This window comes from Diorhabda carinulata, chromosome 7 (genome assembly GCF_026250575.1).
Source record: "Diorhabda carinulata isolate Delta chromosome 7, icDioCari1.1, whole genome shotgun sequence".
Lineage (NCBI taxonomy): Eukaryota > Metazoa > Arthropoda > Insecta > Coleoptera > Chrysomelidae > Diorhabda > Diorhabda carinulata.
In genome coordinates, this window is record NC_079466.1 from 4352106 (window position 1) to 4640463 (window position 288358).

General features: G+C 31.2%; 2 protein-coding genes across 5 annotated transcripts; one reads left to right on the plus strand and one right to left on the minus strand.

The window, feature by feature from the left end:
- Positions 1-24560: 24560 nt before the first annotated feature.
- Positions 24561-184536, minus strand: LOC130896264 (homeobox protein abdominal-A homolog). Of its 4 annotated transcripts, none has more exons than XM_057804236.1 (4): positions 183551-184536; positions 176567-176599; positions 69641-69736; positions 39619-40319 (listed from the first exon to the last, which is right to left on the minus strand). In XM_057804236.1, exons 1-4 carry the CDS (start codon positions 184212-184214, stop codon positions 39928-39930), a joined length of 1185 nt encoding a protein of 394 aa, XP_057660219.1. In that variant the 5' UTR covers positions 184215-184536; the 3' UTR covers positions 39619-39927. The 4 variants fall into 4 exon arrangements, with proteins under 4 accessions (XP_057660221.1, XP_057660219.1, XP_057660220.1 ...); XM_057804240.1 differs by lacking the exon at positions 39619-40319 and adding an exon at positions 68894-69027; XM_057804238.1 differs by lacking the exon at positions 69641-69736 and having other exon boundaries at positions 24561-40319.
- LOC130896265 (triosephosphate isomerase-like) lies at positions 48109-49213 on the plus strand. Its single transcript, XM_057804241.1, has one exon. The coding sequence runs from the start codon at positions 48207-48209 to the stop codon at positions 49050-49052; it is 846 nt and encodes a 281-aa protein (XP_057660224.1). The 5' UTR covers positions 48109-48206; the 3' UTR covers positions 49053-49213.
- Positions 184537-288358: the final 103822 nt, after the last annotated feature.

Sequence of the window (288358 nt, forward strand, 5' to 3'; positions counted from 1 at the left end):
CATTTCTCCTGTCAAATGCACGTTGCTAACCCAAGAATATTTTATAACTTTTGTACAAGGACTTTTCCACTCTTCTTCTCTGCAGTTTTAGGAAAATGTTTGTACACTCTAAAAATTTTTTGTACGCTTATCAATTTGTTTATAGGCTACTAGAGAGTATTTCGAATTTGAATCCTATACGACTTTTATTCTTAAGATTTCGCTGTATTTTTCATGAGAATGGCAATAAGAACATTTTCAATAGATAAATAGTATTGTTACTAAAATTAAGAACGAATGAATAAGAAAAAATATTCAAAATGTAAAGTTTTCTTGGCGCAACTGTCCCCTGAGGTATGAAGAAAAACCAATTCTTTTATAACCCTTTAACTTGAAAATACCAAATTTGGTACCCTGTATGTGACTTTTGAGGAAATTTTTTAGTGATAAGTAGCAAGTCATCAAACTATTAGGAAAGTTAATGAGTGGTGACCTAACCCTACAATTTCTCAAAACTTCTTAGCATAAATTATTCTGTTGACGATACTTCATCTTGTCAGTAGGTTTTCTTATTTCCACAATTGATTTCATATAGAGTTTTCTAAATATAAGCTATTAAACTACTACTTAAAATAAACAAAAGTATGAACATGGGAGAAATTATATATTCAGAGAAATTACAAAGCAAAATTTAAGATGACCATCAAGATTATTAAGTTGGCGATGTAGCAATTCTGGTTGATAGACGTCCTCAATCGATTTAAAATATTCCTTTCCGACGTTTTGATTTTGAGGAAAAGAGAGAAATCATAAGATCCTTTGTCGTGATACGGCATCTGATGTTTCGTGATGTTTGGGTGCACTCTGTTGACGTTTTCACCCCTGATTCGAAGTCCATCTAGTACTTAGCGATAAAATAATTGATTTCAAGATAGAACGAACTTCTTATAACGACGCCGCGACGAGGATTGTAGTACTGAAAAAAAAAACAACTATCGAGTAACGTACGATAACTATCTCCGTGTTTCAAAGAGGTTTCTGAGCATAATATTTGATGTTGTTCTTGCACTTCTGAAAGGTTTGTAGGAACAATTTTCTAAAGCTTTTTAAACACAAAATGTTGAGTTATAATTAGCTAGACGGTTGATATTTAGTTATTCGGCTCATTACCAAACACTTAATACTATACTGTAAGTTTTAGTCGCCTAATCGCCTAAATTAGTGAGAAATTTTATAGCAACATGTTACTTAAGATTAGCCTTCTACTTTTTTGTGACAACCGACTCTAACTTAACGGATGTTCACAAACAACTGGAACAAGCTTTGCAACAAAATCATTATCATTATTTAATTGTCAGACCCCATATATTGAGCAAATAAATTTGTAGGTAAATTATACTGCTTAAGAAAAAACTGACTTTTTGAATAATGAACTAAGAAGTGTATCTAATATATCGTAATTTTTCTCTCATTTATTCATAAGATTTCTATTCGTGAGGTGAATTTATAAACACTGTCACTTACTTTTCTTATTTATTCAAATACACACACTTAACTAACTTATAATAATTCACTTGACACTATCACTTAACTAACTTGAATAATTTATTTAAATTTTTCGATTACTTTCTAATTCGGTTTATTTATTACGACTATTTATTATAAAATGAACTCAACTGCACTTAACAAACTCCTTATATCCCAAAACAATTCTAAAAACTTCTAGAAAATAAAAAAACAAAACAAATGGATAAATAGACCTTCCTAGAAATTATTCAAAAGAAACAATGTAAATGAACCGCCTGCTATAATAAAAGTTATATAAAAACAAACTCAAAAGCTGAATTCTAGAATTCCAGTAAATCCAGGCAGTGCCGGCTCCAGGGCGGAGACACGTTCGTAACAATATAATTGATAGATAAATCTGAACAGAAAGTAACAAAATCTCAGAAAAATGTAACAAACTGATACAATTGCGAAAAATTTTAACAAAGAATAAAAATATTTAGAGAAGTTGTTAGAAATAGAGGAAGGGATAATAGCTAAAATTAGCGAGAATGTCATACATAAAAACAAAAGTAGAATATATCGAACGAAATTTACGTGATTCTCAATAGTGCTTTTTATCGTGACGACATAAGAAAACATATCCAAGGCTGACATAAAAAGATAATAAGATGAAGTAAATAATGAGATAATAAGGAAAAGGCTTAAACCATTATGAAAATAACAGTTAATCAACCTAAATAATAAAAAAAATATAAGACAAAATAAAAACTTAATGATAGGATCGGGACGAATCGAAGATAATTCAATTTAGAGGTCAGATGTCTGATGTTTATTTATCATTTTTTGTTCACTTATTTTCATCAATAATATTGAAATTTAACACAATATAGATTTTCTCACAACGGATTGATTCGGAACCTCATTTTGGTTTGTATTGTTCAATTTGAGTATTCATTTTGTGAACATTTATTACACTGAATAGACTTACAATATTAATCACATCAAACTACCAAATAGCGGGACGCAGTTTATATTCTTACTTTCCCATACAGTTACCAGAGATACTACAATAATTGGAATACCATGTTGTATCTTTCAACGTTTAGTCGCCATTCAAACGAAAAAAATTCTACTCTTTCAAAGGACAATAAGTACAATAGAATAAGGCTTCTGGCTACTACATTTCAACCATTTTCTTAAAATTCGTTAAATGTTAAGTCCTGTCGAGTCTTTTATATGAATATCTGGTAGTTTACATAGACCACTTTGGGAATCACTAATCTAGATAATAGATCTAAAACTATTGGGATCTAAGAAGCTATAAAAATTGCAAAGTTTATGAGGAAAAGGATAAAACTCAACTCTAACTATTTCTAGAACGTCTTACTCAAAACAGTCTAACGTCCTGAAAGTCACATCATACTAGAGTCCATTGTGGAACTTGAAACCAAGATGGGATAGGGATTATGCACTACAATGAAGCTTCTCGTCTATTTTGCTAGATCCAAAGATGATTCCAGTATCTCAGAAACAAATGAATATAAAAATTTATCCAAATTAATATTATTATCACAATCATAATGAATGTTATTAACTAGCTTATCACAGAGAATTTGATTATTGTCCGTTTACGTCCTATATATTAAGATGACAGCTACAAGAGATAAATTAAATATTTCCTTTTTGAATTATGATTGGAAAGAATTAAAAAATCTACGAAACAGAGGAACCTTAGAGTGAAAATGATAAATAATACTTTTTTATATTTTCATAGCATAGAAACATTAAAAACGTTTATGGCCATATAAATCATTTACTTACTTACTATTAATACACAACACAGTCAAGCTTACTGATTTAAGTGGGCTTGTGAACTTTATGGCTTTCTGGTACCCTGCTTTTTATGAGTTTTTATAGCACTAAAAATTATTTGGCGGTCCAATAATCCGTTGGTGTGAAGAATAATGCCGATCTGACTGTAATGCGACAGCAAAGTTATTTATTTACATAGATTTTGAAATTGTTTACTTGATATCATATCAAGAGGAAATAATTTGAATTTCTTTATCAAAAGGGTTCATGCTTCAATGCTTACTACAAATACTGCGGTAACAACAGGTATATTCTAGGTGTTATCAAAAATACGATTAATTATTTTATTAATATAAAATAAAATTTTAACTAGTCTCATACATTTCGATCTTACGAATTGGTGACCGTAAGAAAAGTTTTCAATAAGGGCTAGTGTTCTTTATAGAACACAACGAAAAATTAAAATACGAGCCCATAAAAAATTTTTGAAAAGATGAAACCAATATAATCGATATGAAGTGAATTTATACGCAATAGATACTTTTGACGAAAATAAATTAGGAATCGAATAGAAAATCCTCTCAGCGGATTGCGATCCTAACCCAAAATGAGATTAGGACCAGTTTCAGAACGATTAATATTCAGTGGAAATTTAAAAATTAAAACATGATTTACAAGAACTTACGATTTTTATCACTTTTTTGTGCATTAACTCTTACATGATCTAGACGTAAAATAATTGTTATTGAGCAGTCCTCACCTATTTAACTACTAACATGGGTGGTGTTTAATACAAATAAGGTATACTGCTACTACTACAGTAACTAACTAATTTCGTTGCTCATGAGAATTATTAATAGACAGTCAATAAAGGGGCGTAATAACTGTTAAAACTTGAAAGACTATAGACAATGAAATAACCTGTCAGCTGATCGCAATTATCCACCGGTCTACAAGGATAGAAAAAATCATTACATATAACTACGACCCGATCATAGTTATTGAAAAGTCTTATTGTGTAACCAATCAAAGCAACTGAAAATGCATCCAATTTTAATAATAATTAAGATATGTTAGCAAATATTATAAAAAAGTATGACTAAAGAGATCTCAAATTCAAGGACCCATATAGGATTTTACGATGGGCCCACTATAGGCCCAGACTTGGGCCAACTATGTACAACTCTGGCTTCGATAAACCCAAGACTGATCTGCAACCCTTTGCCAGGCTGGTTGTTTGTAAAAAGAGATTTTTAATATAATGTTGATAAAATTAGAGTTTTATGATAAATTTCTAATAATGCACTCCACTAACTAATGTAGATAAAAATATAGGTTAAATAAGTAAACATACTATTTTTTATTACTCTATTTTTTGCGTCTTTTATGCATACCTAAAAGATTTTTATTCAGAAAAATTTATTACTTCTAATATTAAGATCTAAGATATAAGTCTGCCAGGCCTGACTGACTATAGGCTGGCCGAGTTCGGGCTACCCAGAGTTTAGCCCGGCTTGGATGACTATAGGATGACCGAGTTGGGGTTACTCAGAGTTCAGCCACGCTTGGGTGAATATTGGATAGCCGAGGTAAGGTTACATAGAGTTCAACGAGGCTTGGGTGACTATAGAATGGCCGGAGCTAAGTTACCCAGACTTTAACCAGGCTTGGGCCATTATTGGTTTGAAAAGTCAGGGTTTTCCAGCGTAGGCCCAAGCTCGTTCAGGTCTGGAGATTCCTACATGGGGAACAAAGCAGTGACTACTATTAGGAGCTCTCTAATTACATTTAAAAGAAATTGATTTCAAAAACTGTCAATACACTTTTTGGTTGTGAAGCTACAGTCAGTGATAGAAGATATCTTAGCAATTATTATAAGAAAGTATGACTATAGATATCTTAAATTCAAGGAACAAAGCAGTCACTACTATCGATTTACAATAGGATACAGTATGAACAAAGCTTAGGAATTCCCCAGGTACATTTAAAAGAAATTGATTTGAAAAACTGTACCTATTAATATATGCGAAACTCTAATCGCTCATCTAGCTATTGAGCAGTCAATTCATTTTTTGGTTGTGAAACTACTGTCAGTGAGAGAAGTTTGGGCCAAAATTGTAAACCAGCTTGGTTGAGCAGAATTTTTTATTGATGTCCCTAGATTATTGTCTTAGTACTTTCAATAACTTTTTCGACATATTCAGGTTATCTAAAGCGTATACCTAAAAGCAGTTTAGCACTAAAAGTTGTTCTAGTTTTCACTTTACGAGAAAGTGACGTGATGAAGAAGGTGGAAATTGATTATAGTTTTAAGTCTTCATATAATAACGGATACTATCATAGTCACTATGAATCACTGCTAGAAATTATACTAACATGATGACTTCTAATCAATTGAAAATTTTTCTTTGTTCTCTGTTGCAAGAATAAATATTTTCATTTACACAACTGCTCAGAACTTGATTGGTACTTAGCAAATCGATATTTTCAATAATTTTCCTATTCACAATTATTTTTATGTAACTATTATATTAATCAGATATTATTAAGTTGTCATAATAAGAAAAATGATTTGAAAGTTAGTAGTAACGAATCATGTATTCACTTGCCCGATGATTCAATTTGTTACTCATTGGTCATATAACTAGGTTCCTATTTCCCATCTCTACTTATTTAATATCCAATCACCAAGCTCCAAGAATTGACTCCCACTGGTATGACCAAAACTGGATCAGAGAATCTTGAACCAATCTAGATTTATAAAAATTGTGCCCCAGAATCTTAGCTCAAAGCTAAACATTGAAACGACTTGAAGTATATATATACAAATAAAAGATATACGCAAAGGTATATACAAAACGTATGAATAAACTTCGCCGATATGCCCAGCGCATGCCTAACCTCTAGGAGCAGGGTATAGTTACATTAAAGTGCATCCCATTAAGCGTTCACGGCGCCTGAAACACTCTTTTGGGCGTTCCTCGTAGCGACCACACGTGGTCACTCATGACGTTGTGACTAATGTTCATGACGATTCTTGTCAAGAGGTGGGTCGAAGTGGGCGTTGAAAGAATTAGCGGAATTTTCAAAACACAAGCAAGGCAGACTACAACCAAGAGAATATATCTCATTATTTTATGCGATATAGGGATAATATAAGTACTTTTGAAGCACTCTTGTGACTCACCACGAAATATTTTACAATCCCCGCAGAAGATATTTTGGTTTCGATTAAACACTTTACAAAAAAATTCACTTAATTATAACACCTCCTAAAGCTTTGGTTTTGTATTTTCTTTTTCGCTATTCCTTAATATTTATCACAACGGTCAAATTGTCTCGTAAGCCATTCCACTTGGTTTTATGATTATAACGTTCTGGAATAAAAGGAATGGGAAAGATCGTGGTCTTGAACGAGATTGTCGTGAGTGGTTAGTAGAATAAACCCTCAGGACTCATTAGAGATCCATTCGATTTGCTGCCCGGTGGAAGAGTGAGTCCTTAACACTTTCTTGTTATGAAATGTTGAAGGTAGAGGAACGTAGCTATGCTGATTTTTCCTGATTGAAATATTAAGAACGTTATTAAATAAAGGTGACCTGGAATATCCTGGGTCGGTCGTCGTTCAGTTAGGGGTAGAAGAAATATTGTTTTATTAACAAAATTTTTCGGAGAAACATGTCGTGGATGAAAGTGTACCTGCACATCTTTCTACTGGGCCCAAGCCCCACGGTGCTATAAGAAGCTATCCGAAGAGGCTAGGGTTAATAATTCCCGTAAGTATACAAAACTAGATTCGGTTCTAGGTGAGTAAATTAAGGTTTAAATGTCACTACTTGTTTTATTACCATCACATGGTCGGCGGAGCTAGTATTCGATTGGTTAGTGAACAATAATAATAATATAATAATAACGTTTATTCATAAATTCAACAAAATACAGTAATAAAATACAATTAAAATTGAATAAACATCTAGACATCCACAGAAGTATTGTACATACTTGTATGTGGTGAATATAGGCTGGTGTGCCTAACCTAAACATTATAAAAGAAAAAAAAAATGCAGTTAAAACATTATAAATACATTTTTACATGATTGTGTTTCAGACATACATTTCATACATGAGTTTACTCTTCTCTGTTTTTGTTTCAGCATTCTATCATTTTGTGTATTTTTGTTTTGTCTGTTTCTTTAACAAATGTTACTAGTTGGGTTTTGAAGCGTTTAAAAGAAGTTTCATCGATAATTCTTTGTGGTAGTTGTCCGAATAATTTAGGTGTCAAGTAGGAGTAACCTTTTTGACCTATTGTTTTATGAGCTGTTGGTATACAGTATTGATTATTCGATCTTGTCGCGTATCTATGATTGTGAGTGGTAAGTTCGTATTTATTTTTATATTGATGGCATCCTATCTGAATAATGTATAGTTGTCTAACATCCAATATTTGCGTTTCAGTATAGAGTAGTGAGCTTGAATACCTTGTTGGTTTGTTGAGAATCATTCGGAGGAATCGCTTTTGAGTCACTTCGAGGGCATTTAGATAACTCCTTGAAACTCCTCCCCAGCCAATAATGCCATAATTGAGGTGTGTCTCAACCAAACTGTGATACAGTATTTTTTTACATTTAAAGCTCAAAAATTGGCTTACTTGCTTAAATCGAAATAGGATACTCCGAAGTTTTTTAGTTAAATATTCCATATGATGGTTCCATCGTAAGTGATTGTCAATGTAAATGCCCAAATATTTAATTTTTTTTGCAGGTTTTATTTTAAAATCTTGTTGGATATTAAGATTGTATTTTGGCAGAGACGTTTCATGACTACTGAAGGGTAAATATACAGATTTGTCAAAGTTTATTGAGAGTAATCTGCTGTCGAACCAGTCTTTGAGTTTTCCAAGATCACTCTCAATATTTATTTTGAGATTATACCAGTCATCATGTTTGTAGTAAATCACAGTATCGTCCGCGATGCTGATTATTTTTCCAATTGTTTCCTGTTCAAATAGATTATTTAAGTAAATTACGAAAAGCGCCGGCCCCAATAATGTTCCTTGAGGTACACCACATTTAATGTTGATCTCTTCACTCACATGATTTTGGAATTTAGTTTTTTGTGTTCTGTTTGTTAGATAACTTTTGAATAAATTATGAGCTAAACCCCTTACACCCATATCTTCTAGTGTATCTAAAAGCATGGAGTGGTCGACAGTATCGAAGGCCTTTTTTAGATCCAAAAAAACCCCAATAGATGGAGTGCTTGAATCCAAGGATTCGTAGATGGTTTTTGTCAAGGAATGGATTGCATCATTGGTAGATTTTTTTTCTCTAAAGCCATACTGGGATGTCGACAACAGATTAAAATTTGATAGGTATGTCGTAAGTCTTCTTTTTATAATTTTTTCGAAGACTTTGCTTATTGAAGATAGAAGTGAAATAGGCCTATAGTTTGAAATATTTTCTGTATCCCCATTTTTGAAAATTGGAGTTATAAGAGATTTCTTTAGAATCGAAGGAAATATGCCTGATTCGAAGGATTTATTTATGATGTCCGTCAAAGGAACAGCTACCATTGATTTTGTTTTTCTGATTGCAACTTTGAATTTGGAAACGATGGATAAAATTCCAAAACTAACAAGTAATATTGATGTAACCGTTATACAGAAAGAATACCAAATATTTAATAAAATATGTAAGAGGTACTCATATCCAAAAACATTCAAAATTTGATAAATTAAGCAGATCTGGAGTAGATTCGCCAAAGAAATATAAATAATTGTGGACTTGGTTCCAAAAATTGCACATTTCCACAAGAAGTTTACTCATTAAAAAAAAACGATGACGATGATGATTATCCGGTTCTACCGGAAGTCGGCCCTCCTTAAAAATATTTTAGTTGAAAAGATCGTATCCAAAAACCCAAACTTAGAAATTTTCATGATTTTACTTTAAGTATTTTGCCACATATTCAGTTAGTTTTAACTCGTCGTGGGACATTCCGTATATACACTTTTTTATATTCCCTCCACTAATAATTCGTTTAATGTGGAATGGCATTGTTTCTAAAGTAACTACATATCCAGTCGAGCATTTACTGATTCAATTCATTTATATAACGAACGCATTGTCAGCAACTTTAACGTAAATGGATAAATGTGTGAACTTTGTAATCCAGCAGATATTTTATTTGAGTGCGTTTTTTCATTTTCGCTTTGCATCTTTGAGGAAAACATAACTGAACTAAATGGAAAATCTCATAAGAGCAAAAACGGTCAACCGAACGTTATTGGACTGAAGGACATGTGTTGGAATAATTTGAAAAAACGAGAGAGAAAAATTCATCTAAATATATATATATTATCCTTTCATTAACAGTATTTTTCAAAGGATAATAAATTGTATATCTAGTAATACTTTTATTAACTTCTGTGAAAATTTCCGATAAAATTCATGTTATATTCTAAATAATAACTGTAATATTACAAACAATATTCGATGAACTATGACATAAAGGTATTGAGGAATTTTAATTGGCAATGACTATTCTCAAGGATAGTCATGTTGTGCACACAACCCACATCGTAACGCAATGCTAAACAAAGCGGGCCATAAATTACTCATTTTACATTTATGGACGAATAATTCATAATATTGAAGATACTTAGTTGAGATTTTCCTCGACAAAGTTTTACTGTATGCAAGCCGTAACTCATAATAGCTTAAGACTGTAAAACAAAGTTGCATGCGTTCCAGATAATGAGGAAGTGGCTATTCTTGTAATTCATTACAAATAATCGAAAATTCTCAGAACGAAATACGAGGTAGTTGGAAAATCAGTTTACAAACAAATATTTTTTTGAGATTCATAATTAAAAATTGAGTTTCATGAGTTTTGCTGTAATCTGTATTCCAATGCAATATGTGGTGAAATAACGTGAATGTAAAGAAATCAATTAATTGGATGGATCCATTAATGCGCTTTGAAGTATCAGTTGGCTTGAAATTTATTCAGCTCGAACGCGCGGTGAAATTTTTCTAATGAACAATCTGTATCTTCCATTCTTTTTCTGATTTTAGCATGCCAAAATCTTAGCTTTCTAATAAGAGTGGTTTATGTTGTAATTCAGTTATTTTCTGGCGAAGAAAAGGGATCTTAATCAATGAAAAAAAGTAATAACAATAAAGAAAATACAAGTTTATATTCGCCAAAATAATAATTCATTCGAAATTAACGTATCAATATCCAGTGTTCCCTCTCCTGGCCCTAATAACAGCTTTCAATCGCTTTTTCATGGATTAAATAAATCTTATTCGATTCTATCCCATTTTTCAGTGAGCGCCGTTTTGATGTCCTATTTCGTCACTGCTAGATTCAATAGCAAACAGTTTCGACATTCTGTGAATACTGTCGTACGGAATTACGCAGTATGTAGACGGGCATTGTCCTGTATTAGAATGAAGCTTTCGAGGAAACTGACGTGAGGAACGGCGTGGTCGCCTAAAATTTTAATTTTTTCTTTGTATCGGTTCGCTGTTAATCTCCTGCTACACCACCAAATCCATCCAGGAACCTCCTTCAAAAGCCACTGTTTCTTTTATGCAACCTTGCGGGAATCTTTCTCTCCAGGTCTTCTCTAACCGCGTCTTCTTCTATCGTTCGACACACTTTGCTTTCGTCTGAGAAGAGAACGGATCCACATTGTTCTTCAGACCAATTAACGAGTTGGTTGGCAAATTGTAGATCGACGGGCTGAGGTAACTGGCCTTTTTCGGTTAAGCTAGCCTGCCTTAAGATTTCTTTTGACTTTTCAGCCTTTCACAGCCACTTCTCGCATTTCTATGAGCTCTTGTTGGAGAAGAAGATCAGTGAGTGCCCGATAACTGGCATTCTTTTACTAGTCAGTTATCAGAGGCGCTGGAAGTGGGTTATAGTGAAGTTGAATTGAAACTTTCTAGTTTTAATGATCAAAAATACGTATGTTTGACTTGAACATTAGCTTTAAGCTTAACCATAAGCAAGTTGACCCTAACCAAGTTTTTACATGGTATAGGGTGCTGAGAAATCTCTCAATGAGCTTGAGTTGGTCGTATTTCGACGCCTACATTTCGGTCTAATTGTCGGCCTCAACAACCCATTTGTTGATTTCATGCTTTTTTGAGACGGTACGAATTTCTGATTTAAACAAATTGAATGTTTTCTAGTTGGTAATTAAATAAGGGACAAAAATGTGTAGAGTATAGGCACCTCAGGTCTCTTGAGAAAATTTGATTTCAATTAAATAATAAATGAATCCAGGAGTAAACAAAAGAAAAAACCAAAATATTTTTTAGATTTATCAAAAGTATAATTAGCATGTCATGTCTGCTTAGTAACTAATTCAAGTAGTTTGAGATCGTATTTTGAGATCAATATCAAATTTCTTCACGTCCAATGAAAATTTTTGGAAAAGTCTTTGTATTGGACCTATCAGAATAGATACAATACATAATAAAATTGGGATAAGAAATAGTACATAACTTTCGATCAAATATCTACGTTTGTTTCCATTCTAAAAGATCTATTTCTTTAAAATGTTCCGAAAATAGATTTATACTTGACAGACCATCTATTTTCACCAAATAAGGGAATTTTAGGAACATATTTCCACCGAAATGGACTTGTGCGGGAAATTTTAATTACATATCCAAGAAAATCTATTGAATGTTGCACATACTGAATTCTATTTAAGCACTAACCAAAATAAACATATGGTGAGCACAATAAAGAAAACATTCTATCAAATCCTAATCCCACAAACTTTTACATTTCCAAAAGTGAGTGAGTTCAGTGGATCCAAGGGATACCTGACAGTCTAAATTGTTGTATCTACGAATATCACTCCTACCAAAAGTTGCTTAGAGAAAGATACATCAGAGGAGAGAGAGGAGAAACGGACTGGGAGGTGCAGTCGAATGATATATACATACAATAATCATAAAATGGGTAAAAGACTCCTAGATAAACGAACTTTGCAGAAACATCTAGGAGACTCCACGGTCTCAAGTCCAAGCAGTTGTAGGTACATTTTTTTGTTTTCATAACCCAAATCAAATTGCCTTAGAGAAAGTGCCTATCTTCCGGCGACACTGTATGTTGCTATGGAACTAACTTTCTAGAACTGTAAAAAACGTTTATTCATAAATCAGTTACGATGTTTGTCATCAAATTGGAAGGAATCCGGCAATATATTCCATCACACCAAAGTCACATTTTCCATTAATTTGAATGAATATCTCTGAAAAATCTTTAAAATAGTTCACAATAGACAAAGCGTTACCGGGCAAAATGAATTGGCATAGTAAAATATTTATGCTCTTTATCTTATCATTTTTTTACTGTGCTTTGAGTTAGTATCTTATTCAAATAGCAATCGTGTAATATTCTTTCCGTTCCTTTCTTTAGTAATTTGTTAAATTTCCAATGAATTATGAAATTCCCTAAACGGCAAGCAAGCATAAAGAAAACATAAACCATATATTTTTATATCTTATCGTCTTCACTGCTTATTGAGAAATTCCTCCCTCGACTATAAATATTCTTATTTTCTATTGGACTCTTCAGGCAAGTTCTAATTTCATGGTCCAACACCGGCGCTTTTCTTCTGCCCCTTTTTCCAATTTTCGATCCCGTTGTATCTAATTAGGGTATTTCCTTCTGACAGTTTAACAGTGACGTAGAGTCGATCTCAGAAAATATACGAAAAGTCTCACTTCTTAAACTGTAATCTCTTTTAACAAGTAAAGTTCCTGAATTTACATCGATATTTTGTTGTAATCTACAATCGATAACAGAGCAGATAATAATAAAACAAAACTTGAAACCTTTCTGTTACCAGATTTTCCATTTTGGATAAAGACAAGTTGAACCAGCGGAAATCCATTGTCAACAAAAATTAATATATTTATAATGACCCATAACACCAGCCTTAAGTAGGTGTTGAGTTTTACAACAACTATAAATTGAATATTTATTCACATGATATACAGAACTTGTCAGCTCAAGCCAATAGTGAAGGTCACCTAATTCATTTTCATGAAATACCTTTAATATATCAATTCTGTTAGCGATAGGAACCAATCGTGAATAAATTACTGAAAGTTTCAAGTTTCATCTGATCATTTTTCAGAGACATTCAAGATTTTTTCATCGCCAATTCAGTTGATTAAAAGTAAAAACGAGGTACGAAATAAATTATATGTTTCAATTCAAATTTCTTTATTAGTTCATAGTATTTTTAACTTAATATTTTTGCTGTAGATTGATTTTAATTTATTGACTTTTTTCATAATCATAAGATTACTTCCTAGAAAATTTGTATTCACGTATTTATAATTATCAAGAAGCTGCTGGTCAAAGTATATTGATGGTGTGTGTACTCTTATAAACTAATAAATAAACTAATGAACTTGATTGGAGTTCCCATAGTTCTAGCACATATTTACTAGAATAAAATTTTATATCGTTTCTTTTGATTTCCATCACTCCATTTTTCAGAATATGATTATTCTGGTCTTTTATCATTGGAAAGTGCTTTATCGCATGGTATGATTTGTAAGTGATTCCCTCTTTTTAAAAATGGTTATTTGAACATCAGCAACTCCATAAATGATTAGTAAAATCCGTGCCTTTTCAGTTCACAGTGCGTGAGATAGATCACGAAATAAATATTTCTATCGAAACGGTTTACAAAATTTAATAAAGGAAAAGTGCCCGCATTTGTGGGAGAGACTTTTGCTTAACACGACAAGGCAACTTTCCCTTATTTCGCTAATGGCGTAAAAAAATGAATCAAACAACGTTAGGATTTATTGCCTCACTCTTACAAATTTTTGACTCCCTCCGTTTACTTTCTGTTCCAGAATCTAAAGGCTTACAGTCCATTTAGACAAATGTTCTTTTGATATGACTATCGTCCGTTCTATCGCGGCTTTGTTACTGTCAGAAAAAGTGTTTTTAACGTAATAGACAAAAATGGCATGGTGCTAAATTGTTAAATAAGGTGTATTTAGAGCGACAAAAAGGGACTTGTGTAATGGTACGCTATTTTTCTTCTATTTTTCTTCAGACTTTTCCAGGCAGTTAATTGATTCATTTCAACTTCAATAACACTGACATCATATGTAAACAGTATTTGAAGTTAATGTATTTTTACCATAGACAAAGCTTTGTTATATTTTTTCATCTATAAAGGCAATTAAATGTTAATACCTTTTCCACAGCAGACGTTGCAAACATGACCTTACACTAAATTATTTCTTTTTTTGAGTCTAAATAGATATCTTTTCAAAGGGAAATTCAATCGATAGTTTGATAATATTTCTCACGGGTAAAAAAAGTTCATATTTTTCTTCACACATTTAATCACTGTTGTGTGATGACGATAAACAAATACACTTGTTGAATAACTTATCCGAATTCCGTTGACAGAAGTAAGCACTAGTGTGATTCAATTCCTCACAAATTTTTCAACTAGTTTTTGAAACTTATCTTTTTTGAGTGGATGAATAATGTTTTGTTTATACTTTACTCTTAATGTAGAAGTTTTAGTTTTGATATAAAGAATCTAATTATTTGATCATAGAGATTGAAAATGAACTCGATCAGAAACAATTCAAAACTGCATCGAATATTGAAATTACAAGGACAATTATATCTGATCTGGTATCATTGGTTAAGAAAAAAAAACTGAATACTTAAACTAACAGCGTGATTTTAATAGAAAGTGAATACAAATATTTCGCAAATAGTATCCAAAAAAAAAATAAGCAAGCAGTGTTGATGAAATATATTTTTACAGATGGACGCATCTTTGTTATGTTCAATGAAAAAGCATAAACTTACATTTTTCCGGCGTAAATCAGAGTTCCTATCTAATGTCACAGTCATTGTCAGTGACAGATAATTCAATAATTCAATTGAGTTCCATTGAAGTAACAGTGCATTTAATGCCTCCTCAGTTAACAGAAATTCAGAAAGCTGCCATTATTGCCAATTTAGAAGACGGCTATTCTTAATGCTCCCACCTTAGTTAAAGTGAAGAAGCGGAACAAGACGGTACCTTGCGCCGAAAGATTGGGTCAGGAGGACGGAAAATTTTAAGTGACGCACAAACTATTGCATCGATTAACATCCCTTTGTATCGGCTACTAGTGTTGCTTATGCAACAAACTCTTCAGGATCGCGTCCTGAATTTACCGTTGTCATCGGTAAATCAAACTTATGATGAAAACGATTTTATTTACCAACATGATAATTGTCCTCTCCACACAGCCTGTTTAATTCAACAATTGTTTCGATAAAACAATATTGAAAATATGGTCAACAAATAGTCCTGATATAAAATCCATTGAAAATTTATGGGGGCGGTTGGAACAACAATTTCACAAGGAATAATTATCGGAATTTAGCTCACTCCATGCTAAAAAGATTAGAAAAAGTGATTGAAAAGAATGATGGAGTAAAAAGAGTATTTGTTGTTATAGATACAACGACAAAAAGAGATTTTTTATTATTAGTGAGTGTTTCACTTCATATACATAATCAACTATGTACATCTTGCTTCTATTATAACTCTATCGCCCCCTTTCAACACTCAACCTTCAGAGAAACACACACATCTTTTAACGCATCATAAAAATCGCTTAAATATCAGTTTTACTTATAAAGCTAGAAACTCAACTCCTTATTATTGTAGTTATTTATTAGTAAGCCGAAATTTTGATTAGAGTTACCCGCTACAAAAAGCGCAAAAGTAGGATGTATTGAACCAGGTGCTATTTGACTAACGGTAAACAAGTAGTTTTAAGAATTTTATACTGTCAACGAGATACAGCATACCGTCAAACTTTATATAAGAAATTGTACAAGAGTCCGGGCAAAGATTTGACCAGCTGGAGAAATGGAAAAGAGAAAAAGGGGACGTTCAAAGACATCTTTGGAATACACAATTGCCGCAATTTTAGGATAAAAAAGTATCATGGAGAGAGGCTAAGAAAAAAATATGTAATGACGGACGCGTATACCAAAAAATTTGAAATATATTGAATCCGTTGCCGCGCTATTGTCTAATTAATTCACAATTTGGATAGCCTAACGCATCCACCATGTACTCAAAATTCCTTATAGTATTCTGTTAGTATTGGTTATATCAGCTTCTAATTTATTTCAAATTATGTAGATTTTGAAGGCATATGTTTTCATAATGCATTAACTAGAGTCGATCAATTTTTCAACGGAAAATCTTGACAAAACAAAAAAATGCTTTAAGTTTTATCGTTAGAAAAATATGTAAATCAAATTTCAAAAATTTGGTTTTTATTATTTATCAAATTGCAACACTTACTCTATAGATTGCAGCATTTGAAAATTTTAAAGTTCATAAAATGAACTGCGATTAAAAATAAATAAACAAGATTTCGAATTATTAAACCATTTTTGTCAAATTAACGGTTGAATTTTTTTTAAATCTACTCATATAATATTATAAAGCATTTCTGCAATTTTGATGTCTACAAGAGTGTAAAAGGTCCGATTTTCTAGAGCATTAAACTGTACTTGCAAGCTCTGTCGCGAGAAATTAGTAAAAATTGTTGTGGGTCGATTTTTATATTGTACACGTTGATTTTAGGTTGATTTTTTGGTTTTATCCCCCGGACTACAAATTAATTTGCGAAAAAAAGTTGGGAAATTTGATAAATAGATAAAATATAATACATAGATGAATGTGGGTAGTGTCGCAACAAACACGAGTTGCTACTTAAGTTTTGACTTATAGCAACATTGCTATCAAAACCTATTTTAAATGTTGAACGTACGCAGAGCGTCTCTTCATACGAGAGTTTATTTGAGTTGCTGACAGAACATTCACCTTTGTCCAAATCAGAATTAAGATTTTCGTTCAATGATTTACTTTGACTTTCGACGTGGATTAAACCAACAGCAGTATGCCGATCAACTTGACTTTTGGTGATGAAGCACCATCTTGAACTACCGAAAACATTGCTGTGCGAAAACTGATGTAACATACCCGAATATTATTTCATACTTAAGTATTAGTTCCACTCGCATACATTCAATATTGCATGAACATTTGGCTGTCAAACAAATATTATCGGGATGGATACCGCATAATGTGACAAAAAAAGTTCGTGTCAATTGGTGCCAAGAAATTCTGTAAAAATTCAGTCGCAATTCTTCGTCTATAAGATCGTGACAGGCAACGAATCATGGATCTATGCATCTAAGCCCGAAATTAAACAACCATCGACTGTCTTTCAAGACGAGCCAAATCCAACAACATTAGAACAACGTAGAACACTCAATTCTGAATGGTGCTCTAGCATTTGTTTGCCAGACGTGTTGATAATCATTCTCCACCATTATAACGCGAGCTCTCCTTCATCAGTTCAAGCAAAAACGTTTATTAACCTTCAAAATATCGAATCGATAGGTCATCCGCCGTAGAGTCCTTGTTTGGCACCCAATGATTTCTTCTTATTCTCGCAGATCAAAAATAAATTGGAAGGTCAACGTTCTTCTACACCTGAAGCAACGATTAGTATCTCAATCGAAATGAAAAAAATTCTTCGACAATTGGTTCGAACGCATTCAAAAGTGTATTGATCTTAATGAACATTGAAGTTGTTAGATTCTCAAGACTTGCAATGATAAATTAAACAATGATGCATATGGATGAAAGATAAAATAAATCGAAAACTGGAACTGCGAAAAGCGAAATTAATAGTTGAAAGTTTCCTTAAAAGGAAATTTTGAGTTTATTGCACAATAAATTATTCCGGAGAGAATTTATTTTTAAAAGGATTAATAATTCAATGGAATTTTCAGTAATGCAATTCCGATCTATAAAACCCACTCAAACTGACATATATCCTAAAAGTTCTTGAAACAACCATCGATATAATATTTGTTGTAAGTACATATTTATTTGAACTTTTATTTTGTTATAGAATAATAGAAAAGCTGAAAACTACTTGAATTAATAAAATTAATAAAAACTAAACAAACTCGGGCACGGACACGATTCTCCAAATTTATATTTATTGCTGAGAACAATAAAAAAAGGTGTCCCAATTAATAAATTTATTAAAAAGTAATAATTTACGTACCAACTACGTATACAGAGAGTATAACCAATAAAAAGAAGTTATAACATGAAAGAGATTTCTTTATTTTGAAGATAAAAACTAGGACTTATCTATGGAAGACCATCAACTGAGTTCCAAGGTGTTGGTGTTGAATTTGTTGTGTTGATGGTGGTTCACCTGTTGGGTTCTTGGTGGTAGTCAAACTCCAACCTGGCATCTGTAGAATAGCGAATATAAAGAATGGTATCATCAAAAATTTACTAAATTTTGGATTTCAAACCTCAGTTGTAGAATGTAGATAGTTAGAGGATGTTTTCGAAAAGACACAAAGATTATATTTAGTATTTAAATAATTTTTAGAGTAGAGTAGGAGGTCGACAACAACTTAATTTTTTTAAAAACCTGAAGGATGTTTTAGAAAAGACACAAAGATTATATTTAGTATTTAAATAATTTTTAGAGTAGAGTAGGAGGTCAACAACAACTTAATTTTTTTAAAAACCTGAACGTTACATTTAATATAGAAGTGGCTGTTAAGCCACAATTCGTGAACAGAGAAATATTCGACAAATTTTAAGAAAAACGTAATAAATCCAATAGAATGTTAAATTTTACCTTCAAACTTTTGGGTTCATCGCGTTCCACGGGAAGGATTAATATAAAATTTTATAAATAAAATACCTTTTGCAAATACAGCTCAACACTTGTGTGAAAATTTAGAAGCGAAATTAACTATAGTATTAACAAACCAATATTCTGTTACGATGATCAAAGTGTACGGCTCGAAAGGCAATAAATTCTAAGCATGTTTATAAAAAATTCCACATAAAACATATACAGATACGGCGGTAGATAACGATAACTAAATGGGTTAGAGGATAATAGTCCATTTAAATCACATAGATTTACTTCTTGGTATACCAAACATAATATTAACAGCTAAATACAAAAGTAATGATAAACTGAACTAATGATTTGTGATAAAAAATGAATAGTTGATTAAATTATTATGAAGGTGGCTATCAACGATAAATCTAGTGCCATTGACGACATCTTCATTTTCAAAACAATTTAGAGATAATAGTGAAATATGGAAGCTTGAGCCAAAAAATTCAATTTCTTAATAAACGTGAATAAAAAAGAATACAATGAAGTATCTTTTATTGATTTTGTTATTTAGAAATTAGAAATTTGTGCTCTTGGAAAAATTGATTCGAAAATATATATTGAATATCTTGACGATTTCAGCTTTAAAAACTTAAATGGGAAATTAATTTTTGTTAACTTAGTGGCTACAATAAAAAGCATCAACTGAACAAATATGAAATTATCTTTGTTACGCCAATGGTTCTCCACAATCCATCGAGGCTGGATACCTAGATACCTTTTCCAGTATCATTTATTATGTTGTCTAGCTCGCGCACCATCTTTTACTTCCTTTTATTTTTCTACCTGTATTTGTTTCATTCCCTCTTTTTTCTAATTAAGAGAACTTGCTAAATGTACCTTATCTTTCAACGTATTGTTTGTTTCCATCTAGTTGGAAACTATTTTTCTCAAAATGGTTACAGAAAATTATTTTCTCTGAACCTATACACAAATTCATTGCGTTGGTCGAAATGTTTCTGTTTTAAAATTAGTTTTTTTTGATAATTTTGACGTTTTGACGTTTCGAAAAGTCGATACCTAAAAACAAGAACATTTAGATATATATATATATATATATATATATATATATATATATATATATATATATATATATATATAATTGTTACGAAGTCTTTGCCAGCTAAATTATCAACGGTTTGTTATTGGGAACGTGGCAATAAAACACTAAAGTGGACTAACTTTAATATATTTTCCGAGCTTTCGAATACTTTTATATTATTCGGTGGTTTTGAATTGTATTAATTCTTGTCAAAATTTTCAAATTCATAGAATTCAAAATTCAATATTCAAAGTGACGATGATAAAAATGATGATTAATTGAAATTTTGATTCTGGTTACTAAAGGAATTTTTATCAATTTTTAATTGGTTAGACTATGAATGACGTTGAATTTAGAAGGTTAAATAAAGATGAAGTTTTAGTGAATAATGTTCAATATTGATTGGTTAATTTATGAATAACTTTGAATTTCAATAATCTAGATCGTTATGAATGTAGCTGAATATTAATTGGTTAGAAAATAAATGACACTAAATTTTATAGGTTAGGACGTTATATATGAAGTTGAAATTTATATATGTTATCCATAAATTAACCAATCAATATTGAACATCATTCACTACAACTCATCCTTATCTATCCTATAAAAATTTAACGTCATTCATAGTCTAACCAATTAAAAATTAATAAAAATTCCTATAATAACCAGAATCAATATTTCAATTAATCAATATTTATATTAATATATAAATATATTAAAATTAGTCCACTTTGGTGTTTCATTGCAACTATCCCAATAAGAAACCGCTTCATTTTAGGTCTTAAAATTAGATTTTTTCAATAATTTTTGGAAAAAAGATAAAATTTGACGTTTCAACTTTTTTTAAGTCTTTATCTAAATAAACTATGAGCTGATAATAAGAAAGAAATTTTCAAAAAATTGATGTTTGGATGAAGGAAAAAGACGGATATGCTCGGGGAAAAAGCAATATCATGGTTTATTGGTATACTTTTATAAAAGAATTTGAAAAAATACAATCTGTAACGATCCATAACACCATTGTGAGGGATGTCATTCCACAATTCGACCATGTGGAGGTGTAAAGTATATATAGAAATAGAAGAGATGGTGGGCGCTACAGCTTTCTAGCGAAGAGCAGCAATGATCTAGGATAGAGTGCTATCATAGTCGACTAGTCTGGACCAGATGTGTGCAGTACAGCACACATGATACTGTCGTACAACAACAACAAAGTGAATTAAAACCGGGGTTAAGAAAAGAAATAGTGAAGATTTAGTAAAATCTTAATGATTAGAAACAATGAAGAAAGCGAGAAAAAGGATTTGAAGATGCAGATTAGAATAATAGTGAGGGCTAGAAGTCAAGAGCTGAAAAAATCCTCAAACATTTCGCTCACATCACCAATTTTTTTATCAGAGTATTATCACTTACATTGATTCAACAGATTTCTCCCTTATATATACTTAGTTTTATTACATCGTTATTGTGGAGGAGCTGGATGAAGTCCATACTCACGAGTTGGTGAATTCTGAGTAGGTTGCTCTAATAGCTTCAAAGCTGAAACCGTATGTCCATACTCTCTATTATATAGTGAACACGAAGACTAGCTGGAAATTTTTTCATTGTTGACTTATATGCGCGATGAAGCATTGAAGAGAATAATTTTGGTATTGTATAACAAAAAAGGTATATACGTAAGATTTACATGGAAAATCGAGATGAATTAATAAGTTTTCAGTTAAATAATGTATCATTTTTGGATTTTTAATACTGTAATAAGAGCTGAAATCAATCAAACCGGAATAACGTACGACGGCGTAAAATGAAAAAATGTACCTTTGCCTCAAAGAAAGCCGTGAATTCTGGTATATCTCTGAATATATAATGAAAAAGTGAACATAACAATATGTTGAAGGATATAATACGCATTCTTGGAATGTTCGTTTCCCTTTTACTACATAATAATAGTGAGCTTGCATGGGTCGTCAAACCGTGTTTGAAACGCAGTTCACTCAGCGTAAGGATACAAGAAAAACTCAGAAACCGGGAGAGAATGAACCATGTTGGGAATAAATTGATCAATTCAATAACCATAATGTGACACTAAAATTTCTGCTTCAGCCGTTACATTTTTACAAATCATAAACTACATAACAGTGCTTATGTTATGTATTATCATTATATTACTTTCAATCCGATAAATTTCTGAATTTAAATGGATATAAACGGAAAATACGCTATTCAATTTTTTTAATATAATTTATTATTATATTAGTGCTACAAAATGAGGAGAATCATTGGATACAACTAAGTAGTTAATTTATTTAGTTTGAGATAAATTTGAAAATTTCACTTAACAATAAACAAATAAAATTTTCCAAATGAGTAATAATCGTGGTACAAATAAGTATGGAAACAACGATGCTATTTTAAACGTAGCCTACAAAATCTTAACTTTTCTGTAAAGTCTGTAGCTGAAATTGAAGAATACTATTTTACTTTAAACAGGGATGAATTATTAAAAAAAATTTCTTCAAATATGTGGCTATGTAAATAACAAATGAGAATCGTAGAGGAATAATCACCTTCAAAGAGCGAATACAAGCTGGAATCAAGTTTTATTTTCAATATAAATTTAAATACAAAAATTCAATTCGCTAAAATCGTTATCCACCCAATAGTCTCATATAGAGCACCAAAGAAAGGTTTAGAAGAAACTAATTAAAAAACTAAGTATCGAAATGAAAGAGAGAGACTTCGGGAACATAATACATTGTTAAATTCAATGACGATGTTGATTTATTATACATAAAATTGTAAAAAAATTAAGTATTTTTTTTAGGGAGCACAGAAAATAGATTTTCAGTCGATGTAATTATATTATCATCAGGAATGATGAATCTAAGTTTGGAGGTACTAGAATACCAAGGAAAAATATCACATCTGAAACAGAAAGGGAGTTGTACTGCTGTTTTTTTATTAATGATGCTGCGAAGGAGGGAATCTTATATGAGGCACCATTATCTTTCATTAATGAAATTCAACAACAAAGCGTAGTCTTCTAGTTCGTAGTTTCACATTAACAGGAAATTTATGCTCCTGGTTTATAGTGGTTTTTAATTAACATTCTTCAAACTTATATAAAACACTTCGATCTAGTCTAGTTTGCATCAATTCCTAATTAATAGCTGAAGATGAAGGAATTTGGAATTACTGTTAACCAGATTATCGACGAATATGTATGATGCATAGGAAAATTGATGCCATTTTAAATCATAAAGGTAACTCCACATTTATGATATAACCTACCAAAGAGAGTTAAAACAATGGCGTTATCAACAGATTACCTCTACATTGTTCTCCCTATTGATTTCTTCCATTCTCAGTGCTGTAGATTTTGGGATTTAAGAGTCATCTGGACGTATGAAATGTAAAGATGTTGGAATCTACATGCTTTGACATAGGTAAAGTCTTTCTTCAGTCGAAAATCAACAATTTCAATAATGTATTGTATTCTCCGAACGTTTCCCTCTTTCCACATTTTTCACTATTTGCAAGGTAAAACCTTTGAATGCAGATTTCCAAAATGTTTTGACGCTTTTGGATGCTCTGCGTTCAAGTCTAATAATTACCCCAACTGAAGGTTGAGATCGAAATAACAAAGTTCCATTTTTATTTTGGCCCGATTGTATGTGTCTGACCTAGTAACTTTTCCAAATCAAAAATATTTGAGTATATTGTTCAGAGTCTTAACTTTTATAGTTTTATCCGAATTATCTCAATTCAAACTGATATTTTTTGCTTCGTAATGTCAACTTTCTGGTTCTCTGTTGTGGAAAAATTAGACATTGAAAAACTTATTTAGTTCAAACGATATATCAATTTATTTTATAAATTATTTCAAAACATATGTGTATATATATGAGTAATTACAAAATAGTATCTTTCATTATCATACACAGGTATCAGAATACTTTTTTCATTTTTATTACACGGGTCCGTAGTTTATATTGGAAATGGAAAACTTTGAATTATTTCCTATGAGTTACTCTGTAAATGACATTCGAAATGAATACAATAATTTTTTCCAAAGAATATTTATTCAGTTCAGACAGTCTGTACAATACATATTATAAGGTTATACAGTTAAGAAACATGGCATCAAAGCAAAAGGAACACTATATTATAGTGATACTCTAGTTTATAATACATTCAAGTATAATTCGGCTTTAAGAGAGCTTTTGAGTAAAATCTACATCATACAAGTACGAAACATGTACACTTAATCTACGTACGAATTATTATAAACATTATTTTTTATAAATTACGTGAAACACACTCATTCCAAAATTTTTTTCCAATTCAAAAATGATATGATTTACCTCTTACAATGGAATTTAAAAACAAAATATTTCGAAGTGGCATTTATTTCGATCTTTGATCTGTAGAACTGACAAGAACATTCTTTAACAAAATTTTTGAAAATAATAAATCAAATTAACAATCACTTCTACCTTTGAACATCACACGTACGTCATGAGAGTTCTATTTAGTGGGTTAGTTGTTACTTATCACATAATGTGAGGAACATAGGAGAAAATCAAGTTCCAGTAGCATCATATAAATCACTTCTTCCTCTTTATGATTAGTGATGTGTATATACAAACAAAATAATGAAATGAAATGAAGTGAAAATTCAGTCTAGACTCAACATATTTTTGGGTTTTTGAATAAACATACTGTTAATTTGATAATCACTGCTTTCTTTGAAGATACTTTTTTCTGGGCATATTATTTAACCATTAGATCTACAAATGGAGGTATATAGATTAGGACCTAATATAAAAAAATGTATAAAAAATATCTGGAAAAAATTGTAATGTTAAATGTTGCTGTCGTTAATTTCCAATCATAGTAAGAATATATTTGGGAAAATTTCTTCACTTGAACTAATGATTATTATTATATAAAACGGGAAATCTTTGTCCAAGCAACCGCGGGATAGATAAAACAATTTATCGGGTGGTCCAAATATACGAGATTCCTTCAAGATCATTTGAATGTTTGCTATAGTCAATTCTAAACATTTTCATTCAAATATTGTTATTATGAATGGAGTGAAGCATGGAATATTAACTGAGCTAATTTGTTATTTTCACATTCTCAAACACAAAAAATTGATTTAAGATGATAAATTGTACCATTCTCTCGTTTATTCATAGCCCTTCTGGAGCACTTACTTATTTATTATTGAAACCTCAATTACTAAAACTGAAAATACTAGAATTAGTAACATTATACTATTAATAGTACTAGTCCCTCTAGTCAAATCCATGTGTTACATATATAAATAAAAAATGATTATCAACTAGTTCCTTTTAAAAATATGGTCTTTGATGATATATAATTAAAAAGTTCGTATTATTCTACTGGATCATTGAATAAACCGATTAAATATCTGGTACGTCAAAAAATACCTTTCAAAGGATTGTCAAAAACAAATTTTGTAAAATAAAAAAAAATATAAAATGTAAAAATATATGAAAATCACTGTTTTTAGCAGAATAGAAAACTATCATTTATGAATTTACAACTTTATATACTCTCGTTTTTCTTGCGGGGGCTACTTGAAATCCAAGGATTACCGCCTGCTCATTTTAAAGATCATCGACAGAAAATCGTGTTGGAATGTTGGTAATTTATACCAAAATTGCAAAAAATTTTGAAACTATTTGATTATTAAAGTACAGTACGTACTTTATAAAATAATTTTCATTTAAAATAATTTGTTATTCTCGTGTAAAACAATTTGAAGAGATTTCTTACATAAAATATATTAAAATAAAAAATTAGTGGTTAGTAGTTGCCTCAGAAAGATATAATATAACAGCGCCCATGCATTCATTTTTGAAGGGGTAGTTCTGGGTGCTAGGAAGTTGAAAATCATTTTAAAACTACTTTAAAAAAGCGTCTTCTAGAATGATCTGATTTGGCATTCTTTCTTAAGTGTAAATCTTACTAGCGCAACTGATAAAATAGACAAAATAACTGTTATAGACAATATGATAGCCTCAGATAATAAGTGAGAACTTCATACTAGTAGTATAATCACAAAGAGTAGGATTTGAGTGTTTACAAAAATAAGTTATAAAAACAAACAACGTGAAAAAAGTAAAATATGGATTATTTAATAAGTTGCTTCAGGAAAAGGCATAATGCAAATGGCTCAAACTGAAGGAAATATGCATGTTTTTACCATCAGAATTTTATTTTTAATTTTTAGACCAGAGATGAAATTCAGATATGTATATACAAGGATCAATAAAATATTTGAATATAATTTAGATTCAAATTGCAATGGCCGAAACTCCTAGCATTTGAATAGATCTAGAATAAGTAATTGGATAGATAGATAAGAAGGAAGAAAAACAAAAAAAAATTAGTTGATTCTACATAATCAGAAAATGCATGTAATATCTATTTATGTAATATGAAGAGAAACATTTTACTTTTCCTTCAAAGGAGCAAGATATTTTTGATTTGATACTTAGCAGTAATCAAAAGATATTTAAAATTGTAAGATTCCAATTTAAATAGTAATACAAAAAAACACAAAATGTGACAGTAACTTATTACATTATATTTTATAGAAATAGTGAAATGCTTGTAATAAAGTTTGATAGATCGTGGTAAATACAACCAAACACTGTTTTCATTGATCTACAACAATTTCTTAAGCGCTTATTTTCTATTAAACAATGTCCTTCAGCTCATAGTAGTTGCCACTTCAAAAATCGATTTAAATACTTTAGTAGAATTTTTCACATTGCCGCAAAACTTCTATTATTTCAGATTACATCGACTTTTCACTATCTTTTAACTTAATATTGAAAAATTGTACCAAGTTCATGCTCTGTATCGAGTTTATGATTGTAAACTACGATAGGAATTGCACAAGAATACTATTCTAAAAACAAAATATAAACGGAAAATTTCAAATAACAATGTATTTTTGATAATATTGCACTTCGTCCACCATGTTAACCAACAACAAGATACCGTTAAAATTTACATCAATATGAAAGCAGTCACAATACTGAACAACTCATTATTTTGGCATCAAAATGGACCAAAATAAAGTTAAATATAATTTTAAAAACCAACAAAACAAAACTTTTGTAACAATTCATAGTTGTAAAGAAACTACAACTAAATTAATAATTTGTGCGTTTCACTACTGAACCACTTTCTAAAGCTTCCAGCAGTATCTTGTACATAAAAGTCGATGTAAGCTTCATACTTTTTAGAAAAAAGGACATTTTAAAAAAGTCTATATCACAGGCTAATGTTTGAATATTACAAAAATCAATACATCATATTTTCTCATGCAGTTTATGCTATTCGATCGCCTACTTAATAAAAACGACAGTTTTTGCTTTAGTTATTCTTCTAATAACTATCATTCTAACTTATCCTTTTCATCAACTAGATACAATAACTATTCTGTGTATTCTATATAAATGTCCAACCGATCAGACTTGTTCCTTGACATCGAGCGAAGCGTTTATAATGCTTCTCATTGACTTTTTCCATTTAACATAAATAAATCTATTAACGAATATGTCTTGTTGTCATATTCCGGATTGATGAAAAAAAACACGATTTCAAAAGATATTTTGAAAAGACAAAAACCGAAGACAGATACACACATGCTGGTAATGAAATATACATTTGTACCCTTAGTAATTTTTTCCAGTTTTCCACATAATCTGAAACAATTACGATTAATTTAAATATAGAATTACAACGAGCTACTAATTGAACAAATCTAGGAAACATTATAAGTTTGGTGATGTAAAATCTTAACGGTCATTTACTACACTATCTCATAGTAAACTAGTAAGAGGCGCATTTTGAACAATTCAAGAATAAAGTTGACAGCAAAACTACTTCGATGTGAAATTAGCAGCGAATTATTTGGCTTGAGTATGAATGTTCACTTCTAGTTTATCCAAAAGTTATTGCTCTAGCTGGTACTATTAAAATGAGAAAATACAGAGATTCTCACACAGACTACTCTGAATGGAATTGTAGATATCTAACTGGCTACTGATGGCACTAAGCAATGTGTCATAATTGGTATTCCAATAGATAGGTCCCTCGAGTATCAGCTATACAAATTGTCCAACCTTTATTCAATCTATTAGCAAATAATGTTCTCTACCTCCATTTCCTTTAGTAAACATCAATAATTAAGAAAATAATAAAGTTGTTGGAGATATTTCAAATGAAATTTTTGTAACTCGTGTATATGAGTGAAGCATGACACCAAAATGTAATTATTATTTTCTCCTGCAACAAATTACGGACTGAAGAGATATTTTATTATTTCTCAAAATTCATCTTGTACTTCATCGCTTTATGGCATTATCCAACGTCAAATGATTTGGTACTAATAAAGTATCTCATAAGATCTTTATTTTTCGCATTCAAAAGTTTTAAAGTGGTTTCAAAGCTCCTCCCTTAAAATGAACCATAATTCTAGTTTCCAAATTAGTTATAGTATATAGTACATAGTAAATACTCACTTTACGAAGTATTTTTTAACTATGATCCAGTATCTTTATCAAAATTTGTTATATAATCATTTTTCCATTTATTCTTAAGAAATCTCATTCAATTTTCTGATTAAAATACTCGGTAAACGATATTTTTTGCGATAGAAAAAAATCTTGATAGGAGTTCATACAGTTGAGCATTCCTTGTAACACTTTTGGAAGATTTTTCTTAGTCACTACAAGTCTGTGAAAACGACAATTGACTTGCACTGCAAATTGTTCTATTATTGAAATTTATCACTTTTAAAACTGATAACCAATGAATTACTGGTTGGAAACCATTGCTTTAATATATAAATAACATGAAGTACTCCCAGGTCAGTTCTAGTAGCTGTTATAGATGTTATCTTTGAAGATAAGAAGTTGATAAGATGTTGAAGAAAAATGTAAAATTATTTGCGGAAATAAGTCAGCTTTCTGTCGGCGTATATGCAAAAATGTCTTGTAAATTTCCATTTATTTAAAAATACGGAGTGATATTTATATTCTAGAAATATATATTGAAACAGTTGTGAATGTGAATGATTCAGGGAATGTTTCAGTATATAATTATATTTTAAAAACTTTTGAGAATACCACGATCCGTTTTTTTAATGTAATGATATTTGTAATATTTCTTTCAAAATTACTTTCAAGCAAGATGCAGTCATACGGGAATAGGGAGGCCGGAATCTCATTCAAATAATATTGAGAAGTCAGAAAATGTAAATAGCTTGGTATTTATTTATCTTTAAATGTAAACGCGGCAAGTTAAATGGTAATTGTACTACAATACATTGTTTATTTATTCTAGTGAGAGTTATTCTACAAATAACAACAAGCTTTCTCTTAAAAGCATTAATTAATCAGTCCAAGTTGCTTGAATAAAGTTTTTATAGTACGTTAATACGTCTACATATAGCCCTATTTAATTATTTACACAAAATGTTCTGTACAACATACACAGGGAGTTGACGAAAAAAATATGCTTTATCAACCAGATCAATATTGAATATACAAATTTATTGATACCTCATTGAATTTCAATGTATATCTGTTTTTTTACTACCAATTTCTAAACTGCCGTATTAGACATACAAATCAATTTCTTTTTATATCATTTCTTATGGAATAATCATTGAAGTATTGAACTTTATTCAAATGATTTGTGATAACAGATATCGTCTTTGGAAGCACGGGAATACTGAACTTAGTGAAAACTTCTTGACTGACAATGCAAAATGAATACCGATTTGGTACAAACTTTTTACATATCATATTACATTAGATCGGAACACACTACCGATTTGTTAGAGTTTGTCATCCATTTTTAACGTGGAAAGGCAACCCAGACAAGAATAATCTGGAATGTTTTCTCTACCAACTCAAAATTGTTTAAACAATTCACGTGCATACCTAAAAAAAAAACCAACTACCATACAATTATTTCAGCCGAAACAAAAAAGCAACTCTTATGCGGGGATTACTACATTTGCAAAATAAGATTTGATGGTAAAACCTGTTATTTGCTGGCGTTTGAGCATGTGTACTTCTTCTTTAATAAGATAAGATCTGATGTTCGTTTCTCAGAAAATAATTGATAATTCAAATATATTTATGTGAACACAGAAGTTATAATCATTGAAATATAATGATTTAAAGCTGCTTTTCGTAGTTCTGGCATCTCAGTAAATAACAGTTCGTTCATAAAAGTAACAAAAACAAGGCTAAATAGTCTTGAAAGTTAAATTAAAAACTCTACATTGAAACATTGAAAACATTGAATAGTAGTTTCCAATATGTGTAAGAGTGAACCTACCCAGGTCACTTTTGTATTATGTTCGACGTCTAAGGGTGTTTAAGAATGTCGAAACGGAACCACATTTTTCCGGATAGCATTTCGACGCCATGATAACATGGAATAGTGGCAGTTTCTTCCACTTCAAAAGATTGTTACATATGTTTTAGTGTGTCTCCAAAATATTCTCACAAAAATTGATACATGTAAGGCCGCTTTCAATGAATCCGCTGTCTACCAGTTAAATTCTTATAATTCCGGTTCATAGAGGTTAATTTTATATGCAGGATTGAGTTTCTCTATTCTCTAATCCTGATAGAGTCTACGATACCAATAAAAAAAATATTTTTGGCTTAGTTCTGTATAGACTACATTTTTCTTCTCAAAAATTTCGATATTGAATCGAATAAGTACGTAATCTATAACTAATATCTATATATGAAAATTAACAAAATAGTAAGAACAGCTGTAGACGATCAAATGGACCAATTGAGCTCCTCAAAGATAATACGAACTATACTTCTCAATTCTATGACATGCGGCGATATTTTGTTGTAGTTACATTTTTGAATAGAAATATTGAATCGTCCAAACAGTAGAGATTTATTACTCTGTTTTAAAATTAGTTTTTTTTGAATATTTGAATTTGACGGATTTGAATAGAATTTTGCACATATATGGAATAACATGTTATGTGTAAACTGTTTAACAACGGATTTGGATAAAAAACGGTCTAAATAATCTATTAAAATTAAATTGAACGGGCAAATATCGCGAGCGAGGCCGCGACAGAAACGCTAGTTATTGAATAAAATGAGAAAATTAAAAACAAGATTCATAAAACAAACATTCGAGAAGGACAGAAATTCGTTAGGAATAACAATCGGATTTTTATACAAGATTTCAATTTTGTATAAACGACTACTATAGTTATTTTGATGTATGTAGATATAGTAATGAGATTTTGCAATTTCATTGTTGTTAAATTAGTTCATTGTACCAACTCTATAGAAAAGTACGATCTCATTATGAATTGTGAAAATCCAATCAATAAATTTTAAACTCAATTTGTATATAGGTACATAGGAATGTTATTTTTATATCCAACACGAGATACATCTTCGACATAATAAACCAATTTTTTTTCGTCAACCGCTAAACAAAATCCTGTTAAGGAAAAATTGGAGTGACTTTGTGAAGATTATCCGGATAGGTTCAAAATATTTTTTCACTATAGACTGCCTCAACGTTAATCATTACCTGAGAATCATTCTGTTTATAAACTTATCTACATGTGGTAAACACATAAATTAACTATAAAAATAAATAAAAGTCTAACAAATGGAAATAACTTTTAAAAAATGTAAATAAAGAAGCATATTTTTGGGGTAATCTGAATATTGAACCATATATTAAAAATTTCAAATATCTACTTGATCACGTCTAAAGAAATCTGTTTTATTTGAACAATTGTTTTTCGGAAGTTTGAGTTTGTTTTTTTCACACATTATATATTCGCTAAGTTATAATATTTATTAATAATTATATTATCAACAGTATGATTTGTTATATAGTTCAAGTTAACTTTCGAATAGGGTGTGAGCCTATTCTCGAACTAAACAGTTTCAAAGTAAAACATTTCCTTTGGACACCACAAATTATGCTGGGCATTTGAAGCAAAACAGATGTTGAGATTATTCACTAAAACAATCTGTTAAAACGACTTAAATTAATTTGAACTATGCTCGTTGTAGTATAGATATAATTTCATTTCAACTCGATGAATCAATAAATATGAAAAAAGTAATTCCAATCAAAACTGCAACACTATGTAAATTTGAAGTCACGACGTCTTTTTAGTCACATGTACTCCTTATAACTTTCTACTTCTTCATCCTATTATTCCTTGTGTTATTTTTTTTTTAAATGAAAGATTTTGTTTTTCTGTTCAGCCTATGAGAATAAACAAGTGCGTAACTGGAAATTATTTGTTTTTTAGAAACGAGATCAATGAACCTCGGTTACATTGGATATTTAACAATTTACGGTAATTGTTGTCTACTTTAAAGAAAAACTCTAAATACCACAAATTCTAATCGCGATGTTTCTCACAGTAGTTGTTTTTCAGAATTTCACCCAAAGTCCATCCTAACAAAATTAAATTAAAAGAGTGGCAAGAAAAGAATTTCCACCGACATATATAGTTTTGAGAATTTATGAGTGACCCACCAAACAGCAATCCGGAAATATTTTAGGATATCTGTCTTAATGGTGTAGTCAACAGTCAAGACTCACAATAGTAGCCGCTGCCAACAAATGAAAATCGTTGTGGATATGAGGAAAATCCTTATGGTTAATTTTATATTAAATAAATAAAATAAGATGATGATTCCGATATAGTCTTAGTTTATGAGGCTCCATTGGAGTTAGACCTCATCTTTTTACGTTCTCATGGTACGAACGTTATTAAATATGAAGGCGAATTTCCACCAAACAAACAAAATCTGTCGATTTCGCAAAACAAAAACAGGAGTTTTGAGAAAGGGAATAACGGAAGAGCAATGACCTCAATTCTGCATTTATTCCTTATCTTTCATCATATCTGCCATATTATAAATAATTATATTACATTATAAATAAATACATCATCTAGAGCAGTCATGATAAAAACAGTTCGTCTAGAGGAAACAAGAGAAAACATATCTCAACAAAACACGCAATTCGGACTAATCTTATTCCATTTGGTAGATACCGAGCTTTGAATTTATTCGAGACAAAAACAAATTTTTGGGCAATTAGTCACTAGTTTAATGTTGGAACTACCACCTTATTGGTCGACGCCGACTTATATAGTGTGGATAAACGAACATCAAATTGTATGGTACTCAGTCTATTTTTTTAAGCGAATTATTCAGAAATGTATAAAAAGCTTCTAAAGCCCAATTATACTGCAAGAATTATAAGCAAGAATAAACAAAATGCTCCATTAAAAAATTGGAGGAATGAGGAGTTATAATGAATACACGTGATCAAAACGACGTCTTTTTATATATTTTTTGTCGTATTTGTCATCATCTGTTCTCATCAGAGCTTTTGTCATAAAGCTTTTCCATATATCAGAAAAAACGTAAATATTAACATGGTTTAATTAAAAAAACCTAAACTTGTAAGAATATTTTTCATCTTAATGTTTGAACCTACAAATAGCAGATCAGTTAGATTCCTAATTATTCGCTTAGTCTCACTCAGTAGGTCGCAACTATATTTTGGTTTCTTCATCGTCCATTTTCAATATTATTTCTGAGCCTAATGAGAGTGTTGACCCTTGTTAGTGAGTTATACGTGATATACTTTGCTTGAAAACATTCTTATGATATTGTAGGAATTTCTTACATATGCATATGCATAAAGATGGTTAATTATCGATAATTCATTATATCATTAAACCTTTTGTCCAACAGTTTCAAAATGGGTTGCTAGCAAATTTCTATCAACATAGTTTCTAATATAAACAAAAAGTGATCAAACGAAATATATAAATTGATTCATATGAATTAGAGAATTTGAAATAAATCCTTTTTATTCATTTTAAATATTGAGATTTCTATTTGGCCTCTTATTTTTACGTTTTTTAGTACATGTAGCTATAAAAATTGGGCAATAAATCATTATTTAATATGAAGTATGAACGAACAGTTTGATTCCCAAGATAAGATATCGTTCTGATAAATATTTTCATGATTTCTCTTCTCAAAGAAAAAATCGCGTATACTTGTATATTTTTACATATCCAACAGAAACTATACAATTGTTTAAATTTACATATTGTGTTGCTTTGAAAATATTGTACAATTTTACGTATCTATAATTGTTATCGGGGATTTTTAATAACTCCCGACTTAAATATTACATAGTAATCACAAAACAACATCCATCTATAAGAAAATATTTTACACCTGATAGAATTAGAGAAGACGAGAATATATTTTTATCAATACAGAAGAATTATTGATTTAGTTATCAATGTCTCCTGTCTGAATTTACAATTCAGATAAAATCTAAGCAATTGTTGGCAAGAAAAATCTGAGTTTCATAATTTTACGCAAAAGATTTCAAAAGTTACTTCGCCCAATAGATAAAAGATAATATTCTAACTGGTACTGCAATTCACTGTCATTTTTAATATTGAGATCACTCTACAAACTATTTAGATAGTATTTGAATTCGAAGCATTGGTGGAAGTAAAAAATAGACGTCAAATAAAACTGATTAATTGAATATATGTTCGTTATTTGGTTTATTTGGTTTGTCCATGTAATAATTTTGATATCTTCACATTTAGCTTAAATAAAATTTATTCCACATAACTTTCACGTATCCTTATTTTTACAATAAATATGAAGAAGGAACACACATAACTTATGTGATTTTCAATTGAACGTGAAAATGGCATTTGAGTTAACTCACCCACACCATAAAAAGTTTGAATTGAAGAATCCTATCTTGAGTTAAACTTATGAACTCGACAGACTACTAGAAAAATTGCCCCTTTTAGATCTCATTATCTAACCAAAGTATTGAAAAGTAATATCAGAGTTCATGGTATATATCATTTTATCGGCAATAAGAGAAAAACTCAATAAATCGATTAAAATAAATTCAAACAGGAGTTTACATGTTGCTTATTTGTATTGCATATATTATCATAAAATGAAGTTTATACATTTTGTTTTCCAAAAAGAAATTACAAATAAAAGTTTTCCAGATTTCACGTTTTTTATAAAGGAAACAATGAATTCGCCCACTTCATCGATGTCGTTACATAATAATAGATGAAATTCGTATCATGTAACAATTTCAAAAGAATAATCAGGTAAAAGAAAATGTATAAACCTTGAAATGAATATCGTACTAATGGAGACTATTTTTAAAATTTTTTCTACCCTGACACCAAATTACGTATAGGAGTATTTAGAGTACAGTTTACTCGGCCAGATTAATATGTCCCTGGATTACTATTTTTTTTTTTGAAAAATATATTCGTTCTGTCACTGGGATTTGGAAAAACCATTTCAAAATACGTATATTTGAAAATCATTGATGAAATGTATACTTTTATGATATCATTTGCACTTAAAGTGATGTGACAAATAATAAATATAAGAGAACGTTAAAAAATTTTAAACTGATCTACCCTTTAATACAGATTTGTCTAAAACATCGGACGATCAACAATCAATCACTATTTAGGGTAATAATCATTGAATATTCTAATAATTATTGTTTTTTAATGGTCAATTTTATAGTAAAAAAACTTGGATCGTCTTCAAAGAGCCTCATACTCTCCCAAAACACATAATTTGTTCTAAACCTAAGCATCTGCTATTTGTGATATTAATTTTTTTGAGAGAGACCGCGCTTTTCTTCAATATTCTAATAATTTTGAATGGTTTTTCGAAATTGGCGGCAAATTTATAGCTTATGAAGCTTAGCACGATAGCAAAATAAACAGATAATTTAACAAATAACAAATAAATATTGCAGCCCATAAATACAATGAGATAATTAATTTTCATGTACTTATAATTCTTTAGAAAAATATTTCAGAATTGATTGAAATCGAAAAATAAAATAATACGAATATATGAGGATCTGCATTTTTTTACAGTAACAACCCGTTTCTCAGTTCATCAAAACACACATACGAACATGCCCTTCATATTGAAAATAACGTGAGGCAAAACCAGGAGATCACAACAACAATATGATACGATCTATTTACATTGAATCTAAAGGAGTTGCTAAAAATAAACCTGTAAACTGCATTCTCTGCTAAGTTAAGCTTCTTCAGTTATCCATTAAGATGAGGCTGATTTAGGCTGATACATCCAGCAGATCTTCTCTGGTTATAGTTTGTCAGGAGTGCCTTTGGCTGTCTAAGCCTCTATAGATTGTCCCAGTAACTGGTTTCACCCCTATCTACCTCTTTTTTCAATGCTTTCTCTATTATGTGGCTCACACTACAACAGGATTCAGGACCTTTAAAGAGTAAGTCTGACCTTACTTTAGCGATTTTGTCAGATATTCCCACCAGTGTGTCCCCAAAGCTTGAACCGGTATTGCCAAACTAGTTTGAATTTTGTGACAATGGAGCTTGGAGCTCTAATGATTAATAAGCTATCAGACAAGATACTGATTTCATATTTGCAATAACTCCTTACTAGATTGAACTTGAGACATTCTTCAATTGTATAATTATCTCTGCTGAAAAAAGGTTTGGGATGTTGCTGAGAATTTCATAATGTTTAGCTCTTGGTCCGTATACTGCTATTCTAGTTCTTTTTGATGTTTTTGGAACAATCCGTATACCATGTGATGACATCTCTGTTTATTTCTCACTATTTGGTAACAAGTACTAACAATAGTTACAATAATTAGTAGGCAAATTATTTCTATGGTGGTGTAATTCAAAATTCATAAAGGCCGGGAATTCGAAATATGAATGGTGAAATTTGGAGTCCAATTGATACCTTGGATAGATGGATAACCAATGTTAAAAATGAAAAGGAAAGTCCCGAATAAAGATTGTACTAGATAGCAACATATCTTGAGTATAGTGAAAGCTATAAATCCCTACACAGGAAATCCTTCAAGGAACCCATATGAAGCAAAAGTAACGCAAAAAAGAAAATTATCGTGTTTGAAGAATTTAGGAACGTAAGTCTACAATGCACGACTTAACTATTTCGGGCTAACGTTGACAAAATTCTAAGAGGCAACTTTCAAAACGGATGAGCACTTTAAGAAGATAAGTGAGTGAGTATAAAAGTTTAAACTGTGGAGATAGCTAAGGAAAAGTCGTCTGAAAACTCAATTAAAATCATTACTTAGCTCATTTTATTGCATTTAATTTCAGTAGCAGTTCTGAAGTATGGTCATTCATAACTGGAGGAAGTAAACAAAAATATATATATATGAAATAACTGTCGAATTCGGTTTATTATAATCAGTCTTTAATTTTCTAAAGAATTATTTTAGCACAGGATAACTGAAACTACTCACAGGTAAACAATAGACAATATTGGCATTCTAAAATTTAATAAAAACAAAAGTGTTATATTAATCACAACAATGGTACGTAAAATAACGCCAAGTTTAGATCAGGGATCTGATCATAATTAAAAAGAAAAATAAAATCAATAAACGGAACAAAGTTACTTTAAAGTATAAAAATATTAACGTGAACACACTACCCTCATATACAACGAATTTAAAACACAACGAAGCCTAAAAATACTGCTGGTTTAATCCATCGAACACTTTTTTGCGAAAGAGTCCGAAAAAGTGAACGCAGTAACTAAAACGAGCAACAGCAGCAAAATGTCATGTTTATGGCCAATCCGTTGGAATGAGAAAAGTTATCGGGAATTCCTATTTACAGTACGTCAAATTGTCATTAAATAATGAAATTTTTTCATGTTGAAAATACATGACGATCAATATTTCAATTTATAGTATATTTAAAAATGTGAAATAAATTAAATCTACAAAAAAATTAAATAGCGGTACCACAAAACTTAATGGAGAAGTACCTCTACTTAAGTTCAAGCATTGAAGCTTGACTTTTGGGAAACTAATGAACAGAAAGTATCGAACCTTAAGTTTTGGAGTCTTATAATATATTATCAATAACATTTCCTAAAAAGACGTGAACATACTAAAAAATGTATTACAGAATTTCAAAATTTTTGTATTCATACATCTCCAATTCAAGTTTATTGACGAAAATTTCTACAATTTGAGTGATAGTAATAAAGAAAAGCTTATGAAACCGCTTTTATATATCCACAAGTTTATAACAAACTAGTTCCGCTTTGTTTATACAATTTTTCCAAATTTTCTGTCCATCAAATGACTGGTAAATATAATAAAATGATATTGAATGAAGTAAAATTCTTATAGGATCAATGTATCTGAGTAACAACAATGTTAACATTTGTTTTCTTTTTTAGACCACAGGACTCAATATACCTAGTTGAAGACTAATAGAAAAAATCAGAAGAGTATAGCATAACTCAAATATTTTTCCAGTTCATTACTTCATTATCGAATTATTGAAAGTAGTAGTAGTTTCTAATGATTGTAAATTCTTGACTTGAGTTACTGAAAGAGTTCTTTTTACGTAATCCAAAAAAATAGTTTATCCTACGTAACGAGGCAAAAGTAGTACCAGATTCACTTACTGTAGTCGAAATTATTTATTTAGTAATAGTAGAACATAAAATTATTTATTAGATATTTGGAAAAAAAGTAATAGAATTGTTTGTAGAGTTGATAGGATTGAATGTTTAGTTTAATTCAGGTGTCAAGTCTTGGCGTCAATTAAATTTTTCTATTTAACAGTTAAAATGAAATATTTCACTGATATCAAATGAAGATAAGCATTGGAAATGTGGGTTGACTTTTCGAAACTATTTTCAGGTCAGAAGATATTACGCTTAAGATATTTAATATGGATATTTTTAAAATATGTTTGAATATATTAATTTGAGATTACATGAAACAATTATAGAAACGTGAATGTAATGTTGCTCAGAATATAAAATAAGAATTAAATACTTTAGAAGTTAGTTGCTGAAAAGTGGTGACAAGAGTCCAGTACCTAGTATATGTTCAGTAGCTCTTCAATTTACTAATAGCACTTGATAATGAATCAACAAGTGTATGAAAACTATCAGAAGAACATAACGTCTTAAAACCCTAGCTTCTTAAGACGAACTATTGTGTTACAGAAAGTACGTAAACAATAACTTTAATACTAACTTTCTATTGACCGAAGGTTTCACATGAGATGGAGTCATTAAGTGTCACAATATATAATTAATGGTAGAAAAACGATTGATTTGTTTCCCTGCAATTTTAAACATGAAGTAAACGTCAAAATTGTGCAAACAAGGCAAGATAAGATAATAGATATTGAATTTCCATGACTATTGTTGTTGATATTTTTATCATCCACAACTGTAAGTTAATTTTAAGTGCGGTATCATTGAAGTAATTCCAATTCTACGTAATAGAATTTTTTTGTGGCACTATGTATAAAATATTATGAATTACTTATGTAAAATTTCACATTTTTAATACATTTTTCATTTGTCTAATGATATCTTAGATAATATCAAGAAACTTTTTAGTTTTATTTGGAAGAATCACGATTTCACTCCTATTTTAAATTTCAACAGATTGGCCAGTTAGAAGTACCGCAACTAATAATAAATTCTCGAAAAATCCGCTTTCAAGAAGTCCGATTTTGTATCGCTCTAAAACGATAATCACTTTGATCTACGTATATAACACAAAGTCAAAAAATATCTATCACCATTTTTTCAATTCCCTTTATGTTGGAACTTTCGATACGGCCTTAAGTAGATCGGAACTGCCCGACTTTTCCAAGTTCAATTTCATCGGGTCATGGTGATGTTGGTGTAGGTTTTGTTCCATTTTTTGTTGTTTCTCTTGTTGTTGTTGTTTGTGTCTTTCTTGTTCCTCTCTTTCTCTCCTCGCCTGCTCGTTGATTTCTTTTACTGCTCGTAATTCTTTTTTAAGTTTCATTCTACGATTTTGAAACCAAATTTTTATTTGTCTCTCTGTCAAGCAAAGAGCATGAGCGATCTCGATACGTCTCCTTCTTGTTAAATAGTGATTAAAGTGGAACTCTTTTTCTAATTCAAGGGTTTGAAAACGGGTGTACGTTTGCCGGCCTCGTCGTCTCGGACAACCATTAGGACCTGAAAAAAAAAAACCATCATTTATGTATCAGGCTGAAACAATATATATATAAGTTCAATCTTCCAGACAAATACCAGACGAACAGACGATAGAAGATGAATAGTGCTAGTTTTCTAACCGTCTCAAATAAATTCAATTGAATTGCACTTCATACCATACTTTCTTAGATATATAACAAAATAAAATTGGAGAAGACTGTTTTCTACTAAATTTGTTGGGGTATTTTCAAGCATCCGGCTTAATTCATTCAATGAAAATAGAATTACTTTTCGAATCTCTGATACACCTTTGATTCTATATTAATAAAGCCATTAATTGCCTGAGGTCAATTTTGGAGGTCAGGCAACGCTCTAACGACGGCTACGCTGTCGAAAAAGATTAAAACAAAGCATGTTCGTGCTTCAGACAGGCGACAGTTATGAAATATGTACTTGTCGACTTGAAACGTTTTCAGAATAAATAATAAAACCAAGTTCACGATTCAAGAAAGCGTGTTATGTGTGAGGGAATACTTTAATGTTCATTTTGGAAAATGAATAGGCAGACGAGGATTCGTTGAGTGGCTCGCATGGTTATGTGACCTGAGGGGTCTTCACAAGAACCACGCACTCTTCCAGACCTCCGAATTGCAATTGAAGAAGAATATGAAACTCTTCGCTGACAGCATGACATGATTCGCCGGACCTGCCACTTCGTTCAGAAACGTTGTCGTAAATGCAAATCGATCAATTTGAACAACTACAGTAATCTGAAATCTCTTTATCCATATCTATATCTAATACCTTTCAATAAATTGATTTCGACGATGCCTTTTTTTAATGCAAATTTGTTGCCTGGCTTATACCGACTTGTATGTATACATTTATATCAATATCAAATACAACGCGTAAAATTAATAGCAGTATCAAGGGGACTCTGTCCATTAATCTGATTCTAGTTTCTTTCAATTCTATCATATCAATAAGTATGTTAGATTTACCTTGTCGTATCTTGTTATAAAAATAAAAGATACGTGCCTTATCGGAGAAAGAAGCCCTTCACACATAATTTTTTTCAGTAATTCAATTACGTGGAATAAATTCCTACGAAAAAGTTTATTTGTAAGGAGAGTTTTATTGAACATCCTCAATAATTTCTCCAATCGACGACTTAGATATTTTGAATTATCTTATAAGCAAAATGTGTATACATCACATAGGTTTTTAAAGCAAAAGCAACCTAACGGATTCATATCATGAAGTAATCAGTAAGTGGATAAATTTTAATCTCCTTGTTGGAGTATAGCAACGATGCGCACACTAAATATAATTGTGCCTGTGCGAAATGAAAATGCCAGGTAGACGGGAAACCAAGAGAGCCAAATTTTATTGCTCTTCCCCTTCCGTCTGAAGAGCCCCGAAGGATGACCCACCACGGACAGTCCGCCACCAGCCCACGCGACAGCCAGTCGCATTCAGCAGTTCACATCCAGTTATCAGTGTTTATACAAAAGTGTTTTTTACAGTCCATTCATTTATAATTAAACGAAAGACTTTTTCAAGTGCATTTTATATACTGCGTTACGTGCATACTTTTATTCATGTATTATTGTGCTTCATTTATGTATTATTAATAAAGTCAATCTAATAATACTTATTGTTTATTAACATTTAACAACACTCCTCGCCATTTCTTGGACATTTATCATCAAGAACACATGACAATACGTACAATCATGCTGATTTGAGGTGAAAAAAAGTATCCAGTTCACTCCAAGTTTGGTGCAAACTCAAATATTCCAATTGTAATATTATTTGGTACTATACATATATTAATTTATAACAAGTACAATGGCGAGTTCCATAAACTATTACTGTCAATCTCTGTTAAACCATATGGATCATTGTAATTTATAATTATTGAGTAGTGGAGCGTTGTCAGAAAATAAGTAGAGTCGGAAATGAAAAATGGAACTTTAAGTGCATATGCACATGATATTATTTATTTTGTATTGAAGTTTATGGAAAACGAAGCCGACAGAAAGATAAAAAAATGATGATCGATCTAAAAGAAGTGTAAGAACGAATTGCTGCATTAACAAGTGAATATATTAAACCCACTCAATATTATTTACTTAGTTACCAATTTATGAATTTCTTATAGTAGTTGGAGCTCAGATATTATAGTACTAATAATTTTACAAATACCCATTTTGCATTGAAGAATCCAAACATTTATTTATGGAAAATTGACAACATTTAATTGAATTTCTATACTGTATGTATATAAGTAATTTAGGGTAGCATATACACTACGACTCAAAAGATCTATTGTGTTCTTATTTTTGCTACGGTACTACAGGTGTTCCTGTTCACAGTTTATCTATTAATCCCACTCATTTTTGAACGTATAAGATGTGAAATATCTCTTGCTGCTCTTCTCTTTCATACGGTTCCGAGTGTAATTCTGAGAACTTCCGTAGTTTCTTATTTTTCGTCATGTACGTAGCAAAGTCTATATAATAACTCCGCATATTGCTCCATAAATTGTTTTTTTTCCATTTATCATCTTTTCTATTGTTTTCTCTATTGACCTCTAATTGATTCCACATAAGAGTTAAGGTACTACGGCGGGTCTGTTCTAATTCTATTTCTAAGTTAAACTTGACACATGTTTGAATTGCATATATACAATTGCCATTACAAAAATATTAACTATACCAATGAGTCCACTTTCACTCGTACGGGATTGTTCAGATGGAGCTGAGATATTGAAAAATTTCATTCACTTCATTTCTCGACAGAGTTCAAAATAAATTTCTGGTGTGGAATTGTTGAGAATATTTCCTTGGAGACCCTCGAATTTCAACAAAATTAGAATAATCACCTCATTTACAGTTTTACCAGAAAATTTGTTCATGATCAAATAAACAGAATGATTTTGAAGTAAGAAGCGATATGTAATTTATGCATGATGAAGTACTATCTTGTTTTCTTGTCTTTTGATGTCGAGAGATTGGCAGAAGCAGGGATTTTCGACGCGTAGTGTAAATACTTGATACGCACTTTTGCCTGTTGTTCTTAATCAACCGTCTTATTAAGTGAAGACGAAATATTTTGAAATATACTTCATCGTCCAAGTCAAATACTAAATTAGGTTTACTGTTATCCGCTTCGTGTCTCTGTCGCTCCGCTCCATGTTAGTCTAAGAGCCCGTGAGCCCCAGACCTTCGTTATTTTATAAAAGCTGAAAGTTTGTCAGCGCATGCTCCCAACACAGGTAAGAACGATGGACTATTATGAAGTTTGGGTTACCGTGACTTTGGCAGGTAAACGGTACTAAAGGTGTGTAAAATACCGATCTAAATTCATCAAAGAATAAAGTGTGATTTTTTGGTATTACCTTCAGAATATTATTAAAAATCACGTTATTGATTGCCAGACACTTAACATCGTGGCAACCCCTTGCCAGACACCCCTAATGCTCATGAAATTATAATTCTACTTATGTTATAGTATAAAAGCTGATTTTTATATATAATGTCGATATAATGTCGATTTTACGGGTGCGAGTGCTATTGCCTTGCTCCTCAACTATGTCTCATGACGATTATATATATCAATGGTTCTTATTGCATAAAATGGATAATAAACATTGAAGAAGAATTCAATCAATGATAACTTTTGATAATGTAATGGTAATTGTGTAGATGTGTATATGGTAAAATATTTATGACAAAAATCATATATTTCCAATAATAAACGTGTTGTAATAGTGTTGAAAATTTAGTTATAATAGAAAGTAAGTTAAATATTTCTCCGGTGTCTATTTTTATAAATATACATTAGCAGCTACTGAATCAACTAGGTGAATGTTATTGAATCTATATATAAATCTTGTTTTTACTAGAGCTTCCTCCCTATACTTTTTTTAACTGATAAATACACCATTTATTAGAGATACTAAGTTGTATGTATTGAAATTATCCACAAACTTTTGCTTATTTTAATAACTTCATTTCAAACTTATAGACAAATATTTAATTATTTTGAATCATATCTAAAATTGCTCCATATTCATATATTTATAATCAGAATCGAGGAACATTTTCGTCAAAAAGTGATCTGACATTTGACTCCGATACATGTTCTGAACTTTTTAACCCACAAGGTTGGTGGAGAAACTCCGCTGTAACAGAAAGTTATTTCTAGGATTCTTTCAGTAATCAGCTTGATATAGCAAAAAAATGTAAAGGTTCTTCTGGTACTGATCGTTTCAATACGTTAATATGAAAAATGATAATAAATAAAAAGTAATTGATTCACGATTTTATCATCATTCCACCAAAAGGAATACATAATTTCATCATTTCAATAGTGGATAAAGTGGTACTTTACACTGTTTATAAGTAGTATAAGTTATAGTACATAAAACACATAAAAGTTGGTTCTAGAAATAGATTTTTAGAAAAAATGTATCTACATAATAATAATATGTATTTTGGATGAATTTGATAGTTCTAAACCTTTGTTTTTAAAGAATGCTTAGATTTTTCAGATTACTATTACCTATACGGGATACAAAAATTTGGAGATATGACATTATCGTCGATTTTGTTACATAGCCCTAACATGTACATCAGCGCCAAATATGTACCAATCACCAGAGCAGAGAATTTGATTAGTTCAATTAAGAAAATGCTCATTTTTTGTCCGTTGACTTATTAACAATATCTTAAACTAGCGAAATTCGTTTTGAAGATGATTTATGGAAAAATTTTCCATAGTATAGAGTTAGGAAACAACTAAGAAGACTGTGGTACTAATTCCTCTTGCAGGAATTCCAAATATCCTACCCATTGAAAGTTTTATAAGGAATATTGGTCCTTAAAATTGAATTTTTTACAATCTCTTCCTAATTATTCACTTCTTTTGGGGGTTAACTATGGTATTTCCTTCTTTTCTCCCTTTTGAACCACAATTTTTCTTTATTTACGTAAATTCATTGTAAAAAATGATAACATGTACTATGATTTTGTTTGTATTCATTAGATCAACATTTTTTTCACAAAACTGTAGATTTCGATCGGAATCTTATTCCAGGAATTTCTGGAGGGTCCATGAGTACAGGGTCCTTCAAGACGAGCTGAATCGATATGTATATATGGGAAAGTACTGGTCGTTTCAGGTAAAATAATTTCAGTTCTCTGAAACTTCCGGTTATGCTGGAAGTGGATCTAATATAACTTTATATAAGGCATCGTATGCCTAAAGTCCACCATTTTTTAATTATTTCACATATTCTTTTGGACACACGCAGCCCTCCACTAAAAAAATTATATTTCTAAGTTTGAGGGGGTGAGGTTTAATATTTTTGGGATTTGGAAAAATAACAATTACAGCTTTCAAAATCTGTGAAAACCTTGACAAAAATTTATATGGGGTGTTCAGAAAATGGTGCCGAATTTCACTATCTAAAAACTTAAGGGGACTTCGTTCGTAAATTCATATATCTCAAATTAACGGTTTTGTAGAAACTTGAAAAAACTGAAATCCTCATGGTTTTAATTGTCGGTTGACTTGAACGACTAAAAAAAAGCTAACATATCAACAAACGAAATAAGACTGTCAGGAAAGAGTTCGAAATGCATTTCGAACTCTTTCACCGTAAGAAATTCGAAACGCCACGGGTTTTTAAGAAGAATCCATAAATGTTTGGAAGGTGGGAGTAACCATTTCGAACATTTTCTTTTAATTGTCAGTTTTGTTCTTCTCCTCTTAGTGTAGTGTTTCAAAATATTTTTAATTGACTAAAGTATTTAAAGTTTTGATACATTAACTTTTGTTATTCGTTGTTCGCCATCGGCAGTTGACAATTAAAAACCATGAAAATTTCAGTTTTTTCAAGTTTCTATAAAAACAGATAATTTGAGATATATGAATTTACTAACGACGTCTCCTTAATTTAAAGCGTAGAATCCAATGGGGATTGCCACTTGAAAAAATTAAATTTTCGAAGTCTTTAGATAGAGAAAATTGTCACCATTTTCTGATCACCCTATATAAATTTTTGCCAAGATTTTCACAGATTTTGGAAGCTGTGTTATTTGTCCAAATCCCAAAAATATTAGACCTGCCTCATTTAGAAATATAATTTTTTAGTGGAGGGCTATATGCGTCTAAAAATTTCGAAAATGTGAAATACTTAGGGAATGGTGGACTTTAGGTATACCATGCCTTATATAAATTTATATCGAAAATTTGATAAAAACCAAAGTAGTTTCAGACAACTGAAATCATTTTAGCTGAAACGAGCATTTTGGAAAACCCACGCAATCAAATTTTCAAAAAACTAGTTGACGTCGTTTTATTAACAACCGGATAAATAAGAAATCTGATTAGATAATAGTTAATTCTGATTAATTTTGATACCTTCTCTAAGGCAGTTTTTGCAATTAGAATACTGTGCGAAATGGTTAGCCGATAGATATATGTTTTTCTGAATATATGCGTAACTGTTTATATTTTTACAATATCCAATCATTTAATAATTAACTCTGATATATTTGAGTTAGATGAACAATTTTGAAAAATCTTTCTCAAAAAAATCAATTCTTATAATCGGTATTCCTAAATCTCTTTATTCAATATCTAGCGAGTGGTGTTTCGTGTAAAACGTCTCAAAGATTCCCTGTATGAATTTCAAATAATTTCAACTACATATTATGAAGAAATAGATCTAACTTGTTGATATACAAGAAGGAGTAAGAAGGTAAACAAACGAAGTGCATCTGTTGTTTTTCAAGGATATCTACAAAAGAACTCGTTAACATTCTCCATAGTTGATCGTTTTAAGAACCTTTGAAGCACGTTAAAAAGTACTCTGCTTAACTTAACGCATAGAAAACAATCTACATATTCAAAAGTTTATCAATTCAAATTTTTGATGACTATATATCTCAATTATATATTTTACTGAAAACATTAACAAGCAACTACGATGTTTTCAATATTAATTGCTCATTTACAGGAATAAAATTGTTTCTACTGTGATCTTTTCAGTAGAGATCTACACGAAGCTTTTGTTTTGATATATATGAGCTTCAGTTCTTGGTTTTTAATCATTCACAGCTCAGTTCCGTTTCACTTATTGGGTCTGTTTTGTTTAGATTTCGTATATATTACTAAGATTGTTTGAAAAGTGTCCGAACTCCACCTGGAGGTGTCAGCACTTATCAATATAAATTAGGAAATCTATGACTTTCCCTTTTTTCTAACCTTAAATTTCACTTACAAGAGAGAGATTTTCATCAGACAAAAGTTTATCGCATAGAAAGAGACTATGTTGAAAAATAAAAATGATTATGGAAAAAATGTTTTGCTTCTGTGTTAGGTCGGAAACTTTCCAGACAACCATCGTAGTGTTAAAATCTCCAACTTTTAAGTCGAGGAGTGGTCATCTAACTACAATCTTAATAAAATTTCAATTTATGCAATAGAGTTATTCATATTGTTCATTCATATCACATACTCATTACATAGAAATTGGTGAATTGTAGAAATCGTAATAGTTTTTGACAGATACTTTATGACAAATAATTTTATGTTTGTATAGATTAATTATTTATAGTAACGAATGTATAATTATAACTATAATTTAATACAGTAGCGGATCTCTCCCGCATAACTATCAAAATTCAGTGAAAAATTACTATTTGCAATTTTACTATTGCCAATTTGCCTGAATGGGTAAGGTCAAGGAGAAAAGAAGAAATATTAATTTTACACATTGTTATACGTCAAAAATGACGTTTCGTTCAAAGTTTAATAATGAAACTAAATTTCAGTATCAAAGTTCGATTCTAACAAAATCAGTTAGCAAAAGCTAACAAATAATTAAATTTCGAGATGGGAGATAAATGTTGTCCCAGCCGCGCTTGCTCTCCCTCTTGCGCCGGTGCTGGTAAAACGGCACAGGAAATTCAGCAAGGTGATGAGGAGAACAGAACATTCCTAGTTGTAACTAATTGGAGAATGTATGGAAACAAAGCTCAGATAAGTGATCTAATCAAATGTATTAAAAAGTTAAAAATTCGAGACAAGGAAATAATAATAGCACCTCCAGCTATATATTTGGAATATACTCATCGTTTGGCAGGTAATATTGTACAAGTTGCTTGCCAAAACTGCTATTATCCCGATAAAGGTCCGTATACGGGGGAGATCTCCCCTGCTATGTTGAGAGATATGTGCATAGAATGGGTAATTTTGGGATATTCTGATCGCCGTTATACGTTTTGCGAATCAGACGAACTAATTGCTTACAAAGTAGGATATGCTTTGAATTGTGGCCTAAACGTAATACTGTGTGTAAGCGATACCTTAAAAGACTGCAAAGAAGGTAAAACTATGGAAGCCATTTTTCGACAATTGAAATGTGTTTCAAATCAGGTAACCAACAAACATCATTGGCATAAAGTTGTTATAGCTTACGAGCCGGTATGGGCTACGGGTTTGTGCAAACCACCCGATCCGCAGCAAGTTCAAGACATACTTGCGTGTATACGAACTAATTTTAGTAAATGTATTAACGCAGAAGCAGCAGCGAGTATGAGAATTATCTATGGAGGTTGTATTTCTGGAGATAATTGTGACGAATACGCTATAATGCCCGATATTGATGGTTTTTTAATTAACGAGTATGTTCTTAAACCCGGATTCAATGAAATACTGAATGTTAATCCCATACCTTAGATGAACACAGTTTTATGCGATGTGGTAGATTTACAGTTGAATAGATGAACTTAGGTTGGCCAAATAAGGACTTACATTAATACTAAAGTTATGAATAATGTATAGGTTTGCGTAGCGTCTTTTGGAATAACTAAATTAATAATAAAATGGTTCTTTATTTTTACTGCAGTTCATTTCATAGCAAATCGAAAAAATATTTAAAAAATCATATCATATCATATCGAAATGCGTTGGTGCATCTGATACAGTGTGTCCATACTATTTTATTTTATCGTTATTATTACGGCATACCATATGGCAGACCATATGGCTCTCATTGTCAAAGTGTTGTTAGATATCATAGATATGGATCTAAACCTTTATATTACACACCCGAAGTCTAAAAGTCGTAAGTTCAAAAGCTCTACACTTTAGTGGCGTGAAAAATTTATTCACTTTTCATTAGTTTTTTGTTGAACAATATAGTTTGTTAGTACTTGTAGGTGGAAATAGGGCTAGTGGAATCATAAACTCAGCTCACGTATGTACAATATTTATCTAGAATTTTGCACAACACTGTAACTGTTGGGGATTTAACTGACTAACAGAGCGACAGCGACTCATTTGATTACAAATGATTGACTCGACAACTAGAACTGAAAATTTGCAATAATATTTTCCTGCTTGCAAATAACGTTGTAGGTAGTATCACTTAGATAAACTTAGGACGACTGTGCGCTGCAAATTGCATACAAGTACTGTAATGGACTGGAACGGTAAAGGAGTAATATATCTATCAAGTGGAATACTACGGGGAATTTGCAGTGGCACAAATATTCTGTTTCGGTGCTAGCAAGGAAATCAGCTAATTGATGTGACACTTATTTAGCTCAACTATATAGTGTTACAGGCCTTGTAATGCGGTGCCGAATTACCGAGATCAATTTTAGAATCTCTCTCCCTTTGGAAAGGAACCGTATTATGTTTGATGGTATACAAGCTTTATAAGTAGGGAGTGGAACATCCAATTGACATCGAGTTTTTCTATATAGGTAGAAGACTGGCTACTAGTTAGTCACTTACAACAAAAGCGAATCATTTTTGAGATTTTTGAAATCCGACGCCAGAAGTTGGATTCTCAGAATCAGCCTTGAGATGCCTTTTCAGTTTTCGTAAAATCATTTAAGGGGGGCGAAAGACACGTGTACTGTATTAAAAAATTATGACTTTCAATAGACTTCTTGGAAAAACCGTGACAACCTGTGATTTTGTAGCAATTCCGTATAAAATATTAAACTAACGAATTTATATGAAATTAATACATCGTATGAGTACAACAGAAGCAAAACCAGCAGAAACTAATGGAAAATAATGTCGATAGTTGCCAGAACTTTGACAATTCCTGTACTGATTTTTACGATGTCGCCCACTTGAAAGAAGGAATCGATATTATCCAGTATAATAGCTTTTTGGTATCGTGAACCAATGAAGTCTTGGCAACATAAAAATGTTTCTGATAGTGTTTTACGTCTTTTTGAGTTGCTTATGATAATATTTTATGAATATTCATAGAAATAATACAACGATTGCTTTAATAAACATTTCAATTTAACAATTACATATTAATTTTTTTATGAAAATTGAATATCAAATTTCATATCTAATTAATATGTCTATCTAGTAATGAATACGACAGAATAAATTTATTTTTTAAATTTTCATACTGTTACTACTAATAAATCTGACTAAAATTATTACGACTAAAATGAAGGAATATACCTCGTTTTCCAGTTAAGTGATAAAACTTTCACAATTTGCAGTTTCCAGAAAGTCTATTATCTTACTTAGTAAACCCTTTGGATATTTCTGCAAGGCAATAAAACATTTAGAGAATGGTACTTTCTTTTTTTATGACTTAAGGGTGTGCACTAAAACCCTTTTAAATAGTTCGAAAAAAAAACAGAAACAATGTAGAAAAAAGTAAACCACTTTCACCAATTCAAAGTATGGTCCTTATATACCTTCTATACTGAAATATGTACATTAGAATCTTACAATGATAATGAATAAACTTCGGTATTGCTCAACTGTATTTGGATGTATAAAATGTTTATAGGACACGTGTAAGATTCTAGGTGATTCTTTGAACTATACGTTTAATATGTATACAAAATTTGAATCATCAATAAATGGAATCATTATCAACTGTTTCTCAAAACACAGACTTGATAGACTTGGAATCAGAACCTAGTCTTTTGCAACAAAAATTATTCTGTCGTTAGCTTCATAAAATCGCTTTTGAAAAGCGTAACTACTTTTTTGCAGTTTTACACAAAAATCTACTTGATTATGTCGAACATCATTTAAAATTTTTATGCAAGCAAGCTTTTGCATTAACTAATTACCGCACTCTCCTCGCAAATATAACCTTCATAACAATCAGTTTATTTACCCTTTCTGAAGTAGTTGCATGAAATAACGGTCCCGGACGTTCAGAATCAAATACAAACCAATCTATATGGCCCCTCAGGATTCTCCGTATTCACCCAATAAACAACACAAACAGTCTTTATATGAGTGATGAGGATAACCTATCTTTTAGATTGATAAATACAGATACTGACAATATAATCAACGTTGCGTAAGTTTCATTAACTTTCTCGTAGATAACTGTAACACCAAATAAATTTCAATAATAAGAAGAAAAGCATCACAAACCTGTTATTTCTTCAAAATATGTTCGTTAATTTCAGTTTTTGAATAATGACTTGTTCTGTTGAAAATAAATTGTCAAAAATATGATGATGCCAAATAATTATCACAAAAATATCTTATGTTTTTTGGGAATACGGGCGATATGACCTTTAACAATAATATAATAAAGAAATAAAAAATCGTATGAGAGAATGCGAACGAAAAATCATAAAAAACACGAATTTATCAGACACTTTCATCCTTATCCTGACACTATACATTTCCCTGACACTGATTTATTCCAATCCGAGGAAGAGTGCGGGAGGTCTTGTCTGTGATATTACAGCCAAATTGTAAATGTAGGGAAGAAGGAAGATACAGACATAAGCGCACCCACAGAATCTTAATTAATGAAGTTATTTTCCCGATAATAAACTATGAAAAAATTATTATATTATTCTCTTCACTTTGCTAAGCTGTTTATAAGTTTGTCAGTGAATCCGCAATCCAGCGACAAAATTTGATTCGATTCGATTTTGAATACTAAATACCTCAAATCCTTTTCAAACAAAAAGTACTCATTTCAAATGGATATTTTTTGATCGAAACGCCACAATTAATTAGAATCATCATTCCCGGGAGAAAATGAATATTTTTTGCTTATTCAAATTGATTCAGATTCATATGACGCTTTTTATATTTGACATTAAATATTCATTATAGGCTTACTTAGGTACTCTAAAAGTATATAAAGTATAAATATCTAATTGCTAAATCAGTTTTGCTATCATTAATGTACTATCGGGTGGTTATTAGCTTCAAACTTTTCAAATTTTTAGTGAACAATAAGATATTCCAGCTCTGCCTACGATTGCGTTGGGTGGACTGAGTAGCCCAGTGCTTTCATAGCCGGTCCCAAGCATGGATAAAAGTGGAGGGTTCCAAGTGAGGCTAGCGACCTGCTTGGGCATAGCCTCGGAAGTGACCAATGGAAACGGCCTAGAGGGAACAATTAAACGCAAACGATTTTATTCAGAGTGGGATGTTCGAATGTAACATCATTTAATAACAAGGATCAAGAAATTATTTTTGATATGAAAAGACATAAGTTAAATATGTGTGCCCTATCGGAGACCAAAAAGAAGGGCAAAGGAAACAGCAAATATGGAGAGTAGATACTGTTATATATAGGCATGGATAAAAATGAGAGAGCAGCATCTCTGCTACATGAGAAGTTTGAAGCCCACATTAAAAATGTGAAATACATTAACGACTGACTATTACAGGCGACAATCGAACTACAAAGGTCAAAACCAACACACATAAGTGTTTATGCACCAGATCCGAGCAAACCACAAGCAGATATAGACTTATTCTACCACATATTACAAACAATTTTGGATGGTATACCTAACGAGGATGAGGTAATAATTTCAATGCGAGAATTGGTCATCACGGTATTAAAAATTGAATCAATGAAGAGAGAATAAATGGAAGTTGTTATCAAATGGTACAAATGTGCATACAGAATGAGCTAAGAATTAATAACACCCTCTAGATCTAGAAGTGAGATCTTTCGTGAGAAGAGTGAGAACGAACCACCATCTTGAATAATCATGCAAGTACTTTGTAAAACAACCATCAGGATAGAAGTAAATTCAATATAGAATCCCTATCCGAAGACTCAACTAAACACCTATATCAAGAAAGGCTCAGAGGAAAAATAGATGCGAACAACATCCAAGACTGGGACTACGTCGAAACGACATGGGCAAAGTTAAGAGCGAACATTCTGGAAGTAGCAGAGGAATCGTTTGGAAGAAGAACCATAAAGAACGGGGGAAAATCAAATACATAACACTGGTTCAGAAAATAAATTAAGATGCTGACTGAAGAGAAGAGAAAACCGTACCTCTGTATAGATCCAAAGCAGTGACAGCCAAAAAATGAGTACATACAGAACACAAAAATCAATATGGAAAAATGGGAGAGGTATTTTTGAAAACTCTACGACTCAACAACAACAAGTACATCGACATAGAACTTAGATTAACATGAGGAACAAATTGAGAGATGTACCATTAGATCAAGTATGGAGGTACCACGTCACACGAAGAACTATGGACTATTTTCAATAAAATACTTCACACCAAGAGTATATGATCAGAATCGATTCCAATTTTCAAACGATCCACAAAATTATCGAAGTATAAGTGCAGCAAAAACTTTTCATTAAATTTTTAGCGGAAGAAGTGATGTCATCTGGTATCTCCGAGGAACAGCAGGGATTCAGAAAGAACAGGTCTACTATGGATGCTATTTTTGTGAATCGCCAAATTACGGAAAAGGCTATAGAGTTCAATAAGACAGCCTATATGTGCTTCATCCATCTCACCCAAACATTTGATAGAGTACGATTGAAGGATGTAACAACTATATTAAAGAGAAGGAAGATTCACCCCAACATAACAAAAGTAATCGAAAACACCGATAATTACACTTATATCAGAATGGAAAATAAACTGAGCAGAAGAATACCTGGGACGGCCGGTATCAGACAAGGAGACAGCCTCAACCCGATCTTGTTCAGCATCGTAATGGATGAGATTATAAACGAGGTTAAGCAAGCTAGAAGAGGATACAGGATGGGAAACAAAGAAATAAAAATAGTATGTCATGCTGATGACACAGTGATCATCTCAGAAGACGAAGAAAACCTACAAAGGCTATTGCATAAGTTTGAACAAATAGCGAAAGCTTCTAACATGCGAATATCCCTAAAGAAAACCAAATCCAGAGAACCGAGAAGATGTAAACTTGCAATATACGATCAGAGTGTAGAACAAGTGATGTCATTTAAATATTTAGGAGTGAACATAACAAGTAATAGAAATCTAAAGAAGAACAGTTGAAACAACAAAGGCGTCGTTAATGTTAGGGTATCTGAGAGATGTAATTTGGCGGGATAAATATATGACTACCAGGAACAAAGTCAAACTATACACGACCTGTGTGAGACCAGTAATGACATACGCGATCATATTTGAAAAACGGTTTCATTGGGGAATTGCAGTTATTCGCGGATTTTATGGCCACCCAAGTTGCCAGATTCAACCTCGGGTAAGTGTTTATTTTGTTGTTGCGTTAAAGAGAATGTCTGTTAGAATCGTCTAACATTTGGAAATAATCATTACCGTTACCAGTCAAAGTATAATTACTAACATTATTAGATTCTTTCGCGATACATAAACTGGAAAATGAAAATAGGCACATTGAGGCATCATTTATTTTATAGAAAAGCGTTATGAGGAAAATATTTAAATGTTTCTCACAAACTATGAACTTAAGCACATTATTTGATAATTTTACTTTTGCTTTCACATTTTAGTTTTTAAATTAAGCATATAGATATAATCGCAATGAAAAGTGTGGAATGTTTAAAAAGTTCATTATCTCTATTATTTTGTAGACATTTTCTACCGCAAAACCTGTTACCAAACTCGTTTTAAATAACTGAAAGTAGTATGCGCAGAACCAAGTTTGCTTAAAGGGGTTTTCATTTTTTAGCGACAACAATTTTAATTAGATATATCCAAAGAATAAAAATGATAACTAATTCCATTACACATTTAGTCAACATCTATTTTTGGAAGTCTACTTAACTACGTTAAAAAGGAAAATTTCGAAATGTTAAGGTAATACATTAATGAGAACAGTTTGATGTCATAAAGCCCTAAAAAACGTTGTACTTGTAATTACTTGTAATAACAATACAAGAAATCGAGGAAAAGTGACGTAAATATTATTGTGACAGTGCTCCATGGAATGATGATGTTAAAGGTTCGTATAAACGTGGAATAAAGTGAATATATGCAAATGACCTGCTTAATAATTTATCATTCATAATAACCAAATTTGCTCCCTCTGATTAGTTTCTGTTTCAAATCTTGTTGGTAAACACGATTTCGTACAAATGAAGAGGTGGTGGCAGTTTCTACCAACTTGTGTAATTTTGCGAGACAATATTATTGAAAAATTAAAACCTTAAGAAATCACACTTTCTTTAAATTGCTGTCGAATTATATATAAATACTATAATACTTTAAATATGATCTGATGATGATAAACATCTTCAATCGTATCCAAGAAGTCCTGAACCTAATAAAAATGATTCCATCTCTCATACCCTATGATTATAATGGTGCAAACAATCTACTTACAAATGTAACGTATGGAAGCTGTAATAGATAATTATTTCGCCGCTTTTAATTATTGTGTTTGATTTGGTATCTTTTCTACATATTTCAAAAATATGAGTCGATGATTAATAATCGGCAATGTTAAGAATAAATAATGTAACAAAGAAATATAAGCGTTGAAAATATTTGTACGTTTTTATTGTCATCTATAAAATTAGTTTACCGATAATAAAAATTATTTTTCTTAACGTTAAACATCCACACAACAATAACATTATTTCAATTAATTCAAATATTTTCCCAGGGAAAATTATTTACACCATCACTACGCCTATGATCATCATACCTTATCTCTCTTGTATAGGTCCCCTTATACCTAAGGGCGCAGTTGGAGTTAACATCTCGTTATGTAAAGTGTCTGTTTACAGGCATAACTTACGCACATTCGACTCGCCCATAATTCTCACGGAATGGCGGCTGTAGACAAAATGATGATGGCAAACGTCTCCCCAACAACCATTCCAGAGGTCATTTCTAATCTTTTAATGGTTCTCATCTAATTTATTAAATTGTGCGGCATTTGAACTAACAAAGCTTTCAATAGGTGTATCAGTAATCTGTTTAAATGGACAATATGACATTTTGGAAATTTATTGCAGATACAGTAAATATATTGTTCAAAATACAATTGATTTATAGTTTCGTTTGGTTTGTTTTTAGGTTTGGTATCAAGGTATATCTTTTAGTATTTCATCGTTTACTCTAATATATAGTACTTACAAAAATATTGTACAGTTTATTACAGAAATTGATTAGGTACATTTAGTATTTTATTCTCACTCGAATATGTAGTTTAGTAATTTCAGCATATTTATTTCTTGATTGTTTCAAACTAATATCTGAACATTATAATCGAAAACTGAATTCAAAATATAATTAATATATAATAATGATGTCTAAAACGATGTTTTTAGTGAAATCGCGTCTAGGTTTTGTAATATTAGTGAAATGATTCTAAATGGGAAATAATAGTTATTTATACTATAAGGAATCTAAGCGCTAACTAGGGCTACCAATAAAGTTCGTACCTACATCACGTGAAGTATATAAAAAATGTTTTTTTCGCGCAAAATTTATTATTACACCTTTATTAGTTTAATTCGATACTTTATAAATGAAATTATGGTTAGTTTTGACCGGTTTCTATATCATCATAGGTATTTTTATCTTATGAACAACTTCCAGTTGACAGTTTATCAAAAATTTAGAGAAATTGGGATTATTGATTTGTATAACAGCCAAATGGATAGAGAAATATTACTTGTCTGCTGCTACTGCCAGAAAAATCGAGAGAGAGAGGTGTAAAGCAACGTATCAATACTTAAGGAATTGTACTAAACAAAGACCGCTACTCCAAGTTTGGAAACCGTGCTTTTGGCCCACTTTCACGAAAAATCTTTTGTATTTAAGTATCCAACAAGCTTATGGATATTTCCAAGTGTCCAGACTTAGAGTATTTTGAAAAATAAGCATAAATGTATGGTTAGATTAGGTTAGTGTAAAATGAAAGTAAACTTTGTGCAAGCTAAGATGCGAATCGTGAATTCTAGTACACGTCCAGCTATATCTCTACTCGATTTGATGGTTGTGATGAGCATTTGCTTGTTGAAGTCAGTGCGAGATACTTTGAGCTTCGAAGGTTCGTGTCCTCTTAAGACCACCAAAAAAAATTCACTGTCAAAATAACTAATTGTGATAAATCGAGAAAAAGAATTACATAGAGGAAACACACAATTTTGTAGAATTAACCATTCTATCTATAAAAATAACTGTAAGGAACTGAGTATAAAAATTTACAGCGCACACCGACAATACATCAGATTGACACACTAAACTGAAGGTGACGCCGCCCAACACATAGTTTTACAATGTTGATGTAATAGAAAATTTAAGGAATTTCCTATGTTTTTAGTTAACATTTAACCGAATATAGGATGTTTTTTAAGTGTATAAAATGCATAAATCAAACCACCTAATGGTGGTGAATTGACTTACACCTACTTACACCTAGGTGATATGGCAACATCTTCTATCTGATAACTTATTCAAACTTGAGATTTTTAATAGATTGTCATGAAAAATTTTTTAAAAATTGTTATTGTTATGATATATCAATACCTTAAATGTTCGCTTGGTGATATTTGAGTAGTAAGATAGTGCAAAGTGCAGATGTTGCTGATAGATTGCATGAATCTGAAAATTGAAAAGCAACGCCATTTGAGTAATTGAAGTGAGTGCTGATGATTTATTATTTGATTTAACTGAATTATTTAAAAGCAGTCGCTAGGAATATGAATCCAGTTGGACAGAATGAATATAGTTCAAAGAAAAAAACAGAACCTAAGTTACAGTCAAAGTAATGGATTAGAGAATACTTGATGTTGGTTCCCATATCCCAAGATCAAATGTCAAAATTTTCAAGAAGAATTGTCACAGCCACTTTAAAACAAAACGGTGTTATCATTGATGCATTCCACTAGGCATCCACAGAAATACTCTTTTGGACGTTCTACATGGAGACTACGATCGTTTTGGTTGCGGCAACCCATATCAGTAGGTGAATCGCAGGGACAAAGATAGCATTCATTGGAATTTCATTATGTATTTGATACAATAAGGGATATTATTAGTACTGTCTGAAACATTCTTCTAAAATACTCCCAAATTCCTTATTTATTGTCGTAGAAGAAATTTTTATTTTACTTCAATGTGAATTAAATTAAAGTGGTAGTAATACAACTTCTAGAAGCTTTCGCTTCCTGTTTTACCATGTTAAAAACACTTCAAAATCCATTCGACTTAGGTGGGCTCTGGACTAAGAGTAATGTAAAGACCGTGGCCGTGAAAGTAATCGTTGTGATTGCCTATTGAAATACACCACATAACATCTAACTTGTTCACAGAAGTCCATTCAAATATAGGCGGTTCCATTTTGAATACCAGCACATTCGAATGATGATTTGTTGCAATGAGTACATATACGAAAAAAATATCATACTATCCAATGAACTTGGTGTATTCCACTAAGTATTCACAGCTACTGAAAAACTCTTTTGGACGTTTTACATGAGGACTACGATCGTTTTGGTCGCGGCGAGACCGTCACTAATGGTGATTTATATCAACGAATACATATACGACAAAAGAAATGTCTTCATGGTATTATGATTACTAAAAAAATCGGAATGCGTAGTTCTATGAAGATAAATTGAATTCCAAAACAATTTACCTGTCCAGCGATTATATGTACGTTGTAAGAAACACGTCTAAATTTGAAATCTTATCAGAGTATCGAACTAGAATAAGATATTAGAGCAATTAAGCACTGATCCAATAGAGATTTATGAATTTTCTTTCTTTCCATATAATTGAAACATCTGACATCAATCGGCAATTGGACTTTACCAAGCACTTCAATTATAGTGAATAAAAGATCTAGCCATCATTTATTTGTTTTAAATGAAATTCATAATTTTATTATTAATTATCTAGCAAAGTCTTATAAACAATTTTCACCATCGCAGTTATTTATCAAAATAATTAATTGTTATGATAAAGATAGTAAAAAAGAGGAAGTTTTTGGTTTACACCGTAAGATTTGAGAATTTTTGGATAGTATGTAATGTATCAATGACGATCGAATATTTTATAATCGTTGTGATGAATACGGGAAATATTATGAAACATTCTGTTTGCAGATCGGCTCATCTACTACATAATCAAATGAATGTACATTGAACAGAAAAATTAGATTGATGGACCGCAAGCTAAAGTACTGAAGCAAAAATCATCTTTAGTTTGATCAAATATCGGACGTGGTGAGATGTCAAATTATGTACAATATGATTAAATCCTTATTTTAATGATATTTGTAGAATATTTTATTAAATTCTCTCAACCATTGATCAGTACTTATTCACTGATACATGCTTCATATGACGCATTTTAATTTACTTCTGTACTTTTTCGTATTTAAAGTATAAAATCATAAACATTTTTATGAATTGGTTTAAAGTTCTCATTGTTCTGAAATTTATTACTTTAGTGCAATTTTTACTAAAATTATCAGCATTTTGTCCGTTAGTCCGTCTGTCTGTAGCAGTGATATCTCCTAATAAAAGCTCGGGTTTCATGCATTTGATTTCTGTATAGCTTTTAGAAAAAAATCAATCAAATCAACCAAAATGTGATTTTTCCCATACAACCCTTATTCTGATCGACGAAAAGAACAAGGAACAATAACTATGCTAAAAATCAAGATAATCTCCATATACAACATTCGGTCTCAATGACCTTTTCATTTGGTAGTCATCAAATAAAAAGAAGTATCATCATATAAATATTTAGAAACATCGATCAATAAATATGGATTCATTTGAACTTGCTATAGATCGACACAAAAATTTGTTAAATCCCGATAATTTCATACTTTGTGGAGATTTTAATTAAGATCTCTCAACATTCACCGAATTTGTAAATTCTTCATTTACTATTTTCAATAGAAACTACAACAAACGCAAGCACAACAATTGATGAAGTTTTTGCACTTTCAGCGAGCTTTTGATTATGAAATATTACAGCCGTAATTTCCAAATTTTTTCATACTATTTATTCTAGAAGATTACGAATGAATATTATATTTATGCATTGAATAATAATTTGTCATATTGTGGAAACTAACAGTAAAAATCTAAATACATTAAGAGAAATCTCTAGCATATTTCAACATATTTCCAATTTCAACGGAACTTGATAAATTGTTTTAGATTTAAAACTCCGCAATCTCTAGCTCCTTTATTTTAGGACTATACTAAAAGAATCTTGGCTCCTTTTACCATAATAATGACTCAAATGATCCATCTCGCTCACTATCAAAATCAAAAGATGTGTAGCTGCAATTCTATCAGAAAATTAGTTTCTTTTCACTAATTACGTTGAGATTTAACTTTTCCCAATCCATGGTGACACACATTTCGTTTCAAGAATGTATAAAGACATAAATCCGATAAATACGTAGTTAACTCAAAAAGTAAAATGCGCATCCAATCGGATACAAGGTTAGTTCTTTCATTGAATTAGTGATAAAGTGTTTTATCACAATTAGATAAGTAAAAAGCAAAATGACTTTACCTGATGAAGATACTGTGAACTTAATATATCCGATCAATCCCAAAATCACAATATTAGAAATAATTTACTGAATTATTAATCATAGACATTTAAAAAATAATTTGGAGTTAAAAGAATCAAATTATACAAGCCTTAATGTAGTAAAGAAGTCATTTCATCCTGTATGTGAAAAGAATTTCGTTTTGTTAAACACAAACCCTCTATAGAATCCATCAATTAGATGAACCCCCATAACTTAGTTTATACCTTAAAGGACCCTATGGTCAAAGACCTTTTCTTAAATAATCAAGAATAGTCCCGTCCACAGAGTAATATGGCGGACACGTAACTATAGCAACAGACCCCGGGTGGTAAAGCTGCACCCCTCTTGTAGTTTAATTTTCTAAGGAGAACGGCTAGTACAACGACGCTGCGGGAATATTTGTTTGAACCGTGGTTACATGAAAATGGAATATCATAAAGCAATTAATTACTAAAATAATACTTTAATGCCAGATCATAGTGACAATTATTCAAATGAATTGCTGTATTAACTGAACACAATACTTTTTATTCAAGTAATAATATAACAGGTAATGAATTATGAGATATTGAATTTTATTCAATAGACTTGCAATTAAATAAGATTATAATAAATATAATGATTTCTTCCAAAAATATTGAATTATTATAAATAAACCTTGAAATAGTACATTCTTGAACATTTAAATTATAACCAGCTGCACATATAATATTTGCCTTTATTTTTGGTATTATTCATTCGGTTTTTTTGTAGTATCTGTTGTTGACTGTATTTCCATCTCATTTTCACAATCGTAACTAGTAGATATCTCATTAATTTGGTATGATTAGTTTATTTGAAAATTAAACGAAATAGTAATTAATGTTTAGTAATGCATTCAAGGTAGGTACTGATGGACAGTTCAATCAAGCTGGCAAAAATCAACTAAAGCTAATGATCGAGTTGATTGCTGGCCACTGGTATACGGGAAAACACCTCAATGTGCTCCCCTCCAGAGTATTAGAGAAGACATCATGGGGAGGAGCGTGGAAGATCACATCGAAATCCAAGAGACGTATATATGTAAGCTTCTTCGCTATCCACCCGAAGTAGATTTCCATAATCTGTTCTCTCACCTATCAATTCTCCTTCAAAGAGTTTACGCACAATAACTGCATCGCTGAGTGTTTGGTTCAATCAGAATAAAATTCCAAAGTATTTAATCAGTTCCGATTTCCGTTCGTTTAACTTGATGCTCTATAAGATCTCAATTGCAATAGGCTAGTTGACAAAATTTGGAAATTAGTTTAAAACTATAGCTTAGCATCTATTCCTCCCCAGAAATAGGTTTTTTACGTAAGTATTTTGAGTTTTTAGAAATAAATTTGAAATTGAACGCGAAAAAGGCCAAGACAGTCATGGAGTCTTGAATCACGTCACACAATGTGTTTGTTTATAACAGTCAATTGTGTTTTTTAATAAATAATGAATTCTTCGTATTATAAATACTGTATAGTGCCCCAATGTGAAAGTCAACGATAAAAACGCCAGACAAATTATTCCAAACGATGAAGGAATACGAAGAAAGTGGTTAAAAATGGCAAGGAGACAAGATGCTCCTACTTTATCAACTTTATTCCACAAATTATTTCTGTGAAGATCATTTTGATGTAAGTATCAAACAAAACTTGATGTACCTATTTATAAATGTATAGTAAAAGGAATGAATTTTGCAAAATCTACCATAATATAACAAACATAACATATAAAATGTTACGACTCAATTAAGTTAAAGTTATTTAAACTTTGTATTCGCTAACCTCAAAATCATTTAAGTATTTTCATTCCACAGTGAGTAAATGCGACTCTCTGACTGGTAACTGCTAATTAAGTAAGACTTTGTTTGTTTCACATAAAACTTACATATAAGTTTTAACACTGCGGACTTTCGATGAACAAAAGTATGTGTTCAATGCAAAAAATTTGTCAAGCATAACTGCGTCAATTTTGGGCAAATTACTGCAGTTTGCTTTGTTTAATCCTGATTTCATGGCAAATTATACCTGTCTTTCAGGATTAATCTGAAAACGAACTTTATTAATTTAACAATAATTGCTGAAAACTCGGAATAACCTGGTTACTGTTTAATGTCCCGTGATTAAACGCCTCATTTTGTCGATTTTATTTTCCAAAAATGTTATTAATCTTTTATTATTTTTGTAGAAAAGTTGTTTTTTTATTTACTAATTATCATGATTAATCATTAGAAACACAAAACCATCCGATTTATTCTTAGTGGAAACAAGCCTATTCTTGTTATAGTTATTTTTGCGACCAATAACAATAGCAGTACAACTAGTGACATTTACTTATTGTGCAATATAAAAAACATTTTCAATTGCAATTAAATGATCTCGAGTTAGCTGCGAAGTAAAAGGTTGAGGGGCGCTGGTCTTTGTGGAAACATGTGACATGTGGAACTGTGTTTGTTTCTGCAAGACTTCATCATAAGCCGGCTCCATTGAAATGCTGAATTGTTAACAATGACAAAAGGAAGTCATCCGAAAGCCTATTACGAAGGCAAGTTTTTCTTAGTTTCATTATTGAAAACGTTTGTCCGCACAAATAGCTTGTACCAAACGTAGCCATTATTTTCTGGGCATAGGCAACTATATTTGGGTATTTTGTCCTAGATAAAGACTTATAAAATTCCAATTTGCTGGTGTTAAAAAATAGTTGCTTCAAATGGGTAGTGCGTTCGACGACAGACGCACCTACTCGAGCTTCATTTTCGGTTTTCGCTCATATCCCCGTCCGCGCTCGCACATGTTGTTTTATGTGCGACGCGCTCTGCCATTACTGCCAATTGATAATAATGTAATTTCTGATAATAAGAAAGCTGTACTTGAATTTTGTTTGATGGTCGCGGGCCGGATTTCAACGCTTTGCGGGCCGGAGACAGCCCGCGGGCCGTAGTTTCCCCATCCCTGCCCTAGGGTCTATGATGTCCAGCCAATCACAGAACTTTGACATTGAACATAATATAGTGGATCCGTAGTTGATCAGGGAAGGATGACTACTAAGAAAAACTTTTTCATTTTATTGTAGCACGTAAATAAGTAGTGAAGATGCGATGGTAAAAGTTTGGGATTAGTAAAAGGTACCACTTCAACAAAACGTTAAAACACTGTAAAAATTGAAGGTAGATATAAAGGGTGTACTTACAAGATTTTAGTAATAAAGGTCTATATGACTTTCTCTAATTATATTTGTAGACATACTTGCGAGTACTCCATTAGGCCCTATTAGAGTATATGGATGAAGAAGACAGCTCTTTAAAGACTTAACTGTAAGTTAAATGTAAACCTTTAAAACAACAACAAATGCAACTAGTGTGTGAGAACCATACTGCTTTTTTTGTGTCAGAGATACTGCACCTGGGTCTTAGCCCTCAACTTCTCAAGTTGTCGTTGAAGTACCAAACCTCTCAGTAGGGGTAAAAACGTAAAAGAATCAACATTTATAAATTTCTTTTTTGTGATAACTATAATACGTTCGAAAAGTTAACTGACAAGTTGAATATTATAATAAATATGGGTTTATTCAATTATGTGAAAAAATTTATAGATTTGAAAGGTGTGGTTGAAAGATTAGAAGATGGTGATGTCTTGTTTAAAATGGTATACAAACACTCAAGAAAAAAAGCCGGTATAAGGGTAGATTCATAATAATTATGTATCTATCTAGTGCACTGTCCCCTCTACACTACGGAGCTCCAGAGCACTACACCTAGAAGCGTACAAAATAGAAGACGAAGATATCTGTCAGCTACAGGAGCAATAAAGGGGAACGCAATAGATTCTTTTGGTCGCGGTTGATATGGTATCTAATATATACGTAAAATGTATTTATCTATAGGTTAATCTTGTATTTTGTCAAATATAATAAAAAACTTTCATTTGTCTCATTTTATTATTTCATTTTTGTAGACCATTCTCCCTATAATTAAAAATTATAGACCAGCTTACGTCTAGTTATTTTTCGAAACAATTCGTGATTAGGATCTTTTGGTTGATATAACTCAATTAATTGTTTCGAAAAATAACTGGACGAGAAATTTGAATTTAAAATTTGCATGTGAAATATGCGGCCAAAAGCAGAAAGGAAACTGCTTCCATGCACGTTTAGTACTGCTAATAAACCAAGTGGTGGCGCTGAAACTGGAAACGAGTTGTCTATCTAAAGGATTTTGTTGATCTTTCGTTAGCCTACGTGAATAAATCTATTATAGACTGTTATACTTGAAATTTTATTTACATAGTTTCATGAGCATTACACATTGTGTTTAGTTCTTATTTTTTGCCAAATATTTGCTTCTTTTCCATGGTTCAATATAATAATACCGTATCTTTCGATATATCTTTCTTATAACCTCATAAAATCTCAAAAGCCATAATGATAGCTTTGTAATCTAAAATACTCCTTCTCTTTCTGCCTACGTATCACAGAAGTGAGTTCGATCTTGAAACTACAGTATAATAAAACAGTTTTAATGATAACGAACGCGAGTGACCAACAAAGATTTAAAAAATTTATGGTTTCGTTAACAAATTGGAAATAAATATATATCGGGGAAGATGTTCCTTTGAGCTGCCAAATGTGTTTCTGAAAATAATTTGTTTATTTCCATTTAGAACTGGTATAATTTCTAAATAAATAAGGAGGGATAATTTTCCAGAAACTCCAAATAATTCTAGCCATTTTTCTCCAAAAAATATTCAAAGTGGATTAAATATTTAGCTTCCCACTACTGAAGGTTATGATAATTAACAAAACCTTTTCTTGTCCAATTACATTTATCTGTCCATATGCTATTGAGAAGCTATAGGTCACCAATATCTTCCATTCTTCTGGATGGATCTGTTTGTTCCAACAGCTTTAGTTATTAATATCCATGTTGATAGATGAAAATCTCAAAGAATTCTTGTCTTATATTATTAACTGTTCTTTGATAAGTAGATCATAACTTCGACTAGCTCCAGGTTTGTATTTGTTTATAGTTGCTCTCTCAGACACATGATATGTGTGCGATACCATTCGGTTTGGAAACATTACTTGATCTGAATTTAGCTCTTCTCCACTCGTATAGGTGAATTTCAATATTTAATAACCAGTATGTAGTCCACAATGCAATATCGAAATTATGAGTATTTAGTATTTTAACAATGTATTGAATTACCTCATTACATTTCTTGATAAAATTTTTAAATACTGGTCATTTTTCTTCGTGTTAGTTAATTTTTAGTTTTTAGAGTGAAGTGCAGGGCTTTGTATTAACAAAGATATAATTCCTTTATTCAGTCAATTTATTACCAGCTCTTGAAGAATTGATGATACTTATTATATTATTTTGTTACATTAATACACACAAAAATAATTTTTAAATAATACTGAATAATGAAAATTGTGCAATTATTTTGTAAAAAATATCAAAAATCTCGTGAATCATGGATATTCTTTGTAAAGTACGTAAGGTACGTATGGCAAACATTTAACTCTAGATTATAAAAGAACGTTCCCAAAAGTATAAACTAAATAACAACACCGACTTCTTACCCCTGAAGAATCTACTTTAAATATCAACCATTGGGAAAAATAACAACACATTTCTCAGACTAAAGCAGATGCAAGTTTTGATTGAGATTTGTGTCTCCAATCTGATAAAGGCAGTGAATGCAAATAAAGGATTTGCATTTGGAATTTATTTTATTCTGAATCCTCCGTTTCCCTATGTTTCCAAGAAATTCTCTAGGTATCTGTAAATCTTCGACACAATTGGAAGAAAGCATCATTTAGCATGTAGATACAACGAAAACTATTTAAAACGAACAATATTTTTTAAGACAATAACCATTTGTGGAAACAAAAGTGGAAATAAAAATAGATATGGAACAGAAAGATCCGCTGTCAATATATCTGCTAATGCTGTTTAGAACGACATATACATCATCTTGAGTCTTCGTCAAATGGAATACGATTTTAGTGCACGTTAAAGTGCGTTAAGTGCAACACAATAACGTCTTAATATCTGAATGTCCAACAAATAAGACCTTCGACATTATTATGAACCTTTCCACATAGATGTCACCTATGTTGTGTGCTATTTTGCCAAACTGTCGAAATCAACTGAGTAAAATAACTAAGCAACGTGTGACTTGCAGATACATTTTTTTTTCATATATTTATTGTGGCATCAACTTCAAAGGTTATTAGCGACGCGACGTGTCAGTTGTTCACAATTTATGATACGGTTGAGTGTCTTTTGGATATTTGATTAAGTCTGCGGTATTACAATTATTGTTAAATAGAGAAATTATGGTATTTGGAAAGTTGTTAGTTTGTACTTTTGACAGATCAACTATCAGTGTTGCACGTTCAGATTATCGTTACAAGTTTCACATATTGGTGAGTTTTCTCGGTTTAAAAGATATGAGTGTTTCACATTAGTGTGCCCTAGCCTTAAACGATAGATTTTTATTTGGTTCGTACGATTTTTAAAACTGTTTTTCCATGGTTAGACGGATGGTTTTCCTGTTCCACTTACTTTACCATTTGCACTGAACATTTGTTTCGATTTTCCCTTTATAGTCGCTGCTACGTTGTTGTCTGCTGCTTCTTTGGCACATTTGTCTGCTTTTTCATTTCCTGGGATGCCGGTTTGTGATGGGACCCAAATAATTGATACGTGGATTGGTGAATAAAGTCTAATTGAGTTTTAATAAGGATAACTATTGGATGATTTGAATGGCCTAATTGATTAAGTTCTTGTTGGATAATTTGGTGAGGTATAGTTGGATAAACGTAGTAGCAAAAGTAGTCTTTCAGTAGGTGTTGTAAGCCTACGTACAGGAAGAATTTCGTTATTGACTTTAATCATTCTATTGCATTTGGTAAGGATCTCGTTTACTACTTGTTGATAGATAAACGCATTCCATTATTGGTTATTCTACTAGTTTTACTCCGCTTGTTGTTTTGTTGGGAAATTTATTTTTTGTTGTTTAGTAATGGATGAGTAGGATTGTGGGGAGTTGTTTGGTGGGATGGTTTAATGATTGTTTATGTTGTTTTTATCCATCTTCTTTGATTTTAATTATCATATTTTCGTACTTAAGCCGGTGCTGTATACTTGAAGTTGCTATTAGGCGACTGGTTTTGTGTCTCGAATGAAAACAGTCGAGTTTGATCTGATTCATATTGTTCACATATTAAATTCGTTGTTATGACGATTTAAGATTTGCTTATTTTGAGGAGGGTATATCAGGTTATCGATTTGCATTAGGGTTTGTAGTTTTTCCACTGAAAACTATGTTTGCACTTGTGACGAGAGCTGATTTTCACGCTACTTTACGCTATGTTACTAGGAAAAAACAATTTGAATTTCAATCAGAAGAAACTGAAAATACAATTGAGTTGAAATCTAATACTGAACATACTGTTTAATACTAACCTCCAGCAATTACATTGTCGTGTGTTTCGATAACCAAGTTATCGTCTTCAATGACATTCGGTCGGTTTCGATAACTTGGTTATCTGAGTATTGGTGTAGTTCTAGTAGTCAACAGTATGGTTCTTAAACTCATTTTTCGTATGCTAGTGAAAATTTGCCAATTCCACAGCTGCACTACATTGAATATATTCGTTTCTCAAATAATCATAATATTGAAATACAAGTATATTAAACAAAAATTTGAATGAAAACAAACGTTATGTATAAATGTAAGTACTTTATTTTTATTTCATACATAATTTTTAATACATTTCTTTATTTCATTGTCTTCTTCTCTACTTCTAGAGGATGATGTTCCAATAATATTGCTGTTGTTCGTAATACCGGGTGATAGCACATTGTTTCCTAAATAAGAAACTAAAAATTTTCTTTTCGATACATATGTTATTACATAATTCGTGAATATAGGTTACTAGAAGATATAGCTACAATTGTTTGGACGTCTCATCCGTTATACTTAAAATATTTTCGAAACTGCTAAAAGGTATTTTTCATGTAAATCAACAATGTACATACATTTTCAAACATAACACGTGAAAAAATCATCTGCTTAACAAATTTTTACAGTAACTGCAAAACTATTTCGATAGTTTTCTCCGGAGTATCTTCAGACCAGTTGAGAAGATCCAGGATAAACTGAATAATGCTCATTCCGAATAATTTTTCCAGTCTTACTAAATGGTCGAGAGTCTATTAATTCCAAAAATATAACCCCATTGCGATTTCGTTTCTTCAGAAGTATCAGTTTTTACCCTTTTTCTACGGTGAAAAATCATCCTCGTACTACTTAAATGCATAATACTCGGTACTTTTGTACAAAAAAATTGATCTCTTCTCTCGCATAAGTGAAACTCCATGTTGTGATTGAATTATTCGGATCATCTCGAGAATTGTGAGATTCGATTGGGATGGTATTTACGCTCACTCTAAAGATAAAATACTAATGATAAAATCATACCGTTATGGCTTCCAAAATCCTGGAAATCATGAACAGGTCGTAGTTGCATGTGATAACCATGGAAACCTCTAGATGCGGACGGTATATTGTAAGTATCTGAAAAGAAAACAAACTATAATTTTATTATTACGTTATAACAAATATTTTGTGTTATATTATATTTCAGTAAACAACATTCCTACCCTTACCTTAAATTCCCGAGTTCTCTTTATTTACTATGAACAGAATTTATTTTGCATTAGTAATTTCAAATTAGTAACACAATAAACAGTTCTTCGAAATTAAATTTAAAGGAAAATAGCATTGAAACACCACAAAAAAAAAACATCTTCACATCAGTTACTCGTAAGGCGCATTGACAGAACTTTTATTGTCACTACAATATGTCTTGCACCATCATACACAAACTGCTTTTTACACAGATAGTTCAAGCTTTTATAGAGGATCTTTTAGGGCATACCATATTTGGAAAGAAATAAAAAGAAACTATAAACTTAAGAAACAAATTAATATGGTAAAAAAGATCATGAACTGTATGCCCGAATTAACGAGAACATTATCGTATTGATAAAATTTAGTTTTGAAGTTTTACTATTAAAGTCCAATCATTTAGCGGTGGATGCAAATTAACTATTGGAAGCAATAAAACGCTCAGGATAAATGTCGCTAATTGAAACATACAAAAAAGGAAAGTTGGTGAAAATTCTTATCATATTTTCAAGATTCCATATCTTTTGTTTTTTGTTATACAGAGGTCGGTATAAGTCAGCCAACAAATTTCTATAGGTAAGGAGAAAAATATGCAGAGTATAAATGAATTTATTGAAAAAAATTACAAAAGGTAATTGTAAGTGCTCAAATTGATGCCCATCTTAATAAATGCATTTACGGCAATGTTTTCCAACAGAGAGGCGGGTTCAGCGAAGTATGACAAGATGTCCGCGAAGAGTTTCAAATTCTTCCTCAATTGCAGTCGGTAATTGTTACAGATAGAGCTCATAGAGATGAGATCGGAAATCCGCTTTTATCCGCAGATACGACGTACGAAAAAACTCTTTCTTGAAGCGTGAACTTGTTTCGGTTATTCATTCCGATAACGCGTCTACTCGACGAACACGTTTTATCAGGACACAGAGATACTGTCTGAAGCACGAACATGCTTCGTTTTAATATTTTTCGACAGCGTTGCCGGACCTATGACGATTTTTCAAGGGCGTTACCCGACTTTATCCGACCTCTGTATAGCTTTTTGAATCAAGTTTGAATGTTGTACTGTGAAAAACCACATATATTTCCATATGTGCTCAAATAAGATCGAATTCAACAGGCATTGATACGATGGCTATTGGAAAGTAGTGCACCCAATATAAAAAGTTCTTTCTTCAACACATCACTGTTGATGGTAATCCCATTAACAATTAATCAGTCCTGTTATCAACTAGTATCCCTTAGGTAACGATTCTTAAAATTTTTAAAACATTAAAAAACAATGTAAAAATTAATGGAAATTGAATTTAGTATATATAAAATAATAGTATCCTTCAAAAACGTGAACAATCTTTACTTCAAGCAAATCCACATATGTAAAAACTTTGTCAAACTCAAAACAGGTAATTATTAAATATTCGCTTTCCATCTCAATTATAAGCAACTCTTTCTCCTTCCAGGTACTACTTCGATATCCTCTGATTACTCTAATCCTGTTCACTCGCTTTTTACCACAATAACTAATCTTCTTACTGATAAATATTAATTTACAAGGTGTTTATGAAATAAAAATTTCTTAAAATTCCTCACAAAAAATTTTTTCGAGCTAGATAATCCTTTGAACTTACGCCTCAAAACTTACTGTGGTGTCGCTGTCGCAATCATGAAGTCATAGGTTCCTTTCGCTTATCTTCAACGTGTTAATATTACAACATCCTCAATCCTCTTAGATATATAATATGAAAGTGAAATGAAAAATATTTCTACGAAATATTCCCATCTTCAACAAATTATTTCGTCTTTTCCCACCAGTGCTGACCTAGAATTCTGCTTCTCCTTTTTTATGAGTAAATTATGTCAACAGTGAGTGTGGATGAAATTTTGTCTCCACCTCAATTTTGCGTCATATATCTTATCTTTCTTATCACTGATTTCATCTTTAGGATTCCTCTATATTTTAATTCAAAGTCCATGATTCACAGCTGTAAGGCATGGTAGGACTTACTACTTTTTCACAATTTCTATTTTTGTATTTTTTGGTATTCTGTCACTTATCAAGCCACATTGTGAGTTGTCTAAAGTGACTTCGACTCTCTTTATTACTCTAGTCATTATTTCTGCTAGTATACTTGTTACTATTAAACTTCGGAAGTTTTTACAATTTCTTTTGTTGCTATTTTTATATTTAGGTAGTATATTTCCTAAGTTCTGATCTACAGGTATTTATTCATACTGTATTATATTATTTATTGATTTGGTTAATTAATTTATTCCCTTTTCATCCATATATTTCACCATTTCGGCAGTTATATTGTCTCATTCTGTAGCTCAAATGTTTTAATTGCTTCTACCACTTGTTTCCTCATCTTTTCGAAAACTTCATTGGTGCCCATCTATCGTCGCAATCTCAATACCCGCATTTGTAAGTTAATCGAAATATTACCTCCATCTTTCTATTACATTATTTTCTTCTATGATCTAATTTTTTTAATTGTCTTTTATAATATTATAATATTTCTTTTTGTCGTCAATTGCTTTAGGGATCCATGGAATTTTGTTTAAATTAACAGAATTTTGTCATATAAAAGCAAAATATCCGTATTCGATGGAAATTCAATTTTGTTTTGTATATAGGATTGACGAAAACTCGAAGCAATCATTTTTTTTTCTATTTCCAGATATCTATTATTTTTCTCTATTAAATTTATATTTTATAAAATTGGTACAACTACTGTCTACTGTCTACCAATTGTATTTTTAAATTGAGGTCCCAGTTTAAAATATTTGCCTTTTGTTGATTGTTGAAATTGAGATCATCCATCAACCAACGTAACTATCAAAATGCAAGTAAAAATGAACCTTTATCTGGATATATTAATATGTTTACGAATGATTTATCAAATAAATCAAATCACAGAATCCTTGGAACTTTAAATTTTAATATTTGCATTAAGTAACTAATCAAACAACACGTATTTCTTAACACGAACCTAATAACCATTAGTTTCTAGGGACTTTTCCATAGTGACCGTTTAAATTGGAAAGTGAATTATTTATTTAGTATGTAGTAAGGTCCACGGTACTTAGTTTTAACTACATTTACATAACTAATTACCTAGTAAGGTATTAAGCAGAAAACTTTTCATTAAACATCAAATTATTTACAACAATAAAACTACGGGGTTAAGAGTGGATTACTACAAATGAAGCTTGAGTCAACTAACAGATTTTGAAAACCAAAATTATATCTTATAATAGAATAAAAAATTTTTAATTGTAGATTATCAGCAGGTATGCACATAGAAATAAAATAAAGTATCTGAGGGATTGACGTATTGCTGTTTAAATCACAAAAAAAAATAATTCAAATTGAAATGTATACGAGAATGGCGCTAAATGTTTTGGGGTACCATCTTTTCAATAAAATACTTTCATTTATGTTCAAAGAAATTATCACGAACATCAATGCACTTTTATATTAAAGTTGTTACAACTTATGAGGTAGAAACCCGGTCATCCCTATTAAAAAATTGTTTCTTAGGACAGAGATTCAATTCAATTATGCAAATAAGGCGAATAGCGAAATGTTTGTTACAGTCACTTTTACGTCAACCTGTGTTGTATGTGAGGATACATTATCATGATGCAACATCAACCCACGAATACTGGTTAACCTAAGAAGCGTAGGTCAATATTTTGTGGTGTATCAGTTTACTGTAACTGTACGATTATCTTCAAGCCCAATTGCTTTCACTAATTACGTACTACAAACGAAAACTGATATAGATCCAATTCCAAGAGTTTCCTCAATCGGTACATTGGTATATCTGGGATAAGTCTCCCTCTTTTAATGTTTCCAAAAAGTAGTTAAAGAATATCGCCTACAAGCAAGTTCTCCTTGTAAAATGTAATGGGGTGAGACAAGGCGAACTTGTAGTCCATTCTAAGGATCCACGTCGTCTAGTTCATCGTTCAGGTAAGATCTTGTTCAAATATTTACGTTTCTGTACACAATAATAATAACCTTGGTCTTCTTGTAAAATTATGTATTTTGTACGATGCGTAATCATATCAGCTTGCTTGGGTTTACAAGATATACACCCATATATTCATGTTCTTGAGAAATTATGCACGGATTTTACGAAACCACCTGTCATTCTCATCAGACCATTTTGACGAAAATGAGTTATATTTACGATGTAATCAATTTATCTGTCTAGACCATATCTGTTAATTCGTGAATCGTTCATTATAGTCATATTTTGTAAGTATCTTATGAACTTTTATTACTGTTCACTGAATGGAAAAAAGTGAAGATAATACATTATTTGACAATCGTTTCATGTTTTGATATTACTTAATTGTGATTCACTGTTTATGATTTCAAATTAAGTGCCACCCTTTGTCGTTTTAAGAAAATTGCAGTGTGGCTGTTACCTGTGAGCTTAAAAGCTTAAAATCGACATGGACGAATGATTTTTTTAATCTTCAACAAAAGGAGTTAAGAAGAGGAAGCCAAGACTTACCTCCATAATGTATGTATAAAAATGACTGTTTTTTAAAAATCAATGCAATTAAATTAATGAAAATTATCTCAATAGAGTTATTACAAGTATTCTTATTCATACATGGGGTAATAAAATTGAGGACACAATGTATATTCCAGGGTAAATGTGATTCAGCGAACTAAAAACAAATCATTCACAAATTTTATAGTCCGATAAACATTGAAAATATCCAAAGTTACTAGGAAAGGCGGTATGTGTGTTTCTGAGAGTTTAGACGTAACGTAATATTATCTTGAGTCACGATTTGTGCACCGGCTGCGATCAACAGAAAAAGAAGGAATGTGAAGGAAAAGAGATGTTGTACGTGCGTCGCATTCCCGATTTGTACCTCTAGCATTCACAGTCTAAGGAACTAGTGATGAATTGATAGACACGGATTTGTAAAATACAGATCCTGACTGGTACAGAAAATAAAGCTGTATATATGTATATAATTATACATGTTGATGTTGCTGATCTTTCAAAGCGATTTTTTTCAATTTTTCAATATAGTAAATCGTTAATTGAATTAATTGGAAAATATCTTGAGGAAGTTTTTGACGAATGAACTTTATTGATAGCTCAAATTAAGAGCTTTTCATTTCACAAACAGTGGACAGAAATTTCACCATCACAGAAGATTATTAAATATATTGAGAAATTGTCTGTTATTCAGTTACTAAGTTGAGTTAAACAGAGTAAAAACAAGAATATTTAGAATAGTACATACATTTTTCTTGAATATACGTTTCTCGTATAATTATGTTGAACTTGAAAATCTTTATATATCCAAGAAAATAGTCGATACACTATAACTATTTGCGAAATAAGTAAAATATTGATTCGAAGAATTAGTCTGTAAATTAAAAAATACTGACCAGTTAATTTTTCGACTGGAACCTATTTGAATAACTGGAGGACCTGGACTTCCAGATATGTTTTTTGACAACAAATATATATTATATGCAAGAGATAACTAACAGGCTACATAACAACTTAACGCCATTGGAACTAAACATAAACAGTAAAAAAATGACGAAACTGCAAAACCGATATAGAAAGCGCGACCTATATCAACAACTACTAAAACACCGACAGGTGCCCTTGGGCACTATGCAACGATGAGGAACCAGTAAATTGTTATTAGAAAATATCAAATTCGTGAATATTTCAAATAAAAATAATGTAAACGATATAAGAAAGTCATAGTTTTATATGAAAAGATAAACACTATCAGTAATATATAAATTTATATGATCTATAATTAGAATTTGAGAAATTATGTGAGATACATAAAATATGATGCTTTGTTAGTTTGTTACCGAATTACCATATAAATCCTTAGATCTGCAAACTTTTAGTTTTATGAAATAATACTCAAGCAATATGTTGGTGCAGTCCTAACTTGAAGTTTATCGAAGCTTTAGCTTTCTCCAGTGCCATTTCACACAAACAATCTATATATATTCAAATAATTTATGAAAATCTAATAGCAGTTCTACCCGACCGATTTTCTTAATTTTCTTGACCTGTTTTTGCCTGGATTTGTCATCAAGTATTCAAAGACACTCAACTTTGCCGTTTTCAAGTTATACTCAAACATGATTCTTTTCTCATTCATTTCCAATGTTTTTTCTTTCATATCTCAAGTTCTAATTGAGGTGCCCTTTCATTTGAGATATAATATGACATCCAACATGATGGCTGACCTTTTGACTGTGACCCGATACGTTTTGTATCCCTTTGAAGAGATAAGAATCGATATATTTTATGTCAAAGCTATAATTATCCACACAGTCATTGCTACGAAACAGCACGGGTCCTCTTTAAATATTAAAGTTATTGCAATTTTATCGAGTCAGTTTTATCTTAAGGAATTTTGCATTACTCACTGAATATAAAAATGGAAAACACGAAAAGGAGCATAATTCTCATTGTCTACGTATTCCAAAAAACGAATACAGTCAATACACTTCTCTACGACAAATAAAAGATAAGGATACTTATCTGAAAAAGAAATGGTGGTTTGAAGTAATATTACAACACATTTATGCGAACGATTTATTATTGTTGTGATATGGGGTGTGAAATCAAATTAATTTGTCTTAGGAATGATAGTGACTATTGTGCAGTAATTAATTAACGAAATAGACAAACTGACGAAAAACTTATAGTACAAGACCACTGATTTGAAACATTATTCAGAGACATTTTATTTACTATTGGCCTCATGAAATCAACTTTTTAGCTTAAGAAAAAGTGGCTCTAATAATTATGAAAGTGTATGCTTGCGCTGAAAAAATCCAAAATCAAGGTAAGGTAAGAGGTAGGAATTGTATTTTGGAAAGAGTTTAAAGTATGTTCACTATGCTCAAAAGTAATGGCGATCTCTGTCGGGAAATCGAAGACCATTTCTTTGTTAGCAGTTTCTAATAGAAGTGCTACTACTTTTTCACATTTGGAACCACACACAACACGTTAAAAGGATGTGAGGTTATGCTAAATGCATAAAAAGAGACAATACTTTAGTTCATGTGGCGGAAGATGTTTGATGACCACTATCACTCAAGACAAAGGTAAAGCAAAAGTATTATTTTGTTATTTCGTGATTATGCTTTGATTTGAGAACCGTCACCTCCCATTAACAACGAGTTACCTTTTAATCTTGACATTTAAGTAAGTAAAAGCATGCCTATATTATATTGTGACAACTATTTAGGAAATATGTACAAAAATCTATAGTATGTCTTATCGTATTTTTATATATTGAGTTGAATCAAAATTAAATTATTTTTTGTTAAAAAGTCCTGTCCTGAAATAGCAACAACCACACCAACGACGACATGAACTTTGATTTGCATACATTTATCCACGCACCAGATGTTAGTGACTACTGTGCAATATAGTTAACGTCTGGGTTTTATGCTTAAGCTTGAATTCAATGAAAACGATTAAAATTTCAGGAATGAGCTAGATACTTGCTACTCCATGTTCCTCTCTACCTAGACGTGCAAGTCGTCGTTATACAGTGGTATAACAAAAAGGGTTATAGTAAATCCTTTTTTTTATAATTCAATGAAGAATTTGAGTCAGATCACTTGTTAAGTGAGTAAATTAATGTTTTTATTTAAATTATCTAATAAATTATTATAATTTATTTTTTACTTTAACAATTACTTGTTGCTATGAAGTTGTTTCCAAATTTCCATTTATAATGAAAATGAAATCTGAAAAGCATATTTCTAATCCACTTAAGTCCTACTTGTTTCTCATGTTTTTATTGCTGTACATAAAAAAAGATATTATAAAGATGCCTGCAGAGCCAATAGTATTGAGATCAAAACATATATTTGTGTATTTACTACTAAATATAGTAACAGAAGATATTCTTGACATTACCTATAGAAAGCAATCTTGAAATACGAACAATTACAAATGAATTCAATCCAAAACAAAACCTAACCAGATATTCAATATGTAGGATGTTATCGTAATAGAATTAATATAATAGTATTTAAATAACTCATAAAATATCTTTTACCATCCATAACCGATTTCAATTATGAAAATAACGATTAAATTTTTAGTTATTACTATCATTAGTATTTAAACATCATTAAAAAAGCTATTAAATAAACAATGTAGGTTTTCTAGCCTTTATGACGTCAAGAAAAAATTCTATTGTGGTCAGTAATTTATGGAATGAAATAATTTACTATGATAACCTTGTAACACAAATAAATGTAGTAACACATACCAAGCATTTTCTAAACGTTTTTCCCTGTCCATAAATTATACGAAAACACATCAACATAAATTTCATTCATAGCTAGGTCATGTATGATCGAAAATTTGACTATTGCATTTTATTGATGCTACAATGTTTAATTGTGATAGCAAAGTTTGAATAATCAATCTTCTTTATTGTATAAAACATATCTAAAACACACATGCACAATCAAATTATTAAGAATCAAAATAGTAAAAATTCTTCATCAAAAAATGATAAGACATTTTCATTTGAACTCTTATGTAGCAGCTCTCACACTTGAACGACGGGACTTGGGTTTGGGCCAAGGCTGGGAAGCCCGGCAAACCAATAATGGTCCAAGTCTGGTTGAATCTGGGCAAACCGAACTCGGCTATGGTATAGTCAGTCAGTCAGTTTTGTTCTATTATTTTATCCATAATAGATATATTAACATTAAAAGTAATAAGTTTTTATGAATAAAATTTTTTCATGCACAAAAGACAATAAAAAATAGTATCAATTCTTTATATGTTTAATTATTTAACTTAACTTAATTAATTAGTAGAGTGCATTAATAAAATATTGTCATGAAACTAAAATTTTATTAACAATATATTAAAAATTTCTTTTTACAAACAACAGTTGGCCCAGGGATGTAGACCAGTCTTGGGTTTATCTAGGCAACCAGGCCTGATCCAGGCTTGCAAACCCAGCAAGGGACATTGTTATCATCCCAGAGTCCCACCAAGTCTGGGCCAATAACGGTTTCCAAGCTAGGGCCAAAGTTGTACATACTTGGCCCCAGCCTGGACCTATACTGGGCCTATCGTAAAATTTTATATGGGCTGTCATCTCTTTAAACATGATTTGTGGAGTTCCGATGTAACAGAAAGTGAAAATTTTTTGCTCCAGTAGAAATCCAATGAGATCAATCAATTCAAAGTCATTCGATTGAAGACAACCAATTAGTACATTATACTGAAAACAGATCCCATGGGCTGTTTTCACTTTATCACGTTACCATTGATTTATTTCTATTATGACGTTATAACTATTTTTGTTCTGTATTTTTCTATAATTAGCAAAAAATTTTCTATCCAAATAACCCCCTGAAACATTGATAAATACTCACAAATTTTATAACAACTTTCTCAAGCTTATTGCTTATAGGCTTTCAAGTATCAAGCTTACGAAAACTGTTACAAAATTTTTTCGAACAAATATCAATGCAGCAAAAAGTTTCGTATATACAACTAAATATATTTTTGACGTCTCGCAAGGGAAGGGGGTAAAAAATGTTTCAATAATTTCGCTTAGTTTTCATGTTGCCATTAATAATTTAGGGATCGGATTATGTATTAATTAATGAAATTTTCTCAAGAATACCATATAGTTACGATGCCATACTACACTTCAATTTGATTTTTTCATTTTTATAAAGACTGACTGACTTTTTCCTAAAACACTGCTTACTCCGAAAGTTTGACAAAGAGTTGGTTAGGCGTAGTATTTTCAGTAATCGTTCGTTCACCTTACTGTTGAGAAAGTTGAGTTGGGTTGTGTTAGGTTTAGTTAGGTTGGATTAGATTAGTTTATTATTATTTTGTATTTCATTCAAAATCTCTACCAAATATAAAGTTAACGATCTAGAAGTGAGCCCCAGTGAAAATGCGCTAAAAAGTATGAGATTTAGAATTGTATTTTTAGTTGAATGAAGTAGCAAGATGGTATGACGAAAGACTGGTTTCCATTTATTGACATCACTTGGAATAAATGGACATTATATCCTTAGTTTTCATCATGTTTCTGGTGTCATCTAACAATATTAGGTATACTTAATAGACATACAAAGTCGAGAGATGATTTCAAAGTTGAAAACAATTAGAGAAACCAAGAAAAAATTATGTAAAAATCATTTAGCATGTTTCGTCCCCTGAAATTATTTGTAAACGGTTCATTCATTTGAAAAAAACCTGAAATAAACCTAAATAATACCTAAAAAAGGTTGTTTTTGGATTTCAAGATCTCAGGTTAAAAAGTTTCTACAAAATATAAAATAAAATAATAATAATAATAGCTTTCTCCTCTCTACAGGGTATAAATTAAAGTTAACTGTTGACTTGACACCAGTTAAAATAAAATAATATAATTTTGATGATAATTTTTGAAGATTTTGAAAAACTCTTATAATCATTCTATACATATAAAACAGTTTATTTCCATCTACTTGGATTTCAGGCACTTCATACATCTGGGAAACTTTTATGATATTTATACCAACAACATTCCTCTCAAGCACACAAGTTATTTTAAAATTTTCACTCCAAGAAAATCTCCAAAAAATGTGCAAGACTTGCAAGACAAAGACCAAGACTGGATCCTACAAGACCTAAACCACTTAATACATCGCAAGATCCAAACCACATATGCAAGATGTAGACCAAGACTAACCTGGTCTTGGTGTGGCAATTATTCACCACTAATTGCAGTATTTGAAACTTACAATATTATAGTTCAGAATAAAAATATAATCGAAAAAACGGACTTCACCACAGTGCTTTGGAATTCCAAAGGTATAGTCTTTTTTTATTATCTAGTCAACGATAGATAACAAGGCAATATTATGCTATTTTAAGTTATTTTGATACCGCACTTCAGAAAAAAAGACTGTATTTGTTGAAGAAAAGATTTTTGCATCAAAGCGACAACGTTACAAAAAAATAGCCGTACTTTTTCACGATTTAGCCTTTCAAACAGTATATCTCGCTCTCTCCAAATGGTTTCTGTTCCCATAGTTGAAAAATGTTTGGGTGGAAAGTGATTCCATACAAATAGACACAGGATAGCAGAAGAGGTACCGATCAAAATCAAACAATAGTTATCTCCAGGAGAGGAAATTAGCAAATTTCTCATGTTACAGAAAGGTTAGAAATAAAATGAGTTCGCTTTTCGAAAGTAGTACCTGGCTAAATAAAAATTATGAGATGAATATAGATATAAATAAGTGAATTTTGCCTAAATCAAAATGGAATCTTACATAAAAAATATATTGAAACATCTCTTCAATTACATAACTCTTCTTGGCTTTTCATAAGTTTATCAAGAATCAACAGCAAAGATAAAAAAGAAAAGAAAAATCTAGACTAAGAGTTTAAGACATGGATTTATCTTGACTTGATGATAATTATAATATACAGTTAATTTCATCCTAAAAGTAGTAGGATAATTTTAAAGAAAAGTGGATAGAAAATAGTTAATTTTAGTCAAACATTTCACAAGAATGGTACTTAACAATTCATGATCTCTCAAATCGGTACTTCACAGGAGTGATAAAATTGAATCGTAAATATTATTTTCAAAATATTCTTATAGCTAAGTAAATTTTATTGAGAATAACTAATTTAAAACTAGAGAAATACCTGAATCGGAAATATTTCGCTATCTAACTCAAAATTCTAATGAGGCTACATAAATTATTGTATTCGTAAATCTTTTCAATTTGTTAGAGGCTATTGAACTTCGCAATAGTAATGTGTACGCCACTGTACCTTATCAGACAGTCACATGACAAGCGCATTTGAAAACGAAGCATGTTTCTACCACCTGTGAGAAAACAAATAGGAAGTGAATGTATGTATAACGTGTTGTAGCAAAATTTATATTGTTTACTAATACTGTATATAAGGTCGTAAAATATGTCTACTAAAGGCAACCAAGCAAAGTAAGCAAAATTTATTATAGACAGAATGAATCACTCTCATTACATTTGAAATGTGACACAGTCGCGAATCTCATAATATATAAATAAAAATAAGATTAATTATTCGTCTATTTTTCCTTTTTATTTCCAAAGCAGAATTCTGCTAACCCTTATGTTTTTAAACAACAAAATAGAAGAATTAAACGATCATAAGAATTAATTTACTCAGTTAAATTTAGTGGGAAAATTTTCAACCGACTTCCAAAATGATACGAATGAAAAAAAGGGATGACAAAATAATAAAACATACAAAACTTCAATAACATAGACCCTGTATTTGAAATCAATTCAATATTGTTCAGATACTGTTTTTTATATGAAAAATGTTCGGTGCTATAATAATAAATATGAAATTGGAAAATTTCATGTCTTGATACTTTGAGGACTACATTATTATTTCATGAAAAACCAGCAATTTGATTATTTAAAAAAAATCTGATATTACCATCAAAGTCTTTTAAAAGAATTGTCCAATATGGTTTGTGTAACTGAACTTTTTCGTTGTTGTTGAAATTTATTTACTAAGAAAGTCGCTTATTTCACATTTATACTTACTAAAATATAACAAAACATAAATGTATTGAAATGCTTCTTTTTTTTAATGCTATATATGGTCTGGAACGATAGAGGGAACACGCGAATACAATATGGGTGCCGAATGGCAAATAGCCAAATTTAAGAGGACTGAAAAAGTAGAAAATATGATTTTTAAAGGTGATATTAGTATTTACAATAAAAATTGAAAGTTTGTTGTTATTTGTATTCAAATAAATACTAGTGTTTGCTAGATAATTAAAACGTTAAAATTAAATGTTATTACTATTACTGGGTAATGTATAAAGTAGTTGAATAAAAATTACTGCAAACTAAGAAAAATTTTGTAGGATTTTTTACTTTTCAGCACATCTGTTTAGATACTTTTCAACATATGTGTAATATTGTTTAATTGAGTTTCCTTTGTGAAAAATATGTTTTTTTGAAGAATTTTTCTTGTGGTCGTAAGAAAAATAGTGTACACATCTCGCTCAAAAGTTTATTTCGCACTCGTTACGTTTCAGCACTTTGCAAACTCGTTATATGGTATTTAAATTTAGAACAAAAATCCTGAAGTGCAACCCATACCGCTGCAAGTATAATAGACAGTAAATTTTGGCAAAAAGGGGATTTAAGAAAATAGTACAAATTTTCGTTAGTAATCAAGATAACAAGATGTCCACTATCTAACCAAAAAACTACTAATACCTTTGCAAGACAGATACATAATCATGTTCTAATTAGCCATTCATTAGTAGCACGAATTCTTAAAGCGTATTGCAAGCTTGTAAACTAAATATATTAGGAATTACCCAGAGATCAATTGGACATGAGAAAAAATTCTAATACAAACATTCTGTATTCTGATAAATCTGGGTTACTATAATAGATTTGATCCCTTTCGTGAAGACAACCATCTTCATCATTCATATGTTTTAGACCTAGTGAGACAATTTCAAAAACACTACAAAAATGGTGTTAAGGCTAAATTAGTATCATACTAATTTAGTTCTTCAGATGATAAATAGTAGAAAATTGGTCTACGAATCTGTATTTTGCGTTTTTAGGGTTTTCAAAGTTCATCCTTATAAGATACATTACAAATCTTCTCTTTTTGAGAAATAAGAAAATATTCTCAACTCATCATGCCACAGAATATACAAATGTGGAAATTCATCAACTAACTAATCTATTTTATTATTAATATTTCTACAAGTTTTAAAGATTAGGTAATATGGATGTTTCACGAACGACAAATATCTGTATCGTAAATATTTGTATGCATTTTATTTTTAAAAACCAATGTAGACTGTAGAATAATGAGGTGAAAAGTTTTATATATACACATTTCAAGCTAAAACCATATCCTTACTTTTTAATCCATTCGTTTTTTCAAATCTCACATCAGCAAAATAAATAATAATAAGAGAAAGTATGTTGAATATATGTGGCTTAAGTTTGACAATATCCATTCACCATAAAGAACACCTCAAAACACAACACATTGTTACTAGCCCTTAACTTAATCGATCTAGCGACTCGACCAATGTTTCCACTTCCTTAAAAAAATGGTTGATAAATAAACTAGGTCTTTTTAGAATACATAATCCTCTGGCACGCCAGAGTCCCACTCTTAATAGGACTAATTTGATAAGATTTCAATCTTTATATAGATTGTGGCAATATTTTTGTCATATACAAAACTCTTTCAATATTTTTTCAGCACTATCTACTTTTACCATTTTGTACTTTTTCATTATTCTTATTCGGCAAAATTAACATCGAATTATCTACAGCTATTAGGCTTACTATCTTCGTATTCTGTACACTATATCAGTAATATTTCATACGAGTGTATTACTGTTTATTTCTAATATTCCACATTGCCTCCTTTGTTATAAATGAGAATTTCTTCGTGTATTTTTTGTCATATTTCAGAAATCGCCTGAAATTTGCCTCTGTACCATTTTCTTTTCGATGTTTTATCTGTAACTTATCAATGAGAAATCTACCCTGCTCATTTTTTGTGGAAAATAAGTTAATTTTAAAAATGGAAAAGTCTATATCATCTTGATGAAAGTTCGCAAAATCTTATGCATTAAATAATCGATATATTAGGGATTATCCCGATTAGAAACTTAGATTGAATAAAAAATTATTGCAAAAGAAAAATTGCTTGCAAGTTTATCTATTTTTATTATTCGGCAATTAGCTTGGTAATTATACACTTTCACGGTCACCTGGTTTTTTGGCTCTAGAAAATCGAAAAATGGATGGATTTTAATGATCTTGGTCTCAAAATGTTCCATTTTACGGCGGATTTATAAAAAAAATTAGTAGAAATAGCTGGAATGAAAATTTCTCATAGTTTTACTGTTTTAAATCGTAAAAAAAACGCTTTTGTAAAATAATCCTTTACAAAAAATTATGGTAATTTTACACTTTCGCGGTCACCTGGTTTTTTGGTTAGGTTAGGTTGGCTCTAGAAAATCGAAAAATGGATGGATTTTAATGATCTTGGTCTCAAAATGTTCCATTTTACGGCGGATTTATAAAAAAAAATACGAAAATTAAAAAATATAAATATTTTTTACAGTTTCATGACTTTAAATGCAAAAAAATGACTTTCTACATATAATCCTTCGTAACTGTTTCTGACGTCGTGGAATCAAGTTCGTTTATTTTTTTTCGCAATTTACATAAAAAAATGAATATTTTGAAAAAAAAAGTTTTTCTACTATTTAAGGTTTAAAACTATTAAAAACCGCAAATTCAGCCACTACCCCCGTGTTTTTCATAAATTCGTCGTAAAATGGAACATTTTGAGACCAAAATTATAAAATTTATCTATTTTTCGATTTTTAATGGTCCAAAAACTATTAACATTGAAGAATATAGTACGAAACTATTCACGTAAATTGATTGTTTTTCATCGATTTCATTTTAAGCTATAAAAACTGAAAAAATCATTCTTTTTGGATTTTTTTTTAAATTAATTTATGTAGAATACAAAAAAAATATAAGAACTTTATCTGATAATGAGATAATTTTTTGTGAAGGATTATTTTGCAAAACCGTTTTTTTACGATTTAAAACAGTAAAACTATGAGAAATTTTCATTCCAGCTATTTCTACTAATTTTTTTTATAAATCCGCCGTAAAATGGAACACTTTGAGACCAAGATTATTAAAATCCATCCATTTTTCGATTTTCTAGAGCCAAAAAACCAGGTGACCGTGAAAGTGTATAATTACCATTAGCTTTTGAATTTTTTTTTAATTTGAGTGTAATCCCTCTTCTTTGTCGGCTCACGCTCTGTTTCACTTTTTTTTTTAAATGAATTGTATGAATTAACAATAAATCATTTTGAAGGGATACTAACTGTGCTGTAGAATAATATTGATAATATAATATTCAAATCAAACATGTACTAAACTCGTCTTTTTAGTATTGGTAGGCCCCACTTTGTTTTTGCTCAAGTGGTTATTTTTATCATGATTGAAATATCACATCCAGATTTGTTTTCTGATAAACAAAAAATATTTTACAGACATAATTTTAACAACTTCTCTTAAATAATGAAAAAAATAATTCATATTCCGTAAACTACCACTCGTGTACCCACAAATAACTTGCTTATCCAAGCTATTATGTTAAGTGGATTTACATGAAATAAAGCAACGACAGAACACGAATTTGAGTACTGTGTGAACAAATAATCGAATGTTGCGTGCTAGCCTTACGTTACAGAAAATTTCATAATAGGCAGTTATAATTATTATAATGGAAATGTTTTAGACAGATTATAGAGGAAATGGGCGATTTGGGATTGGTGTGCATGTTATTCACGAAATGAAACTTATTCCGCCATTTACAAAATTTATTATCGTATGACTTTTTAGTGCAGACAGGAAGACGGAATTTCATCGGTCTGGTTCTATTTTAAAATGGATTCAGTTATTACTCGTATATAATAGATACAAGTATCAAACAACCAGACTAACGGTGCTGTAGAATGTTGAGAATGCAGTGTCTCTCGCTGCTCTGAACAAATCAGTATAGTTGTTACCTTGATATTTTCCTCGAAAACTGTATCACTAGAGTCGTTTTGACATTTCACGTGACACTTATAATTGTTTGAAAGGAGCAAGATGCCGAGAAGAATTCCTAGATACGAACGACAAATTTTACTTAAAAATTTTAACATGCAAAATTGATGTATAAAATTTTCTCGATTAAACAACAAAAAGTTCGAAATAGTTATTTACGTTATAACTTCGGGAAGTAATTTTGTAAGGTACGAGATAGATGTTTATGGACGAGGCGACGAAGGAGCTGAGATATCTATAATATCTAATCGAGTATCGTAATAATAACTTCACGAAAGTATACCGTAAAATGTTTTTTTTTTCATAATGTTTTCGCAAAATTATACAAAAATATGAAATCTGATATTTGACAATTTTACTGAAAAATAGCTCCTTTGATTATTCTCTTATTATGTAAAAAAATAAAAATTACCAGTAGTCATTAAGGTAACATTGTAAACAAAGGTAGACATCCAATTCAATAATTATGAGACGTGGATAAGACTGGTCAACTGCAAGACAAAATCACAGAACATTAAGTAGCAGCACTAAAAAATCCCTGAAAACATTGGCAATCTTTATTAATCCCATTGAGTACCGGATGTTCCAATAAGAATAAGAAAAGTGACCTCGAGAAAAACCTGGAAATCATTTAGCTGTAGGTCCACCGCTAGAGGGCGTAATTAAATACCAAGAATTATAAAATGAATAATTTACAAATTTTGCCTAATTAAGATGCATTTAAACTATGATTATCGTATTCTTTAAGAAATTTAGCGTATATTTGATTTTACAAGTTTTAGTCTATCTCTTCAAATAAGAGGTGGAGGGAAGTGGGAACTTTATTATGAAAAAACGCCTGAAGGTCCAGTTCTACTTAACCTATCTATGTAAACTTAGTCTTTTTGTAGAGAGCTCCTTTCTACCAATATAAGAGTTATAATTTCGGAAAAACCTAATGAGTAACGTATACGCTAGAGGGCGCTATTTATTTATTTTTTTAAATCTAGCTATCCTTAAAAAATGCAGTTTTAATTAAGGAATATAAAAGTAGAGCAAAATAGCTTGACTGAACGGATTTTAACATTTTTTGACTCCTCAAAATTGTCTTTCCTATAAAATTCAATTGGTTCAAGAATTGCGAACGAAATGATGCAGCAATTTAACAACTTTGAAAACATACTGTTCAGCGACGAAGCAAATTTTCACCTGAATGGTCATGTTAATAAGCAGAATTGTCGGTGCTGGGCAGTCGAGAATCCAAGACGAAAGCATGAACGACCCCTGCACAGCCCAAAGGTCGTTGTTTGGGCCGCTATGTCGGCTAAAGGAATTATTGATCCTTATTTTCATAAAGATCAACGAGGCCGAGCAATCAATGTGAATAGTGACCGTTACTGCGATATGTTCCGAAATTTTTTGGTTCCAGAGTTGCAGGAGCTTGCAGGTTTCAACTCAAGAACGTGATTCCAGCAAGATGGGGCCACTTTGCATACCGCAAATGACTCGATGGAAGTTGTGAATGAATTATTCCCTAATAAAGTCATTTCGCGAAGGGGTGACATCAACTAACCTCTCAGAAGCCCAGACCTTAACCCGCTTGACTATTTTGTATGGGGATACCTTAAAAGTAAGGTTTATCAAAATAATCCAACGAACCTAACCCAATTGGAGGAAAACATCAGGTTAGAAATGGCAGCAATATCAAGAGCTTTGTGTCGACGTATTATCACCAATCTTCGTTTCCGTTTAGAAGAGTGCCTGCCAGCAAAGTAACAGTCATCATTTGGATAACATCATCTTTTCAAAATAATTTTCCAATTTATATGGTATCAAAAAACAATGAAAGTTTTTATTGCTTATAAATATTTTTTGTTTACTTCAACTTACAAATACCCGATAGTCTTTCTGGACACCTTGTATATAGAAAAGTGGATTTTCAGGTTCTATCACAGATATAGATAATCTTTTTGGTACTTTATTTTTTATCAGTTCAAAACGTTTATAAATTTTTGTATAGCCTCAAAACTTTTGCAATGAACAAATTCGAACAATTCAAATTGATTCTTAATATTCTTAAAAATATTAAAAAACCAATTCTACAACAGAAGAGATGAAATATACGAAAATATTGATCGGTTCTCCAACAAAAAAAAAATAGGAAGAAGAGAAACTTGAACAAGAACCAAAGTAATAGAGCTGTTGGTTGGAATCGTGCAATTAATCTATATTAATATTTAACTTCAACCGTTCCAACTTTATAGTCATATTTCCGAGTTAGAGGCTTTTATTATTGTAGTGATTACCATAAGCTGAAGTAGTTTTCAATATATATAAGTTTGTTTCACAAGATTGTCAATTTATGGTTATTTATTCTGAAATATTTCATAACTTATTGAAACACTTGATTACAGTTTTTTTCCAATGTTTGAAAAACGGTAAATCGAAATAACAGTTCTTCAAAAGCAGGAACTACAACACGGGGAACACATATCAAAATCATCATTGAGAACGTAAAGTTAGTTTTTATTAGAACATAAAAAATTTTACAGCTTAAAACAGGTGATGGTGTCGGCAGTATAATTTGTTTTTAGTTCTATCGCTTTCTTATTAATATTGATCAATTTTAAATATATTACTGTTGATAAGCAGATACTGACATGAAGTTAACTTATTATTTATCTAGCTTTAACTGCAATGATTAATGAGATCCTAATAAAGCGTACTAAAGGTGTTCATTGTATAACAATGTGATTGGGGTGGATTACATCTGAGAAAACTAGATACATATCAACACAATTGGAGATAAATTAGTAATAATTTACTTTGAAATAGAGATTCACTAAACAAAACATTGACCAACTATGTAATAAATGAAAGAATGGAAGAGACTATGGAAACAATAAAGAAATCGTGGAAGACTCCGAGGACGTTGTTGAGATAGAGACTCCAGATACAGGACTGGTTGAACATTAATCTGATTGTAGATAAACTAAACGTGAATGGCTATCTAGATAGAAATATTTCAAAGAATTATATAGATATTAGAGAAAGAAGAAAGACATATACTCCTTCAATAGTATCTTCAACAATATCCAATCCTTTGTTGGAAATGTTCCAATTAATTCCAATGTTTCCAAAATTTCATAAAAAACGAGATAGGACGTACGTAAGAAATTTCAAAATACATCTGCCTTACTAATCAAAAGCGCCGTAAAATGTGCAAATGTACATTCTAGATGGCGTGCCCGACCTTGCTATTCCACCTATCTTCGCACTTCTCATTTCCGTCCCACCGTTACTTTATAGTTATCACTTCCTTCATCCCATATCCAACGAGCTTCACGTTTTCTACCCGCCATACAGCAGTTCCGAAACAGTGACATTAATCCTTTCAGTTCGTTTTAGAGATGAAAATGATATTAGTGAATATGAAGGGAACGTATTTCATGGTCATTTAACAATATTTTTCATGTTGATAGTGACATATTAAATGTTTTTTTTTTTCAAGATTTGAAATATATTTTCCTTTTGAACTCTTTATGTTGTTTCGAACGTTAGAGTATTTGGGCTTTAGATTTTACTGTTTTTTTATAAATATCTTACACTCTCTTCGATACTTCGTCCATTTGTCGTATTGATTTTCCCTCCCTTCTTCATTCCTGTGTTCATTATTCTGAGTTTTCGTTTTCTACTTTTCTTATGTCTTTGTGCTTCTTCAAATTTTTCTTATTAGGCTTTCTTCTTCTATTTACGTGTACGTAACAATTTAAGCATCTTTTAACTATTTTGTTTCCGATTGCTTCCAGTTCGAGATTTTTTATAATTATCCTGTCAATCTTCCACTACTTTTCTATTATTCTGTCTTTTTATTCATTACCCACCTTCAACTTTCATGTATTAAGGTAGGTACATTTTCATTTTTATGTTTTCGTCTATTTCTTTACCAGAATTGTCTTATTAAAACGATAATATATTTGATTGGCTTTTCTTACTCACTCATTCACTATCTCTATTTCCATTTTCTGTGAAAATTACTATCAGGTATTGAAATGTAGTTACTACATCTATTATTTGTTCTTCCATTATCAAGCCTTCCACATGTTCCCTTTTTTTGGTTCACTATTATCTTTAAGCATCTTAGTAAGCTTTAAAGATTGTTTAGTTAAAATAAACATTTCAAGGTTAGGTTAATGAACAATTTGATACTTATATTCTAGCCTTTCAAATTTCAATTGAGTTTTTCCTCATTGCTATGATTTGTTCAAAATTTTATGCTGAAAATAATCATTTAAAATAGCGATTAACTTATAGTAATCATCCGTATGCTGGTGAAGACACGTAGTCAACGCAGAAAAATCGTCGAATAAAAACTATATTCATATTTATCTCACTTTATTTTCACGTTCAAACCATTTTTCTAGCTATAGAATTTATTTTTTCGAGTTTATTTAGAATGACATTGAGACATGGAAGATGTACCGTCCATCTTGCTAAGCTAGAGATTATATAGGTAATCATCATCCTGTTACTGCTTTTACCCAATTATTACTGATATTAATTACATTCTTCAATGGAGTTTTTACAAATAAAAGCTTCACTCATCTTTTAAGTAGTGATAATCATCATACTTAGGACCTATCGGTAAATTATGGAATCATTCAAAAAATTCTGAACTCTCCACATACACACACATCTCAGTAGCAAATGTACTCGTTGCTCTTCAGATAAATTTTGATAAATGCATAGCTTCCAACATACTTCTCAGATACCACGAACAAACAAAAAGGAGGAAGATTAAGAATACTAAGAGGGTATAGCATTTAGATAGAATCATTCTGTGAATAATGGAAATGTTATTATTATCATCATCATATTCCTTGTGGTAACCGTTTTCGGAAAACATCCATATATTAACCTGAGTTATTCCCTTGATCCTTATCCCATATCATGTGCCAAAGACGTATACACATAACAAGATATAAAATTTTTTTTTTTGGAAATAAATTTTCACCACTTAAACGCAGTGAGCTGTTGTCCCATCCTGATGACAAACAAGATATTTTCACTCGGAAGGTTCGAATGTAGGTAGGTCAAAAACAACTAAGTCTTCCATAGTGCTGAAATATTTTTGGCTCTCAAATTATATATCAGGCAATTAGACGTAATATATTTACTATGATTTCAAATCATCTCCAACTATGCGCGGTTTTATTTTCAATGATTTGCGTGTGCTTTGAATTGTGCATGAATTTAGAGGATGGTGTTCAAAATTCTTGGAATAAAGTACAAGAGAGGACTGCATCTCCCTCCCTTAGATATAGAAAGGGATCTCCCTCAATCTGGGTAGTTGCGAAGATAAAAATTTTTATTCGATTATTAGAACTAAATTTTCAATAAAAAAATAAATACAGTCTTTAGCAATATTTGGTCCATTTCCAGCCGGATTGAATCAAATTATAAGTGAAATTAGAACATATAAGTAAAATCAATTGTATTTGTGAACGAGCTATGGGCAAAGTTATACCTGCCACCAAAGATAATTAAATAAAGGACACGATAATTACGTTTCAATTTTGAACAGTTTGAATCCAATTTAATAATGATTTAATTTATCATATATTTTACTTTTTCTAGTTTTTGCATTAGATATTTTATTGGGTTCATTCGTTCGATTTAGTATGTGTCTTCTTAGACATAGGTGCCTGTGACAATACTCCGCACAAGGCTGTCAAAAGAGTACTAGTCGAGAGAGGAGTGGATAGGACAACCTCCAGATGAAGGCATAACTACTATCTACTAAAGCACTAGAAATTAAATATAATATCATGTCGAGATATGCAGATGACATAGTCTTCTGGGCTAGATTATGCTTTGAGAATTCCCTCTGTGACATAATTCAAAGAGGGCTCAACTATACAAAAAGGTTGTGTCGATCGATGGGGCTAAACGTCAACCCAACTTAGACCTACCTAATTTCCTTCACTAGGAGGAGAGCCCAACAAGCTAAAAGGGCAAGTTATTGAGTGGAAAATATCTATGACTCACATTAGATAGTGAATTTCTCTGGAACAAACACAAAAATAATCACTAAAGCCACAAAAGCCCTAATTGTGTACAGAAATTTCGCGTGGGGGAAGCCTGGTAAATCAAACAACACTTAGATTGTTCAGAGACGGAATCACCAAAGAAAAACCGTTCCTAAATAATGATCAAATCTGGGTAAAGCTTCAGGATTATGCATCCAAAAAGTTTAGCTTTGAGAAAAATTGTGTCCAGTTCAATCTAGAGAGGACCTCTCGCAAACAGTAGATCATCATCTTGACCTAAAGCCAAGCAGCCATTAAGGCTTTAAGCTCCAATATCTCAATATCCAAACTTGCTTATAAAAATTGAACGAGCTAGGCAACAAAAAAAAGTTATTCCGGGACACACCGGAGTGAAGGAGAATGCAATAGCTGGTAAGGTCGCTAAGCGTAGACAGAAAAGCCATTCAAGAGACCTGAACTCTTCTGTGGTATCAGCTACGAAGTGATAGAAAAAGCATTGAAAAAGAAGGTAGCAAAACCAATTATTGGGACAACCTACAGGGACTGAGATAGGTAAAGACTCTCCTGTGAAACAATAACCAGAGATCTGCTAAATGTATCAACTTAAGTAAGAACAATCTACGTATACTAATAGAAGTCCCATCGGGGCATCGTCGCCTTAATAGAAACCTAATACCGCTAGACTTAGCAGATAATGCGGCGTGCAGACATTATTACACAGGGGACGAAACTTTTATCTACATTCTCTTGAAGTTCACACCTGGAAGTGTATAAAATAGAAGACGAAGATCTCTGGCAGCAACAGCCATCCCAATTCCACATTCTGGATTTTATAAAAGGAGTGGGGTTTGCAGATCAGCTGTAAACACTGGTTTCCTCAGTATCGTAGCAAGAAAAGGGGACGCAATATATTCATTGGGTCGCAGTGTATATAATACTTCAATATCTACATATATACATACATTGTTCGATTGAAGTATAGTGATGGGAGCGGCATGTACAAAATTCTTGTACTATATAACAAGTGAGGGTTGCATCTTCCACAAAAATATGTGGTCGATCATTAGAAATGAGAACTATACTTTCAATAAATATGAACTAAATACAGTCCTTATTATTTTAACAAATCAGTTTTTCCATTAAAAGCAACAGGCAGGACCTTGTGAATTATTGGCTCACTGAAGATAATTAATATTTGAATTCAGATAGTTTCATCGTTAATTCTAGAGAAAATTTCACACACACATATGTAAAATGTTAATACATCAGAAAGTGATAGGTAATAATACATAATTATTAACATCTATAGCAGCTTTTAGCTATTTATTAGAAAGGATCTCAATAATACAAAGATCCGTATTTGTACTAAGTACTATTTAACTTGACATTTTTCTAATTAACTAAGACTCAATACAGTAAGTTAGCGACAATATTAAGCTAGTTTTCAAAAACTGGTATTGATTAATTCGTGTTAATTTATTATTACCAAAATTATAATCCACATAATTGACGTTATATAATTGAAAATATTAAATAAAGGCTGCAAATAAAAAAATTTTAACTCATAAGTTGTTCCCATGCTATTTATATAAACTTATATGAAATAATTATTTTATCAATCTATTTGAAGCATTCGATTGTTGAGAACCACTGGTTTATCATCTCCTTTCGCCAATTTCAATTCCTCACACGAGTTTAATCCAATAGTGGCCCTCCGTGAACATATATCTTTCGAATGGTTTTTTTACGACAAGTCTTTATCATTGCAAATTTAATTCAACCGGAAGCAAAATTTGCTGATGTTTCTGAGAACAAGAACAAGAATATTTTGTATTAGTAATTAATTCCAAAACATCTTCTGCAGTAAAGAACTATTTTATCCATTTCATGAATTATTAATATGACGGTTCTTAAAAAATGTTCAAGATAGAGAGTACTTGCGTACATATAATGAACAATTCAAATTATTCAGTTTCTGTACAGTAGCAAGAATTCATGGACATGCACCGTCAATAGTGAGTATATATCTGTTTTTTATAATAAAGTATTCCATTAATATTTTAGTTGAATCATGAACGGGATACTATATTTATAATACGAAGTAAGCACCTGAATATCTATATAACATAAAACTGAATTTTAAGGATTAAAATAATTTGTTAAGTCATTAGTTTAAGTTATGCAATCAGGCCTACATAATAATTAGTTGTTATAATTGCTATTGGTCGAAATACTTCTATCATTAGAAACATATTTTCATACTTCAAGAGAAACATACATTTTCAAATACTTCGTCATGGATAAAACAGAATCATATGCGTCAAATACCCAACAATTCAAAGTTATCAGATTGCAGAGATGAGCAGTTCCAGACTAGTTCACTGTTGTACGAGTAGTAATGACTGTAATGGTTAGTTAGACATAAACTTACGAACTAATTCGTTTGGTTTCAGTTAATCTTTTGTTGTGTATACTAATAAAGAAGTTTAGTGTTAGTAGTGAGTCCAAAAAAGTATTGATGGTTGTTCCAAAATAATTTAAAAGTACGAGAAAAAACTCATGCTCCTCGACCTATCGGATAATGGAAAGAGCAACTGAAAGTTGAATAAGTCTGGAAGGAAGTACAGAGTAGAAGAAAACCGTTTTTAAGCGAAAACTTTTATCAAAAAATTTGTGAAGATTGTCTTAGAAATGTCAAAAATGGATTTGTATTTAACAAACTCGCGAGAAAAGTGTTAGATTCGCCTAGCAATTTGAAAAATAACAGAAAACTATAATATCGCAGATTTTTAACCGGACAAAACTCAGTTTCAAGGATGTAAAAAGTCTTTGAAAAAATGAAAAAATGTATAGATGGCTTAGGACAAATAAATTTCTCTGTAATGAGAAAAATGATGGAGCCACGAAGGCGTGAAATCGTTTCCCACTGATTATTGCGCTAACAAAAAAAACTAGGATAGCTACAGATAGACATTTAACAGTTAACTTGGACATTAATTCATTAATTGACAAAAATGGAAAATTTTACACTTTCAAGATAATTCCAATATTCATACTTCTTTCAACTAAAAACCACTTCTAAATTGCAATCATTCGACAAAGATATGACCTATAGTATAAGACGTTCTATTACAAAGAAATTATTGAGCTCTTTTCTAGAGCTCTTGACAACCATTCAACTGCGAATACTCTTTCTTGGTGGCTATTTAGTAAATGACGAGCATGGAGAGCTCTAACACCACTAACAATTCTCAACTTCTTCCAAACATCTGGAGTCGTGGAAGGAAATTAGGAGAATCAGTTTATAATTACAAACGATGAAAAAGCACCATTCGTTGACATTAGTCCTTATGACTCTGTTTATGTGGATGAAGATGTTACTCTCTCTAGTTCTGTAGCAAATGGCAAAATTATATTCTACATAAATTAATGCTGGTATTTACTATAAAAATGTTAATAGCACTTCACTTGCCAAATATTATATATCTCAAAAATCACTCCAAAAAAAGGATTTCGTGGCAACACACGTACATGAATTGGGCAACGTTTGAAGTACTCTTAATTCCATAATTATATATTTTTTTCAGTTCAAATATCAAAATAAACTTTTATTATATTGGAAAAACCTAATTGTGTTATGAAGCACTCGACACTATTAGATAAAAGCAATACTGCAAAATAATCAATGGAAGCAATACTGCAAAATTATCAATGAAATTTGTACGTATCACTAATTTCGAAAAAAAGTCATCAACCTTATTCAAATAGTATCATATCGTTGATTAACCCATATCAAAAAGCTATAAATTAAATTCCAATGCAGTGCCGCGCTCTCTATAACGATTTTAATAAACAATAATAAACAACGGAATAACTGATATTGCGAAAACTCAGTAGCTGCATTCATGGTTTAAATTGCGCGCATGCCAATTAAAGTCGACTATATGAACATTCTAAACTGGCGAAATGGCCTCTTGCATACAGGATGCAGTATAAACTATCCATATAATCTCCATAGAGATGCCCGCTCGCTCCAATTACTACGTCGCGTATCGTTGTCTCTCATCCGCTATCTATTTCGCTCTATATATCAGGGGTGTACTTTACAAGTATGGGTATTTTTAAAATGCACACTTATTATTGTACACTCAATGTTTTTATATGTTATGGAGCTGTAAAAAAACTTATTTAGTTTCAAAAGTACCTCGATAGCTACTTTTTTCCTATTTCATAAATATTTTGTGTAATCTTAATCACCTCCTAACAATATACCTCATAAGTTGAGGTTTATGACAGCATTTACCTCTCATAGTTTGATTGATATAATTATTTTTCTTTATTTACATTTCTTTTTCGTCTATCGTCATATACTAAATTTATCACTTCTGAAATGACTCAAATAAGCAATTAGTTTTTTATTAAATTTCAGGCTACTGGAAAGGAAGGAAATTTGACGAATAATTTGCTCTTTACCTATCCATCAGCTCATTGTCATCGGAAGAAGTGTCCAAAACGCTTGCGATAAACGATCCGACCAAGGGACATTTAATCGTTAGATGTCTGATTACTCTGATTATTTGGTGGAGGCAATTAAAATGTCTGATTCAAAATACGGAATTAAAAATATGGAAAAATGTAACTTACGCAGCTTGGTATGTAATGTATAAGTATGGTTTTTATAAATTACGACACGACATTACACTGGGACATCATACTATACGTGAACGCAATACTTGATTCGTTGTTCGAACGTAACAGGTTTGTTCCAACCTGCTAATCTGGACCGTTCTTGGAACGGTTATTGGAAGCATTTACATGATATTTTCTGCGCAATCTCCGGCTTACTCTTAACCAACTATCGAAAAGACCGTCCAGGAATACTTGGAATACAAAACAAGATTGGAACACATAATCTTATTGCGCAGAATCGTAACCGTACCAAAAACGGTATTTTATAGGTTGGAACAAACCTAATATAGCATGTTATGCGGTACCAGCAGTACCGAGTAACATACCGATTTTACAGTAACTAATATTAATTGTTATAGTAACGAATACATACGGGTACATTTTTTTTTCGTTACTTTTACACCTCTACATTCCTTTCTCTTTACAGTATTCTTCGGCGTCAGAAATGTTGTTCAGTATTGGAAGACTTTAATCATCTGAATGATGTACTGCCTTTGTGATATCTGAATAATTTATTTTTACTATAAATTTGATCACTAAACGCAACTGTTGTGAAGACAAGGTGGGACAATTTCTATCGCCTTTTTTTCTCCAGTAAACAGAACAACTAGATTCATTATACAAGGAAATGAAAACAAGAAATGTAGACACCTAGTCGGCTCAGAATGCTACGGGAGCAAAACCAAACTAGTACTTCTAAGAAGAAGAAGAAGAAGGAGGAGAAGAAGAACGTAACAGCTAAGCAGAATATTGACAATAATGGAAGAAATCATCTTATTTCCTATTTGAAATAAAGAAAATTACATACATTGTACTGTCTAGAATCTGAGAGGGTTCTATCATCAATCTTGTATTTGTTTAAAATTTGAACTCAATAATTGTACAGCGTGTTTTTAAAATTGAAATTTCAATGATACTGTTAGCATATATGTTTACAAACAACGTTCAATGAATTATTTGTTGTTCTCACATACGTTCAAAATTAGACGTTCTAAAAGTCACGAGAAAATGGATATTCCACTTTCTTCACTCGTAACTGTATATAACACGAGTACAACTGCTGCTCAAAAATTGAATCCAAAACATAATTTTAGACTCTAATCCCCTTCAAATGCAGTCAGGGCTTTTCTGAATAAATTTACTATATTTTAAAGTAGATTTGTTTGTGCAATCGAAAACAAAAGTTTATTTTTAGAATAAGGTAATTAATACTGAAGTTCCTCATAGCATTTCAACAAGAAGTTCGAAAAGTTTAAATCTAATTTATTACATGTGTAAATAATATAATCAATATGGAATCGATTCTATACAAGAAAAAACACAAACAGATATGAAAATTGTTTCAATAGAAAATATTGGTTCATTACATATCACAATCTATTTTTTGAGTATTTGAAAAATATAATGTATAGAAAGTTATAAAGGTGTGGATTCAATATCACAATGGTTTTGCTTAAACTTATCTAGTACTATCACAGCTACAAGCCTTTTCCTGCCCACTATCGACTGAAAACATTCTTCAATTCAATATATTCCTTTCGATTTATGATAAACTTTCACTAACCAATTAAGTGATTAAAAATGTTTTCGAAGAAATAATAATTGATACTACAATTTAATTTCATATATGGATAGATCCAAGAGTAAAACAGTCCACAATTTCCAAACAATTGTAACGTTCACACAAGCGAACTAATTAATATACTACAGGCCATCAATTTCATCATTCCTCCTTATATACTCTTTGCAATATGTACAGTCTCACTCGCTTAAATTTCATCAATTCAAAGTATCAATCCATAAATGAGATCTACCTACTTCTCACATTGACATATAACCAGCAGATTAACAAGCATAAAGTGCTACAACATATTGCATCACCGATAATATAACTATTCTTAAAGACTTTAAATTTCACTTTGATAGGAAAACCAGCGAAATGTGGCAGCAATATTGTAATAACGTTGATACTTCCTTACTGAAAATTGGCCACTCAGGACTTCCGCTTGATATCTGATGTCTTCTATCACTAGAACCATTCATGCCAGCTCTAGTTTCAACTCAACTATCAAGCGCATTTAGACGGAATATCTCAAACATGCTGACCAAATACAGCAGTTTCATCTTTAGCCCTATTACAAAAGACATCCTAACAGACTTGAAGCCAATTACCTTACTAGTTCAATCCCTCAAATATGTGAAATTTAACCATAGTGACAATACGTGTTATACGAAGTGTACTTAAAAAATTTTAATCTTGGAAGACATTCTCATTATTATAAGCATATTTTATATCTATTCACTAATCATGATAATAAATTAAAAATGAAATTAATCAGCCTCTTTATTTGTACATTAAAATATTCAAATTCGGAGAGGTATCTGAAATATTTACAAAAATATTTGATACTATTATCGGTCCCAATCAGAAATACGACTATCAACATATCCACTATAATATCTACTTCTCACATCCAATTTTCTTAACTTATTATAATGCAGTACGTAAAAAACAGTTTACCGCCTAAGTTTCGATTTGATAGAAAAACAAGCATGACTTACTCTCCAAGTAATACTGAGTGACTGAAACTAATAAATAAACGCGGTTTTAACTACCAAATAATAGCAACCATCAAACATCCGATTACCAGCAAAATAAAAACCATAAAAAAGGTAATAAATATCTGGAAAATTAAGCATATGTCAGTTAAGAGCAAAGTTTTATTAGATACAAAGATCATACTAATAGTAATCTACTGTTATTTCTTTTAAGAGTTATTTTAGATCGCTTTTCTTTTTCTACCCATGAACCAAAAACTGCTGATAAACATAACATGAACAAAAAAAACTGCCTAAGTTACTTTTGTCAACTCAGTTTTCAACTGTACGCCTAGTAATTTACATAATTACAAAAGGCAGAGACATAAGAAAAAAAGATACAAAGTAAACACGATATAAATAATCTAGAAATGTTATCCCTAAAAAAAGGAACTGATATAAAAAGGTATACGTAGATACAACAATACACACATTACACTGAACACGATTCTGGTAATGTAATACAACTAAGCAACAGTAACAAAAGGAGCGAAACAACAAACCAAGAAAAATCTAGTAACTATCAAGAAAAATAATATAACATACAAGATACAAAGCCAAAATAGGACAAAAAGAGGACAAAAAGAGGATGAAGGAGTCTGACAGATTAGCTAAACTAGTACATAATGACCCAGACGACATAAAAAACAAAGGGAGAGAGATAAAATGATAGTGTGGCAGGAGAAATGGGACAACGGAACGACAGGGAGCAAAACATATGGATTAATAAAGTCAGTACGACGTACGGAACCGAAAATATCTTGGAAAACGCCACAATTGATAAGACTTCAACTTAAGACAGACTAACGGACATTGCGCACATTGTGTTACGATTTAAGACCATCAACACATTATATATATTCGACTGCACCATACAGATCAGATAAAATGCTAGACAAACACTAGGAACACGATTAAGCCCTGGTTTCTCCGATCAGATCGGGCCGAAATATTGCGGTAAATATTCGCGTACAGAACGCTCTAGGTTCCCGAATTTAGTTCGATCAGAAGTTTCGTCAGTGTGTGGTTTGTCTGAAGATTCAATTGGTAGCGATATACCTAGTTGTCTTTAAGATTAAGTTGGGTGCTTTTTGATCTTCAGAATGGATATGAATTTTTTTATTGCTATGGTTTTAGAAGAAGAAGAAGATGTTGATGATGATAATAATGAGGCTGCGTTATTAGAAATATGTTCAGAAAATAAGACAGTTTTGAAAATGTTTGAAAATAGATCTAAAGCAGGTGTTTATGAATTTTTTCGTTTAACCCCACAACTGTTCTATACTCATAAATCATATAAAGGATCAAATCGGTTCTTTTTACATTCATGTATTTATATAAAATAATTATAATGATGATAGAAATAAAAATGCACAGAATTCTAAAATATAAACAAATTCAACAAGTTCCGGCGACCTGATCCGTTTAAAAATCGTTCAAATCAAAACTAGTTTGATTGAGACGAACTGCTGTACGCACACTTTCCCGAAACTTCGTTCCGATCTTTTATACAAACCGCTACTATCTACTACACATATACTGGGTTTTACCGAAAACATTAACTAATTTTTCGTGCTATACCACCGAAATATTTCGGGCCGATCTGGTCAGAGAAACCAGGCCTTTACAATAAATACATACTCACCCAAGACTAAGTAAAACTTGATAATACGAAGGCGAAACTGGTGGATGTTATTTTTGATTAATTATGATTTATAATTCATTTTTAGTTTCCCATGGTTTCCTTGCTTTAATATTTTGATATAGCTTTAATTATTAGTATTATTCCTTAGTTTTATATGTGTATATTCCCTTAATTAATATTAGATAAAAAGAAAGATGAGAGTTCGCTTTCTCCTTTGATTTTTGGAGTGTGGCTGTTGTCTTGACAGTGGCTTCGGTAGACGATGGGTAGTTATCACCCATATGCCCTACGTAGGACGGCTTTACAATAGCAATGCGAAGCTAAGTGGACAATAAACATTTATTTCATGATAATTTTTCCTATTTTGTTCGTAAAATTCTGTCTTTTCGAAAATACTTTAATTTTTCTATCAAAGCTTAGCATCAGAACATTAATTCCATACAGTTTTTAACGCTAGGTATCACGAATCATGTTGGTAATTACGTGATTGTCTTTTATTGTACCAAATCCATGATACTGGGATTTTTTTATTGAAATGAAAATTACAAACTCTTAATTTCAACAAATTTTATTGCTGTTATTCCGAAAATAAGTCTTTGGTACCTGAACCTTACCGCAATGATCCTCTTGGCGTAAATACTATAAATATTAGACACTCCTGTCTTACTATCACAACAACTTGCTGTTTCTACCTGTTAAAATGGATTTTTCACATATTTATAATCGTATATTACCTGTTTGGAGTTTTGCACTTATTTGCGAACATATTTTATTGTATTTTTGACCACCACTGCTTTCATTGACTGGCTTTGCGAAAAATTTGTCATTTAGTATTACAACCACGCTATTAATAGATTTCTCTTCGCAGATGTAATGTTTCGACTGAAATATTCAAGATAAAAGTAGCGATAAGGCGTTGGTTTCTGAATAATAAAACTCAGACACCACTAATTTTTTATTTTATTCTAAAAGTGGGCTGGTACAAACATACCAATACAACTTTGCAATAATACATATCAAAACAATGAGACAGAATATGGGAAAATGCCAATTTTTAATTGTAGCCACCATAAATATGCTAAATATATAATAGAGTTCTTTTATATGTGTGTATGTAATATGTAATCACAATTTATACCACATGGAATTAAAATGAACCCAGCACTGACTCCAAAGTTTCTATGAACGTGTATTTTATTACTAAACTGTTTTTCTTCTTTGAAAATAAAATTTTATTGTAGTGTACTAGAACATTTCAGAGAGAAAAATCTTCAGAAATTACAGGAAATGACCCTATAATTTTCTTTTCAATTCACAGTAGATTCAAGAAGTTTTTCATTTCCTTTACTATTTTCATAGTTTCATTATATAGTTATATAAAGTTGGAAATAATGAAAGCGGAGCAAATTCATAAGAAAAATAATAAAATTTATTGTCTATCCTCGTTAATAGTATCGATCGTAATTTGTTCTTTAACAATTGTTTTGAATATATTCGTACTTAAATTTTTAACATTTTCTCCTTCCAGCATTTCTTATTCTGCTGTTTTTTCTATTATCTCTACAGCATAAGTTATGATTATTGATGAATGCGTTTTATTGTTGCTCTATACTCTTTAAAGTTTTATATCTTTCTTTGCTTTTTGCCATTTCTTTATTTGCATCAATTACAATTACATCGCTGACGTATCGACTTTTTCACTTCTTCCGTTCATTATTATTATTATTATTACTTGAATTTCTTTACCACTTCAAACTCAAAACTTCAAATTTTTTACTTTATCTCATCTTTCTTTCCTCTTCTTGCTACATTTCATACACTTCGCCTTCCCAGCAATTATTATTCCACCCAATTTTTCGTTTTCTCTTATTGATTCTTCCAAACTTTTTTCATTGCATTTTATTCTTTGTTACTATAGCTGTATCGTCACTAAGCTCTCTATTTCTTACTGTCTTCTTTTTGTTGATATTTCTTGTTCCATAATCGCCTGCCCTAATAAATGTTGCTAATATTACAAAGCCTTGCCTCATTACTAATTCATTATAAATTTTTCTGTGTTCAGAATTATTGTGTTCTCACTTTACCTTGAATTATCCATCGACATTTCTAGCATTGATTAACTTTCATATATTTCAAAGCTTTACGTGGCTTTTTCTTTCAAATTTGTGTTTTCCATCTACCAATAATTGATGTGCCATTTTTTGTGTATGTGTAATATTTGAATATTCATTTGGTGTAAAGATTAACATTTTATTGAGTAGTTTCTGTTATTGATCTTCTGATTTGGATTGAAATTTTCTTTACGTTCGAGGAAAATTGTACAAAGCTATTTGACGTCTACTATCAAAAATCTTTTGAGACATAATTTGATGACTTTGGAATTTAAATATCTTACAGCAAAAAACAACTGTGTCCTATTCGATGAGGTCTAAAAATCCAGAAATTCTTTATCCATTATCAGAGCCTACTTTATCTGTGATTTAAAATTGTTACGGCAAACAAAGCCCAATATATTTGAAAGTTTAATAAGACCTTTGAAACTTTAAGCCAATTGGCGTTTTAATCTAGAATTCGAAATTCCTGCATTTTAGAAATTATCACGAAAAAACACTTTCGAATCTGTGTTTTCTAATTGAAGAAATCGACTAAAAGTTACTTAAATATTTGACTAAAAGTCCTATGGGATGATTGGTGAATGGTTCTTGGTTTTAAAGTTGCCATATGAAAATGGATGTTGCTTGACGGGCGGGATGCCGTATCTGTAACTAATCCAGAAACGGCTCATATCTGCTGAGATAGCTAAGGAAGTAAATATGCCAATCGAGCAAACGTTACTTATGAAAAAGCTTGCTCATTATTTATAATCTGATACGTCATATTCATCTTTGGCTTGGTGGGAAGGGATTTTCGACAGATGAAGAAGTGTATGTAATCTTCATGATTATGTCTATGATTTATTTTTAGAATAATTCAGTTTTCCATAACTTCACTCTCTATAATCTAAAGGCTGAAGATGGTTAGTGTTATCTTTGGTATGAGGTCAAAGATCATGTCTCTACTATGGATAACTATTTATAAAGTTGCTTAAAAAAAAAAAGATTTCAGCGCAACTTCTATAAACTAATTTTGAGAAATTCAATGTAAAAATAAACCCTTTGAAATTAAATGGCGATGTAATGTCAATATTTTACAATCTGATGGAGTCTTACTGGAGAAACAGTCTTTCCTAAGACAATCCAAAAGATTTATAACCATCAACTAAGAAACCTTTAAAACTTCTCGTGATGACCAAAAACGACACGAAACTGGTAGTCAGTCTTCTCACAGGTCACTGCCCTGTCAAATACCATCTTCAGTCGATGGGCACGGCAGAGAACGACAACTGCAGATTCTGCTAACAAGTCATGGAAACAGCAGAGCATGTACTCTGCAAATATTCTGCTCATTTCACTGAAGTACTTTAAAGGAGTAGTACTAGCACCTAGGGAAACAAGAATCCCCCAAAAAATAGCCTCGATTACGAGGTGTCTATGCCAAAACGACTCCACAAAACAATCTACAATCTCAACATTTTCTCTCTTCCCCAATTAATACAAATTATCTTCATGACAGAAATTGAATTATTTTCAGGAAACTATTATTAGCTGATCAACATTTAATAAATACTATTGAATTTATTTGCCGTAGCACGTTCCTAGCTCACTTTGGATTTATTATTTAAACGTAATCTTTTCACTTCACTTCAATATTCAGAAATGCATGTGCTTTCTTTGGTGTTGATACACCACTGCATCCCTTGTCGCCAACGCAGTGTTTGTAGAGTACAGTACAAAAGTGCAACATTGCACATTTCCGGGATAATGAGACCTTATCTTCATTTGCTCGGCTCGTGACGGCCTACTGGGACATATATTCGGCCATTATGTTCCAAAGCTGAAACTACGTATACATATATAAATGATTCTCTTATATTGTACCGTGGTTTTGCAATATAATGTAAAGTGCAATTTTGAATCTTTATGGATACAGACGTGGTTATGCTAAGATGGTTACATAGAATGTAATATTTGATTATAAATTAACATTATGGCAAAAGGGTTTTAACTACTGCAGCTCAATTCGGTATATTTTGATCGTGATATCAATTTAGATGTTGGTTATAAAAGTCCTATCAAAATTATAAGATGAAAAGGCAAATAAGTTACTAGTGGATAATGTTAAAAAGTACTCCATAGCCATAACATTATATTTACTGCGCTTACATTTCAAATTGGCATAAATTATGCAATGAATAGTTATTGCTGAAGAATTTCGCTGCTATGTAATAGTATCTATAAACTCAATCAAATTTCCTCGTAGGTAAGACTAAACTGAACCGAAAAAGCGGAAAAACTTAAATGAATGGTTCTTATTTATCAGCCCCTCAATGTTCTTAGGATGGAAGTAATAAATAGTCGTTTCGTTGCTCGGTAATCGATAGGGATAGAGATAGCTTAAAATGTGGAACGGTTGCCTGGAGATTTCTTTGTTTCGTATATCGAATCCGTAGATACTAATCCTCCTTTTGCTACCTCCACAATTTTTATACTTGAACTGGCATTGTTTTTAACATCAGATCAAACATACACGAAAAATACACGTGAGAATTTGTATTTAAATATTTTTTAATTGTCAATATTCACATTGCAATTAATGAAAAAGAAAAATAAAATACGTCTGGTGTTTATAATTAGTTTCCATTATTTTCTTTTGTGATATTTTTTCAATTTTTCAATTTGAGTTTGCAATAAATTTTATTTCATACAACTGTTCTTATAATTGATAGCTGAGATTTTTCTTATCATTAGACGTACAAACATGAAACGCTCTGGTGACCGTGAATACAAATATTTTGATTCATTAGAAAAAATATTTAAAAAGAAATAAACTGTTGAATGTTCATGATATTGTATATTGACGGCAGATGAAATAATTTATACTATGAATAACAAATAACATAAAATGAAGAATGAATTGAATGGGAACTAGAATAGCTAGAGCTACAGATGAATGACTGTCATGAGATCAAAGGGATGCAAAAGATAATAACACAAACATTACAGCTAATCTGAACGGTGATATACTACTGGAATTCAAGGTAGTGATGTTATTCTGAGTACCATTAACTGAATTCTGCATTGACTCAATGCGGAATAATGATATAAATACAAGATTGTCTGAAAACTTCCCGAGTTAACAACAAAACAAGACATTTTTTCCATAATTTTTTCGGTTTTTCAACATAATCATCGTTCGGGGCTATATACTTTTTTCAGCTATGCTCTAACTTCCCCGTCTAACGAAAATCGAGTAAGATTTTGAGGTTAGGAAAAATAGAAAATTAACTTGGGAAGATCTGGTGAGTGGCCATCTAAATCGAAGTGCAATTCGTGAATTTCAGCAATGGCATTCATCAAAGTATGAGAATGTTGTCCTGATGAAAAGCACTTTCTTTTTCTTCAATTTTTTGCAATATATCTCTCCACTTTGTGAAGCGTTGCTGCGATTATTGAGTTGACCTTTGTAATCCAATGTCTTGATTGTTTTCTTGTCCCAAAATTGAAGTGGTTAAACCTTATTTTATTTGCAGCTATGAATCGAAGCAACAAATTCGCCATATTTTGCTTAAGCCGCTTCAATACGGTCATTCGAATGCGTTTTGGGCTAGAGCAAACGCGGCAGACAACGCAATGTATATCTTATGCATACATAAATCTTCAGTCAGTATATGGAAAATACGTTCTTTTGGTATGCTGATAGTCTCTTCTGTCTCTCTAACTTTAATCTGAAGGCCGTACAGTATGATTTTGCAAACTTTTTCCATACTAGTTTTGATATATAAATAAATAAAACCAAAAATATTTAATTGCATTTACAATAGACACAAACTTTGGATATTGAATAAATGCATATGGAGCAAATGCCCTAGTATGCCACAGACTCATAATATGTCACAGGACGATCCTACAAAATATTTTACGCACCGCATCGATGTTTTTTGGCGCAACACCTGATTTTAGACAACTTCATCCTGTAGCCAAGTGTGACCACAATTAAGTTCTGAAAACCAGCGAAACACGGTAGTTAGAGATGGTACTTCATCCCCAAAAGTCGAAGCAAGTTGATCTGCACACTGCTGTTGGATTAGTCCGCGTTAAAAGTCATAGAAAATCATTGCACAAAACTGTTTGCGATTTAATTCCATTTTATGACCAAGATGAATGTTTCAAGTATCTGTGAACAACACAAATAACACTCGTACAAACGTTCTGAGTACGTTTACCATAAAAAACTTCATGATGGCAATGTCAGAGTTGACATATTTACATCAGTGTTGCCATATTTCGAAATTTGGGTAGCAACTCGCGAACTCTCATCTTCAGTCAATTTGATAAGACGACGTCTGAAATCAGCTGCCTTATGCTCGTAAATTATGGCACATAGTCTCATAAATATTCAATAACAGCTTAATACTCAATCTCTTCCATTTTCAGAAAAATCTATACAACAGCTTACTTATACGATTGTCAAACACAAACTGAGCATCCAAAATGAATCTCTCAATGTAAATAAATTTCCCAGCTTATACTATAACTGCTGACATCTTGAGGTTGGAAACCTTTGAGATAAGCCCCTCCAAATATAAAATCGTATAATATTGGAAGAAAATTGGTTTCACTAGGTTCTGTTAGAAATATTTGGTACTGATTGATGGTGTCGAGAAGGGAAATTAATGTGAAATGTGTACGAAACTATGTCTTTTCTGGAAACAAATATTTATATAACAAATAATGGAAAAAGCTAGGAATCTTCTAGGTTTAAAGGGATATTGTTTTAACATATAGAACAGAGGCCGATTTATTCCAAATTTTATGATTGCATAGAAACGTTTTTTGTGAATACATTGGAGAATATTGTAAATCCAATTCATAATTTAAACGAAAAATAAGAATACAAAATTTTTAACCGGTACAGATAATTTGTACTGTAATAACAAAACATATGTTATTCGTTATCAAATCCGTTTTAAAATGAGCTCTTATTAATTAATGCACGATCCCTTCTATAAATTAATAAGAATGTAGAATTTCATTTGGCTTCTATTAATTAATGGACATGTAGTATCTTATATGATAATTTTCGTTTTTCGTTATAAATTTAATTTATTTCTGTAACTGTCGTACTGATTTAATATTATTATTCTTTCCAAGAAAACCCACACTATATAATGAGCTATTTGTTGCATCTGTTAAATCTTGCTAAAATATTTTGCATCTAATTTGGCACACAGCATTCAGATATCGGCTCAAGAGAGCGAGGCCATTATTTTGTATTTATGAGACAACCAGTTGCATAATTTTTCATGATAACTGTACTGACAACGTTAATATTGTCGTTTGTAACTGTAACAATTTACACTTAATGGAAATGCTTATCTTTGGAAAAATGCCGATGAAACCGATAATGGGAGTTTTATTGAATTGCATTGGCTGAATGATGCTTTTATCCATAAGACGCGAATCCCATATGAATGTGACATTAACGGGCTCGAGAAAATAAACACTAATTAATTGCATTTGCGTGCTACCGACATGACAACTAATTTATGTTTTCCGTTTAGTGCGGTTTCTAATAACAAAATTAATGTTTTGTGTTGAATTTTTGTCATTTGTTATTTTGCGATGAACTTTTCTCTCCATATTTCCGCATTCTTTAGAATTGTACACTAATAGAAAATCTCTGCATTTATAGCTTCATCTATTTAATTTTTAACGACTTTTCGGTCTAGTTGTTCATTCGATAAACAATCAACCAACGTCCGTGTTAAATTCCTCAGATTTATCGAATGAATAAATTCTAATTACAATTTATGAGGTTGAAGAGCAAGGTAAGCATACGATCAGAGCTTGTATGAATTGATCAAACTGCTATTAAAAATAAAATGTTCAACCCACTTTTTTCTATTGATACATTTTCCTTATTTCCACTACACATACGAGGATGTATTGATATTTAGTTAGCCTAGACTAGTTCCATAGCAACGAACAATAACTTATTAGAAGTGTAAGTGTAAAGTTTGACGTCAAAAAAGTAAACCAGAGTGACGCAATAAATTAAAAGAAAAAAGATGTACACCGAAATTGTGAAACTCGAAAAATTGGAGTATCGAGCCATCATCAAGTACTTGTATTTAAAATGTATTTAAAAGGGTTTGTGATCAATGTCCTTCGTATGCGACCGTGAAAAATAGGACTGCTTCAAAAGAGGTGAATTTTCCATTGAAGATGATGATCGATCAGGAAGGCCAGTTTCTGTGGCAATCACCTAAAATATCGATGCAGTTCATAACATGATTTTATCAGATCATCGAATTGGGCTAAAACGGATATCTAAAGCACTGAATATTTCATACGAACGCGTTCATTATACAGTTCAAGTCAATTTGGACATGAAAAAAATGCTGCAAAATGGATCCCCAAATGTTTGAATGTTGACCAAAAGCGTGCAAGGGTAAAAATATCGCGTTCGATCTGTGCTCGTTTTTAAAACGATGTAGACTTCTTAAACTAATTGTTACCATGGATGTGACTTGGGTACATTCCTACAATCCAGAAACAAAGCAACAATCGAAGGAACGGCGACACTCTGGTTCTCCAAGACCTGAGAAGTTTCATGTCCAAAAATCTGCTGGAAAAGTTCTTGCTTCCGTTTTTTAGGATTGCCATGGAGTAATCATGATTGATTTTTTGGATAAGTGTAGAACAATAACCGGAGATTACTATTCGACATTACTGACCACTTTACCAGCTATCCAAAGGTGTTTTGTTTTTGCAGGACAACGTCTCTGACCACAAATCTCATGTTGCCATGCAAAAAAATCGTGATTTAGGGTAGGGTTTTAATTACTAGAAAACCCCCCGTATTAATCAGATTTGGCTCCGTCCGACTATCATCTCTTTCCTCGACTGATAAAAAGTTTAAAGGTCGTAAATTTTCTTCCAACGAGGAGGTCTGTTTGCATAGCAAGAAGAAACATTTTTTTGAAAGGTCTCGACACGTTGCAGGTTCGCTGTAATAAATGTATCCAATGAAGAGGAGAATATGTTGAGTGATAAAATATTTTGACATTGACATCTTGTTTGGTTCTATAGTAGGCTAATAATTTTTCAATATATCCTTGTAGATTGGTATTACAGAGGTGGCTTCTGGTATATTTGAGCTTTTAAGATATATTGAGTTGGCGACAAAGCAATTTCGGTTTTGTTATATAAATAAAACACTCTTTTAACAAAGAATAGTTTTTAGTCAATTATATATTTTTCATTTTGCTCAATGACCTTTTGCCATGTTTCTTACAGCTTCATGTTCCCCTCTCATGAAAGGTCATCGTCATTTGTGAAAGTTTGACCACTAAAAGACCCGTTTTTCAATGGGATTGACCACAGCGTCAGAACATGCACTATATCGCCTGAACTATCGAACAAATTACGACCTGCGTAATTCTTTTTGAGTTAAATTTTGATTGTTTTGATATGAGTATGGACGTTTGGATATGAGAATAAGTGTTTGTAAAACATGTGAGACAAAAACTATCATAACAATGATACTGCTTGCTCCACAAATGTAAAAAAAAAACATTTAATCTCTCCTTAGCTGTCTCCACTGAAAAATTATTTATTGGCATGCTCTGTTTTAACACCTTTAACGAAATTAACTTTATTCAAGAGCTTTCAAGATAATGAAATTAGTTCATTTCTGCAGTGCAATGCGATAAGACTATCAGCCTAGTTCTTTGTAGAATTCTGGTCATACTCGTCCTTGCGTAGGAATTCGGAATAATTTCATCATAACTTTATTCCTGTCCTAATTTTTTTCACCGATGCATTCTCAGATCTTGTTTCCGAATTATTAAATTTCGAGTTAAAAGTACAAATTATATATAGACTTATTTATTTTATTTTTCATTCGGTTCTAATTGATACTTAGAAGTAAAATTAGAATTCTAAAAACAAACTTTGTTACGTATGGTAAAAATAGAGAAAATAGAGAGAGCTTAGGACTAAAGTAGCAGATTATTTTGTTAATATTATATTTGCTTAACTTGTCTATTATCTTTGTATAGTATTAATAATCGTGTAGTCTCTTCCTTATTCCGGCGCTGTGTTCCGTTTAACAAATCTCCTAATAACTTCGGCGCATTTACTATTTTCCTTCTAAAGTGAATGTCTATAGAAGTCGCTAAAGTAGTTACTGGGCAAAGCTAAGCTGCCTTTTTAGGCTGTAGAACGAGAGAATTCCAAATGAAATTAATTTTTCGCCATTTGCCACCCTTTCTTTTACTGTAATTGCTTATAAAGAATAGTTTTTATGACGACATTTAGTACACTTGCTACAAATCTCATTACATATATATAATACTTGCTATCGAGAATTACAAGGATTAATTGAAATAGCCAACGGCGTGGAGATAACCGTATAGATATATGCTGCATTTGAATTATTTTTCCGATATATTACAAGAATTGTCCGAGAAGTACCTGTCCTAACGAAGAAAACACAATAATTTTGGAGAAAAATATATTTATTTTTTAATGTAATCTCCTTTCAGCTCCATACTCTTTTCCCAGCGATATTCAATAAGTTCGATACCCTTTCTATTAAAAGAATCGTCAAGCTCCTCGAAATAGCCATTATTGCCAACAACACCTCTTCATTGTTGGGTAATCTTCGACCACCGAGCCGAGTCTGGGAACAGAGGGGGCTAAAACTGGCGAATAAGGTACATGAAGTAGTACCTTATTCGCCAGTTTTACCCCTTATCACAAAAATTCGTCTAATTTCTGTGAAACATTGCCAAAAACTCGATGGAAACATCTTCATGACGCTGTTTTTGTTCCATTGTGAGCAAACGGGGCACCCATCTTAAGCACAACTTTACCATGTCCAAATTTTCAGATAGCATGCGATTTTCGAAATACCTACATTGTCTTCTGGCTGGCGCACTTGCAGTCGACGATCATCCAGTATCACTTTGTGGATTTTGTTTATAATTTTTGGAGTCTTCGTCCCATTTAGTCGATCACTGTGATGCTGATCTTCGCAGGTCGTACAGCTCCGTTTACTAAACAATGTGGCGTCTTAAAACTTAAAACATATGGTGTATACATTGTGTACTTTCTAATACAGTGGTATTTGTCAACCAACTATAGCCACTTCTAGGACATGCTAGGTACTTTTAAGCCCATCCTTCTATCTTGATTGAGAATACGAATAAATCCCAAATGCATAGAACACTAATTAATTAACGTAACAGAAATCAATATGGGCTTATTTTCAGTTTTGAATAGATCTACTATTAGTTCTACTTTATATAAATTAGTTATCTAGAATTATACTTCAAATTCGAAGGAGTTTTTGCAAGCGGAAGATATTGATTCTCATTAACTATTTAGTGTCATTAACAATACAAACTTTAATATTGCAGGCTCATCATTTGTGAAGTTCTAATTTGAATGAATTTTAATATCAAAATCAGCATTTCGATAGAGATATCTGTGTAAAATATTCACTTAATAAATGTAGTCTCAAATACCGGCAGACACAGAGGGTGAACTATTTAATATTTTTAAGGTGGATAAGAGATTACAGCAAATATCATTACCCGCATGAACATCATCGCATAGTGATGTAAGAAAGCGAGGAGAGATTCACTAGTATGAAGTTGATTTAGTAAGTACAAATTATGTTATTGGATGTTTATTTTTAAATTAATCAATTCATTGGAAAATATCATAATGGATCGGGCCCTGATATAGGATTTCTCTCTCGGAATATTCTTGAGAGATTCTTTTCGTGCAGTGTAGTTTTATGCGAGTGGTATTGGAAACAACAAGCTTTTGGTTACAAGAAAACCACCGACAGGTGGAAAAAGAAGCTACACGATAATATTTGAGGAATTGAAATTACAGATTAGGAAGGGGCGATTGCCAGTGGAAACATGGATATGGCGGATTGATAAAAGTAGAAGAAGAAATTTGATGCCGTTGCTAACTATATTATTAGAAGAAAAGACGTATGTAAGGATTAACTGACGGTGCGACGGATGAGACTCTGGTCAGGGTAGTCATTAAGTTGACGCGAATCTAAGAGAAAAAATCTTTTGATTATGTTATGAGAACCTTGAGGCAATGACTGAGAATCGCCCATTAATTTTTAGGATATATAGGGCGTTATTGATATATATATATATATATATATATATATATATATATATATATATATATATACATATATGAATTATGTTGGGTAATAGGGCCAAACACTACCAGTTTTCAAAAAGATGAGATAATAACATTTGAGAAAAAGTTTCCCAAAATGAAGGAGTGTTATTTCAAATTATAAAAAGGTAGAATAGAGAGAAAAACTACCCATCACCTACTGTCCTGTAGTGATTGTAAATATACACTTTATGGGAATTTGTCTTACATAATAAAGAAATCAAATGAATTTTTTTCCGCCACCCTTAATAACAATAATCAGGATAGTTTAATTCTTGTAATTTTTGAGAAGCTTCATAGAATCCAAAAAAATTAACATTTTTGTCAATCATAATGCAAGTTTGATAATGAAATGTTATTTTTATAGCCATTTTTTTTTGTTTTTTTTTAAAATTGTGGCTCTACGAACCAACCGAATCCGCTTCATTTTTATTTCCGTGCGTGAATCAGAAGTTGAATGGATAAGATCCACACGTTAAGTTGCACTTAATACGAATTTTCATTTATATTATATCAATCCACTTCATAATAAAAGAAGCTACGTCAATATTTTCAATTCATTAAATGTTAATCTAATCGTTTAGATTAATATTTGAAAGATGACTTTATCAGTTGACTCATTCAATGAAACCAAACCTTCAACAATTTTATGTATACTTATATTTGTAAAATATGATTATTTCACATTTTTGATACAGAATTTTCCGATATAACTAATTTTTTATCAAGATAAATGTTTAATTACTTTTGTTAAAAGTTTTTATTTATTATTTTATTGCACAAAGCAACGAGGAAAGAATGTTCTTTCTTCTGGAATAATTAAGGAATAATGAAAACTCCGATGGATAAACGCTAATAGCCAAAAATAATAATCTCATTGTAACTTTACTTCAACCTGTTTTCCATTTAAATATATCCTCTATATAGAGCCAAGATGCACGTTGCATCTCTGTTTTCAACTTTTTGCCTTGAAATATATTTTCTAGTTAAGCTAATAAATTCAATGAATAAGAACCTTGAACTAATTAAACTTATTTAACTCGTATTTACTGGTGATAGAAAATACCCGAAAGGAAAAAATGTTGTTCTTAAGCTTCTGCAGATTGTAAAAAGACATGTTTGATTGAGTTGACTATGAAAATTCATTCAATGCCACTGGTATCTAAAATTTTCGAAAAATTATCAAACTTTTTAATCTACTCGGTGGTTTCCGCCTTCATTTACACATCTCGGTACAGTTTCTTCCTGTTGTATTGTTTCAATGGACAACTTCATAGACACAGATCTATAAGGCTTCTATTGATACAGTGGAGAAAATAGGTTCTGACTAACCGTTTGCAAGAGCAGATTATGCGAATTATCGTCTTTTTGCATTTTCACACTTTATTCATTATTAAAAATATCTGATATAAACTAGAGCTATCAGAAATTGAAATGCAGGAAAAGATGATAAGAGAAACGAATCGTAACAAATGGATAACGACTGATTTATCATAAGTGAGGCATAGTAACTCATATTTTTTTTTATTAAAATTTCTGGAATTTTGCCATAGTTACTAGTTCTTAGACCTAAGCAGCAAGAAGGTAAATGCTCTTCTGCTCCATCTTTCGTTGCGAGCAATAGCTGATTTAAACAATTAAAAAGATGACTGAATTTGCATAACATTCGTATCACTTGCAAAACAGCAAGCGCAGAAAATTCCTGCTTCCTTTATCTTGAATGTCGAAGAAACCGGTCTTTGGTGGAAATAGATGCCAATTCTATCTTTTTTTGGGTGGAAATACTACTAAAGACTTCAAATTAAAACTTTGCTGGTATATCAGTCGAAAACACCTCGCGCTATGCGCGGCACTGATAAGGATAGCTAACCAGTTGTTTGGCGATCCAATAGAGAAGCCTAAGTTGCAAAAGAGGTTTTTTCCGATTAGTGTACAAACAGCTTTTGTCCAGATTTCAATCCTAAGAGACCGCCTCCAAAAGTTTTATTACTTCTTGACAATGCACCTGATCACCGCAGGGTTTGGAAGTAGAGGTGATATTTTTGCAACCAAATACCCCCTCAATTTTACATCCTACGGACCAGGAGGCTATAGCAAACTTCAAGGCTTACTATCACCGCCGTCTATCATGAAAGATGGGAAAAACATTGCTACAGCTTGTGATGCAGTGAAGCTGAACTGTATGTAAGGTGTTCGGAGAATCCTTTGGCATGATGTGATAGAGGCTCCAAGCAGACGTTTGCCAGTTCAAGATACACACAGATAGTCGGGTGGTTGAAGATATCACTGTTATGATGGAGAGGTCTTGGAAATATTGCAGTCGAGGAGCTTGAAGAATTCGTAGCAACCGATAGCACATCTTTGAGCGATTGAGAATTAATATCATGCACAATACTTCCCAAATAAGCGAAAATCGGACAGTGATGTCAACCGTGTTTTATATCTGAGTAAATAAATAGAAAATGGTGTTAATTGCTACATAAAAAAAATTTAATTGAGCGTAAAATTCTACTCAAAAAACGTTAGATGAGTGAGTATTTCTCGAAAAATTAAAATATGTATTTCGTTTTTCGGGAGCTTAAAAGCAAAAAAGTTTCTTTGTAACGTATTTTGCTTGTAATTTCATCGACCTCGTTATACGTGTATTTCGCTTAGCACGAATTTGATCAGAACGCATCCTTCGCCTAAAAGGAGGTGTTACTGTAATGTTAAGCTGTATGCTTTTAGAAGTTTAAATAGATAGACTATTGTTTCAGGTATATTTCAGCCTGCTATATGGGTAAAACCAGAGAAGATTGAAGTAAATTAAAACTAAATGCTGTCCATTCATCTTCTTATTTTATGAAAGGAAAATATTTTGTTAGAACAAAAGTAAAAACAAATAATTAACAGGTCTGTGAGTTTCAACAAATCATTGTGTTGCTTCGATAATAAACTTTTGAGTACTTTTATTTCTATACATATTAATATTTACATGAGCGAATGATACTTTTTCTGAAGTGAGAATATATAATTTAAACAGATCGAAAGAATTGTTATTCTCCAATTCCTGAAAACTTTATCGATGTATACCAAGAAATTCACATTTTGGTACTATATATAACTTTGTAGTACAAATACCTCACCAATCTTCATGTTGCATTTTTCTAGTTTCTTTTTGGCTTATCGCATTTTTTTAATTTAAAAAATGGAAAAAAATTAAATCAACGATATTGCTTAAAGCTTCGCTTTAATATTGGAGACATTATATAGATTATTACTGATAAATCATAAGTTTATGACTATTCCAGAAATATGAGACAGTTTTCAAGTCCGAAGCATTCTACATTGTCAAGATCAAAAATATCAAGTTAATGTCGGAGAAAAGACAATGTTTACTGTTTTTTTTTTCATTATAGAGATATTGTGGAGGTATATGTTTGGATAGATCACACTTAAAAGTACTATGCTGAAGTATTCAAAATATTTTGTCAGAAGAAAACTGCAGTTATCCAATTTTATGTGGCAATATTTTACATAGCACCAAGTTGATATATTTCGCTACATTCCGATATAGCTCGCTGGAACTTTCGACTCCTTGAGAAAATCAATATCAATAAAGCATAGCTGGAAATGGGTTATTTAAGCAAATGGTGACTACCTTGAAGAATGTCACTCTCTAGATCTAGATTTGAAATATGAATATTTACTTTTAAACCGATATGAATAATGAGAATAACTTGAAAATTTCACCATTTTTTATAAATGTCCAGCAAAAAACGGACAAACAGAGATTGAAAGAAGCTCTTAAGGAAAACTAAATAAAACATAAAAAAATAAAACTAAAATCAACTGATGTCAGTTGAGGCAAGTGAAAATTCATAGACACATATAAATATCGAATAGAAAAAAAGTATAGATAGCAAAAAAATATAAACGTGATCTTGGTTTTGCATAAAGATTCTTGCACGTCACACACTTTTTTGTTTGTAGGATTATTTGACGGGTTCCAAGTTCACGCGGTTTTTAAAGTAGTATTTGTAATTTAATAGATCATAAAAAAATTGGAATAAATAATTACTTATTTTGCATCTGTTAATCAAATCCATAAATCATTCGAAGAAACTAGAAATTACGAAAATAAATAGTAATGAAGAAGGTATAAATCAACTGAAAAATAGACAAAGTTAATAAGTACAAAAATAAGATGACTGTATACACATGATAAAAATCATTGCGATAATTATTACGCTTTATTTATTACAAACTAATTGTTATCAAGTTTACCGTGATCATGTAAATTTTGTTTATTCCAAAGAACGATAATACCCACACCATTTATGATTATAATACTTATTGAAGTACATAAAAAATTCTGAGATAGTCGCTAACCATATTTATTAATGAGGCATTAAAATATGATGAAGTGCATTTAAATTCGTAATTAACTAAACGACCAACATAAAATAATTTTATCATAAATTATAATAAAGTACCTTCATTAGCCAGCAATCGATCTTGAATAGCTGGAAACTATTGGAAACAAGCAATTTTTTTATTTATGTTAATAGTTTAATGAGCTTAATTGGATTTCAAAACAATTTTTTCATAAACGTTTGTTTGATACCTTTATTTTATATAAGCTGGAGTAACTTGCTTCGTTCAGGAAGATGGTATTGTAAGATAATTGGAATGAATAGATAATATTTCATATCTAAGGAGTATAAATTGTTAATTAATTAATTGAACGCTTATGGCGTAATATTCCTTAACCAAGCTGTTATTTTTATGAGTAACTTTTGTTTCCAGTTTTTTATGGTAAGATTGTATCACAATGCTTGATATTTTAATTTCTTTGGTTTCTCTGCTTCTCACAATGCTCTTCTATTTTTACACTTTTTTTATGTTTACACTATATATTTTCCCTACTTCATTTTCGTTACATATTTGATTTCATCACTCACACTTCATCATTTGTTTTCATTCATACAAGATGCACGCCCTAGATGTCAAAATGGGAATTTTTATTATTAACAGAAGATAGAACATTCCAGTATGTTTTGGAATGCTCTCGGATACTTTAAAATAATCTGTGTTTTTCTAAAAATTACTAGTGGGCGAAACTATTAATCTATAAACCTTGAAAAGTACACCCGATAGGTGAAATCAGAAACTTAGTTTCTTTACGGGAGAGGATTAATATAACTAGAATCTTCAGGACTTTCTTCTAAATATTCTTAATAAAATATTAATGGATTATTGAAGATACAATAATCAATAGTAGTTTCAACATCCATCCAAGGATTGAATATTCATGAATAGGTACTGTTAGATGTGCAAAGATTATTGTAGCGTGCTTTAAATTTGTGAACCAGGAAATTTTATTACAAGCGTATCACATCAACAAGAATGATGCAACTATGATATTTCACAATATCTATGGTTAAAGTGTTGGAAATATATAAAAGAAGGGCAAATATAATATTTTAATTGTAGTTGATACTGATTATTAAGTATAATTTACAATTGAAGTTTGAAATCCATGTTTGGAAACATCATTCTTTTAAAAAAATCAATCTTCAGAAATTCAATGCCGGTTAATTTTAATATGTTTTAATTTTTTTGTCGTTGAAAATGAAATGTTTTCAAACTCGTTATAAGATTTTATTCAGCAAGTTCTGATCATTATTTTCTTCACTTTGCAGTGTTATTTTGAATGTGAGTGACTTCGAAATTCCGAGATGTAATTTTGTATTTGGAGGATCTTGAGCACGTCAAATCTTTTTCAAATTTAAAATACTTAAAATGGATGTAAGTTTTGTTCCTAACTAATTTTGATGAAAACAATTAATAAAAAAAAACACTATAATTTACACGTGAAGTTGAATTATATTTCTATTTTATTTATGTAGCTACTAAAAGAAGATTTTCAAAAAATCATTTTTATATCATGTTATAAGGTCCACAATGAAAACTTTTGGTGACACAATATTAACTTAGACTAAAAGAGTCTAGATAAGTTAGGTTTAGTTTTGAGAAGTGAGAAGTTTAATGTAAGAAAGAAAGAAATAAATAATGGTTAAATTCCAAGATAATAAACAGAGCAAGGATATGAAATTACTTTCAACATGGATAACCGGAAGTTTATTGAATTCTATCAATGAGTATACTACGATAAATTATGTCTATAATCGTCGACAACTAAAATTCTCCTTCAACATGCATATTTTTATACTTATCCATAATGCATTACTAAGAAAAGCTGAAAAGACATGTTATTGTTTACTTCTTCATTTTATATTGAATTATTCGCGAGTAGGATTGCAACATCTTCAAATTTTCCGTGGAATGAAAGGATGAAAGGAAAACTATACTGTTGTAACAGTTGTTGGACATCTTCAGTCTGTCAAAGTTACAGTTAAAACTCATGATCAAAACTATACTACGCAGATGTATGGTAACAATGGTAGATTATATTAATAAGTATTGAAATTATAATCATTTGTTTTATATTTCAAAGCCTATTTTTCCCGAATATATGTATGATGTAGTCAATGATAATTTTTATTTTCTCGAAAAACAATTTCAGTTTCATCCACGTTCATCTTCCAAGACTCTACAGTTATTATAAATAAAGTGAAAGGCTAAATTAAGCCAATGCTTCTTAAGGGAAACAATGAAGGTTGTATCAAAACAAAACAGAACTAAGATGTCATACTATGGGTATGGTAGTACAGAATACCTATTTGTGATAAGAAATCGATGACGACCAGATAATGATCAAGTAATGATTTATTTCAATGGTTCAATTCTTATCGAAGTGATCGAGTATCGTACATCTATTAGGTATATACTAAATCTAAAATATCCTGTTTCGATTTGGCTTTTAGAAATGAGACTAAATAATATCTAGTTCTTAGTATAACAAAGTATCTATACTTCATTTTAGCTATTCAATACGTTTAGTTAATTTTATTTATGAACGTTTTCAAATATTTGTTTCATGAATTAACAGTCAATAAGGGCCATAATACGTAGAAATTGAGAAAAGTTTTGTTTAGGTAGTATGAAATTATTGGGAGTATGAGATGGAATTAATTCTAACATATGTTTGTTTATGCCAAACAGGAAAACACACGTAACAGCAATATAATTGAAATTTATGCATTAAATAAGCCTACAGCATAGTTTCAAATTTAAAAGAGATTAAAAAAGTTAATATACAACTGTTCTGTGGCAGCAACAGCAGGGTTTTATCCAATGCAAAATTAAAATCGCGGGAATAGAGAATGGGGTGAATCAGCGAAACGGAGGGAGCAGTAATTTCCAGGCGCCATGTTGTAATTGGCTTGGCTTAGCCCCATCCCATTGTTCAATAATGCATGTGATTTATATCCAGTAGGCGCGGAGAGTCCCAGACGGCACCTGAGTCAATGTCTTCAAAGACGTACACTCCCACGGGGTTAAATAGGGTCGTCAACAATATAGAAAATTAAAATTTCTAAAAAATTTCGTTATTGATAGCACACAGTCCAGGTAATATATTCTTTATAAATTGATTGTTAACGGGTTCCTTGCCGATTTTAACAGAAGAAACTTCAAGAGAAGTTGAATTTTGGATAGTTCGTATAAATTGTGGTTATGTTTTTTCCAGCAACAGTATTTTTAATTCACAATAACGTAAGTTTGGTTTGGAAGCTATAGGTACTACTATTAGAATTTAAAAACTTATTTATATACAAAGAAAATATATACCTAGGAATTAGAAATTTCTAATTCATTCACCTTGTTCGCCAGGCCTCAACATTTCTGCTTATCAATAGCCATTTATTCTTTGCAAAACTATCTTGCATGCATCCACCCTAGCATAATTCTTATCACCAAAAAATATAATAGTTTGGGGAAAAAATAACTCGTTTGTTTCTTATCTATGGCGTTAACGATTGAAATCTCTAGTTTATTTATCTACTGAACCATTCGTTCATTCATTCAAAAATTATAATACCTCAACAATGGAGGTTGCAGGAAGCGACTTTCCTCATATTTTTCTTTTATCCTGCCGAAAAAGAAAAAATGCGTTTGAAATTGTGTCTACTTACATATTTATTGTGATAGTTTCTATTATTTCGTTCCTTGAAAGATGAATGTTGCTCTGCTTGACCAACCGTTGAAAAAGATGAAATAATTTTAAAAATCGAGGTGAATCAAAAAATTTCGTGCCAAGGAACTAAACGATGTTTTACCATTTATTTTAGACAGGGTATCAAAGAATCTTGTTTCTTGACTTCGATATTACTCAACATGGAAAACTTTAACAGACCGAGTAAACATTTGTGAATCCCTTCCTAAACGAAACAAACTCGAGATATTTCTGTAACAAATCATTAGAGATCATTAGTCGTGAATTCTATGTTGCCTTAAGATGTTGCTTATTGTGTTGGAGGATTGGAAGAGTACTGTTTATGACAAGTTGCTCGAACCTGGTTAAATTATTGACTCGATTATTCATACTCGATGAATGAAATGAAAAAAAAAGGCTAAGTTTAATCAATAGAGGATTATCTTTGATTACTTCACTAGACCTTCACTAGATCTTCATTTACTCATTGAAAGAGTCTAGCCGGGAAGTTTTGATGTATTCTTATATTTCTGAGCTTACTCTGTTACGATCATGCTTCTGGTCTCTAGAAGATCTCTTGATGCAAAGCTGGCTACAAAACAGACTTATCTTGTTAAAATTATTCGCTTCAGTTGTTAGCCCAAAAACTTATACAGTGAAAAACATAGAAAAAAAGGTTTATTAGAAGAAAATTATCAATTAATTGAGATCCATGTGGTTCCATGGGGATAAAGCGACGAAAAATCTTCCTTATGTAAAAACTACTAACAGACTGAATATAAAATCTATTTTTATACTATTTATAAAGCAGATCATAATTCTATGATAGATGCTTCTTGCGAAAATTATTTAACATGCTCCAGATTGTAATGAGAAGTGGAGTGAAACGTGGAGTTAATAGTGGAGACATCTTATTATCATTATAAAAAGAGGAGCTAAAGGAATTCGTAATAAAAGTAATAAAAGGTTGGGAAATAAATGAAACAATATCAGCAGCATAAAAACAAAAAGGATATGGAATGAGATGAGAATAAATAATAAAATAACAACAGATTATGTGTATTTCCCAGTCCCAATAAATGACAAGAATGATGTAGAAGTTATGGTATATCGAAACAAAGCATCATAAATATTGAATTACGCTATATTTTAAAATAAAAGTAGCGTTCAAAAGAAATGAAGAAACGAAATAAACGGCCCAACAAATTATACTAGCAACCAGGAAGGCGAAGGAAGGAAGAGGAAATGTATGGAAACAAATGGTGTGAGTTAATGCAACTATCAAACAATTACGTAATAAACAGAAGGAGAAGAAAAAATATCTCAGGATATCTCGGTAAAAGGAATAAGGGATTGCAAAAAAATTGTAATGAAGAAGTATGCGTTAGAAAGGTGAATTGAGAGTAACAATTCTCAAAAGTAAAAACTATAGAATTTTCTACATAGATAGAAATATTGATCCCAAGATCAAATAACACAAACTATATACACTATTAGTATGCTTGTAATCAAGATGTATATGAATCTTTTCCAAATACAAAGTATGAAATGTCATATCAATAAAAAACAATACAATATACTGAAATGACTTTTTGTAAATTTGTCGTTAATATACTAGTTGCTGTCTCACAGATCAAGTATCCTAGTAGCATCCCACAATATTTCACTAGCTTCATCTTAACTGCAATTTTATGAATAATTGTAGTTATAGTTACGCAATAATTCCTTAATAATTATTATTAATTTCCACCTAAAAATATTACTTCAAGTAGCATAAACATTAATGTATTATATTTTAATGAAACTTAATTGTTTTAAGAATCATAAAACACGCCATAAAACTCTGGAAATGAATTCGTTTGTCTGTTTAGAGTTACATAAATAATTACGCTAATAGACATAACAATGTTATTTTCTTTTTGTTTTATTGACGATAAGAAATTAATTTAAACGGAGACAAAAATTGAACTGTACGGTACAGTGCATTTCCTTTGGCAGTTTTGAATTATTTTCATTGTTTTAAATTTATTCAATGTTTTCCAACACGGTCGCGATCCACTTTATGAAATTTCTATATTGTTCAATTTTATTGTAGAAATAGTATGGTCAAGTATTTTGCCAGCAATAAACTCGTTCTCAAAAACTTAATAAAAACTCTCTCGATATAAACTTAACAAAAAATTTCAATGATACATGAGGAAATAGCTGCTATGAAATGTAAAAATTTTTTAGAACCAGCTGGAAAATTGTTGATTCTGGAGACCAATTCCGTTCCATATAGACCTAGAAGCTCTAAATTATCAACCAAAAGCAAAATCGACATATGAGATTTTCAACACGAAAAAATTCTACCATATCTATATAGGAGAAACAACAACAGTTTATTGCTATGTTACGAAATATAACACCCAAAACACGACTACAACATGAGCGCCAAACTTATCAATTCATTTCACTTCAATAAACATTGAAGCTTCGCCCATTAAGAATATGAATGAAGCTGCTCAGCATGCCTTTTCTCCTTCACGTGACGCTCTGGCATGCGGTTATTTTAGATACTAATTTTTATGGATGATAAATGGAAGGATCGACCGACTAGAATTTCGAAAGAAAATTATTATTTTCGACTAAAAATACCCTCTATAGCTGTTGCTTATGTTCGAGTTAATCATGTAGTGGTCTATTTCTTCTTTTATACATATATAACAGTTTTTAAGTCAACCTGGGATATGAACACGCTGGGATCGTTATCCAACAATATCCTAGTTGGTTCTACGTGGGCTGCTTATAAGATCCTAAAAACCTGTTAATGACATATTACTGAACAAAAGCTGAAAATCCACAAATATGGCTAGAACTTAGTATTCTCACTCTCGCGAAATCTCACTCATAAAACGAAAATTCTCAATTCTCCGCTCTTTTAGATATACAAATAAAAATGCGCACAAATTGAATATATTTATAGATAATTGAATTGTACTCGATCAATTTCCGATTAATTGAACAAGTCTAATACATAGAAAAACATACAAGAAAACATACATAGGCATCTTTTAAGTAGGTATACAAATAACAGTATGGTTCCCAGGTTTATTAGCCACAATGGTCACCCATAGAGAAAATTATAAAACCAACTGTCCTGTCTTATATCTTATAGAATATTTATTACTAGAATAAAGTGAATATTTTAGAAAAATGAACGGAATGTAAGGAAGCTATTACTTGGTATGCAGAGAGTTTTCTCTTGGTTCGCTTCGAATTATAAGTATTTTTCAACATAATATTCCAATATAATTTAGGGTCGACAACAACTGACTCTATCAATACAGAATAAATATCAACTATTTCACTTAATAAGCACTACTTTGTGGCGAAATATCGGTATCATGTTGATAGATTAAGTTTTTTAAAATTGGGCAAATTTGGAAATTTATTTGTGTTTGTAAGCATCACTAAAGTATATCCGTATAACAGCTGGTTATTGCAACATCTGGACCTCTTTTAAATGCACTCTACAACGGAATAAGGTGTCCTTCCGCTAATTTAATTGTTTTTTGTACTCTTTTAGTTACAATTTTGAGTTGGTATTAATTATAACCAAATCAATATATCTAATAATGAATATATTCGATTTAAAATTAGTTTTCTAGAAATATGTTCATACATCTGCATGCATTGTCCAGTTGGTTTGAGCAAATATTGGATATGATTTCCAAAGGTTCTCTTAAATCAGTGGTTAACCCAAATTACCAATCAAGTTCAAAAGTAACAACCATTATGATTGGCTTAATCCGATAAATTTACTAATGTCGTATTAAAACCGGATTCCGTCAATTATGAAGATGCTTTATGTCGCATAACATTCCCTCAACTGCCTCTTTATGAATCTAATACCATTGAATTAATATAGAATAAAAGAGCAGTTGTCCAGAAGAATACAACGTTTAAATCAGTGCTTCCCAGCGTGAGCCCACACTCTACAGGGAAGCAATTTGATTTTAATAGGGGCAATTCGAAAATTGAAACAACACGAATTTATTTCTTTCGCTCCAGATCATTCAAATGCAATACTAGATTTAGGTGCCAAATTTAATTATTGGGTATAATCTGGTTTGACGAGACCAAAATATCAATTGGGTGTTTGACGTGGTCAAGTCAACTTCTGTGCGGCAGACAAGAGGCTCCATGGGAAACCTCGGACTTCTTGCTGTAGTCTTTCACAGCTTACAGTTGGTGTTAATTTGAAATAAGTGTCCATAAAAACTGTTGAAAAAGCTCCTTTACTCAATAAATATATTAAATTGCATGGACATAATTGGTAAGTACTTGATTTCATCTCTTTATCTTTGAATCTTGACGATGCAAAAGCCGAGATATTTGGTTTCTATTGATCAGAACAGTTTCTTGGCTGAAGTGACTCATACTTTTTTCATTATCTGTTTTGAAGATTTACTTACTAGGGTAAAGCTAGGAACGGCACAAAAAAGGTTGAATAATGTAAAGCTATCGTTTGAACGTACCGTATCTATCCTGTAAAGACACAAGAAATGCATAAAAACATCATTAGGATCAGTGGAAGACTGACACTATTTGGGATGAACTAAAATCAGTTTTATGTCAATATTAGTTACCATTCTTTGCACTATGATACTAATCCATACTTACAGAAGTTCAAGATTAATATCCACAGACCCCTCTACACAGCAGGCACCATTCGAACTACTAGAGGTAATGGACTTTAACTTCTTGATTGGTTTTTTTATATGAAAGATCTGCTATTTGCAGCGGCTCAAAAATTGCGAATCAAAATCAACAAATCTCAGGAGTTGTCATGATGAAAAAAAGCCAGTTAGTATTTATCAGGTCGCTTTTATCTCCCATCATTCCACAAACACTCCAGAACCCAAATTTTCTGTTGAAACAAACAATTTGTCAATTTTTATCCAAACATTTTGAATATTCCTTTGTTAACATAATGTTGGTCAATAATCACTTCTATTTTAATTCTAATATTCGAGTTTATGAAGAAATTGATTTGTTATCGACCTCCCATTCTATTCGAAGAATTCAATAAAAATCAAGTATCGCTGCTAAATCGTTTTTTGGTAATATTATTCTTTATAATCGCTTATATTTATATGTCTTAATAACATTGCTTTTTATATAGTGCTCACAAAATTAATCCAGTTATTAACTTTTGTTTTTAGCAAATTTTGAATAATAGTTTCCATGTAAATTCGGATTTGTATTTATTTGGGGCAAAGAACGGATAGAATAGAGCATATTACTGTTTTATATTTTGAAAAAATATAAATTCAGTGTTTTTATATGTTATAACATAAGCACCTTTTTATTAAAATCTGTTCTACCTACTAGTTCAGTTTCTAGTAATTCACATCTAACTTCCTATTCCCTAATGTATAACTGTTTTTATTAGTTGAGCTTTTTTGGATACACAGTTGATCCGAATTTATTATTTCTTTTTAATAAATTCATTTGTTGCTGAAACTTTTTTATTGTTCATAGCAATTAATATTAGTTTGAAGAATCGTGTCAGGGGATAGTTTGTTTAGTTTTTATTAATTTAATTCATAAGCTGTGGCTTTTCCACCTTTTCTTATTCACTTCCAACGTAATTCCTTAAAAAAATTGTGGAGTCCAATGTAATATTAATTGTTAACCCTATTTAAGTACCAGCTATTTTGATGCTTAATCTGAAGCCGAATACCACTTCGTCAGGAAGAGTCTCCAGCCGGGAAAGTAAGGTTACAGGTTCAGGTGATTTTTCACGCTCGAGGATTTGAGATACACCTCATATTTTAATCACAATTCGTACATTAGCATTTTAAAAAGTTAAAGTTACGAGCAACGATCTTAAATGTATCGATTATAGGAAGTAAGTACACTTTTGTGAAACAATATCAATTTGAAATTATATCCGATATAACAGAGCTTATCATGACTCATATGCTTGTGCAATTTTATACGAATAAGGTAAAAAACTTGACAACAGCGTAGTAAAATAATTTATTATTGGTATAAAATAGCTTCCTCATCTCACGTCCCATGTTTACTCATAAATTGAAGCAAAACTAACATTAGTGACATTCTAATGAATACACAAACTATTACAAATAATCTACATTCAAGTTGAGCTATGAAAGCAAATAATCAAAACATTTGAAAAAGACATAAAAGAATACGTAGATATACTAAAAACAAGCACCCCAGCTGTGTTTATATAAACAGTTATATTTTATCACTCGTTATCACTACATGAATTTACCGAAATATAAGAGTAATAAAAAAGAAAATATCGCTAAATCAGAGAGAATATGTGTTAATAGCGCTTTCATGGCAGCAATTATCCAATATACAATGAACGACACCAAAGTACCAAATTTCAGTGTTGATATTAAATTGGATGCTTTTCATCTGTTGGTTATAATAATTACATTTTTTAGGTTTTTGTCAAATTTGATATTTCAAAAAATATATTCGCAATAATTAAGAAGTATTTCCAGTGATTTTGATTCTGTTAACTCTGATTTTCAACTGGCTACAACGTATAAATAATGAATAATAAAATATATTAAAATTTAAAGAGTTAGAAATTATAGTAGTAAAGGTTTTAGAGAACTGTTATAGCGCAATTAGTAAGGAAAGATCTCGAGAAAACTGTCCTAAGCAAACTTGATATAAATATTCCATTCTTTTTCCATTATATAGATGATTGCATTACTGCTGTACCAAAGAATCAAATTGAAAACATAAGTAAGAAATTCAATTCACAATCGAAATCGAACAAAATAATAAAATCGATTTTCTTGATGTCACATTACAAAAAATTAATAACAACATAAAAACAGAATGGTATACGAAACCAAGTTGGTCCTCAGGATATTTGAATTTCCATTCATGTCATCCTATATCACAAAAAAGAACAGTGATAATAAGTTTGCCTGATAAATCTATACAACTATTAGCTATTCAAAAGCAGAAACTGCATTGAAAGAAAATAATTATCAGGAAAAGATGATAAACAACATATTAAAGAAGAGGATAAACAGATACTACAATTAATTGAAAAAAAAACAGAAACGAAGCATCAAATCATAAAAATTTTTCTTCACCATAAATACAAGAACTTTCCCAACAATTATCAAATTATTTTAAGAAATATGATTTCATTACTCGTATAAGTCATAAATTGAAATTGAAATCTAAAACACCAAAAAAAAAAGAAGTAATATTATATATCAAGTGCTTTCTACTAATTGTGACGCTGTCTACATAGGGCAGACATCTCAATATTTAGAAAATAGACTAAAAGGGTATCAAAAAGTCAATCAATTATTAAAAACGTTTTTTAAAAGAGAAGAGACTTAAAATCAAGAACATTTAGAAGCATTAATATATCAAAAGTTTTAAGAAATAAGAAATTAAAGAAATTTATTATATATTACATATTAGTTATGTCCCATACATATAACCTAAACGACTAAACAAACGAAGAATGAGAATATCCATAAAATTACATTTTTATAGAAAAGAAAGAAACAAAAGATTATTAAAAGTTTTTAAGATTATAGTCAGACCGCAAACAGGAATGGATTGAAGGTAGATTGAAAATAATACTAATCAAAACAGATAAAATTGTAAGTGCAAATCATAAATTATATATTCCAAATGGAAGACTTCAAACTTGAATGAAGAGAGAATAGAGATGCAATAGTATTGAGAGGGGAAAAAGCGAATGAAGAGAGATGGCCAAAATAGAAACTAAATTTATGTCTAATAATTTCCTGCAATTCGTATATGAAATGAAAGTTAACATATTATGAATTCCAATGGGTTTGATTTTTATGCACATATAGTAGATATGTACCAAAAGTCTTCATGAATGGCATCTATTGATTCATTGTATAATTGATGATAGACTGTTTCCTGTTAGGGCACATAATGATACCAGAGTACAACTGAATATTTCTTATCTTTCTAGCCATAGTTTTTGTTAATGAAATCCATTTTTTCACCTCAAAAAAAAGTATTTCTATAATTATAGATATTTCATCTAAAAAATATCAGTCGATTTGATTCGAAGAGATTCTATTCAAAACTATTGTTTTGACTGAATTACTAATACCCCAGTACATGTATCAAACACTGAAGTATTTCAAAATACTTCTTATAGGCATTCTATCTCTCCCTTCCAAAAAAAAAAAATATTCGACTACGTCCTCGAGTATCTTGTTTCTCGTTGGGTCTTTATGGGTGGGTTCTGAATTTCACATTAGTCTTCACTAACAATGGGTCTCGGACATTGGTTAGATAGCCTACCTCTGTGATTAATGGTTATCTTGTTAAAGAAACTGGTTTCCATAGTTATTCTCACTTCTTTGTACAACACCGTATATACCGGAGAATCAGGTAAATCTCCATACTTCTGCATCAGTAATGTGTTTAAAAAAGCGGTATGTACACTAAAGATAGGGAATGAGATATTTTATACGGATTTAGTTTTTTTTTGTTCAATGGAATGTTTAGACAGAATTTTGTGCAAAACGCAAATAAACAAATTTGGGGATTACACGTAGTATAGCCAATAAAAAACGATAAATTTAGTAATAAAGTAATGTTAAATGTATTATCAATAACTATTTTACCTACCGTATAATATAGCACACTAAATAACAAAAAAGAAGATCAATAAATAGCTGTATACGAGAGTAATAACATATAACACATAAATAACTATAAATTTTACAATGATAAATGATAGAAAAAAAGGAACAAACTCATAGGCAGAAGAAGTGAAGATAACGCCAAGTGAAAGACAGATAAAAACGAACCACATTACACATGTATAGAAAATAAGTGAAAGGCGGAAAAAAGGAATGGGCAAGAAAAGGTAATTTCTCAATATTTATCACGATATACATACACCGGTGATGAATTGTCGACTCAAATTTGACAAGCCTCGTGCATTGCGTCACGCTGGAATCTTGGTCATTAAGATTAAGCTGGAGTTGTATGTATTTTTTGGGTTTTTGTGTGTTTATGATCTTTTTTTATATTTATCGGCTATTATGGAGTGGAAACAACTATCAATATTTTCTTTTAAAATATTGTATTTTCTATTATGAGATCATAATTTCGTCGTGCAAAAACACTAATCGAAAATAATTTAATATGTAGTAAATGAATATCGTAAATCACAAAATAACACATATAATTTCTATTTTTTCCATTAATAATACTTATTTTATGTTGTTGTAGATTCTCTTGTAGAATATCTAGATACGATACCCCTTATTTATGTATTATTTATTCATTTTGAAGAGCATAGTTCCATATAATGGAAACATTGTTTATTTAACTATATATGATTCGCTCAAAGAACTAAATAAGATAATCATTATAAATCAGAAACATTGTTATTACTTTGAATAATTCCATAATTCTGCTAATCAATTCAATAATATATTACTACTTTTGGAATCCAAATCCAAACAGGTATACAGCATACATTATATGTACTTCACATTTTGATTCCAACGTGTCGTCACGTTGGGCGAGAGATAATCACGCGTGCCTACACATAGGCAAACCTGTGTATGTGCATCGTGATATCTATAATCTTGAACTTTTAGTCTTTGATGTCCATATCATTCATAATTGTTAAAAACATTTCTAGTAACAGCTAACTATTCTCCTTTTCCTTAAATTATATGGACAGTTAAAAATTCTTCTAGTTTCTTGTATTTACAACTCCTTTGTATGAGATTTTTTGAAATTGATTGTTCATTTATTTATTACTTCAAGCTCCACAATTAATTTTTTTGATAATCTACTTTAAAACTTTGGCAATAGATTCTACAGTGGAAGTATTTTGATTATCCTCAACTTTTCACTTCTTAAGCCATTTTATATATTTTTCGTAATGATTTATCTTCATTTTAGGTTTCATTTCTATGAAAAAATCAAAACGTCAAATTTTTTCTTGTTATTTTAAATAGGTCTCTATTTTTTTGTTTCTTTGTTGTTCATTATTCTTTGAATATACTTTAAAACTCCTTCACGTTTAAAAATGTATATTCAGATGCAAACTTATATATTTCAACTCTTCTTTTTTACTTTTCTGCCTGATTTTGGTAAACGAAGCCTAATTACATATCTGTTGATGTAAAGTGAAAACAGCTGAGGTGAAATGTCTGCAAAGGACGTAAGACCTAAAGGAAGTCAAATTATAGACATGTAGGATTTATTGTAGAAGTTATAAATATTTGATTCTTTTCATGTAGTTGAAGTTCTTTCATTCTTGCTCTATCGCTAGGAATTACCTAACTTGATTACTATTACTAATAATATACAATAATAATTAACGACATAATGTTATCACTATTATTCAAAATTTCTCTAATTATCGAATAATATTCAAAAATTGTAGCCCCCTATTTTAAAAAAAATATTTCCGCTACAGCACTGGTGCTTCTTAATATCTCGATGGCGGTTAAATCTGTTGTGAGACTCGATAAATATTTTAGGTATAATTGGATATTAATTCATTCACATGGAAAACGAAATTCTTTGGAATGCCGCATTGTGAATCGAAAAATGAGACCGATTTGCTCACACACCGACAAGAATATAAATTTAACTTCAGAGGTGGGATTGACCTTCAAAAGAAGTATTTTAATTGATTAAATACATACATGGAAACACTCCAAACTTTAAATCAAGTATGTGATGAAGTGTCTTATAAAATAATATGATAGAAACTAAACATTCCGAAAAGTGTACAGAAAATTTCATTGTCATTGTCAAAGCCTTCAAATTTTAATGTAGAGATACTTTTTGATTGGTCCAAATTGAAGATCTTATAGAACAAGAACAAAAGGTTTATGAAAACAGTGGAAAACAGTATTTTAGACTTGAAACAGTCGCTTTGAATGAAAGTCAGATAAGACCACAAAGGGAAACGTAGATATCAGCTCTTCTAACTATTTTAAGAGTCGTACTATCAATTCTATTTTCAATTAATTAAAAAAACAGTTAAAATCATAGAAGTTAGCAAGCATAAAAAAATTGAAGTTCAAACACTGTAGCTATCTATATATCATCTAAAATTATATAATTTTGTGATTAGTTAATTCGATTTCTGGAAATATCATAAATGTCTTTTTTGGAACGCGGTCTAACACAAAGACTTAAGAAATTTTTTATTGCCCCCTCCAAACGACTCTTCTTGTGGACCCCTTTACCCAGTATTTTTTTAAGGATAGCAATAGGTACTGTAAGTTAAATTCAATCAGTTGTTGAAAAGCCTCTTTGCATTCGGTTCATTCTCTTCTACACTTTCGTTCCGTTTTCGTGAGAAACGTTTTCGCAAAAAAGGCATAATGTCTTGATAAAAGGTCCTGGATTTCTTAAATTTCTTGATGAAGAACGACGTTCTTTTGGTTTTAATGTAGAGGATGGATCATTTCATGTCGTTTCACGCTCTTGCTGGAACCATTTAAGCCACTCTTCTATGTGGAATAAACATTAAATTTTGAATCAACTTCGGTAGCATTTTTCTTCGGCTTAACATGTGGTTGCTAGTATTGATCGACCAGCTGTGTCTAGTAAATTAAGAATAGGAGAAGGAGTTTAGAAGAATGTTGCGCTGCAGATTTGTCATAACCAATACGTAGCTAGGGTGATACGCGTGTGATTGGTCCGTTCAAATATTCCTTCAGTCTATAAAATCGAACTCTAGACTAAAAAGCTAAGTAAGACTGCAGAAGCCCAACTTCCACATGTGACGAACCATTTTGGAACTATTAATATTTAAGAAATATCCGTCTGAAAAATGTGAATGTAAGAAGGTGGACAGTTTATCATCGATCAAATGATGCTGATGATCATTAGAGAAAATCAGCTGATGAAGTTACCTAGCAGTGGTGAAGGAATCTGAAGAGTGCAAGCAACACATTTGCCCAATGCAATGGAAGAATAATCTATAAAGTAGAATCAATCGTGGTATGAGCGGGTGTAACGTTCAGAGATCTATACTCACTTGGTTGTTTCGAAGGTTCTTTGACGGCAAAAAAGTATATAACAACCATTTTATATGAGCACGTGATACCTTTTGCCCATTATCACTGAGGTAGGATCGTTAATTAATAGGAATATAGAACTGGTCAGTATAGTCCGTATGAATTGGCAAGCTTCCGATCTAGACTTCCAATCGATTCGAACATCTTTGAAATACACTAGGAAGACAGATTCGAATTCGGATACATACTTTGTGCAAATAACTTGATTAAGTTTATTGCAGTGCCTTTGAGCAACGCGGGATGAATTGGACCAACTTGTTATTCACAATTCAATTATCACAATGTCGAGACAGTTATTAGAACTTGAGTGGGAAATACCAAGCATTAATAACAAATAAAATAGCATTATTTTGTTGAAACATTTGTTGATTTCTGAGTATTTTCACTCTTTTCAAATAATGGCATATCATCATAATCATAATTTTCGCATTTGCTATTTTTCAAAACTAATATTTTCAATATTATCAAAAATGGTCATTTTTCTTTATAAAAAAAGGGTGCACATGGGACTATATGTTAGTTTCCGTCAATTCGTATTGAATTATTTTTAATATTGTTTATCACGAAATATAGAATCATCAAAATTTTGATATAAATCAAATTATTCCAACATTCCTATGGTATCGTTCAACAACCATAAACTAAATTTTCATATTGTTATAAAATTTGCGGGAATGTAGTCACGCTGAGCGCAATTCCTGTACTCATAACGACATTTCATTGTATTAACCACTCACAGTAATATGCTTGCGTGCAACAAAAACATCAAGTTTGTGGTTTATATTAATGTAAATTATGTCTAAAGATATAATTTATAATCTGTAAATTATTCATTATCGCATAAATGTTGTTTTTATTACATCAAGAGATTATGGAAAAATGTTTTCCTAGATTAACTAACCGTGTATTTCTTTACACCTTGATACCTGATCGAAGGTTGATGATACGTTTGTTTGGTATCATAATTTAGATTGCGTTATGAATAGTCATTACATTGTATTCACTGCGATAATTAAACATACGTAAATAAAGAAGTACATTTTGGTTATTATAGTGTGGAAAGAAGGCAATAGGGAAATTATATGTATGAATTACAGTGTTATATCAGTTTGTTTTATCTTTTATTAATGAACACGAGTACAAGCATTAAAACAAAGGCAATATGGCAAATCTGCAGAAATCTAATTGAAGTGTTCGATTAAAACTTATACACTCATATTTCTATTAAAAATCACAAGAAAAAATTGAAAACTATGCAAGTTGAATACGTTGAATGTGAAGCTTCTTAAACTTATATTTCGATTTTTGTTGTATTTTGTATAGCAGGTATGTATTTACAGTTTTTCATAATCTATTGAATCAGAAATACAACTTTTAAGAACGCATAACTCTAATTTGATTTATTGTTAGTTGTTGAAAAACTAATTTTCGAGTATATTTTTACTCACTCTCTCATTTGATGGAATGTTCATAATATATTCATTATTCCTACTTCTATTTGACAGTCACTAAAAGTTCGATATAAAAAGCTGATATGAAATTGCACAATTAATAATTTGATATTTCATTGGTTGTTATAAGTTTTCTATTTCTCTTCTATGGCATTTTCTTCATAACTCACACCATTCTATTTTCACCACTCTTCGATAAAAATAATAATCTTACGGACATTGATTTAATTTGAAGGGGTAGAATGAAATATTTGATCTAGAAACAATAATAAAGAAAGATATGTACCGTTATTTGGTACTTACTTTTGAACTTAGAGATACACCTATTTCGTCTCAAAAACCAGCAGTACTCTACCAACATGCTTGCATTCCACTTCTCTGAAAATCTGTTCTCCATCTATGACTATACTACTACTATAAGTTAATTAGCACACATTCCTTATTGATTTTTTTAAAATTTTGAAACTACACATCTTAAAAGTGTCCTTTATTAGTGATATAATAATATTCGTGACGAGTTTTGTCCTCTATATTTAAGCAGAAAGATTAAATAAGTTTTACAGTACAATATAAAGATTTTATCATCATTAGCTACTGTTAAAAATAAATGTCACCAATGTGTCTTCAAAAAAGCAACTGGTTGAAGCACCAAATTTTCTTATTTTACATTATTATTCATAGCTGGCATAAGAAATTTAGAGTATCGAAAACTAATAAAACTTTGATGGTAATCATACTGAACAAATATAAGGTTCACACGTCCTCTATACCAACCAACCAACCAACCAACCATCCTCACAATAATACTGTCTTCAGAAACTGAAGGTAAACTAGCTGAACAGTCCTCCAGTCTCTATATATATGATACCTTGGTAAACGGAACGCACGTCAGACAGAGTTACTTTTCATAAATTCAAAATCAAGTTTATCATGTTTTTATTCTGTTTTTTTCTTGCGTGACGTGTTTTTGGATTATTTTCGTTGATATATTTCATTAATTTTATTTATCACTTTATCATAACTCTATATATAATATTATAAAGGAATATTTGAATCGATACTGTTTCCTCCATATTTTATCCACTATATTGGTAAATTGATAATAGTATTGGAAAGACTGGAGCTGTTCTCAGAAGAAGATATATATATATATAACATTCCGAACTATAATATTCACTCTTAAAACTGTGTTCTGAGTAGATATAACCAACAGTAAGCCGTCTTTTATGCTATCTGGCTGTGCTGTAGATATCTACAAGCCAACTATTTAAACTTTTCACAAAATGGCACCTAAGAAACGAATAATACACCAGTACACTGGAAATGCTTTTGAAAAATACGTGAAGAACACCTAACCAAAATTTAGAAAAATTTATAGAAGATTGAGAAATGTAACGAAAAAGTATTTTTAGTATTTTCTGAAAACGGAAAGACTTTGTATCCAATGGTGATTCTCTCATATAAAAGGCCACCCAAAGCAGAGGTGGATAGCATACCTTCAGAATGGTACTAGGGTAAATATGAGAGCGGCTGGATACGTAGCTATGTCTTCTGCAAATCTAAGGCGAATGACTTCAACAAATGGCTTACTGAAACCAGTACTGTTACTGCTTGATGGTCATAAATACTATTTAACGATGAAGATCTGTGAATTTTACAGCAACGATGGGATAATATTGCACGCATTGCCTCCCAACACTCCCCACATAATGCAACCAACCGATGAAAGTATATTTGAAGGATTCAAAAGTGAGTGGAAAAAGAGGGTATAGAGGTAGCAGTCTCAACCAGAAAGTGCGTTTTAACAGACAACATTTTGTCCTTTATTAAAAGAAGTACATTAAATTCTCTCATTAATTGTTTTAGAAAGTGTGAGTTATATGCATTTAATCCTAACGCTGTTGTGCAGATAGTGTGTGAAAAACCGATTAGAAAAATTTGAATACGACATTCTCTACTCCTTGCGAAATTGAAATAAGCGAAACAGTATTAGTTAAATAATAGAATAAACTAGATTAAAAAACAATTAAAATTTACAGAGTGTCAGGCAATTTATTATAAAACTATTGAGAAAAACCAAAAGTCATCAATGTTGATCTTTCTCATATATGATATCAAAAAATTGTTCAACAGCTGTAGCACTAGTACTTATCCTTTCTAAGATTAAAAACATGGTTTTATAACTCACGTTTATATATAGAAATAAAATGCCCAATTGAAAGATATATTACGATATTTCGAATATATATATTATACCGAATCCATAATAATTCAGTTGGGTAACATCGTATAGAGGACCAGTTCGACAATAATGTTCCTCTGTTCCAAAAACCTGTTACTCTCAAGTTGGTCACACACCTACATACCATAAAGTTGATACTATAAATCGTTTGTTACCACTATCTTAACCATGAATTTGATTAAGACAATAAATAAGAAGAAAAAAATGGAGGCTTTGGTACGAGGTATTCACACTAGTGAAATTCTTTACGCAGAAGATTCGATTTAATAAATTCGATGATGAGGCATAAAAATGATAAAATATTGTATTAATTCGGTTCCAACAAATGATTCGTAGGCAAATCACCAAAATATATCTCAACAGGAAGTTTAAATCACAATGACCATATATTTGCATTTAGTGCAGAAAGCATGTTGTTGTATATAAGCGAATCCTACTGCCTTAATTACCCATAATTTGTACCGAAAAAGGAGCAAATACGAAATCTGAATGAAAGCTTACATGTACTTTGTCAACAATTTCAAAGGATAGGATTGTCTGCCTAGAAAGCATTAATATACAGTTGAAAATCATAAATAAGTGAATTGTACTGCTTGAGATCCTAGATGAACATGATTTGTATCCACTATGGAGCAAATACAATATCAACATGAAAGCTAAACTGTACTTTGTCAACTGTTTCAAAGTATTTGATTTTTCAACACACCAGAAACCATTGCAGTACTACCACAAACCGTAGAAAAGCGAATACTCTTGCCTAAGATCTCAAATGAAATTGTAAGGAAAAAATACGAATTATATATCTCTACTTATTCGAGATAAATCATGGAGCTCGTCAAGGGTAAATAGCACAAAAATAAAAAAATTCACTTCGTTTCGCTTAATATATTTATCATATGTTCTAGGGAAGATCATTATATTAAGAACGAATATAATCTAAATCTACATACAAATAAAGAAAAATAATGATCATAGACTGCAATACAACACTAGAAGATTTCTGACTAGTAGATAATTATAATTATCTGCCGTAACTTACGTAATTTATGAGTATATACAGAAATAAACCAAAGGCTTACACTTCCTAGAAGTACTACTAAGAAACTTACTAGGAGGTAGAAAGACACGACACTCTCTGAAAAGGACAAGCAGAATCTTTTGAGTATTCTAATTTATTTAATCACTACGTTTTCAATAAAAACGTGGACATAGAAAAGTTAGAGCGTTTAAGAAGTGAGCTAATATGAGATTACTCAAAATACCAATGACAATCATACGAATGTATCAATAGTAGTTCAAAGTAACAAGTCGACTATCAACATGAAATTTCCAATAGAGCGACAGCGAAAAAACTATCCATAATAAATGAAAAGATTGAAGGAAAGAAACTGAGAGATTATATGGAACCACAGAAGCGGTGGCTGCTAGAGAAACATATAAAACAACGCTGACCATTAGTATATTATATTACCATATCATTTTTGTTTTAATGTTTTTCGGCGTAATTACATCAACAGAAGATACAGTGTTTGGAAAACCAGTACAACTTCATTTGTGGAAAAAAATTACAATTTAAAATGTGTCTCATTCTAATAGAACGTAAAAATGGACGCAGCAAGCCACCATTATCTATTATGTAAGAAGTATTCAGTGAAAAACTGAGAACATTTATCAGTTAAAAATATAATGTGCTTCAAAACTATGAAACAATGGAAACATTCAAATTTATATTCAAATCTTACGACAACATATGGAATTAAATATATCTTTATATGAAATTTATGAGCCTGTATCTCACAAACCAATGATTTTACTGAAAAAATTAGTGTAAGTTGTCCTAACAATACATTTTTATCAATTTACTCTTATACGAGCTGTTTAAAATGTGCTGGAGCACTTGATAATTTTGAAAGTGTTGTACCATCGTAAAAGATGTAGATACTAAAGAAATATTCAAACTAGAAACCCATCTTAAAAGGTTGTATAATGTAGTTGGACCAAACACTCTCTAAATGCAATAAGTCTGGTATGACTGACATTTTGCATGATAACATATTCGTGTTAATTGTACTGCACCCAAGTAAAGTCAAAAGTTTTGAGATTCCTAGTTCGTATCAATTTCGATATAAACTCCACGAATACGTTCTTTGAAAAATTGTAATAGATTTCCTAAATCTAAATTGTTTTTACATTAGGTAGAAAACTTACTTTTTGTGGTAAAAAAGAGGTTTACGTTACAACAAAACAAGAATCTATGGAACGTCGACATTCAACATAACCAAAGAAAGTTTTCAGTCCTAAGAATCTTCAGTACCGGATTCATGGACAGGAGGGAGTGTTCCAGATGAATTCTTTTCTCCTGGGGATATACCTAATGAATTTCACGACGTATTATGACACTTTGAAAAAATTCCGTTGTGCTGTAAAAAATGGCCTGGACTGCTGACTCAAGATAATTTTGTTTCACTATCCACTTGCGGATGATTGAGCTGAAGACCTCAGAGTATTGTATTGGGATTAACTGTATCAATCTCGTTAAAGTCCCGATATAGCTTCCAGTAACTACTACATGACAACGACGAATATGTCAAAACGGCTGTGATTGAGTGGTTGTTTAGATATGTGGCAGAATTCATTGAAGACGGAAATTAAAATTTATTGGACGATATAAGTGCCCTAAACTTTAAATTATTGTTGGAAAGTGGATTGAAAGACAGGTTTTCTTTCAGCTCGTTTTTTAATTTTAAAACTTTCCTCCCTCAAATGTATAACTCGTAATAAGTGAATTTATAAATACAAGCGAAAGAGCCAAAAAAAATTAAATGAATGTCTATTGTTACATAATTAAATTAAAATTTAAATATGGGCGTTCTCTAATAATTATTCTCATCAATTATTTTAGATCTTTTGGTCTTTTCGTCAGGTATAGACAAAGAAAATAATCAAGAAGCGTTATTTATCGTGACTTAGCAGGCCATTCTTTGGCACAATAGTGTTGTTTAAATAGCTTGTCCAAAATGATGTTCAATCCAACTAAAGCCAACTATAACCTAATATGCATTCTACTTTATTGGTTACTGCTGGTACAATTCCATTTATAACATATAAAAACACAATCATTCAATTGTGAGTTAAACGAGAATGTTGCTGAAAAAGCAAATGATAAAAAGTTATTATTTTCCTTTTCTTTTCCATTATTAGTTTGGAATCAACGATCGGAATAAAAGTGGGGAAATTAGTGGTTTTTGGAATATATCTTATTATTAATAAATTATTATGTTCCTTTTAGTTGAAGAGCTAGAAGTTTACCTAGACAGTATCTTTAGTACCAGCTTGTTAAAATAATATCTCACTTATCGCTTTCCTTAAACTAAAATTATTTCTAGCTTTACCACATATTCAATAATTTTGGTAAAGAATATTTGTAAATCTATCGATATATTCCAGTAACACCAACAACTTTCATAGAGTGAAATTTTTCATTTACAAAATAATTGAGTGTTCAAAAATTCTTTACTCTCAGTGTATATACTTTTGTGGATATGATAATAATTACATATAATAATAGGTGTAATAAACATATCAAACTAGATATAAAAGGAAAGAACTGACTAACTTCTGAATGTTAATCAAACATCTGACAACTCACCCCTAAAAAGACATCAACTAAAATATAAAGGTAGTTATAGATAGTCGTTCTCATTTTGGTTTAGACCGCTTTCTAGTAACAAACTACATATAATTAAGCACGTTTAGTCGAGTCATGCGATATGTTAATGAGACCCCGAAGCCAAAGCGAAATTGGGTAAGTCACGGCATGCTTCAGAAGCGTTAATAATATCGTAAAGTACCTGGATTAAACTGCTTACAAAAGGTAATACCATGTAATGGCTTTCATTATAGAAAGTTGGACTGTCTGCTCGTGTATGGCTCGTGTACACTCATAATATTCAATAAGCCGGCTATAGAATAAGATTCTATATATAGATGAACCGAATTACATTATTAAATTTCTGCTTAAATATATTTCTTTTTATTTTTGACATCAAAAAATGTGACAAAAAATTTTACAGAAATATAAAGAATGATTTATAGCATAGATAGACAAAGCCAGGAGTCGGCAACCTGCAGCTCGCGAGCCACATGTGGCTCTTTTGATGTGAAGCTACGGCTCTTTAGTTCCATATGCAAATTTAAAAAAAAATGGTTCTGAATCTATTAACGAGGATTAGACATCGGATTTTGTTTCTCGGCGACTTGTACTCGCTTTATTTCTCCTCGTCCAGCCTGATACACAACATACCAGAAATCTTGTTAAAGATCAAAGATTTGCCTTTATGCTGAGCCAACGCTCCCACTGTATTTGTTTGCTAAAATGTACTGAAATTGTGTTTTTTTTTATATTAAGTATGAGTTACATTGTATAGTAAAGTTAAAATTTTCTACTTGAAACCATGGAAAGCCATCGCTCTCATCGAATTTATTTGATCAATTGTTAGGTTTTTGAGTGATTATCTAATAATTAAATATCAATAAGTATGTATATTATCTAATTTTATGTAAAAAACACTACAAATATATAAATAAACAGATAGTTTTTCTTATAGAATAAAGATTAGTTTTGTAAATTATAATATTTGGCTTGCGGAAGGTTGCAGACCCCAGGACTAAGCTAAACAAGATGCCACTTACCGTGGCACTAGCGAAACAAAGTCAGTGTTAATATCATATTTTGATATTTTTAAAAAAAAAATAAATTTGAAACAGAAGAGACCTAAAACAACATTTAGATGCATTAATATATCAAAAGGTCTAAGAAATAAGAAATTGAGAAATTTATATATACTATGTATAAATGCTTTACATAAAATCCTGGAAAGTCGGATACGGCTTGTTTCGGGTTTTTGATTAACGATTCAGATTAACTACCCATCAAATGCGGTAGGATACTTAGATGCGCAACTTGAAAACATGAACATTCAATGCTGTAAGGATACATAAACATGCGTAAAGGAGCCATTTCGTGTAACTTTATCGCCATTTCGTACAGTTTAGAACAGACACAGAATGCGTTCGAGGTGTAAGATAATGACGCTTGATAGTCTAATGACTAAGAACTGGGGATGGTTAATGCTCCCAAGAGAGGGAGAAACACACCAATTGCGAAATTAGATTTGGAAATATGACACGAATTATGAAATCCATGCAAAAACCACTTCAAATTCTCCAAAAGTTTTATTGAGGATCTCTTTTTTAACGATATTGTATAAAAGGATTATTTTGATATTACAATTTATTGCGTTGAGTATTGAGATTTCGTTGTTTTGAAAACTACGTAGCAATGGCTTTATCTTAACAAAATATTTCATCAATTTTTTGGATTCTCTCGTAGTGTGAAACTGAGAAAAATAGTAAAACAATTGATAATATATTAATAGCTCTAGTTTAACTGACTAATAGTTTTAAAATCCATTTTTGAATAAAAATTATTCCTGTCAAAATTTTCCAATATACAAAATACTCATCAAACTTTTGTTGATGGTTTATCAATAAGCCTTAGAGAAGGAGAATGTTACTCATACTCGTGACGACTCAGGTTTTATCAGAGAATGGTTAAATGCATCTATTTTTGAAACTGAAGAACATTATAAATAATAGTTTCAAGATATTATTATAAAAATCGAAATAGAAGATTTCTTTGATAGGATTAACTCTATTTAACTAGTTACCAAAAAAATGAAATCGAAATAATGAAATTACCACAGTGTCATAGTAATAAATGTTTGAAATGTACAGTAGATAATAGAACTTCTATGGACGTCAAATATCTACTGAATAATGCCATCAGCAAAGAGACTCGATAGTTGATGTTATATTAAGCATCGCCAAGATTACCTGTTTCGTTAATCCTACATCACCAGAATTTGAAGGTTCATTTAATCCCATAGGTAAATTGGTGACCTAGTTTTTATATCGAAAGAAAAGTGAACTTTTTTGACATAAATAATTTGTGGATTTCAAATGGTTGTGATTTTGGAGTTAGTATTTTGTGATCGGACGTTATTTCTAGTTTAAGATGATGTAAACTGAAAATATAAAGAGGCTGTAGACAAAACCCAAGTTGAAGAAGTATATTCACAAATAGACTAGCGAATACCCAGTCAAATATATAGAGAACCTTTTAGGCAATTAAACCTATTGTTCAACGTATATACTAGGGTTACTACTTAAGTTTTGAGATATGGCAACATTTGTCAAATCTCTCATTGCTCATAGAGCTTAACATTTTTAACAGTGAACGTACTCAGTACGTGTTGTCATTCGAGTGTTATCTAAGTTGTTTACAGATATTTGAATCTCTCATCTTGTTCAAAAAATGAAATTAAATCGTGAACTTTTTCGTGCGATGATTTTCTATGACTTTCGACGTGGATTAAACCAACAGCAATGTTCCGATCAACTCGCTTCGACTTTTGGTAATAAAGCACCATCTCAAGTCACCGTGTTTAACTAGTTTTCCAAATTCAACCGTAGCCGCTCTTCAATATATACATGATGAAGGTCGTCCAAAAAACTGATATTGCAAGTTCGTCAAGGGATATACCGTGAAGTTGATGTATACTTGGGCATTAGTTTCACTCGCATATTCAATATCTCATGAATAATAGGCTATCAAAACATTTTTTTTACATTGAATACTTCTTAATTTAACATTCGCAAGAAATAAGGAGAAAATTCAAATGCAATGCTTCTAAACACGTCTATAAGATCGAAACAGTCGACGAATCATTGATATGTTCATATGAACCCAAAGCTAAGTAACAATCGACTGTAAGGGTCTTTCAAGGGCAAATCCAACGAAAGTTCTACGGGCACAAAGCCCTTCGAAGCAAATGGTGGCCGGTTTTTTCGAGATAATTGGACGTGTCACCACCGTTTTATTAGAGCAATGCTGAACGGTCAATTCTGAATAGTATACCAGTATTTTTTCGCCAGAAATGTTCGAAAAAATCAGGGAAACCAATCGACAATGCTAACTCTTACACATCAGTTCAAACAAAAACGTTTTTAAACAGACAAAACGTTTAAGAGTAATCCGACGTACAGGCCTTGTTTGACACCCAATGATTTCTTCTTATTTCCGCAGAGCTCTCTATCCCTTATTTCACAACACAGAAACAACTTTTATACTGATATTTGTCTAAAATAGCGTTAAATTAGCTTGAAACTGAATAGTACAATTGGATTTTAAGCAAACGATATAAATAGAACTTAAACTTTTAACATTTTACTTTTTATACTCTAGTATTACTCATAAAGTCTAAAATTTTATCGCTTTAAAATATTTCCGATATGAGACATTTTCAACAACAAACTGCCATTAATTTAATGTAAATATAGCGTTATGAGAATGTTAATTATAATTTCACATCAAGAGGTATATAAATATGGAAAATAGGTCATTTTTGAACGATATATAAAACAGTCACGACAAAAGTTTTTCTAACCGAAGTAAGCTATAAATTATACTTTGTGACTGATCTTTCTGTTCTTTTACAATAAGACGATAACACGCACATCGTAGAAACCTTTTTTTATTGTATTTATAGTCACTTTATTACCTCATTTCATAGGCCAATGACACCAACACGAAGTTTGATCTAGGATTTATTTCCTCTACAAAACTTGGATTGGGAGTTACTTCATGTGTATACACGAATTCCGTTGTAGGTAAAGAGCAATCAGATGAAGTACAGATGGATGGGATAGGTACATCTGAATTGGTACTGTTCCTTACCGTCGACCTTTTGGGTGGTGAACGAGAAAACCTAGATAGTGCAGGAGTTCCCCTGTCGAAAATAGGGGGAATGAAAATGGAGAAATCGTCAAAAAGAAAGTATGTTGGGGAAGCCTGCTTAGCTTTAAGTGTCTAAGGAAAAAGCAATAATAGCAAGGTATTCGTTGAGATGCGCTAATATTTAATTTGTGCTATAACATGATGAGGTCTACTTACAATTACATATTCTATCGGAAATGTCATAATCTTAATGTTTGCCCGGCTGGATGAGTCTAATAGGTTCTGTACACTTTATTGATAGTTTTATCTTCACTTAATTTAATACTATAACAAATATCAACGCATTCCAAAAGTATCTAGCTATATGAAGGAGATATCTGAGATTGCGAAATATCTTTCCACCGACTGTCCTGATCACGATCACGATCTGTCGATTAATATTTTAGAATTCATATTTATGCGGTATGGCTAATTTAGACATTAGGATGATCAGTCATAATTTCTTGGTAAAAATTTCCTTTTTCAAAAAGTAATAGAAAAATAAGACCAAAACACTAAAAAAACAATGCAGAAGAAAATTGAAAAAAGTGTTATTCAAGGGAAGATTGAATTCCAGATATAAGAAAAATTCCTTACGGTGATTATTATTAATTATAATAAAGTAGTATATCCCTCAAATATTAACGTAAACCATACAATTTGTTTTATTTATTCATGATACTAAACTATTTACTAATTTTTTTCCATCTGAAAAACAAATAATTGAGCGAAATCCACAACTCCACAGTCGATGGGATTAGTGATTGGCTTGGTGACAAAAGAAGAAGTTCAACCTTACAATCAACACCGTCATAGACACGATACTCAAGAGAGCGTAGAAAGGGACTGAGGATTATATTATATGTAGTTGCCAATCCTTTGATTGCACTTTCTGTAAGTTTTAACCCTAGATTTTGTTTTAATTGCAATTTAACGTGTCTAACGCTGGTCATTGGCACAGAAACAAAAATTACATGAAGACTTAGTAACTCCAAGGAACTCCAAAACTATGACTAATGAATTTAGTTCTGATATATTATAATAAGAAATGTTAAGGTATAAATATACATTACTACATGATCTAAATTATGAAAGGCATCACATATGATATTGAAAATAATACAGTATCAACAAAAATATATACAAATTGCATTTTCATAATTGTCATATCTAATTAGTTTTCAATTCAAATGGAAGCATGTAATGAAAATGAATAGACCACTAACGGTAGAAAAGAGAGAATACAGACAGCGGTGGTTGACATCAGTTGTACTTAATAACGACGTCACGTTTGTATTACAGTTTTCTCACATGGGAGCTATATCGTCAATATATGATGTTACCTCATAATAACCACTCCATTGGCTTGAAAATTTTATTACACTACACTCTTCTTTTTCACATTTTTCCTAAAGTTATTTATATAGTTTTCAATTCTAAAAAACCAATGTAATTTTGGAAAATTATATCTAAATGTATCTCACATTTCAAGTATGGAATTATTCACGGCTTAAGACAATGACTGGTTTTCAGATAATATATAATTTGCAATAGACCCTACCCTTATATTTATACCTAAATTAACAGGGTCGGATTATATATAATCACAACGCCTTTGTCTGTGTCAGTTCATTTCTAGCCGTGAAACAGTGTGTATTAATATCAAATGAATTTTTCGAAAGTTGAATTTCTCTTTTAAACTTAAGGAGTATTCCCGGTATTATAATATAATAGTTCGGTCGTCAGAATGCCCCCACAATAAATACACGACTTTAGGGTGTTATCAAATTGTATATAAGTTTTTTGTCTTAGATTGTGAAAAATACTATAACAAAAAGCTTTAGTCATTATTCACTATACTTATACAAAAATTGGAGACAAGATAATTGGAAAATGAAACGAAAAATAAAGTGAAAATATAAAATGCTATTCGAGGAAAACAGGTTCAAAAGAAGCTTTTAGGTTACATATTTGGAATGTATAAAAATTGGTGTGGTAATAAATGTCTTAAATATAACAGAACTTATGTATACAAAACTAAATTATTCAAAAAGGAAAAATTCATAAATTAATCACAAACCAGAATAAGGAGGATGTGTATTTTCATCTTGACATGAAGAATCATGATGATTGTCAACCAATCACTTCTAAATGAAATAATTAGTGGTGAAATTTATATAAAGGTTTTCTTGGAATATCAGAGTTTATTTTTCAAATAGCCAAATCTTAGTTTGGAATAAGACACCAGATATAACAATACGTCACGGTTCTTTTTGCAAATGTAAGACGGTAGTGCGTAGTGAAAAAATGGGATTGATAAGTCAGTACGGCAATTATATTGTACCAACATATTCCGTAGAAAATGATGTAGAGATGGAACTTTAAGACGTGAGAAAAAAGCAAGTTAACTTGGGAATACCGAAGAAACCATTATGGAATAGGCAAGAAAAATAGAGTCGTCTTTGGTCACAGAAAAATTTTAGGAAATCAAGGGGCAATTACAGTCTTCGGGAAAAAAGTAGTAACGCTAAACTCTTGGTTCAGGAAAATGCTTCTATATGGAAAATTTCTGGAAAAGAGACTAGGCATTTCTAAAAAGGATCACCCCACTAGATATGAAAAGCTATTGGATCTCACTAGAACTAAAAGTTACACCTCCTCGCTAACTTGAGATATATGTTGACAATCGAATATACGAAAAATTAAATATAGTCAAAAAAATGTGGAATATGATGAAAATAGTCGAGTATAAGTTGAAAAGAATACAAAATTGATAAATAGATACGGAAAGATCAAGAATAAGAATATGATTGAAGAGAAAATAGAAAGACGCGATCAGGAAATGGTTAAGAAAGATAAGGAAAATCTATATTCATTCACAATGATATATCCAACACATTTCTTTTATATTTTTAGTGTGTCCACTATCTCAACAGCGACCACTGTATACTTCATCCTCGGTGGATGGAAACAAACCAATTCTCAACGGCTCATTTTTTAGGGAAAATTCGGACCTTGTTTATCAAGCCAATCGTTGACTTCAATATGTCTTCAAACTGATCAAAAGGGCTTAATTCAAAATACCATAATTCACAAATTAATAGTATGACTGCTGTCAAATTTGTACACCTACGAACTTTTCAGCCCACCTAATGGTAGTGTCGTATCAGTCGTAGAAATTTTGCGTTAATTTTTTTGAATTATATAAAAAAAATATTTTATTACGCGACAAGAACTGCGACTTGATGATATTCTAGTAGAAACTGGCAAGTGTGTATTCTATGAGAAGAAGGAAGAAACTCCATCCCATCTAGTTCGGCATTGCATCACCCATATAAGCATACGCAAGAGATACCTGGAGCTAGTAAGATATTGAAAATCTACCTTGAGTTTATATGCAGATACAGTCTAGAATCACATCTATTGATATTTAATAAAGGAAAATGAAATGATGATGAAATGCCATCAGAAAAACTTTTTTATTGATGACGTATGTTTCACGTACACTTTAATCATGTCTAAGCTAAGTTCTATCAGATAAATTCGTTCTACTGTTAAAAGCTATCGTGAACTTGACTTTACAGTGATACTATAAATCTGAAAAATATTCAACAATGCGATATACCATTGCAAAGTCGACGTGATATGCTTGTATTTAATCCGTTTTTCTTGCTCATATATTGTTATGTAAATTTATTATTTTGGCAACCTCACGCCCAAGTTTATAGCTATTTTATTGACTACAATTAGCCATAAAACTAATAAGCATATATACAAGTATAGAATGTTAAGAGAACATTTATTGTAATACGATAATCTAGAAGCCAGAATATCTTTATCGCAGAACAGTATTGCAAGGACAGCGGAATTTGTTAACGTAGGTACAGATAAATATTTAATATTCACAAACAATTCTTGGGTGGTATTAAACATAACGCAGCATTAGATAAGTTATTCATTGATAATTAATCATATGTTAGTATTTCATATAGTTAAATATGAATCATAGATATGTAATATCGACACAATTGTTACAATAATTGATTAATACGTCAATTTAATCAATAAATATTAGAGAATCGTGAAAATATCGAGCGTTTTGATACATTTATTCATTTTTAATTGCAACAATAAGTTAAGAGTAGGTGAATATGGAAAATGGGAAAACGACTTTTGTGGTATTACTCTGTGGTTGGCCCCCATGATAACCTAGTTACAATTACTCGAAAGGCAGTATTAATATATGTCTGAAAATGGTGAAGTAAGTTGAAAAATAACGGTAAACATAGAGAGCATTATAATTAAAACTAAAACACTGAAGTGTTTTATTATAATTTCACTGATTACTTCAATTTCTTCTCTAACCGAGAGAATTTTTATATACTCTGTTATCCTCATATGAATTCAATTTAGACAATTTGAATCCAAATGTTTAATAATGTATCCTTAAAAAATTCCATTAATCGCTTTTAAAAATCCTATACTATATAAAAAAACATAAATACATACGTACAAAATATATTCAAATTTTGTTATTGGCGTTCGTACCTTTTCCATAGTTTTACCTTGGTACAAATAAATACATTTTCATCTCCCTTATTATAATACTAATATTTTTCACGCTGTTTAAGATAAAATTATAATAAAGTTCCCATTAAGTAACCGTCAAAATGGTTTTATGAGCTCCAACAATTTACTATATACGATTCAGCTAATTTCGTGAACTAGTATAAGTGAGCTTTATGTTCAACCAACAAAATAACACCCAATTCAAGTGCTACCCTAGCTATAAAGGCGAAAGTGACCCTTAGAGATCCCGTCGTCTTCTTGGTATTCCAAACAATAAACAAGAAACGCACCGATAATAATAATATAACAAAGTAAAAGAATAGACCAATTTTGGTAGATTATAGCAGTATGATAATCACGTATCATTTGAATTGTCAAAGGGATGTAGAGGGAAGCGGAATAACAAAAGCCGGACTCCCTTGGGAACCGTACAGTGACGGACTGGATACGCGGTCAAACCGGTCATCCGTAGCAATAATTTGATTCTAAAAAATTTTCTTAGTTGTAATTGCAATATACTTTACTAACTAACAGCTTGAAAAAATATTTTGTCGTTTCACGTTTCATGTTGGTAGAGATATATGATTTTATTTGATATGCTTTTTGTTGAGACGATCGATATTTTAATCCCTTTATAGAAAAATGAATTTGTATTCAGGAAGGCAACGTAAATACCGAGATTCTATTATGTGACTCCAAGAGTAACTAGATATTGTCCCCTATATCCAACCAAAATGTATCAATATATTTAAGTCTATATTAACTACATGAATTATATCTCCCAAAATAAAACTGATATTGCATGCTCAACCATTACACGATAAATTAATCGCCTTGCAATCCAAAGTTTACCCAATATTCCATGTAATATTTTTACTTCTTGTAATTGATTTTAAAGCGAATCTGCTATAATTTGGTTTTGATTTCTCAAGGTTCGAGGAAGCTGTTATAAGTAGCATGGTTCTACCTAAAACTACACAGGTTCTTTAAATGAAAAGACCGCGGTCATCTAATAGAATCCAAACTGCCGGATTCATGAATTTAAATGAGCTCAGAGACTAAACTATATTCGGAATGGTTTCAGAAATATGAAACAGAAGATTTTGAATAAACTTATAAAAGTATTTATCATCGAAACCACTTCTCATTACCCAATTTTTCTATTTAGTTAAGCCAAAATATGCATTTGTACCTAAAAATGGCTTTATCTAGTGCTGCAAATAACTACGCAAATCAGTATTGATATACGTGGAAAACAGAAGTAGTAAATTAGAGCTCAACGGTAGATGGTTTTATAAATCGACCTTATGGCTAGTCAAAATTGAAATGTATTAGCAGCGGTGGAATCATGATGTCGTGATGAAGAATGACCTCTTCTTCCTTGACAGTTTCCCAATTTCTCTAATAACTTCTGGCAAAATTGTAAACAGACACTTATTAGGACCGACTTACGCAGATCATATGGATACATTAATGATTCTTCACCTGTGCAAATATAACATTTTGTTACTGCCTCGTTTTGTTCCTGCATTATGATCGTATTGATGATATTCATACTAATCCATAGGTTACCTCAATCCCAAAGCTACATAATGATCTTGTTTGACCATTTCATGCACCATGTCACAGTTTTGTGGGCTTCACGAATATCATCTTGGTGTGAATATTAGACACGTTTGAATTCATTGCAACAGATTTTTACTGTGCTGCAGAATGGGGCTTAATCACTATATGATGTTCCTTAATGCACTCTTGTTATGATAGACATTGAATGTTGAAAAAAAAAATTATCAAGACAGGTGCAATCTATTTTTTCACAGACTTCTCTCTTCTTCTCTTTCAAACAACAAAATTTTATGATTATATACAGCAATGTGAATATTAGTTACTGTCAGCAACAATCAGGTTTGCCAATGCGGAAAATATAAGTAGCAATCCTCTGTTGCACAGAATACATGTGCAACATTTTTTATTCAAACCGTACCTCACACCGAAGTTCTTAGAGTTTTATACAAAGTATTTAACAAAATGTCTTTTATATTGGGAAAAATTATAGTTCGGTAAGTACGTTGCTGTTAAAATTAAAGAGATATACCAAAGGGGAACGCTAGTTATTCCTCTTTGACCAGAAGGGGTTGGCCATAAAAAAAGAAATCGTTTCGTACAACAAGCCATAGCCAGTTATGCAAACTATGGCTACTATCTCTTGTATAGGTCGTTGGACAATTGACGGTTAGAAACGGGGAAGCGGGGGATTAACCCTAAGGGAGTCATCCACGAAATTATATCGAAGCTCGGAGGGTGCGCGCATTAAAGAGAATGTTTATGATGGCCGTTCCGACACTTGCGGCAACTGGATGGGGTTATTTCCATAAAATTAACAACAAACAAAAAGGCTTCATTTGCGTAGGGCGGTTAGTATACGACTAAAGGCACATACATTATCGAGGCAGTTGGGTTTTACTACTAAAAAGTTACTGTGTTTATAATCCGTTGATATCATGAAAAAAAGACGTCAGAAAATGGCGTACTACTAATTTGTCCACGTTTTATGGAGAAAACTGAATAAATTAAATAATTTGGAGAACATCTGCATGAGAAAATTTTTTATTAATATTAGTATTTATTATACAGGGTGACAGAAAGCGTTCTACAGATATCCAAAAAGGCATAACAATGACTATGATGTATAAAAAGAGCGTGAACACTATCACAGCTAACAAGATGAAACTGGAAACTTAACAATCAATAGTAGGACTAATAATAGACCATTATTCACATATATGAGATTATCGAGAAATGCACTAGAAGTAAATTACAAGTAGGATATATGAACTTAAACTGAAGAAATATGAGGAATTTGGTACATTGGTTGGTAATAAAGTGCTAATAGTCATTGAAACACCTGTAATAGATTCCGAAACAAAGTATCAAAAGAGTATGGAATGATAATAGATAAAAATGGAATCAAAGTAATACCAATAGGGGACGAAATGATGCATGATCATCTAAAAACGTGGTACCGAAATAGGATAAGGAAAACACACATTTAAATAGAAGGTAACAATAATGAAATAAACCAGAGGATAGAAAAATAATCAAACCCATTTTCGCATTATCTATAATATCAAGAAGAAAATTGTTCAAAAAATGAAAATAAGTATTTTCAAATCACTATAGAGGTTAATAACTTCACATTTGATTATGAATATTGGATATTAAATAATAGACAACAATGGAGAACAGACACAATAGAAATAAGGTATCAAGGAGAGTATTTGCAGGAAAAGAAAGATATGAAAGGAATTCGGAATATAAACCATAATTAGAATATGCTGAATTTATAAACGAAATAATAAACAAGAGAGAATCACAGATCGTACATCGTAAATTGATCATTAAGATAAAGGAAGTTAGGTCACAACGTTGAAAAAGTTCTCTATTAAAATAGACCCAAATAAAACTGGAGAATAGAGAATAATTTTCAAATTTATGTGCCACATTTTGTTCCTTTCACTTTTATTTCTTAATGGAATAAATCTAATTGATTTTACCACTTTTTACTGGAGTTAAATTTTCCCAGACTTTCACTTTTTGTATCAATTTTCCCGATCTGGATCTAATGTACAGCAACTGAACTTCATATCCAGAATTCCTTTTAAACGAACAATCAATCATTTATGTACCTCGTTGAATTTCAGTTTTGTTAATTTCTCATTCGAATTCCATTTTGTTTTAAGTTAAATATTTCATTCGTTTCTTTTTAAATCAAAGTAGGATCGCCCGCGAAACGTCAAGATCTACTACTAGATATAAGAATTCCACTTGATATTTTCTCTTAACTCAGTAGCCACTAAAATATAATTGGTAAAAAAACGGAAATAACTTTTATTCCAATACTAAGTTTTAATCATTAAATTAAAATCACACACAACGTGGTCTCAGTTATTTTACAATATGTTGAAATAGACCCTAATAATATGAATGTCTATAGTATTTAGCATCATTAAATGATTGAGCTTTATATTTAGTTGAACATTTCATCAATTGAATACTTCATCTCTGCTCCATTTATTACTAAAACGCCAATTACTGGCACAACTCTCCCCGAAACTTCAAATTAATTTGACCCGTTGTCGTTGGACGAATGAATTACAGCATTATATCCGTTAGGTGGCATATTGCCGAGCGATTTCAGTGCTATGAACGGCGCAATTCGTAATTAGAAAGCTACCATTAAAACGGGAGAATGCGCCCAGTGCAGAAAAGGAATGTCATTAATAAAGAATGTACCCACCACAGATCCTGGAATGGATGAGTTCGAAATGAAAGGAATGCTGAAATATTGGTAGTAATTAAGACGCCTCAAGAATCTTGATGGATATTTTGGTTTAATTATTTTTTGCAAGGGAGAATTTAATTAATAGTATTTCCATAATATGCAACAAATAATTAAATTATGATCTTTAATTTTGCAATTTGTGGTGGAAATGGCAGCTATTTTAAAAAGCCATTAGTATCAGGGAAAATCTACAATCTGCAAGTTTCAATAAAACGTTCCGATAAAAGTAATAAAATTAACTGTTCCACTAGATTCCCACTCATTCACCACCATTGTGTAATAGTCCGTCATATGCGAATAAATCACAAGAAACGCAGGGTTGGTTAAGTTGTTTAAGCTAGGTTAGGTTAAGTTATTTTTAAGAAAATATAGCCCTTCAACGCATAGACGTACGGAAAAAAGACATAATTGAGTGGCATAATTCCACCAGATTGGTTGTCCACTTTTGTGGTTGTTCTTAAAAATCACTAGGTGATAAAATGCAGAGACCTCAGAAACTATAAGCTTCATAAGCCACGGGTCAAAAACATTTTTAAGAATAATTCACAAAGTATATAAAAAACTTACCGGAAGAAATCACAGAAATCGTAAAAGTTGACAAATAGAAGAATTAAGAATTGCTTAAGTAAGCAATAACGATTTGTAATGAATTATATAATATAATCTCAATATGAGGAGGGAATTGCTTAAAGCTGTAGCTGCAGTATCTATAAATAAATATTACAATTACCTGTTAAAGTCTGATCTTATTTTTATGATGGTATTTTGGATATCTTCATTTAAAAGTTTCAGTTTGGACAATTTGTTACTCCTCATCACTTTGTTCTTTATCACAATAATAGATATTTTATCCTAGTTGGTTATGTCTTATCGCTAATTTTAGGATAAATCAAAGGAATAAAATTGCGTAGTTAGGAATACATCTTCCTCTCAGTTTTCGAATAAAAGAGGAACGAATAGTTATGTATTGAGATTTATCAATATTATTTATGGATTAGTATAAATACTATACAGATTACTTAATCAAATTATGAATCAATGAAATTGAAAAATATGGATATATGTCGATTTTTCCTTCCTTCCAGCATGAATAAACGCAAGCAGTCTAAAAAATATCATTCCATATAATGTATATTAAGGTATTTATGTATGATAAGACAAGGAATAATGTTACTAGGCAAAAATATTTATATCCCCCAGCCTTTAATCTAATCTTAAATTAGAAGCTAGAAGAGGAAGGTTTAAATTTTGAAATTGTAACCTGTATTTTGTATTATTTTCTTTTTGGGATTGAAACTATTGTGTTTGCTTGTTATAACAAGGGAGAGTTTAAAAGTTATTGATGAAATAATAAAATAACAAATTCTGATCATGGAGGCTGGTAAATTTACAAAAGAGTCAACTGCGGGAATGTGCGAAACGTCCTTGTAAAGCTAGGGTTTCCAAAATGGCCGCAGAAAATCTAGTTTCTCGTTGTGATTTGCAACAAAATCTCATTAAAGTCTTCAAGAATCAAGCCGGAAAATTGTTGAATAAAAAATTACAAATTATGTAAAAGAAAGGCGTTCTTAAATTTTTTTTTAAATACAGTCAACTAATTAATAAAGTATCTATTCGTGATATGTGCTACGTTCATAAAAGATACCTATGGTAAATGTTAGAACAATTAGAGAAGTCTTTTCCTGTTTGTACAGCAAAGAAAAAATTTACGTAAATGGACATTATTGACCTTGAAAAGCTAGAAAGTGAGTTAGGCACGTAGCATAAATTTGCCTTTTCTGATAAAGATAAAGGATGTTCTAAATACGTCAACAATCTAGCAAAAAGCTATGTCAGAAAACACCAATGTTCCACCAAAGCTGTAGACAGACTAAAGCAACAGCAATGAAAGAGAAACAAATATGTGCGAGTCTTAACACTCACTCAACTCACTCTTCACTATCTACATCCTAACATATTTTCATGTAGTCTTGAAGCAATTACAAACTGAGACATGTATAAACCCTTAAAGTTTAATAGAAAAAGCTAGAATTTGGAATACTGCAGTACGTAAACGTAAAAAAATACTACGTGCTAACATAAAACGAAAATACATTTTATAAAATGTGTATACTGCAATGTAAATATGTAAATGTGTGGGTATATGTATGCATCTTTAGAAATTCACTTCTAAAAATAAAAGGGGTTGGTGTATAATAACTATTAAAGTCGCCATGGATATTTATTATGATAGGAGACATGTCAATTCCTGAAATGTGGTGAAAGATAAGATTTGTATGATCTAAGAAATAAGGTTAATAATCACATTGTAGATGTAGCCAAGTATTTAACGAAATATATAACTCCTTCTTCTATAATCACTTTATGGATGTAGCCTTCTTCTGATCCGCTTTCATACCTCCCTGATGCTAATGCTAACTTACACAGTTTCTTCTTTCTGCCCGTTGTTTTAGCAGAGCTTCACAATACAATTGGTAAATGGGTTTTCGAGTCTGCCAGAATGAACATTAAATCACCTTAGCAATTTAATAAAATATCCGTTTCAAAATGGCACTTTTCCAAACTGCCATAAGGCGGCAGTAATTATACCTTTACATAGAGGAGAAGAAAAAGATAGAATTGAATTATCGCCCAACTGCACTCTTCATAATCTAATATAATTATCATAATTATCTGTGTAAATGTAAAATAATTACTACCCATCAGTTTGGATTTTTAAGTAACAAATAAGGCTACACTTTCCTTCCTAAATAAGGTTTACTTCCTTCTAAATAACCATCACTCTAATTTGTGATTAGTCTAAAATTATGTAAATAATATTTCAATCAACAAATTACAGTACTGAGGTTTCAAGGGAACACTTTTCGCATGGTTTAATTCATACCGCACTAGCAGAAGTCAGTTTGTAAGGGTCGATAAAACGATATCTCCTTGCAAGCCATCAGAATGTGGAGTGCCACAAGGATCAGTACTTGGCTCTATTCTGTTTCTTCAGTTTATCAACGGCATTGCCTAGCTGGACATCAGCTGTTAAAAATGTCTCTTAGCGGCCGATATTTGTTTCTACTAGTTTCTCTGGGAGTAGCCCGGATGTAACGGCACTTCATAGGACCCTATCTAGTGACCTAATCACCCTTAAATCATGGTACTTTTTAATCTTTTCTGCTTCAACGTTTCTAAACCAAAGTTTTGTCATATAAAAATAGATTGCAACTTTGTTGAATCTGTAAAATTGGGGTTGTTTTAGACAACTTTTCGAAATGGAAGTTACATTTTTTTTGCCTGTTTTGTGCTAAGATCAGTTTACTTATCAACCTTTCTAACAGTTTATTATGCCCTTTTTGAGTCGCATCTCCGATATGCCCTAAGTACGTATTGTGGGAATCTTCAATCTACACTTTAGAAGAATCAAAATATTTTTCCAATTAGCTCAGTACTGTAAAATGCAGAAAAATGTAGAATTATTTGCCAGTTGAAGTCAAATCTATAAGATCTCCTCCTGCATTTGGTAATAAATTGGGGGAAACATATTCACTGGAAAGTGAATATTCAATTCTGAGTATTCTACAGAGTGGCTCGATTTCAATATCGATTTTAGATACAAATTATTACACATTTTAGGATTGCCGTATTTTTTAATTTATTTTATTGGTTCATTCATTGAATTTGTTATCACAATGTGTACACATAATGATATTACATATAAAACTTTACGCAATGTACCTTTTTAAAGGTAATATCGTCATTTATGGTATTTTTCGTGAGTATACATATATATTTAGATTTTATTTTATTTGTTTTATATTTATTTAAAAGGTTTTGTCTACAAATTTTGAATAACTTTCTAACAACAAAGCATTTTTTTTTCTTCTTAATACACTAGCTCTAGAGTAAAATATCAAAAAATCTCTGTAGATATAAAATGTTGAACTATTTTCAAACGAATAAATGTAATAAAAATGATCGATTATCAACGAGCGGACGTGGTAGAGATTAGCAGCTTCCAGTCGAGTTTATAGCATCCCTCACAGGAAAACAAAACACTTTACGGATTAACTTCCACCTTAGTGTTCAATTTATGTCCTATATGTACCAATAGAAATTTATTAATAGAATCTTGTTGTATTATTACTCTTTCTTAATTCACCTTGTAAAACTATTTATTATCTAAACCTTTAGTTAATTAATTTGTGGCTGTACGGACATACTGTATACATAGTTAAGAATTTGGTGTAAATAAAATTGTGCTCATGTTCTCAAAACACTAATAGCGACAATCTTTTGATCCTCATAAATTTGAAACAAAATAGGTGTAGAGCATACCATGAGTAAATTTCGCAGAAATCTCGATATATAATGTAATCTAAACGGTTCTCATTACAAACTTGATATGTTCAAAAAAGCGTTCTCGACTCGAGGATATCGGTTAACTTGAAGGTGAAAAACACAATTCTCAATTTAAGTCAGAAAAGAAAGGAATATGGCCGGCATCGAGTTGCCGTGGAATGAATTAAGAGAACGAAACGGCTGGGAGGTGAAAAGAGCGAGAGGGCTGATTTATATCCCAGTTCCTCGATCAAGCTGGCTTGTTCTTTCGAACGAGTTGTGCGATCAGAGAAGTGAGGGACGGAAGAAAAAAGGCTATAAAATAGTTTGAAGAGGGCCCGGGAGACGTCCCTGGATAACGTCGATCTTTTAGAAAACCACGTACTGTATGCACGAATCGTAACTGCTACATCGAGGTTTCAAAAATATCGGTAATAAACACAAGATTTATTTCTTAATTCGGAATTCATATAAATAAGAATAAGATCTTTTGAATTTACAACAAACCACATTAATTGCCGTCAAACTCAAGCAACAATTTTGATTCTAACACAGATTTGAAAAAAGTATATCTCTATTTTAAAAAAGTCATGTACAGAGGTTGCAATTTAATTCTGTTCATAAATTTAGAAAAACCAGTGTCAGATTTTTCAATAAATATAATAATTCATATAATTCTATGGGGTCACTCCGAATAATGCATTAAAACAGACGTGTTTTTTTAACAAATATTTAGTACATAATTGACAAACACTAAGCGTGAAACTTATTGCATATAAACCAAATTAATATGTAATTTAGCACTTACCATCTACATTTTGGTAATATTTATTATTACAGGTCGTGATTTTAGTATTTAACCGACATTTCCTGTTTTTTATTATAGCATAATTTGTACTACGCCCGCATAAATTTGTGTCGTTTTGAAAAGTCATTCAAATCGAATGGAACATGCCAATTAGACGTTTTTGAAGTTGGTTAAATTGTATATGAATAATTGTGAGAAAGGAAAAGTATAAATATAAATAACTGTGAAATGCATATGTATCTATACAGGGTGTTCCGGTACTTGATGCAAAAAATTCGGGATTGAATATATAACGTGAAAATAATGCTGTGACTTGAAACATTTTCTCATACGACACTGGCTTCTGAATTATAGGCCTTTAAAGTTACGAAATCCGAACATATATTTAAGTATATTTTCTAAATTATACATTCGAACATTATGAATTTTTAATGGATTATTATGTAAGTTCATGAAGTTTATTTGGCGAAATAAATAAATCTACACTATTATCTGAATAAATGTTAATGTTATATATGCTTTATCGTATTATCAACAGTTTCTAACAAAACGAAAAAATAAAACGCAAACTACATTAGAGGCGTTCTTGATAAAAAGAGTAGACACGCTGACTTTGTTTTTATAAGTACATTCTTTCATATTGTTGTTATTTTTGTAAGAAATAATTGTTTGGTTTCTATTTTTATAAAAAGAAACATAATTTCTAAATTTGAAACTTATGCAATTTTCTATCCATCTCCACTACATTTTAATATAACCTCGTTTAGCGCTATTTCGCGTTACGCTCTACTTTGATGGAATGTATCTTAAGCGTTAAGCGGGGTCTTGTTGTACCTATAATAATAACGATTTTGACCGGAAAATTACAAGTAGACAAAATTTTAATTTGATCCAATATTTCTCAGGGGTAACAATCGTTATTCAGAAATACCGTTACGTAAACAGATAAATGGATACATCTCAAGCTAAAATAAATCATAAATATATATGCTTGCAACACAAACTTTATCAAAGCTCATCGAGTTTGTCGAGTATCCTATGTATGTTTCTGTTATTGCACCAAATGCGAAAACGTCAACATAAAATTAACAAAGAATGGCTTGTAAACGATTTAAGTAGCAATTTTCATTTGTTTAATGTGAAATATAATGTGAAAAACAAGACGGTAGCGTTTAGTAAAATTTCATATATATATCAAGCCATTAACCAGCGTGTTTTTATTCATTGAGAATTTATATTCACAATTTATTTCAAGAGATTTATATGCAACTTAATAGACTCTAAAGTGCCAAAAAATATTAATATAAAATGTAAATGGATCTATCAAATTGAAGTCTTGATAATATTGAGCAAGTTTCACATTGAACAACTACACATCATTCATAATAATTACACAGTTACATGTTCTGATACGCACTTTGATAAGTTATCCATCAGGGACAAACTGTTTGACTTCGGTCTTTAAAGAAGATATTTTGGTTATCGAGATGGTAGTTAGAGAATGTAATCCTCTATTTAGAGAATAGATTAACAAGTGTAAATCACCCTGATAGTTATAGAAATACCTACGCACTCTTCAAGAAGCAAATATTCCTTTTCATGATCGCAAACTACTAAAAAGCAGAAGTTCCGTCGATTACAAAACAAGATTGTGATAAATATACCTGAATTAAGCATATTTCAAATTTGATGATGTCACTTTGTTTGCTCCTCTGCAGCAGTCAATACCGACAGTTTTCAGTGTAATTGGTAAACAGGAGAAGCTCAACTTTACTACGGGCGAATCTACTTTCAACACTCAACCAAATGAAGTGACGTATTCAGATATGACGAAGAGAACCAACTAAAAACGGATGAGTATGATCAAAAATACATTGATCCATCCAGATCCAGATCCAGATCACAAATCTGCGATTCAAATGACAAAAATTGTTGAATTCAAGCTTGAATTGCTATCTCAAGCTCCTGTTCGTCAGATTCAGCTCCCGTTTCATCTATGTTTTCTATACCTAGACTTTAAAAAAAGATGTCGCTATTTAGACAGTGTGGTACATGGCTTTTCTTCAGAATACATGCACATCAAATTTAATATTCGCATTGCAATTGGTCTGCATGATCGAGTAATCATTGGTTCCCAAATGACTTCAAGGACATCGGGTGATCCTGGAGAAGTAAAAGCTTAAGGCGGTAATCTAGAAGTGGGATCGTGTGGTTTAACTTTAGATATCGTGTACGACTTCTTTGTATACCTGTAGCTTATCTTCTAAAGGACAACTACACCTAGCGTTAAATCACTATTCGCCCTATAAAACTTGTTTTAAAAAATTGTCTCTTGTTTTATTAAATTGGAGTTAGAGAGATCGATCATTTCTTTAAAAAAAATTTGTTTTTCAATACTTTCAGTGAATAAATTTGAAACTATTTTGAAAATATTGTTTTATAAAATTGAAATAAACAAATCTGGTATTATTTATAGGTTAAAGAAAGTATCGTTTAACATTAACAAAATGAGTATTTGGAAAACGATACTGTTTTTATAAAGTTAACGTTTATATGGCTGATTAACGACGCTGGTACGTTTAGTCTCGCATTCAGATTTATATACTGTAGTGTGTTATTCAGGACTTATACGTAATGAATCACAATTTTAGCTTAAATCTTAAAATTTTTATTGAATAGTCGTACATTTAATAGATTAGTGAAATTGTTACTTGGCTGATGGTTACAATTCCTTCCAATTCAATGGTATTGCAGGTTTTCTTTGGTATTCATGTAACCTGATAAACCGGTTCACCATCCAAATGGCCGACGACAGGGAATAATATAGTCGGAACTGTACCTGTTTACCTAAATAAACAAAAAAATGTTTGGCAAGCAGTTCTTTTCTTCTTCTTTCTTTGTTGTTTTTTTTTTCTCATCCTATACCATTTTACCTTCATAAATCCATCGGAACAGCAGCCCTGTAGAGGAACATTTCCTTATTTCAGGGCCAAACCTAATAAACCTCTATTCCTCTTTATTCCTTCTAATTCGCGTAGTTTTGGGTATAAACGTAGACGTGGAAGGAGGAGTTTTGGTTCAATTATAATAACCAGTTATATAATAATGATTCAAAAAGATATAAAATTGTTCATTAATCATAAATCATTATAAGTCAGTTGCAGTAAATAGGTGTAGTTTTCTCAAATTCATATTTGGTTTATAATACCGAATTATTTATACCTTCGTACACGAACAATGAAAGATTTATCGGTACCTTATTTTGTAAAATATGGTGGAATGTGAAATTTTAAGTAGCTTTCAATTTTTTTTGTATTTGAAGTGTTTTGGAAACGTTTTCATCGCAAGCCGAGTTGTATGCGGTCTGGCGTTGTCTTGCAACAATATCGTATTACATAAAAATATCGCGTCATTTTGGTCTGTAGACAGGTCTCACCATATTTTTTTGGAGGTCACTATAATACTGACAGTGTAACCTTCGCTTTAACTGGCGCGACTTAGTCTTTCTTCCTCTTCTCCATAGACGGGTGTTTATTCTCCGAAATAGTCTCGTTTGTGGTGATTATTCGGTGTAAGAAATTTTCTTCTCCCTCTTCGTACCAATGCATGAGACGCGTGCAAACTTCCCGGCCTTCAAAATTCAGAAGTCTTGGCACACATGTAGCTGAAATTTTAAGGTAACCTAGCCAAGTTTTGCTCAATAGTACCTTCACTGATGCCTAATTCCTCTACCATATCACGTATAGTACTGCGTGGCTAAAAAAAATGATTTTTTCTACAGCGTCGATAACTTTGTCCATGACACGAATAATAATGCGTCACACAACAGACACTAGTACAATCTTGCAACCTCGCTTATAGCTATAAGTAAACATCCAGTGCAGCCACTTTACCACACTAAATTTTTCGCGCGTTCATTCAAAAATTTCGGTTTGAACCACCCGCGTATTTCCATTTTATCCTGTTAAATAAATTTTATGACAATCTGAGGAAAAATAATATGAAGATAACCAACACAGTTAGGTTTACATTAATGATTTGTTTAGTAAATTACAGTGGTTTTGCTGACGCAATCGTTCCTAATTCAAGTAACATAAATAAAATATATGAAACCTTGAATAAAGTATATTTAACTCACTGCGTCTATATGAGATACATTAGTCAGGAGTGAGAAAACCAAAAGAAAGAATAGCTCTGACTAAATCCACCCTGGGAAAACAAAAATATACAGAAATAAAACCTGACTTGGGAATTTATTGAAAATAAATCGAGGTAGACCACAATGCAGATGGATAGGCGATATGAAAAAAAAAACAGCAGGCCAAAAGTAAAAATAACAATCTAGAAATAATAAAAAATGTAAAAACATGTCAATGATTAGTTGGTGACATCCATTCTAAACTCAGTGTTTACACTATCACTTACACTGTCTGACGCGTTTCGATAACCAAGTTGTCGTCTTCAGAGACTGAAGTTGAATTACAGTGTACAGTGTAATTGTGAGTGTTGGTGTAGGGTTAGTGCGAACAATGTGTTCAATCTAAAATGTTTACTTCTAGGAGCAGTAATGGAAAGCTGAGAAAGAAAAATGAGATGATATCAGATAGCAGCTTCCCAAATCGATTTTTTGCTAGATTAACTTATTGATGTTCATAGAATATTCGACAACTTTTTATTATTACCATTGATTCGACTCTCTAGTTACGGGAAAATAATGGAAAATCATGAAACATCTATTTATCTCTAAAAATTAAATTCAGATTAATTTGTAGTCAAAAAAATCCATTAAACTACAGTTTTTACATAATATTCAGTATGAATTGGGAGTAGAAGACCCGTCTAAAACTGTGATGTTTATTGAATCATCATTTATTCAAAAGGCGACAAAGTTTTGTAATAAAATTTTCCCCATTATCGAACTATTGGAAATTGAACAAAACCAGTGATATGTGATTCCAAAATGCGGAGGAAAAACTTCATATTACTATAATTCTATTAATAGTAAATTAGAGAATTGTAATGAAAAACTGGAAAAAAACTCCATTGTCGCTTTACGAATGTAACTGTAAAATCATAGACGTATGAGGTCGTTGCCTGTCTGCCTATTATAAACAAGACGCAATTTTTTTCGAAATTTAAAAATAGTTTCAGCTTACGATCATTTGCAGTACTTTCGCTATTTCCTGCATATGTATTACATTCTTTCAAAGCAGCAGAATTGCTACTTTGTTTGGTATCAGCAACTTGATACTGTTTTCTCCTCACGCAGCCATAACAATACAAACAATTATTTTTAGTTTGGAAGACCTTCGCATATTTTTTCAAAGTTCGTACCATAATTTATTAATAGATCTAATCGATTGAAAAAATGTAACAGTTTCTACTTTGTACAAATAGGTAGTAGTTAGTATGCATCTAGAGACAAAACATCAGTATATAGTTAACAAGTGATTAGAAGCGTAAAAGTAAGACAATTAAAAATTTCGTATCGGAGAGAAAACACGATGTTAATGATTTGGGATTTATGCAACAAACTAAAATTTTGATTCCGGAAAACTAGGAATTTTGAATTTTTTTATTTGACGAGCTGTTAAAGTTGTGAGTTTGAATATCAAAAACTAAGTATGGTACAATAATAATATAGAATAAATTTCACAACAAAGTAACGTAGAAGTAACTCTTGCAAATGATTTCCGTACTAATCCATTGCTCGAGTCCCAGTTTTCAATAATAAGGGAAAATATCTTTTTTTATTAAATATATTTTATTCTGTTTAATGAAATGATTATAACATTCGTACTGCAATGCGATAATATAATGAATATAATGAAATGGAATAACCCAAAATGCAATTAACAATATTTCCGATGCTGCTGTCTTTCCTACCAGGCAAAGATTAAATATTTGCAACTATGAAGATGGAAAACTATATTTTTAGGCCTAATTGTTAATATACGTATAAGTAAGAAATAAACAAGACTTTCATCATAAATTTCATTGTGATCACGCAAGCAAAAAATGCGGTCATTCTGGACACTCAGATGACATTGACCGATCAGAGAGTGCAAAATATTGTGGATGCCTTAAGCCTATCACATAAATGTTTAATGATGACTTTGGTATGAGAAAGCTTTCCTCAAGATGGGTGCTGCATTTGCAAATTATCTATATACGCAAGCATGTGGCAAGTTTGCTTTGTCAGATGTAGTCAAGTTTTGGTGCAGTTTCTTAACAGTGGATAAAATAGAGATCCTTAACGATGGAATTGATCAACCATAGTATGTATTCTATACGTTATAACCCACTTTACTACAAACAACTGTACTTTTAGTATTTTGGACCGTAACAATACAAATATGAACACATGACGCAGTTTCCACTAACTTCCATCAATTAGGCAACGAATTACCCCGTCATTTACTTAATGGAAACAAATTTGGCTCTAGTGGTCTTCTCACCAAAAAATAACTAATTTTTTGAGGTCGTTTCATCTCACTTAGAAGAGATAAAATAAAAAATTATAGAAACCTTCAGCAAAATTGGAAGATAAAATGATTTTTTTTAAAACCTGTGCTTCATTCAAAAGGTCACCGATCCGCCATCTCATATCAACTTACCTGTAAATAGATTCACTGTACCTGTGATACTAAAAATTGAACAAATAATGTATAATGACTCGAATAGTATCGTAAAGTTATATGAGGTATTGAAATTAAGTAAATTTCGCAAAAATAGAATCCAACTGCATTAATCATTAAGAATTCTGACAGTATAAGAGACTTGTTCGTTCAGATCGTCGGTTGATGGTCATAATATAATGAACCGTTTACCAGGTTTTGCCTGATGACTTAGGGGTGAGAGGGTCCCGAGAAATTTCAGGGAAATGATTATGGACAATAGAAACATTATTATTATTCATTCACCTCCTTATTCACAAGACGTGAGTTCTTCCAGCTTTTTCTTTTTGTTCAGCTTAGAAACACATCTGAAGACAAATCGGGGGTATACCTGTATCTCTAACGCTGCGGAGCTTCCCAAGGGAATTGCAATTAGGAATTTACTCGGATAAAAGTAATATAAAAAAATAATTTCATCACTTAATTTCGCCTCGCATAAATCTACTAGAAATTTTGATATTGAGCCGCGATAACCCACAAAAGGATTGAATTACTTTACACATAACAACTGTTGGTTTCGGAACGCATCCTAGATAAGGTAAAATTTTCAATTTACTTAAGTAAAAGCCCAATCCCATGGTATAACTATTTGTGTACTATTATAATCATTTTTATGCATCGTATTTAACAATTCTGAAAATTAGACAGAAGCAATTGGTCAAACAACGTCCCCAACACAAAATACTGATACAAAAGCAAATAATGTTTCATTTCTCTTCTGAATAAAATCAAATTTATAACAATCCATGAGAAGGCAAAAAAATTATTAACCATTTCTTTGGGGCAGTTTTTCTATTTGTATGTAGATAAAACGAAAACGATGATTAGATAGGAACTGTAGGAGTCATCTAAAAATAATTTCAAAGTCGCCGCATCAACATTCACTAATTATCGAAATAAAGAAACGTTAATTTTCATTTTTAGAAATATAAAATAGCTATGTGATTTCAGTAAATGAATTCTACAATTTATTGAAAAAATATAAGCAAACACAAATCAGCAGATACTTATATCTCTTATTATTGATGTTATCGCATTTTTTATTACGAAAACTTTCTGTTAGTTGTCGCTATCTCCTTTAAAAATTATGTCCTTTTGTCAAAAGCATTCCACGTAACTAACTCTCTCTTCTTTTGTATAAATCTCGCCCGTTTTCTTATCTGTTAATAACCTCAACGTAGCCTTTATAAAGGGTTTTTTACAATTTCAGAAGGGTTTTTTAGAAAGTTTTTGTCAGCAAACTTTCGAAAATATTCTGCTCTACTTTCACAAAACATTACAACAATTTTGGCACGCATAATTTATTATCGTGGTATAATTTCAATAAAATCTCATCTGAGTCTACAAGGAATTGAATTATTAAACAATGTAATATTTATTTTTGAAATGTAGTTCCTCAAACTATCAATACTGTGATAAGAATTATTTCTGTATTGGTGGGATGAGATATTACAAGTCAATAATAAGGAATTATTCTTTTTGCAAAATCTTCCTTTTATACATTTTTGCTTACTTATAATACTCCCGCCGAGCTTTCTTTCTGTGGGACGAAGCCATATCGGGAATAATCGTTCAATTTCAAAATTCTCCTAGATTTTCACTTTTTCTGGTCTCTCATCTCGAGTTAATGTGACGTCAAGATATTTGAAACTTTTGACATGCACTTGATTCTTCTAGTTTTACCTTATGAGTCCCTTCTTTTCGGCTATTATCATCGTCTTAGATATGAAGACTGTCCTTGTATATTGTTATGTTTGCTAATGATAAAAAATTCTTGGATGTTATTCTTTCATTTTTTAAGATGATAAAAACGTTAACACTAGCTCCATATGTTCACAGTACCACCTCGACAAACTCGATAAACGTGACCTGACGTGACAAAGCAAATACCTGTTCGTTTGACATTCGCCCTTAAGAGTGATACTTGTTCCATCATTACGATGAACAACTGTTCACTATCCCAAAAAGGAGAGTAAACCATAATATGGCATAAGAAATTTTAGCTTGGACTGATTTATAGGAAAATGTTATGGCTTCTGGGCGGTGTTCCTTCCAATTATCGCTCCCGGGCAATGTGCTTGTATACAAAACCATAATAAAGCCTCTATCGTCATGTGGAAAACAGCTCTGGGGTCCGGCAAGTAACAAGAACATGATAAAGATACAGAGTTTTCCGAATACTCAGATCACTGGTTAATGCTCCCTGGTATATTTTCAACTACGTACCTCAAAGGGATTTCAAAGTACCAGCAATTATTGAAGAATCTGGTGAATTAACAAAGAGTTATCAGAACTGTTTAAGCGTTTACTCAAATTACAAAAGAGATATGACCGATTGGAATTACCCCACAAAATTTAGTATTGTGTTACTCGTTAATGCTAATTAATTTATGAGTACTTATTGTGTGCATCTCCAACTGTTTCCTAATCTTTTTCGTATTTACATTTTTCTTGCCTTAATCACATTGCAATCTTTTGGTCCATATTTAACGTTGCGGCCTTTTTCTGACTAGAATTATGCTTTTCTCTTTCGTAGTTTCGTTTCATTAATTAGTTGGTGCTATATCGTCATCAGAGAATTATCGGAATAATGGTGATTTTATTAAAGCCGTCTTTAATTGCTTTGCCGCGTTCGACACATATGTAGCTGGTATTTCTAACATGAAATTTTGACTTTTTTATAAAGTGGTGGTAGTTATGAGGGTTAAGTATAGGGTTATTAGTCTCGATTTCCTTTAAATCAAAATATCTTACACATAGCGAAAATCCTTGGATTTGGACGTCGTATACAAATCAAATATAAGAAAAAACCAAAACTATACAACATGCACCCGGAAATTTGTTATGTATTAAAATCGATATTACTCTGACATCATTTCTGAAAACACATGATCGTTTAAAATAAAGCAGATCGCAATTGAGCTAACGTCTTCCTTTATTAAAAGAAGGCACTAACTTTATTAAAAGTCTTTATTAATGGCGCCTTGTGGGCGTGCGTACCAGTCAGATATGTCACAAATAAAGTCGATTTTATTGAAATCCCCTATCTGATATTTCCCTATTATCTTTGCACCATTCGACAGTCTAATACCATATTTGAAATTCTTGTAACACTTCCTCCAACTTCTTTATCATTTGTTTATTCACAAACTCTTGCTTGATTATAAAATGCGTCAGTATGATTTGAACAATACAATCAAGCACCACTGCTTATCAATAAATCTGTTATGGTTATAGCATTTTCACATTCAAGTAGTCTTAGTTTGAACTAATATTTCCCTTTCCAATTTTGCTTAACATCTCTATGGAGATAAATACAAATGACAGTGTTGTAAACATAATATTTTGAATATTTCGTACAATTGTCCCAACAAGTCATAAATGAAGTCCTTTTATGAAATTCCGTCATATAAACAAGGTCAGTTACGTTTTGTATATGATGGAAGAAAACTAATTTAGAAGATTACGCTAGAGGCGACGACCACAGTCGAATATGGTTTTAGAGGGCGTTAGCCCAATAAGCTCGGTTGCAGCCGCCTTGTTTTAAAGTAGCTTCAAGAGAAATTACGAAAAATATAAGTAGATTAGTACATAAATATTTTGCATTTCTAAATGAATATATTAAAATTTCACACAGTGTGATAGTATAAATTTTAACAAATTCAAAATAAATATTCATGGATTCTTATGCGAAAAAATAAAACTTATCTGGTTTCTACATAACAACCTTTTTAATCCTTGCAAATAATACTTGACGTCTTTCTTTTCAAGATAAGAGATAACGTCATTATCTGACAAATATATCTCTCCTCCAAGTCAAACTTTGAGGTTAGAGAAAAGGAAAAAAGCGCTGTGAGACAGATCTGGTGAATACAGTAGGTGTTCAACCGATTGGAATAAAAATTTCGTGAATTTTATACATGGCCATAACCGGAGTGTGAGAAAGTGCTTTAGCTTGATGGCAAACACATCCTTCGACAAATATGGTCGCTTTTTGCAAGTTTCTCAATTATCTAAACAAACAAGGAGTTATGTATAATGTATAAAATTCTCCTGTTTTCAAGAAAGTCAATGAACATAATCCTACGACTATCCCAAAAAAGGTCGGCGAAATAAACTTTGTTGTTTTCAGAGCAGGCTCTCCTTTTGCAATCCACTGTCTCGACTATTCTTTCGTTTAAAGAGTGTGGTGGTTGATTGTTTTTTGTCCAATCGAATTCACTTTTGGTCCAAAGTGAGCAAACGCGAAACCCATCTTGCGGGCATTTTACAGTTCTTTTGGTATGCCGGTAGCCTCTGTTTTGTCTCTAACCTTAATCCAGTACCACTTTTTCGATTATGTCCTTGGTTGTCACAGTTTAAATTCAGATCCCAAAATTTGTTGGCCGTAAATGATGGCGTGGAGTTTAAATCCTCTTTCTATTGCTTATGCAGATTGTTTTTTAAAAGAAAATTTTATAGTTGTACAGTTATAAAAAAAATTGCCATAACCTCTTTAAAATACTGATCCGCAGTGAGAAATTGCAATTATATTTATTCTTTAATACCTAAGCATGGTACCTGGTTTTGTGATGTATCAATAATTTGAAAAAATTAATGTCAAGACCATTCCTAATTGGAAAGGAAATTTTTTTAATAATCTTCAGTTTCTCCTAAATATTCAACTCAAATTATTGGATTATTATATTGTAGCTTTCGGCAAGAAGAAACGCACTCCGTGGATGCTTGGTTATATATAAAATATAAAATAGAAATCAGTGAATGCCTCTTCTAATTCAGCACTATTGTTGAGATTTAATCTCAAATTAGGATGCATCTTATCGTTTATTTTTCTTTATTATTCAGTTGATTTTGTAGCGGAGAATGTTTAAGTTATTGACACGTTTGCAACATCATATTGTTATCCACTGTGGATAGTCATCCTTCTCTTCATGCTTATTTACCTTCAAGTTAGAAATTAGCGCGGTTTCGGAAAAGAAAAGAAAGTAGTGTCGAATGAAGTTGTCAGTGTTATTTATCTTTGAATAAAAAATAATTTTAAATATTGGATAGAAATTGTAATAACAACAAATTAACAAAGTTATTTTTATTGCTCAATTAGCAACAGAAATATTTCATATAATTTATATAAATATAATCTAATATATAAATAATGAAGTTGGCATTAAATAAATTTATATTAAATCTATAAAACATCCGGCTTTAAGAATAATTTACTTATCATTATTAACATATGGTATAAGTAACAATGATATTAGCATAATTCAAATTTATATGACAACAATAAAATATCGTTTACAAAGTTTATTAACAATTTCCACTGATTAAAATGTTGCATTTTGTTGATTAACAGATAGTATGAAGTTTAATTTGTTTGAGCTCTATAGCGACGTTAATTCCAACTATACGGCTCAATCAACATTGAACAATAGTGTATGATAATAATTTGATAACTGCTGTTACCATTCTTATTTTAATATATTGAAGAATCTTTTATTATAACAACATAATTTTGGAATCACTTTTGGTTCAGTTCTCTCCACAACTTGAGCAAATATTAGTTGATAGCTTGATTCAGAAAATAAGAAGCACGTGTTCTTTATTGTGTCAATTACGAAAAGAAACCATGAAGTATATAAAAAAGGATTCAAAAATGCGAAGAACAGTTATGAGTGTTATCAGAAGAAATGCTCTAATAGTTGATGATAGGCATCCATCAAAAACCCAGCGCTGCGGTCGATTTTATATGTTTGGTACCATGTTTATTGTATGCACGCTACAATTCTAGGAAGAACTCTAGTTACTTATGGTTTGCAACTAAACGAATGTCTGTAAGCATTCTAAAAAACTGACTTTTTATTAATTCATAATTTTTGTTTAAAGTATTTGTTTCATTTTCGTCTGTTCTTTCGAATAGCCAAAAGTAATTAAACTATTCTGCGAAAACAACAACAGATTTAGTTTGAGTTAATAGCAACCATGATGTGGTGGTGGAAGCTTTGGAAAATGTCAAACAAGATTCATTATATACAATATTGTAACTTGTAATTTTTTGAATGTTGTTTTAGCCATGTCTGACCTTTATCTATACCTACTACTTCAGTTAATTAGTTTATTAAAAACCTCCTTAAATATTCTCATAGCCTCTAATGTACTGTATGTATATATAACTTTTTTCAACGTTATTACTTATTTATTCGTTTTCGGCTTTCCTGAAAATTCATTAAGTCCAAAGTTAGTTGAAGAAAGCCTCATGCATTATATAAGGAGTTTTCATTTCTAGTATTTTAGTACATTGTATACAATCAACATTGTCGAGACGAGTCCCAAAACATTTTTGATTGTACGTATATGATTATTATAATATTAGGTATAAATAATCAGAGGATTGTTTTGGCATTTGGAATTTGTTTCAACTAAATTTCATTGTAAAGAGGATCATAAAAGATGACTGGGTGATCTGTATCTTGTCGACAAGTGCTTCTTAACAGGCGAAGAACTGAGTTTGTCGTAGTATGTCTACAAGGACCTACTGAGAATTGTGAAAATATAATTAATAGATGGGAAGTAAATAGTCTGAATATTTGTAATATATTTATCAACAATATCGGGATATAATTATGATTATTAATTTTTTTGGGTAAACTACTGTTAACTTCTATTTCAAATTTATAATTTGTGTATTTTTGTGAAATTATTTGTATTTTATGATTTAAAAAAAGAAGTAAAAACAAAGCTATTGTTGAATATAATTTTTTCAAAAGAGAAATACATACTCCTCTGAAAGTAATAAGATACCCAATGCTCAATCAATTTATATATATATATATATATATATATATATATATATATAAATATATAAAAGAATTAAAACATTATTTTGTTACGGAAACTTATACTATAGGATGAATGGAAATGATACAGAAGTAGACTACCTGCTACTTGAAAATCATCCTCCAAATCCCTCAAATAATCGTTTTAATAATTTGATATTCTTGTCACAGCGTGACTTTAATAATTACGGAAATATAATACACTTTCTGTTAGATTTTTGAAATAGATGGTAATTTCAATTAAATATGTTACCAAAATCAGATTCCTATCACATTTAACGTGAAATACATCTTCTTGAATGATAAAATCGAAAAGGGTAATTTATTTGTCTAAAAACAGCAAAATTAAAATAAAAGAAAGTGAATTTAATCTGTTCTGGACTTTACGTAAACAATTAATTGATCAAAGTGATCTTTCCCATTTCTAATCTCAAACATTGAGTCATCAAATTATTGTCATGAGATTAAACAAAATTTGAGCTAGTGGATTATCAATACCAAAAAAATTTGTGAAGGAAAATATCGTGATATAATATGAAATCACTTTCGTATTTAATAATTGTGGAATCAATTTCCAATGACAAGAATTGGGATAATTATTGATGTATTTTGTTTTATCAGAAAATTGATACCTCAAAGATTGGAAGCATTCTCTGATATGATATCACGTAGAACATATATGTGAAAATACATTTAGAACAAGCTGCGAAAATATGCGAACAGAAAAACAAGTAGAAATTTGCTTAAATATCGAGCATCAATAAATAAATAAATGATTAATATGTCAATAATTTTTAGACAAAGGTGAATAATAGTTTTCCAAAGAAATTAATACCTCGCTTATATACCCTTGAAGTTAAGATTCACGAATTCTAAGCTTATCATCCAATTGAGCTTGTAGAAACTTTCAAGAAGTGAACTAAAGTCAGAGAGATTGGTATATCTTTTAGTGTTTCAGGATTTCGAAGCATATCTATAAAAGAGTTTGAGATTTGTTGAAATATAATTCAAAATTTGGGATACCACACTTTAATAAAATTACATTGTCATAATAGTGATTTCAACAAATGGCGAAGGAAATTTCTCCCACCATAATTTACTAGAACTAAGTAATTGGTAGAGAGAGTGCAATTAGGAATATATTCACCCACTGTCAATAATTATTTCCAGTTTGATTTATGTATACTTTATTAATCTATACTACGCTAAAGTACTAAGAAAATAAAGCTGCGGAATTATCACATAGAATATTATTAATAGCCTAGAACAACCCAACAAATGAAGTAATAACGATAGCAAAAACTATAGACTAATATCGGTAATCGGTACTAAATGAAAGTTATATAAACATATTATTGAAGATATACAGGCGCATATAAATCCAACAAATTAAATCAAGATTATATATTTACTTTGAAACAAATCACAGATAAAATAATAGAAACATACAATAGAATGTACGTTGCAACCAATAAAAACGAAGAAACAATACTGGAAGTAGAGAGAGAATGAATAATTGATAAATGAAGTTGAGAATACATATAAGAAAAACAGAGAATGTAGTACCAGTTAACGGGAAGACGACAATAAGCTTTGTATTTGGAATAGGTACACAAATGAGCAAATAATGAAAGAAAACACACTCAAGATAAAAACGACTTGTTGATATTTGCTGAGATAGAGGAAATGAAACAACATGGTCTGCAGATTAATATAGAAGAGACAAAAATAAATACATAAGTACAGAAACAGAAAAACAATGGCTTAATAAAAGCTAGAGTTTCCAGGGAAAATTGGAAGACACATGAAATAATGACGAAGATATAAGTATAAAAGATATCATCCACATAGCACCACACAGAGGTTTGTTTTCAAAAGAAAGATATAACATAAAGACACTAAAATCTCCGAGTCAGTACTACTAACAATTCTGGATACTAACCAATAGATAGAAGCAGAAAATAATAATTTTTGAATGAAGATAGAGCCAAGTGAAGAGCAAAGATGCTGCGGGTAAGTAACTATACTAATTTAGATAAATAGATAATGGTGTTTATCGGATAATCGTTTATTCTGTTAAACGGCCACACTATACACTGATTCACCAACGTATTCTCAATTTCTGACCCCACCAATAAGCAAATAAGAGAGCTTTTAATCAGTATTAGACAGTCATGACTCTACAGATACTTATTTGATAGTATTTAACCTTTCATGTAAAATATTGCATATCCGTTCGATTTACAGGCATATTCTATTTAGATCACGATCGCTAAACTAAAAAGCACGTATCTTATCAGCAATTTTTAAGGTATTTATGGTAATCTGGATACCTAAATATTATCATCGATCATATGACTATGAAAGCAGCGGGTAACCTACAAATGATTCCATGTGCTAAGCACTTTTAGAATAATGTTTTCATAACTTTTTCTCGATTTCTTCTTCTACATTTGAATAGTTCTCTTATATGTACTAGTATATGAGTATTTCTAATCTAATGATCAGATATGATCAATGTGAAATCAAGTTGTTTGTATAGTAGAAATGATGTGTACTACGTATAAAAATAGAATTGAAAAAATACGATTTTTGTTGCACTAAACATGAGTTTTCGAAAGTATCAACTTCATGGAGAAAACCAGCTGCCCAAAAATAAAATTTAAGCAGACGTAGTTTAGAAAACATGAAAATCCATTGAGTGGGAACTGTAGCAAGAGAAAAAGGCAATCGTTATACCCTATAAAGTAATATAACTTCTTATGTCGATCACATTTATAATTTCAGTAACGTTTTCTCATCATATAGCATTTTCTTTGAATAAACTGAGTGCTATGGACAACTATCGCTTGTTTCAAATGGAATTAGAACATGTGTTAACATAAATCTCTTATTATTATTAAGCTATAAGCATTTGAATCAATTTTTGATTACTCTCTAGATAACCTCATAATTTACAGTTGAAACGGCTTCTCAGATAATAGTAAAAACAATACGGATACTGATAACAGTACGTCCAACTAATACAAGACGTTTGTGTGCATTTTTTTAGTTGACTTTTGCACAAATTGCACATTGCCAGATGTTGTATTTATATAATTTGATCAAAGTGAAATTATTATGTTTAACCGATCCTACAGCCTTCCTAATGAAGAAAATTAAAGCAATATTATCAACAGTCATGAAATGGTATGCTACAATCAATAGGTGAAACATTTGGTACTATTTTTCATGTTATTATACTCGTGCAAGTAACAATTTTTGATGATAATTTTTGTTGTTGTTAATTAAATGAAAATCTATAATTATTTAACACTATATCTAAATACACTATTAAAAACATCATCTATCGTCTTATACCAAATTCAACCACAGCAATCGATAGTTATATACTTAAAGTCAACTGAAATATATAAAATAAATAAAAAAAAATGTATATGTACCATTGTACTCACCACAGACGACCCGATCAAAGGGACTCATCCAGTCTAAAAAAGAAAAGATAAGCGTTATCATTAGTACGTTTAAATATGTATATTAATAGTACATTAAAATGGATAATATTCATGTTATCAGTAAAGTTATGGATGTTTTTGTTAAACTTTTGCTTTATAAATGATATATAAATACCCATATAATTTTCACATTCGAATAGGAATATTTAAATGAAGCGAAAGTACAAGATTTCTCTATCAAAATATTTCGTTAACGGGGCTCCTACCAAATAATATATAATAATATCTTGAAATATGAAGGTTCATATAAGTATGAAGTATGAAGTACTTTATGCATCTCTTTTATGATATATTTGAAAAAAAATATTTGCATAATTCGGAATAAAAATTTTTTATAAGAGAACTGAGATAGGAATTAGTTGCTTAGAAGTCATAAGTTACTATATTGAAAAAGTAGAGGTGGTTAGGAAATAAATCGTATCGAAGCAATAAGAAATTCATTCGCTAATTCTGGTATAACAAAACTAAAGAGAAAATATTAGATAATTTGATAAGAAGAAGTATAAATTGAAAGAGTACAAACAGAAAACTAAGAAGTAAAAGTTATAATTTCTTATAAACAGCAAAAACAGCAATTTTATAGATATCAAGACGATAGATGAAAAAAGTAAATAAATAGATAGAATAAAGAGTGTTCTTCTTCTTAGTTCTTCTTAGACATCTTAAATAAATATGTAGGTGAAGAAACTGCTATGAATGAGAATATATTGCTAATAGATTTTAGTCATGCACGTGACAATAAATTGGAAAATATTGTTGTCAAGTTTTTTATAATACAGTTCAAAATCTTTGTTTATAGGTACAACTAGATAGGAATTCTTTGAGTAAAACAAAGTGTAAAGATTCTGGCCAGTTCGATAATTTGATTTAAAATGATGTCTCGGCACAGAGGGACACTATCAACTAAGCATCTGTAGGTAAATTCAAATTCTTTTTCGCTCATTTATTAATTTTTTTTTTCAGCTAACCGCTAGTTAACTTGGACAACTCAGTACAACTTTAATAAATACCGCTTTATTTTGAAGTATACACTTCAAAAGTTTAAAGTTTATTAGAGACATTACAAGCTGTCAAGATAAACATCCTAGTGGTCGATCAAATGAGATGACTGCCCCAGAAATAGTGACAAAACCTACAAAGCGTTGCTCGGTTATCAACGCACGATCTAGTTGATAAATTTGGAATTTCAAATGAAGCGGTGCATCGTATATTAATTCAAAATTTAGACTTGAGAAAGCTATATGTCAACGTTGGTTAAACATGGGGCTATCACTTCATACCCGACAAGATCATAATATTGGTTTCAAAGGAGGGTAAAAGGATCTAAAAAACTTAAACTCTGTTCTATATGGAAGCAAGCTTATCTGAAAATTTTGTTTCATCAACACATTGCATCAGTTCACACAAATGCGTTATTGCAATTATCGAAATTATTGAAAAGAAGTTTTAATTGCATCTGTTCTGCATCTGATGAATCTGATTCCTAACTTCATTCAGCGGTAAGCGATTGAGAAGTGATAACGAAAGATAATGGCGTTTCAAGGAGCATACTGATGCCATCGAAATTATTAAATATAGTTAAAAAATGTGTGAAGATGTTGTGATAAATATACGAATTTTTTCACAATGTAGGTATGTGTTTTCTTTGTTGGATAGGGTAATTCTGGAATTTCTGTCATAAATCCATGGGGAGACTTAAGTGGCGCATTATATCAAATATGTATCGAACAAAAAGTTTGTCTCAAAATTTTATCTAACATAAATGTCATGGCTTAATAAAAGGCATAAGAGAGAATTTACCACAAGTAATGAAATCGATTTCTCAATCTGAGTATTATATTTATTATTATTGAATGAGCTCTTCCTTCGAAGGCGACAAAGACATCATGGATGAATTTAAAAACTGTTTGTAGTTATCTGGATATTTCTAACCATCTATTTATTCTTGTCTTAAATTGATATAATATATATCAGTATCAAGGGAAGATATTTATAACACTTTGTATATTTGTGAAATTTAATAGCGGCAATAGTTATAAACCTTTCCTAATTAACTGCCACATTTTTTAACTGCAAAACGTTCAACTCCACACAGTGAAACATTCGAAGAAAAGGTAATTATCGTAAATATTATCGAGAATTCTGTCAAAATACGTTTCTAAAATATTCACTTACTGCAACCGACAAGACATGAATATTGGTCTCGACTTTGTTGATTGTTATGAAGCAAGTGGATATTGAATATATCTTATGTTGTATATTTGGATTATAGCAATCTTATGGAACTAAAATAACTGTAATTCCCGAGCAATTTCCTTATCCATTGAAACTTATCCAAATTTATGTATCCTATCATTTTTACAGAAACTCTGACAAGCGATAGAAATGTATTTCCAATTTTTAACCACTAGTTTACCGTCAGTCTTTTTCCCAAAATCATCTTCATTTCCTCTTTTATAACGAGACGAGATTTTAATTTTAATTATTATATATATGAATTAATACGTAGGAAATAAACGATGAATATCGATATATAAATCGTAATTTTCTTTTTCCTTAGGTAAATATGTCTTGAAGTCCTTGGTTTTCAATGTGTTTTCACTTGTTTCTTCATTTTATTTCTACTCCTTTTTGTGTATAATACACTCTTCATTTTCATATATCATTATCTTTCTACTTACGTTCCCAATGTTTTCTTAATATTCTCAATTTCTTAGATATTTTATGTATCCTGGATTTTTTTACATAGCCCCTTTTTGATCTCCAATTTTTTTGGCTAGAATAGTTTCCTCTATTTCCATCTCTATATATTTCGTTCCCTTTTCGAACTCAGAGTCGTTTTCTATTCACTATTTTGTGCAACGTCATGTATACTTCAAATAAAATCATGATTTACGAAAGTATAGAATTCGATTCATTATTTCGATCACTGAATCAAATTCGTGAGAAGATATTGATTTGCTCCTGTAGAGCTATTCCTCTAATTCAAAATCACAAGTTTGGTAATAACTATAAAGATCTTATACAAATCGACGTTATCTCGTTACTAAAATTTTGTACAATTTTTAAGATAGTTTTTTTTATTTATCTAAAAAGCAAGCACAAGAGTAATTCGAGTAGTGCTGGCGGTGTGGAGATGCCTGTAGATATTTATTTTGAACTACTGTATGCTGTTGTGTTCGCTAAAGACGTGCCTTTGTAGCTGATTCCACGGGCTTGAACTTCTCCAAAGAAAGGAGTTCTGTACGTCTGCAGACAAACTCTGTGCTCATGAGTCACCTGTCAAGTAGGTCTTGCAAATACTGCTCTAGGTGATATTATGTTGGGCAGCTCAGAAAAGTATCTGCCGATAAAACACAGCCAGGTCAGCGACCTTTTGTAAACACTCTAAGTTGTCCAAGTTTCTGATCGACTCTGGATCGCCTATTAGTCTAATTGCTCTCTTCTGTATTGAGTCGAGCATTCTCAGGGTATGCTTGGGAGCCTAGCTCCAAATAGGAGGAGAGAAATATTCAAAAAATGGACGAGTTTGAACCTTGTAGAGAATTAAAAACTGTCATGGAGTATAGCTTTTTGGCCTTAAAAGCTAATTCGGCTAAGACATGCTGCTCTCAACCTCAACACCCAAATTTTGAATGAGAGATATATTTACCACACCTATCTAATATGCGCCACAAATTACTAAAAATTAAAGGGATTATTTTACGTGTTTAAACTATCATTAACCAACTTTCAATTCAAGTCAATTTATCGAAAAAGTAGTTTATATAAAGACAAATTAAATTTTACGCGTAGATTTATAGCTTAACCTTTACCTTAAAGACAACTAGAGAGTTATTCAATTGATAAAAGTGTTGAAATTTCATCTCTTAAAAACCAAAACACAGTTTCGTTTATCTGCTTTCCGTCGGATCTTGAACAAACGGACGCGTAAATTTAATAGTAGCGATTCAAAACCCATAAAAATGTTTTATTGCTTGTACTAGCCCTTAAAGTTACTCTCGAATATTGCAGTTTATCAAATTGAATCGTTTTTAAAGACAGATGTCTTGATTTATGTGCTCATTATATTAAAAATCCACACGTAAAAAATATTCTTATCAAATAAACAGTGGAATAAAACAGATGAAAAATGTATTATTGATTAAAAATCATAGATTAGAGAAAATAACTGGAGTGAAAATAATTTTTCGATATCCTATCTTGGACTTGGATAAATTGTTTAAAATCAACGCATTTAAATCATTCCGTCTTTTTTCACAATAATAAATTTTGACGTGACCTAGAAAACTAATTAGAAAAATTGTCATGCTATATAATGTCAAATTTACAATTTCAAGAGATGCAGATCATTCAGCTCATTTTGTCTTCGGTTAGGTGAAATGACCGTTGTGAGAAATGAAAAATTATTATTATTGTCATAGGTTCTAACCTTCTTAAAAAAGATAATTTAGGTTTTGCGAAATAAAGTAAATGTAATTTCGAGAATCTAATTTTTTTGTAAAGTATCTTCTATGTAGCAAATATGAGAAGTTATTGGAAAAAAATCAACATTAAGTTGTCTACTATAATTTTCATTTTTGATTACAATGAAAAATTCACACTCGGCTTACTACTAATGGCTTAACACTAATTAGAGGTGATAAAATAGAAGTAATTTATGAACAACAGAATAAATGGCTCCAATTGTCCTTATATGAGTGCGTTTTTCAATAGATACACCTTGGATTTGTCCAAAAGAAACTTGTTCTATAATATTTGATCAATCTGCTTGAGTTATTCTGTTTTTCATTTTTCCACTATCTTTCGGAATATGTTCTTGACAAATTATTTATTTTACCGTTTTCCGTACAGAAAAATCCATTATTGTAGGGTCTGGTAATTTAGCAGGCCACCACGTCAGACTCATTCTCCTAAGCCAAACTGATTATTTAGACTATTAGTACTTATTTGTGAAGAATAAGCAGGGCTGCCGTCATGTTAAAAGAAACGAGTCTGTCGACTATTTAAGAGAAGCTCCACAATTAACCTTGGCGGAATTTGTAAGTTCATTTAAAATTCCTTCAATAAAGAAAGGCCCGATTTTTTCTAGTTCCAATGCTACAGCACACCAAACTTTGACTTTCTTGCTATGATTCTGGTATGGGTAGTGCCCAGATAGCTTTGGAATAGTGAAACACCATTTGTGATTAAAGTCAATCAGAAAAAAGTATCAATTTATTATGAAAATTTCCGTTATCTAAAATAAGCTTCCCCAAAGACAAACTGAACTTCAATCACCTTCTTCTAGTAAACCTGCACCAATTTCATTATAAGTTTTTGTATCTTTCTTCTCATAATGTATGATTTCTATTGTAAGAAATCTATCGAGCAAACGGCGAGCAATACTTTTCTTCATTTCAGTATATCTCCCACTGAACAAAGCAGATTTATCGATCTTTCGCCGGTTCCATAGCATTTAAGCACATAAAATTTTTCCTTCAATTTTATCAATATTGTTATGGAAACTATTTCACTTTTTCTTGATAACCTTTGGTAAATTAACATAGTTGACAAACTTTTTGTCGTATTTACTATATAAAGGGACTTTTGCACTTTTTTTCAGTTGTTTTGAAAATTAGTCTTTAATCAACTCTAAGAAATGAGCATTTGAATCGAGAATTTTCCTTGCTTCTACAAGTCATTTCACCTATACAGGTATTTAGTATATTGATAGCCGAATCAAAAATCGGCAATAACTCTCCTAGAAAAATTTTGACAAAGCAATTAACGATGATAATGAAACAGCATAAGAAATCTAACAATGTAATGGATACAAACGAAGACAACGAAATTAACAGTTTTTGATTTCTACAATATCTATTAAAAAGGAAATTTTTATAAAACCGAAATGAATTTGTTAGCATTTTAATAACAAAAATTAAATAAATGAACCCAATAAAACCAGTTAAAACAGTTATAGCTGAGTAAACATTATTTGAGTAATTATGTAAATTGAATACATCAAATACAAGGAACCTAGAAAAGAGCTTCGCCTCTTAACCGCATTTTGAAATTTAAAGTAAAAGACTGAATTTCGAATCTAGGGATACATAACATCCAAGTTTAAAATAATAATGATTGATTGAATGGAATGATAAGATAGGGTTAGTATAATTCATTTCTTTCAATGGGAAGATATTATTAACCATTTTTTAGATCAAAATAATTTTATATTTGAGATAAGTAATACATGCGCGTTATCATTATTCTATTTTACCTACAAAACTGGCTATTAAACGAATACATATACCCAATAAGTACAAATAAATATTGCAAAATACACAAAGAGTTGTAAATACTTCCAAAAACCATAATTCACGAATGAATAATAACTTTTAATATTGATTGTGTAAGTATGAATGAGGAAATTGGCAACAAATTTGAATCATTTTCAACTGACTAAATTATAAAAGTGTATAATTTATTTTGAAGTCGTAGTAAATTTTGGAAACGGTATTCAAGTCGTAAAATGAGTTTATACGAAAAATACAAAAGAAGTCGCATAAATATTATCCGATGAAATATTGGGCGATAAAAAATATTTTAATGTCATATGGTTGTATGGACCGCATGACATACTTAATAAAACACAAACAAAATACGCATGCGTCATAATAATATGTGCTTACAATAAAATAAAATGAAATTATTCACTTTTATGAATTGCACCGAAAATTCTATCAAATGATTGATGACGATCGTCAACAAATCGCTATTTAATACTTATAATGGATATTTTAATTATTATAAATCATTACTCGGTGATAAAACTAAATAGTTTTGATAATAATGCAATAAATGTTTGTTTAACATCAAATAATTGACAATTATTCCAATTTATATCGATAACTTCGTTTATTGGTTTATTAACATAATAATTACCTGTGATTGACATCCAAGGATATCTTGGAATATCTGGAATAGGTTGTCCTCCGGGTGCGGTAGTTTGTGAACAAGAAGTCAATGGATCTACGACAGCTGAAGCTGCTTGATGATAAAATTGTGCTGCTACTGCCATAGAAGCGGATGCTGCACTTACAGAGCTCGCTGCCGCTGAAACTGCCGCTCCATTTTGATGGTGATGTCCCAATGTATAATTTACCATAGAATCTGTGGGACCAACGTTACCGGTTAAACCAGCCGTGTACCTGCAGGATTTATCGGCGGCGGCATCGACAGCCGCTGCTGCAGCTAAAGCGGCTGTACTTGCACTTGAAGGAAAACCTCCTGGAACCATGCTGCCCGAAGCGGCGGCCGCTCCAAAGGCTGCAGCCGCTACTGCTTGTTGTTGATGATGATGATGAGCTGCCGCCGTCGCTGCTGATACGTAAGGATACATTCTAGATGCAGGTGAAGTCGAGGAAGCGCTACTATTCGAATGTTGAGGAGAAGAACCACTCGGTGAACCTGATGAACTGTAGTTGACAACGGACGCTAAGCTTGCCTCAATTGAAGATGTGCTTACTGGACTTTGAAATAATTGCTGATGATGAAATTGTTGATGGTACTTAGGTAACATACTATCAATAATAAATTTGGAACTCATTGCTGTTGTGCAAGGCTCCAATCACTACACCCTCGCGCACTATATATCATAGTCTGTGAATGTAATACGGCGGCACACGCTTTACGTTTACGACCGGCCACTTAGAGTAATAATATCAACAACGCCGTTTAACCCTATTGCAGAGTATTTGTTACGCGTCCTTCTCCTCTACTTCTTCGAATCCTTTATGACCCATGTATGTTCAGTCTATAGCCCTCTATGCCTTATCCGCGGTACTAGAGCGTAATGGCGCCCCTCCACGACCGTGCCAATCCGAGCAGGTGCTGTGCCGTCCAATGAGAGTTCATAGTTTCCAACTCGGCGGGCTCGCGGCGGCGTTCGATACACGCCGGCCCTCACCCACGGCATTCTAGGATTCTCTCTCGGAGACGAAACTGCACAGTTTACAGACCAACCGATAGACATACTTATACCATTTGTTTTTGTTAATATATATTACATATTACTCATACAATTCCTTACAAATTAATTTTGTATATTGAAAACAAATGGACATTGTTTTTGTTATCTATCATTACCGTCAATAATAATTGTGATAAAATGTAAATATTCGAGTTGAAAAAATTGGAATTATATATCAACATTCATTATTCGTATACCAGGTGTGTACAGAAATGTCTGAAAGTGAAGTATTATATATATAAAATTAACATCCTTATCAAATAATAATAGAATTCATGTTATACAGTGGTATTTAATATACAAAATAAATATACTATGAGTGAAATTGTCATCATCATCAGGTCTCATTTCACACACATCTAATATATTTCTATACAATATCACACTATCTATATAATATACATACAAGGTGTTCCATTATGAATTATAAAAAATGAGTTTATTGCTTCTCTACCTGCGAACATATTGACTTTGATTTACTCAGAATCAGAATTGGATATATACGTAATTAATATTGTAGGATTGATGAAAGGCTTTTTTAGAACTCCTCTCACACAACTAAGATATTTCATCTCTGAAACTTGCAATTTACTATTTGGCTATTAGTGTGGGTTCATGTAGGTATAGACATTTGTTTAAGTAGAGATTTCTCTTTTATTTATCATGTAGTCTATGCTGTAATATATATTTAAGTTATTTTTAATTCACTTGGCAATCTCTGCGTCTTCCTTATTTTCTATTTCTAGTTCAAGGTATTTAAATGTGCACACTGTTTTAATCCTATGCCTTTCTATTCCCATCTTCATCGTACATTTCATTTAATTTATTCCAACGCACATTTTGTTCGAGTTAGATGAACAGATATTTATTTTATCATCTATGAATATGCTGAACAGCAATGGACTAAACCATCCTGTGCTTAGAAGAGACTCTGAAATTTGGTTACTACTAATAACATGGTAGACATTTTGTTTATGTAAACTCATGATTGCATTTCGGTTAACCACCATTTTTATCCCATTCAAAAAATGCATCTATATCTCGGCAAACAGCTTTATCTAGAAGTTGTTTCATTAGAAATACGCAATCTTTTACATTTCCACCTCTGTGGACACTATTTGGTCTCACTTTGTTATCTATGATTTTCTCGTAGACTTTCCTCGAGGTACATCGTAAAGTTATTCCTCTGTAGTTGTTACATTAATTGTTATCTCCTAAATTAAAAATTGGTAGAAAGGATGCTACTCCCCATAAAAGTAACCATGATGAAGATTAAGGTAACGATGAATTATAATCGTTTTATTTATGATGCGAACTATTAAGAAAAAAATGGGCAGATAAAACTGGATTTAGCAAAATTTTGTAGGAGATTATTTATTTTGAGCAATGGAAATATCCCTCATGCCATTCCATTTGATCTACGTGGGTTGTCTAAGAAGTTTCCGTTCCTAGCTTGAATATTAATCAATATACTTAAGTTGTGAGATCGATTTGCGCATACTTAGAGAGATTCTTCCTAGCATCTCAGCCACGCTTGATTTTTGTTTGGCAATCGTAAACCTAAATGAGCCGTTGTGAAGATTAGTTTGAGGATGAAAAAATAGAGTATCGAATTTTGATTAAATATTTGTTTTTAGAAGGTATATGAAAAAGGAGTTAGACAATGTGTATTGGACACGCTGCACCATCATTTACGATCATAAAATTTTGGACAGCTAAATGCACAAGAGGATGTATCAGATTAACTGCGACAACTAGCATTTAAGACGGCCAAAAACTGCGACAATCAGTGATATAATCGAGAAAATACACCAAATGGTACTGTTTAATCGTCGAATCAAAAGAAGATCACACTCCACCTTGGAAACTTATCCGTTGCTATTTTGACCAGTTTATAGACATTCAATTTATATGTTGGTTCCATGGTTTTTTACGCTGTGGTGCCCATGCGTTAATGTTATCGTCAAACGTCACATAACCGTGTGATGTTTGCGCTTTTTCTCGGTCTAATATTGTCTTTCCCGAAATCCGCCTGATTTTCATTTCTGTGGTCGCCAAGAATTCTTTTTTTTTTCTGATATTTCTGGTCTTGTTTCTGATAAATAGGTCGTTATAGGTCTGATTATCGCTTTGTCGTTTGTTGCCATTGTTTCTTGTCTTAGGTGTTTGTTCCGCTATTCGACCTTATTTGCTCTAGCTACTTGTTCCCTTACTTCGTCTTCTACGTCTCCATGTCAATTCCAAGGTAGTGTTTTCCTTTGAGATTAAATATACTTCATAATATTTGAAAATCATCTTCATTTTCGGCATCTATCATGGCTTCATCGGTATAGCGCAGGATTTTGTTTCCTTTGTTACCCATTCCATGACATTTGCCAAGCCGTATGGTTTTTATAATTTCATGCATTATTATATTGAATAACATGAGACTAAGCGAGTCTCCTACTCTGATACCGCTTTTGACTGGTATGATTTTTGTTTGTTTCCAATTAATGCGAGCCTGAACTTGATTGCCTGGTTATATATATATATATATATATTGTAAATTATTGTGTGAGATGTTGGCCACCGTACTTTGGTAGTTCATGTTTGGCTCCAACCTGTCCTGAAGATTTTCTGTTTTTTAAGGTCATCAGTGCTTGGGTCTACTACTTTTTGAATTGTGACTTCTACGTTATTATTTATGTACGTTGTGTCGGTTTTCTTAGTATTACCTTGTCTTCTGATATTTGACTTGATTTGCAGAGTTCAGTTATTTCTTTCCGTTGTTGACTGATTACTCTCTTTATTCGTTTTTGTGCGTCGTACAAGTCACCCACCAATTTTTTTGGGAATTGTTTCCTTTTATCTACCTAAGTATTGAATTAGTTTAGTTCCTAATCCATTTGAGTCTGTTGTAAGCTTCTGGTGTTTGTATAAGCTAAGAAAGCTTCACGTTTTTCGTTTATGTTCACATTTATAATAAAAATGAAATTGAATATAGAAAAATTGTCTTGTTCCTTTACTACCCAGGTCGAAAACTCTTTAGACAACCCTCGTAAGAAGAGTGGTTTGTTTGGGTTCGGCTGAAGCATACTTCTTGTTTTTAATTATGGCGGCAAGTGTTTTTGGATGGTATATAGGTACATGGAACCAATGAGTTAAATTTACTTTTTCTGTTTGCTGCATTTTGAATAGCGGGACATTTTATCCGTTATGTCTAAACTTATTTTATAGGAAGATTCCTATTCAGATGCTGAAATGGTTTTATCAAATTGAGATATTTCGTCTTAATAATGTTGAATGATTGTACAATACTTTTTATAGAAATTTGAAAGTAACCAGACTCACCCGTCTCACAGAATGTGAGTTAATATAGACATTTTAAATAAAACAGCATTGTAATTTCACTAATCCGACTCTTATTAACACTTTAACAAGGTTACATATACTATATAATCTTACAAACATACGTTCGAATTCTCTAAATAATTAATTATGATATAAATCAATTATAGGTACAAGGTACAATGTATTCTACAGAGTAAATTTGGAAGTTAAAACAACTTAATAATTTCCAAAATTTGTACAACATGATCTTCATAAATTTATCATAAGATATTGTAAGATATTCCGTTATACAGAAAACAAGAAATAGAAACTGTAACTGAAATGTTAGTTAGTGTTTAACTAAAAAAATATACTAACAGAGTTGCGCGATTGTACGGAATAATATTGAGGCTTTTGGGCGATATTGAACCCTTATTTCCAATTCTGAATGAGTTTTATTAAAAACATGCAAACCGGGACAGTTAGTGCAACAAACAAGATCCCACTTCAGGAAAAATTTTGTATCAAATATCTCAAGTGCCGGTGACATGTGCTGTAAAATGTAGAGAAAAACGCAGTAAGAAAAGTTGTTTTCAAAACAAAAGAAAAAGAAAAATCGATTATTCTTCAAGTTGTGAGGATGAATCCAGGATTGTGTAGGAGAAGACTGGATCAAATGCAATCGGTGTTTACATGAAGGTTGTACCAAGTTCTGAGATTTCGTTACTTATCTGACAAACAACTGAATAATAAAAAATCAATTTAATAAATGCAAAAGAATTTTTTATGTTATATGTTGAGTTTTGCATTTGTTATTCCAGTATTTTTGTTTGTTGGTTGTTCACACTGATTACCTACCAATAAGTACCACACCATTCACCCTTAGGTAAATGATGACGCGATTTGCTAAAAAAACAATATTGCATTTAAATGTGAGTTTGTTGCGCAAACTGTCCTCCATTTGGACACTCTAAAACATCATCTTTCTTATCAATTTAAAAAATTTGTCGAAAGCTATTCAATAAATTACTATCATTTTTTACTCTTCTCATTATAGAACATCCCCTATTTAACAAAAACCACTTTCTTATTTATTTATTTATAATGATGATCCCGTCTTTACTGAACTCAACTTACAAAGGCGCCTCGCGTAACGAAATTTACTTCAATCGTCTTTGGACATTACGGTTGAAGAAAATTGGGACAATGGGATCCAATAATTCTAGTTACCATACTGGTATGATTTTTACCATTTTGCCTAGGTACAATAAGCTTAGTAATTATAGTGGTAAGAAAATAATTATTTGGAATATGTAATAACTTATTTTCCTTTTTCAAAATAGTGGCCATTGGATATTTTCTTCTTAAATTTTAAAGAAAAATATCTATAAACCCACAACTACTACGGACGGGTTTATATAACCCAATGAAATTGGATGTGCCCTCTTTTAACTGTTAATTGTCGTTCTAGGAATTCTCATGATAAATAATGAGACGGCGTTCGATGTCTACGAAAATCTGCAGTAATCGCTAGAGTTCAATAACTGGTTAACTATGACCCTATGACCCGTCTAAGGTTTTTATATTAATTTTTTTGTCTCAATTTTCAATTTCGGATTTACTTTTTTACTATTCTAGTTGTGTAATAACAACACATCACAATCTAACTGTTTTTTGGGAAAACATCGGGATTATAGATAATAATTAACCTAAACTTGGAGATGTTCCTGGAACAGAACAAATTTATCAACATGAAGAAACTAGCGATACCCGAAAAGATGATTATGAAGAATGGATCCACAGATGACGAAGAAGATTCTGAAGGTAATATTGATGAAAGAAAACGCGTCGATGAAAAACAAATAAGAAGCATCCGAATAGCTCACCGATTCATGTGAAAAGTAGCTTAAAATAAAAATAAAATTACATGGAAAAATGTACGTATAATACTAGATAATATTGTAGATATCATTGTAGCATCTACTAATAAAAAAATAGAGGATATTCAATTAAAATATGGATCTCTTAAAAGACCCAAAATATGCTGTGATCATTTTTCTGTAATAAATAAAATCGCCAGAAACGGAATATAATAATTTCTTGATCTTGTTTACCTGCTAGGAATATTTAACATAAACTAAAGATTGAAAGTTTGTATGGGCTACAGACCGAAGCGTAAGAGAAATTTCTCGACTTATAATTTCCATAGCTACGATCTCCTTTCTACTTGGTAGTTTATGCTTCGACCCTTGGTCTAGACCTACCAATTATTTTGCATATAAAAATGAAGCAGTTAAATTCCGAAATGACTAGAAAGGAAAATGAACCTTTGTCGAAATAAATCATTTATATCCTCTGATAGTTTTGTTTTTGAACTTAATTCTAAGTCAACTATTGTGTCGTATGTGTCCAAGAGGAAAGCTGTAATTCACTTCCAGGCATGCACATGACAACATGGTTGGAATTAGTAAGAAATGACTAAGGCTGGATGTTTTAAAACCAAAATCCGGTATCATAACGAACTATAAGTCATATTTCATATGACGCTAAATAGTCAATATCTGTATTTTCCCAGTAAGAATGCAAATAAATGTTTGAATTTCTATAAATTTTTGAGAGTGATTTATGTGAGGCCCATGCAAAGACAAGAATTGATAACCTAGGGATAACCCTATAATTAAGAAGTGCTTTCCATTTGAAGTTCCATGCGATTAAAATGTCTCTAAATCAAAAAGAAGGAGGTGCAGGGGTTCAGGAAAAAAAAGAAAGATAAATAAATCTACGTGCTGTGTTAAGAATGTTGTTTTTATCATTAACATTCACATTTTTACTTAATTCAAATTATGATTCCTAAATTTTCTAAATAAATGCTTCATTTTGATGTTTGTATCTCTTTCTTACCCTTCAAGAATGTATTTAGATTCACTGTAACTCGTAATTACCAGTTAATTTATACCTTCGTCCATAGCAGTTAAGGGTTAATGAAGTAACTTTTTTTATATCTATGAATATGATAAGTTGAAACAATCTATGACCACTTTTTTGTTACACATTGCAGGATCTTATCTTAATATTATTAACATATTTTCACTATAACTTTATCCAATATCGGAAACTAAAATAAAATTTCACTTTCCATGAATTATAACTCTAAATAATAAAAGTTTAAAGTCACAAATTAAATTAATTGTTACTATGAGCAGCATAAAATAACACAAAAATGCCATCTACAGAAACTCCAGGAAACTATACTCCTGTTGGATAAAGATAAAAATAAAATAATTTATACAATATTTTGTATAGGTCTCTGAAGACGATCTAATAATCAAATGAATTAATTAAAATACTTTTAATGATCCAATTCGCCTGAAAAGATTGAAATGAATACTTTATTAACTTATCACGCGAATTACTGCACAAAGTTTGTAATTAAAAACAAGGTATTTTTAACAATGATTCTATATTTATTCATCTTATCATTCATATTTCATATCACGAAGAGAGATAAGAAGTAAATTTATCAAAATGAAGTGTTCGAAGCTGCATTGTACTGGGAAGAATCCTAGAATACCTAATCATTGCCGGTGTTGCCAAATTACTTAAAAATAAAAATAACTTCAAGAAGAGTTTGAAGCAATGGATAGAAGAAGAAGATTAGTTGTAAAGGAATTAAATGAAAAAATGATTAACGGAATTGATATTGGACATATTAGTATATAAAGAAATTGAAATTGGATAACGGAATTGTGGAGGAGGATCAGGAAGAACTAGAATCGTTTTATTTTCAATTTAGTCAGCTTAGATCTAGGTACAGTCGGTAAAATTCACAAACGTTTTGGTAGAGATGCCCCAGTGATAATAGGTAAAGACGGCCAATATATTTGTATTATTTTTTCTTGGGATATCATACCTTCATTGTCTGAAGGACTATGTTCTCAAAGAGGAAAATTAATTGGTAGTCAACCAGGAATTTCCTAAAGGCAAGCTGGGTACTAATTTAATAGTGGCACTTATAGAATACCATCAAGGGCACTTCGTAAAAACTAAAGTTAAGAAATAGGAAGAATGGGACCAGATGGCAGACTCGATGTCGCAAATGAAGCGAAGCTAGTGTACCATATACTGATATTGTAAAGCTCGTCATTTGGATCTTGGACAAATAGCCTACAGATTTGCAAATGCTTTTGCAATTGTTTTTACTTTTTAAACAAATTTAAAAATGAAGCTGCAAGAAAAATCTGGATACGATCTTTTCTTGGTGTTGTCTAGAGTTAGAGGTGGTTAAATGAGAGATTTTTTTAGAGGTAAAGTAAAGAATATCAACTCTGCTCTGATCAAGTTTGGCATTAAATTGAAAAGATTAGCTTGATATCATATTTAAGTTTCAAAATAAGAAATACGATACGTAAGAAATATACTTAAAAGCTAAGTACAAGGCCAAGTGAAATTAATAAAATTTCAATCATGGAATAATTCGAGATAGAAAGAACAAGCAATGGATTTCACAAGTAAAATTTTATCTCAACACTTCTGGAGCCTATAAAAATGGCTATAACGTTTAAAATGTATTGTTGGACTGTTCTTGTTCTTGTTCTTGAGCTTGGAAAAGAAATAGTACATTTTTAAGATGTGAATGAATAAGGAAAAAATGTATAATCAGAAATATGAAAGAAATTGTCGTTCACTGGAGTCTAATGATGAAAAAAGTGATATTTTCTCATAGACATAATTGCTTGCATTGAATATAAAATATATTGAAGGACCTCTAGACGTTTTATACTATGTTTAGAATTTTATAGCCGTATAAATACAATCACACACACTATGGGAGAAATCTGCTAAACACCAAATATTATATAAAATTTATACTGAATTATCTGAAAAGTTTGAGGTTAATAGCTATATGAATTGAAAAACTACATATATAAGTAGTTTTCGCTATAAAACATGTTTGAAATATGTATCATACATCAGTTGTTACCATAATATATTTATCCTGTCATTACAATTAAAAATATTACTCACAATTTTAGTCTTATGTCAATGGGACTTACCAATTCAACTTCAGGAACCTCTGTAAAAGAAAAAGATACGTTATTAGACCACATTTCTACCAAAATAGCTAGTAACAATTAATGAAAGAAACTTTTTTGTCAAGGAGCAATCAAAAACTCACTATGCTAACTCGAACATATATGCCAAGGGGTTAATTTGTTTCCCCGAAAATTATGTGCTCTTTTGTTGTACTTAATATATGAGAAAATATATACTCTATATATTTTCTATTGGGGTTGACACTCCGTAAAGATACTAGAAGCGCATAACATCGACCGAGCGCAATGTGGCTTTACAGACACCTCACTTTTATTTTTATCATACGATAGAGAAATAGATATCTAATACTCCAAATAATTACAGTCACAAGCTTCGTGGCAAGCAATTGTATAACTTTACGGGCAGATTGCATCCAAACCATATATTTTCGGTTTTTTTTAACCAAATGCTTTTGGCCCGGACATGTTGGTTTCTCTTCCATTAAAATGGCCCAGAAATTTGATCTGTCTAAACCAGGTAATCCAGAAGAAGTAAGACAAATGCTGCAAGAACAAAACGATCTCTTGAAAACGAGTGAAGATTCTTAAGAAGTGGAAAACGAATAGGAGATTAAAACAAAGATGATTTCAATATTTTGCCAAACTTTCTAGGAGACACAGCGGTTGCCAAGAATGTCTAATAAGAGAAGGCGCTGATGCCAGTTTACAATAAGTTTATAATAACTAAAAACCTAATTTTCGAAACATGGCGCTTCCGTTGTTTTGGCTAGTTGTTTTTTTGTATGATAAATTATTGAAATTGTGTCAAAATTTTGATAATCTCATAAATCTTCTTCATACATCTTGAACTGGTGAACATAAAGACGTCTTAAGGATTAAAGGATGATTTTTCTTAGACGCCATCAGCTTTTTGACTATAATAAGAAAAACATAATGTCTTTAAATGACATCTTGCTATCTAGGATATTTGCCAAAACGATAAGAGTAAATTCTTAGTAAATCATCAAGGAATAAAATATCCATATTTGTTCCAAAAAAATCATTACATCATTGCTATTAGACTAAATATCCCAATATTAAATGTTTTGATTTATTTAATGGTGTCAAAATGACTCATTCCATTAATTTTTTTTGTTATTTAGTTGATTTACTGCATCACCACAAACGTTTAAAACACTAGATTTACGGCCAGAGTAGATTTGTTTGAAATATAGTAGCAATGCGTTTTATTCTACCATAAACTGGTAGTAAAATTTTATGACAGCCAATAATCTCTTGTCAGTTCACGCTGAGGCAGTGGTTTCCATTGTATACATGAGATAATGGTAGGACTTGTGAAAGATCAAATATAAAACTGAATTCGTTTGATAAATTTCCTAGTTGATAACATAAACAGCAGTTGAAGTAATAAATCAGATATGTTGATTATTTGATTGTAGTTCTATCTAACTATTATCTTAACAAGTTTAATATCGGAGATTATTCCAGTTATCCGAATAATAAAACTGGAACAAGTTTCCAACTAGTTACGGTTATAATCCTATTCGACAGATCTAATATAGATGTGAAATCGGACATTAAAAATAAATTCGTAATGTTCATTTTTCAACAATGCCCTGAACACCTTAAAACAGATTTAATACTTCCTATGTGGAGAGAAGAATTTATGCTTCTGGACTCACTTATATTTGCTTCTAATTATAAGTTCAAGAATTTTGACACGATTATCGGTATTACTTTCATCATGTCCGTGGCGAGTTAATTCAAAAGCCCGTTAGAATTCAATACTATTAATAATGATTAACCATATGAACCTATTCCTCTAAACAATTCTATTTTGGGGTAAACTGCATAGTTATTGTATGAATCTATTTTGAAAATCAGTAATAATCTAGTTCTTGGTACTAGATGGCATTACTCCAGTTTGTTTTGCATTGTATCATATGTTTGGAGTAAAGAGCTGCTGCAGATTTGATTTAATTTCTTAGTTGAGTTTTATAAAAGCTAGGAATATAATATTTTTTTGAATCTCTTATCTTATTGTTTTTTATAGATATTGAACTCTCAAATCTCATATTTGTATTTGGTTGGATTTGTTTTGTCATTGTGGAATTCAATAAACTAGTGTAAAATAACTGTTTTTGGACAACTATTGAATGCTCGTATACAAAATTAAGTCAAGTATTAAACGAGAATACACTAAATAAAGCGAACAGTATAACTGTGCTTTTATATTGTAGGTTCAAAAGGCCAAAACTTCAATTTCACCATTCCTAATGTGGCAATCTCCAGATGCAAAAATGAATGCGTGAAGTAATGTGAAAAGGAGAAACAAGAATACTTACGTAGAGAGGCTCACCAAAAAGCAGAAAATAAAGAAAACCGATTAGTTTTGTAAGGAAGATAAAATTCATAATTAAAATGCTCTATTGTGCACTGTCTAAAAAATATTTCGTCATCCATCCCTCCTGCAGACAATGATCGTATTCTAAGGGATAGAGATGACTATTTGTGTCCTTATTACTACCGAGAAGACCCAGATGATAACGTAACAGTCAAGAAGACATTGAAAATCTTTAAATGATTTTTTTCTGCTGAAATAAACAAATATGGTTATTAAAATTTTTTTCTTGGTTCTTTGTTTAGTTTTTTACTAAAACCTTCATTTACCTACCCTAAAATATTTAAAAATAGTAATATAAACAAAATATACGGAGTAATAACTAAATTGACATAGTTCAATAACTTTCAAAAGGTTTCCAACAACTATTTTCTTTTGAATTTTAGATTTATACAATTACGTTTTCTATCAGGATCTAAGTTTATATAAATATTCAATGATTCAAAATAATGTTCGTTTTAATCTATTTTTTGTGATATAAATGCCGAACTTAATCAAATAGAAACTTTTTTGTACGAATTATTACATGAATACAGTACAGTTTCTGAATATTCAATCAATAAGCAGAATTCAAGCCATAATATTGGTTGATCCCAATGACGCATATTACCTTTTTTGAATTAATATATGAAGACAGCTTTTGAAGTTTTCGAGTTGTTTTTTTAAGTGTTACAGATCGATGACCCATATTTCCGTATATATCTATCGCCACCAAAAGTAAACAGGGAAAACAATATAAATTATTTTTTTTGTTGCAATCACAAATGGAATTTCTTTTTGGTCATAAATATATCAAGTAAGTCTTCTTTTGTAACTTCTTCCCTATTTTTACCAGATTTCTTTGTGATAATTTTCCACTGATGGACTTAACGAAGTGGCTCATATTAAAGTATTATCATTTTTTAGGGTTCTACACCATTACAGCGCTTATACACTAACCGCCCTCCTGGCATGACTACAATCTGGACAAATAATAGGTCAGATAGAATGAGAGAGAAAAATGTCTAAATCATGCATCCACAGCTATTCAGCAGTTACTTATTTATTAAAATTAGTACAACCACAATATTAGTGAAATAGCTTCCACGAACTAGAATTGTTTGACGATTTTATGGCTTTCATATACATTGTGATTACGATTTAGCCAAAATATTGCTCTGCTTGTAATTTCCATTGCCTCTAGTATCACTATTGCTTGTTTTTTCCAATAGAACTGGCTAATGGAAAATTGTTTTCAGTCCCAGTTGTCTTTAAATTGTCTGTAACGTTTATTTCTACAAATGCTCAAACTAAAATCGCATTTGTTACAAATGCGTTCTCAGAAATTGCAGTTTCGTTGAAAGAGGAAATGCTTTTTGCTATGAAACAGCTTTTAATATGAGTAAATTGAAGGGAGATCGATTTATCAACTAGATGCAACTTGTAAGTAGATGATAAACACAGAAAAAAAATAAACGAAAAAATGTTACGCTGGTCTATCGATTCTTGAAAATAACACATCTCAACAATTGAAAGGCGTCTTCATACGTTTTCATAACGTATAAAATAAATGTCATATGTAAGTATAATTATAAAAATTTGCCCTATTTTAGGTTTTATTAGAGAATTTTCAATATTCAGATTTTGTTGCAAACTAGACAACAAACCTAACCAAAGTTCTATTGGACATGTATGAAAAATATCGGTCGAATATGGAATCTTCTCAAATAAAAAAAATTAAAAATTGTAAAAGTTAATGGCTACCGAAATTAATGAAGTATTAAATACTAAATATAATTTACTGATATTAAAAACAAACCAAGGGGCAGAACATATTTCGAAGTTCAGAAACGGATGAAATTTCTAAATAGACAATATAACATATAGCAGAAGAAGCACCCCTACCATCAACCTCAACTACACCAGAGACACCACAAAATAATGTCTTGTTAAATAGGAAAAAATTATTAAGAAATTTGTTAAAGTTGTTTTCCCATTGGTAAAGTGTTCACAAATGGATCCCTAATAGTACGAGCTTCCATGTTTTCTCCATATTCATCATCAATTTGTGATTTATCATCTACGATATTATACTCATCCGATTCTAGAGGTTTGCAGTAACCAAGCAATGCTCTATCACATAAAAATTTCTTGATAATCATAAACTTTAATTTTATTGTCGTCTCTATAAGTTACCGGCACTTCCAGGCTCTTTTTCTCATATAAAGAGCCGGGATATCTAATAAAAACATCAAATATTTTGCTTCTTTGGTCACAAACAACTTGGACCTAATAAAAAATATTCACATGTTATTATTCGATTAGAGAATGTGAAATGGAATGGAAGTAGGGAGTATCCTTTTCGATTTAAATTGGAATAAGATTCTTTCTTTCTCTCTCAAGTTTATCTAACTTTACATGAAAATTCATTGGCTTGGAAATGATTTGCACTTGTTTGGTTTTCATTTTTTAAGCTATCAACAATGTCTCTAGGACTGGCACAAAAACCTAAAGTCAAATTATCCACAGAAGAAAATAGTACGTATTAGTAAATATTATACATAACTATTTCACCCTTTTCAGAACGGCTATGTTATGTATACTAGCTTCCTTGTCTAAAATATTGGCTCATTTCAAACCTTCCATCTTTGAGAGTAGCACTTTTTGTGAGCCTGAAATGTTCGAAGAAAACTTCTTTAGAAGTACCAGCACCATTTCATCTAAACTTTGTAAATAATACCAAAATATCCACAAATTTTGGTTTTTACTCTTTGACTCATTTAGTTGCAACTCAAAATCTTCGGACGAACATTTAAATATAGACAAATAAGCTTTGGCAGATACGGAAGTAGAGGTTATATTTTCAAAAGAAACAGCAAGACGCATAGTCAAAACGAATGGCCAGGAAATGATGTACAAATAATTCTGATAGCTCACAAACAGGTTTGAAAGTCAGAACAGAAAACTAAATGTTTTTTGAGTGTCAGAGACTCTGGTTAGAACACATTTGAATTAATGCGCATATTCCTGACTGTAAGAAACTGTTTCAGACGATGGTTCTAATAAATCTATTCAGTTTTCAAATTTCACTAGTTTATATATGGGAGAGAACTTTTATTAGCAATGTAAAATTATTATTATCACATTTTTACTTGCTCTCGTCTATTTATAAGATAAGGTGAGACTTGTTTATATCTAACAAAGAATTATCAACATCAATCTCTAATAGTAGCTGTGTATTATGAGAGTATATGGGTTATGTTGTTCTAAAATTATTTTGTCATATAAATCCAATTATAGATAAAGTTAGAGAAAATTATAAGTAATTAAAAATAAATTTTTGTATTTCAATTATCAATTTGATGTGTTTTACAAAAAAAATAATTAGTTTAAATTAACTTCATACTAGTATTATCAAAAATATATCAACTTGGGACTAACTTAAAAACAATACCAGAAATAAAAAAATGAACATAAAAAAGGGATATGCCAACAATTCATTCGCAGCATACATAAAAAGAAATCAGTATCATTATAACATTCGGTGATGACACAATAAGACTACCACCTCACTTTTCACATGGCAGTTTCCGAGATAAAATCTGGCGAAAGGCGGCACCTAAAGATGCCATAAAACTGTAAATGACCGTTTTGTGGTTATTTTACTAAGTACGGTGTCATCCGCAGCCCTATTGCGTCCGTCATTTGGTGTCTGGGGTTGACGGTTCCTATTCTTTGCATTCGTAGTATACAGCGGCGTAGCAATTTGATATAAAAAAGAACAAACTCGGCAATATTCAATAGATTTGAGAACCAGAAATTCATCCAATTTTCTCGAAATATATATATATATATATATATATATATATATATATATATATATATATATATATATATATCATGTTATGTCTATTTATTAATTTATGCATTGACCTTGTTCATTCTTTTTTCAATTTAGTAGACGTATCGTCTCCTTAACCTATTGACCAATAATATCCCAGTATTTTGTATCATTTCTCGAGACTCTTTCCCTTTACGTATTGGTTCTTCTAGTTTTTTACAATAATCTACAACGTATCCTGGTTGTTCCAAATACCTATTATCTCACTCCATGATATTATCTTGTAATGCTACTGAAGCTATTGCTGGATCCTAATAACTTCGGTCCTGATATACTTATTTTCATAATAAGTAGTGATACACCAAAGTGGAACCACCTGATAATTACTATCTACATTGCCTCTCACCATAGGCGACGCCATGCATATGCGAGTTGTGCGACATCACAGGGCCTCTGCGTTATCAATCTGTCAGTATCTTTAAGAAAGCTGTGGAGGTTTTATCTAATATTTTCCTTATTCAGAGTTTATTAAGTGGCAAATGAAGAGATCATAAGAAGAATGGGAAAAGACGGAAAAATTCTTACTTAGGTCACATACACAAAAGCCCAAATTACCGACGTCTTCAACCCATAGTTGAGGATAGAATTATACCAGTCTTGCTAGGTGACATAAAAAAGCCAATGTTTCAATATGTCAGCAGCAGAGCAAATTTCGCAAATTCCTATATAGTACAAAGTAGTCGCCATGTCTCAATATGGTCTGAAAAATCATAAATAAATTTTCTTCGTGTGGTCCCCCCTAATATCACCTTGCTTATTATTGCCAAAACCGCCACTGCCTCTCACATCTATCTTAGCCATCACTATCAGCTAGACATAAAATTTCAACCGATACATATCTCGGTTAACAACAAATTCTACCTGAAAATGGCCAGAGTCAGCGAGAAATGGCCAGTGCCATGAGTCAGCCTGCTGTTTCCAGAGTTACCAAGAGCCTGTAAACTTTCATCGAGGATGCGGTTCCGGAAGAAAAAAGGGCTACCTTGGGCCAAAAGGCTAGCTACTCACCCCAAATTAACCACAGCCCACCGAGCAGACCGTCTAAGATTTGCCAGAGAACACCATAATTGGACTGATGAACAATGGGGCTCCGTTCTCTTCTCAGCCGAAAGCAGAGTGTACCTGTTTAGTAAAGATAGGAAAGGACGAGTCTACACAAGACTTGGGGAGAAAAATGTGGCTTTTGGAGGAGGTTCCTGAATAGTTTGGCCGGGTATTTCAATGGAAGCAAACACCGACTTGGTTTTTATTGAATCTGGAAGTGTAGCGGGAGAGTTAACAGCGAAACGATACATAAAAGAAATTTCAGGGGATTATCTCGTTTCCTACACCAGTTTCATCGGACTCAGTCACGAAATCTGACTCAAAATGGCGCTCACTGAAGAAAGGGATAGCATCGAACAAGATCGAGTAAAGAAACTTATTCGATCTATGAAAACGCGATTGGAGGCTGTTATTAGGGACACTGGATAATATTGATAGGTTAATTTCAAATAAATTATCATTTTAACAAATTTAAGCTTATATTTTCTCACTGTCAATTATAAGCCTTGTTTCTTTCCGTTTGTTATTTTTTTTTTACACAATAAATATCTCAACAATAATAGCTCAGACTAGTGAATTAGAGATGCTACAGTGAGAAGAAAAAAAAAAGAATAAAAACTGCAGATTTTTTGCTAGAGACTTTTGACCGTAAGCGTGCGACTCGAGTTGATTATTTGTCTTAGGAGTGTCTATCAATATGAAAATTATTTTCAGTTTCTTGTATATTTCCAATGTAATAATGTGTAATTTGTCTGACGCTCTGAGTATAATATGTATTCTTGGTGTCTTTTTCGTAGATAATTATTCTCCAGTATTTTCATACATCATCATTTATTATAATTTTTTTGTATAATAAAAACAGTCAATATTTTATTTGTTTGTTCAGCTCATACATTTTAACAACACCATTTAACACTTAAGAATTTTAACTTACATTATGTTAACAAGCATTCGTTCTTCTTATTGACACATTAAAATCAACAAATGTAACTCAGTGAGCAGTATTTCAATAATTAAATTTTGATGACTTGTAAGATCGTAAAAGTTTTAACGGGCTATAAAAATTATCACGGTACATTCCCTATAGTATTTGATACTGAGGATAGAACTGAAACATGCGAATGTCTTAGGGTTGGAACAGTAAATGGGAGTGATAGAAAAACTGCGATGTTTTAATATATTACATTGATATTTTCCTTCGTTATTTTTGATAACATAATTCATTTTTTAACAATATTTCAGTTACATGTCAATAAGAAAATCATTTTAAGTTTGCAAACTGCAACTGAAATGAGATATTCGTTAGTATCAATTTGTTGTGCTCTACTGGATGAGGTTACTTATTAATAATTGATAGTTGAATAGTACCAACAGTGCCAATCTGATAATTTAAAAATAATTATGCACATTTAGCAAAATATGAGGGAAAAATTTTTTGTATATTTTGAGTCAAGCGCCAACTCATTAATGCCCGCCATAAAATTTTAACTTCTGTTACAATGTGCCAGCTCCGTGCCAACTCCGTGGTTATCATAAAGATTAGATAACTCTTGGCAGAATATTATGCAGCTCGACATTTCAATTATGAAATGAAAATCAAAAATAAAATATATATTTCCAGTGCATTTTAAATCCAAATGTAATTATTACGTAAATCAGTGTCCAATAAAACATATACTTCTCAGCCAGTTTCTAAGGATCTTTTGTATTTATGAAATTATGAATTTGAGTTAGGTTCCCTAGCCTAACATAACCTAAAGAATTTAGAAATTCTATGTTTTAATTTTTTTAGGTACTAAATATTATTAACGTACTCGTCACGTACTATATTCTTTGACTACCTTTTACCTGAAATATCCTTGTACCGAGTTGGTGCATCCTTTGAAAGCATCGGTCTGGATATACCAGACCGATGTCTGGCATCTGACTGCGATGGTTGTTCAACTAGAAAGTCGTTAAAAGCCCTTCAAGTTTATTGGGATCAGCTTGAGAAATCCCATATTCGTTTGGAGGTGTCTCGACCGTTCCTTTACATTTTTTAGTATTTCATCCATTATTATTATGAACAATAGTTCTTAGACTGTCCCTTTGCTTAATCCCTTTCTCCATCATAAATCCTGATCTTCGTCCATTTAGTGAACTTTTCCTTTTAATATTTTATATACGCTTCTTGTGAAAGTGATTTCTCTTTTTTTTTGGTATTTACTGTCTATTTAATTTCTTCCATACGTTATTTCTTTGGATTTGAGTCGAATGTTGCTCTCAGGTCTTATAACGTTCAAAGCAGTGTTTATCCTTTTTCGTAAGGTTTTTTCTTTATATTTCTTAGTATGAAAATATTATCTGTTTGTTTTCCGTTTCTCAATGCTACTTGCTATTATCTTAGTGTATATCTGTAGAAAAAGTTAAGGTTTGAATGGGTTTGAACAAGCAAATTCTCCTCCCATTCTTGTAGTATTATTTCTGTTATCAATGCTTCCTTCATCATCTCCAATATCCCTGTCTCGCATTCATTCCCTTGATATTTGAATATTTATGGATTTATCTTATCTGCTCCGCTCGCTTTGATTATTTAAATTCCCCATATTTCCTCTTTGACTTCTTTAAAGCTGAATTCTACCACATTTATATTTCCTCTTTCTTTTTTTTCTGATATGATGTAGGTTTAGTCTCCTTTAACCTTGAATTTCTTCGTATAATAGGAAATCTGCGTTTGTTTCTTATGTCTTTCTTTTCCTTTCCTACCAATGCTTTTATGCTATGCCAGAATTTTCAACTATTATTAACCTATTCCTTGTTCAGTTCTTCTCCGAATTCTTCCGAACATTTTTGTTTCGTTTCTCTTACCTCTTTCTTTACATCCCTACTTCTTTGGAAATTTTATTTCAGACAATTTTTTATAAAAGTTATATGTAAGCCACAAATCTGGATTTTTCCCTAGCCCTGTATAATTTTTGTAAATATGGTACAAGTATAATTCGCTTGAAACAGTAAATGATTAAGAGGTTTTTGTTTCAAAAAATTATTCTCTAGGGTATTTAAAAATATTTATAAAAAAGCCCGACTCAACAGATGAAAAGAATATAATTCTTTGCACGGAATTTTGTAACCAAGACAACTGATTCCTCTAATTTTGGAATTGCCATTCACTAGTTACTATAGAATAGTTGATTTTGCGTATTGTCCGTGCATCACGAAAATACATGGAACGTGATTTGCTGATGGCTTATGAATTTCAGTGTAGAATTAATTTGTATATCGATTAGTTATGCAATTTGAATGTGAATAATCTTCCTCTCTATTAATATACCGTTTAAACTTTTACTGAATTTCAAAACAAAAATACCTATTCGCAAAACAATGTTACGACCACATATTGCTAATATTTCAGTGTTTATATGTAAACCAAAAAACAATTTTTCCAACTTTATTGAGAATGAGAAGGACGACAAATTTTCCTGTTGTACCTAAGTGCATGAGCTGGATTTTCAACTTTTATTTACTATTGATTGTTTCTTGTAATTTCTCCTTTTCGATGTATAAATCATTTACAAAACAATATTTTTCCTGTAGTTATGTAGTTAGTTTAATTGTTGCGCCATCAATATCTATCTAATTTTAAGATTTTTCTCAAGATCAACAGCATATAATACTAGATACCCTTGCTAATTTAAATGTTCGAAATAATAAGTACTCCAAATTTTGAAATATGGAATACAATCCTTTTTAGTGCTAAGGTGATTCAATATGGTTAGTTTTCTATGGACAATGGTTAAAAACATATGAAGGTTGATCCGTCTGCTTCTATCTGGACCCAGTTAAAATGAAAAATGGTGATGGTATATATTTTTTTTATTCAATCGACATGTAGGTTATTCACTAAAATAACGCCTTCGGAATTCCAGAATACGATTAGTATCACGCTGAAGGTTGCATTTTTAAATTTTTCGGCGATGATGAACCTAGTTAACATCCGTTGTACCCATCTTGCAACAAATTTTTTCATGTTCAGCTAAGCAGTATGTATATTATATAACACATAGTATGAGATACCATTAAATTCAACTTAGTGTCTGATAGTGAAACGTCGATCTTGTAGCACTAGAACGGATTTTTAAAAAATTTTCGTGTGTAGTATTCCTCGAGGGTGATTCTCCTAATAGTTTATCTGTACACACTTAAACTCACGTTAACACTGTATCATACTGCAGATTTCTCTAATAAAAACGCAATAATTCGATCAGCGCGTTTTCTCGACACGATACATTTTGATCCTGAAAAGTGACTTTTAAATTCTATCCTCTAAACTCTAGATTCTAGAATGAAATCTTACAAAATAGGTTACAATACGTGATAGTAGAGAATTGTCTTGGTTAGTAAATAGATTAGAGATAGAGTAAATGGATCAGGCTATGTATGTATGTATATATAAATTTTTCTCTGTGAAAAAATATTGCGTTCAATTCATATATTTTCAAATAAAAATATGTAACTATTTAAACACACAGACGTAGAGGAACTATTCATTCATATTATTCCTGCGATGAAAATTATTTCCTAGATCAAATTTCATTATTTTAATTCTTCTCACCGAACAACAATGATTAGTAAAAGTGTTTTTTACTTTGTTTCTGTGCATTTCTTTGATAATTAACGAACGATTAAAAATTTAGATTTTTGAAAAAAATTTAAATGTTTGTCAAAGACTAAACATTAATAATTTCTACTGCAAATGCATCAGTAATGTTTCGATCTTTGCGGATGTACATTTAATTATATGTATCAGATTTAGTTATATTGGAGCTTACTACCCGACTAAAATTTATCTAATTTCTGAGAAGGTCTCCGCTAGGATCATATTAGGATAACGCTATTTGAAATGAATTAATTTTTCATTAGGTTTTCTGCTCTATACCGTAGAACAATGATATTTGAAAATTTGGTAACCTATCCAAATATTGTCTCAGATATCCTCCTTATTTATTTAATCTGAGCAAAGTTATACTGAGATATCAATGAGAAAAAATGTTTATTACTGATTAAAATACGTGAATAAACCAAGGTTTTGTTTAAATTGTGTATAGAAAATCAAATGTTCCTAAGTGTAATTCCAATAGAAAAAGCGTAGTAGTTCTTTGTAGATTAGACCAGGGTAGAAATCTTTGAAAATAATAAAACTAGAAAGTAATAATAGTACGACCCATGGGTAAAAGAGGAGAATATGATAAAAATTGATAGAAAAATAATATACGGGCGATCTGAGGTTGGGAAGGGGAGGAGAGTGAGTTTTTAACGGTAAAAAACGTCTAATATCAAAGTTGTGAGTAATAAGAATATCTACAGCTTTTGTATTTTCACTTTTTTCATCTAACCTCAAAATTTATGTAAAAAATTAAAAAAACCAGGTTTTTCGTTATTAATTTTTATCTTTTATCTTTTTATCTTCACGAAAACTCATCACTGTGAATCATTTGAATTGATATATTTATTTTTTTCTCGTTCTTTTGACATATATTATCGAAAAAGCACAATAATTTTCGTACGAAAATTTTCCCGTCAAAATATCAGCGTTTTTTTAAATCATTGAGACTTTAGTTCGCTCAAATCTCTACTCGATGGTGTAAAAAAATAATAACATTACCGTGGTAAACTTTCTCAGAAAAGACAAAAAACGAAAAAAAATTTGCATGCGAAAATTTCATTATGTGCAATTTTTAGTTATTTATTAAAATTATACACTCAAATTACTTATGTTTATCAATGTTAAATGGAATCTCACGTTTTTCGTATAATTATAGTGGAAAATGTCAAGAAATAACTAAAAATTGTACATTATGATTAAAAAAATTTGGATGCGGGATTTTTTGTATTATTTTTTGCCTTTTGTGAGAAAATTCACCATGGTGTTAGTAATATTTTTTTATATCATCAGGAAGTAGAAATCTCAATGAACAAAATACTCACCAACTTTTCAAAAAAAGCTGATATTTTGAAGGGAGAATTTTCGTTTGAAAATTAGGGCGCTTTTTCGATATTATGTCAAACAAATTACATTAAATATGAGTCATAAAAAGGTTACTTTTGTCATAATTTCATGAAAAAAAATGTTTTTTGTAAAGGAAAAAAATTAAAAACGAAAAACTTGGTTTTTGGAATTTTTCACATAAATTTTGAGGTTATATGAAAAAAGTGAGAATAAAAAAGTTGTAGATATTCTTATTAACTACAACTTTAATATTAGAGTTTTTGCGTAGGACTTATTGTAGTTCTTCCGGAAATCGAAATAACCCGTTTTATACCCCTAAAATCTCACCTCCTTCCCTTTCCTGACCTCAGATCACCCGTAAGTTATTTTTCCTTTCATTTTCATCACGTTCTCCCCCTTTACAAACACAAACAAATTGAAAAGATTGAGTTATATTGGACATGTTTAGAAATATAATAGTTAGAATTATATAGTAATAAATTTTTATAATTATCAGTTGATAATTAGTGCACTAAATGGTTTTCAGTTATATCGTTATAGAAATGAAAATTATAGTGGTTAATTTATAATTATAAATCCTGCTGGGTCATCCAATGGAATATGTGATGTTCGCTTTAACTTTTTTTAGCATGCTTTTTAATAAAAAAATTTATTAAATTAAAATTAAATTAAAAAGTATTCAATTCTTCCTGAATATTTTCATTATCGAATCATTCATTTTAAACCATCTCTTTGGAACCTCTTATGAATTTCGATAAATTTGAGTATTTAATTAAATATGAAACACCACAAATAGTACTCTTATTTTGATTTTATAATTTATTGGTGGTTGAATTCGATGGCAAACTAAAGCGAAAACTATCCGAACAAAGGCAATCAAACCAAGATCATTGTATACAAAATTATTTAAAAAACCAACTAACAATGAGTGTGTTTCTAACCCAATAAATTGGAAATATAGGTAACCAACAGAAAGATTGAAATAAAACAAAAAAAATGTTAAAATTATTGTTTCTCAAGATTATTATGATATAAAGTATGTTGGTGACCGAGCTATTGCTTTGGAAATTATTATGAAAATCTGACTTGCTTGGGTTTGTCGTTCATCTATATAATAACGGATCTTCAATTTCTCATTTCCCTGATCTTTTGATATTCAACATATCAAAGAGTAAAAAATAAAAATAAATTTGTTCTAATAAGAAAAATTAATTTTTCCTCAGTCCTCACATCTCGATATTTAGCGGTCTTAATTAATCAAATTATTTGTAGTTTTATTAGAATTCACAAAATAGAGCTAAAAATTTCAATTAAATTATTATTATGATAAAAATTAATTTTTCTTATTAGAATAATTGATTAATATCTAATGAATATCTTATAAAACAGATGATCAATAATTTCAAATAATAGGAAGAAAAAAGAAGCATAGGAATGAATGAATCTAAGTAACAAAATGAAAAATCAACTGCGTATGAGAATTTATTTTTATTTTACATTGAGAAACAATTTTCATTGATATCGTTTTTTTTGGTTTATAATCGTAAATTTTAAAAGAAAATTGTTTATAATTTACTTTCTCCTGGTTTACCAACAATGCTATTAAAATAATGAGTTTTCCTTTTTTTCCTTCTTGTGATATATGAAATTTTCAAACAAAAATTCATATTTAATAACAGTTTATATGATTATTAACATATACGAGCCACTTACATCAATTCTAGTTATTAAACCATGAATATAAAGAAAAACTGTTCAGTACCACGTAAGAACAACTGACTAAAAGTATGTGAGGCAATCCCGACGAAAACTATACAAAGAAAAACTGGTTAATGATTTGTGTTACATCACCATCAAGTCCTTATTGAGTCGTCACAAACAATTCTAGTATGGTAAGTTTCTTGAACGGTTGTTGATACTCATACTGTTTACAGAACCATTGCACCAACACTCAAAATTGCAGTGACTGAGGCACGTTTCGAGAAGTTATTGTCTTCGGAGAACTTCCCACACGGGTTGCAAAACATGAATGATCCCTGTAAACTAAACTAATATGAAAAAAAAATGTTTTCTAATAACTTTCATCATTTTTAAAGCAATTTTCCTAAAAAGTCCTCCGTACATTAGTAACTTCTTGTCAGTTTGGCGTAACTATTCTAAATATAATCCTAAGAAAAATTATGGAAGCTGTCTAGCTAAATTAGGTAATAAATAACGAAGCATATTTTTGAATACGAAAAAATGTAACTCAATATAGGTAACATATTTTGATGGTTCATATAGATTTTGGTTCTGAATTTCTTTTGTTTTTTTCTGCTAATTATAATTTTTATTATTTATTTTCTTGATATTTTTTCAACAAGGAAAATAATATTGATATTCCACCTATGTCATTGAAAACAATAACGACTCCTTTCCAATTTTTAATTAAATTGTGTTTGGGAACATTTTTACATGCTGTGCCATCTATCTGATGTGTCCAAAAACTTTTGTTATCGATTTTCATGCATAAGCGCATCCACCTATTTTTAGAATAGAATAAACGGCTTTCTAACTATATACTCGTATTTTGTATATAAGTAGTATATAAAAAAATATCAGAGTTACATATAATGCGCAAATAGATTAGACAGTAATTTTTTCTTTTCATTAATTTTTGAAACTTTGAAACAGAGATGAAAAGTTCATAAACAAAATTCAACCACTTTTGAAGAACTGGACAATATACATATTCTAAAAGAAGGAAAGATGAGAAACTGTTAAATGAAATCATCTAATAAATATTTGGTATAACTCTCATACAATTTCAAAAAGAAAATAAGTTCGATGATAGCTAATATAATTGACTCTAAATGATGTAGACTGTTGATGACAATTAAACAAGTTATGAATCTCAGGAAAACTCTAAAATTAATTGGCTCACAACAACAGTAATTGCAATTACTCTCATCCAATAAATTAATCTCTAACTGACGTTCTTCTGTTTCTAGAACTAAAAATTATTCTATTCTATTACTACTCGCCATTATCTCCTAAGTTAACAGACTTTTATGTTTCAGTAGGATTTTTGAGAAAACTGTGCTATTGAATGCAGATGAAGAGACGCATCTTACCGTAATATCAACTTTCCTTATACCTCAGTATATTCTTTGGTTAGAGTACATTATGAATATCAGTACGTATCTCTTACAACTTGTAAATTATGGAATATCTCTCTGCAACAAGAAGCAAAATCTGCAGATCACTTCATAAAATGAATTAAATAACAAATTACCTTAAGAAGGAAAATTCCTCTCTTCATATATGTATTAGATACAATAAATTACATTCTATCAGCGTTTATAGTTTTATTTCATAATATTAATATTTGATTGATTTATTTAAAATACATAAATCCTGTTAAAATCTTTATCAGCTGCTGTACTATTGCATAATCAACTATATAAAATATATTAAACACAGTTTATGGTACTTGACCAAGATTTATCACTCAAAATGTCAAATACATTGTATTTATTTCCATTGAAATGTTATTAGCTCATTTTATGGTCGTTCATTTATGCAGCATGTTTGGATATGTATTTTCCTATAAATGTGTATACTTGAAAATAAATGCTACGGTTATTTGGATTTTTATTGAGCATTCCATCCATTTCTATTAAAACGACATCCAAATTTGCAAATCCAATTCTGCGGAATTGAATGATTTTCATCGATTTTCGTTTTGGGAGATGGAATAATGGAAAATCATTAGGTTGGATGAATTTCTCCATACTGCTGATTCAACTTTTCCCAATTAAATATTAAATGGAATTTGTAATTAAATACTCCCACATTTCCTTAAGGTATCAGTTGAAGGCCTATGAAGCTGAAGATTTTCTAGCGAACAATAATTTGAAATATCTTAAAGATAGAAATATGGGAATGAAACAAAATTATATATTATGTATTTATTACAATAAGTTATGCGGAAAAGTGAAACCCAGCGTCGGATTAAGAAGTAGTAGGGCCTGGGGCGAAAATCGACCTGGGGTCCACTTAGGAAATCAAAATCAGCTCGGGATCTTTGAAATGTAATATATTAGTTGAAAATTGAATATAAATTATAAGTAAAAATAAATTTAAATCTTATTCCATAAACTATGTAGAATTTTCATTTAATAAACTTCTTTCTCGAATTAGTTATGGCAAAATTTTCAATTATCTGGTCAAAATTTATTATCTTTAAATCCGATTGGTATAGTCACAAGCAATCGGTAGGCTGTATATACATTCGGAAAAGTTTCAGTCATATCTGATGCAACAATCCAATGGTATTTGTAAATTATTTGAATTATTAATCAATCAGGTTGAAGTTTGATAAGAGGAATGGATTGCTGTAATTCACAAAATAATTCAAGTTCTAGATCATTCGAATATATTTCTACTAGAGATTTTACTCGCACTTCTAATCCATCATTTACATTTTGAATGCATGGAATATAACATTTATTATTATTTAGGGTATAAAATTATTATGTAGAGTAAAAAATTAGTGTGTGGATTAAATTACACTGATTCATTCATTTCATTTGGATTTCCATACAATTTTTGCGAAAAATATAAATTTTGCTGTAGATCCAATATTGCTTCTAGAATAAATGATAAAATTAGTATTTTCACGGAGCCCCTACGTGCTTGGAGCCTGTGCTAGACCCTTCCTAAATCCGACGCTGGAGAAACCAATTTGATAGAACATTGTAAGTTGTGTTCTCAATAAATAAAATTTCGTCTTTATAAAAATTCTGCCATAAATTCAGAGGAGAGTCATCTAATTTTCAACTTATCGTGTTTTATATATATAGATCAGACATTTTTGGAATAACACCTTTTTTCTGTTATTTTATTGAATGAAACTGCAGTTAGTCCCCACTATTTCTGACCGTCTCTGACGAAAAATTCCACAAATGAAAAAATTGTATAAAGCAACCAACAATATAATTAATAAACAATCAATTCTTGGTGGAGTTTACTCTAATGTTTTTATTAAATAGTCCTTTTATTTTCACATCCGTTTTGAGGTATTATCATAGTTTTCTGGTATAAAAAAGTTATGTCTCTAAATAGTGTTCCACTTCGCAATATGTTTGTCTTATGGTATTCTACACAACTAGAAATCAATTTTTGTTGATAACATCCTGGATTTGTTGCAAAATGCAGTTCGACCTTAAGAAGGACAACGGATTAGGGGAACGCTAGATAGAGCTATATCTGTGCATTTGAGAAAACGACTGACGATCGATATGGCAATGGACGTCGAATCTGCAAGCAAAAGTAAAAAACGAGTAGCAGTACAGTGAGACTCAGTGAAGTACAGAAATGGAAGGAAGGAAAATATGACTAAATCTTGTCGATGGAAATTTGCTATAACTGTAATGCATAGGCTGAACTAAATATCTTTAAGTTGAATTAAATTTTTGACCATTGAATGTGAAGTTGGAAAGAAAGTTTCTTTTATACTTGGAGAACACTTCAGTTCTAATTAATGTTACAAATACTTCAATAAAAAGGAAAAAATCCGAATTATACAGAAAATCACCAATACAACCTTCAAAGTTTAGTAAGAAATACTACGGAGAATATTGAGCATGATCTTGGTTTTTAATATTTAAAGTTTTTCACTTGGGATAGGTGGGTCCAATACATAATTAAAGATGATATTTTCAAATATCGTATAAAATGTTTTTCAAGGTTTATTGGGAAGAGTGCTGAAAATGAATCTACTGAATTTATACTTTTTGGTAGTAGAATATTCTTCTTAGATGGGACGTTTTTAAACTAATAGTTATGAATTGCCTCAATTTGATTCCTACAATTTTTAATAAATTGATTTGCATTCTTATCGTACCCGATAGTTTTCCGCCTTCCATGACTGGAAAGCAAAGTGTGATATAGATCACTATCACATCGTAGACAGCTTAGTGCCAACGCCAGAGGACAGGCGAGAATGAAGGAACGAAGAGGAATTTGTAGAGGTCATCAGAATTCAAATAAGTCGTCTGCTGAAAATCCAATTTGGAAGTTACACTATGAGTCTTATAACATATTTTTTCTTAGAGATGTTAGTATTTGATTGGAAAAATTTCTTTCGCACAAACAAAATTTCTTAATTCATTTATTCATTAATAAAACGTGGAATATTGTGATTCCACTTAGTCTGATGACATATTTCATATCATTCTATATTTGTCTCATTGGAAATAATACAGTCTCTTTCTTTAATACGTCAGTATACATTGTTAAATTACTGATTGGTAAAATTATTTCGAAAGAAGAAAGAGTTTGTACGATAAAAAAGCCTCTGAGTTATTTTTATCATATAAAAATGTGATAGAGCCAATGCTTTGAAGACCGGTTATTCACAAATATTTTACGCAATTTGTCACGATGAAGGGGATAAGGCGGAGAGGGAGAGAGAGAAATGCATTATTGTTAAGAAATTGTTTACAAGATATAAACAAAACTTGCAAAAAACTAAGAAAAGAACGCCCCGAGATCTAAAGACACAAATAAAATGAAATTTAAATATAAAGTATTCACAAGAAAACTACAATGAATAACAAAATGTACATGTGAAAATTTTATATATAATTCACATTACATGTATACTTTGTCAAAATTGATCCAGAAAATAAAACTAACTATACAATCCTGAAACAGGTAATAATTTGTAATAAAAATCAATAACAGCATGCGTGTATAGAGTAGAAGACAGTAAATATGTCTTTAAAGTATTGTGAACTGCGGGAAAACATGTTATAGATTTTATTTGAATTGGCAAGTGATTGTGCATTGTTTTTCATTGTAAAGTATTGAGCCCTTAACTAATTCTGAATGTGGAATAGGTAGGTAAAGATCGTGCCCCACGTGGATAGCTGTGCAATGATCTTTCTAAAGTTAGAGACACGTACTTGTAAATTAGGAAAACGGATGCAAAAATTAATAAGGAGGAGTCGATATTTTGAATTTCATAGAGAATTCCCTGTAGTGAGCTCTGCTGTTTAGTCTCAGTAAATATCTATCAGATTTTTTTGTAATTTGAAGATTTGCTCAAGTTGAGTCGCACCATACGTACCGAAGAAGGTAAGGGCATATCGGAGTTGCGACTCAATAAGTGCATAATAAACTGTTATAGAGGTGGATTAGCTTAGTTCCTTGGAAACTCAATGTTTTAGATAAAGCGGCAATATGTAACTCCCATTTCAAAGAATTGTCAACAACAAGGACTGAGAATTTTACAGACCGAACGACGTCATTGGCAATTTGAAAAAGTGCCATTTTGAAATGAAATGTTTATTAAGGGTTATTGTGATATAATGTGCATTTCGGAAGACTCAGAAACATTTTTACGCGACATATACCAAAAGAATAAAAATTGACTGAACATATTCTTGAGCAGCACACACTCTGTGCGAAACTCGTGATTTTAATACACGCCATAAAATTTTAACTTCTGTTACAATGTGCCAACCTAACCTAACCATGCCACTTTTTTGCAATCTCTGTTTTTGAAATTTAAAATCATTTATCACAAACAATTTGTTTACCCGCGACTTAGCAGAAAATGTACTACTACTGCCATTAATGTGATAGACGATAGAAAATTCGAACAGACGTTTGGAATTTTGAAAAATCTTGTACAGTAAATTTACACAATTGTCGTTACTGGATTTAGAAAATACCCACTGTATTCAGAAAAACATCTCGAGCGCCTCCAAAAAATTAATGTTTGTGTTGGAATCGCCCATGTAAAATGTATTGGTCCTCATTTCTTTCGCGGAATTCAAACAGCTGAACGATATTTGGAATATCTTAGTATGGCAGTACTTCCGGACTCTACTTGGAATTTCCGGAATTACAAATAAGAGAGAAAATTTGAATCCCATTATTTGGTTTAAAAAAGATGGTGCACTACCATATTGTGGTGTTAATATTTTACGGTTTCTGGATAACAAATTTGGAGGAAGGTGGATTGAAAGACGTGACTTAATGGAGTAGTCACCTAGTTCACCTGATCTCACCCTACTTGACTTTTTTTCAAATGTCTTGTCCACGTTAAACGACCAGACAAATTAGAAAATCAGGTTTACCATCGTCATAATCTGTCCTAGTCTATGTTAAATTGTGAATGGGGCAAACATTGAACGATTCTTTTAGCTTTGGTTTATGTCGGGAAAAATTCGGATAAAGCTAAATGATGAATATTACTCAATTAATAGAATACCACTAGAGGATCATTTTCACAAAAGTCCTCAAAAACTCCCCTCGAGTTTCTTCTCCCAGTTCTCCACAAAGTTCCAAAGTGAGCATTCACGGTAACTCCGATAACTCCCTTAAAAATAATCCGATGAGATCGTGATTTTATTGTTTTGTTTGTTATTTAATGGGTTATAATATCAATCAATAGTTTTTTCTTTAGATTAGAATCTTTTGATTCATTACATATGCATCAGAATCTAATCCTTATTGACCCTTTATGAACCTTTTTATTACCTACTCCATTAAGTGCTTTCCAATATCACGGAAAACTCACCCACCCGAATTTATTTGACACTTGAATAAGTGATATTTATTATATTCACAATATGTAAACGACATTACATAATATTTACAGGATATTTATAACTACAGTTTTTGTTCAGAGAAAATGCATTCACACTATCTTTCTCGGAATACATTTATGAGTTTGAACATGATAATCCATTGCAGTGCTAACACATTGGACAACAGGGTTGTTCACAGTATCCACACTTATTGTGCGAGCACATGATAATTGATTCAACAGTTCATAGGGAGCAAATGGTTTGATGATTGTAACTAATTTCGGGGTTCTTCTCAAACTCCCAGTATGTTGAATATTTTTAACCTTCCAACACTACTTTGGGAATGGAAGTTTGTTTCCTAACTACAACTGACTCTAAGTAAGTGTTGGTGGTTGTCGTGCTAGGTCAAATCTGGATTTCAGCCTACTTTTTGTTGCCGAAGTTACAAATCGATAATATCGTACCTCGTTCAAAGAAAAATATTTTTTAAACAATACAAATGCAGCGCGAACTTCTCTTCAGTAGTTACCAAGTCTTCTTTCGATGTACAAGCTTTTTGGAATACTTTTGTCCAAGTTCAAAGGCTTGAAGCAAGTCCATTGATTTTATTCTTCTAATGGGATAAAACAAGAAAGGGTGTTACATCCAGTCGATGTATGGATAAACAGTAGAAGCTGTCGTTAGTTCTTATGCTCCTCAACCAACAAACTGTCAAGGTAATTGGTGAAGGAGTGGAGAGGCAGTGGTTCGATGTATTCCAGCCGACAGAACATGCTTTAGGTTGATTCGAAGCATTTATTACTAAGATTCTCATATATTAATAATTATAACGACTTTATAAAACGCGTCTCGATGTGTGGGTTGTTATTTTAGATGCTGGCTGAAACCTAAATATGGTCAATGAATCGATCACATAAAATAGTGTAGGCCTAATAACTATTGTGCTATATATCTCAATCCTAGTGACATCAACTGCTGCGCGAAATGTTGCGTCCCGTCGTACCTTCTTGTTTTTTTCCCATATAGGGCAGGTAGAAACAAACATGTATGAGAAAAACTTTTTATCACTGATTCACAAAAAACATTATATAAAGTTTTTGAATTATCCTACAAATCAAAAATATGGTAAAAATATAAATTTTATCTTGAAACACATCGACTATTCGATTATTTCTCAAAGTTGATCAAACAATATAAAATATGAAATTATTGAATAATATTGTAACCTATTCAATAACAATTACTTTTTGGTTATTAATTGGGCTAAATCAATCACAATTTTACAATAAAACGTTTCACTGGATGCAGGTTTCATGTTAGTTGCTTTGAATATTGAAATATTATTCCTTATCCCAATGGACACAACTGTCGAAATCGATATAGAGAAAATACGACATTATAATAAGAATCATCCAATGAAAATTTCTCAAGATCAGAATATATCTATTGTTTTAAACTCAAGTATATTATATGAGGATTCAATCTTTTGAAAGTGGATCTCTCTAGCGGCAAAAGTTCATAACTATTTAGTCGATCAATAAAGTTCCAGCAGCATCCTTCCACTAGTGACATCTGTGTCATACAATTAGAAGTTTGAAGGGTCCAGTTCAACTGAACGTCCGTTTGAAAAGGGCAGTTGCAGATTTCTATTTTTATACCCAAAAATGTTGATTTGAAATATACTTATGGTGTTATTAATTTGGTCCTCAGAAGTTACTTCCTGTGTAATAATATGTATTATCTTTTTATTATTGTACACACATCTCCTATATTATTGACCATATAAGTCTAGTGAAAAAATATAAAAGAATTTGGTTTGAATTGTAAACGCATAGTAAAATCATTGACTTGATTCAAAATAAAAATTACGCGAATTGAAACTTAGAGTAAAACCCTCAATAAATATACTACCAAGTAGGCGGACCAACGAAATACCTTCTACTAATTAAGGATAGGCAACATTAAATTGACTGTTCTAAGAAAGTAACAATGAAACGTTTAGTTGATTATAATGGATATTTAGACGCACGAGACTGGAGAAATATATCTTAGAAAATTAAATCGATACTATATTAAAAGGCTTAGTGAAGATATGAAGGAAGATTAACGGAAGGGTGACCTTTCGACACATTTAAATACACGTTTATCATTGTCATCGCCTTTTCATTTATCTAAAAACGGTTTCTGTTAAACCATTTCTTCAAGTGAATAATATCGACGTGAGCTCTTCTAGTATAACATTTCGACCGAAACATCGATTTGGATTAAATTTGAAGGTAACAAACATTCGTCTGATTTTTAATGCGGACGAGTTTTTGAATAACATTAAGCAAATGTACTAAATTCATAATTTCTGAAATCGTTACAGTAATGACCGTTCCGAACGTTCAATATCATCCATCTTCATATTGGTTTAAACCCTCTCTCCAAATTTTTATATTCATATTAAAACCAATATATAGGTCAGATTATATAAAAATTCTTACAAATAACATCAGAAAAAAGGCTGCAAGGAACTTATATTATCACCGTAGCGTTATGAGTCTTTCGTTAGATCGGCAAATATAAAAAATGTACCTACTCAAAACTGTAGAGTTAATCTTTGCGGATAATAACCAACATGTTTAATGCAAAAGTTAAAATAATGAGAAAATTGTGGAATTCATGATTAATGTTACTACTTGTAACTATTATTCTACAATATACATATAACTATATTGTATATAATTACTTCAATGTATAACCCTGGGGTCGAACAGACCCCAACAGTTTTTCTCAAAGTCTTTCTTTGATAAAAACAGATTGAACTATTTCCGCTATTAATCAGTTTGCTACTGTCCTGCATAGAAAGTAAACATGTCTTTGGGTCTGCTGAATCCCAATGTTATATTCCCGTGTGCATTTTTTCAATTTGTAAGTTTTTGTTTATAAGTAAGTTTCATTGTATTAATAAACGCAGTGGCGCACAATTTACGTGACAGATCAGACTTAGTTCGAGAATGTTTGTGAATGTTGACAGTTCAGGAAGCTTATTTGGCGATGAAAGTGATGCCGACCCCGATTTCGTTATTGAAGATGATGACTTTGATAATGAACTGAATGCTAGTTAATCTGAAGTAATAGAAAAAATTAAGACAACGACGGATACGGCAGCAATGAAAATGAGAAAGGCAAACGAAATAGGCATTTGATTCGAGGGATGAATCAAAAGACATTATATATTTGGTCCATCATAGAGTCAGAATGCCTTGGTAGGGCTGCAGAAAGAAACCTTGTCATAAATTTGCCTTATCCTAACGGAGCTGCTAGAGATGTTAGGATACTTGAAGATGCTTTCATGCTTCTTATCGATACTATGCTATGATGGAAGAGATAACCCTGAGGACCGAATACGGTCCAAATTTTGTAAAATATTGTAAAATATTCGTATCGTCGAAACAAATGTAAAAAGGAAATGATTGCTTACATATAGAGCTTTTGCTCTTGGCTGGTGTAAAAAAAGATTCAAAAAGAAATTTGGAACGGCTTTAGTCAACTGATATTATTATATTAGTTTTTTGAGTAGGCGCTTCCTTGTGCTTTGATTATAAAGCCACTAGGCAAGAGAGGGTAAGAGACGATCGTTTGGCTGCGATATTATATTCGTGGGACAATTTTGTGGAACACTGTCGTCAATATTTTGCACCTTCTGAGCAATGCAAGACTGATGAACAACTCTTAGGTTGTCGTGGTCGTTGTGAATTTAGAATATTCATAAAATCAAAACGAGACAGGTATATCTTAAGAATTGCAATGATGAATGGAATTCCTGGACAAGTAAAAACCGAGAACAAGGAACCTGCTCCTATGTAGTATGGTATACGTCATTCCTAATGTTTAACAAAATGCTTGTTGACCAAAAACTAACAATGGTTCGAACCATGGCCAACAAGACGTAAATACCTGCAAAATTTTTTAATTCCAAACTTCCAAACCTTCAGGAGAATCTTTAGTCACTTTTGATCATAACAAAACTTTAGTTTCGTTTAACCCTAAAGAAAAAAAATGTTATGTTGCTCTCGAGAATGCATCAAATTACAAACGTAAATGAGGAAATCAAGAAAAGTGAAATAGTCCTCTTTTATAACTACCAAAGGAGAGACCGACACATTTGATAAATTCTGCTATGAATATATTAACGCTTAGAAATAAATGTTATCTAGAGTATTTAAATGGAAAAAGGTTGCTGCAGATTACATTAAATATCATTTTATATCTATTTTGTCAATGCTCTATTAGAAATTTGAATTTTCAGAATAAGGTTTGCCTTTCTGATAGGGTTTAATTTCTTATTTCTTAGATCTTTTAATATTTCATTTTAGGTCTCCAGTTTTTAAAGATAAAACAAAACAATTTGCGTATTTTTATTAATCAATAGATCACCTACATCAAGAATATCAAAATGGAAATAGAAATCTATTTTAACATAAAAAATTAATTTTTCCTTAGTTTTTGCATCTCAAAAATATGTAGCAGCAATCAGTCCAATTAGTCGTAGCTCTTTTTCGAATGTTTAATTCCGTTTCAAGAATTTTTGAATCTTTATAATTGAATTTATATACTTTCAAAATATATAATTAATTTTAATCCTATCTAAAAAATCTCAAAATTGAGTCGGTTTTGAAAAATCGATGTACTTTTTTAAATCAAAATATAAATTTTTTCCAAAAATGATATGTAAGTGTTTTACTGGATAAAAATTATTTCAGCCTGTTTACACATACCTAAAGAATAATCAATTTCAAACATTTTGGAAAACTTATAACAAAAAAATTATAATGGGGTCCACGAGACCGTATATATACTATTGTTTACAAAAAGGTTTAAAATACTACAATAGAATAACAAAACAGCGAATTGCACATTTTTCTTGACTACTTGACTACAAAACGAAAACCAAACCATGCCACCAAGTTAGATTTAAAGTAAACCATTCGGTTTCAAATACAAATTGAGTTAATTAATCCTGACGTTATTGTTAAATAGTTATTTGACTAGAAAATTCCATCTAAACAAACACAGTAAGTTGAATGATGTGCAGTAAGAAAATAAAAAATTCTCAGTTCACATAGTTTACAAGCAGCACCAAAAAGGATGTTGCTGATATTCACAAAACAACTTGAAGGTTGGTATGCCCATAAAATGATAAAAAAGCTCAAGGGTGTTTTTTATGATCTCAACCCTTTTTGCAGATTCTTCGAAATATTGACCATGAGGCAACATTACCCTTTACAATACATAATATATTTCTTCAGGGTTGAATAGTGAAAATGTTTTAATGCTAGGGCGAAGTAACCAAGGTATCATAGATCATTAATTATCGGTGATATCAACGATTCTGCACAAATTTCTTTCCAATTATTTACGATATATTGTTGTGATTGAGAAGGACGTGAACATTTATTTTCGTATTTTCAAGAACGATTATTTAAAACATAGAGTAAATATAAAATGTACGTAAACGGAAGAAAATTCACATTCTAGTTGAGAAATATTGAAAGGATTTTTTATGAGCAACAATGGCATCCGCATTTCGTTGTGGAAAATATAGAATTGTATAGGATTTAGTAGATGAGAATTATTTGCTCTTGATAAGGCAATCAGGAATAGTCCTGTAGAAAAAAATCAATATGTATTTGTTATAGGTACGAAAAAGTTTTATATTATCTAATGTTCTGAATATTATTAAATAAATTACTAAGTATATGCGAAAACTTAAAACTGATATTGTATTTTGAAACTAGAAAACTATTTTCGATCATGGGATTTGAAAGTTAACGTATTACTACAAAAAAGTACAACATCAGAGTTTCCGGTTTTTTAATTTTTTTAATATTTGGAAACTCAAGTCTTACGTTTCTAATCATTGTATGAATAATTTTTTTTAATATGAATACATAATAACAAAAAAGTATACAGTCTCAATTGATAAGTGAAATGTACAATTTTCTTTATTTCTGATTTTTTAATTCATCTAGCATCGATCAAATTAGAACAATTATCAGGGAAAAATTGAAACTATATATTTATTGTACAACAACCTTTACTTCCTTTAAGATGTAGAACAGAATGATAAAAAAGATGATTTTCTACCAGTCTTCAAAAAAAGAGAACGAATATAATTACAACCTCGCAAGGACAACGACCAAAACTTTATCTTGACTGAAGGCGCTGTACAATTCGATACATTAGTTTTTAGCAACTCTTTGTAATTCCCAATAGCCTAGGATAGCGCAATTACTTCATGTAATGTTTAACCGTATAGCGTTGCATCTTGTAGATAATTGAGCCACAGCTCAGAATGACAATCGTTGTCTGCTATCCTGATTCTAATGGTAAAGACATTGTTAGGAAAATTATTGTATTATCATTGGTTGATAATAAGTTTGTAATTCAAAATTAACCTTATACTTCGAGGTGAAAGATACATAAATATACTTATACATAAATTGTATAAGTTTGACGCACTATTACGATTCCGAATTCGTTTGCATATCTTTTAATTCGAATGTTCTTAAAAACATGCCTGATAAAAGACGTTGATTTGATTATTGAACATGCAGACGGTTATAAATCTAGTAAATTATGAAGAGAGAAGAAACAATTCAAGTTTATTGACCCAGAAAAACATTTTCCAGATAAATTAATTTCGAATTAATAACTGTTACTGTGAAATCATGCATTTGGGCAATCTACCAAATAAAACACCCATCATCTACATAATTTTAATTTTAAATTCCTTCAAGCTAAATTTCATTTGTTAAACGGTTAATGTGTCAGTACACTCAAAATATCATATCAATCAGAAAGGTTCAAGTTTCCATAATGAAGAGGGGAGACAAAAATAGATAACTACACACAGAAAAGTGTCTTCTGTTGATCGTAACAGAAAGATCTTTAACAAATAAATTGAGTTTTATTTTCATTTATTCCATTTAATATTCAAAATTTATTTATTTATTATGAATTGGTGTTGAAATGAGTAGCTTAGTTTCGATTCTAATTGTTTGATATAGATAGGTTTGGCTAGATTCAAGTATATATAATTTATCAAAATTTTAGTCGGCGTCTGATCGTCCAACGTAGATTCATTTATTTTCTATTTATATTATTACATGATCTATTTGACATATTTCTCTGGCGACTACATTTTTCTATTGATCAGCCAATGTATAGTTGTAATTATAGTTGTAAGAATCTTTATCTTAGTTGTTTTTCTTTAATACAAATTTTTCAACTGTAGTCTCGACGGTGTAGGTCATCACATTTTTGTAGATTATTCACATGTACGTACCAATTGGATATTCGTTTTTCCTGTAATATGTTTGCTCAGTCCATAATACAGAAATCCATAGCATGTATATTAACTCCGCAGAAATCGTTCTAGTACAGTTTACGTACTTATTTTGTGTTTTCCTGTTCGATATCCTTATACAGTGTCTTCCATAGTTTTTATCATTTCATCTATAATTATGTAATAATAAAAGAGGGATGTGTTTGTTACCTTTGCGAATTCCTTTTGTTGCTCGTGAAACGCTGAAGTTAATCTCTGTGTTTAAGTCTTCGATAAGTTCTATGTATTTCTTGTGTATGCAATATACTTTGTACATTTAAGAACGTTCAATATATTTTATATAATTAGTGGTGTAGGAAGATAGCAATGATACTATTAGTGAATATACTAGAGGAACAAATGATTAGCAAAATCATTTATCTTCCTATACCGCAATTCATAAGAACATATCAATTATGAAGACAATTTTCCAAGCTGTTAAAGACGAGAAGGAATTACTAATATTGGTAGAAAAGATCCGTTCAGATAATTCGAATGGAAGAATAATCAACATAACAGAAATATTTCAACATGATATAGAGCAAAACGAATTGTACTTGTACTTAAAGTACTATACTTTGGAAATAATAATTAGAAATTGTCAAATCTTTAGTAGCCAAAGGTAAATAGACTTATTATTACATGCTGGTGGTATATGTCAATTGTTGTTTCTAAATCTTTACTCATATTTGAACCACTAAAGAAAGCAGGAAAGTATCGGAGGGAAATGAATACCTACAGCTGTGGAATAGTTTATTCTTATCGACGTACCACGTTTGTATAGTTGATACCAAATTTGTCGTCAAAGAAAGCTGCAATGTAAAAATGGCTAATGAAAACAATAGCGTAGCTGAAACAAAATTTTATAGTTTATTATAAATATTACCACCAGAAAATTAATTAATTAATAACAATTAATTAGTCATCTCAGCATCCGAAACTGAAACCACGAAATGTTCGTTTAGGTACTGGTAATGATTGACTTATTTTATGGATAGTTACTTCCAAAGTAGATCATAACATCATTAACAAAAGACAAATTCAGTGGCAAAACAAGTGAAAATTTGGGAACAGCTTTGAGTTCATGTATAAAAATTGTAAATAAATCCATTGAGAGAAATGTGTGATGTTCATAGTTTTATAATTAATGTTGAAACAATACCAGATAGACAGCAATTCTGAAGATAAAGAACCAGATAAAAACGATTTGGGCAATTCCACAAAAACAGAGTCTTTTTTGCGCTACAGCTCAATTTGTATCAAGAGCTAAAATTTAACTTAATATTATACCATAAAAGAAAATTTATAACCAAACTTTGACTTGGCTATTACACGAGACGTGCTATCGAGTCAATGTTTTCGAGTTGCATTTTAAAAATATTTTCATTGTTGCTAATGAAGTCGAAGCATATATTTTGAAGGCCGTATCCCATGAGAATCGAAATCAAATAGTTAATGCGCATACTAAGAGAACGGCTGGATTCAGGTTTCACGCACTCTTAACATTTTATCAAATCAAACCTTTTTGTTGGTGCCCAGATTTAAATTTTTGACTATTGTATAAGAATCTCATTTGTCTCAAGAGGTTTCGTTCTAATTTATTGCATTAAGGCAATATATTTTGCAAAAATATTGAATTTTAAACCTACATCTTCATTCCAGGACGTCTTCAAAATCAGGTTTCGAGGTAGAGAAGTTGGACATGATGAAATCGTTGCATGAATTAAATTTGTTAATTTTACTTTCATTCAATAATATCACTACTGAATTATTTACATTGTAGGTATACAAAGGAGGACAAGTCAAACTTAAATTCTCCATTCCTTGTAGGTACACGCTTCTGAGTATGAACCACCAATAGATCTGCTTTAGAGCAGTGAGATCTGATACTTCCAAGAACAAAGAACGCTGAACTTTAAAGGGTTATTTTAGTGGCTTATAACATGACGTTTTCTATTGGTAGATTTTATTAGAGTTCAATGAACTGTATGTTATACAAGATAAAATGGTTAAACTCTGTAAAATTTGAGGTCATAAAATGTAAGCTGAAAAGCGAAACAAGCTGTGTCTTTTCGAAAATGCGTCAGTACTCGAGGGCTCAATGAAGTCTGGAGTCGTACTCGTCAATATTAAATAAGAAGAGGAAGAAAAACAGAAAGCTAGAAAGCAGAAATATCAAGAATGTAATCGAAAAAGTAAATATATTTTATTACCTTAATGATAGTCTTGAAATTACACATTTGTTCAAAGTTCTAAAATATTTTTGTATATTCAAGAAGTACCAAACGGAAAGTGTAAAACAATTTAAATGTGTTGATTCGATTACAAAGCATAATAAGGTTCCTAAGAAGCAATCCTGATCAGGACCATGTCAAGTTAACCCGATCAGAACCAAATGAGGTAATCGTCCTCAGGACCACAAAGTAAACTAATCGGGACCTCATTAGTGTTTTATTACATTCTCATCGGCTCCTCGCAATAAATTCTACCTGCTACATGATTATAGCCAGTTTCTATTTGGAGCGATACATTCCTTATTATCAAAAATCGTAAATTTAATTAGTCAAAGAATCAACTTATTGCAAGAAAATGTGAAGCCAGTATTATATTTACATGATTGAATAAAATCAAATACGTGCAAGACATGCAACTAAATAAATATTCAAATAGAAATAGCAAAGTTAGAGAAAAAGATCTTGTGAATTGAAAACAAAACTTAACTTTAACAAGTTTTGTGAAAGACGCTGGTTATAATACAAAATGAAGAACTGATGAAGTTGCGTCAACAGTCATAAAAATTCGGAGCTCAAGCAAGAACATTTAATTTTCTTTCGGATAATCCTGTTAGAGATCAACGATCAAGCTTACCTTCACTATGACAATGATTTTGATCTTATATCGTATTGATTGAAGCTAACTTTGAACTCCAATTTACATTTGAAATAACCTATACAAGCCAGGGGGAAAGGCAGAGGAAAAGATTTCTATGTTATATATGAAATAAATCAACCAAATCCACATTAAACATTTCTAATCAAATAAAAAATTTAAACCGAACTATCTTTAATGTTTCTGATAAAATCGCCGAGACGGTTAATCGAGTAAAATTTTTGAATTTGTTATGGTATATTTTTGAAATGAGTATTTCTTGTAGGATAAAAGATTTTGGGTTGGTATTAATTTTTAATGGAATCACTGTAAATGGTTTTTTTTTGATGTTGAAGTAATTTTATTATTATTCTTGTTTGTTATAGTAATGTCATGATACAACTACATGTATAAAACACAATTACAATACAAGTTTCCACTAGATTTTATATGAATATCGTGAAAATATCACATTTTTACAATTTAAGGCTTATTATTCTTTCTATATAAAAATAAAATACCTCGTACATATAACAAATTCTAAGAACTATAATATATTAAGATAATTACATTATTATTTATGGTTTTATAGAATTTAAAGAAATATGCGTAAAAATAAAACTAAATTCGTGTTAATAATTATTATAAAAAGTCTGCCACAATTGTCAATATTCTGCCTTAGTCGATATTTTATTTCGAATTTATATTCGAATTCGTTATAAAAAAAAGCCGGCTAAAGAAATATGATAAAAAACAAAAGTATTTTCGTCCCAAGGGACAAAATGCAATACAACGAAATATCTATCAAATAAAAATTCACTCATCTTCTCTGTTGTAGACTTATCGTAAAATATTGACCTTGACCTATATAAAACGATTCTTAGAAAACATATGTGCAGCATAAGGTTGTCCGTCTTTTCTTGAAAATAATCCAGAAAACGTTCAAATTTTATGATTTGGTTTATGCAATTGCATATAACCGTCGACAATGGGCACCAATTCTTTTGAAAAAGTGTTCACAATAGTTCCCGATCACAAAGAGACAACTTTTGGGCGTAGCCTTGCGTAGTTGGTCGATACGGCAATATGGCTGCTTCGAGATTATCGACCAACATGGTGTCTAGGCCAAAATTCTAACAAAAAAACCAAAACGTAACCAGTGCCACCGATTATTGCGAGCAACGACCACGTAATTATTTTTATTAGTGATTTGGCGATATTTTTATAGTGTGTGACGTCTATTTTATGTGATTGTGTTTAGTGTGAGGTAGGTCGGAAGAGAATTATATCTATAAAGAAGTTGTATTTATATCGTCTGATTTTAAATGTGCTTTTGAATGGTAAAATCTTACTGAAATTTGTTGTGTGACAACTATATTCATTAGTAAAAAGTGGAAATATCGATTGTTTGTTGCGATTTTTTTTTCAAAAAATTCATTTTTACATTTAGGTATAACTCTATGTATAGGTACGTATGGTTACGTAGAAGTATTGTGACTGTGACTTCTGAATCATACCATTTTGAGCAGGTAGTTGAGGCTGCGCACAAGATTGATTATCTTATTTATATGTTTGGTTCTTACTAGATATTCAATTAATATTGTATTTAGAACATACATTTCCTTGATAAATCAGAAATTCAAGTATGGATAAAGAGTAGGTATATTAAATAAATTCCTGCCCATATAAATTGTCTAATAATGTCTTAGTGTTTGTGCTTTTTATTGAATTAAGAGTACATATAATCTAAATATATATACTGCAAAAAACATTTCTTTTTAATCAAATTTCGACTTCACAAACAAAAGGAATGTTGAGATTACAAAAAAATCAACATCGATAATGCTGTAGTAGCTACTCTAACTGTCGTAGCAACCGTTTGCTTCCGTCAGGGTTATTAAATTAAGTTTTGGATCGTTACTCGAGAAATATTTCTCCATTCCAAGAGAAAATCACGCTTTAACTCTTGTAGACTCATTGAGGCAACTCAAAGTCTGATCTATCTATCTAGACATTTATGTAAGAAAATTAAAGTAACTCCTATATATATATAGCACTAAAATCACTATGATATGTTTTTTAATATTATTTTTCTAATATTGTGAGCAGAAGTCCTGTCAGTATTGAATTGATTACTCAGCTCTCTATAATAGTAGTCTGTTTCTTAATACCTGTTTTCGGTTAAAGCGTCTATAGACATGTAGCTTTAGACATGTAGACATGTAGATCTTCTAATCAGTCAACTAATTAACTAATTAATAAAAAGTTTAACACTTAGTAAATTGGCCACATAAGGCTTATATTTGCTTCTTTAAAGCTCTTAAGCATTCCTCAATGCTCAAAAGACGTGCTTTTTTAACAAAATTTTTTGTACCATATATTTTACAATAATAAAAATAAGTCGGAACATATAACTGGCATATTAACTTTGTACTGTAGAATAGAAATAATTAGAGTACCCAAAATACCTCATTCATCATGGAAATTTATAGGTTATTATTAATATTACGATTTCTTTAGACATATTATAGATAAAACAAAAAGTAATATTGGAACAACTCGATATTCAAACATAATACAATGGAACTATTACATTGATCAAAATTATTGACAATATATCATAAGTAATCACTTAAAATTTACGTTTATAATCTTTTATGAACTGTAGGAAATGAGATTGTTTCTTATCCCCTAGGCATAGAATTTTTACTGTATTTCTCTTGGGGCCAAATTTTCAAAATCTTACCGGTATGAAAACTGTTTTGGTCTACTTATTACTAAAGACTATCAATGAAGAAAAAGTTCTCAAGTTTATTGAATTTTTACTCAGTGTTACGAAGCACATTGTTGATTCATCTGATATTGATATAAAGAAATTCAATATTTTGATAGCTTTTTTAAAATGAAAACTCTGATTCTTACAAACCGAAAAAGTCAAAGAATGTTTTATACATTTGCACTAGTGATGAAAAGGGCCATTTTACATGTTTGCGTATTATGGTGTTTCATAATGTCGTAATGCTTAAGTACATGAGTATTTCAGCGTTCAAATGTCAAAATATTTCCTTATTGAAAAGTCTCAGACCATCAGACGCTCTAACGGTAAAATATTCAAACAATCAAACATTTATTTTCCGTTTCTCTCCTCAATAATCGATCGCTTTGTTAGAATTTTTGGAATTGATATATATGAATATTCTATTTGATAAATGGATGAAATTTTATGAATACGTTAGGTATTAATTGTATTTTTTATTATTAATAAAAATAATGCATGTTAAATGGTAAATTAGAAAGATGTAAATCTATTAAAATGATATATTGAGAAACTTGCCCGAGAAATTGGGATATTTGATCAGCATGTGACATTAGTTATAAGTACAATATACTTTTCTGACGATATACTGAAATACTTAATAATCCATAGAAAGTTGTGCTTGTCCTACAATTATAATTTTGCTTCGAAATATAAATTCTATACCTAATCATATGTGAGTGATTGATTTATCACGAATTCCAGAAATTTTACAAAATTATCTTTAAGAATATACCAAACAGTTCTGTTACTGATATTTACTTCTCTACTCGTTTGTGGATATTGATCAATTATTTGAAGAATATGGCCTTCCAATTGTGGAGCTCTCACATTTTTGCGTCTTTGATTTAGCAAAAGCTCTAGTCTATTGTAAACGAATATGTGGCGGATTTTCAGCTTAGCCGCCTATAGGCTATTCAGCTTTAGCCACCTCTGATGACCTCTGATATTCGATACATTGTTCACAATTATTTAAATTACATTTTTTATTATTAACATTTCAATTTCAATATCGTCTCATAAGATAACGGTTTAAAAGTTGAATTATGAAAATATTTTGTCTTGTCTTTGATTTCGCGGAATCATTAAGGTTGTTTTTGTATTTGTTTTTTGTATTTTGTATATACAAGAGTTTATATTTCCTTATAATCTGTCTTTAGATTCACCCAGCATTTCAATGCTGAATCACGGGATATTTATATTAATTGGTTTTCCTGTGCCGCTGTCAAGCCAGTAATATCAGTAACATTCGTGTTGTAAGGGTCTGATATCCAATTTTTATTTTTGTCGGGTACTCGAAAATAATTCCGAAACTCAGATCTTAAAGCGTGGAGGTGTGTAACCATTTCATCTTCTACTACATCTACTGGCAATATTGCTTCACCAGAGGATTCCAAAAAGCTGACAGTGTTGGAAAGTGATTGTAGTTTTTTTTAATTGTACGATTTATCCAAAGGTCAAGCTTTTTTGGCATCGTTACGATTTTATCATGGACTTGGAAGATTATATATATATCCAAAGTCATTGATCAACATGTTTGTTGACGCTGTTTACGGAATTCGTCAAAAAGAACATTCTGATCTCAGCTCGAAAATACGCGACACGACTTTGCCACGAGATAACCAACGCACTTCAGGGTGCAATAACAACTGCTTGTGAATGCTTCCCTTTTCTTCACAAATGTTACAGAAAATATGGGAATTTAAAGGACCAGCTTCAATAAAATTCACCACTTGCACTATGTCATCTAGCACTGTTTTTAATTTTTCTGGTATAGTTTTAGTTGCTAATGCCTCCCTATGAAAGCAGCAATGATGCCAGATAATAGCTGGATTCATCTTCTTCACGCGCGCCTGAAGTCCTATTCGTGTCCCGGTCATAGCCCGAGCACCGTCGGTGCTAACTACAAAGGCAAAGGAAAACAAAATAAAAAATCCACGCTTATGTTGGGTTGTGTGCGTAACGAATTTATGCAAGCATTCTGCTCGCTTTAAAGTTGAAAATCAGCTGCTCTTTAACATTTTCCAACATTTCATCAATTCTCTTCTTCATTGTGTTGTTTAATAACGTAACAACGTCCAATTCTTTTGAAGCTTTATCGCCTAACAGCAGAAACCATAATTCAGCGCACGGTTAAATTAATTCTTCAGCAATGGTGTGAGGCTTACAACTTTTTGCAACTAGCAAGGTTACTTGGTAGGACGCTAATACAGCACTTTAGTTATTGGTTCCAGTAGCAGTCTTTATCATTATTTTCATGCTTTGTTCTAATAGCGAAGCTTCAATTTTGAAAAAGGCTTTCGATTTTTCACGATATTCTTGGTGTTTTGTTCCTAAAAGACGTTGGAGTTTGGCCGGTTTCATCTACTCATTCGACAAAACTTCGTAGCATATGACGCACTGAGGTCTGTCTTCCCCGTTTAAATTGGTACTTCTGAAATAGAAAGCTGAGTATTCGTCGCAAAGCTTATGTCGTTTAAACTTTGAAATGGAAGGTTTTTCATTTGCTTCGTCCAAAGCGGAGTCAAGCGTAGTTTGCGAGCAGTGCGGTGTGGTGGGAGAAAGAGTCACGGCCCGGCGCCCGCACGCACTTATTTCACTGACACGCACATAAGCATTTATGTATGGTCCAGAGAGGACACCACGAACCCTCATACATATGTATATTCGCGGACCACAGGTTACTAGCCATTTCAATACGAGGATATATTGAATAATTCTTAACCTACTATAGAACCAAACACAATTTTAATGTCAAAATATTTTATTATTTAACATATTCTCCTCTTAATTGGATACATTTATTACAGCGAACCTGCAAAGTCTCTAGACCTTTCAAAAAAATGTTACTTCTTGCTCTGCAAACTAAACCTCCACAGCTTTTATTACCTCCTAGTTGGAAGAAAATTTATGACCTTTTAAACTTTTTTTCAGTTGAGGAAAGAGATGATAGTCGGACGGAGCGAAATCTGGTGAAAAGGAGGGTGTTCTAGTAATTCAAACCCTAAATCACGAATTAGATTTGTTTGCAGGGGCGTTGTTCTGGCAAAACAAAACACCTTTGGATGAATTTCCGCGTCTTTTCTCTTTAATTTTTTTCCGTAGAGTGGTCAGTATTGTCGGAATAGTAATCTCCAGCTATTTTTCTACCCTTATCCACAAAATCAATCATAATTACTCCAGCAGATTTTTGGACACGAAACTTCTTAGGTCTTGGAGAACCAGAGTGTCAGCATTCCATCGATTGTAGCTTTGTTTCTGGATCGTAGAAATGTACCCAAGCCTCATCCATAGTAACAATTCGGTTTAAGAAGTCTACATCGTTTTCAAATCGAGCACAGATCGAACTCGATACTTCTACCCTTAAACGCTTTTGGTCAACGTTCAAACATTTGGGGTTCCAGTGTGCAGCAATTTTTATCATGTCCAAATTGACGTGAACTATATGATGAACGCGTTCGTATGAAATGTTCAGTGCTTCAGATATCCGTTTTAGCCCAACTTGACGTTCTGATAAAATCATGCATCGATATATTCGGGGACTGACACTGGCCTTCTCTATCGGTCATCAACTTCAATGGAAAATTTACCTCTTTTGAAGCTTCTAGTCCAATTTTTCACGGTCGCATACGAACGAAATTGATCACCAAGGGTATTAAGCATATCTTCGTAAATCAGCTTACTTCTTAACTCTTCTAAATACAGGTACTTGATGATGACTCGATACTCAAATTCTTCGATTTTCACAATTTCGGTGGACATCTTGTTTCTTTTAATTTATTGCGTAACTCTGGTTCACTTTTTTGACACCAAACTTTACACTGACACTTCTAATAAGTTATTGTTCGTTGCTATGGAACTGGTCTAGGCTAACTAAATATCAATACATCCTCGTATGTATTAGTGAAAACAGGCATCGTGGTTAACTCAAAAAATACGGATGATAGAAATTTCTTATTCGTTTTTTGCGTTAATTTTTAGGTGTGACACAGTATTTGACAACATTATTTCAAAAGCCACTTAGAATAAGTATGTTCTTACGTATTTCTGTATCTTATTAAGGGCAAGACTTACCACGCATGTTTATAGGAACTTTTCGTCTTAAAATGGAGTGACGAAGCACCCACTACAATATTTTTTGGTTTACTCAGTAAACACCCAGTATAGATATATAAACTGGTGTAATGAATTATAAACTCCGAATGAGTATCGCAAATCCAATCGTGTTAATTAAGATATTTCAATGAATTTTCAAATATTTTAATTTATTACAACATAAAATCGTTATAGCATGTTTGTTTACCTCCATATTTTGAATAATAGCGTATATTAAGAAAGGAAATGATATGTGGATATATCTTGATGTCGACATTATAATTTACAATCAGAATTTCGCACCATATTATTCATATAATTTCTGCAATCAACGCCGTTTCATGCTTCAGCTTAGTGATAAAATACACATTATTTTGCTTAGAATGGAGAAATGAGGGCAAAAAGAGAGAGACGTATATTATATGTTTTATCATTCCGTTTTAGTAATAAAACGGGCATATGTTAATGTTGAATTATGGTATTACCAGAAGTGCATTCACCTGCTTTAATTACAAGTTCCGCTTTTTAATTTACAAAGTTGATAGGCTTCTAACTGATTAGGTGAAATTGAAATGGTTGATATGTCAATCGAATGAGTTTTTATTAGTTACTGTAGTAGCTTTATTAATCAAATTTCGATTCACAACAGTAGTTCGAAGCTTGTCCAAAACAAAAACGTACAATATATTCTATTCAAAAAATGTTCTATTATTGTGAAGAATTAGGGAGTAAGTAGATGACGTGAAAGTTTGTGCGAACTGAGAAAAAACAACAAGCTCTAAGAATTCCCTCTACAAGAAAAAGTAACTGGAGTTTGTAGAGTTGACATCACTACTGTGAAAATGAATAGCTTAGTAATTTATTGACAGATAGTATATTGTTCTCATGTGTATAATGGAGGTTATTATTCACGAAGTTAACTGCCATGAGCGCTACCGAGTGGCATAATTCACCGAGTGAATAATAACTCTTTATACTCGAGTAAAACAATATATCCACGACTACTAAGGATTTTTGTTGAGGTTCATTTGTTGTGAAAATATTATTATTAGAAACACTATTAGTTCATTCTGACAAATATTTCATACAAAATATTATTTTTCTTTTAAACATAATATATAGTTATCAGAAATTATAATTATATCTCCATAACAATCAACACAAAAATCTATGTACAAATTTTATAAATATTGGGTAATATTGAGAGAGGATAGTATCCATTTACAGTTATAAATAATCCTTTTTGCCAATTCAAAATCATATGCCATATTATATACTTTCCTTCTCTTTGCCGGCAATAAATTTAAAATCACAACTTCAGCAGCTTCTGTAATTTCTGGTGGTGTTAAAGAAAAATCACTTTCATCCACTATATCCTTTTTAATTGGATTTTTCTCATAATTTGACATAAAATACTCAAACACTGAGAAATCTGAAAATAGAATAATATTGACAGGCTTGAGTCAAATTTATATTTTTTCAAAAGGTGCTTCAGTTTATGAATTGTTTCAAACACCATAGAAAATTATATGCAGTAAATCTGACACATATCACAATTAGATCGTCCAAATTATTGAAATTTCGAATGAAATATGCTCTTATAATTGAAATTATTATAATTATAATAATTAATTTTTTTAAGATTTTGAGTGCAAAGTGATTCTTTGAACGTGCGCATTACAAATATTTGACACTAATTAAATGTTTTTCTCAAAAGTTTATGATATACGTAAAGGAGAGTATACTTACACCATTTATAAGAATAAGGTTTTTCCCTAGCAAATTTTCAACAAAAACCATAAAAGTTGAATATTTATACTATTAGGCAACAATAGGGGCGGATAAACCCTTCATAGTAACTGAATCCTACTGCGGAATCAGCTACAGAGCAATAGAGAAAACACTGGACTGGACACACTTTAATGGTTACAACCGACAAATATACTCCTGGGAAACTAAACCAAGGACGATCTGTGTATCAACCTGGACAAGAATATACGAATGCTAACAGAAAGGAGACTTGTCGGGGCATCATATAATTGGTGGAGCTGCATTCACGAATCGTTTTATATTGGAAACTTCATTTGTCTAAAGATGAACAGTCCCTACGAATTTCTTGAATATAAGCTTAATTCATTATTATATTAAAAACTGTTTCACCAATAATTTATGTTATTATGCTAATAAATTTTATCCTAGCAGAAAAAAATTTAAGTGTGGTGAAAAAGATTATACTATTCTTCATCTATACCAATCTTTGTTTCGATACAAACACCATATGTTTTCTTAACCACAACATGTAGTTTTGTGTTCAAACATTCAATAAAAAACCATTTCACGTCTCTATTTTATAGCTCTGAAAAAACATTTTTATGGTGGTCACTTGGCTTTAACATATTCTGGCAAATTACAAAACCCTTTTAGGTTAAAATCTTTGTACTAAGACAGATTTCAAGCTGTTAACATTCTTTGTATTAGAAAGGAAATAAGGAAACCCCACTTTTTAAATATACTTTTGAATGTTTTCATTTATATCACTTCTTTTAGAAATAAGAACGAACAATAAGTTTAGATAGGAACCATCTTATAATGAAAATATCACAACATAAGAATTGGAGTGTGTGGTGATTATCATAGACTAAAAATTATATAATAAAATTTACTAGCATAGTATATAAAATGCAGCGCAAATTATTTGATGAGGTGTGAGTTTTACGATAATATATCAATTTAAGGCCAGTTTAAGAAGAATGTTTATATAAACGTCATGAACAGTTTATGGCGTCTTGAAACCGCAGTAAAATATTTAACAACTTTACGAGCTTCCATTAGAAAAACAATTAACATTAAAAAACATGTTTTGTTGAGAGAACGTAGTTGGAGGAAATATGATAACTATAAGGCTGAAATACAATTGCTGAGTACTCAAAATTTTTATAAGTTATCATATTCTATCTCTAAAAACAAAAACATGATTACATACAAAGGTTAGATTGATTGTAATCATTATTATATTGCGTCAAATACAGGAAAATATTTGAAGAAAAAGTAATAACAAATATATTTAGGTATAGATATTAAAAATGGGGCGTAGAAATAAAAAGCTTGTTTTTTGAAAGAGGACGATTTGATATAATACGGTTTATTACTACTAGGTAAATAACGGCGGTGTAAAACATTTTATTTTGGATTAAAACATGTACCTTCTATCTACTCTAATCCTTACAGCACAAAAAATAAAACTTTCCTTTTTTTAAATGGAAATCTTAATACGGCTCCTTCAGGATACTCACCGCTTTCTTTGTTTACAGCATCAAAGGCAGTTTTTATTAATTAAAGTATAAATTGATCTTTAGAAAACAGTGCAAAATTCAAAGAAGAAGGCAGACGCACTAACATGGTTGCAAATTTCGTGATAGACATTTCGGAATGCCTTTGTGCGTTGCCACGATGGCCAACTTGAGACTCAACCTGATTTTTATCTTTGGCAATCTCACCATTATCAGATCAAGTTGGATATTCGATTTATTCAATATTATCCCCCATCTGGAAGGTTTTATCAGTCGTCTTGAAAATATTCAATTCAAACGGTCTAACAATAAACATTCATTGTCACACTTTTCTTTCAATAAATTACGAATTCCAGTTATGGTTTTCCAAGTAAAATTTTACAACAATACGTTGCTGTGATGTCACACATTTTTCCATAAAAAATTCTCAATTATGCGAATAAATGATACGGCAATACTGATTGGTTAATAGTATCTGGTAGCTAGGCATTTGGTTATGTTAAGCACTCCATGTGTAACTCCACAAGCCGTGTTATTTAATATACCTCGTACATCCTAACATAGAAAATAAACGAAGAAGAATGCAGTGAATCTAGAAGAGAATGAAATGAAATGTAGAGTTTTTAGAGAGAGGAGAATAAAAACCTTAGAGTAGATAGTAGATTAGATAAAACAATGAATGATGAAAGTTATCGATCCCAAAAGTACATTGAATATTAGGTTTCTGTAGACAAATTCTAGGATGGTGAGGGAAAAGTTGGAACATTATCATCCATAGCACTAGGATTAGTTAATCTAGCCAGAATATATTGAACAAAGAATGTAATTTGGAGTAATATAAAAAGGTCGAAGCAATAGATATACATCTACAAACAAGAAAGACAAAAAGCCATATAGAAGTAAAAATAAAAGGAGAAAATAAAGCAGTAAAAAAGGACTGGATTGGATATTGGAGGAAAGAAGCAACAGATACCCAGGAACCCAAAAATAATGAAAACAACAGAAAGATAACCAATAACGAAAGAAATGTACACGAATTATGGATATACCAAAAGAATGAATGATTATTGATTAAAATGACGGAGACAGGACACACTAGTGAATAACAAAGGTTATCTTGTTATGTCTAGGCTTGATATATTCTTTTTCCAAAATATTTTCAACTAATACCGTAATTCTACTAGTGCTTCATCTAATGCCATGTTCCTTTACTGATAAGATCCACTTTGATTATCTGGCATGTGATTCTGAATCAAAATCGACAAAGATATTAGAGAATTTAGATTGTTCCCTCCATCTCATCTTCTTTGATAACAAATTTATCAGGAAAAGGTGAACTTTTAAAGAAAATAACTGTTACCTAAATGCGCGTAAGACATTGAATGGAATATTAGCCACAGTTTTCAAGATTTATTGCCTTGTATCAAGTTATATGATTGGAATATCATGAATATCCGTAATTATTCCATGTTATTTGATTAGAAATACAAAAAAATTAAGGATTATTAATTCTTGTGTGAAAATCTAAATACATTTCCATGTACTTATAATATGTTTTGTTTATAAACTTTCAAAGCTTGGAACTGTAAGTCTCTGAAAATAAATATTCAAAGTATGTTTTAACCAAAAATAATCTAAAGTGGGTGACAAGTGAGTATATTTCTTGTTGAAATAGTAACATCCAAGTTGAAAATTCCACTTAACCCGGAGAACCATTAAATATAAACATTACGTAGAAATAAAAAAGAAAATGATAAAAATAGTATGATCATATTATTTATACAGATTACAACTATGTCAGAACTCAAAATAGAGCAACTATGTGATCTAATGTCTCCAGAATATATATATAACATTCCTCTAAATTATATTATAATTTTTTTATATCGGTTTTAGTTAAGTCGAATGTTCCGAAACAACCGGAACTAACTAGATAATCCTAATGTGTCAGATTGAATAGTATCTACGTAATCTTGAAATTTCTTCCAATATGTTTGAAAGAGAATATATATATATATATATATATATATATATATATATATATATATATATATAAAGAGGTAAAGGAAAAAAAATGAGCATCTTTTTCCAACCACGCCAAATTGGACTGTCTCCTTTTCATCACACCCCACACATGTAGACTTTATACATGACATTTAACATATAACCTACTCGTAACTTCGTCATAATGGCGTCTTATTCTTCGTTGTTGAATTATGCCTTTATCACTAACTCAAATGTTGACAACAGTCAAAGGAAGCACTGATAGGTAAAAAAAAGACCACAGGAATGAATGTGACGATTTGGTATACGTATACGTGTAGTGACCTTCCTTCATAGACCATTTGTCAGCTATTTGATATATGTAGCAAAATGGTTTCACGAAGCTAGTTATCTGTGATTTGATAGTGCTCCTTCTATAAAGCGGAGGCAGACAAACCCTTCGTGGGACTTGAACACTTCTGTGTTATCAAACACAGAAGAATAAAAAACGCATTGGAAAACAAGGTAAATAAGAGTAAAACCAATGATTGAGACGACCTGCAGGGGCTGAATTAGGTAAAGTCTCTCCTTAGAAACTAAACCTAACCAGAGATGATCTGTAGAATGTTTCAACCGAAGTAATAACACCCTACGAATACTAAAAGGAGTCCTATCGGGGCACTGTCGCCTCAATGGTAACCTGAAGACGCTAGACTTAGCTAGATACGAAACTTCTATCCAAATTCTCTTAAAGTATGAAACACTACGAAACTCCTGAGCACTACTCCTGGGAGCGTAGGAGGTGGAAGACGAAGATTTGTAGCAGCTACAGCCATCCCACATTCTGGTCTTTCTAAAAGGAGTGGGATTAACAGATCAGTTGTAAACACTGGGTTCCTCAGTATCGCAGCAAGAAAAGAGGACAAAATAGATCCTCTGGGTCGCGGCGTCTATGACACCCCAATATATACATACGTACATACAAGAAATAAGCAAAACTCTCTCGTACGATATTCATATTAGTAAGCGTGTTTATTCTTCTCGATGTGACAATTCAGTGACTACGAAAATATAATAAAGACCACACGTTTTGCATATTCGACTTCACAATCGTCGAACGAAAATAAGAAAATCATTGGGTAAAGAATTTAAGGCGCAGAGCTAAATTGACTGGCAGGTTTTACATAATAGGTGTCAATTTCTATTGAGCTCCATACCGCAACTAACATACATGCAAACTGGAAATTAGATTTTTCTGAATATTCATTAGTTGTAACGATACGTTCAATCAAAGGACACTCAAAATAGTCATGAACCAATGTTAAATCAGGCAGTTGTTAACTAAGAGGAGCTATTCTGTCTTATAAAACGTTATACGTACTTTTATTAGGAGCATTAATAGCTGAAAACTATAGATCCATGAGTAAAAGTATAGAATATAATATAAACTATGCTTTCCAGTACAAAACTTAGTCGATTATATATATTCTTAGTCACTGCTTGCAATTCTTCATCAATTCTCTTACAGATAATAGCATTAAGTTTCTTGTCGAACTTTGTACATCATTTCGTATTTGTGTGTATTGTTTTTCAAAAATTTTTAGTATAACTTGGTTTTGTTGATTGGAAGCGACTTCTTAAGCAATTAACGTTGCTTAAATTTGATCAACGTTATCACAAATATTAACGTGTTCTGCTTTTCTACATCTCAAATCGTCAATCGTACCGAACCGAAACACAAATCGATTGACGGAAGAAATTTAGACAAGTAGATAATGCGCTGTAAATCCTCTATTTGTGGGAATCAAGTATAGAGTGTGCGTAGCTTTTGGGTTAAAATATAAATAACTTCTACCGAGGTAATCATCATTGATATCTTCCCGTGTCATCAAGTGAAGCATAGACCCTTCCTATAGTGTTTAATTTATTCATTTTGGAAAAAACGTAAAAACATGTCACATAAGCCAAAACGGAGAGAATTAAAAAACAACAAAATGAAATTGATTTCGAATAAAAGCTACAATTAAAAGAATTAAATTATTTTTTCAATCGTTTCAATGAAACAACTGTTTGGCTGTGTCAATGTTATCATAGCTCAATTAACCGAAAGAGAAAGGATTCTAACGATAGTAAGATAGGGTGATAAATTTCGAAATCATGAAGAAGCATGTGCGTTATTTAACAAAACACGTTTTGAAACACTTCAAATTGCTCCAAGCACAATAAGCAGAATGATTACAAAATTTAATGGAAGGATAAGCGTACAAGGTTGAATACTGTCTTTAGGAAGCAGTCCTCACGCAACCACAACTACAAGAATTGCCTTCCAATAAAACGTTGGATGTTTTTGAAGAAAGAAAATTGCACCCATACAAAGTCCAACTTGTTCACGAACACTCAGGTGATGATCCGGACAGACATTTGGAATTTTGTGAAATTTTCATGAGGCATTGTGATGAAAATCCAAATTTTCTTAATAATGTAGTATTTTCTGACGGGGTGACGTTTTTTTCAAGAACAGTAAATACAATGATTTCTACCGGGTTCGAAAAAATCCCCTTTGGATTTAGACTAAACGCATCCAGCGCCTACAAAAAATTAATGCTTGGTTCGAATTTTCAGAATATTTATTGGTTCTTATTTCTATCGCGGAAATTTAACATCTGATCGATGTTCGGAACCTCTTTGTACGGCAGTGCTACCGGACCTAATTGAAATAATACGAAAAAAATTTTATCCCAGTATTTACTTCTAACAAGATGGTGCACCACCACATAATGGTCTTAATAATCAAAGTTTTCTGGATAAACAGTTTGAAGTAAGTTATTGGAATGATAACCCAGGTCACCTGATCTTACGTCAAAAGTAAAGCTTACGCAGCCTTTTTCTTATATAATATTTCATACTGCTTCTTTTTTGTTGATAATACAGAAAAATAGCTTTATCAAATTATGTTGAAACAAACTAGTTTCCTATTGATGACGTTATAAATTTCACATTTTTGACATTTTATTTGTTTGACTCAAGTCAAAAGATTCTAAATAAACTGATTGACATGTTTTTACTTTTTTTAAAAAAAAGAAATGAACATCGTACGTTTAAAGAATTTTTTGCGTTACTTTATCATGACTCTATATAAATTAGGATTGAGTGCGGATTAAATTCAACATTCAGAAATTCAACAACAGAAATAGACTTAATTAAGTTAAACACTAAAAAAGGTATTTTATTAGATATATATTAATATAATCCTTATATCTATTCACCAACAACAGTTATAGGCAGAATTATTTTCACAAATATTCCATTTAAGTTATAAAATTGTTTTCAAAATCTTTACTGAAATGACAATTTGATACTACCATTCTTCTATGAGTTCCTGTTTGAATAAAAAAAACAGCTATTCAATAATTATGGTGTAATAAACTTGAAACTAGCCCTTGTGACAACCATAAATTAACCCTTTTCTATAAAAAATATTTAAGACCTTTCTACTCAATAGCTACCTGACCTTAACGTCACTTTTTATTGACCAAGATCGGTTTTTTATTGCACAATTAAGGGTGTTTTTTCCAATGTAGAAGCAGTGGCGTCATTAGTGGAGTTTAGTATCTTTTCCAAATATTGAAAATAACTATTTTTGAATAGTTATATTTGTATACATTGGTTAATACCTTAATAAATGAATAGAAATATTTCAGATTTGATCATAATCATAGATGTATGGCAGAAAATCTATACATATCATTTTATTTGTAATAGTTATTTATGTATCAAAGCACTAAAGTCATTTTTTTCACGAAGCTGGAGATTAGCTACAAAATCGTATAGCCGAGGCAACTAACTAGACGAGTGGGTAGTGCCGTGTTACATATTTCTTCTGAAATAGAGTTTAAAAAAGTTTTCAAATTGAGTAGTGCAGAATACGTTCAAGTGCCGCGTTTATTTACTGAGCTGAATCAAATTTCAAATCTCATGTCTTTTCATTTATTTGTATTAAATGTAATAGAAAATTTTTAATTATTGGTCACGTTGAAAAATTGTAAGCTGATTGACGTGTAATCGATTGCTGTCGAACATGAAGCGGATAACAGTTCAGTTACCTCATTGGCTTGGCTAATAAATATGGTTTAAAAAAATGAAAAAACATGCTTTTAAATCTCATCAATCTAAAATGTTAAAAATAATTAATGAAATGAATGAGATGATGAATTAAAAATACTAGTATTATTGTGGAAAAAGCATCGGGCGCGCTCGATGTACCAGAAATATAGAAGAAATATAGCCCCACGCTTTCCTCACAATAACATTACTATTCATTATTTTTTTAAGCTCATTTTTAATTTGATGTGCTTAAGAAACGTGTTTTTTAGTTTTCTCAGCCTATATTTATTTTTGTTTTCTTAGTTTCTTAATTGATACCACCTTTATATAATAGCATCGCTGCTTTAACACCTACACCTCATCAAAACTATTCAGCCGTAACTTTGTGGTTGGTTAGGTTGTCGAAAAAAAATGAGGAATTCTAGTTAATTGTAACTATTATTCAGTTCATTATTTTTCTAATTGTCATAATATACGATTCAGAATTTATATAATCGTTTCTGTTATCAAACATTTATTTATTATATTGTTAACTCACGAAACCTTGAAAAATATAACCTTCTATATTCTTCCTTTTTCAATGAGTATTTTTGCCTTCTTCTTAATAAAACACTAGCCACAATACTTTTATAATGTAAGTTGTATGTAAATCAGGCCATTATACCGAAAATATTTTGCGAGAACCATACACAAAATTTTGTGTTGTTTTATTTCTCAGTGATATTGTTTCAGGTTACATATTGTAATTCTAAAATTCTATTATAATTATTTCAACAACTTATGTAGTATTAATTATACACATATAACGACACAATTATGAGTTTTAAATTTCTTTTTGAAATGTGATGAAATATTCATTGTACTCGTTTTTTTCTTCAATTAAACAAAAGCTACGAACTATTAATGTGCATAATATCGTAACTCATAATAGTTGTGTGTATCTAGGAGTAAGCGAATATCTCTCTGGGTGCCAGAATCGTTGAGTATCCGCTAAGAGTACACGAATTTATGAAACGAATTCTAAAATTTGTTGAAAAAACATTTGGCTACGTTAACCGGCGAATCCGGATGTTGAGCCCGCTCAGCTAACTACTAAGATTAAAGTGGTGGGGTACACTAACAGTAATAAACCACAAAGGAGAGTTACAAACAAACAAATCCACATACAGGTGACGCTAATATAAACGTGTTAAAAAGCGATTTTACTGCCGATTTCTATCGACCAATCGGCATTAATGTTTCTCTTTACTACCCTTTCTTGATTCTATACTAAAGTTTACATCACATGCCAATCGTTTGTAGCCAAATCTGGAAAACTTCAATCGTAAATCATGTTTAGTCTATACAAGTCTTATGAAATTTTCCTTATTCATAATAATTATTTCGTTTGTTTCAAAATTATAAAAAACCCAAACGTTTCCATTCATTATTTAATGAAAAACTATGTTTGCACTGACGATTGAAAGTTTTGTAAAATCTTTTTATACCGGGCATTTTACTTTTCATTTTCCCTTAAGGAATTTGTGTCATTTCGCTTTATTCGTTGCAATTATTTTCATATAATTCATATATTAACTTATATCCTTAAGAACAAAAACCAAAAATTATTATCACCATTAAAACAATTATGAATAATTGTTTATATATACTTCTTCATTCAATTTTATATTGATGTTTTGTTACATATATTCAATTCATTTCCTAGAAATTTTAGATTCCCTTAAATTGGCAGGTATGTACGACCCTGTTTGGAAGGTTACGAAATCGATGTTTTATTGGAAAAAGGGTTTTTTACGACAGGGTAGTGACCTAACCCTTCACTTTGATACTTTGACGATAATAAAAAAACTTGATTTACAAGGCATTAGAAGGTATTTGATGAAGGACAAACTTGTAATAAGTTTAAAACTTTTTTAAGGAAATGTTAGTTGTGTACGAAATTTTGATGTGAGTGTATAGAGAAAAAAATCAATTGTCGACTAGTGATAATTGGAAGTTTGTATTGAAAAGGTAAATAATTTAATAATCTCATTCAAAACATACTGCGACAAAAGATTTACTCGTAGAATCAAAATGGTTCTAATAATGTGCATAAAACTCGTGGTTGAAAAATTGTATCCTAAGTATCCAAAGAATGTACTGCGCCATCGTGAGAATTATGGATACTTATGGAGCTATTGCTTGGAGTAGTAGAGTCCAATGATTATACACCAGAGGATAGCTCAGCTAGCACAATGAAATATTTTGAGTATTGGTTATTATGATTCTTTTGTAAATATAATAATAAAAACGATATGCTATATTTCAAATAACAAATCAAACTGAAATAGGTAGGAACTATTTCTTTTTATATCTATATTAACAATTTCACTCATCTTTCCCAATCCTTTATTTCCTTATAAAATCCTTCAATAATTCATATTAATTCATCAGTTTTTTTTATCTTGCGAATTTTGCTTCCCTGTACATTGTGTAACAAGTTTTCTCGTTATTTTCTTTTAAATTGAGTTTGTTAGTTATTATAATTAATTCGAATTATAATTCTTAATCTATAATAGTTATAAATAATTTCAAAGGTATATATTTCTCCTTGTTAAATTATTACAACTCATTTTGTAGGTCTCTTTCATAGTCATTTGCTCTAAAATGTAATGAGCAAATTGTAGAAGTATTAGTGTTAAATTTGTATTACACCTACATAGATTAATTCATTTTTTTCAATTTGTATATTAAAATAGATTATTTGCCTTAGGGACTGAATGTAATACCATGTTAATTCCTTCATTTTTTAGTTTTGAATAAAGCAGCAACAAAAATCTACCAAGGTTTCCATAAACTATTAAAACTAGCTGAAAATCTTCGCAGAATATCCAAATATCAATATAGATATCACTCAAACTTTAGTCTGTAAATAAACGATATATAAATCCAATAAAAATTTGAAAATAGTTCCTAAAAATTGAAAAAATTCCACCGATTCTGCACTAATGGCTACGTCACAACTATGACTATCAGACAGAGGAGTTATGTGGCAAAAAAGAAAAGATATTAGATAGATGAAAAATACCATTGAATGGTATATAGACGAATTGGAAACAAAAAAAAACTGGAATTAGACAGGAATAACATAATTACACTGTTGAAGTTACCATAGTAAAATGGAATAGAAGGAAATGATATAACTGTTAAAGAAGCAAGAAAAAAAATGTTATAAGAACAGATATATAATATTGAACAAAATTGATTGAAACGTACTTCTGAGATACTACTAGTATAAGATATTGGAAAAATACATTAGCAGTACCAAATCTGCAAGATATTTAATAAGGTTAGGTTTGCTGTCTTTTTGGTTACCTCAAAAAACTTAAACTGGTATTATTTTGGTTACGAGAGAATATATCTATCTAAATACTTGCTGAAAGGAAACTTGACTGGATTTAACTGAAATTTAATTGAAATATAAACAATAAAAAAATGACTAATTCCAGAGATAGTCTTCCAAATTTCTATGAATCATTACTATTAAACCATTTAAAATTCAAAGTCGTTTACTTAAAATCATTCTAAAGAATAAAAGAATTTATTATATTGTCATTCCCTCATTTCTTATTTACCCTTCATAATTTTTCTACGGATCCTAATTTTTTTTACTATTACCACACGAATTGATTTGTATCTGATCTAGTGAACAATAAACAATATTTTTATCAAATTTTCGTAGCATTCATCAAAATACTTTTTTGATTGATCAGCCCAACGCTTTTCCAAATTTTCCATGTCATTTTGTAGACTAATTTTTTATTTTTCCTCGAGGCAGACATCATTGACTTCTTCGTTTGATTGATATTTCTTTCTTTGAAACCCAGTAGCCGCTGGAAGGTACATCTGAAAATTATCGTACGTGCAGAATGATTCGTTCTAATTTGGCTATCATTTTCATTCGCCTGTGAAAGGCATTGTTTTGTAAAAAAATGTGTTTCGTGTATGGGACCGTTAATTTGTGATTCCGTTTTAAAATCGATCCAATAAAGTACAAAGGTATTGTTTTTTCTACTGCAATCAAAAGGAGGAGATGAAACAATAGTACTAGTTTCGTAAAAACAAATATGAAGAACCTCCAAATGGAATTTGTGTTAATTTTAAGTTGGAAAACTCTATCTTTGAACAACAAAGTGGCTATAAAAAACAACAAAGCTTAAAATGAATATTACATTAACAGAATTTAGGTTTCAAAAGATATCACGATTCAAGAAAAAAAAGTAATAGATAAGAAAGATATTGCTACTAAGTTAGGGCTAATGATTTTACTAGAGAAAACTTCAAATCAAGTCGATAATTTTTTGAGTATATTTTGTAAACTTAAATTGAGAAAATATGAAAGTCCTCGATGAAAGCAACTCGTTAAACATCCATAATTCACCACATCAATCAACGAGACTTATTCTAACGCTGAGTATTCATTCAATAAGAGAGGATCAAGTGAAAATATTTCTAACATAGCGACATCTAAGGGCTGATTCTGCTAATTGTATTCGAGCTTTGAAATTAAATCACACTGTTTGTGACATCCTGCATTGTATAAGTGACTATTCACCTTAGTACTTTTATTTTTACATTTGTTGAGTTATTTATAATGAATACTAATATATAGAAATCGAATAGTCAATAAGCATGTTTGGGTGAAAGATAATAGAATGTTTTTTGTCCGATAAAACTCGTCAATTGTCTTCTATGGACAAAAGACTAGTAATTAACAGAATTACATGATTATACAAATCCAGAGTTTCTAAATTAGTTAAGATAGAGACAGGTAATATTGAACCTATTGGAAATGGAGTTTCAACAATTTTAATATCTTAATAAACATTCGTGTGAATTTATACTTACAAGTCTTCACGATATAATATATAAATGTCTATAAATTATATGGCATAATTTTATGCAACATTCTTTAGTAGTAGTAGTTTGATTAATTTGTAGGAAATATTTTACTATATATAGATAGATATAGTTTCGACTATTAATTATCTTTGCTCAATATTATAATGTATAATCAATAACAACAGAACATTTAGACAAACAATATCATTTTTTTTATATTTACGTGGAACAGAAACCCGTTTTTTTCTCAAAACGATATAACTATTTGACGATGTGATTCAATGAAGTCATTTATACTGATTTAAGAGTACAAAACGTACAATTTTATTATCACATTAAAAAAATTAGCAATCACACAAACATTTTTCAGACTGGTCGTAAACAATACGTCTCTTTAACTAAAAGTGGATATAATAAAATAGTAGCAATTATTTTTCCAAATCCCAATAAGGGTGTACTCGTAGCTAAAGAATCTCATTCATTATATATTTTGATACATATAATAAAATTGGAATCATTGATTTATTTTTTAATGTCAATAAAACAAATGTTTAAAAGCGCGTCACTTCAGATACAGGTAAAGTTTTTTCTATTGAGATTGACAATATCGTAATTAATTTCTTTTATTGGAAATATACTTGATTGAAAAATTCGTTTCCAAATATCATTGTAATCACTTGATTTCGTAATGAAATAAATTTTGCTCACGTCGTATCTCGCAAATTGTCGACTTACTTTCAAAACCTCTTAAGTCAGTTTTGACTACTTTTACAGGAAGGATGACAAACCTGTATGATTACATCAATTATGTGAACTGTTATATTTATTGATTAACCAATAATTACAAAATATAATTGAAATATAATTATTATTAGCCAGATATATAAAGTTTTGAACCAAAGTACAAGACGTTCTAGAGACCTAGTAGGTTTTATTTGTTTCCATTTCTGACTATATTGTAATCATAATTAAGTAACGAAGACAATTAGAAAAGTGGAATAAAAATAATTATTATTGAAAGAATGAATATATAAAATAATAATATAAATTTGTTTTAAACGGTGTCATTAGAAAGACGATTATGTATTACTTCATTCAGTTGCTGTAAATGGTAGTATTCACTTTTTTCAATCGGCAAGGGATTTTGATAAAGAGTAACTAAAAGACCAACCTCTTGACTTTTTTTACGCCTCCCAATCGTCATCAAAATTCAGTTTGTAGTATAGTTTTCCATCAGGTCTGTACTGTACGGTACACAAATCATTAACAGTAGGATCTACAGTTTTATATCCAGAACGAATTGAAGTGTGGTCTTTTAGTACCGAAAAGTTTTTGAAATATCTATGATTTGAATATTCAACTTGATATAATCAAGGACTTAAGCGAGCCGATTTACAAGCAGCAATATACCAAACAGGCGAATAAATTTCTCTATTAAGGATTCTTCGCTCAATTGTGGAATGCATGCTGTCGTACTTCATTTGTGTATGTTCACTTACCAAGTACTTCTAGAGCATCATGATTAGTAATTATTTTATTCATTTCCAATAGTGCTGAAATTGAAGTTGATTCACCATTAGTTTCATTTGAATTTGGAACTAGAGACACTATGAATTCATTTCTCCTCATACCTCCGCATACCTCTCAAGAATTTTTAAGTACTTTTTTATAAAATAACGTAAATCAAAACCTTCCGAGTCGTTTTCCAACAGACAAATTAAATCTAGCAACTTAGAATCTAATAGTCTACATTTAAATGTTAATTATGGCTTCCTCACCAAACAGTCAGTTTCTTAAATATTTCATGCAATATTTGGTTCAAAATCATAAGCACATTTTGAACAATGACCGCCGAATGCAAAATGCAGACTTAGAAACTTTTCAGTAATTCCATGAGATGTAACGACATAGAAGGTTTTGCGATTGTCCCATAGATGTCGCTATAACCAATTCAATAGTTAGGAGCTTTAGAGGCTGTTAAATAATGAGATTTTAAATCTATTTTGATCAAAACCTTATAAATCGTAAAATCAGAGGTTTTGAAAATAAGTCCGACGAAATGCAATTATTGGCAGGTTCCGACTTCAAAAGCACCTGATTATTCCATTGATTGTCCTTTAATGTTATTCATTTGAAGTAACCGAATTATTATTTTTCTAATTTTTTTTTTTGGTAAAATAGTTTCCAAGTATTTTTGTTATGAATTTCTTTCTTTCGGTTAAATATCATCATATTGGCTACAATTCTCTTGGTTTACGGGCTAATACATAATAATAACTGATACTTATATAAGGCAGTGCTTTGATGTCCTCATCTTGTGATATATCTTATATTGAAATTCGTAAAAAATTCAATAAAATAGATGCGGTATCAAAACTATAAATTATGGTCCTGTGAAAATGAGGACAGAAATTAAAAGAGTTCAAGAAATTTCAACAAAAATTTCAATACCTATCAGAAACTATGCCGATATATCTAAACAAAGGAGTCTAGTTAAGTCTTTCAAACCAACATTTTTTCACGTATTGCAAGAAGGCGACGAGCCTGAACGATTGGAATATTGTTTATTTGTTCCAGGGGAGATTGTGAACAATAAACTTTTCTAACAATATGATATTTATCTACGACACCACGTTCTCTACAAATGGAGTAATATTATCACAGAATTCCTTGCTATTGGACCGGTAAACCGGTAATGAGCTGTAAAAGCAAGTATTTCCAAAAAATCTAAACTAACGAATTATTTTTTAATGAGAAAAATATCATCGCACTGATATTTAGTTGAGTTCAGAGTGAAGTTTTATATTAGACTTTACTATTTATTAATTTCGTCCAATTCAAATTGGAAGTAATTCATTTATTCTATCAAATATTTATCTCCCTCAAACATTTCCTTCAATTATTGTTCATTATAACGATTTTTCAAGGAATACAATATAACTTCCAGGCTATATACTGATGCTGTGTTTTCGTACTAAACTCCTTTCTACTAAATTTGTCACTAAAAGATATCCTTCATACAGGGTAAATAGCATCAAATTTTACATATGCTGTTTATGATGATACTATCTGGGAAAATTGTCCAGGTTTCTAAATTAGATGATATGATGAATTTGCAAGATATATTGCAGGTCTAGCCAAAATATTCTTCAGTTTATTTCATTGTTAACATCCGAAACGATAATTCCTGTAAATGCACCTCGGGTTGATGTAGAGATTCAAGGTAGGTTTTCAATTAAATCCAATTGGGACAGTTTAACTAAAGCTTTTGATTTTTCCCAATGTTTCAATTTTCTCATCATTTTAGTGGATAGAAAATAATAAGTTTGAAATTTTTTCGTTGTTAGGGTAAGTAATCCGTTGAGCTGTTATCTTTAATTTTTATTTGAAGAATGTTTTCCAGTGTACTTGAAACTAGTAATAGAAAAGTTGTAAGAAGTAATTTTCCTATAGAAAAATTATATGCATTTATCAGTAGACGCGAATTACGCCTCAATAAAATATTTATTGAGAAACGAAGCACGTCGGGTAAAGCAACTGAGTTTTCAATTAAGTCTAATACCTAACTTTGTAGACGTCTTTATAGGGTTATTGTAACGAAACTTTTGCTGTTTTGTTGTAAATTTAATTGTGAAAAACACATTCTTGCGAAACTTGTAGCATTCGAATGCTTTTTCGCATCTACTGAAAATATTCAATGCAATTAGTTGGTAATGTCTGGGCGATGAAGTATTTAAATATGCAGGCCTGCTACGTTTATTTTATTTTCTATATTACTGGTAGGTACCTGCTGATATTTTCAAGTAGATAAATTCCATTTGAATAACTATATAATTAATGGAAACTCGTTTCCTTCTTCTTAAACTCTTTTTATTTATGAATGGAACAAGGTTTCAAGGTCATTATTTTATATCCCTTTCAAATAACATCTTTATATAATATAAACATTTAGGATTTTAGGCATAATAGAATTATTCTGAGTAAAAATTTAGGAAACACATGAAAAGACATTTTAAGTTGGTTCAGCTATTGGGAAATTATATTTACAGCACTAATTAATAAAAAAAATATTGTGACGACCATGCTATGTGACTTTGCATCTAAAAATTCTTAATACAAGTATAAATTTCTCCGAACAAACGTCCTCATTAAAACGATAATCCGTCCACCTGACTGACTGATACCTGATCCAGGAATTTCCAAGTAACCTTCTTAATGTCCAAACAGCATACAATAAAATTAATCCTCAACGTTCCATACTAGCACGAACCCAGGCGAGGCGTTTGGAATCGAGAAAAAATTCATACTGTCTCGAGACAGCGACGCAATCAGATCTCGAACGACGAGATCTTAGCGACGTTGCGCCGTTTCCAAAGACTTTAGTGGATCAATCCTTCGTTGTTTATATTTTTGTGTATATAGTTTGTATGTACCTAAACTTTATACATTGTGCCAACCCTCCACTACCCTCGACACTAAGACTAGCGCCCATAACTTATGTATACAGTGGAACGCGATGGGTTCAATCTCCCAGCAAACTTAGGCTGCACACAATATAACGGAAATATGGGAGCAAGCTTCCATTATCAATGTACGAGAAAAAGAAAAAAACTGTAACAATCGACCGGCGTACACGCTGAACGAGACATCACCAGATGATTACGATAACCAACCATAGCTGATGGACTATCCAGTAGAAGCCAATAGACCAGTTCAAACACAGCAGCAGAAGCAGCAAGAACTTTGGCGTTCACAGCGACGAGTCAGGTTTTCGTGAATATACAAACACTCATTGACACGTATACACATATACACACGCACGACGCAGAGGTATACGTCTGCAATATTCAAACCAGATAATATCAATAATATTTGCGCTTCCAGTTATTTTCTTATAACCAAGTACGGGAGCGATTCGACGGAAGCATAATTTCTCAAAAACTTACAATAATGTGATTTAACAGTCTCAGAACAAAAAGTAATTGGTGGATATAGCGGATGAGGCAATATACTTTAATGCAGTTAGTGATATTCATATACCAACAGATAAAATTTAGCTTAATTTCAGTCTCCTAAACGCTGTTTGACATGATGCAGTACAATATGCAATGCAATGCGAGACGCAATATTTCTTGATAAAAGGCTTGCGCAGATGAAGTTCAGCTGATTGTTTCATGTAAGATCTCGTACTTGCAACATCATCAGTTTGGTGCCATTTTTATTGCATGCAAGCTGCAATTCTAGGAACGAATCTAGTTACTCAAGTCAAGGCAGCAGTAGATATAATTATTAACGGTGATCCATTGATCACTTTTTTACTTCGTTACGTACTTATTTAGTTTTCTTATCATCATTTTTAAACCGGATACACAGTATTGAATAAAAGGTATTTGTTTAATTCACTTAGAGAATTTATGTTAGTGGCATAATGTCATTCATCTATGCAATATTTTGACCTCGCAAGAAATTTCATACATTTTCTTGCGCGTTGTCTTGCACCATGTCAAGCGGACTTATGAGGGTTATCGAAACGCGCACCTAAGAGTCAAATTGTGAGTTCTGGTAAACAGTGTATTCAGAGGGTATAATATTAGCAAGTTTTCTTTCTTTTTTTCTAAATAATCAATAAAAATTACTGACAACTTTGTAGTATCAAAAATCTGTAGCCGAAAAACGGTTTTTGATTTATTGGGAATACGTTTCGTGGAAAAGCCAATATATGCCAATTATATTTTCTTTCTAGGTTACTAATGTATCCAAGTTTCATTCACTGTACTTGAATTACGTTAGAGGTGATCCTACCGTTCTTTCAGATTTTGATCAGTATTAAGCTATCACGCCATATATAAGGTTACATGTAGGCCAGTTAGGTTTTTCATATGTAATCTTTTATGATCACATACACGTTTTGTTTATAAATATTTATAAAAATTTACGTCCTCAGTTATATCCAAAACATTAATTCGACGATCGCTGATTCTAAGAATAATGATTTTCCTAACCATTTCTGCAAGAGTTACAATAAATGACCGACTCGGACGAATTATCTTTGTTTATATAGCCACTTTTGAAAGAAGTAGACTATCCAAAAATCACTCTATCAGGTAGAGCACTTTCACGATACAATTTATGTAAATTTTTCTACATTCCTTCAATTCTCGAAATTGTTTTCTCTAAATTTACCCTACAACGACAGGTATCAATCAATCAAAGAATAAAATGGACATATGGAGGAAAGAGTGGATTAGAATGAATGAATCTAAATCTACAAATGTCAACTTTACCATAAGAGCTCAAAAACTTATACCTATAAACATAAAAGAAGAATAAGTTGAATTCTTAAATAGCGGTTAAACATATAGGCGCAAGGCTTCGCTAGAAAGCTCATATTACATGAAAAATGGAAAATTAAATATAAAAAACTGTAATAGATTATTAGATGGAAGTCTACTATGTCTGTAAATAACAAGCTTATGTTTAATAAACATGTACACAACCCAACTTTGAGACCGTATTAATCAAAGAAGTCTGCACATCATTTAAAGGTCTAAAACAAAAACTAAGAAAGATTGTGGATGCATCTTGGTACATTAAAAACAGTAGCTCCCATAAAAACCTAGATATGAATGAACCTGATCAAACTTCAGTCAAATTTGCTACGAGTTATCAACTACGACTTCATCATTATACCGTTGTTGAGGTAACGCAGTATGTTAATAAGTATACAAAAAGTATCAGAAATCTCATTTTAAGTGAGACCATAGTCATCAAAACCATGGCGGAGTCTAGCAATATCATCACCGTAGCGTAGCTGCTATCAACTTCTCTAAATTCACTCTTATATCAAACCGTCCTTGTATATCATAATTTTTTAAGCCTCTGTGTTCACTTAAGCTGCTACAATTACTCTGAAACAATCGTTTATTGCCGGATTCGAACTAGTTATTTCTATATAAGTTCATTTATTGTTTAAATGGCCTTTATATCAAACAAATTGAATAGTCTAGCTTCTTAAGCTCTTCAAATGTTTCCACCTGTTATTGTATTTTCTTATAGAATTTGTATTAGAAATACAGATTTAATAGAACGGCAAAGCAGAAGCTTTATCAGAGTTTGTTTATTTTACTTAAAAAACGGATAAACCAATCCGGAAAGCCCTTGACAAACTTATCAAGGTAATCGCAATCAAAAAGTTTTTAAGGCAATGCCGAGAGAAGCAGAAAATGTAGGATATCGTCTGTTCTGTATATGAATCAGAAACAAGGAAATAAATGTATGAATTACTAGTGAAGATGTGCACGATGATAAACCACGAAATATCAGTGAACGTGAATTGTGGACTGAAAATACCTTCCCATAGACATTAATTCTACCCAAACAAAATAGATATTTGAGAGAAATAAAAATAGAGCAAGGAAGAAACTAGAGAAACTAACGCATAGAGAAAACTAGAGATAAGTATTAATATTAGAGAACTCAATATTTTGTTAGTTTATTCTAGAATGTATATGAAAAGTACAAGAGGGTTGCTAATTAAGTGTTGAGATATGGCAACTCTGACATGAATATGTCAAATCTGACATTGCCATCATAAAGTTTGACTTTTTTAATTGTGAATGTACTTAGAATGTCATTCGAATGCTTATTTTATGTTTGCGAACACTTTCGTGCGATGATTTCGGCTGTTGTGCCAGAAAACATCAATGCTGTGCGTAAACTGATATTGCAAGAAATGTACGAAAAAACCAGAGAAACCAATCATAGAAGACGAATCATTCTCCACTGCCAGCTATCACGTTCAAACAAAAACAGTCAAAATATCGAATAAATGGATCATCCGTAATACATTCCTTGTTTGGCACCCAACCGAAATGGAAAAACTGCTTCGAAAATTGATCCAAAGACATGCAAAGTATATTGATCTTAATGTAATGTAATATTCTGCAAGATTGATTAAAGCCATAAGCAAAACGTGTTCAAAACGGAGACTTAAAAATGAGAAATAAAATTATTAACAGAAGAAAATTTCTCTAAATATGGCAAAAGACAAGATCATCTGCAGATGAAAGCAAATTAATCCAAGAACTGAAAATAATATAATAAAAATTCTGACTCTTCCTTCCTTATTTATCTTTGAATCCGTTTGCCTAATTCGTAAGCACGCTTCTCCAATTTCAGAAAGATTGTTGCACGGTTATCCACTTAGGAACGCGGAGCACCACGACCTTTACCTACCTACTCCTCGTTCAGAATTAGGTAGAGGCTCAATATTTCACAATACAAAAAAATGCACAATCGCTTGAAATTGATATAATATTTTCCCGAATTCCGCAATAATTTGAGGGCATATTTACTGGAAAATACCTTCTACTCTGTAAACGACTTCTTTTCTAATATTAATATTTCCGGACATGCTGCATACTGCTTTAATTTTCGCTATGGACTTATATACTAATAATTACCTCTTACTATTACCTATAATTTTGTTACTCATTGTGGTTTCCTTCTCTATTTTTATTTAGTTATTTTTATGTTTGTTTTTTAGTTTTAACGTAACAATTTTTTGAGAATAAAGCATATATATATCTCTGATAAAGATTTTCCAAATACCAAATATTTTAAAAAGGCGACTTTGAATTTTTTTAAAGAAACAAATGATATCGATGCCCATTGCGAGTCTATGACAGTATTTTGAAGGTGATTATTTCAATTTTTAAGTTTTTATTTTGGCTAATACACCATATTTTTTATCATTACTGGGGCTCTTTATATGAATATACTGATTATTTGTAACAAACATACTCTATAATAATTTCAAAAACATAATAAATTCACACAACAGCTTAATTGCCAAATATGAAAACACAATAAAAATTTGAATACAGAAAATTTGTGACAATGTCACAAATGTAAGTAGATTCGCCAGTATATTCAAATTACTCCCAACTACCTAAGTAAAATTTCCAGAGACTCTGTATAAAATATAGATCAACAAATAAACGTACTCGAAGCTGCCGTACAATCACTTTACAAACAATCATTGTAAAATATTCTCCTACTCTGAATCACGCCATATATAAGCTGGAAATTCTTACCCTCCTTGTAAATTTCACATATTCCTTTACAAAATTTCGTTTACATTCATAACATAAACTGTTGCATAATTGGGTTTTATATCCGAGTAATATTTCTTCCTATTAGTCAAGGGCAGCTGTGAGCGTGTACGCATATTGTTACAATGTATATATTTAAAGTGAGCGTAACAGATTTAAGATGAATATTTGAGTCAAGATGGAACAAGAAGCGAAAGCTAAAGAGATGAATTTTGTTCGAAAGAAATTGTTGGAGCCATATTGGAGTTTTTGCGATATTTTAAAGTCAGGAAACTACACTGAAAAACATAAAATTAAAATAGTATTACGTCAAATTGAGAATGATTGGAATTATTGTGAATTTCACTGTATATATATATATATATATATATATATATATATATATATATATATATATGTATGAAATGAAATTTTAGAACAATAGAATAGTTTAGTCCTACAGTTTTCTAAATTTTTCGCAGTTAATGGCGGAATTCACTTTTTATCTACAGTTTTTTTCAATATTCGTAACTAATCGATGAAAATTTAAAAAAAATCGTTCCCATTTGTGTACGTAGTATAATAGTAGATTATGTTGAAGCAGTTAAAATTTTTTACTACTTTCCCCCTGTTAGTCATTATTGTTCATGCATATTCAGAGAAATGATCAGCTACTGCTAATCCACCAGAAATAACGCGGTAAATACGTAACAATCCTCTATAATGCGGAATACTCGAAGTCTAGGTGTTTAGAAACACCATAATCGCGGTCTGTACAGATGGTTGGACATTCTGTAGGGTGATGATCCGTTTTATATGCAGCATCGACCGACCCTTTCATCCCCTATACTATTCTGGTTATATTTGAAGCGCCCTCAGAGTTCGCCTAGGGGTGGGTTCACACTAGCCACCCTTCCGAGCCCTCGGAATATGGCCTCTCCAGGTTATTCATGTAACCTTTATACAACTCGCTTTAGAGATCAGTTTACTTCGGCGTCTGCTTGATAAAAAAAGGGAGCGACTTTCAATCAGTGGTGGCAGACGTAGAGTTCGAAATTTATTAATTATTAAAAAATCCATGAAAAGATGCAGAACGTTAAATTGGTTGGCGTGGAAAATTCCTCTAGTGTTGAATTTCAAAATATTTTTTGAAAATATTCTAAATATAGCAACTTTTATTTTATGAATGGCTGTGGACAAGGAAATTATTTACAATACAATCTTATTCTTTTCAGTTTAGCCTGGACACCATTAAAAGCAGGGATGACAGTATATCTCTTGGTGTGGTTGAACTTTATATTATTTTTATTTAAATTACCTCTCAAATTTAGAGGAGATGTAGTAAGTCAAAAATCAATTAGATATAATGAACTAACATGGAAAATATTCTGCATTTCCAAACATTTCAACAAAATCGAAAAAAATACAATATATTTCTAGAAAATGAAAGATCTGACATAAAAGTATAATCTAGAATATTATTGTTCATATTACAAACCAAAATTTATAAATTACTTCCTCGAATAGTTCATTACAAAAATATTGAAGCTGAGGTGTAATGGTACAAAATTTACATCAGCGTCGGGCTAGAAAATATAACTCGAATCATGCTTCCAGACATATAATTAACTAATTATGTAAAATAGCGTATTCAGAGAAATAGTTTTCTTAAAGTGTACCTAGTGCTGGTTTTCAAGTGTCTCATATTTATACCAAACATTTGTTTTATAAATGTAAATAGTTATTTTCTGTCTTGATATATTTCCTCATTCATTCCTAATTTTCACAATATTTATTTGAATATAAATTACTTGCAATGTTCTACTCCCTCGTTTATTGACACAAAATTAGGAGTATCGTCGTATCACAATTATATTTAACTGTTCTAAAATCTTTGAAACTCTTCTTTTCGATGTTATGGCATTTACCAATATTGTTATGCTATATCATTCTACAGTAAACGTCGGTGATTGTCACTTACTCCAATATGCTGAAAAAAAAAATGTGATAAAAATAAACATTTCAAAATTTGTTGCTTATGTATAACCAGGAGACTTAAATCCTTCAATTTAATTATTACATTTTTTTAAATATGCTTAAAAGATCTGCAGCTTTCAAATATGAAAGTATACTAAACTTAGTTGAGCATATTATATTTAGTGAAGTTTTTGTAAACCTTGGTTTTGTAGTGAAGCACATTTGTTTTTCCCAAATTAAAATATGCCTCTTTTATATGGAATCCAAAGTACCAAAAACAAAATAAATAATATTTTTGTATCATGCGATTTGGCCAAGTGTTTTGAGTGAAAGGTAGGCCTGTTACTTCACGTACATATATTACGAGGATGTGATGTTCAATAAGTTCGATACCCTTTTTATAATAGAAATCGTAAAGCTACTCAAAATAGCTATAACTACCTCTTCATTGTTGGAAAATCAGAAAATAACTTAAGTGGGCTAAATCTGGTGAATAAGGTGCACGAGGTAGCAATTCAAGATTTAATTTATAATATTCACAATCGTAATAACTGGTATGTGAGCTGGTGCATTGTCTTGATGGAACAATATTTTCTTCTTAGCCAAATAAGCAGTTTTTGCTTGATTTCTTCGCTCGAACGTTGCAATAAGTTCGCACAATACTCGCTATTGATGGATTTTCCTTTTTCAAGATACTCAATGAAATATATCTCTCTAACATATCAAAAAAACCCGATACCATGGCATTGCCTGCAGATGGTGCGATCTTGTTTCGGGAGTACTCGACCCAAGTTTTATCCTTGGTTATGAAACAACGCGAAAATTCGGCTTTATCATTGCCCAATACTCGATGGAAACGCGGCACCTAACTTGCGCACAGCGTTCTCATGTCAAAATTTTCAGTTAATATACGATGTCCCGCACTGTTTGAAATGCCTACTATGTCTGCTAGCTCATTTACTTTCAGTCGACGATCAACCAGTACCGCTTTGTGAATTTTCTTCATTTCTAGAGTCGTCACCTCATTTGGTCGACCACTGCAATGTTGGTTTTAGCTGATCGTACGGCTTCGATCAAACTCTGCTACCCAAAATTATTTTATTGATAACGAAAGAGCCGTCTCAACCCGAAATAGAATATAGTTTAGCTTTTATTTTGATTGGGCTAATACCTTTCAAATCAAAGTATTGTATCACATAACGATAACCAATTTTTTCCATGTTTACAAATTCACTGAAAACGTTTACTATTTATGGCTGCCAAACAAATACTAAACAACGTGCCGTCTTCAAACTTGAAACATATACTGTATAGATTAATGAACTATTACCATCTCTAGTTCAGGCCAGGTACTTCTGTATATATTATTACTTTCTGCGACTCTAAACGTTTCAAATTAAAAATTCGAAAATACTCTAGATGTCTAGATTTTCGGGAGTAAGTTAATGCTGCTATAAATTTGAATAAATTATAGCCAAAGAAATGTAAGACACATTATGATTACGCTTATCTACAAACGATTCATTGTCAAAAATTTGAAAATATAATAATTATATATTTCTATACTTATACAAAGTTGAGGGTTATCATTAAACTGCCCCTTGTTGGGAGCTACTCCACAAGATATTCTTAATTGCTTGCAATATCGCTTAAAAAATTGTTAATGAACAGTCAAATGTTTATTATTAAGTAGCAGATCAAATATTATACTTGATAAATTAGGCTTGAAGAAATATAAAATTTGCTTACTGTCTGATGTTCTGAAACCTTTATAGAAGCCGGTGGGATTCTGACGTACAATGTCGGCAAAATTATTATTGACGTGTTGTCGTGTCGCAAAAATTCATTGCAAAAAAGAGACCAGAATACCTACTTGCATAATTTATTTTTAGGTTTGAAGTAGCAGAAAACTGGCAAGAGTATAAAGAATTTGTTTGATGTAGTTGGAATTTTGTCGTTCAACCGCATCGGCTTGTAAGATGAACTAAATTATATTTTTGGTAACCATTGGTATATTCACATCACACACACTACACCAACACTATCAAGTTAGACTGCTTAACGTGCTTTTTGATCACAAATCTCTTCTGCTAAACTGCTGATGTTCAAAACTTTTGCTTTTTTCTGAAACCCTGTTTTCAACCAAACGCATAAAACACTAGAACTTGCTATATTAACAGAAAAATCCTCGTTCCACTAAGACAACGCGATGTAACGCGACATTGACAAGATTTAGCTTTGACAATTTCCTGTAAAATTCTAAAATTATGACTTACCAAGTTTTTTCTCTGCGGTCTTCATTTATAAAACATATACTTTAATACAATTATTCTATATCACTAGCAGCATATTCAACTTCACCAAAATCACTGTCGTTTAAATCTATTACAATTAAAACTGGTACATGTTGCTTATATTTCTTTTCAACTCTTTTTGCGTAATTTATGGCATTTCTCCATTTAATATGTGTTAATGTTTGAACATGCTTTTATTGTCGATTCCACAACGGATGTGGAATTGTTAGGTGAAATGTTTTTAGTTCTATTCTGTCTTTTTAGTTGAGACCATATTAATTCGATTGGATTTAAAACACACGGAGGTAATCTTAAAACAGTGTGATGATTTTTCTTGGCATAAAGTATATTCTTTGACGATTATTTTCAGCTCTATGAACTTTTTCTTTGTATGTCTGCTTTGTAGGAATTTTACGAGTTTGAATGAATGATACGAAGCTTTATCTAATGCAATTACAATTGTTTTCATGTAGTGCTGTTACCAGTTTTTCTTTGAACCAAGACTCGAAAAGGACACCTCTGATAACCTGGTGATAATCTAGACAGCTATCCTTGACAGGCTTCCAACTTAATAATAATGCCTTATTCACCCAACCTTGTTTCCCAGCGCGACGTAATGTGTATATACGTTTACCTCTGGAATGAGATGATTTCGTTCTCCATTTCCACTCATTATTTGTCCAGGCTTTACGAACAGTATCGTGGCTGTTAAGCCATTTTTCATCCAAGTAATATGTTTGTCTTCCTTCATTGCGATAGTCCCGAATTTTTGTTATATATTCGTTTTTCCACTTTATCAGACGTTTACTTTCCATTACTGTTTTATATCTGAAACCATCTTTTCTCAAAAATATTCCCCGTGTTCGTACCGAACACACCCTAAGGAGGTGTCCTTCTCAGTTCTACAAGAATACCTTGAAGATTTGGTATATTCTTTGAAGCGAACGTACTCTGTAGATTGTTTCGCAAATTGAAGTTAACCTAGCAGGTTTGATTTCGAAAAAATTTCTTGGAAAATTTCTCTTTTGTCTCATTATCATACCTTGCTTGGCACTTTTGTAAAGTGTAGTCTGAGAATTATTTGTCCAAACCATCGTTTCCTGGATAGCATCTCTTCTGAACATTCCTCGGCTACAAAGTCAGTTAAAAACAGTTGGAATCACTTTTTCAGCATATGTTGATAGATATTGTCGTCCCTTCTCAACTGTTTGGCTTCTTTCTGTGCTAGGTTGTAGTAGGGCATGTACCTAATCTGCAAATGGACTTGTTGATAGTTGTTCTTGAAGCAATTGTTACCAAATACTTTATTGTTCACAAAACTTTCATTGTGAACCGAAAACCCTGCTAAAAGTACCTACCTGATGATTATAGAAAAAATATTTCGAATTATGTATTCCATGGATGAATTTTTTGTGTAACGTTATTGTTTATCTATACTTTTAAACAATTCGCTGATTTTGAAAATTGAATATTGTAATGCGGACCTGGACAAGTTGTTATAACTATTTAGTTTGCAATGGTGCGTTTCTTTTATCTTTTTGTAAAGATAAGATTTTCTCTACTTGATGACCGGCATCAAATCGTCTATGTTAATGTTTTTTCATTCTCTTCTTCTTATTAAGTATGTAATTATACTTACGAGTACAATATCAAACTAAATGTAGTTATTATAATATAATAATATAATTTATTATTAATAATTTGTCAAGTCACATCGAATCAATGGAATTTATTCAATATAATAACTCGAGAGTTATAACTCAAATGATTATCGTTAGTGGGACGACGGCATAATCAATTGAATTCTTTCTTTTTCCACAGACAAACATTGTATTGTTGAGCTTAATATTTCCAGAACTTTTTAAAGCTTACGCTTCATTCAATTCAATTCAATGAAGCATTGTTAAAAAGGAGGAATATAGTACTACAAAAATGATCTTTTCGATTTTATTGGTGATTTTGTTGTGATATAATTTTCAAATATTGTTTAAAACTATGTTCACTATTATATTTTAGTGACGTTTGTTTTTTTTATTCTCTAAAATACACATCACATTCAGCGAAATTTGAAACGTAATGACATCTTTCAAACTTATTACAAAAATGATAAACATATTTGTTTAATCGTGATTCTAATGTATATGCTTATATCCTTTAAGAAAAGCTTTTCCACGCTTATGATCAATATGACGGAAAGCTTCCTGCATCCCTTCCACAGAAGACAGAGATATAATGCCTCTTGAATCGTAATCTATAATCTATGTGTGCGTGATGGAGAATTATATTTATTGCTATGATCAATGGATATTGCTTCGCAGTTATGATGCATGCAGCCGATTTTTATTGTAATTACGACCGCATGATCAGAAAATTGAAGTGGGTCTGAGACATGGGGATTTGTTCGAGTTATTGGTCTGCGGTTTAATTTTTTTCTAGAAAATACAAGCATTGGTATAATTCGTTGAATGATTCAGCAACAATTTGTTTTATGTAGATGAATTTTCAACCAAAGATTGAGTAAAATATGGGTATCTTTTATATTTATTTACTGAATACGAGATGTATTAAAAAACATAGTCATTCAATATTTATCGCAGCAATTACTTAAGTTGCAGCTTTTCCAACTCCTTTTGTTTACGATTGCATTGCGCCAGTTCGCTATCACTAATTTCTGTAAGCCTTCCTTACACGCATCTACTCACTTTCAACATGAACGCCCTCTTCTTCTTTTTCTACCTTGTTAATGCAATTTTCACACACCTGTTTATTGCCATTCTCGCTATATGCTCCAGCAAACGCAGTCTTTTTTCCCTTACTATACAGCTAATCTCTGCTTGACCATATAACCTTCTAATCTCTTCATTCTTTCTCCTTCTCCATTCATCTTCCATCTTGTTCCACTCCTTACCTTACAAGGTTTCCTAGGGCACCAACTAGTTTAATGCGTCATGCCAATATTTTGTCGAATTTATTTCGTCTCCTTTACTTGTTACCGTCACTCCCAGGTATTCAAACTCTTGTACTCTATCGAACCGGAACCTTGTTTTGCTCTATTGTGATTTTTAATTCGTTGTCAGTTAAGTCCTTTATTTCATAGCTTGTCGGCCAAGGAGAAGAGTCTAATCTAATATTTAGCAGTATTTATTAGTTTTAAAGGAAATATTCAAGCACGTCGGTTTTTGTTCTTTGGAGGAAATATTTTTTCGATACAAATATCTGCCTTTTTCATATTCTGTCTGGAAAACATATAAAAATAATCGGAGCTTCTTCTGCAATATATCATTTGAAAACTGTTAAAAAATACCTAAAGTAGTTAACTAACAACAATTTTAAACAAATTGCATTGGTAGCAAATTACCTATATCTTCTTGAATCATGCATGATCATTGTGTCCTGGTGTTCCATCTAAATTCATTTCTGATGGTGTTCCCCAGATAGTAGTATATTTCTTATTCAAAATGAAGGTTAACAATAATAAAAATGTGTTCCACTTAGAACAAAACCGATGTGTTCCTTCAAATCCTTGAAATCTGTATTATTATTTTCGCAAGCCAATAAAATGACTGGAATTTTTATACCTTGGGTTACATTATAGAAAAACATACAAAATCGGTTTAGTACTGAGTATTTTTTGAGATTATCAATTATAAATAAACAAATATTTTGTTTATAATATTAGTTTGAATAACACATTTTTTATATTGAAGAACGAATGAACTACATGCAATTTTTTAAAAATATCGGATGCCTGAATATTGTTCTATTAAAGTTTAAAATTTCATTCATAAAATATCTTACTTCATTCTTTTGCCTAAATATCTGTTTATATTCTAGGTTTCAGAATAAGAACGTGAGAAATGGTAAAGCTAATTTTCAGACAGTTAGAATTATGATTTAGGGCTGCAGTACAATATTCCAGAAACTCGACGAGACTGAAAGGGGGTGGTTGGTTGATGTAACGTCCCCTTTGAAAACTTAATTACAAGAATCATGATCCAACTGGGTAACGGCTGTAAGTAATTTTAATTGTTGTAACTTACGCAATAACGCCGTTCTGTTAGCAGACAGGCGTGGTTTCTAGGAATAAGGCTTAGTGGATTATGAATTTCCCATTGTGAAGAAATTTTTTTCAACAATGTTTAAGTTTAGGATGTTGTTATAAACTTCTATTCTATGGAGATATGATTGTAAAAATATTGAATTTGGGCTTAAAGGCAAAATATAGGATCCGAAAAGCTGTTGAATACAAAGCAGAAGTTTTTATTAGAAATTTTTGATTTTTTTCCCTATATATATATATATATATATATATATTCTTTTAAAAACTGTCAAAGAAAAATTTTGAGACAGAAGAGACCTAAAATCAAAAGCATTTTGATGCATTTATATATATATGACTTAACGTAAACGCCTGTTACTTTTCATATCTGTGATTTTTAAATATAAGTCAGATAAAATCGTAATATGTTTATCAGTTACTGTATATTTTTGAGGAATAGTTAATTTTGTGTGAATGCTCGCTTCAAATTAGATAATTCCATTCCAAAAAGCGATGAAAAAATACCCTAGAAAAGAGGTCCTTGCAAATTTGTTAATATAACATGAATATCTTGATCGTTAGGTTGTGGTGGATATAAATAGGAACTTACAATAAAAATTGTAAATAATCGAATCTCAGTTCATCTTGGAAAGTCTAGAATCACTAATTAAATTAGGAAAAGCAAACAATGTTATCCCAACACAAAGACGTTTACATGGGAAAGAAGAAGCAAATAATCTGGCAAAAACAGATGCCCAGAGTCCCTTAATCTGACCAGAACCGCCCTGTTTTCTAGATAAACTACTGGAAAACTGAAGAAAATGACAATCTAATTCTGGAATACTGGTCTATATCCGGTCGAGACATCCGAGATTGCTGCTGGGAAATTACGACAGTGAAAGACTAAATAAATACATTCGACTAAGCAGGAAAAACTTATAAATTTTCTCAAGGTACCTAACGAGACACTATTAATTAATTAGAAACATTGAGTAAAAACAAATAAACACCTGCGACTTCAGAGAATCATTTTGAATACCTGGGAGTAGAAATAAGAGAACAAACATTTAAAGCGGCTCGATTTTGGGATGCCTGAGAGATTTAGTTTGGAAGAATAAATACCTAAATACCGAAAGTAAAATAAAGATATATAAAATGACGTAGCAGAAACAAGATCAGATACGAGAAGAACACACAAAATGAATTCATTGTTTACAAAAAAGAGATAGTTCAACCAAACGATTAGAAACATATTTTTTATATATATTAACCAGATCTTAAAAATAAGAATGCCACAAAAGTTTTCACTTTTATTTTATTCAAAATCTAGCACAATAATGCCCCATTGTATTTGAATATTCAGAAAATGTGAGAGACTTACGATCTGTGACACCTTAATTTTTCTAGTGAAAGTGAGAACACTTTACAGCCCAATATTCGACTTTTACGAATACTTTCTCGACAAATGAGTGGTATATGTTCGTCGTTATTCCACAACAAATTTATGTTGAGAGATAATTATGCTGCATTTCTTCCTAAATAATAATTTTGGTCAAAACGGCACTCAGAGGTGGCGTGAGTCGAGGGCGGTGTGGGCCATCACCCACGGCCTGGCGGTGCTAAGGGCTCCGCGCCTCACAGCTGGAAATAAATTCAAAAAAGTATTTCTCAACTAAACTGAATTATGGTGAAACTCACCGTCGTCGCTGGTTAGTTTATTCAAGTTCTAAAAATAAAGTTTTCTGTTCTATTTAGCAATTCACAAACTCAAAAGGTATTGTGATTGAAAACACTTGAGTGATATTTTACACAGGCATGAAATACTAAAGAACCATGTATGTTCCAATGGATAACATTGGAGAAGGGAATAAAGCACGGAAAAACATTAGACCAAGAAAACGAAAGGCGCATGCTTGAATCTCAAAAACATTGGTACAATTTGTTTGAGATATTAATTGATATAATTAATTTCTTAGCCACTAATAATCTGGCATTAAGAGGTATCTAAAAATAGACGAAATAACAAAGAATTCCGGTAACTTCATAGACTTATTGAAATTGATATCTAAATATGATCCTACATTATAGGAACACATAAATCGAATTAATAATAAACAAACTTGCACACCATTACCTAAGCCACGATATTCAAAATGAATTAATTACATTGATGTCAAATTACCAGTGAAGTGATTGGTAAGATAAAAGAGGCAAAATATAGAGACTGCAAATATAGAGTTGAACTAATGTCGATTATCTTAAGATATAAGATAAGATAAGATAAGATAACAAAGTTTTTTAACACCATGATTGATTCTGTGATAGGTAACATGGAATCGAGATTTATGTCTTTCAATCAACATTTTGAAAATAAGATTTTCTGTATGACGAACCAATTTTCAAAAGAAGAAATACTGAAAAACTGTCAAATCCATTAAAGAAACATCTAGTTCATCTAGTTCAATATATCATAGAGAACGATTTGAAAGAAATTTACTTAAATATTAACATTGTCATTTGAATTTTGTTAACAATATCTGTAAGTACTGCTTCCGCTGAAAGGAGCTTTTGAAAATTAAAACTAAAAATTATTTAAGAAATACTATCGGTCAAGAAAGACATTCATTCAGTTTTGGAAGTTTTATCTATTGAAGTAGATATACAATCTAAGATGAATTAAGAACTAATCGTTAAGGAGTTCAGTAGAATCAAAAGTAGAAAATTTCTGTTTAAAATTAAGATTTTTACCTTAAAGAATAAAAAACTTTAATTTCAACTCCCTCTTGCACCATCAGAGGGCCTCGCAATATGTACTTTGCCCACATTAAGTTTAGGTCTTGCGTCGCCACTGTGCACGTTCTTAATAGTACTTTGATATTACTCAATGCTATAATTCATCATTTTTAAAAATAAGTTATAAATCTGAGGTAACTTGTTTAAGCGTACCTCTCCTTTAATTTGTCGTGACCGCTAATTTGTTTTGAAATGTCCATTAAAGGAAGTATTGTGTTACAAATGAATACTTGAAACGCGACAAATAACCCTTCGACAATGAGCCTTAACGGTACTTTGCATTATTTCAACATAAACTGCTTTTTGTGCCCATCATAGTTGAATCAACGTCCGCCGTTTTAGACTTAACGGTTGAATTGCATTTGCAAGCTCCGAAACCTATTTATAGATTAAATTCAATTTGTAGATTTTCGCGTTTCCTGGGCGTGAGAACATTTTACAGCTAAGAAAATTTACGATTATCGTGATACCAGAACGTAATACCCCTTTTGCTCTAAAACGAGTACAGGGAAATATCAAAGTGGAAATAGAAATTTGTTGTGCAATAAACGTTAGCACTTTTTTACATAAATCTTTGTTAATAAGACTTTAATTCAGTTTTTTATGTTAATCGTGAAAATGCATTCACCGTAAATTAATTCCGTCAGCTCTTACAATGAATGATTTAAAAATTTTATTTATAGGAAAATTTACCATAAACACTGTGGATTTTAATCATTTTCCTTATCATAATTCTCAATGACGTTAATTATAATTAATAGCATATGTGAATAAAGCTGGTTACCAATTTTCTTCAAATTTATAATAAAAACTACACAGAAAGTCGAAAGCATCGGATCCTTTTATATAGTTTATTCCGATTAAACCTAATTCTTCTACTGATTTTTTTGAAAAACTTCCTGTTGATAATGACTCGTTGTCTTGGTTTCAATGTTTCTACAAATATTTCAAATATTCTTTTCTACACAAGCGTGATAGTATCGATAAAACAAAGTCAGATGAGCGACTTTTTGACTATGGTCTAAGCTCTACAAGTTTCTGAACAACCCAAGATCGTCAATGAGTCGAATTGCTCTCTTCTGCATTAAGTCAGGGCGAGCAATACTCCAAATATGAACGAATCTGGACCTTGTAGAGAATTAGAAGCTCTTGCTTAAGAAGGCTCCGAGTTTTTGTGAAACTACCTTAGCTAATTCTGCCACGTGACTTTTCGGGACATATTGCTGCCAACCTCAACACACCATCAGCGAATTCTTGCTACTTCTAGCTACATTAAATTCAATCAGATAGTTTCCGCCCCTCTTCAGAATATTTTCAAGATCGGTATTTATGGTAGTGATCTGTTGCTGCCAACGGATTTAGGTGTTAGCTGAGTTTATTGGGGCGGCTGAAAGACAAAGTTATATATCGGGTTTGCAGTTTTGTCGAGTGGATCGTTGATTCACAGGAGAAAGAGAGTGAGTGACAAGATTCATCTCAGGGGAACACTAGCCATGACCTAACAACTTCCTGAGGTGTGTTCATCAATTATGACCTGGATGGAACGGTCATTCAGGAAGCTACTAAGCCAGGCGTCCACAATTGTTTCCTCTCTTTTATTTTTGTGCATTTTAATCTCAGGTCGTGTAATGTTTCCATTTAATGGCACAAGAATTACTGCGTTATAGGATGCAGGGCATCCCAATCTTCAAATATCGAAAATTTTGGGCAAAGACTACGTAGTGGACGTCCAAAAGGATCTAGCACTTCTAAAAGTGCAAAAATCCCATGTTATTGAAATGGGAAATGTATTATTATTTAGGCACGGGTTAAAGTGAATGGTTTGGTTCTGATACTTTTTTGGGTCGTAACCTAGAAAATTTGAGGAGCGTTTACCTACCAAAATCTCAATATCAATATTATATTTTGGTAGACTTGAAGAAAACTCGAAACGTCAAATTTTATCTTTCTTTCAAAAATTATTAAAAAAAATCTAGAACCTAAAATAAATAATTTACATGGATTGGTTAAATGTTTTCTCCTTTTTTATCAATTTTCCGTAGCACTTTTCATTTGGCACTATTTCTTGAAAAGTATTCACACGTCGCTTCATTCATTGTAAAATTATCATTGTTTTGCGAAACTTATTTTCCAATAACAATGTTTGGTGATAACATAATTATCGATGGAGGTGAGATAGCGCAAGTATATGTCTATAAATATCTAGGCCATGAAGTGAGGATAGGAAGAGATAACCAAACGTGTGAGATAAAGCGTCGAATACAGTTAGGATGGATAGCTTTTGGCAAGTTGAGTAGTAAGTTGAGTAAATCAGACTTACCAATAAGCCTAAAGAGAAAAGTATATGAGCAGTGTGTTATACCTGTGATGTCCTATGGGGCAGAGACGCTTACCCTCACTAGACAAACTGCAGGAAAGATGAGAGTGGCGCAAAGGGCAATGGAAAGGGCAATGTTGGGAATTACGAGAAGGGATAGAATTACAAATGAGAACATAAGAAGAAGAACAAACGTTAAGGACATTATTGAAATTATAGCCCAAAAGAAATGGAAATGGGCAGGCCATGTAGCCCGAATGACGGATAATAGATGGACGAAAAGAATATTGGAGTGGAGGCCAAGAATGGATAAGAGAAGTAGAGGCAGGCCGCCAACAAGATGGAGTGACGATGTAAAGAAAATTGTAGGAAATTGGATACATACAGCTCAAGATAGAGATAGATGGTTTAAACTAGAGGAGGCCTATTTCCAGCAGTGGATGGAAGATGGCTGATAGATGATGATGATGATTAGTTGTCCAATAACCACTTGAAATGAGCCTAATATTCTTCATCAGTCTCATATGGTGATCGAAGAAATAAATCTAATGTAAATATTCGAAGAACTTGTTGGCATTGTTAGTTAATACCTGTACGTCTGTTTATTATGAATCTACGCGTTTTTCTTTGTTCTAATTGTCTCTGTTGATTTCTTTCATCTCGTGCCTCTTGTACATATAACCTGTAAATAAATTAAATTAAAATACTCATTTGTGAGAAACAGTGACTCAATATTGTATTCGTTAGCTTATTATTTGACTTACCTTCCACAATAATAGAACACGTATATTTATTAAACACGTACACGTTTCTGTTTTGGTTTAAAACTATTTGCAAAAAATGTTAAGTACAATATGTACAGTTACGATAATGGAGGGGCTAGCGGGAGCTCACAACACGTGTTTATTTACATGAGTTAGAGTTGCATAGAAAAATCAAGATGATACGTATAACTGTCACTGCTATGATCGATACAAAAAGGAAATTGAAATTATAAACAAAAATTTATCGTACTATAATTATTATATTCCATTGCCCTCTTGCAATCTTATTGCATATCTGTGGATAAAACAAAAAAAACTGCGATGGAAAAATAGGGGTTGATCGTAGAAAGATGAAAAATTCAGAATAATATAAATTTTTTATTCATGTCACGACAAAAAGAATAAAAACAAACATTGTTATTAAAAGTTAAAAAAAATATTCGGGGATTACCCTCAACATTTAGGGGGAAGAATAATTCAATTCTCAGACCTACCCGAAATGCACAAAAAATTTCATGAGAATCAAGCCGTTTCTGAGGAGTTAAATTACAACACCGCGACACGACAATTAGATAAAAACTGTTCACAAGTTGATTGAGTTACAACACTGCATAGTAAATTTACAGAGGATTCTTATGATATATCTTTGATTGAAATTACAAAATTATATAGTAAAATTGCTAATAAAATTTTCTAGTACCACTTAGCAAATTTCATAAAATTTTTTGTAATTTTGTAATCTGAATTGAATTATTTTGTTTCGTAAATTAACCAAATTGTTGTGCGATAAGACTTCCTACACATTTTTGGTAAAATTACCAAATAATTTTTAACAGTGTAACTATGCTTTTGATGCTTTACAAATAGTCAAAGCTATCCATAATTTCATCATGTGTTAAGTATCAAATTCTGCGCGATATATATATAAATATTCTTTATATCTGTAAAATGTCATTGCCTTTACCTCTTTTAGATAATTTCCAAAATAACGATCATTTCCACATTAAAAAATTACTGTGGATGTTCCTTTACACCTTTAGATTTCAACTTTAACAAACGTACAAACGATATTTTTACTGATGAGTTTATTGAAAATTTATTCTACATTTTGAGTTGTATACTTCAAGTTAGAGAGAATCTAAAAACATTCAAAAACCCAACTCATGCTTGTGTAAAAAAACAACTTCTCTATTATGCGGCAGTAACATTTTTTCTTGATTGAAAACCAAAATGATTCTGAAAAAATTGACTATAACATTTGATCAAGCGACGTTAATATATTAGTTGAACTATTTTTTTTTTTGGTTAGAAATTATTTTACTATTCATAGCTATGCTAATAGTCTGAACTGTTTATATATAAAGTAAGGATAACGTATTGATTCTTGTCCATCAATATTCCTTTATAATATGTCTGAAATAACTTTTAAATTAAACATTTTAAATCTTTATATTAGCAAGTAATAAAAACACATGTCTTTGACACCTCGTTACAGGAAAGCAAATGGCTTTCAACCATTGATGTTGGGTATGGTTTTTATCTGAAATGTGGATAAAATAAACATCCAAGGAAATTTATGAATTAAACAAGAAATCCTACTACTAGATGTGTGTTGTTTGTTGAGTTCCTTTTAATAGGCACTGCGTTGGAAGTACCGCTTAAAAAATAGATCGTTGCTTAACCGTTTCATATAAATTATTTCGGATTAAAAAATAATCAAAAAGTGAAAATGAAATTTTGACGAATATTTCATTTCAAGGTATTTCATGAATGATTTTTTTCACGAAAATTAAACGAACCTAGATAATCAGACACCAAGATTTTAAAAACTCCGATTTTGTGAGTTTGGTGACACATTTGTTTCTACAAAAAATGTTGCATTCTTTCATTTACGAAACAACTTTAGTTATATTTATCTTCAACGGTTTCCCTTTCATCTGCGAAGGCTTTTGGTTTCGGTAATCAGCATTCTGTTTCAATTATTCTCTATCGCAACTCTGCACGATCTGCAAACGAAGTAACGTTTGATTTTAGGTGTGCCTACACAAAAAATATCAAGGGGGAGAGATCTGTCCACCTACTTGGTTTTAACAAAGTCTAAAGTTTTCGTTAGTGTATATCTATATTTTATGGAGTGTCAGGTATAATCATTAGTTATATAAGAATTATAAAAACCAAGATTGTAGCCTGAACGTCCAGTTCTGCCCAATATTAAAACCCAATGATAAAATGGTGATGTGTTAACAATCACCCGTGAGTTTCTCGAAAAATCTGAAAATTCAATTCATGTCTTAAATTATTTATTTATCTCTTACAATTTGTCTTGGTGTATACAATGTTGTAATATCATGAGTCCCATCATCAACTTCTATAGTAAGTATAGTAAGTGATAAAAAATATGTAAATGTGAATAACTTATTGTATGATAGTTGTACTAATTGGTTATTCTACATATAAGCTATTTATCATCCTAGAACAATTTTATATACCTACTATTTCGAATTTTTTTTCATTTCACTCAACGCACTTGCTATACTAGAAAATGCAAATGTTATTATTATTTTCATCCCTATCTTTATTATAAATAACAGCTTTGGACGAAATATATAGCATCTGTATTTTAAATCCTTATTCCTATTGAAATAACCCAAAATCTTCGATTCCAAATATCATATTTCTTTTTCACTCTATCTCAGTTCTTTCAAATGATATATTATGGACATCTCTTCAAGGAGGAAAGCCTTTGGTATTTGTTATAAGGAGGTTATATGTCAAACATACGTAAAGGATCAGCTTTTTAATGTATGTACAAAAAAATATAAGTATATAAAAAAACTAAAATATTGGCTGGACTTTTCCCATCAATCATGGCAGATAATATTTTAAGAAACTGAACTACTGCTCGCTTTAACGTATGAAAGCAATGGTGATGGCTTGCGGGCATCTTACAATACATCATTACAATATATCATTACTCACAGCAAAACTGGAAAGCCACAAAGCCACACACTATTGGAGAACAGTTGATTTTACCTGCTGTTGAAGATCTTCATTTGACATGCTCAAAAGAATTCCTTTGAGTAACAGCACTGAACAAATATGAAACGTATTGATGAAATAAGCTCCGATGTTGGAAGTTTCTGTTGTGGTTATCTACAAACAATTCACTTTTCTATTCAAGTTTACGAATCCACTTCGCCAGGCAATGAAGGAATCGTTCACATATGTTCGATTTGTTATGGCCGAAAAAAGTAATGAAGAGCTACTATTCGCGAAAACTTTGAAGACAAACAATAAAGATGAATCAATATTTCATGTCTTGAATGATTTTTTTAAGGAAAAATCGATTCCATTTACAAACGTTATATCAGTGGCAACAAATGGAGCTCCTACCAAGATTGGGCGATATCGTGAGTTTATAAGCCATCTTATAAGATATAAGAATATACCAGAGGTAATTGCAATTCACTGTGTTATCCAGCTACAAGTACGCTGGTTGTCGAAAGGTGCATATTTAAAAGGATTTTTTTATTTTTTGACTCAGTTTTAGAGTTTCTAGAAAGTGAAGATGCTGATTTGAAAAAATTTTAAAGCAGATATCGCGTATTTAACAGATTTGCTCAAAAAATTCAATGACATCAAGTTACAATTAAAAGGGGACAAATTCAATTTAATAGATACAAAGAATGTAATTTCAGCTTTTCTTGTAAATTGCAGTTAATGAAGAAAAATATTGGTCGTTGCAAATTTTTTAACAGTAAAATACCTTGATGAATATATTCAGGCTCACATTCCAGATTTCATTGTCCTGTATGATGATTTTAAAATCAAATTGGAAGATATTCTGTCGATGGAAATACCACCATGGATCATAAGTCGATTTGAAGAAACGAATGTGAGGAACGTGAGTTTCAGTGCCGTTTCAAACTTATTAAACAAAAAAGGAGCAGATTGAACATCACAGAACGGGGAGATTTGCGGTAATTCCTTGCAAAACTCAAGACAAATATTGATTATTTGCTATCAATGTATCAAGTACATCCCTCTCATTGAAATTATAGAAGTTACATTACGTTTTATAAGTGTTTAATTTTGATTATATTACGACAGTTATAACAATGATAATCATTAGTTTAATATTTTATATATTTGGATAAATATCTACACATAACACAAGAAAAATACTATTTTTCTTTTTATCACTCCGAAATTTCCTTTTCACAGTAGAATCAATTAAAATTTTATTGAAAATTTGTTTATTGATTTTATTATCAAATAATTAACTCTATCAAGCAATAATTTCTAACCGTTTTTCTTTAGAAAAATGTTTGGAAACCAATGCTCTAAAGAAACCTGACGTATATAAACTAAATTATTACTTCTTGAACGTTATCATAAATATAAGTTCTAATATATCGCGATGTCCTTTCGTTTCTACTATATTCAAAAACCCTAATAGCTTATTTCTAAGACAATTAAATGAATTTGAACTTTTACAAATTGTTAACAGTATTCAAAAAGAATCTTTTTGATATTGGATTGCCTAAAAACGACTATAACAGTTCCACTTCAAAATGCTGTCCTTTGTTCTGAAATTAAAAGTTACAAATTATAATAATAAATTCCAATTTGGTTAGGTTAGGCATTTTTACTACAAAAATAAACAACTTACGAAAATAATTGGTGCTCCACAAGACTTAGTTCTTCATTAGTCATCTTTTTGATATTTATCAATGAAAGTATCACAGATATATGAACCTTACGATCCTATTATTATGAAGAATCTTTCCGTAGTTAAAATCTGGTATGAAACTAACAGATATCTTTTTAATACTGACAAGATTGTAGTCATATTTTATAGGGATAATCTACAACCACCATATACGATTTTCGGTCTTTCCATTGATGACTTTCTGAAATGCATAGACAAAACAGAAATTAACCTCTGTTTACTGTGCAATTAGGTAATTTGCATAGTAAACTTCTTTTCCACTGCCTTAATGACTTATATTTTCTTGTTTGAATTTCATCTAGGCTATGCGCTACCACATGGGATACTTATAGCGTTCGTTACTTTGGTTTTATATTAGGTTAAAGAAGAACACATTACGATTTCTACTTAATTTATCATTTTCTTCTTCTATTACCTCTTTTTAAAATTTCCTATTTGATTTTCTGGTGAGCTTAGTAGGTATATTCTAATATCATATTATTCTGATTTGTATTAACTAGGGCTGTTTAAAAACTTCAATCGATTGTGTTTTTAAATTGAAGAGGGTTGTAACAGCAGTTCTCAACAGCTCTAATAAGCATAGAGTTGCTTTTTGGTTTCATTTCATGCAAACCAGAATAGCAGCTGTTGAAAATTGTAAAATCGAACGTTTGGTCTAATGAAAAAATTCCGTTACAATGGTAATTGGTTTCAGCTACAGATACATAACATTTTCCCCTCTTTTAACAAATTATTTATATACATGGACGAGATTTGTAATTTTGAACTGTAAAACTAGGATTTAAGTTCTACGTAAATATTAACCTATTAGTGATAATTCGGAAAATTCTGAGATTATAAAATTTTTAGACAATTTTCTATGGTCAAAAGTGTGGAGGTGAGAAATGACAGTTAATTTAGTTGACAATATCATGTGACTCAGCTGTTTTGGCTAATTTTTTTGCCGGTTACCTGCTTGACTTCATTATAGAAAAAGAGAAATTATTTTCTCATAAACGAAACTATTATTTTCATATTCATGAATCTTTTCTTTGACTATGCTCAAAAAATTATGTTCAAATTTTGATAAAAATAAAGTTTTTTTTCTTCATTAATAACTGGAAAACTTATCAAAAAAGTCCTGTAAAAAAAGAATAAAAATTAATTTTTTGAGTAGTATGGGGTAAATGTCAAAAGATTTCCCAAAGGGAAATTAATATGGTCTGGTCACACACCTAACTTATCCATGAAGAGATGAGCTTAGTTTGTTGCGGCTAGATCATTCAATTGTGAAAAGGGATTCCAAACTGATGTAATAAATGCAATATTTAACTCCATCCGGAATGTTTATGGATACCATCAACCATAAAATAGAAATTGCTGATGTTTGGAAGAAAAAGTGATTAGTAAAAGTTTGGATTTTAATTCAGAACTTTTTAGTGTCAAATCTTTGATTGATTACATGTTAAGTGATCAGTAGCAACTTCAGTTGCTTAGGCGTAACTCCATTTAAAAATGATTTTTTAAAAAACTTTAGGGCATCAATTGGTTAACATACGACGACAAAATGAAAGAGTGTATGAGCAGTAGTAGTGGCGCTAAAGTGAAGGAGAGCCAAACAAGCTATGTAAGTGCCATTCATTGGATGGAACCTTTTGCACAATTGAGAATGAAAGCAGTCATAAAAATAGGTTATGATGGAAGCATGTACTAGGTCAAAAGCAAACGGAATAATTTTAGAACAATCGTTAAAATTCATGTAAATATCATAAGTAAAAACAGGAAAACAGTGAAAGCTGTTGTAAGTCTATTGATTAAATATCGGCCACAAGTCATCTTGTTATCATAATATTTTTATCACATCTGCTATCTCTCTATCTACCAAAACCCAGAGATTACTCTGGTAGACATATTTTAAGGTTTAGTGGTTACTAAGCAATGTTTCTCAAAATAGCACTCTTAGTGATACAATTTATAAATTTTATAGTAATCTAAATATTACAACAATGTGCACCAAGCTATGAGAGATTTTGCTACTGTTTAAAAGCAACTACTAACCATTAATATTTGTAAAGATGTGGCTTTAGATTTTTTGAAAATCATTATTTGTGATTGAGTTAGAATTCTACTAATAGCTAATTGTTTTATATATATATGAATGCTTCCCTGCTTACTATTTTTGCGTTGCAAGTTTTTTATGTTAAACTAAATTATTTTTGTTATATTTCTAATGCCAAAACACTATTCCCTTAGACTTTTGAAATTTGTCGAGACAATCAGCATTAAATCTGCCCCAATCACTTTCTTAACCAAATAGAACTTCAGATATCATTTAATCCTTAAGATATACGTTTCATACTTGGTCCTTTTGTTTATTCGTTTCTTTCTATTGTGATACCAAATCATATCGTATCATCAATATTCAAAAATTTTCGGTTGGAGGATTTTTGATACATCCTCTCTTTCCTTTGTATACAATTTTCCGGATACTACAAGATAATTCAAGAACTAAACTGGACTATAGGGAAATAAGATCCGCATCTTATATAAACTAAGGTAAAGTAATATGCAAACAGGCATAGTTTAGTTAAGCAGTTGAATACAGATCTACCGTTTATTAAAAAGTGGAAAGATCCACGGAATTTTTAATAAATTCCGTGGATCTTTCCTGGGGAGAAATGAAGTATACAAATTAAGTTTGGAGATACGTGGATATTTGATAGAAATATTTATAAACATACTTTTGAATTGTACGTGTGAAACAACACAATTTTAAATTATTAATTATTATATTAAAACTTCTTTTTTATTCCAAATTATCGGAAACTGCTAGTAATACTTTTAATTTCGAAAAAAGTCGAATATTATATAAACAGGCGTGATCCAAGGGGTCAAAAAAAGTGAAAGTATATTGAGGTATTTACGTCATGAATCGATTCTAAGCTGTTGATTCGTTTGGGTCAGTAAGTGTCACTATTCCAATGATAGATACATAATGAAAATGTTAAAAACTCTTAAGCCCACCATGGGAAGTAGTCACACTAGTTCAATATGGCGATAAACCAGTTCTATACGGGTTCGGCTTCGTGACGTTATTACCACTGGCAAATATTCTAATATACTAATATTTCGATAAAATGTCATTAAATTTTTATCTACAGGGTGCTTAAAAAAAGTAACCCCGTTTCTAGGATAGGTAGAAAACTGAAAAATAATTTGAGATTTGCTTGGTTAGAATATTTTGTAACGTCATCCTTATTCAAGATAAAGTGCTTTGAAAAAAAAAGAAATTAATCATATTTTTTACTATTTTCTCGAATCTACTGGTACCAAAGTGATGATATTTTATACAAATGTGCTTCGGAAGTTGGTACATTCCATAGATTTGTTTTTTATCTAACTCTTATAGAACGCAGTTGTCACACGGTTCCTACCAAGAAGTATTGGTGTTTTAAAGTTAAATTTATCGATAAGAATTTCAATTGAACTTAACCATGATTCAATTTCAAATCAAAAACTCGATACCTTGTAACGTTATTTAAATATATTGATTTGAAAATTATTAAGCAAACAGTTTTTTGTGTGGCTCAGGATTTCCGAGTCCGACAATTTTTTGTTTATGCGACCATTTGGCAGAGGGGACGTTACCCGTGGAAAATCGGAAAACATGTCGCTTTTACGAAAAATTTACTAGCTATTTATTCAAGTTTAATAAAATGTTATTGTATAATTTTTCTACAAAATTTTTGGGAAACTTTTACTAGTCAGACACACCAGAAATAGTTGATTTGGCGTTAGCCCATTTGGTGATTACCAGCAAGATAATTTGAAGCTTTTTGATTAATAATTGAAATTAACAATGCAATTATAAAAACAAAAAAATGATTCATATATATGGCAAAAAAATGGAGAATCGTTGCGCCCAATACGTGTAAGTGTTTATTGCATTGGCGCAATGACGACTACCCTAACTTATGTGAAGGAAAAACTATAATATTGAATTATGATTAATTGATACATGCAGCTTCAATTTAACTATCCATATTGAGCAAGTCTTGTAAAGTGAAATACTCTGTTAGTTTAAGTTTGTTATCTCATCATTTCAGCCTCTTTCACATAATCATAATAACTTAAGACCCCTTATGGGGCTCCGCCACAAACATGTTCTCTACATCCTCTTGTTAGATTGGATCAGTCCACAAGGAACGCAACTTCCTATTTCCTGTCTTTTTCTTCTAGTTTATAACTCCTACTCCGTAATTTCCAACCCCTTTTAACTATATTGTCCTAGGCCTGCCGTGTCTCTTTCTACCACCGGGATCCAAATGCATAATACTGAATGCTATAGAATGATATAGATTTTTATGTTCCTTCTTTTCACACGTGCCCCAGCCTGACGATAAATTGGATTTTATTTTCAACATCTTTACCGCTGAGATCGTCAGTTATTTCTTGGTTCGTTATATCTTTGACTAATTTTTACTACGCCCATTATTATTCTGATTATCTTTCTTCCTTTTTCTCAGTTTTTTAATGCTTGTATACATTTTTAAATTCATAGGATTCAAAATTCATTATGCAAATTAATTAATTTTCTCAATATTACTATTATTTATTATTATAATTATTTCCCACACGATGAACACATAAGTATTCGAAAGTGTTCGAATTCGAAAAACACTTTAGTGTTTCATTGCCACGTTCCCAATAAGAAAGAAATATATATATATATTAGTTGATGAGGTACCCAAACTTTTCTACTTCCATAAATTCATACTCGCCAACTTTCACCTTTCTCCTTTGACATTGCTATCCAAATTTCATTACTTTTGCTTTGTTTTCATTGATTTTTAATCCCATCCGTTTTTCCGGATTGTCCCTATTATAGATCTCTTTTTGGTTACAAGTACTATATCATCAGCATAAGCGATTATTTGTCCACAATTTGACCCTAAATTCCCATTATGGATTTTCCTTAATATATTCTAAAGTCAAGTTGAGTCGCCTTACCTTACCCTTTGTTTCGATCATAGTCATCTAAATTCATCTTCGTAGATTTGCATTTATACATAGTGCTGTCAATGAATTGTTTGTCTTTATTGAGTCAAAGACCTATTGAAAATCGATGAACAGCAACTCTATATCAATTGGGTTTTCCTGTGCTTTTTCCATTATTTGTTTTATTGCAACTGTTGTCGACCAAGTGAAGCCACATTGATATTGTCCCACTATTTTTTAAATGCTACTAGCTAGTCGTTTTTGTATTACTGCTAGTAGAATTTTATATTCTACGTTTAGTATGGTTATCCCCATATAGTTACTGCACTGTTGTTGACTACCTTTCTTGTGTTTAGAGATAATTTGTCCAATACCCCATTCATTGGCATCATTTCCTCAAACCATATTTTTCTAAATAGTTGGTATAGTTTTTCTTGAAGTTCGGTTTCTCTATACTTTATCAGCTTATTGCATCTGTACCTGGTGCTTTGCCATTTTTCATTTTAATTATGATTTCCTTAACTTCTTCTATTGTCATTTCTTCCGATAAGTCTCGTACTATTCTGTGCTTGGTTCAGTTAGCAAGTCCTTCAAATAATCTGTCCATATTTATTATATAAATTAATGGTCTCTATATGGCAGCCTGCCTTCTCTATCGTTTATTCTATTCGCATTACCCTTATATGTTATTTAAGATTCGTTCACTTTTTTGTAGAAACTCTTTGTATTTCTATTTCTCTAACAATATTTTCCATCCACTCGCGTTTACTTTGCTTTATCAGCTTATCACTCTTCTTTCTAACCATTTAGTATTTTTTTCAAAACTTTTTAGGAAAAAAGAGTGAAATAGTTTCACTGAATTTTACTATAATTCTAATTATTGTGTTTAATATGCACATCACTGAAGTCCTTGAGAAAGGTTGAATGAACCGGTAAAAATATTAATCATTCACTATTGGATGTTAGTTTCTTGCTAAAAGATTATGTGAATAAAATAATCATCAAATGAATACTTGACTCTATTAAATAACAGGAGAATTTTTCGAGTCTTTGATTTTTTAGAACGTTTTTCAAGTTTGTAAAAACCTCACGTATTTCTAACCAACTAGGTTTGCATGTGAAGGAAGGTACTGGAGCCCTTTTATATTTTTTCCTCGTTTTACTCAGACTCATTCATTTGCATTCGCTATTATTAGAAACATTCAGAAGAATGAGGACTTTCAATACACTGAAAAAACCGTATAAGCTCGAAATTTTTAAAAAAAATATTCCTAAGTTACATTAAGTTGTTATTTGGACGATTTTGATATTTCCGTCTTCTCTACAAGCTGCATTTTTCTACATTATAAGTTAATAATGTTATTTTCAAAAATCCTATTTTTGTTCAGAGATTTCATTATTTCTCTCTCATATCTATTTAATATCGTAATTTTTCTGTGATGAAAGGTAAGTCATTGGGGCATACAAAATCTTTAAACTGTTCTTTGGAAGATTAAATTAATTGTTATCATTGTAAAAAGTTTTTATTTTTAATTTGAATCACAAAACAAGCAAATTATGTCTATGAGAAGCTAATGCCATGCAGCTTTTTGTCCTATTTTTATATAAAAGGTTGTAACTTGAATAGAAATCGACGAAATATTTAAAGACCAACAATTACTATCTATGTCTAATATGAACTTGATAATTTTGTTATTATCTGAAAACCAAATCTTAGAAGTTATCGATAATTTCTAATTGAAATATAATGTTTACGATGACCTGGATAATATATAATTTGAGCACCTCAAGGACCGTTACTACGTGCCGGAATATATTATATTATTGTCTACTGAAACTAGTACTTCCAGAAAATATCAAACTCATGATGATGATGATCGTAGTAATCGTCGAAGGTATCTCGATGATATCACTTAGAGTTTCATGACAATTAACTGATGAATGAACATTATGAAGCTGCAATTAGTAAAAAACGAAGGCAGTGCTCGTTGCAGGAAACAGGTGAAAGCCATCAGGTTCCAAATAAACTTTACATGAAGTACAGAAACTGCTACAGTGAGTGCAATCTTAACACGTCTTCCATGTGATCGTACAAAGTCAAAGTCTTATTGCCGTCGTAAGAACTCTATCTATGTTAATCATAAATGTCGCTTCTATAAATGGTCTGAGTGACTGTTTGTTGTTACCAGAATTCCAACTATTCACTTCGAATGAACTTACAAAGAAAAACCGTAAAGTACAATCTACTATCTAATACTAATACTATCTAATACCGGAGGCAATGTAAGAATCCTCTCAATTATTATTTGACATAGTTTGACATAAAGTAAAATTTCACGAACAGCGATATAAACTGTAAAAAGATTATCGACTAATCAGTGATTAAATATATATAACGATTAAGGGCAGTAGTAGAATGAATAGTAAATAGAAAATGCTGATTTTGGTATGGCCATATGACTACTTACATTGATCTAATAATAAAAATTCCAAAATCTTCGAGGACCCAAGATCGCAATATTGATCATAATTCACAAAGTATTCACCACATACCTACACAAAAACGAAGAGCATTCTCCCTCACCAGACGGAAAAATGTAAAAGAAAAAGTCGATGGCTTAAATAGACTTGGCTCAGTAGTATTTAAGAATTAAATAGAGAATCATTAGGAACCTACTTCATAACTTTAAAAAATAAACATTGGCATTATGATTCTATATGTGTTTGAAACCTCTTTCTCGCGGATAAAATAATTGAACTACTTCAAAGGTAATCGACACACAAAAATCAAAGTAATCTATGTTTTACGGATGATCTTGAAATATACAACGCATACAAGAAACATATAGATTTAAACATTATACCCATATATCAATGGCGCACAGACATAGGAATATCATTCAATATTGAAGAATGTTAAACCATAGGTACCTATGCAGGAATCTTCAATCAAAGAATTTGAAATAAATATTTATGCTATATCTTCCCTATACTATTCTTTTGAAACAGTTAATTGGACACAGAAAGACACAGCAGAGAAAAAATAGATATGATACAACAGAACTATATAGTTTACTGAAAATTGCTGAAAACATTCACCAGTTAAAAAATCGGATTTGTTGACATTTCTCCAATTACATTCAAATACAATGAAAAATGATTATTTTTACAAACAATCTAAGTCGAAAACATTGATGATTCTAAGTTAACATATCGATTAACGTAAACATCATGAAGTCTTTCTTCATCTACCAAGTCCACCCGGATCACCTATCTAAACTTCATAGTGCATGCTTGGAATTAGTGATGACCCAAGTTCGGGACCAGAAATCATACATACAACTTTGAGTAGGAATCGTGCAAAATTTATGACAACCAAGAATAAGTGCTGTTATGTCCAAATGGTGTACATACACAGAATATTAGCTGTTGTTTTAACATTCTGTTTTACTACATTGCTTGATAAAGTATTTTGTTTTATTGTTCTATATTGGCATGCCCTTAAAGTTTCAAAAAAATATAAGAAAGAATTTTTTTCTAGATTTTATAATAGAATTAAATGAATATTCTTAACTGTTGAACAGCTGTTTATTTGTCATGTCAAATGAAATGTTTAAACATTCAACGGTTAAATAATAGGAAACCATCCAGCACTAGTCGGTCAATATATTATTAATTTATTCAAATGGATTCTACGAAATCTCAATTTTAATTTCTATGTTGTAAATTGCCAGACTCTCGTTTACTTTTCATGAGAAATATTGGACACAGAGAGAATTCTGTTCTCATTCAAGTTATGTTCTTAATTTTATAACAAGTATCAAGTTTTTTTTATTTTAATTACGCGTAGCCGAGAAGAGCGAAGTTTCCTCGAGATTTTTTTGAATATTGATCGACAAATCTATAGGATTTGCAGTTTGTGTTTTCATATATAAAACAACATTGATCAAATATTCGGACTTCATTACAACACAGCCAAATGGAGAAGAATTCCAGTCTAATCATGAGGCCAATAATCGAAGAAAATGTTGAAAATAGTCTTCATATTTTGGCAGAGGATATTTTTAACCACGTTCATTAAACTGTATGCAGCTTTTATCGAAGGAAAATCTATAATATTTTACAAGGAAAACTTGATTTGGGTTATAATAGTTAGCAAGAGCAACATTTTCAGACGAATGAACATCAAGAACGAATCACTGTCCTAACGACTACAACTACGATCAGCTTCTGTGTTTTCGAGACCGCCGGACGAGACGAGCAAAGCCTCGCATACGCCTGAAGTCTTACAGGAGACAAAGTATGGTATGAGTCTATATCTGGTCATTTTTATAATAATTATTATCAGAATATAGCCAACTTTGTAAGTATATAATATACTTCTACTTTGTACCTAAATAGTATCCAGTTTTCTTACAGATTAATTGGATGATGATAAAAAATGCCTCTCTCCTATTTACTATTAATATATCAAGATCTTATCGAAGAAAAATCTATATTTTGAAAGGAAAACTTCAATTTGGTTAAAATAGTTAGAAAGAGCAACATTTTTAAACGAATGAATGTCAAGGATTAATCAGTGTCCTAACGACTACAACTACAATCAGCGTTATATATGTTATGTAATATGAAATTAATGAGTTTGAGTAAACGCCTGCGATACCATTAGAAACTTACTCAAGTATATCCAACTTTTTCTTCCACAATAATTATTACATTTGTGTAATCGTCAATTGTATTCTCCGGTATTCTATGAAATGTATGCAGATCATCTTAAAACCCTAAAGTAATAGTAAATGATATATTATTACAATTTTCTTAAAAATATAAGGACTTCCTTGGAATTATACATATGATAAGTTGACAAAAACCTGGTCCTTTTTATAAATTGTCATCTTTATGGTAGAGAAACTATACATCTCTAACAAAAAATGCTATTCCAAATAATCGATTTTGCAGACAAAGCTTGATAGCGTTTTCGACGGTAGGATTTGTGTTTATAAGTATAGGCGTAGAGGATTCGGCACCGCAGGACGAATCTTGTACTATGAATCTGTTACTCACTGAATGCTATAAAAATATTTACAATTGAGTATATGAACATTTTCAGACGTTTTTAATTTTGAATAATTAACTTTTGATATATTTTTCAAACGTAAAAATATTATTTTGAGAATATTTAGCATTGTTTGCAGTGTATCAGATCTCTACTCCGCCGGTGGCGTCACTTTCAAACTTTTAACCCTATTTCCATAGAAATAGATTCCACGCGGATTTGTTACCGAACTCATATCTTTAGCGGCAGTTTTCCGAGAGATCTTTCCGGCTTAAATAAGCTGGTTGAGAGAAATTTGAAGTCATCTCGCGGCAGCCATTACATGTTATCAGAGTAATTCGGGGGAATACTCGGCGATAGTTGTTGCCTGAATGGTGCCAGTAACAAGATTTTCCATTACAAAAACTCATTTCGCCCAAGAACTTTCAGACGAAGCTGTTAATAAAATGAGTAAAGTATTCGTTTTGCATGAATAAGAAATTATGTTCTGATTATTACCCTTGAAGGATATAATTCATTGTTCGGGGGGTGCTGCGACCAGAATTGTCTTTTAAAAAAACGGTGTAGATTTTTTTTGTATTTCTCTAAATTTTCCAAGGTATACAGATTTCTACTCTACGAGACTGGTGATATATAATATTTTATCTTTATATTATCTATTTATTTATTACCACCTTCAATATATACCCCTCTTCTATCCTACATTGCTCCATGCGAATCTTCCATTGTTTCTTCAAGACGAGCGCTGTTTTTTCTTTTACAGCTCCAACACGCTCAAATCTTGCACTCAAATCTTGTTCCTTTTGATGCAGATTTGACAATAGGTAAGAGGTAGTGGCATAGTGGAATACCCGGCGAATGGGTGGTCTAGCAATGATATATTGTATTCGACCAGAAATCTCTTGGCGGACGGTGCGTGATGAGGCATACACTTTTCGCATATTAAAATTTTCATGTAAAATTTGCGGCACACATTCTTTGTCAACTCCTATAGATTCATCAATCGCACGAATATTTAATCAACGGTGAGATTGTACAAGTTTACCGACTTTTTCATCCGTTTTTGACGTGGAAGGGTAACTCTAACGTGACACATCTTCAGCCATCTTCTCGACCATCTTGGAAACGCTTAAACCACTCAAAAATACGTGGACGCGACAAATATTCATTGCCATACACTTGTTTCAATAAATTGTGAGTTGCAGACGCAGCTTTATCAACTTTCATAAAAAATTTCACTCTATTATTACGTCGATCATTTTTACGGCTGACAGTCATACATGCATACTGTAGCAGCGCTATTCTCGTTACTTAATAGCCATACCTTGTATACCGTCATTGTAAATGAATATTCTAAAGACTTTCGTGATAGATAAATAAAACACATTTAGAATGTATTCCATTAATTTTTAGTTATCTTTTTGACTTTGTTTTTCAAATTATCATTTTACAAACTTGATATTTCGTCAATACTTACAAAGTTAACTATGTACTGATAATAATTATTATAAAACAACCAGATATAGATATAGATAATTTTTTTCAGTAGTTTTAAGTTCAACCAAGACTAACCAAGAGTATTGACTGAGAAAAGAGAAAAGCAAACATGTAGCAAGTTCACGTCTCTTGATCTGGGCAAACTAATATTTTCCATATTATCTGAAATTGAGACTAAATGAAAATAAATATTAGGAACAAAAAACGCACTAACAAGCAGGTTAGATTTATTGAATAAGACGAAAAATTTGGTTTTACAAAAGTACTACCATCAATCGACTTATCTTAATATTTGATTAGTTGTTACATTATAAGTAACTAGATTCACTCCTATAAGTGCAACTTTCATGCAATGATAATGACACCAAACCTATAAAGTTGCAATTCTGAGATTGATCAGACTGCACGTTGTCTTGTTGCGTCCAAGCAGCCTTTAAGTTCATCCAGTGGGATATAATTACAGATAACTAAGAAACCTATTTCAGAAGACAGGCAGATTACCGAGTTTTTGATGAAAAAGCGAAAATAGCTTAAACAAAACAAAAAACAAGCTGATATTGATCACAGATAAACATTGGTAGGGGAAATATTAAGCAATCTAGAACGTAATCTCTAGCTTTAATTTAAGCTGGTACCGCTATAAAAAATGATATCAAGTATTCAAATAAATCCAATATATTCGAAATATTGAAGTCGTTTATTCGTTAGACACATTAATAAAGTATTGACATCCAAGACATGTCAGAAAATGTTTTCAAAATTTCGCTCACGATTTTTCATAAATATAACAGCACGATGTGAGGATAAGAGAAATTTCATCCTAACACGAAACAACAAAGAATACAAAACACAATAAATTGAGGAAAAAATTGAACGAATCTAAGTTATATGTTCTTAACAGATACCCTAACAAAAAACAATTTCTTTTCCTTTTCGCAAAAAAATCCTCCCACAATAAGCGAATTTGGGTAGTTCAGTTTTAACGATAAAAGCATTTGTTTCGTTATTTCGAAAACTTTTCTAGACTTTTCAAAGTGCATTTTAGATTTGAGTTTATCTAAGACGCCCAAATGAATTTTGAAAAGTTTCTCGCTCGAAAAGGATCCAGCGAGGCATTACAATAAATTTCTTCGAAGTAATTTTGTACGTGACTGCCGCGCAATTTTCTTTCGCAAAGAAAAACAAAAGTTTTGTTCTGGAGAGTAATATTTTCCCATTCGTAGTGAAGTGTGAAAGCGTGTGGAAGATAAAAGATTGGATTGGGATTAAACAAGGTGAAAAAGGAAGTTTCAGTGGTCCCTGGGTGTTTTGCGACGAATGTTCATTGCTTTATTGAAAGTTATGGTTTCACAATGCATTTAAACACTAACAAAATTCTAACATTCAATCATAGACATTTATGGAAAATACGAGGACATTATATATCAATTATTTAAGCTGAATATGCACATTTTGAATATTTGATACGGAATTGTCTAGTGCTTTATTTTTATCTCAACATCAATAAAAATAAATAGGTATCGTGATTTAATTAATCATAAATATACATACGTACAATTTTGTTTTCAAATTCATTGAAAATTGATGTTGAAATACGAAGGTTACTGAAAACTTTCTAACCTAACAAAGGAACAAGACCTTTTTCTCCAGAATCATCTTTATTTTTAAGAATATAAATTTTTTCTGACGATCCTTCTTAATAATAGTTGCCATATTTCCCCTTAAAATAAAAGTTTACGTATGTAATAACCACTTCGTCCAATGAAAATCTCCGTCCAGCAACTGAAACTTTAGGGTTAGGAAACAGAAAAAAGTCGCTGTGGACAGATCTGGTGAATAAGGTGAGTAATCAACCAATTTTAATTGCAGTTTGTGAATTTTAGCAATGACAATCACCTAAGTGCGAAAAGGTGTGTGTCCCGATGGAAAAGGACTTTCTTTTTCTTCAAATGTGGTCGTTATTTTGCAATTCCTTTCTTCTCCTTATCGAGCATTGGTTCGTAATACACGTTTACTCTTTATTTCCCGGCCAATGAAACCGTATTTGTCGTTTTCTAAGCAGGTTCGCCTTTTCGACTGTCTTGGCAGCTTTTGCGTTTCAGGATTGTAATTGTGGATCCAGGTTTCGTTTACACTCTACAGTTATAAATCGACGCGAATATTCCGACTTATTTTACTAACACCGCATCAATAAGTGTTGACTAATGCTTTTTTGTTCCAAAGTATATAAACGAGACACTCAACGCACTGATAGCTAACGCATGTACTCTACATACAATCTTCTTTGAAAGTAGGGGTATGGCAAATGCATTCTTTGATATGCCGACAGCCTCTTCTATCTCTCTAACCTTAATCCGAAAGTCATCCAATTCCATTTGGTGAATTTACAGTACATAGCAATCGCCTTGATGACCAACTGCAAGCAAAATTCCGGCGAACAAAGTTCAGTAAAACATATCTGATAGGTTCAATCCACTACCTCAACACTCACAGTTACACAGTCTGACCGCGCGTTTCGA

Coding starts and splice junctions, on each gene's coding strand:
- LOC130896265 (XM_057804241.1), top strand. CDS start 48,207: ATGGGAGATAAATGTTGTCCCAGCCGCGCTTGCTCTCCCTCTTGCGCC.
- LOC130896264 (XM_057804236.1), bottom strand. CDS start 184,214: ATGAGTTCCAAATTTATTATTGATAGTATGTTACCTAAGTACCATCAA. Junction 69,737..176,566: donor CTTTGATCGGGTCGTCTGTG/GTGAGTACAATG, acceptor TTTTCTTTTCAG/ATACTTACAATATACCGTCC. Junction 40,320..69,640: donor GGATTTTGGAAGCCATAACG/GTATGATTTTAT, acceptor TTTTTTTTTCAG/GTCCTAATGGTTGTCCGAGA.